This window comes from Myiozetetes cayanensis, unplaced genomic scaffold (assembly GCF_022539395.1).
Source record: "Myiozetetes cayanensis isolate MyiCay16 unplaced genomic scaffold, myiCay2020 scf1, whole genome shotgun sequence".
NCBI lineage: Eukaryota > Metazoa > Chordata > Aves > Passeriformes > Tyrannidae > Myiozetetes > Myiozetetes cayanensis.
The window spans coordinates 59,403,113-59,691,470 of NW_026086604.1; the positions used below are offsets into that span (position 1 = coordinate 59,403,113).

General features: G+C 41.6%; 6 protein-coding genes across 8 annotated transcripts; 4 read left to right on the forward strand and 2 right to left on the reverse strand.

Moving 5' to 3' along the window:
- The first annotated feature begins 17,993 nt into the window (after positions 1 to 17,993).
- PARD6G (par-6 family cell polarity regulator gamma) lies at positions 17,994 to 84,567 on the forward strand. The gene is made up of 3 exons (XM_050325855.1): positions 17,994 to 18,115; positions 31,397 to 31,619; positions 81,586 to 84,567. Exons 1-3 carry the CDS (start codon positions 18,044 to 18,046, stop codon positions 82,443 to 82,445), a joined length of 1,155 nt encoding a protein of 384 aa, XP_050181812.1. The 5' UTR covers positions 17,994 to 18,043; the 3' UTR covers positions 82,446 to 84,567.
- Positions 84,568 to 85,590: 1,023 nt separating this feature from the next.
- BLOC1S4 (biogenesis of lysosomal organelles complex 1 subunit 4) lies at positions 85,591 to 91,749 on the forward strand. Its single transcript, XM_050311203.1, has 5 exons — positions 85,591 to 85,827; positions 86,174 to 86,245; positions 87,341 to 87,442; positions 88,126 to 88,260; positions 90,791 to 91,749. Exons 1-5 carry the CDS (start codon positions 85,615 to 85,617, stop codon positions 90,887 to 90,889), a joined length of 621 nt encoding a protein of 206 aa, XP_050167160.1. The 5' UTR covers positions 85,591 to 85,614; the 3' UTR covers positions 90,890 to 91,749.
- A 1,891-nt stretch (positions 91,750 to 93,640) lies between these two features.
- On the forward strand, positions 93,641 to 128,105 carry GLIPR2 (GLI pathogenesis related 2). Of its 3 annotated transcripts, none has more exons than XM_050311217.1 (5): positions 93,641 to 98,505; positions 114,516 to 114,624; positions 117,666 to 117,769; positions 125,080 to 125,157; positions 126,221 to 128,105. In XM_050311217.1, exons 1-5 carry the CDS (start codon positions 98,442 to 98,444, stop codon positions 126,379 to 126,381), a joined length of 516 nt encoding a protein of 171 aa, XP_050167174.1. In that variant the 5' UTR covers positions 93,641 to 98,441; the 3' UTR covers positions 126,382 to 128,105. The 3 variants fall into 3 exon arrangements, with proteins under 3 accessions (XP_050167174.1, XP_050167192.1, XP_050167184.1); XM_050311235.1 differs by having other exon boundaries at positions 93,882 to 103,682; XM_050311227.1 differs by lacking the exon at positions 93,641 to 98,505 and adding an exon at positions 106,374 to 113,719.
- Positions 128,106 to 153,742: 25,637 nt separating this feature from the next.
- Positions 153,743 to 157,597, reverse strand: LOC126642168 (interferon alpha-inducible protein 27, mitochondrial-like). Its single transcript, XM_050319578.1, has 3 exons — positions 157,384 to 157,597; positions 154,478 to 154,624; positions 153,743 to 153,921 (listed from the first exon to the last, which is right to left on the reverse strand). Exons 1-3 carry the CDS (start codon positions 157,529 to 157,531, stop codon positions 153,893 to 153,895), a joined length of 324 nt encoding a protein of 107 aa, XP_050175535.1. The 5' UTR covers positions 157,532 to 157,597; the 3' UTR covers positions 153,743 to 153,892.
- A 20,134-nt stretch (positions 157,598 to 177,731) lies between these two features.
- On the reverse strand, positions 177,732 to 181,003 carry ALG2 (ALG2 alpha-1,3/1,6-mannosyltransferase). Its single transcript, XM_050333265.1, has 2 exons — positions 180,589 to 181,003; positions 177,732 to 178,657 (listed from the first exon to the last, which is right to left on the reverse strand). The coding sequence occupies exons 1-2, from the start codon at positions 180,916 to 180,918 to the stop codon at positions 177,755 to 177,757; spliced, it is 1,233 nt and encodes a 410-aa protein (XP_050189222.1). The 5' UTR covers positions 180,919 to 181,003; the 3' UTR covers positions 177,732 to 177,754.
- A 167-nt stretch (positions 181,004 to 181,170) lies between these two features.
- On the forward strand, positions 181,171 to 186,609 carry SEC61B (SEC61 translocon subunit beta). Its single transcript, XM_050333279.1, has 4 exons — positions 181,171 to 181,313; positions 181,415 to 181,512; positions 182,156 to 182,257; positions 186,277 to 186,609. The coding sequence occupies exons 1-4, from the start codon at positions 181,311 to 181,313 to the stop codon at positions 186,362 to 186,364; spliced, it is 291 nt and encodes a 96-aa protein (XP_050189236.1). The 5' UTR covers positions 181,171 to 181,310; the 3' UTR covers positions 186,365 to 186,609.
- Positions 186,610 to 288,358: the final 101,749 nt, after the last annotated feature.

Genomic DNA, 288,358 nt, shown 5'->3' on the forward strand with positions numbered 1-288,358 from the left:
TAATAGGGATTGATGTGCTACTTCAAATGCTGGTGTTACTGGAAAGGAAGGAACTTCCACAGGAAGTGTAAAGGAAATTATACAGGAATCAATAAAGGATGCTAAAAATAGTGCTTGACTTATCTTCCATGTGAGTCAAAATACCCTACCCAAGGGATACACACGCTACGTCTTGGCTGGTATATCCAAACTGCTCTTACTGGTGTACAGGCTGTCAGGATTTCCTCATAAGTCAATGGAGAGAGGCAAGCGTCTCTAGCGGACAGTTCATCCCAACTACATAAGGAATTGCCAGCAAAAAAGGAGAGTGTTGTAGAACCTGCCATTTTCCTAATTGCCATCAGCTTCACACGCCTAAAGTCAAGCATGTGCTTAATTAATTTTGTGGAGAGCGCTGGGGGAGCTGAGCACCTGGCAGGACTCAACAGCTAGCTTGCAGGAAAACTAAAAAATTTGCAAATATTCTGGATGAACCTGACAAACAAAACCAGGAAACACGGAGAGCTTGCCTGCGAGGATGACTAAGTTGCTAGCTCAGAAGCATAATAGGTCCCAGGAGAGAGAATATGATTAGTCAGGTAATTTACAGGTAATATTCTTTCATCATTTTCTACTTAGCATTAATTTTCTAAAACACTGGGCAGGAGCCTGCTTAGAAGGGAGGAGGGAAGTAGCGGCAGAGGAAGAGGCCAGGGTGGCACAGCCCTGGAGGCTGCCATGCCATGCCATGCAGGGCAGGGAGCAGAGCTGCAGTCCCTGAGCCCCACCATGCCCAACCTTGTGCTGGTTGTGCTTTTGCTTAGAAAGAAGCTCTCTGACAGCATCCATGAGCGTCCTTCTTCCATCCACCAGGCCCCTCTGACAGCATCAGTGCAGAGCAGTTGTGCTTGGAAAGGGGAACCACCACAGCCATTTGCCTACACACTGGAAAAGGCTTGATCTTTTGGGACTTGAAGTAGAAGCTTCATCTCAGGAGTTCACAGGGATTTTGGCACAGCAAAGCAGAAGCAAAACTAAGCAACATGAATTGGGAGATGCTGTTGTTAGCCAAGGCACTAAAAAACAGTGGATATTGTGCCAGGGAAAGTGATGGGTGTATGGCTAATTCTAGGGGGGAGGAAGGATGTTACTTGGCCCTCTTCACATTTGGGATTAACCTTTCTACACTGTAGTTGCTGTTATATCTGACAAGGCAACTGATCAGATCTATGAATTAGATCTGTCTTAAGCCCGTGTTTACATGATTACTCTTAAAGAACAACAGATTATATGATGGTAAAATACACTAGTACCCAAGGTCCTTCTGCAAAATGTGAGAAAGGATGGTTTGAGCACAGTTAAAGAGGAGATTTTTGTTTCTTAGATGCTATTAAAGCCTATTACACAAACTCCTCAGGGCTTTCTACACTCCTTAACAGGGATTGTGTGACTAGATTGAGAGCAGTACAAGGCTCTAAATTTGAAGATTATAGCCTGTAACATGTCACAGATATTTTTTAACATTGCCCCTGTTAATGAGCACCAGGCAAACATGTGCAAGAAATAATACCCTCCCTGCATGCCCCCCACCTCCAACCTCCCCATCTTGCAAACAAAAAACTGCAAAAGCCAACAGATATGTTCTGGCTTGTTTTAGTTCACTTTGAGCTTATTAAAATGCTGTGTTTGCAGTTTATATTTCTTGGCACATTGTTATTTCAACAACATTTAAACAAGAACTGCATAAGCAACAGGCAGATGAAGAGGATAGCTTGTTTTATTCCATGTTTTGGAGGGATCCTATGTAGTCCTATAGTCCCCAGTTACATTATCTGTGATATTTATTTGCTTTTGATTTACTAACTTTATAGGATTAACACAAGCTCAGCTGTTTCCCTTTGTTTTCTAGTAGTTTCTGCTTTCAGTTTCTCAAGTACCAGCATGACAAATAGGGCAACAACCAAGCTAATATGAAGCAAACGCTTACAACCCAAAATGACTGTCTGTGTCAACACTTTAACTAAATAGGAAAAAAAAAAATCTTTATTAAAAGCAGTGTTTTTAATGTGCGATTTCACTCGCTTCTCCTCCACACAGACAGAACTTGGTATCTAAACTTCCTGGCACTGCGTGAGTACTGCTGCAGTGGCTGGCCATCCCCCAGCTGATAGCTGCTCACTTTTTCATGTAAGTTTTTGACAGAGCAGCAGCAAAGAGTGCCTGCAGCCCTTCGTGGGTTGGTATCATCCTGAGCGCTGCTGCAGACCTTTGTTTTGGCTTGATAAACATTCTTTTTTAAATTATTGCTGGTTCCCAAATAGGTTGTTCAGAAGCACTCAAATCAACCTCTGTTGCCTTCTCCTCTGTGCAAGTTATAGCTATGTCTGTACGAGTAAAGTTATTGTGCCCAGCTCCACTTCCTGAAATTAAGTGTCCCATGACCATATATTTAAGCTCTTCTATCCACCAAAGAGTGTTCCTATACTCAAGCTGCCTTCTGGGAACAGACCCTGGGCCTGTTGGAAGATGCTCTTTAGTAGGAGCTATGCTAACAATTTAACAATACTTTGCAGTCGTTCAACAATTTGAACAAAATTGTTTAACAATAGAACAATAAAGTTCTGCCTCCTGGGAATGGTCCCAGGCATGATAAGTGGCTGTGTGCCTGGACTAGTAAGCTGTGACTCCTCTTCCTGCTGCTTGGCAGATCTTGGCTTTGTCCCACCCTGAGTTCCAGCCTTGTGCTCCTTCATCCCAGAGTCAAGCTCTAGTTAGAAAACATCAGTTTTAGGATAAAAAAATTCATCTTCTGTGAGCTGCATAAGGCAGCTTTGTCTATCTGCTGAAACCAAGCTGAGATGAGAAGGCAAAATTCTTCCTTTCCTATAGCGCAGCAATGATAATATTTTTCATATCAGGTTCTTTTAGGAAAAAAATATACTATGCCTGTGTATACAGGAAATAATTTCTTCTGACTATTTCATCTCCATAATTTCTTTCCTCTTGTCAGCTTCAGTTTTTCCATAAGCTCTGAGAAACGAATGATTCTTCCCTGTTTGTCACTGGAAATAAACAACTATTCCACATGAGCCTTTGCTTCAGGAAGCAAAGCTGAATCCAGTATTCCCCTACACGCTGATTATTGATTGATTGGTCTCTTGGGTGTAATGGAGCTTCTTCTGCCCTATCAAGGGTGACATCAATGGTGAAACATCTGAAAAAGGTCAGTGAAAGTTTGAATCCTGTTATATATACAAGCCAGCACAATTCCAGGTCAGGCTTCACTGTCTATCAAGAGCTCCCTCATCCTCACTGTGAGCCCTGGATGTCTTTCCTGTTCACTGGAAAATACAGGCTAGCTATCTTCTAATGGTTAAGGAAGCTGGAGTGATAGTTAATTGCTCTGCAGTGGACCTGATGTAGGTTAGCATAAAAGTGCAAAAATAAGGGAACACGTTAACTGCAGAAGAGTTTTGCCTTCCTCTTAGAAACAGAATGTTTTATACCAGATTACCCAAATAGGCAAGGAAATGGGAAAAATAGTCAGAAATCATTAGGACTTGGTGAAATGAGCACAAGATGTTTGGACAGTTAGTGGTCTGTGGCCTGAAGGAAAGAAAATCTCATATCAGGAAATGACGAGATGATGTGTAAATGCTGATGAAGAAGGGATGATGAAGTTTGGGGTAGCATGTTCTTAAAGGCTGGAGGAAAATCTTATCATGGAGTGGGGTCTAGTATCAAGGGCTCAATCTGAAATCTGAGTAGGTGAATACAGTCCAGTCTAATGTCCTGCCACTGAAAAGGCAGAAGAAAACATTTCCTACAGCCTTCTTTTCTAGGAGGAAGTCTTAGCAGTATCACAAAGTCACTGGGTTATCCCCAGACCGCCGAGGCCCGAGTTTGATTCCTGGTCAGGGCCACTCCCGGGCAGGTGGGGCTCGTTAGCCCTTAAAGGCAACCCACCTACGTCCTAAGGACCTCACTGCCACCGTCCAAGCTCGCTTGGCCCCGGCAGATGAACCTTAGGATTAAAGGGTGGGCTCAGTTCCGCGCACACTGTGTCTCACCTAAAAAATCCAATGCGCAGGCTGGAAGGTGGAAAGACCTTCCCCGGATCTTCGCTTGCGAAGACTGGCCATTATTATTATTATTATCCCCAGCTGGGGAAACAGGCAGGTGAATCAAAATCTCCCAGGCTGCTATATGAAGAAGAACAACAGTGGGGAATGCCAAGGCAAAAGCAAGGAGCTGCTCCATGCTATGTCAGACTGTGCCCAGACACGATGGTCACTTCAGTACCATCAGCAACCTCACAACAAAGTGATGGTGTGTAGCAGAAGAGGAAAAACACAGAGCATCTGAAAGGTGCAGTTGTCTAAAGCTACTTATTTCCATTGTCAACAATTTTGAGGTCCTGTATTCAGAGGCGGGAAGATACTGGATGAAACCTGAAGGCATCAGACAGCAGTGTATTAAGCAGCTTCAGACAAATTCCTACAGGAAGAAATAAACAAACAAGAAAGACTCCTGGCCTTGTTTTGATGTTCTTCACTCATGCAGGTTCATTAACAGCCAAAATTGCCCTGCAGGCAACACAGACTCTTCTTCCTCACACTGCTTTTCCAGCTTCTCTGACAGGAGGTAATGACTTGCCAACTGTCTTAGGCTCATTAGCAGCATAATTTCACATGTTTTAGGTTTCCTAATACTGTGTTTGAGGCCCAAGTTCTGGCTTCCCAGTCCCTGTGAACTAACTCTTCCTGTTGCAAGAAAGCCCTTGGCAGTGTATTAAAGGGGAAAGACACCTTTGGAGATTTTTTTTTTCTCTTTTTTTTTTTTTTTCTTTTTCCAGGAACACTCCTCACACATTCACTTTGAAGCTGATTTAAACTGGGAGACCTGCTTCTGTAATCTAGTGGTTGGTTTAAAAACTAATAGGTTCTAAGGTACTGCTTATCTTCTCAGGAGTATTCAAATTGCATGTGACAAGCTCAGTGACACAAGCTTCACTGTTCTTCCTTTATATTGACGCCTGTCACCTACTCCTTTACTTAAACTATTTTCAGAACGCCTACAACTGGTAGCACATTTTTAAAAAAATAATTTAAAATAGCAAAACTAGACATTTCCTGTGAGAATACCCAGGAAGAACTATGTAGGTTTTATCAGGATTAATTCTTAGCTGGCACTTCCTCCTGAGAATTATTGTTCCCCTAAGAAGGGGTTTTGAGGCAACTATGCAACATAATTTAAAACGTACTGCACATTACTCCATTTGCATCCTTTTTATGAAGAGAGAAGACTAGCATCCTTCCAAAGTGTACTTTGTATTTGTCATGCTTATAGCTATTTTATAGACTGTTTCCTTTATAAGGAAGGACAGTCCACCAAACCTACCTGGAAAGGACTGGTGATCCAAGCAGTTACTCGTAGTTGAAAATGAACAGTAATAATTGATCCCTGATGTAATTCTGCTGATGCCATATTAATGAACTTCCAGCCCAGAGAACTTCACCTTGGCCATGTTGCTTTCCCCAGTTGCCTCAAATGATAGATGGTGCATTTTCACAGCTGTTGCACTGTAAGTAGAAAAACCTCTGTATGTGTAATGCCACTCAGCCTGTAGTCTCTGAAAAAGGTTAGGATTGCATACAAAAGGAATACATTTAAAAAAAGAAAAAGAAGAAGGATTAGGACCAGCATACAGTGCTGCTCCACCTGGTGTGTTATTATGGCTTCTAGCAGCTGGCTGACAGAGGTTTATAGAATCAAAGGACATATCTGCAGCTCTGTGTTTATTAGCCCTGATAGCCTTTCTTCCATAAATCTAAGTGCTTTTGAACTAATTTAATCTTTTAGCCTTCATAACATTCTATGCAATCCCACTGTAATGAAGTGCTATGAGAGAAAAAATATTTTATCTTCTTTGCTTTAAACCTCCATCTGAAGCTTCTTAATTTTTTTCTTGTGACAAAGTGCTAATAATTACTTCTTATTAACCTTCCTGTCCCCAGCACAGGAAGGACATTGACCTGTTGAGCAAGTCCAGGGCCATCAAGATGATTGGAGAGATAGAGCTCCTCTCCTACAAGGAGAGAATTGGGAGAATTGGGTTTGTTCAGCCTGGAAAAGAGAGGGCTTAGGGGTGACCTAATTATGGCCTTCCAGTACCTGAAAGGAGCTACAAGAAAGATGGAGAGAGACTATTTACAAGAGCATGTAGTGACAGGGCAAGGGGGAATGGTCTCAAACTGAGAGTAGGTTTAAATTAGATATTAGGAAAAAATTCTATAGTGTGAGGGTGGTGAGGCACTGGATCAGGTTGTCCAGAGAATTTGTGGATGCCCCATCCTTGCAAGTGTTGAAGGCCAGGTTGGATGGAACTCTGGGAAACCTGGTCTAGTGAAGGGTATCCCTGCCCATGGCAGGAGGTTGGAACTGGATGATCTTTAAGATCTCTTCCAACCTGAAGCATTCCATGATTCTATGATTCATTCACTTAATGGTTTTATAACCTCTCCAGTTTCTCCTCTCAGTCTCCTTTTATTCCAGACTGTGGAACTTCAGTTCATCTTCTGGGTTAGAGAAGCTGTATCACATCTCTGGCCAGCTTTGTTGGTCCTTTATACACCTTTCCAGATTCTGCTATGTCATCTTTGAGACATGGGGTTGGAGCCAGACACTGCATAATTAGGAGAGTTGCTCACTGTGGGTTTATACAATGGCATTGCCACTCCTAATAAACCCAGAAGTCCATTTGTCTTTTCAACTACTACTGAATTAATGTCTTAAGAAACTATTGTTTTAGAAACCAGGTACTAAATCTCTGCACAGTGATTACCCAAACAACCCCATGCAGTCTTTACTGCTTGCCATGCTTCATATTGCTTTGCATTAAAAGAAAAAAAAAAAGAAAAAAAAGAAAAAAGTCACTGGAGCTGCTTTTCAGGTGCAGGCTTGCCAGCAGGAATTCATAATAGAGGCTACCTGTCATACAGAGCCAATGCACCCAGAATGCAGTGCCAAGTGTCCAGGCCAGATCAGCGGGGAAGACGGGCAGCCTGTCTCAGGTTCAGTTTGCCTGGCATTTCCTGGCATGAGATCCTGCCTTTGCTTCCTTATGGCACTGTCAAAAGTGAGTGGGCTGAAATCTTCTCTGGGTGCCTACCTCAGGCTAGTTTAGTCTTGTTGGGAGTTGATTTCAGTTTGGGATTTTTGTGGTTTTGAGGGGGTTGTTTGGGCTTATTTTTTGTTGTTTCTCCCAGGCAAAACAGCTCCACCACTGCCAAGGAAGAGGTTAGGGAATGTACCTCCTATCCATATTTAAAAGAAATAATTTGTGTGGTCTTTCATTTGGAAATTACTAATGTTAGCAGGGTTTGAGAAAAAGATTGCATTCATGCAGATGACATTTGTGCAGTTTTGCTGAGTAGGAGACTGAAGACATCGCCACTGACATGTACCTTAGTTTTTCCAAACATGTGAGGAGTCCTAGTTTGAACAACTTTCAGAGTCTTGAATGCTAAATCAGTCCTGTGAAGAGCAGAGACCCCAGGCTTGGTGGGAATCAAGTCCAGGCTGCAAAAGTAGAAACAAACATCTGGCTAAGGAGGAGAAGGCAGTGAAGCAAAGGAGGTAGGGGAACTTTGAGGAAGCAGTAGGGGAAGACCAGGAGAACCAAGCCTCACCTTGATGCAAAGGAGTGGTCTGCCCTGGAGAGGAAAGAGAGTAATGAGGGAAGTTGTTATTTGCAGGATCCTATTTTATCTCCGTCCTTCAGCCTGGCTCCAGACCAGGAAGTTTCCAGCCCCCGCCTACTGTACGCACCTTCAGTTCCCTTCTGTCTGCGTATGTCACCACCTCCAGCACCTCAGACACCAACAGGCTGGATCCCTGCTCTGCAGTCAGGCATTCTTCTAAGAAATTTCAAGTTTAAAATACAGAACAGCCAAAACCAAATATCATCACCTCTCCTGACAGACTCAAAACCAACTGGGGCCCATCAGTGTTTTGCTGACTCCTCCCAATCACCCACTCTCCAGAGACTGCTTTCTCCTGGCACCCTGGGGAATAACGTCAGACCCCAGCCAGTTGCATGGCGCCAGTGCAAAGGGAACAAAAGCCAAGGCAGTTGTGGGAAAAAGGCCATTGTTCCAAAAAATTTAAATGATGTCACTCTGTTCCCTAACAGCGTCAGTAAAATATGCTTTCCAATGGCAAGTGCCTCTCTCCACAGTTGCCTACAGTGAGAGTAGAAAGCATGGAATGGATTAATCTGCTTGTCAGAGGCTGGATGATTATCATGAAACACCATTTTTTAACATTTTTTCCTGTACCCTCTGGACATGGAGCTGAGCAGCACGGTGATACAGGGCCAGGTGCCTTGAAGGGACCTCACCTAACAGGAGGGTGTGTGGACAGCAGTGATGGTGTGAGCATACCTGTTTTCAGAGGAGCTCATGCTCCTCATTATGGTACTCCCACTTAGTAGTCATCATCATTTGCATTGTGACATCTGCTAGAAATCTTAATCATGGGTTTCAGCCCCAATGGAGTAGTCCTGAACAGATGTAGGAGTTACGTTTCTAATTATCTTAACACCTTTCCAGCAGGGTATCATAAACACAAGTTAATTAAGCCTTGTGCTAACCCTGTGATGCAGAGAAACAACTATTTCTTTTCATTCTGATTTACAAATGAAGAAGCTGAGGGACCAGCTTATATCTGCTACTCAGTCCTGAAGCCCAAGCCCTCCCTGGGCCTCTCCACCTTAGCCACTAAGGGCTGCCCCACCTGCCAGAAGATTAACACATTTTGACCTATTGGTAATAAAATTAATAGACCACACCCTGTGCCCTTGCAAAATCCTAAGAACGTTTCCTTACAAAGATGAAAAGCATGAAGAGTTTCAGTGTTTGTTACTTCTCCCTACATTGGTGCTTTGCAAGGTGCCTCAGCCCAGGCTGCCCCCTTTCAAAGACCTGAGGGCCAGTCATGGCCTCAACACCGGTGCATTCCTGAAGGCCCCCATACCATATGAGCCATTAGTCAGGCAAGGGATGACCCTCAACTGTCCATGGGTTGTACCTCTGTGTCATTGCCCAGCACATGGCCCTCATCACACTTGCACCTAAGGATGAACCCAAGGAGTGAATGCCAGAAAGATGCCCACGCTGAACTGCATGCATCATGGCAGAACCCACACAGCATGAAAATCTGTGCAGTGGATGACAGCTGTAATACCTATGTCTTGTGAGAAACATCCTGGGAGATCAGGATGCTGACACCCTCTGGTGATACATCCCAGAGCTATGTGTACGAGAGGACTAAAGCAAAGAGTTATCTTGGCTGCAGAGCCATGCTGGTGCACCAGAGGTGCTCAGGTGGACTTTGGGCAGGAAAGGGTGGAATAGGGCTTGCTAGGTATCCTGCCCTCCCTCTGAATCTTCACAGGAAAGGGAAAACCAGCTTCAGGTCCTGTCTTGTAAGACATCTCCCTTCCAGCCCTCTTGCTACTATCCATGAGCTGAGTACAAACATTTCCAGGCTCCTCTAGCCAAGAGGAAAGAGAGAAGCTGGGGCAAACCAGGTTTGGTGGGCATCATTCCCTGCCCACAGGCAAAGTATGTGTACCAGCAAGGCTGACTTCCCAGACAAACAATGACCCCTTTCCATGGGCAAGCCCTGAATTTGCAATTTATTTCTCGGATCAGTTTCTGTAAGAAAAAGCACAAGCAGAGCTATCAGAGAAATCTCTAACAGTTGGATGGAGTGGCTGTTAAAAGGACTTTAAGGTAACTCAAAACAGAATACTCAGAAATGGACACATGCAGAATTAAGCCACTATAAAACTCTCACCTGGAGTTCTCAGAAGTCCTTCATTGCCCTTGCTAAGCAAAACCTGTTCATGGTGATGATAAAAATCCCATGAACCAGCCATCAGTTAGAGAAATCTCATAAATTAAATCCCATCTCTTTTATTCCTAATCTCTTTATTGCAGAATCAGTGTAGTAAACTAGCCTAAACTTAGAGTGCTGCCTGCATTCAAGCACCTTTTGTTCAAAACTCTTCAAGCTGTCAGGACAAAAAAAATTTAAAAAGTCTATTTCCCACCAATTTTAATCCATCAGTTCTGAGATTAATGTTTTTATTATTTATTCATTTAATGAAGGTTTAGAACAATTGGCAAAACTGATCACAGAGGAAGCTTAATTTAGGAGTGATTACTGTAGCACTGTACTACTCCGCAGTGGCCTTTCCAGTCAAAACAGTATTTAAGAAAATAGATCTTGCCAAATGTGCAAATTATTGTGAAGCCCTCTCCGTAGTGTCTTGTATTTTGAAGAAAACATTGTTGTTTAAAACTGAGGCTCCTTTGTTGAACTGCTTACACTAGTGAGATACAGGCAGAACTGTACTTAGTGGGAATGCTGTAGAACAGATGGGATCCCTGTTTTTCACATGATTCTGGAATGCAGTAAAATTGTTTGGTTCTGGGAAACAGTTTTTCCTCCCATGACACTGTCAAAATGACCGAAGGTCTGATTCTGAATTCCATGTTCCCATGAGTAATCCTCATTCATGTTTCAGGAAGATGCAAGTTATGAAGGGAAAAAAATTACAGCAACATCACCTCTGCTTAGAAATATTCTCATTTCCTGATCTTAAGAGGCTGGAAAAGTGAACTTGCTTCAGGATTAAATAGATAAAAAGAAACTACATACATTGCTAGCAGCAGAAACACGGGAAGGATAATACGTAAATGCATCACAACCAAAAACCTGTGTTGACTTCAGCGAACTGGCATGGAGAAGTGGCGTCGGGAATCTTCTGAGAGATTTCTCTTTTCAGCACCTTCAGTCAGCAATCCTGAACACTTCCCACCCCTCCTCACCTCACAGAGAATCTCAAGGCCAGATGAAGTTTAGACCAGGGATTACAAAACCATGCTCTTCAGCAGCAGAGGTCGAGGAAGTCAATTGGCCGAAACATTTAGGGCCAGATTCTTGGCTGGTATAAATCATTGTGAACCCAAAAAGATCATCACACTGAGACTCTGTCACTTTACACCCACTGAACATCTGGCCCTCAGCCTGTGGGAAGAGAATATAATGTGCCTCATGCTTCATGCATTTCTAAACAGCTGCTCTGAAGGACTTCTTCAAACCTCACGTGAAACTGCTTGCCCTCACCAAAAGCTCTGGAAAGGATTGATTGTACACAAATGATTTAAACTGCAGTGTTTGCAGGGCACAAAGGCATGCTGAAGGACATCTCCAATGTAGTAAGCCACTTCTTGGCAAATCTCTTTGCAAATCAGGTGGGTGAGGAAGAGATTACGTCCAGTCCCAGACAATTAGAGCTTCACATTGCCTTTTCATATAGGAGTTTGCTTCAGTAGTTCTGACAGGATCAGGTGATTTCAGCCTGGCACAGCTATGTGCAGTGGTTTGGCAAACATCGGATGGAGCTTGCTATGTGAATATGTGACCTTTCCCTCTAACCTTTTATGATTATTATTATTAATCAGGAACGACATTTTGAATCTATCTTTATCTTAACATTGCTGTTGGTCTAGCAGATCTGCCAAAGAAATCTTGCAAAGAGCAGACTTAAAAAGTCATCTGACAGGGTTTTTTTTTTTAACTAAGAAGCTTTCAGCTGCAGCGTGTTACGTTTTTTAATAACTCAAGTTAGTAAGTGAACAGTCAAGATTTGGTTGCTGTACAACTGGCATAGCTAGAACAGTTTCTTATTATTTTCCCTTATTAGCAGGTGAGACCACAAACCACCACTTCTGAGAGGGTTTGACTTAATAGCTAGACACAGTGCCTTGCAAATTGCCTAAAGCTGCAATTCAGGACTGTTGGGGTTGTTTATTTAAGGTGACATTTAGTCACTTCCAAAATGGAAGTTGTCAATAAATTACATCCTTGTGAAAATTCTGGTTGCTCCTTGCAGTTAATTGCATCCTGTGAAAACCTAAAAACCTCTCTGCGCTTTTGGTGAGGGACTGAATTAGTCTGAGCAAAAGTTGCATCTCTTTACCCTGCTACCAGATCCCACCCTTCAGCTGCCAGGACTAACAAAGATGGTGGATGGCATTCTGATGCATTAAATAGTTACCCAAAAGAGATTAAAGACAGTTTGTGATTGAGAAGAATGGCAGAAGGGTTCCACAGGAAGGTTTCTCTGTTCACTGAGCAAGTTAGATTAGCACCTGAAAGGAAGGCATGATTATATCTTAATGATAGCAGCTTTCTCTTAAAGACATTAACTTTGAAAATTAACAGTACTACTTTTCTTTCCAGATCTGGTCAGCTTAATTCCATTAGAAGATTTGGTAACTACTGGAAAACACTGGGAAAATTGCTCCAGTGTCACAGTGTGTTTGAATAGCCTGTTCATAGTTTCACATAGAAAAAGTGTTCGGAATGACAAAGATGATGCCATCTGCAAAAATTGTTTGATAGCATTGGATTAATTAGAAGACGTATGCTGTGCTTGCCAATTTACAGCAATGCTTCAGTCTCCTGTAGAAGTAGGACCAAAAGTCAAGGGACAAAGTGTAGAACTTTCTCTTGGGAGAAGAGAACCAGGCAGACCCTCTCACATGCTGGATCTAGTACTGCCTTTATATCAATAATATTTTAGAAGTATTGGCATTCTAATGTTATAAGTAGCTGCTATCTACAGAGCAGCACATTGTAAACAAAATTTTTACCCCCATCTGTAAGTAGAAGGACCTACTTCTGGACACTGGTAGAGGATGATATCTATTTTTTCTGATGAAATGAATGACATCTGGGAAGCATTATTGCTTTTTCATGTTTATCTCCTTGGTTAAGAGTAGAAAATCAAGAATCAAAGCAATTGAAAGGGAGATAAAGATCATTAAATTCAGCAGATATATGTGCAGAACAAATACAGTTTGAATATTTCTGTATTTCACAGGCAATGTCTTATCCTGTAAATTCACGTAGCTAGACCATACTTGGGGGACACAATAAGGAGCATGATCCTCTCTCTTCCCTCCTCCCATTCCCAGACTCATCCCTGCCAATCAAATTCACCTTAGTCATCCTTGTAAAGTACTGTTGCTTTCAACCCCAATTTAGGTGTAATTTGGCAAGAAGACAATCGATCTGATAACCCACCCTATTCCCTCTCTGGTGATGCTCAGAGTTTGGCTGCTGGGATTGTGGTATCCCAGCAGTTTTGGTTCCTGAATTATTTGCACGCTGATACATATCAAAGAGTAGCAGGTTGTATAACATACACCAGTTAAGCCAAAGGGGAAAATTTTCAGCTGACAAAAGAGCACATTGGTCTGATCTGCTGCAGCCAGAGTACCTGCTGAAGCCTGGGGACCTCCACCCACTTCCCCTGGCACATCTCTCTGGAGAAACCCTTGGAGCTGCAACAGCACATGCTCATCTCTGTGCTTGCTTATGAGCCCTGCAGTGCAGCTCAGCAGGTGCCATTCCCTCAGCAACCGCTCTGGTCTCTCCTCTTTGGGTGTTTTGTAGTAAATTCACGCAAGAGGTTTCCTCAATGTTTTATTGTCCGTGGTGGAAAAGAAGCATCAAGTTCCCCACCCCCTGAGAACAAACCCCCCCTCTCTCTTTGCTCTTTCAGCTCTTAAATGCATGTATGTCTCTTGTAGGCCTGAAGGCCAAAGCTCTTAAATGCAAAGAAAAAGAAGACATTTCACTACCATGAGGGATGGGACAATGGAAAACCATTAGAGCAGTTGGTCTCCTGTCCTGGAGCATCCATTACTGCTGTTGCTGGTGGCATTATTTTCTTGCTCCACTCTAGGTAGGCTCCTGCACTAGGGCAATGGATGTTCCCTGGCATTGTCCTCTGAGCTTGATGAAGTAGAAACTATCCTGATTGTGACAGGAACATTGTTTGCTACAAGCAAAACAATAGTTGTCATCCCCCCTCTTCCCTCCTTCATGCTATGCTTCATTTTGGTTTACATTTAAAGAAACCAAAACCAGTCTGTCATTGCAGCAGCTCCCCCAAGCCCTTAGGACTTGCTCTTTTGTAACTCTTGCAAATTCAATGCAAGGAAGCAGGGGAAAAAAAAAATCCTTGGATATTTTTCACCTCTCAGAGCATGTATATTACTTATTAATACTAATGAGGCATGCATCGAGTCAGAGCAAAGCCCCTTGAATGCTGAAAAAAACATCGCAGGAATGAGAGTCAGGCACATGTTGCAGCACCTTTCATTGGTCTGGTAAATAAAAAGCTTTGAAAACAGGAATATCTGAATATTTTTTAAATGGCCTGTTAGGATCCCTGGGCCGTGGCATCCTTGCCTGGTTTAGGGCAAGAAATGAGAATATTTGGTGCAGTGCTGCATGCAGGAGGGGGCTTTATGGCTGGGCGAGGGCAAATGTGCCCTCATGCTCCGAATGCACCTTGCAAAGCTGCAAGGAAGGGCTGAGAGATAGGCACCCAGGAAGAAACAGTGATTTAAAAGCTCTGGCAGGTCAGAAATGGGATAAAGTAACCACAGATTACTAAAACAGATGAAGATTTATAGAAATTGTCAAAGGAATGCTGTGCCCTTGGCAAGCGATGAGAAAAAAAAACCAGCCCTAAAAGGTGGCTGAGCAAAAGCAGTTAAATCAAAACCATCTGTGACTGAGTTTGAAGAGGAAAACAGCTGGTAAGGGCCGCAGTGCTTGGTGCAACCTGGGGCTGGGGCAGCCTGGGAGCACACCCAGTGTTTTGGTTCCTGCTGGTGTATGGCTGAAGTCACTGCTCATTACAGCAGAACATGGGCATGGAAAGGGGAGGCAAGAGAAGAAGGAATTTTCTCAAGCTGTCTTAATCATGCCTCAGCTCTGCTCTGGAGGAAAGGGACTAAATCTGCAACTAATTTGCGAGTGGGGAAATAAAAAGTGTATTTAGAGAATTTATAAGAATGGACTGAATTGGATTTCAGTGAAACTTGATTGAGAAGATTCATTTTTAGTAAATTATTAAATAAATAATATTGATAAATCATACATAATTTAATACTTACATAATATTATATTCATTTAATAAATACTTACATTCTATTTTTCTACTACAATTTCTACAGCCAATTTGTCATACTGTGATCCCCTATTTTGGCCTAATCAATGAGCTCTCCAGAAACTCATAATTTCTCAGACCAGAGTGGGTAAAAAGTGTTTATATCAATCTACAAAAGAATGGATATTTAACTCAAATTGGACTTCTTTTAACTAAAACACTTGCATTTTAAAGGTCTGCTCATCATTTTGTTTGAAATCATGGCAACATATATCAAAACCTGAAGGAAAATAACTGAAATTAAAGTATCTTTTTCAGGTTTACCAATGGACTTTTTTTTTAAAGGCAGATTGACTGAGAAAAAGCAGCAGAAACCAGATTTTGTTGAAGTAGTTTGAAAATAACCTTTGCTAGTAGGTATAAAGAGCATATTTCCTCATATTATTGTATTCACCTTGATTACTGTGATGTGTTTAATGCGAGATTGAAAAAATGTGCAGGAATGAAACCACAGAAAAGTAGCTTCTCTTATGAGTGGAAAAAAAAAAAAAAAAAGGAGTGGCAGTGATCTACCACTTTTAAATTCTTGCAGGATAGAAGAAATAGAAACAACATTAGCTCCACTCCCCAAATACAGTAAGTTGTGTCCTCAAAACACCTGTTAGCTTCAAAAGACAAGGTAGATGAGAAGAAGAGGATTGTGTATTCATGTGGTGGTGGAACTATGAACAGGATCTGCAATGACTGCCACTGACAGGGAAGGGAGAGTGGAAGTCCCCTTAGCCCTGCTGGTAAATAAACTCCTCTCTTACTCTTCAAAAAACATATCTTTATTCTTTATGAATTCAGTATGGCTTACCAGCTTTTATCTCACCCAAATATATATATATTTTATTCATTTTCATTGAATTCTCATTCTGGTTACATGCAGCTTGGTAGGCATTATTAGTTTGAAGAGTCTATTAATATAAAAGAGATGGTAATGAAGCATATGTGCTCCCTGAAGTAAGCACAGAATAAAAGGCAAGCAAGTCTAATCTGTACTTCTCAAATGAGCATCACAAATAGAAGAGGTACCAAATTTAAAATTGAGACTAAAATTGTTTGTTGATTGCCACCTCTTGTGAACTTACTTTTTTTTCAGAAAAAACCCAAAAAAATCGAAACAAAAAATTAATTTAGATCTTTCTTCTTTGTGGTTGTGATTCTGAATTCACGCACATCACTACATGTGTGAAGCATAAGTCCTGGGACACTTTCTTGACCCAGGAGGTAATGCAAGCAGCAGGGTCTCTTTTCAAGGGTCAGCTGGAGGACAGGTGGGCTGGAATAACATCCTACCTAAAGTCCCTCTGATGCTCCCAGTGGTATGAGCAGTACCAGCATTTCCCCCGTTGGAGACGACATGACTAGACTGGTCCTTCAGCTACTGATTAACTTCATGCCAGTGAACTGGCCTTGTTGCACAATATGTTGAACCTTTAAACCCTTGAATTCAGCTGCTGGATTTCAAGATCCATCTTTACATCAAAACATCCCGAAAGCGATGTTCAGCCCTTGAGCGCCCCAGGGATGCTGTATCTCCACAGCTTGGCCTTGGCCATCACAGCAGGAAAGCAAAGCTGCTGCATTGCTCATACTAAGATGAAAAGAGGAAAATATCAAGTTCACACAAACATTTCCTTTCTCAGCTCTCTAGACTTTATTTTTCCAATTTAACTTACAGCAAGGCTTCCAAACCTGGTACAAGCCTAGAACATGTGGCAAATGTTCATTTCAGGTCCATTTTCCAATAAGATGGAGCTGGTTTGTAGCTGGGGCATATGTCTTGATCCTCCCACTTGGAGTCACATGAGAAGTCAACTCAGTTCTTTTTTTTGCCCCTAAATTCACGGGTATTCCCTAGGTTTTGCCCCTAAATTCACAGGTATTCAATCACTGCCATTGACATCTGCTCAGGGGGTCTGGAGAAGGGATGGGTGATTTGTCATGTCTGTTAGAACTTTATGCTCCTTGCTTAGGCGGGCAGGCGATCCTAGGAGATGCTGAGCAGCAGAAAACTGGTTGCACAGGTCTGTTCCATGTCCTAAGTTTCTGTACATCATGGCTGATGTTTTGGGCAGGACTGTGTAGGAAAAAAATACCACTTTCAAAGGCTCTCAGTTACTAAAAGATGTTGACTGAAAAGGTCTGTTAGAATTATAAAGGTCCTGGTAGAAGATGGAAAGAAGTAAGTTCCTTCGAGCTGCTCAGATTAGTAACCTCCTAATTAATAAGAGCTGCTAGAAAGAGGGAGGCACTCTGCCGGTTTATTTCAAGGACAGAGAGGTGGAAACTCTCCTCCCGAACCTGACGATCTGTGGTCTCAAATTAATGACTCGCAGCACTTTTCAGATCCCAACACTCTTTAAAGAACAATCAGCGCCGTCTGGAAAGTTTGCGCCGCTCTCCTTTGTTGCCGCACAACGGGCACCTCCGAGCACGCGGCGGCTGCCGCGGACGCGCCCTCTGCTTCCCGCACGGCCTCGCCAGCCAGACCTTCCGCCGCCCGGGAAAAACAATTCCCGCATCAGCGCCCTCCGCGCTCGGGGCCGCGCTCGGGGCCGCGCTCGGGGCCGCGCTCGGGGCCGCGCTCGGGGCCGCGCACACGCGCGGGGCGAGGTCCCGCGGGAGCCCCGCCGCGGCAGAGTAGGCGGGGCCCGGCTGCGCGACGGGGGTGGGCGTGGCTGTGGGCGTGGCCGGGGGCGTGTCCCGGCGGGCCGAGGCCCCGCCCGCCGCCGGCGCAGGCGGGCGCGCGCGACTGTGTCGGGATCCGGAGCGCGCGATCCCCGCGCGGATCCCTGCGGGCGCCGCCGCCCGTCCCCTTGGAACAAAGTGCCCGCAGGAGCGGAGCGGAGCGCGGCGGGAGCGGAGCCGTCGGCTCGTGGGGGCGGCCCGGGGGAGCGCGGCCCGCGGGCAGGCGGGAGGCAGGCAGGCAGGGAAGGGAGGCGGCGTCGCGGGAAGGGAGGCAGCAGAGCCGGGAAGATGAACCGGAGTTTCAACAAATCTCAGACTCTGCGGTATCTGGAGTGCAGCGCGGTGGAAGTGAAGAGTAAGGTGAGCGGAGCGCGGCGCGGCCTCGGCCGGGAGCGCCTCTGCCCGGCGGCTCTCCCAAAAATGAATGGACCCCCCCCCAACACTATCCTGTATCCCAGCTCCCCGCCCGGTGCGGCCGGAGCCGTGCCCCGGGCACAGCCCGCAGAGTGGTGACGGGCTGGCGGCAGCTCACGAAGAGGCGGGATCACCGCTCCCGGCGAGCCGCCCCTGCCCGGCGGGAGGCGGCGGCGCGACCCTTCCCCGCCCGCCCCCGGCGCGGCGCCCGCCGCTCCCGCTCCATCTTTTGTTCCGCCGCGGGGACTCCGGCAGTAACTTTTCGGGGCAGCTCGGGGAGCGCCGTTGGCCTCGCCTGCCGGGCGGGCTGGGGCTCGGCCCGGGGGCGGCGGGGGGCGCGGAGGCGGTGCCGCCCCCGCCCCAGCCCGGGGCGATTCTGTTGCCGCTGCCTCGGTGCTCCCGCCGGCTCCCGGGGGACAGGACGGCTTCCCCAGCGTGCTGGCGAGAGGAGTGGAGGAGCAGGAGGGAGATGCACCAGATCCCCTCGCCGGTGCTGCCGGGGGTCCGAGCCGGAGGAGCCGGAGAGAAACCTGCGTGAAGCTTCGCTCTCCTCCCAGCGGCGGCTGTGCCGGGTGTTACCTGGGGAGGTTGGCACCGGCATCAGCTTGTGCTCGCTGATGCTGTTAGGGAAGGAGTTTGAGATCGGCAGGGCTGCCGTGTCCGCAAACGGCGTTCTGCCGGAGCTCAGTCGCCTAAGATGATGGTTGGCTGTGCCTGAGGTTGGTCGTGCTGAGCTCTCTTCAAGAGCCTCTGGTCGCTCTTGGTTGAACCAGCATGGCAAAATCTTGTCTGCCGCCTCTGAGGGCAAAAATAAGTAGCATTTGAGCAACACAGAAATCTCTCTGGAAGCCTGTGTTTTGCACACATACAACAGGCAAGGTGTAGGTAATGCATAAGTTGAAAAGAGTACGGATAACTTTAGCCTGTTCTGGAGTCCCCAGTCATCTACTGAGTTGCTGCTGGAGGTGATGAGTTTGAGACTTAGTGCTTCCCATTTTTGTCCATTGCTGCTGGTAAAATTTGCCTTCAGATCAAATGGCCTTGAGCAACACACAGAGCTGAGATGACTTCAGTGCGAGAAGTACCTTGTGTCCAAGGAAGCCTCCAATAATTTCTAAACGTGGCACCTGAAATGTATATTGAGGCCCTTATTTCCTAAGCTCCTGTTGCCACTTGAAAGGGCTCAACTGGCCTAGAAAGTTCCATCCTGCTTCCATTGCTGGAAAGTTTTGGTTCAGTTTGTACTGGTTGTAAGATGTAACTTCCCCACAACATTCATTGTGGCTCCCAAATCCTCCAGATCCTGTTTTCTGTCTGCTGCGTTATACCTCATGCATTGTGTGAGCTTTATACTAAAACACAGATAAGAATTTTTAAGTTCGTCCTCTCTCATCTACTTTAATATTGCCATAGCTTGAGTTTATTCTATTAACAATTAAAAATCAACGTTTTGATGAACAGCTCGTAGCTTCCTCTACAGCTGCAGGAATTCTGTAAGCAAATCCTATGTGGCTCTATAGACACAGAATGATATAGGGAGGTTGTAAGTGTAGGAATGATTGCAGATTTTTGGAGGGAGGGAAAATAAGTTTGTATGGGTGGGAGGGGTTTGCTGGAGGTCTTCTGTAACTCAGGATTGTCACTACAGATGGCCCTGAAGAAACTGTAGAGAACTATACCGTATTGGAAGAAAACTAAAGGGAAAAAAACAGAGGTTAAAGTCGAAATATCCTGCGCCCAGTGATGATCCCTGAACCTGCAGTGTGGGCCAGTGGAAGCTGTGCTGCTGAATTTCCTGGTGCTGGTGGGTTTTCACTGTTAGCGTGACTTGGGCACAGTAACAGCCAGGCTATTGGTGTAGCAGGCTGTTGCCAGTTGCTGGCAAACAGACGTTGGTACAGATGGTTTTCTTTTGCTTGTAAAGCTCATAGATTCCCTCTCATGGAGTTACTGTTCAGTAGTTCAGAGTGAAAAGCTCTGGCAAATGGTACCTGGCAAGGTACTGTGCAAAAGCCTAAAATACCTCCTATTAAATAAATATCTTATAGTGTTGGTTATGATGCTGTCTGTCTTGTCCCTGTGTTATCCTGCTGTGATCAACTAGGAATACAGCTTACTGAGGTGGTTTTTTTTTGTTTGCTTGGACTATCTAAGGCTGGGGAAACAAAAAGATTCAGTAATGCTACTTTTGATAGCCGTATGTAGTCAGCTTTTTAAACATTTAGTTGCCTGTGTTTTGTAAGTATGAGACTTGTCCCGGCTTGCCTGAGAACTTGAAAGTTGAGTCTGAGAACTCCTGCTTTTGCAGCTATCGCCTGAGAGCACAGGCTGCCAGGTGAGCGAAGGTGGGTGCAGCTCAGCCTCTGCGCTGGGGCATGCTGCTGGCTCCAGATCAAGGGATTCTCAGTGGCTTTTCAAAGGCTGTGGAAGTGGCAGTCCGTGGGCAGGTGGAATCCCTTTTAGCGGAGGAGCTGAGTGTGAGAGAGTGCTGCTTTTACACAATGGTGTGAAATAGCTTTTCTCCTCTGAAGATCGAGTTCGATGGAAAGGAGCTCTGGAAAAAATGGTTGTGGGGAGTCGGATGGGTGATAGTTTGCAAATGTTGGGTTTTTGATATCCCTGCCTCTGTTATGATAGCCAGGTGGTTCCTGTCTTAAGGATAAACCACCATCCAGCTGGTGTGTCACATTAGTCACAATTCAAAAATGGCTTCTGTGAAAACTGACCAAGATTTTCCAGGTTTTTCTGAGTTCCTTTCCTTTTCTCCAAAAGAAAGTTCTCTAAAGTTGTTTTGTGCCCTTAATTATTGGAAGGGGAGAATTTATCAGAGCTTAGTAAGACACTTCTCTGGGGTAAGACACTTCTCTGTAAATCTCCAAGTATCCTTAAACCATACGGTTCCTGATGGCTACCAGAGGATTATCAAAAAAACCCATAAAACAGGGCAGAGCGAGGAGAAGGAGGAAGGGAGGATCTTGGTGGCTGAACGCACTCCAGTTTTTCAACATCCTTCTTGTGTCAAAGGGCCCAAAACTCCAGGCAGTATTCTTTTCTTGTCCAGTAGACCTGTGAGCTTTGTGGATGATTGGATTTCGGCTGATCTGAACCAGCCTGTACCTTCGCTGGACCTAGCCTGACCCATCATCTCTTCTGAGAACGTGTCTCAGAAGCATGCTTCAGCTGCTGATGCTTGTGTCTGAGGACTTTTTAATGCCTTGTGACTATGTGGTGGGATCATTGGCAGTGACATGTTCCCTGGCTACGTGTCTTTTTGGAAGGATGAGCTTTGTAACACTGTGTCATGCCTGTTGGTGTACATCAGGTTGTTTTTTCTTTGTGTGACTGAGGTGCTGCAAAAGCCTCTTGAATCACTGTGTTGCAGCAAATACTGAAGGGGAAAACAGCATCTGCCATCTGTTTGCACCTCTGTTTTCAGACATGTCAATGATGGAAATTGCTATAGTCTTCTGCTTTAAAAAGTCCTCTTCTGTCAGGGTCCGTGCTTTCTCCCTTCCTCTGTATCCTCCTCTGAGAACTGGTCTTAAAATGAAAACACTTTAAAGCTTGCTGCTAGATAGGAAAGTGGAAGGGTAAAGAGAAACCCACTTAGAAATTGGTACATGTCACAGGAAAATATTAATTGAATTGTACTCAGCCCTCCTCTCCCGTGTTTCATGACAGAATAAATTAGAAGCTCAGTTCTTATCTAGGTGTTGTCTCTGTAGCTCAGGATTAATGTATCAGCCCTTTTAGACAGGATCTGAAAACACATTATCTTGCTGACTTAAAACAACTGTGTATTCTCATGTGTCTAGTACTCATTGGCTCTTTTCCTCTGTCGGGTGACAAGTGAAGTATCTGTCCCCTCTAAAGAAAATGTCTCTAATCTCTGAAAAAGTTTTCCAGATGACCCTTTCTTTCTCTTTTTTCCCTTTTACCAAGAGCTCCAGTGCCTGCAATGTGTGGGGCTTTTTTTGTTTGTTTTGTTTGGGATCTCATGGCCACAGGCAGGGTTCTTAACCTATTTTTCATTTTCTCTCTTTAGCTTTACAGAGAGGTTGCAGGCTTCTTTGCCTGTAAGTATAAGCTTACAGAAGAATAAATACTTGTAAAATAGGAATTCCTGCATTAATGGTGAGACTTCTCTTTAATTATAACTCCATGTAGCTGATCTTCTTTCGTCTTGCTCTGAGTGAAAGGGGATTTAATTTTTTTTGTCCCCTTGAATTGTATACACAGCTTTTCAAACAGGGAAGGTAGCTGTCAGCCCAAATATGTATGTCTTTTTAGTCACTTAGATATTCTGGAATAGCAGAGATATAAGATTGCGTCGGGTCTTTAAATGATAGCCTTTTGAATAGTTAGTGAAAATGTGGGTAGTTTTGGTTTTTTTTTCACTTTGAAACTGACAGTTTTATGTTTCTGGCTTAAAAGCAACAGAGCACTATTTTTCTGCTACTACTATTAAATTCCTGCCAACTGTATATACAAGTAAGAATTAATTTTCATGTTTTCAAAAGGGGTAAATGTACTCATGGTTCCCCAAAAAACAGTCCTCTGGAAAAAAAACCCTTTGTTGTTGCTGAACCCTCTTAGACAATGGAACTTTTGATAATGGCTGAGGATTGTAAAAGTGCAGCTACCTGATTCACATGCTGACTGTGACATTTCTGCCTCATTAATAGTGTCATGTTTTTTACAAACTGATTTACAAATTAACAATAACGTGACTAACATCCTACTCCTGTAAACAAACCCATTAAAATAAATAGAACCAGTTAAGTATAACCATATTTTTTTACTCCCTTCTCCCATCCTGTTTTGACTTTGTTCCTCTAAATGCTGGTGTTAAGATGGATGTCGCAAATGGATTTTTAGTAAGTATTCAGTCATTTTTGATGTGTCATGAATAGACATGATACAGTTATGGTTTTCAAAGACGGAGAACATGTTTGGGATCAACTGTGCTCCATGCTCTTACAAAGTCACTAGCAGCTGAAAGAATGTGCTTTGGTCTGAGGCAAGTGTAGAAGTCAGTGCTTCAGCAAGCCTGCCCAGATATAACTGGATAGATATAACATATAGATATAACATCCAAACAGCTTGATTTGTCCTGCTCACATGTTGTCACCTCTTCTTAGAAGAAATGTACCTGTGCCATTACATAAAGGTTGCTGGTTTAAACCTTTTGCATCCCTTTTTTTTTTTTTTTAACTCCTCCAAAAGTTGCTGATACTGCATGTCCACGTGACTGTTCAGCTATTACACTGTACGTACCCACACTGTGTATTTGAAAGGTATAAAGCAGAACATCAAGCAGTGTTATAGCTGTAGCAATAGCAGTAAGAGCAAACTTACTTTTAACATTCCCCTGTGAAGAGATTTTAAAGGTCTAGTTCTACACTGTCTGGTGTTAGCTAAGTGAGAGAGGTCTACAAATAGTGTTTTCCAGCCTTTTGTACTTGGATTTCACCCTAACCCTGAAGCCTTACAGGCCTTCTGAAATTTTAAGAAAAGTTTTCCACGTGTAGCACGCTTCAAAATAGAGCGAAAAGCAGCACTCCTTTTAACCTACAAGATGTTAAAACAGACTTTAAGTCCACTTTAAGTTTTTAAGCAGTACTTATTCTTTCAAGTTAAGGTCATACATGTCATACCTAGAATAAAACTAAAGTGCAGTGAAAAGCCCTGTAACCAGCTGATTTAACTTCTGCTTTTGAGCTTCAAAACATATTTGATTATATGCAAGCCAAATGTGGCATGGACTCAGAAAACTGCAGTCCTTCCCCCTCGCAGATGAAGACAGTGTGCCACGGTAATAGCAACTTGAGACGGTCTGGATTGTTGCAAAACGTGTCAAGACGAAGAGACTGTAAACAATCTCTTAAGAAGTGTTGCCTCTCTTCCTTTCCCTCCCAGTTTGCTGGGCTTCTCACGGCAGGTATTGTACTTATTCTGATGTGCTAAATAGCACCTACTAAAATCCTAGTTCGTCTGTTATTACAAATCTTTGTTTTTCATAGGAGGATGACTTTCTGAAGTGGTCATACCTAGTAAGCTTAAGTCTATCTTTAAGTGGTTAGGTGACATTAGAGAAAGTGACCACAGCTTTACAAGTTACCATGCAGCAGCTGAGCCACAACAGTGGGCCCGGTTCGTGCTTGCTGCCCTCACAGAGGAGAGGCCAAACCTTTCAGCTGGAAAGTGTTGCACAGAAAAGTCATTTTGTGATAGTTCTGTTGAGGTGACAGCTGCAATAAGCACCAGCACAGTGGAAGTATCTTCTCAGACCTGTACTCAGAAACTATATGAGCAGTTGTGTCTGCAGGATATACAGGGAAGGCTAGAACATGTGCTTTGAGCTGCCTGGTGTCATAGAGCATGCTGTAGAGGAGGATATGCTCTGGTGCTCATGTTATATGTAGTCTCAGGTCTGTCTAGTTATGGAAAGATGGTAGTTTCTCCTGTGACATTCCCGAAGTTAGTATACTGTTACGGGCTTGGGTGCTAGCTGTGCTAACTATATGGTTATCAGTGTCCCTGTAATGCATTGACCAGAAGGGCTAGGGCTGCTGCCCTGTGTTTCAGTACCTCCCATACTCTCCTGTTCTTGATCTTTCCTCCAGCTTCTCACCTGTTTGTAATAATTTTTAGTCTAGTAACTTGGGAATTTCTGATCGGCTTAAAACTTTGTCCAGCCTGTCTGTCTTACATGAGTAGTCTTCTGAAATTTAGTCTCGCCACATTGAAACAGTCTTAAAGGACACCCAACAATAGACCTTTCAACTTTGAAGAGCACCTCAGAAAATTAAATGTTGTTTACAGTGAAGTCAGAAAGGAATGTCTCCTGTGTGAGATTAAAATACCTGTGGAGGATCTGTCTGACAGGCTCCAGGACTAGCCACCTCCAAGGAGTTCTTCAGAGGTGCAATTAATGGTGCTGTCCTCTGTAATCCCTTATCATTCCCTTTGTAGCAGACTGCATGCACTCAGTCTGAGCTTTTAGTAACCAAGAAAGGTTTTCCAAGGATTGACTGCTTGACCCTAATTACCTTTACAATGGAGGCCAGAAGTTAAAAGATGAAATGTACCTTTGGAGACATTTTTTTTCCCTATAAGTGAAGGCAAAATCTCCCAGGTAGTCCTGTTCCCATTGGAAATTCCTGCAGTTAATTCAGGCAGAAGTGTCTGGGATGGGGTGTGGTGCACCAACCCCAGAGCCACCCAGCCTTGGGCCATCCCTCCTGCTTCCGTCCTGCACAGCTGTTCCCAGTCCCCGTTCAGGTCTGGCCAGGGGTGTGCGTGCATGTGCATCAAATTACTTCTCTGCAGCTGTTGTTGGCCCTGAGCTCATGGGGAAACCTCTGGCGGAAACTAAAAGGGCCTTACATAAGTTTGCAACCAGCCAAAGCCTTTACTGGTTATAGGTTCCTTTATCTATGTAGATATCTCTCAGTAAATGTTCGGAAAGTGTTTTGATTTTGCTAGAGGCCTATTGTTGGGCAGAGCTACCTTTCTGCAGAAAGTTAGGCTCACGGATTCATCTGCTGTTGGCAGGGTAAACCAGACCTGATTCAGTGGTCCTTTGTCTCTTTAGCAAGGTGCCAAATCTTCCTTCTTCCCTTGTCCTGATGGTGACATGCCATGGATGTCCTGTGCTGTATTTGTGCTTAAGCTCTGTGGTGTGAAGGAGTGTGTGATGCTTGGTCTTCTCTTGAAAATGCAGGACCATCTTGGTCTACATCATTTGTAAACAGGCTTTGGTTTCCTCCCAGAGATGTAGGGGACTGGAATAAAAAAGGAAGAGATTTTCTTTTGGAAAGGTGGACTTTGCACTTATTATTTATTTTAAGGGCTTTGCTTTGCTGCTAATGACTCTTTCTTCAAGGACAACAGCAGTGGGGGTTTAAATATCAAGAGGTGAAGCAGTGACAAAGGCTGGCAGTGTGCTGCTTGGAGGCAGTACTGAGAGAGATGGTAGAGAGAAAGCAACTACGTGGGTGACTTGATAGGAGAGGAACTACTGGAGCAGGGGTGGCAAAGAAAGGAATGATGGGTTCCAGTGACCAGGCTGATAAAATTGCTTTTATGGATAGCTATTTTCACAGACTACCACATGGTAGTGAGGCAAGATAGTGTTTAGGAAAGCTAGGGTAAAGTACGGAGCAGCAGTCTAGCTGTGCAGATGAGTAGCTGCATGGTGTCCGTGGATTTAAGATATTGGGCAGAAAAGATCTGGGTAATTAACACGTAAATATATGCAACTACCTGAATGAAAGGTAGCACTGGAGTTAGAAATGCTGGAGAAGGCAGTGTAGTGGTCTAGTTCCCAATAATCATGAAATAAGGTAGGTGAGGCAGGGGAAAGGATCAGCTTGACTTTAAATTGCCCTTGAGCTGGTAGCTGAGTGTGAAGAGAATCTATATGAGGTTGAATAGGAGGTGCATCTCATGAACAGAAGTTGAACTGAGAATGATGGGGACAGAGAAAGGAGCTGAATTTCTCTTCCAAGTAGATGCAGAAGAAAGAAAAGTATTGTCATGAACTGAGCCTTACAGACTGCTGGAAAGTGTTGAAGCAGTTACAACTGTTGTTCTTCAAACAAAAAGCAGAGATGGGAAGCATTGTGTACAAGAAGCATGAATAAGAAGGGGAACCACTGGTTTTTTTGCGAAGAGAAACTATTTTAAGATTTTTAAGGTACTAAAGCTTGGCTGTATTTTAATGGGGGATTGAAAGGAGGGAATAGAAGGAAGAAGGGTGGGAGTATGGCATGATACCAATCAGGAAAAAAGTTTGGAGGAGAAGGTAGGGAAATTATGTCTGTGATGTCGGTTCTATGAAGGGCAAATAGAAGAGAGGATGTCTTGCTCTTTGACTGTCTTGGAAGAATTAGCAAGTTGTGAGCATTGAACAGCAGAACATGAAATCCCACACTTTCTACCAGCTTGATCACTGGGATGAAGCAGAGCTGCTTTGGGGCAAGTGGTTGAAGAAAGAACTTGTTGCAGAGAACATCTCCATGTTTGGTGGTGTCTTGCCATAGTGACAACCACTGTGAAACTGGGAGGAGAGTAAGAGCGTGCTGAGTGAGCTGAGGGAGACATAACTGGGGGAGAAAAAGGGAACAGAGAAACAGACATAAACATGACAGCAGAGCTCTGAAGTCCCAGGTGACTTCAAAACCATTTACATTGTCTTCCCTCCTCTTTCTTGCCCTCTGTTTCTTCTTGCTGATAAAGCATCACTGATTAGGTCTTCCCAGTTTTGAAAATCTCACAGGTAAGAAGAAATTATAGTCTATGCAAGGATGAAAGTGTTTGTTTTTCTTTCTGTTTTTAATTTTTTACTTCACGAGAGAACTAGGTGGCTCACATAATTCAAGTTTATTGCTAAATGTTGCTCTTTGATGTCTTCTTATTACAATAGCCTGATTTCAAAGCCACCAATAAACTGGAGGGATGGCACTTCATAAACATAGGGATTCATTTTTGGCCCTGGAAACTTCTTGAAACTTAAAATTAAAAAAAAAAAAAAGGTTGATCTCTTTTGCTTCAAAATAACTCTTTCATTTTACAAAATAACAGCTCTCTAAGTAAACAAACCTCAAAATCCTGCTTCTTCGTCTCCTCTGACCTCTCGTACCCCTTTGCAGAAAACAAAACAAAACAAACAAAAAACAACCCCCCCCAAAAAAAAAACAAAAACAACAACAACAAAAAAAAAGGCAGTTGATTACTTTTCATGGGACTGTAAGTTTTGATCAGTTAGCTCTGACTTCCTTGTTTAAGAGAACTTTTATCTGAACACTTTTCTTTTTTGTTAACTTGGCATCTGTTTTTTCTCAGGATTTCTGCCTCGTGTATTGTGTTTTGTTTTTTGTCATCAAACCGCAGACAGCAAGTATAGTGGTTGGCCGATACTTTGAAGATCTTGGGACAGAGGTTATTTTTGTGAAAGAAAATGTACAGTTCTTTCCAACTTTTTTTTTTTCAACCATGATTAACTCTGTCAGATGAAATTCTTTCAAGTTATCTATGTCCCTCTCGTCCTCTGACTTCTGCAATACTAGATGCAGTATTTGCATTAGTTAAATAGCTCTGAATAATTTACTTCATTCTGGAAAACTAATTTGCTTTTTAAAACTGTTAGCTTATCAAACGGTGTGATTCAGTATTGTGCTGGCAGAGACTTTGCTGGCAGACACTAGTCCCTGTGTATCTTCCTGTGAAGAGATACACTAAAGATGAACTTTGTAGTTCGGAGAAGCAGATTAGTAATCTTGGCTATCTGTGCAAAGCCCTCAGATTTTCTAGTTTCTGTAAGATACTTGGTGGATGTTATCTCGAAATCCTGGCTGAATACAATGCAGAGCGCTCAGTCTCCAAGCTGTGTGGTGCTGCAAAACCTATTATTACTGCGATACTTTCTATCAGCCTCATTAGGGATGATGAATGAGCTGAAGCATTTTTTTCCCCTCTTCTGAAAGACCCACTGACAATGGTTGCTGCCTGTGTATATACACAGAGGGAATTAATCAGCTAGACTATTACTACAATAATACTAACTTCAAACAAAAAAAAAGTCATCCTCATTATCTTCTTAAATCTCTTTTGAAGAGACACTTCCCTCCTCCTAGTCCTTTACAGAATCACCTTCTAGCTCTTTTGCCTTAAAAGACTATGTCATGCACAAAGTACAAGTGAAATCTCATGTGTTTTTTTTACTATTGTCCTATTCCTAGGCAAATGAAATTGTCTTTTGGGCTTTCCTAAGGCTGAACATGTGAACAAGTTAATTTGACTGTACAGCATTCGTGTCAGACCACAGCACCCCAAGTCTGCAGTTGCATTCCCACATGTCACGCTCCACTGATCCAGTAGTGTCATGTCCAGCGTGCCCATGGGGCTTAGGCTGGGAGGCCTGGCCCTTTTGCTATCTCTCTTGCTCTTATGTGGCAACTTAAGCTGAGCTTCGGGTCATACCAGCGTGCAAGTAACCATCCTTCTTTCCTCTCTTTCCATGTCACTTTCCCACTGGGTGTGCTGTCCCTTTGCAGGAGCTGGCCTCTGCCTGGGCTCTTGTATTGGGCAGAGCAGGACCGATGTGTTCCCCCAGCAGACCGTGCAAGGCAGGTGTCCGAGGGGCTGTGTAGGATGGGTGTTGTACTGGGGTGAGACCGCACAGCAGCCACATCCTTGCAAGTACCGTGTGTGCTAATGGTCCTAAACAAGTTATCCAGTAAACAAATGTTTCCTGGAATTGGCATCTGAATGCTCTGGCATTTTGGCTAAAGGAATACCAAGGAATCCCAGGTTCCTGCTCAGGTGTGCAGAGCAGGAGATGCAGCTCTAAACAAAGCCTACAAAAACCTTGTTCCTACCCCCTTAGGTAGGAACCCCCTTATCTACCATGTAGATAAACTTGTCACTGGAAAATGGTTGTTTCTTGCTTGAATCTATGAAAAAGAAAACCTAAATAAAAAGACTTAATTTTTTTTTTTAGTTTGAAATGTGTCAATGGAAGTAAGTTGCCACTTGGGTTTCTCTGGAGAGGGGCGAGGGGTGGAGGACAAAGGAGGACTGTTTTTCCCCATTGGAACCAGCTGTGGTTTGTTTGCCTTTTGTGCATTTGGATGGGCATTCTGAAATCCAAACTGGAACTAGCAGTTAGTATTACAAACAAGCAGCATAATTTGACTAAACAAGCTTTCAGATGATCACAACTAGGCTTTGATGCTGAAGAGTGGGATTTTCATAACTGTGGAAGTAATTTTAGAACATGCTTGTGCCCAAAGCCAGTAAGGTTGTCGTGTTTTTTTTGCTTTTTATCTTTTTTGCTTGAAAATTATTATAGTGATGATTCATACTTTTGTTAGTCTCATCAAAAGAGTGGCTTGCATGTATAGTTGATTTAACAGCTGAGCACCTCTAAGCAAGTCATTCTTCATTGTGATGAGGAATTTATCTAGAGAAGATTCTCTCTTTTCTTGTTTCTTTTTTTCCTTCGTTTTCTTTGTGTCCTTACTAGTTTTGTGTCTTCAGTTTCTAGCCCTAGTATTGACTGACTTTGTAAATGAGAACTTCCATGAGATCCATACTTGTACTTGGATCTGTGGCTGTGGTTCCACGCTTTCAAGAGTGAGTTAGGATGGTTTTAGAGGTTCAGTTGATGAACAGTAGTATACTAATACTATACAATCTGAGTTATTAAATTAAGTGTACCAGAAAGATGATTTAAGCTATTTAGTTTAATTAGATGCCCTTTTTCATTCTCTTAATTTCCTTCATTATAGAATCAAATTTTTCCTTTCCTGTTCTAATAGCATACTTTGTTTCTAATATCAGAAACAAGGTAAATTGAAATCTTCTCCGCGATCACTTTGTGACTTGTTTTAAACAGCTTCATGGATTTATAACATTTTCAATTTTCTTGTGGCAAATCACACAACCTCCACTCCCCACCCACCTTTTTTGGTTTTGTTTTTGGCAACCACTTCATGATCTGTAAAGCTTGAAAAATAAAAACTGGTGGAACGATAGAAAAAATAAAACCATGAAAACTAACTTTCCTCCTCCTGTATGGACTACCTGGAAATTCAGGTGTCATGTAGAGTGAGTGTATTTTCTAATAACAAGCTGTGTGCTCACACAGCATGCTTCTTTAAAGGTCTTTTCATTGGGATCACAGTGGTATTGATGGGAAACGTGCAAAGAACTTTTATAAGGTTGTTTGTATAACTGAGTAAGTTCTTTTTGAAATCAGTAGAGTGAATACTTCCGCTTTGGGGAAGCGTGGTTCTGTGGATGCCTGAGATTATGATAATGAATGATGGACCTTCAAAGTTAAATCCTACAAATGCAGTTTTTCTCTAGAGGATTTAGTGAAAAATTAATGTTTTAAAAATGTGATTTCTTCTAAGATGGAACACTTGAGCATATCTATTGTCAAACAGAGTGGTGTCTTGGTAGCCATGTTTATGTTCTAATGTGAGGACCATTTGTAGACTTGTAAACACCAACATGTGACTATGTTCACCATGAAATATGTTGGAATATGTAGAGGTTGGATTCGATGATCTCAGAGATCTTTTCCAACCTAATTGATTCTGTGGTTCTCGGATTCTATGAAAAGAGAGAGGTGATGTATACCATGTTCGAATGCCAAGCTACAGCACTGGCCTATGTTGACACATCTGCTGATGCTCTGTTTGCTTTCTCTTGCAGTTTGGGGCAGAGTTCAGAAGGTTCTCTCTGGATCGCTACAAACCAGGAAAGTTTGAAGACTTCTACAAACTAATTCTTCACATTCATCACATAGCCAACCTGGAAGTGATGATCGGATATGCTGATGTGCATGGAGACCTTCTCCCTATTAATAATGATGACAACTTCTTCAAGGCTGTTTCAAGTGCTCATCCACTGCTCAGGGTTTTTATACAAAGACAAGGTAAGATTCAATTTCATTTCAGTGCCTCCAAGTGTGCTGGGGCAAGGTGAAGAGTGGATTTGTGGCACCAATTTAAAGGCTGAAATGATGTAAGAGGGGCCTAGGGGCCATCTTGCTCCTCCTCTCAGGCACTTCATTGCAACTTGCAGGAATGGCTTGGCTTTAGGGCAGTTAGAGGGACTACATTGCTACCTGTAAGGTGCTTAAAGGATAACATGCTGAGAATCACCATGGGCCCTGTATTTTCTGAAGGGAGTGTACGACTGGTACCATGTCATCACTTGAGCATGCCGAGTGCACTATTCCACTTTTTTTGAGGGAGCTGTGAGGAGGGAGGGGATCCTAGTACTGCTGCTTCACATTTAGAAATCTTATCTATCCATCTTGATAGTCAGTGTCATACCCAAATGATTCATGCCTGTGTAGTATGGGAACCCACACAGATATGTAGTTACGAAAGGAAAAAAAAAGTCACAAATGACATCTTGTTTGACTATGTTGACCTGGCAAACAGACAAACGATGATTTTTCCCTCCTTACATTAAAGAATGCTGATTCTTCCCATTTTGATTCATCAAGCAAACCTTGGGTAGAATGCCCAAATGTCAAGGTGACATCAGGTTTAAGTGACTGTGTGTTGTTCTCCTTAAAGACCATGTTTGGCAGTTGCTTCAGATGAGGACTGGTTTTATAATGAGATGTCTTCCACACAGAGCTCCTTAAGTCCCAGGGGAACCTAACACTATGTTAACACTTCCTCCACAGTTTTTTTCGGTCATACAGTGATTTACAGCACATGGAATTTGGAATTAAAGTCTTGTCAGCAGCAGATTCAGAAAAAAGACTTAATCTGAGACTGAGCAGTCATGTAGCTTTTTTGGTGTGGACTCTTGCTGTGTACTGATAAGGATGTAGCAGGAGGCTCCAGCCTTTTCACTGGTATGAGCTGGTGTATAGAGCTGGTGTATAGAGCTGGTGTATAGAGCTGGTGTAGTGTGTCGTTCAATTCAATGTCATCAGGTACATCCAGGGCTGCGTGGCTCTTGTCTGTTCAGAGCATGTTGTTTGCCACCTTCTTTTAGATGTGATAAGTGCTCAAGGAGGCAATTGAGAAGAGGGTCTACAGCAGTTTGCTTTGGTGATGTGTCTATCAGGTGAGTGGATATGTCTGTGGGAGAGGACTTACTCTCCATTCTTGTGCAGAAAATGCAAAGGTGGATTACAAATTCTATGAAGTCTTCTTCCTGTGATGCCTGTTAGGACTGGTGTTTATGGTGGGTCAGGTCATGAGAAATCCCTTATCATGCCTACTTCAGTTCAAGTTTATTCGTGTCTCTGCATCAATCCTATTCAAAATGCAGTTGTCCTTGCTCTGCTTCGAACAGACTGCTGAAACCACTGAGTATCCCTAATTCTGCACTGGGAGGGGGTTGCCGCCAAAATGCCAATCGCAGAAGTAGGCAAATGAGAGACCTGTTGACTACAAATAGAAAAAGTGCTCCCTCCTTTTCTTCAATAGGAGAAGCATGCTAGTTGTGAAGGTTTATAATTTTTAACCTTAATGGAAAAGGGCATTATTTCCTTTTTAAAAAGCTTTTCTTTTACCTCTTGCTCAGTGAGAAGAATCATGCTGACAAGTAAGAAAGCTGCTGTAAGAGGGAAGACAGGCCATTGCCTCCTCATGTGTAGGAAAGCCTGAAAACTTTCCCAGCACACATTCTCCCTCTATAAAGCTGAAGAGAACAGTAAATTCTGGCCCATTCCTTTGCTTAGTGGTACCTTTCATAAGGGACTCCTGAGGTTAACATTTGAGATTTATACTTGTGGATGGTCCCAAGTCCATTTCCTTTGCTTTGACAAAGCCTTTAGAAATTGTTCCCTTAAAGAATAGTAGGAGTTACTGAAATCTTGTTTATCTTTTTCCTCTGCTCCCCCGCTGTTTTCCCTGGCTTCAGACTGGGGTGACAGAGCAATGCTGGTCCTTCTATTGGATACCTGCATGAGAGAACAAGATGACTAGGTCCAAGAAATCATTGCCACATTCAGGGGAATGTGGTGTGCCTGCAATGCTTCAGCTCACACCCTAAACTCTGACTTCAGAGGCAGGAAATTAAGGTGACAGGGATGCTAGTAAAATATGAGGGCAGTCCTCTGCTGTGACTTTGAAGGAGACTGCAGAGCATGGTCTCTCTAGGCTTTTGGATCAGGGATCACTGCTCTTCAGTGGGAGTAATCCTGTAAGGTGGCTGCCAGAGGTTGTTCTCACAGTCTTGTTTGAGGGAACCAGGCAGAAGTATGCAGACATGAAAGGACTGAATAGTTGAAGTACAGGTCTTTTTTTTTCTAGCAGAGCAAACTGTTTATCAATGATTGCATGATTAGTCATTTGTGTTCTCAGTTTATAGCTGGGATATCCTTTCTCTTGTCGAGCTGAATGATACAATCATGAATGTTACAAACAAACAGCCTGTTTGTTCCCAGAGTGACAAAATAGATAACTTACTCTTTGCACAATAATCAAGCAACAATTTGCCTTTGTTTGCCTAGATGTTTTTCGTCTGAGCTTAGTCCTGCACTTTTTCAGTTCAAAAGCCTTTCCCTCACTTGTCACCAGTGGCAAACCATGTGCTCATTGCTTGGACTGTCCAGGTGTGGGATGACTTTATTCTACTTTCTCCTTTTTTGTTCAAGTCTTCTGAGCTCCAGATTTTTCAGGATCACAGTAGCTGTTCCCAGGCCATTGATGTCAGTGCTTCTTAGCTAGCCATTTTAATAAGAACTTGAATTGCTGTTCCCAGTGTGCTTGCAACAATCACTCTTCATGGTTTTTGGGGTCTTGAAGAGTCCAGGACATTTGGGGGTTATGTTTGAGTAAATTCAGCTATAGCAAGTTTTTATAGTTCTTAGTGATTTGTCTGCTGAAAGTATGTGGTGCTCTTTTCTGCCATTTTTTTTTCCAACACCAAATTACAGTGCAGACAAAAATCCTAATTAGAGAACCAGGCTATAAAAAGAAAAGGCAGTTTTCTTTTGACTTGCTTTCCCAGGCTGCAAGTATGGGTCATGTCCTGTGTTGTAAACTGATGTGGCTCTTTTGACTTTGTTAGTACAGTAGTGATTTATATCAGCCGATGCTTTGAGCTTGAGATTTTGTTCACTCGGCTGTAACTGACGTCAGATATACACAGAACTCTCTATGGAAGGTGCCTGCTGCTGTGGAAGGGATGGATGTCCCAAAGAACTTAGAATTTCTAACACATGAAATCATGGATGTGTTTGGCTTGCTCCATAATATCTGAACTCTTGTACTCCATCCAAAACCTGCATAAAGGAAGAGCTTATCTGATGATACAGTTGATCATCATTTTTTCAGTACTATTTGTTCTGTGTCTGATTTAAACTACAGCACTGGAGACAATCTCTTGCATACTGCAAAAATATTTAAGCGTAAACTGTGAATTCAATAAGAAACATAGAACAGAAAACCTGAAAGGAGTTAGTGTTATGTACTGTATGTAGTGTTTCTTGTATGATTAAATGGAATGAAATTATTATCAAATCTTGCTTTAATGCCTGTCTCACAGAGGCAGAGCATATGTTCAAACCAAGCTGTATTGGAGGCTCTTAAATAGAATGGAATAAATAGCTGAATTATAATGTCTCCATTGTAAATCTGCCTGAAACAACTCCTTGAACTTAGCAAGTGGGGTATAAAGATGTAAGTGGAGGTCTACCAGGTAAAAGAGACTTCAGGATTTCTCTTCTTTTGCTTGGTTTACCTACTATGGTATGTTCGACCTAGAAAGTTCAGAAACTCGGAGAAGTGTTGCAAAATGAACGTGCTGATCACTCTGTAAGTACTCTGTGTAGTGCTTTTTTCCAAGGAAGAGTGGTATATCTGGGACCAAGATGCTGAAATGCATAGTGAACAGACTAATATTTGGATCTTAATTCAAGCTGAGCATACCACTCTAAACCCAGACTAATGATTCGGATTCTGGGAGAAGTGATGAAGGCTGATGATGACCACACCTACACTTCCTACCACTCCTCGGGGTTTATAGAGTTTGCATGGGCAGTTACAAAATCTGCTATAGCTCAAGTTGCAAAGAAGGTGACAGAGGTGGTGCACAGGCTGTTGGGTCTCATCTTGATCCCAGACCAGACTGAGGTCAAATAAACTCTTCCGAGAAGCCTTTTTGTTTTGTTCCCATCGCAACAGGAGATCTGTTCTGATTCTATAAATAACAATAACAATAAAATTGTTATTATAAAGTATTGTTATTGTAAAATGACAATAAATTAATAAACGCGGGGGCATTTTGTCAATCCTAATGCAAATTCTAAATCAAATTCCCAATCTTTCCAACAATACAAATAATTTTAAAGCTTTCTAAAGGTTTAAGTGGTTTCATGATAAGTGCCCTCCAAGTAGGAGACAGGTGAAGCACTGAAGTCTCAGGTGCTGAATCTGTATCTCATGTTAGCTTTTTCAAATATTACACTTCTTGCAGGAGCATAAAAGGCAAAAAAAATATGAACAAGCTGTAGAGCATTCTAACAGCAAACAATCCTAAAACACACCCCACAGCTAACTGGAGCAGGGCTTTACATTATAATTTAGTAAATGTCACAAATGAACTGCAGCTGTTAATTAACATGGCTGGAAGTTGGAGAAGGCTGATGACTTCTGATACCTGTATTGTCTTGTATTTTGCAGTCTGGAAAACTGATTGTGTGTAAAAAACCATCAAGTAGCATCTTCAGAAACTTGCTATAAGTGTCTTTTCTTTTGTAGCTATATTTTTTTAATAGTCTGTTACTGTAACAGTAAACCAGTACTGAACACCAATTGTTGTTTTCCTTCTTGAGTGGTTAGAGCTGCTGTCTACCATCAGTTCTCACTTAGAGCTTGATCCAAAATCAACAGGGAAAAATGTGCATTTACCTGTTTGGGTTTTGGATTTGTCTTGTTTTAATTTAAAGATTGGAAGATGCTGTTTTTCTTCAATTGCATGCAGTGACTAATGTATTTAAACTGCTGTACCATGAAACATATTTCTGCCTGTTCAGAAGCAGTTCATAACTCTACAATTTATTTACCTGGCAAAGTTTTGTTCAGCTCTAAGTACCAACATCTGTCCTTAGCTTTCTTGTATTATAAAATCAAAGCAATCACACTCAGTTTTAAAATAAAAATGTGCTAATGGGAATCATGCCCAGATCTGACTGAAAAACCGATGGTGGGTTGTTTTATTGTCTTTCCTACTTTGAGCAGATAATCCCTAGGAATGGTTGTTGGCTGTCTAACCACATGTGTTAAACAGAAAAACTGGCTTTGAGGCAGCAACTATTTCCAGCTACCTAAAACCTTTAACTCTCTGCTCTTCTAAAGTGGGTAGAGTTGGAAAAGTTTGTTGAAGTCTTTCACATCCTTTTGGTTCTTCAGTAACCTTCCTGTTCATTTTACAGCACAGGCATTGACTTCAACTCCTCAAAATGTATTTCCCAAAAAGAACAATGTGATTTTACTGCTCTTGTCAAAGGCATCTGATATATTAAAGAATAAAGCAGGTTGCAGCACCTACTGAGGGAAAATACTGAACTGCTTCTGATCTTGCTTTTGGCTGAGCTAAGCAAATTTTCACAGTGGTCTTCATTTGTTCTGCATTTGGTCTTCAGACTCTTCATGAGTCTGAGGGAATAAAATAATGGGTATAGAGAAGGTGGCTTGAGGTCTTCAGTTTATCTGCTCCTGTATAAAGATGGTGGGAGGGCGGAGAAGAAACTCTCCTGATACTTGGTGTAAGTCACGGGTGCAGTGGAGGATGTGGCTGTGCTGTTGGTCAGACTGTCCCAGGGCTCCTACCCTGTGTCCTCTGCCCTGGCAGTAGTGTGACCCAGTGGGCTGGGTCTGTGGCAGAAAACAAGTTGTTTGAGTGAGGAGCTAGCATGGGATGGGCAGGACCACAGCACATTTTAAACCAGCTTAACACTGCCATGAAGCCTCTGCTTCCTGGGAGGAACAACTTGTCTACTTCTAGCCTTTGAAAATGTGCAGCTCCACTGTATTTGGAAGGGAGGCAAAGCATCTTGTTTTAGCTTTGACAATATCAGAGAATGGTGGTAAATTTTGTACTAGTATAATAAGAATTGCTGCTAGGCTTAAATTAAATCCTTTCATGATTTTCTTCAGGGGGTCTATGAAAGCTTGTCAAGCCAAGTAATCTTTGTCCCATTCAAGTCCTTTGATATCTGAAGATAAGTAAAATGCAGCTGTTTGTTCCAGTGAAGTCTGGTAACACGTTACTATAACTTCTGTGCTCCACCTTTCATGTGCAAATAATAAGACTGGATAATCATTATCTTTTTACTAGTTTATTAAGTAACTCTAAAAACATAAAGTTTTTAATCTGACTTGTCAGACATAAACACAAAACAGGCTTAGATTTTGTTGTTGACATGGTTAGTGATACCTGGTGGCTGAGCAGAGCCAGTGTGAGGCTGCTTCTCTCATTCGCCTTAAAAACATCATTTTTAGAATATGAGGATATTTGACTTTCATCACCAGTTACTTTAATTGCGACCAGAACAGCTGCTAAGCAAGAATTTTCAGTGAAAGGAGGTGAAAGCATGTGGAAATAGCATAGCTTACAGATAGGCTTTGTCTATCAATAACCGATAGTGGGAACTGTCGCAGAGATATGCGCTGCATAAATATTTTTAGCTGCAATGTACAGTAAGCACAGGACAGAAGCCTAGCAAAAACAGTAAACATTTGTTGCGCTTCTGTTAAAGCTACATGGGATTTGGTTTCAGTTTCAAAGTTTAATATCTTAATGACAAATACACATAACCAAAGGTATTAATAATAAAAATAGAGTTTAAAAATTGCATCAGGCTGGTACCAGCACCACAACATTGTGCTGAATTTAGACTAAAGAACCTTGTTTATAGTGGGAACTCATGCAGCCTTTAATAGGAACTTCTACTGCAATCCATGCTTAGCTTCAGCTGGGAACCCACATAAGAACAAACAAATAAACACTCTTCTGTCCCTCCAAACTTTTGTTTGTTGTCTTACAGTTGTGGATTGCTGCTCTGACAGTACTTAAAAAAGCAAAATACAAGAACTCCCCAATTATGTCTACTCAAATATAGTATCAAGTGAAACTATTTCTTGTTTTCTTCCTTGGTGAGATCCTTTTTATTTAAGATAATGAAGCTACTCTGACAGGTGGCTTGCCTATATAAAAACAGTGGTGAGGACAACTTGTCAAATGTCCACCTCTGTTAAGATCCCTAAATTTTCCACTATTTATCTTTTCTTACCTTAGTAGTCAAAACAAGAGATTCTGTTTCCTGCTGATGGCTCAGGTTTTTTCCTGTTGTGCCTAGTTGTCATTTCCCTTCTGTAAGTGTTGGAAACAAGTATAATGTGCAGATAATAATGGAAGTGGACAGTCTCTTCTTTGGCACTGAATTTTACCTGACAAGACCTCACAAGCTCAAAGTAGCTTCCATGCAGTAAGGGGAGGTAAATAGCACAGTGCAAATGCAAACATTAACTCAAGATTCTGACCTTCAGGAACAGATTTTCTGCTAAATTTTTGAAGTGCTCTAGACGCTTAAATACACTGAAGGGCTTAGGACAACTTAATTGGTAGACTCTTGTACTGAAAGCAAGCATGCAATGAAGGGTATTTTTGCTAGGTGATTGAAGTAGGCATTTAAAAATTAACTCCAAATGTAAATCAACAAATATAACTCCACTGAAACTATTTTTTAAGTGACTGAAAGCTTCTCTTTTGTCTTCAGACTGCCTGTGTTGTTGGGATTGCACATTCCAAATTTAAATGTGTCAGCGTAATTAATACTGCGTAAGAACTCTGGATATTTTTCAGCTCCAAGAGAGAAAGCAGCTTGAGGGAAGTTGAAAGAATTCTTTCTTGAACCTGCCCCTGATGATGATCTACTTGGATCTTATTTTTTCCTCTGAGCTATGTTTAGAGTAGCAAAAAATCCTGTGGGAATATTAAGGAAACTATTAACCTAGAAAACTTCACTGTTGTTCTTGCTCTTCTGCTGTGTGCTGATATTAAGTAACCTCCAGAAGCATCACATGAACAACTTGTACACCACTCATCCAGCCCCTCCCCCCTGATATTATTGTATTTTTTTATCTTTTGCTTCTTTCTCTCTCTTTTGCTTCTGTATTGCTTTTTCTTCCTTTCAGCTCTCTGCTTTGTACTGTTTACCATAGCTTTCTAATTGCTCTGCAAGGCTGTTGCTTCCCAGGCAGCAGAGCATGGGTTAGGTGAAAGCACACAAGTGTTGGTGCTATTTTACTCCCAGCACTAGAAGGCAGCTTGGAAAGCATTATCATCTGTTGGGCAGAGCAACAGTGACAGAACAGGTGTGGAAATAGCAGTTAGTGAGGAGAATTGATCTTTTACTGTGAGTCTTGGACTAGTTTTCTTCTCTGATTATCCTTTTGCATTAGAAACGGTAAATGGCTTGAGAACGTAAAAAAAAAAAACATTGTGAAATTTTGAAGGAGAATGGTTATTTAATTTAAATTTATATATGAAATAGAAGTTCTATGCTTCCTGGTGTCTTTGGAAATTGGAGAGCTGGAATCCAGTGGAGTTGGTGAAAAGCAACATCTTTACATGGCAAGGGCATTGCAAGGCTGTCCAGCTGCTGGCAGCAGCAAACTCTGAGACAACCTTTCTGCCTCTGCTGTAGGTGAACACCACTTTTTCCTTTAAAGCTGAGGTACCAGCTAAGGATTTGAAAAGGCCTAAAGCTGTTTCCCTGATCCCTGGATACCACGGAGGTGTCATAAGAGGATGTCTGTTAGTTATGACCTCGGGATGGACACTGCTGGCAAACTGTTCACTTTATTAGCCTGGTTTAGTGTGGCTTTATTTTTGTTCTGCCAGGCAATTCGGTAGTTTTAGTAGTATGTATCCACCAGATGAGGTGATTTTGTTTTTAGATAATGTAATCTGTACATTTTTGCTTTTGTGCACTTACTAAGGTCTGGTTTTAAATGCAGCTGAAATGAGTAGAGAGGGGAGGAAAAATCATTGTGTTAATGAAATGCATTGTGTTAACCAGTAAACCAAAAAGTTTCTTGTAGTTTGGGGGGAATTCTTTCTGACTCTGAGTGGGTAAAGGAATGCTTTATAATGGAGTCCATAAATAAGTCCAAGGGTAGTGCCTTTGTGGCTAGTAATAAGAAAAAATGGAGATTCCTAAGCTTGCATTCCTTAAAGCTGCATAATTCTAACAGGCCTTATCCTTTGTAGAGGGGAAAAAATAAAAGTACAGCACATTTGGAGTACAGTATGCAAAAAGAAGTGTTTAAAATTTTGTTTCAGAGCAATTCTTAGCTGAGACAAAGAATATCAGTGGCAGGAGGAGTGACTGTCCACTGTGGCTGCATTATTCTTCAGTCACTTAAAAGTGCACATGAACACTGGTGCAATGTACTGGTTGCTTTTAAAATATCTGCATATTAGAAAGAGGAGAGGGTAGCATATAGGGAGTCAACATTTATGCATTAAACTGGGGTGCAGGATGTACCTGTATCTCTCACAGAATGTGAGATTGCTGTTTCCAGTGTTAAACTGAACTTGGGTCATACAGTGCTACAGTTCAAAAGTTGCTTCTTCATCCATGAGGTTCCTTCATGAGGGAATTACTTGCCTGTGTGGGTAAACGCATGATGTCTCCATTTATCAGCTTGTACCTGAAAGGTTGTATCCCAAGTGTTTTCCCTGGACAGACAGTAATTGAGGCCAAACAGTGCTGACAAGGATACGCTAGTGATCTTAACATTTGCATGGGTGACTGAAAATGCTAATTCTCGTCATGATTTTCGTTAGATCTGGCTAACACCTTTTGTATAAATAGAACAAGCCCAAAGGCACATCAGATTATTTTTTTAGTTGATTTCAGTAATTGTGTGGCTGGTGCCTTTCTGACCTCATCAGGGTATCTGTGCTTGCATTGGGCCATGACTATGAAAAACAGGAAACTTTTTATTTACCTTCAGCCTTCAGGTCTGCTGCCTTTTGCTTGTGGATGGAAAGGTGCTGGTGAGAGTATTGTGGAATTTCCCCTGTCCCGTTTTTTTGTTTGACTTCAAAGGCAATCTGACAGCATTACCTGGCAGCTCTTGTCATAGTGTAAAGTTCAGTGTGTTAGCGTTTCTTGCACTGAAAGAGAGGAATTGAATAGCTGTCTGCAGGATGCCCTGAGGGTCCCAGCCTGCCTCCTAAAAGAGCACTGTCCTGTGCTGTATTTTGCTTTAAGTGGGATTAAATTTCTTCTTCCTTGATGTATTGGGCTATCATACCACAGCACACCTCCCCTTGCTACACACAGTTTCCCAGTCACCTGGCAGGGGACCTGCTGAGTAAGAAAGAAGTGTGGTACATGTGGATTGTAATGCAGGGTCTTTGTTAGAGGTCGCTCTTTGCTGTACTCCACTCTCTGTTGTACAAGCACTTCAGGGCACTTTGGGGTGCAAGGAGGTTCTTAAGCTCATCTCACAGGCATGCCATGTCATCCATAGGGGATGGAGAGAAGAGGAGAGGGGGAGCTCTGGGATCCAGCTGCAGACTGGATATCTGTTGTGATTTAACATGTGCCGCTGTGGGCAAAGTAGCTTGGCAGTGCCTCAGAACCCATCTCCTGTCTCTAAAATATTCCCAGAAGCAGCTGGCCACAGGAGCCAGCTCATGGGGTGCAGATCACAGGAAACAGCTTGCTGCAACAAAGTTATCTTCCTTTGCTCATATGACCCCTCAGCAAGGGTACCTGTCATCTGCATCAGCTCTGGCAAGTGCATAGTGGTGGTGAGCAAGAGGAAGGATGTTGCTGGAGGTATGCACAAAGCCCTGTTTTACAATGGGCTTCACCAGTGTTGATCACCAGACCATGTGGAGACCATCCTTGCAACTAACTTGTCCTGCCTGTGGATGCCTGAAATAAGACTAGACATCAGTATTTCCCTGGGCGGTTTTTTTAGCGCTGTACTTCATTTGGTCCCAATTCAACTGGTAAGTGGTGGCAATGTCCCATATCCTTCCTTTCACCAGTTGCCAGATCCCTATTGTGTCATGAGGAAGTACTGGAACTGCAGAATATAATGCAGGTGTCATACAGTGTGTGGGTAGCATGCTTTTGAGTCTTGTTGATCTAGTTAGTGGGTGTGTGCTTATCTTGGAAAATCAAAGTTACTAGTTCCATGTGTCTTCAGAAATGTTATTGCCTCTGCCTCAGACCAGTTCCATGTGGATGTCCCAAGAAAGCTGAAAGAGGTCAGTGTGAAGAAGACGTGTGTGCATCAGCAACAGCTGTGAGGGAGTTGTTTCCTTGTTAGTGTATAAACCTGGTTAGCTAGTTTACTTGTCAGCATCTTGCTGAATGGTACCCTTCCATGGTGGGCTCTTGCAAATGGTGTGAACTGAGCAGTTCCAACAAACCAGGTCTCCCTGCCTTAGAGACCTCCTGGCACTGCAAGGTATGTCAGTGTCAGTGACATAAATTGCTGGATAGCTGCTTGTGCGTAGAAGTAACACGGAAAGGTTGCATCCCTGCTGAGGAGGGATCACTGTGGAGGGAATGCTGCTAGAGGCGTTTCTGGGGTTGTGCTGAGATCCAAAGGTTTGTAAAGGCAGCTTGCTACACTCCTGCGTCTGTGAGGTGCACAAAGGCTCTGGCACGGCCTTGCATCCCTTTTGCATGATGGGGCTGTGTCAGCTCATGTGGACTGGAAGGGCTTACAGAGCGAAGTGTATTCGTGCTCTCTGCCATGCAGTTATGAGTCCCTGCTCATTGCAGTGGGGTTGGACTAGATGACCTTTAAAGGTACCTTCCAACCCAAACTATTCTGTGATTACTCAGATTTGGTTCCGGCTGTCTTGCTGAGACATTGTTCCCTGAGTCTTAGTGTTTGTACTGTTTCAAGGCAAACATAAGATTTGCTTATGTTATTAGCTTTCATGCAGCCTAAAATAAATCCGGAATGCTTGTTATTCAATGCAGTGCACCCTGTCCTCATGAACATGGTGCTTGCCTACAGTGCATGCTGATGGGCTTTGCGAGCTGATCCAATGTGTGAATACCAGAGGTTGGTGCAGTTCGGTGCAGAGCACTAGGGCAGAGTTCAGGATCAAAGGGGAAATCTTGTACAGGTGCAAGCTGGGACTCTTTGGGCTCACATGGCACTTAAGTTGCAACTGTGAACTTGGCTGCTTTATTAGCTTGCAGGAGGTCTGATGCTTCTGAGATTGCTGTCTTCATACCTCTGAGGTTTCTTCCAGCATCTATCTATCCCCAAACATAAAGAATTAGTATAACTCAAAATGCAGGGGAAGAGAGAATACATAGGAAATATCTATGGGAAAGATGGGGAGAAAAAAATGTGGGGAAAAAAAGGAGGCCAAATCTCACTGGTTTTAGAAAGAAAGCCGTTAAGGACTTCAATTATCAATTCACATTGTCTGCAAAACCTTGCTTCCTGGATCTTTTGCCTCAAGACTTTTTTTCCAAAATGAATAATTTTGAACAAATAATCAGCTTAAATCTTTATAGCACTTAGTGTTTGCAACCAACTGGCTTGAAAATGCATGTGCAAAAGCAGTAGCTGTTCTGAACAGCAATTTGAGAGGCCTAAGCAGCTGATATCTTGCTATCTGGCAAGAACAGCTTTTGGAGAAACCCTACCAGGCAGGACATCACATGGAGACTGATGTTGAATTTGGATAGTAAAGTACAGAATATGGCTCAAGCATTTTGTCAGTGTCAATGGCACTGAGGATACTGGCACTTGGAAGAAACAGAGTGGTTGCCTGTTTGTCTATATTTGTTATATCTCAACATAAATTCTTACCAGTTGAATGGCAGTAGAATCAAGTTCTGTAAGGTGTGGAAGAGTAGAGCTACTGCAACACAGCCCCTAAAGTTGTTTGCACTGTAGTGCTTCTATAGGGAACTTTTCTTTTTGCTGTTCAGAATGGTGCTCCTTTTGGAAACAGAGGGTGGGAGACTGATGATTGCCAGGCTTCTAGTTCACACGAGTGGTGTGTCTGCCAGGGTGGTGGCACAGTCACTGCCACTAGTCACTCCTGCATAATGTAATCATTTCCATGATAAAGCATATGAGCTTTTGCAACTTGCAGAATTCTGCTTTCCCAACAGCTGGAGGTGGGTAAGCTTTCTTTTTTTTAATCCTGTGATGTGCAAGTAATATGCCTAACTCTTTATCATCCCACTAGAAGCTGGGTGAACAGCTTTTGCACTGGTCCAATGAGCTTTTATTGAGGAAAACAATCATCAAGTGTTTTTAAGACACTTAGATCCCATGCCACTTAGTTATTTTTAATGATGAGAAAAAAAACTAAAGGGTTTGGGTGTCCTGTCTAGTGCATCTGCAACTGGAAATCTACATCAGCTGGGAAATAGTTGCCACCTAATAGTTTTAAAATAGTTATGATGAGTAATCTGCTCAGAACACATATATACATTTATGAGTGGCTTCCTTTGGTTAAAAAAAGCTGTCAAATACAAGTTCCACAGTTTTTTAAAAGGTTGTTTCCCGTCTGTTGTTTTCTCTCTCTGTCTCTTCATACACTAGCATGATACCATTGCTGTGCTCTGCTGCTTATTTGTACCCTGTTTCTAGGCCCTCCCAAGGGGACAGTGACCTATAACAATCTGAGTAGGCAGCAGCCCAGACACTTTGGAGGACAATGAGGTTCAAAGCTGTGTACCAGGTTCAGTTGAAGCCCTACAAAGGCTCCAAGGAGAAGAACTGTTCCTCCAAATCGGTTTAGAAGATTGCGTCCTCATATATGGAGGTGATTGTGTCTGACAGCTCAGAGGAGTTGACCGATGCAAGACAAAAACTCTCATGTCTGTGGGAACTCTCTTGCCTAACAGATGTGTAAATTGGGAGCTGTTAAACAGCTTCTTCTCTTCAGACATGGTGTATTTGTCTGTTTTCAAAGTAAAAGATGGTGTTTAAAGGGAAGGTTTCAACCACAGCCATTTTCCTCATGGTCATTTGTGTGCATTCCTCTGGAAATGCTAAATATGGTATGTTGTGCCTGAAGTTTAAGCGCAGATTCATAGGAATGAAGGGAGTTCTATTTCAACTGTTTTGAAACTGTGTGGCTTACAATCTTTTTTGTACTGAAATGTATTTACAAGAAGTCTTGGGCATATGTTACTCCCTGCTGTTCTTTAAGTGGCAAAAATTTGAGAGAAATGTCACTTCATATAGCCAGTCAGTCACTTCTTCATCTAGGCCCTCTTTGACAGGAAGAATTTTCATTCATGTGTTTAAAAAAAACCCAACCAAACAAACCTAACAGTGGGGTTTTTTGTATGTTGGTTATCTTCTGCAGCTGCTGGGAGGTGTTACATGTCCAGTTTTATCTCAGCAGAAGTTGGATAAACAATTCCTATGCTAGTGTGACACATTTAAAACAGTCAAAAGCTGCTTCAGAGCACATCATTTCTGTAGGTAGAGGAGCTACGTTACGGGTGTGTTGTCTCATGGACCTGTGTTATCTTTGAGAGGCAGGTGAGATACTGGCTCTTTAAATAACAACTCTGGTCTTAAGCAAGCATTTCATGACGAAGTTCTTTGACTCATCAGCTGCTGGGAATAGCAGCCCAGGTCCATTTTGCTTGTGGGGAAAGGGCTGCATTGGAGAGGCTTTGTGAAGGGTTAGCACAATTCTCTGCCTGCAACTGCATTAGTCTGTGTTTTCTCTTGTGGTTGGAATGCAGTGTGGTGGTAAATTGGTTAAGCTTGGGGCATGAGGTCCTCTCCTAGGCTGCTCTGTGCAGCATCCATGGTCTGTTTGCAGAAAAAGGAGAAAGAGACCTTATGTTGGAGTGCTGCCATTGGGTCTGCTGAATCATGACCATGAAAACTGCTGAAGGGGGTCTGTGCTAAATAACAGGTGTTGTATGCCAATGGTTATTTTTGGTGGTTTCAATTACAATCCTCCTTTCTCCGAGAACCACACTGGTGTTTGTGTAAATGGATGCTGAATAGCAACAGCAAAGCCACTGAGTACCAAAGCCAAATCTGAAGAAGAGTGGACACGTTTGCAGCAATGTGCCTGCTCTTCTCAGCTATTCCAGCCTGTGACCCTCAGACTCTTCCTTGTGTAAACATAGATGGAATCAGCTAGGGACGTTTTTATTTAGGAGCAATATCGGGAGGCTTAGCTGGGAAGAGGCAGCACAGAGGATGTAGCAGTTGTTAGGCTGTTCAGGCTTTGTCTCAGTGGGAAAGTATGAATGCATTTAATACTGTATTTGCACTCTTGGCTGGCTGGGACTGAGCCCTGACCACGGTGCCTGCTGATGCTGCAGGGATTGCTTTGGCTTTTAGCACATGGATTAAGGAAAAACAATTGGGGAGCTTATTAGTACATTGAGAAGAACAACCTTCACTTCTTCCTTTCACTTTTTCTGTTTTTTTTTTTTTTTTTTTCCTATTCTTTCAGCAAGAGTCACTGTTTGGACATCTTGTGAATAAATGGAGGAAACTTTTTGACTTCTGTTTTGAAGGGAAGCCAGGAGTGACTAACATTCCTTAATCTGATTTTATTGCACATTCTTGTCTTGGATATGTTTTCTCTTTTTTCCCTAACCAGAAGAAGAAAACAATCCCTGATGCAAGTGGCTTCTAAGCTCTGTCTTCCTGTAGCTCTCTGTATCCATTTGGGAACTGACTTTGCGTACTGTTTTGGTATTTTTCATGCAGAAGATCTTTCTGCAGACTGTGACTTGAATAAAAGCAGGAGGGAGTTCAGATACTGGGAGTCCCTGGTGTCAGCTGAGGCAGGCAGCAGATAATCCCTGCTCTGTTCTGTACATTCATTAGCATTCTAGAAATACCTGACATGTCTGTTTCCTGATTAGGAGATCTCTAGTCAAATGCTTATTTTCTCACAGGAAACAAAGTATTCAGAATTTGTCTGGAAAAATTTAGTACTGCCTTTCCATGTACATAGCTGTGGCATTTTTTTCATTTGCACGTGTTGCTGTCCCCTGTTTGTCAGGGACCTCTCTGCATCCTGGTGAAATTTTTGGCACACAAACAGAGCATGCTAGTTTGCTCCCTGCACTCCCATTAATTTCAGTTTCTGCTTCTTCCTTTAATCAGCAGATGTGGAAGACAGGCTTGACAGGAGTTGAGAGAGTTGAAAATTATTTGAAGGGGAGGGTAATCCTAAAGAAATGTGATCAAAGTCGGCTGTTATCACTGAAATATGATTGTTGCTATTGATGCTTGTTTATAGCTTGTTAAGTCTTACGTATGTGTACAGTTTCGTTTTGTAGGCAGATGGCTTTTAAGTAAAATAACAACTTCTCAGTGTGCTCTCCTAAAGTGAAACACCACTTCCTTCCTTTCCCTCCGCCCCCCCCAAATGAAGTTTAAAGTCTGCAGCTAACCAGGAGTGCTGCATTCTACCAAAGACAAAATGTATCCTGTTTGTTTAATAAATAATCAACTGGCTTTGATTTTTTTTGGCTTAATTTAGACCACGTGCTTGGGGGCGGATAGATGTGGTGTTGGGGGTGTAAACTTTGAAGGAAAAATTCAAGGAGTAGAAAGGATATATCCTCTGTGCAGGCTGGGGAGGCAGCACTGTGGTGCATGCTCATAGCTTCAAAGAATGAAACGGTGATTTCCAAGAAAGTATGTCATAGTTAACATACTCTTAGTTAGGTAAACTTCAGCTGCTTTATTTATCTCTGGCTTTGCAGGGTGTTTTTATTTGCAAAGCCCTTGCATTCTAGAGCCTATGGTCAACTTCTGAGACACTTCTGCAAGTTATCTAGTTTTTGTAGTTACCAAGGAATAAAAAATTTTGACCTGAAAACATAAGCAGTAAAGTATCTAAAGGCTTAGTTGCAGACTACACTACAGCCTACCACTGTACAGGCATTTGCATTTTGCATTTTGGCTGCTTCTGTGCCTTCTTGGCTGGACATGAACTAGTTTTGCTCCAGAAGCCACATAGCTGGGCTTAAGTGGTGCCAAATTTGTATTCCTGTGCCTGGTGTCCAGAGTGGGCTGGGAGAGCAGCCGTAGGCTGTGGATGGGAGAGCAGTGCCCTTGCCCTTGGTGCTGCGAGGGTAAACTAACAGAACTATGTGTATTTATTTTATTTTCCCTGTGCTATGCCCCCTTTTCGGGTGAGGAAGTGGAGGAGGGGAATTTACAGTGTGTGGCTTACACCAGTTATTCATTAAATTATAAACAGGTATTTGCTCTATTGCACTTAAATTTTTCTAGCGTATGTGGTGTGAGCAGTTCTTTACCATCATTAAAACAAGTACCTGCGCAGCAAAAAGAAGGGGTCACTAGGTGACAGTGAACAAATGCGTGCCCTTCAGGGCCAGATTTTTCCTGAAAAGTTCATATGGTCTCTATCACCAAGCATTACAGGAAGGAAGAAAATTGATGGTTTCCAGAGGCTAACCTCAGTCCTTTGATGATGACTCACAGCCACAGGGACTAAAAGGAAAGGTGGCCTCAGTGAGAAGTGGGTCTGAAGGAGGCCACTGTTTGAGGGCAAAGAAACAGACCCTTCTGAAAGCACAGAGGTCTGGCTTTGCTACTCCCACTGTTTCCTAGCTTGATTTCAATCCCCCTTTACATGCATCAAGTTACCCTGGACATCGCTTTCTGAACCAGCTGTGGAGAATGGTGAAGGCAATTGCTGTCAGCTTTGAGAGCATCAGTGACTAGGGTGATGGAGGGAGGAAATGAAATGCCAGTGTGTTGAGGTGAAACTCCTTCGGAAGAAGAGGAAAACGTACTTGATGAAGTTTTTCCACTTATACCCAGTTTTCTGCAGTACAGCAGTTCTTTGCTTGGCAGTATCTGATTGCTATTGCACAGAACTTTGTAAGACTTTGAATTATAGTATGCATACTAATAAGAATTTATTGGGTTTTTTGCCTTGAAATGAACAAAAACACTCCCACTTGTTATCTCCGAACTGGAGAAAAGCACACTGTTCCGCTTGTGCTCTCCTCTCCCATATCTCAAGTACTCTTTTGTGCTGTGAGAAGTTGCTGCAAATCTGCTGTGTAGTTCATGCAGCCTGTTCCTCCAGCTGCCAAAAGTGTAACCCGTGTCTGTCTTCATGCTGGCAAAGGTGGATCATTGGAAAACTGGGGAAGACGTGCATGTGGGAAGGGGCTATTTATCTGAGACAGCAGCTGGAAGTCTTGGGAGTGTTTTGAGTGTTACTTGAAGCTTTTCAAGGCATATAAGGGGGGTGGTGTGTGCTTAATTTACAATTGCTGCCAAAGCTTCCCACAAGTTAAGGTCTCTTTTTTAAAGAGATGTTATTATATAGGACCAAATTGTGCTTTCAGACTCTGCGGCCTAGCAAAGCATCCATCTCTTCTTGGTCTGTGGCCCTGCACAGAATTGCCCCATAAGCCTGGGGCAAGCTCTAGTGGTAATGCCCATTTTTTGAGGGAGATTCCTCAGCTGAGGAGCTCTTGAGTTCAGAGTGGTTGCTGATATCCCTCCCACTCCACCAGTGAGCAGTCTCAGCTGGATTCTGTGCCAATGTCCTTGCCCTGGCTGCTGCTTCCCAGCTCCAGGCTTCTTCCCTGCTCCAGCAGCAGCCCAGTACCTATCCCACACAATGGACATCACAGTACAGTGTCTTCCTCCTCCCTCACCACTCCCAGCCTTGAGCCAGTTTTTGAAGCAACACTGCAACTGGGGGGAGCTCTTCAAAAGTAGCCGTAAAAGCTGATCTTCAAGTCTATACTTTCATCCAGTGTTGTCAATAGCAGAGCAGAGAGCAGGTTTTTCTAAATATGCTGCAAAGATAAATGTGGTGGGATGCATTCATCAATAAAACTAGCATACTGGCATCGGAGAAGCAATTTGGCACAGGGGAAGCCTCTATTTAGTGTGTTCCTTTCCACTGTTAACCCTTCACCTCATGAAAGAAAGACCCAGAGGTGATCATCGAAAAGGTGAAGAGATTTAGGAAACTTTTTTCCTTCTGTTTTTCTGCAAAGGAAGTAGACAAATTGAGGGAGGAGAAAATGGGTCTGATACTGGTGTGGAATAAAGGCATCGGAAGTTGTGTATTCTGCCTTTTTTTTTGTTTTGTTTTGTTTTGTTTGTTTGTTATAGCTGCCTTTCATGCTGTCATTGAAAGTTGTCAGGAGCCCTTTTTGCATTGTCTTGCTATTCTTCCTTCCTGGGAGAGAACTGATTTTTGTATCATTGTAGAGAATTGCACTAAATAGTCTCTTGGGGGTCTTTCTCGGTCCCTGCATATCAAACTCCTGTACAGGTGGTATATGGTAGTTCTTCTTGGCTGCTGTGTGCTCCTGCAGAGCTTTTTAGAGATGCATGTGTACCCTTTACCATAAGCATATGATTTTGTTGCAGTCTGAATGTATTTTCGCTAGATTTAAATGATGGTTAGGAGAGTGAATAAGAGAAAAATCAAACATAAGGTGGGGGAAAAAGAGGCATGCTTTTCCCCAGAACAGGGTAAAAAAGGGTAGCATGAGAAAGATTGATCCCACTAGAAGTGCAGTACTAGCTTTCCTCATGCACTACTTGTTTTACACCAGCAAGGTGCAAGAAGAATTGGTGCCATATTTCCTGTGTATGCCACAATTTACCTGCAGACAGTTTTTTTACTGTTCAAATCTCTTACCTGCGTGTGACTGCGTGGAGCAAATAACTCTCTTCTGAGAAGTCAACTTTTCAGTTGCCTTCTCAATTGCACTGGTAGATTTTGTTCCAAAACAACATAGTTTAGATATATGCTAGAAATCCAGTGGTCCAGTCTACTGTGAACTTGGAGATTGATCTCCTCACCTTTTCCCTTCTATGTGTCTGGATGGCTTTGTTTTCAAACATGCTTGATCTAAAAAGATGTGTTAGTCCAACTGTCTGAAGTCCAAGTCTACCATTTGCCTCATGTAACAAACAGCTGGCAACTTGGAAAATGCAAGTAAACTTTTTCTTGTTGGATTATGATCTCACCACTGCAGTTCCTAACACCATCCATATAACTAGTTGCTTAGTGTTAAAACTGAAACCCCAAAGCTGCAAGTCATGTTTTTTTAGAAAGATTAGATACTAGGAAAAAATTCTTTACTGTGAGGGTGGCGAGGCACTGGAACAGGTTGCTCAGAAAAGCTGGGGATACCCCATCCCTAGAGGTGTTTAAGGCCAAGTTGGATGGGGTTTTGAGCAACCCAGTCTAGTGAAAGACCCCCATGGCAGGGGGTTGGAACTAAATGATGTTTAAGGTCTCTTCTAACCCAGGCCATGCTGTGATTCTGCTTCTTCCTTCTCCCCCCTACATTTGAAATTGCTTAAGATGAAAGAGGAGGAAACATTATTGACTGATGTCAATAGTCAATAAATAAAACCTAATCTGAATTAAGGATGCTTTGTCCTAAATGGCACACACCTCACATAAGCTCATTAAGCTGTATGTTTAAATTTGGCTGGCTCAGGAAGCAATTCTAACCCTTAACCGGCCATTAATTGTTCTGTGACTGTATGGTTGGGATGCGCTCCTGGCACAGGAGAGAGAGATATGCATTAAAGGCTCCCTGGTTGTTTTGTTTTGAAGCTTCAAGGCAGATGTGTGTGTCAGTGTTCCTTAAACCCTCGTGGCTGTCGGTGACGTGGTGCATTTCCACAGCTTAGCGACTTGGTCTTTCACAGGGCTCTCCATTACTGAATCTGTAGCTTGTGCTCTGTACCTTGCCTTTTCTTGAGGAGCTTGCTGCTTGCAGTGGCTGTTGGCCATGCTCTGCTCCATTCAAATACACCAGATGTTTGCTGTGAAGTAGCTGAGTGTGAGAAAAGCTTCCATCTCCAGTGGCTAGACTGGTTTTTGCCCTGATGATGACTTCATCCTTTGACTATGCAATGTGTCTGAGACTAGGTCTGCTGGAGACACACCTGAGCAACTTCAGTTGTGCAGATTATTAAAGAAAAATGTTCCCCCTCTAGTTATAATAAAACTACTGCCATCCATTTCCTGAGTGTTAGTGTAAAGGTAGTCTCTGAGTGAACTATTATGTTAATTTTTTAAAAAATAATTTCTCCCTTGTTGTTTGACCAGCACTCAATGCCAGCATTGCCGGATCAAGTTAAGTTCAGAAGACCTAATTTTGCTGCCTTTTTATGAGGAAAGGAAATGTTATGCTACTCTGTCCTAGAAAGGGAAATCCTCTCTGGATCGAGGCATAAAGGCTTGCTTCTGTTTAAACATGGCATGTTATAGCAGGAAAGGGCTGGAGTGCCTTGAACCTGCTTGGGTTTAGTCTTTTTACTGTCCAGCCATGTTTCTGTTAACTTCTTAAAAGTCTGCTGGACTTCACTTACGTTGGAAGCTGCTGTTTACTTCCCTACCTTTCTACCTACCTAAGTTGGCAATTGTAAGGTGTAATGAATTCACAGCAGACTCTTGATTTAGCCTCTTGTTTAGTAAGCAGAAGAGACTTCAACAATGTACTATGAACCTCCAGATTCAGGATTAACTCAATCTGAAATAAAGGTTGCAATATATTACAACCTGATGGCCACCTGCACTGGACTGCACCTAATTTATAGTGTATACTTCTACCACTTCTTCTAAAGAAACGTTTCCTGGCTGCTGCCTCCATCTCAGGGCTTGTGGGATCTGGCATCAAATGCTGTTTGTGTTCGTTTATGGGGGTAGAAAGGAAAGGTGTGGAGCTCATCCTGCTTGACAGCATCTCTTTTTCTGCTCCTGAGCCAGATGCTTTTGCATGTGGCCTTGGGTGCAAAATCGTGTTTCAGCAGGTTGAATGGAGGGATTAGTAAGAGCCAGCTGTTGGCAGGAAGGCATCTTACTTCAGTGTCATGGTGTGAAATCGATTGGATCAGTATAGCTCTTGCGTCTTACTGGGGAACTCTTTTAAAATGCATTAATCACTGTGGGAAATCTGGAATCAAATACCAAACACTTTTTTTCCCCTGCCTAAACTGAGGGGAAAATCCTGGGAATTCTTGATTTTGTCTTTGAGGACATCTATATGAGATATAAATAAGGACCCTGTCATTAAAAATGCAGTAGGTTTCTGTCCTGGTGTGTCTTGACTAGAGCTGCCCAAAATTTCCTCCTTTAGACTCAGAAACACAGTTGCTGTCTTGCTGCATAAAAATCGCGCACCTCATAAACGGCAAGATTTTGGAGAATCTGAGGTGTCCCCAGGGAGCTGCTTACCGTGAGAAAATTCACCTTCCTTGTTCACTCACTGCGAGTGTTGTGGGGTGGCTGCTCGCACGTGGGAGTTCTGCATTTCTCGTGCCTGATAAAATCATTCAGCACAGTGTTGACCTTAGCTAGCAGGCAACATGACTGCAATTCATTTGGTACTGGCAAATCTTTTTATAAGAGATTAAAGGACTTTTAAAATGGTTCTTCAGATGCCATTTTGGTAGAATAGGTAATGGTTGTTTGTCCTGGTGTTTTTAGACTATAAATTTGGCAGCGTGCTTTCCAAGGTAGCTTGTTCTTAAGTCTGTGTGAGAGTGCTCTGTAAGTCAAATATTTTTATACCATCCATATGAGTAAAATGAACTTGAATAGGCTGGGCACTAAGATATGACTGTGGTAGAGGTAGTGGCTAAGGTGGAAAAGCAATGGGTCAGTAATGTGTGGGCTCTCTTTGAAAGAGCATATTGTTTCTCAGAGGTCTTCCATTGTGCACATCAGGGTTTATCTTGGTTTGCAGTCATCAGTGATTTTCTCCTTAGACAAGTGACCAGTAGCTGAGCTGTCGGGCAAATGATTTCATGCCTGCACCACCCAGGCTGGGCACCTAAATGAGAACCAAAAACACAAACCTAGGGCAGCATATTGTGTAGCTGCTGCATTTCATAACTGCTGTGAAACAATCACAGTGGGGCTTTTCCTTTCTAAAATGTCAAAACAATAGAGATATTTCTTCTAAAGAAAGAACAAATGGAGGAGGAAGGCTCTAATTGCCCTTTAAAAACAAAATCCCAATCTTGCTGTGCTGCTTCTGGTCTAAAATTAAAATGTGAGATTAATCTTTGAAACAACGCAAGAATCCCCAAGTGATTTTTCTCTATCCACCCAGCACATGCCTGGGTTTCCCACTTGGTTTGGGAGCAAACCTATCTTAAGGCTGAGCTGAATTTTGTTTGTTGTTGCCATGAGCAATGAGATGGATTCAAAACTGGGGAGGCAAGGGGAGTAGCACACTGATCTCCCTTCTCCTCCTCCAAAACAAATAAGGGTTGGATTTTTATTAAAACCACAGTTAAGTTTTGTTTCTTAAATGAAAACACACGCTTTATTGACTTTTTAAATCAGGTCTAGCCCTTCCAGTCATGTTTTATTATTGTGTGCCCTTCTCCTAGTCTCTCTGAAATCACTTGCAAGTGGAGTTTAATAAAGAATAAGTTTTGATGTTTTTATAGTAAAGAGGGAGGAGATCATACTCTAGTTGCTCTGCTAATGAGACTCTTCGAGGAAATCTGTCCCCAGTGTTCATCTCTATTTCAATTACTTCTGTGATGGCTGACCTTCCCCTGTGCCTTGGCAGAAGGGCAGCTGCTTCGCCAGCAGGCAGGGGATGAGATGCTGAAGCTGTTCTGATGTTTGTGTTGCTGATTTTGGCAATACCGCTCCTTCCGCCCTCTGCTTTCCTTCAGCAGCTGCCTCTGCTGAATGAGAAAAGCAGCTTTCCCCTGTCCTGATATGTATGAAGAAGGGAAAATTCGTTTTTTGGTTTTGTCTTATTTCTGGCTTCGCTGAAAATGCCTTTGCTGTTGGATGGTGGAGCACAAAAGAATAGGTTTTCATGTTTGAAACATTAAAAAAGGAATGGCTTTCTATTTGTGCTGTAGGAATTAGTTAAATCCTGTATGTGCCTTTGAAAGAGTGTTCACTGGAACCTCACTCACTTGCAGGTCTGACTTGGAGCAGCAGGTGTTAACCACTGGTTTCCCTCCGATGCTTATGCCACTTTGGTTTGCTGGTTTTGGCCACTGTTTCTGCTCGCCAGCATTCCGTAGGTCTCCTCATGACATTGAGCCAAGCTGTGACTTCAAAAGATGCGTAGGTGGCCAGGCAGTGGGTTACTCAAGCTGCTTTAATTTCTTCACAAATATGTGTGTGCTGGCAAGGTGGAAGCTGACTGTCACAGCGGTCTCACAGGACCAAGACTGTATGGGACAGCTGACTTTTTATCCCATTGCTCCTGTGAAGTAAGGAATTTTCTGCTGACTAGAAAGACTGCAGTTGTTGGAATCTGGAGGAGGCCAGTGGCAGATACTGTGAAATGTCTTCTCCACACTGCTTGCTGCAGAAGAAGCATTGTGTTTTGCTGATGTGAAACTGTGACTTGGTTATTTTGGTTTTGTTTATTTTTTCTCAGCAGACCATCCTTGCTGGGAATCCATAGGAAAAGGGATGTCTGGAAGTGTCTGACTACCTTATGAAAACATGTCAGTTGTGTGATCTCTGCTCTTTCAGCAGGTGGTGCTTTTACAGTGAATAGACTTATCTGCAGTGTGAGAGGGCAGATTGGGTGAGGGGTGATAAAGCTGATTTAACATACTTGAAAATGCTCAAGCAAGTTGTTGGAGTCTTTCATGATCAGGTCTGGTGTGATAAAGAATGTCAGGGGAGCCAAGGGGAGAGCAACAGATACGAAAGTCTGGATTACACACATGCACACTCCCCCCCTAAAAATATGGCAATATAAGCAAAGGAATAAACAAAGGACCTGATTATCTTGTATTAACTCCTGTGAAAGTAAAGGGTGAAGTTTTAAATATAGCCAGAAAACATGAATGCTTTCTCAATAAGTTTCTCATAAAAATATAAGAATTGTAATTTTTTTCTTTTTAACTTGACATTGCCCTGAGCTTGGGCAGGAGATGGGTCAGTTTGGTAGTGCTGACTCAGGAAAGGCTTGTTGGTAATCTAAAGTCATGACCATATTTGCTATGTGAGAAAAGCTTTATAAATTGAGTGGCTTTTATAGTGAATCCTTTCAGCCTTGGCTACAGGGACAGTGGGAGAGGAGTGAAATGGCTAATTAATGCTAACCATCCAGCTGTTAATGAAGTCTATGCTTAAGTTTTTCAAGTTATGCAGAAGAATTTTTAAGTGGGTTGAGTCTAGTATCCAAACTTGAATGGGCATGTTTTCAGGCTAAGTGTTGAGTACAGTTGTACTGGAATACCTTATAGCAAAGGTAGGGTGGAAGATCTTTTGTCTTAATTACCTAAGCAAGCTAAGGCTGGAATATGTTTTCGCAAGGTGGTGTCATGTTTTGCGGGATTAAGTCTGTAAGCTGGTGTTAGCTGGTTTGCTTTTTTTTTCCTAGGAAGCAAGTTGACCACCTCTTCTGGATTGCTAAAGTTATGGACAAAGCGGATCCAAACATGCATAGTGAGCTAATGGGGATAGTTCAGCATCTAATTCTCATTCTCTTGTTCCACTCTGTGAATTATTCTCTTTTGACGGAGTTGCATGACTTGGAAGTCAACTGAAAACTCGCTGCATCCTTCGTTCAACAGCTGTTTGTTTCATAGATTGCAACTGAGCAGTCACACTCTTGAAAAAGAAATGATGTTTTGGGAGAGTCTGATGTAAGTGGGAATATGAAGGAAATCAGCAATGTGGTGCTGGTTATTCAAAGGAGGTGAGATAAGAATTGTTCCAGGCAGCGGTACGGCATGTAGACATTCTGTATATCTTGCCTTTTCCCAGGCATAATGTTTGTACTGCCTCTTATGCTCTCCCTTCTGCTCATATCTGTTCTTGTCTTCCTTTCTGTTGAGAGCCTGTTAGTCATCCTTCCATTCCTGTCTTTTATTCCTCAGGGGTTCAGTAGAGCATACACACACAAGTGATTGATAAGCCTTTAGTTGCAGAACTGCTTTTACTTCCACTACTCTCAGGAGACTGTGGTGTGGTTTTGGGCCAGCCCTGTTCTTGTTCAGACATCTCTTAACATGTCTGTCAGGTGTGCTTTCTTTCCTCTCCCTCTCTCCTGTTTTTCTTGATAGCTGTGTGAGATCATCTTTTACCACCACCCCACCACCCTTATCCCTCCTCCCAGCACCTAGCATTACTCGAGAGAATAGAGTTAGAGATTTTTCTCTGGGGTCTCATCTTTGCAGGGAACAAGAATTCTCTACTTGTGCAGCATGGCAGCTGACCCAACCTCCTGTCTTCTCTGCCCTGTTTTTATACTGTGCTGTAGTAGTGGAGCAGTACAACTCAATGACTTCAGTGGCTGAGAGGACAAGCATGGGGAGTAGGCATGAAATGACTTTAGGGCAGAGTCAAAGTTTATTTTGCACAATGTGTTGCTGAGTTGGAAATGCCACATCTTTTCCTAGTTTTAAGCAATGCTGCTGTCTTTCAGCAGCACCTAAATGGAATGGTGTGGTCTCTGCCCACTTGTAAGTTATGATTAGTCTTCATAGAGAAGTCACCCAGACATGATGTGATAGATATGTAGGCGAAAGAGCTTACAAAGCACTGTTCCTTGAACACATGTGCAGACTTGGGGCTATGCAGTTCACCTGTCTGCATGTTGCCAGGAATAAGTCTTCACTGGGGGGATGGCCTAGCTGATGCTGTGGGTGGTTCAGAGAGGACACCTCAGCACTTGCTTCTGCAAAAGATCAAACACTAAGGTTGCAAAGGGATGGTTGGTGCCAAATTCTGAACAGTTGAGGTGGGCACTTTGAAGGCCTGCAGAAGACTGGGTCCAGATCTTGAAGATCTGACCAAAAACAAAAATCAGGATTCACTGTCTTGGTAGAAAATAGATAAATCTCTGAAAAATAGATAATATTTCTTTCTACAGCTTGACAGCATATCAGACTAATGTTTAAATAGTGAAGCTCATGAAGCAGATCCAGCTGCAGCTCCACTGACTTTGAGGAAGTGATGGTGATACAGCTGATGATGTGGCCCTGTAAATCTAGTCATAGCAGATGGTTGCCTTACAAACTAGAGTTCTTAATGTATCATTTGAAGATAAAAGCTAAAGCTTTCTCATTGTAGGGGCAAAAATGAAAGGTTTTGGTGTCAGTTTGGAATAGCTTTCTGCCCAAATGCTGTCTTCAGTGGAGAGGAGGATACAAATAAATTAGCGCTTTGTGTCTAGGTGGTGTGAATTGGGAACTTCATCTGCTCCCTGGAATCTACATTAAGGAAAGTGTATCTCAGTCTGAAGTGAGATGTCTGAGAAATGTATATAGGTCTATTTACGGAGGTCCTTTCAGTCTTTAGCAATTGTTTTGGTTCCATCCTCTCCCAGATAATGAATTTTGTCTTTTCTCAGAGCTGGCCACAATGCTCTTTCTACCTCATGAGCTGAAGCCTGACTCTCTTGTTTTCTTATCTTCTTTCACTGTAGCCAGCCTTCTAGGGCTATGCAGACTTTGACTCTTGTAAATGCTCTTAGTGCTTCTTTTCCATAGTAAGTGCTCCTTGTAATGTAGTCATCAGCTATTAGCTCCCTCCTCCCTCTTTTTTTCCCCCTCCCTCTTCTGTTCCTGTTAATTTTGATTATTTCTCATTTTCTCCTTTGTGCTCCTCTAAATATCTCTGTGGGTGAGTGTCCATGAAAGCCTTTGGGTGTCTGTGCTGTACACTGAACTACTGCCTTGTATGCCTCTGCTGTGAAATCCAGATTCTGAGCGGATATCTGTAAGCTTAACAGTCTGAAGAACAGGCTGTTCTTGCTTTTGGTTTTCTGGAAGTTAATTTTTTAACTGTTTTAGTGAGGTCAGCAAATGCTCAGATGCTTTCTGCTCCCTCCTCAGTAGCACTTAACACTGCTTTCATCTGCTGGCCTTCATTAGTGACGCTGGCCAGAACATAAGCATTGCTTTAAGCTCCTGTCACAACCTCCTAGGCCAAACAATCTTGTTTTTTTAATCTGCTCTTACTCCAAATCGCATTCAACGCCAGATTCGAAGTTTTCCTTTCTTTAGAAGATGTCCCTTCAGAATCTGACCGGATTGTCAAAGTCAGCTGTGGCACTGTCCCTTCTCTAGGTTCCTCTGCTCAAATTGAAGTAACTTGCTGTCAGTTCTCTGTGGATTGGACTGGGAGGGTCTCCAGCGTTTAGAACAGAAGCTGGCTTTAGTCCTGTACTTGGAAACTTGGGAGTTTTATCCATGAGTGGTATATCCACAGGCTGGCTTCTCTTTCTTGCTACAAGTCTATAAGCAGCCACAGAGGCCGCAGTCGTCCTTTTGGAGCAGGGTGCTGGCCAGTAACAGAAGGAGCAGTGCATCATGCAGTCAGCAATCTCACTTTAAAGGCCTTTTTTATGCAGATCTATTCACATGGGGTTTACCTCCCCTCTGATGTTAGCCACATGGCCTGGCTCCAGGGACTGCTCTGCAGAGCTGCTCATCATCCAGTGTGTGTGTGTGTACACATACCTTTGTTTTTCCCAGAAGGAGCTTGATGGGGACAGAGGTTCTTCACTGTCCTTTTGATCTGAGGCTGTTCGAGGACTGGTAGACAAGTTTCAAAGATTTATTCCAAAGCCAGGACAGATGAACAGACAGTTACTACTAGCTCACTATCATTGTGTTTTTTGTTAATGGTCCTTTGAGTGTTTTCTTCTTAAGTCCCTTATCTCCAAAGCAAAAGTCATTACTTTGTTCCCTGCCTGATTTCCTCAGTAGCTCATTTAGAGGTGGTGTCTGTATAGCCAGGTAATGATATCTCTAAGATCACTGTAAAGGCATCCAGAAATAGCTGATACAGAGCTATCATACATGTTTGACTTTATTTCAGGCCTCTCTTGACTTGAGTCCTTTCTAGAGCAAAGCTTGCAAATCAAACATGGAGCAGCCTAGGCTCAGGCTTTTGAGCTAAGACAACATAGGATATATTTAGCATTAAGGACCAATGTTTTCAACCTGCGCTATAATGGTCCTAAATTGGTAGCCTTCTACTAAAAAGTTACACATAAGCTGAATGAAATAATTCTGAATGAGAAAATTTATGGGATTTGTTTTTATTTGTTTTTTTGTCATCCCAGGAACTTCTTAGGAAGGGAGCCGGAAGACAATGAAGTGCTTTATAATTATGGTAGTAATTTTAGGAAAGAGCTGAATGAATCGGAAACTTCTCTTTGTTTAGCTAGGAGAACTAAAAAGAAGATCCAGTTAATGCACTTGAAAGTGCACAGTAAAAAAAAAAGGTTGAGTGAAAATAATTTTGTTAATATTGGTTTGTGAAACTGCTGGAAGCGTTATTGCTAGGCATTGATCTGATGAATCCTGAACCTCTAGATTCCAATGGGGAGAGACTAAAAGCCATAGTTGGTGACCTGCAGGAACTAGCAGTGACTTCCCAGTTGTTCAGAGGCTATCAAGGAGAAAGTGCTCTTACCTGGCCACAACACCCACTATCCAGGGAAAGTGGAGAAAGATACAGCAGTGGCTTTGGCTTGTTGCACCAATCCTGGAATCAAGCTAGGGTCATACTGTGGCATGGCCTATGGCAGCCTCAGAGGTTAGTCAGGGACTGATTGAATTAGCCACAAAAGACAGAAGTATGAACAGGAAGTCTACCCAAATGCAAGCTTGAGTATGGCGGGTGTAAAGTTTTTAGTCTGAGACCCAAACTTGTAGCCCAAATCATGGAGGTATGCTGGAATTGCTCGTGGGTTGAATCTGTCCTTACTGCAGAACTACCAACAGGCTGGATGTGGTCCTCATTACTCACATGTCATTCGTAGCCCTTCTTCAGAACTTAACAGTATTGATACTTCTTTCCTACTGCCTCTCAAGTGTGTTTTCCATACTGCTTTTCTACCTTTGGTGGTGGAAAAAGAGCAAAGCTTTCACACTGAAAGTCTCTGTGACCAAAATGGGATGTGACTGACGTGGGCCTTCCCTTCTGCTAGGTTGCCTCTTCACAAGCAGAATTACCAATAAAGTTCAGTCGAGGCTTTTTGAATTGAATCCAGATTGTTTTTAGGCCTGTTCTGCCCAGACTTGGAAACTGTGGAATGTTCAATACAGTATGGCTGTCTTCCAGACAGCAGTAGGCCAAAGCAAATGAAAAGGTGTGATTGAAAATAGTGAAATGCACATTCATATGTATGTATGAACGTAAAAGATACTGCATTCTTTTTACAGGAAAATTTTCGAGATCCTTTACAAACCAGTGCCTTCTGTGCATGAGTTTTCTCTTCCACAAGCTTTAGTAATCTCTGTGTTGTGTTTAGGATTTGAAGACTCAGTGTACCAAAAATGTGGATCCAGTCCCTGCTCTGAAAGAAGTCTGCCCAGAGAGACTAGACAGAAAGAGTTGCTGCATGAGCAGAGTGAACCAGGCCAATAGCTGACAAATTATTTGCTTTTCTAGGTGATTCATCTGTCAATGGCCCTGTTTTTTATTCATGTGGTGATTGGGTTTTTGTCTCCTCAACCTTACTGTGTTGTGTGGAGCCAGTTGCTGAAGTGCTGTCTGTATTAGTACCAAGAGCAGTAATCTAAAGGAGTTTACTTATCAGCCTGGGGCATCCTGGACAAGCTAGTCTCTTGTTAGGATGAGAGCTGAGGGGGGAGTTTAGTTAGCAAAGATCAGGTATGTCCGTGGGAAGCTGACAGTGTTGGAGGGTTCAGACTGGGCCTGTTGGATGGTTTTGGCAGAGCTGTGCTATTGGTATGAATCAACCATCCATGAATAATCAGAATTGAAATGTACTGTATGTGTCTTAGAACTCAGTAATGAGTCAGTTAGAGTTCCGAGTGTCTCACTGCCCTTACTTGAGAGAGATATGTGACATTCTGAGCAGATGTGTTCTTTCCCAACACCAGGTAGGAATCTGGCTTTTATTTAGATTGGGAGTGCTCATGAGAAGTCCCCCCTGGGTGTGTCTACTTTCCCTGTCCCTCATTCTGCAGTGAATAATAGGCTGAGATAGGACAGAACTGTGCTCAGCTCTGGCTGGAGCAGGTGGCACCCACTTGTGCATGCTGCAGGATGTTAGGTATGTTCTCCTGACGATGGCAGTCACAGCTTTGCCAACGTTATTTGACACTCACAGTTGGAAACTAGTGACTCTTTGCTTACATTAGTATATGGTCAGGTTTGATTTGCAAGTCTGAGGTACCTTTCAGCAAGCCAACTCCAGCTAACAGCTCAGGATTTAGCTGGAAGGACAGGTGACCTCTAAAAGTAATATAGCATCTGAAACATAGAACGTCACAAAGGCCTGTCCTAAAATAAAATGACAGATCATAGTTTTTGTAAGCTGAGGTCTCTGCATGCCTGGCAGCTCAGTGTCAGAATCCATGCAGCAGTCTGAGCTCTGACAAAGACATTTAGGAGTGCAATAGCATGACATAGCATACACTTTTCTGCACAGGTGTCCTCTGAGGGGACAGGGCCATGTCTCTCCTCTGGTATCACTTCCTACCCTAACAAACATTGAGCAATGTTTTCCTGCATGTCCCATTCCTCTCATGTTAGTCGCTGCTCACCTTCTGCAGTGATTCTTCATCAACAAATTTTAGGTTGGTCTTCTAGATAAACATGTGCTAATGACACACAAATTAGGGTGGTATCTCAGATGTTAGCTTTTAATTGGAAGTCCCCTCCCAAGTAAGTTTTCAAGTTAAGAGTAAACAGGAATTCCTCCATTTCTGCATCCCCCTGACTACATGACTTGTTAGAAGGATGCCATCGGACATATTTTTTTTACATTAAAAGTGCTGACAGATTATAATACACTCTGTAAATTTTACAGCTGTGTTGCTGGCAGAGAGTGCCAGCAGAGGGGATAGAGCAATAGCTTTCATGCTCCATTAGACCTGTGAAGAGGGGAAAATAGAAATGTTGGAGGGAAGAAGTCTGATACAGTAGTCTTTCTTCTTTTTTTTTTTTTTTTTCTTTACGTGGCTTTCCCTTCTACAACAATTGAGAGAAATTGGTATTGATCTTGTTTAAATTCAGAAAAACAAAAGAACTTCTCCTTTATTCTGAATCATTGTGCTCCACAGTGCAAGAAGTCTGAATTTTCTTGCCATGCTTAGCTGTCTTACCTTGCCCTTAGACTGCATGGCTTGATACAGAAGTTGAATTTGGAAGTGGTTTTGTCAGGTGGTGGCAGTGGCAACTGCTACTGAGCTGATGAAAACTGGCAGTAGGCAGCAAAGCTGGCAAAGCCCCCTGTGAAAGGAATTGTGGTTCAGAGTTTCAGCCAGTTTCAGTGACAGCTTAGTCAACATCTAAAGAGAACTTGCTGTGCCAGCATTCTGCATAAATCAAGTTCTCAAACTTTACAAGTTATTTCTATTGTAAATGCTTTATCAAGATGGTCACTTACATTTGTTTATCTTCCTTGTAACATAGAGATTTCTTGGAATGGGTGTAGTGAGAACACTATTATAGAAAGGCAGCATTTTTTTTAAGAGTCTGCAAATAATTATGGTTGGTGATATGTGTGTGCTGACAACAAATATCTGCATGAGCAACTGATACAATCTGCAATAACTGCAGATGCCACTTAGGGACACACTCAGTGTGCTGCTGCACCATGCGCTGATACCTTAAAAATGGAAATCTAAAAGTGAATTTCAGAAAACTGTTTCCTCGTGAGAAGAAATGAACAGAGGTCTTGTAATGCTGCTTTCCTTGAGTTTGCAAAGACACAGTTTCTGTCTGCTTAGAAAAAAAGAATGTTTGAAATGCCCTCCCAAGTGGGCAGCAGAAATCTGGTGTTTTATTATAAGATAGTGAGGTTCTTCTTGCAGGGCTTTTATTTTGTGGTTTTGGGGTTGCAGTGTTAAAAATATATGACACCTTCATTTCTGCATGTCAGTGATTGGCAGCTGATAGGGCATAGAGTATGCACAGTCTCAGTTAAACTGTTGTGCCTTATTTTAATTCTTACTTAAGGCATCTGTAAATTTTAGAGAGGAAGAGAGAAGACTTTGTACTCATTGTTACTTTCTTCCATTTGAAGCCTTAAGGAAAGCATCCTACAAACTTGCAATAATACACACAAAAAGGCTAGAAAGGATGTTTATGTAGTCTATTGTCAGTTTTAAAACTTCTTAGGATGAGGCAAAGGTAACGAGGTATGTCTTCTGCTTTCTGAATCAATGTAATGGAAGGGGGTTGTGTCCTCATTTTTTGCAGGCCATTTTAAAAACGTGCAGTTGTTGTATGTGATACTTGGTCATAAAATATCCAGCTTTTTATAAAGCATTTCTGGTAATGAAAGCAGTTGGCATGCTCTGGATAGAATAAATCTTCTGAGGATATTAGATCTGTTAGAAATACACGGAGAAAAAGTGGCTGAATGGTCTTGCTCCATTAGTACACTTTCAAGTGACTGCTTAGTGGTATTCTCAGAGCTTCCTTTCCAGCCTTCGGTCTGATATTCATCCTAACTCTGCCATGCCATGAGCTTGGCTCTGTGCTGGTCTCGTCACTCTCTGCTTAAAAGGTGCAGTCGATGCATCTCCATTAGTCCTTTTTAGAAGTATCCTTTTAGGTCACAATGTAAGTCACATGAAGAGTTTATTTGGAGTGAAGTAAGGAAGACTTCCTTAAGAGCAGTGCCATGTGCCTTTAGCACTGCTCATCAGACAGTTAGCATGGGTGTACATTGCAAGAGGTTGTGTAGGAAACAGATGTTTTGAGAGCCTTTAATTCTTGTTTATTCTTAGCTTTAGCTAGTGAATAGATGCCACCTTCTACAGTATTAAGTATCTCCTTTGGTACGTAAGCAGTCCTCTTAATTATTCATCTCTTTTATTGATATCTCCCTCAAAATTCAGTTTGACCATTACAAATTGGGTTCGGGTGGGGTTTCTTTTATTTGGGCGGTTTTTTTCCTAGCCAGCTTGCTCACACCTTGTAAATTTTTGATGATGGTCAGCTCTAGCTGATGAAATCTAAACCTTCCTCAGGCTGTCAAAATCACTCAGACTTACAGCTCCCCACCCTGTTCCTGTCTTTGCTGAGCTGTTCTGGTTACTGTCCTGTGGGTGCCCGGTGCCACCACACCTGGCTCCTGTTTGTGAAGGCTTCCTCCTGTTTCCCAGAGAGAGGGCAAGGTGGCAGCTGCTCTGGCCTCACACCAAATACATTTCTAGTATCCAAACCTCCCACTCTGCTAAAGACCTTGTAGACATCAGGCCAGAACAATACAGATATTCAAAAGAATTCATCATTTAGTGTGATTCTAATAGCTAGTATTTTTCTTCAGTGATTGTGATAACTTTTGAAGATCTCTAATTTTCAGTCATATTAAGTTGTAAATTACTTCTGAACTGAAAGTTTTATGACTTGTGAGTTGGAGAGTCACTGTTGGCCATACTTAACTAGAAGTACTGAGACACAAGCTTGTTTAAACTGGTAAACATAGCTGCAGCCTTACCAACTGGTGACATTAGTTCCCTCTGGATATTCCCTGTTGGCCTCCAAATCACTGCAAAGGTATATAGAGTGACTCACTCCTTGTAGCACTTCCCAGGTGGAAATTCTTAAGTCTAAGCTTGGAGGTGACAATAGTAATATTTTTCACTTATTAGGCAGGAGTTGGATGAGCCCAAAGGGGACACATCCATATCCATTACCTCCCTAGCCAGTAACTACCTTTTGTATTGAGTGGATTTTTGTGGGGCTGATTCTCTGTTTGGGAAGTTTGCTTAGAAGGTCTTGTAGTTTTAGGGAGGTTCTTATGGTGCACTTCAGCAGAAAGCTCCCATTGTGAAGGAGCTCGGGCTGACTCTGCATAACGTGAGGAGTCTCCTACGCAGCATCCTCCCACAGCCTGTCAAGCTGACAGCACAACCCTGGCACTCCGTGTAGCAGTGGTGAGAGCGCTGGGAGCTATTGGCTATCGTGATTATGAGGCTAGGAATCTCCTCCTCACATCCTGTGGGCTGCGTAACACAAGAGCAAGACTTTTTAATTAGCACAACAATCTGAAGTGAGCAAAAGAGCAGAGCTCAGCTAGAACAGTTTTCTCAGCTGTTTGGGTGAGCGGATGATGTGAAATCTGGCGTGTTAACTTTACGCTGGCCTTTGATTGATCTGACATGAGAGGCATAAAACGAAACAGGACAGTGGTGCTTTCCCATGAGAAATTTGTGTTACAAATGAGATTCTCCTTTCTATTAACTGGCTTTTTGATACCTAGATGCCTAGTTGGTCTTGAATTCCTTGCCACTCTTTCAGTATACTTCAGGTACTCTTAGTAGTATCAGCATTTTCCAGATCTCTTTCTTTCCCAGACAAGCAGGTGATTCACAGCTACAGCCTTTTGTTTCTTCCCATTTTCTTTCTTAAACTTTCAGACCCATATCTGTGTATTAAAAGATGGACACTCAGGGTTCGAGTTGATTCCGTTCAACTAAGACATCATTTGATTTGCCATGGTCGAAGGCCTGACTTGTGTGAAATGAACTGATACAGACAAAGGCAAGATGAGCTGTCTTGTGCAGAGTTTTAGCGTGGTGATCTGGATGTTAAATTGCATCCATGCAGAAGGAAAAATTGGAGCTGAGTAGATAAATACAATCTGGATGGGTAAAGAAAAGCCCAGAAAAAATTTTGCTACCTTTTTTTTTTTTTCTTTGCTGCAGCTCCCTGGATTAATGTGGTGTTAGCTGCTAAGCTTAGGGCAGGTGTCATTAACTTTGAAACGTGTTTAGCCAGTCTCTTTTGATGCTCTCTGTCTGTCCCTCAGCATGGGAGGAAACACTGGGATCTCTTCAGTTTCTGCAGGAGGTTGCCTGTGATGATGCTGCACTAAACACAAAGGTTCTACACTTTGGGTTCTTGGCCACCTATAAACATATCTGTAACATTTAAAATAAGTACAAAGCAAACTTCTTTAACCCTGAGAGTAAGCTGTTTGTTCTTAATGCTGATCTCTACACCGCAGCTGCAAAACTTTGTCAAGCTGCAAGACTTTAAATAAGGTGTTTGATTAGCTAGTATGTTAATGAATGCATGTTAAAATACGGCACAACTTAGTGCTGAGTGTTTATATCCCTCCCAAAGCATCTTAGCAAGAAGACACGTTAGTCACATCAACTTCTGAGCCATTGTTTTTGTTTTATATAGCTATTTGTCTTCACTTTTCATATTCTTGGAACAGTTCTTTTTTGAAGATGAAACACATCATCAAATAAAAATTCTTGTCTTGGTCACTGTTTGGCTTCTGTTGTGGGAATTTAGTATGGATTAAGTAATACTGACTGATCTTATTATTAAAGATCTTGCCAATTCCTGATGCTGTCTAGCAATTTAAGAGAGTGAGGTGAGGAAAAACATGGAAAATGGACACTTGGCTTTTGTCTAAAGAAAGCAGAAGGTGTTTTTAATTCATTCTTGTTTCATGAGGGGGGTGAAGATGTGAACTGGCTGCTCACAGTAGAACCCAGTGAGGCACTCGAGGTAGTGAAAGGTCTCACAAGAAGACAGAAGAAGTGGTGAGCCGAGGTTACTTGTAGCAGTCCAGTGTTTCTGGGCTGTGATGCAGCTTGTACTGAAGCTTGTCCGGCATCAGCTTAAGGAGCACTTGCCTATTGTATTGGGAGGATGCTACTGTTGAAAGCATTCTTGGAAACAAGCTATGCAGTGTAATGAAAATTAGTCCTAACATACGGCATCTGTTCTTTCCTGCCTTTGAACCCTGCAAATCCCTCCTCCTTCCTTTAAAGCTGCAGGGCTTTGCATAACCTCTGATGTATTCTCCAGGTTTTTGGCTTAACTATTCTTATGGGAGCTTAGTTTCTCATGAACAGTAAATTTTTATTTTTAACACTTCAGGATTCACAGATGAAAAGGACTTTATGTAATTAGCTCTCTTGTGTGGGACACTGTTCTTTAAGGTGTGTTTTCTGGAACTTATAATGGTACCAAGTCAGTCAGTGCACACTGAGGAGTTGCACAGCAGTAAGTTCTGGCCACAGCTTAATTTTTCCAGGTAAAAGCCATGTCCCAGCATAGTTTGTGCACTTCACTCAGAGCAGGGATCAGGCTGTGAAGGCTGTATGTTCTTTCAGGTAGATGTCTGCCCCTACCCCCCAACAATGTCAATTAATAGGCAAATGTGGTGATGACTCAGTTTTATCTCTTGAGTAACAGGAAAACTGAGATCATGAAGGGAATTCCCAGTGGCATTAATAATGGGTGTACCCGAGCGTGGCATTGGGAACCTCCGTTCATTGTGGCAGGAGGTTGCTAGTAACTGAGATGAGCTCTGGACTTGAGCAGTGTCTGTATTTAGCATCTCTGGAGCAGCCGTGTCAGTCAAACCATGAGCAGCAGTGCCATCGCTTGCTGCTATTACTGGCAGAGCTATGCTTTCGTTCAAAAAAACTTGTTTGGGTAGAAGCTGGAGGTCTGTACTGTGGTGTTTGGTATAACTTTGCTGGTGACATACATGGAGTAACTTGTGCTCCCCGGGAGGCATATCGATGCTTGTAGCTGCCAACACTGATACTAGTTAAGGAGACAAAATGCTTACATGAGCCCTGAAGTAGGTTTAGTAAATAAAGAAAAGCTTTTCTTACATTTGAGCCAGTAAATGTCAGCTTCCCTTGCCATGTGTCATGTTTTGTTCTGATATCGTGGAACCTGATCTAATTCTATAATTTCTGAATAATCACTTCCTGTCTGCCACTCCCTTGTTTGTATCATGTGCTCATAGGAAGAAACATTTTTTAAAGGAAAAAATACACCTTCCACTTGCTTACCACACTCACATAATTATGGAGTGTCTCAAAAGTTGTTTGAAGAAACAAGCCAGGCTTTTTAAGTTGTGTAAACATTGGTGGTGTATTTGGGGGGGGGAGGGTTGTCTGTTTATTTTTCAGTGTTGCAGATTGCTGCTTGATATTCTAGGAAAAAAGCTTCACAGCCCAGTTAGTGGTCATCTGAGGGCTAGACCCCTCAAGTATGCAGGTGCTGCAAACGTCCACAGCTCTTGGGAGTCCCCTCAGATGCAAAGTTTGCCCAAGCTGCAGCATTTAATTACTTTGTGTACATAATTGAGCATGAAGCCCTAGCCAGTGATGGAGAAAGGAATACAGTATTATAAAAATAATGTTGAGGAGATCATTTAGCCAGTAACTCTACATAGCTGATCCTTCTGCCAGACTCACCATGATCCTTTAATCTACTTTTAAGTAAAACATGCAGTTCTTACTGACATGAGAGGGATGAGAATTAAGTACCTCGTGCTTTCTGATGATGGCCAGCAAAAGATATTGCTAGTCTAACAGTAAAAGTAAAAAGTTATTTTGTTCTCAACTGTAGAAGCCAAGGTAGTATGCTGGGCAAGGCTTCATTTCTGTTTTGAGGAAGAGGGATGAGGACAGTGCTCTAACCCTCTTGCTTCATGGTTATGGCAGCAAAGGAAACAAGGAGGTAACTCGATGCTCTAGCCCAGGAAAGGGCCACCATTGCATCAGGGGTTATGGGTACCACACATGTGTATGTGTGTGAAGACCACAGGGATTGTGGTAAATGTCACACTGAGAACCTGTGAGATAAAGTTTTATTATGTAAATATCTACTGTTGTGCTGGAAAAAAAAAAAAAAAAAAAGGTGTATTGTGGAGCTTCTTCCTCCACAGAAATGTCCAGCATGTGCTTGGCTCTGTAGGGAGGCTGTGCATGGGGCAAATACCAGACAGGCAGCCCTCCTCAGACTGACTTTTTTCAGCCCTTCCTTAGCCTGTGGGCAGGGACTCGGGGTACACCAGTAGCAGCATTCAACTGGGGGCAGCTGTGCATTAGGGATGAGGTTGGCATTTTGTTCCCCAAGTGGGAAGTTCTTTCTGGCCACTCTCTGTATCGTAGATCAGCTCTGCACTGACTGGCAGAGGGCTGGGCCTCTGCAGGAGCAACTGGGCTCTCAAGAAAAGTAGCATTTGCTTCTGCCCTTGTGATTATTTGGAAAAAAGTTTTACTCGGCACTCTACAGGCAGCTTTTACTGCTTTGCAACCTGTCATCAAGAAAGAGGGCTTCCTGGCTTTTGCTTTGTTTATATCTAGAAGCAGCGATGATTTCCATTTGTGAGGTGATCTGCCATGTTCTCTGAAGGGGGAAGTGTTACAGACAGTTTGAATTGTAATAGATTGGGTTCTTGACCTTGCTTCTCCTCTGCATTAGGAAACAGAACATTAAATAGATTTATATAATACATTTGCAGCTTTTCTGCTTTGTACCAGCAACTCTTTGAGGTTGCTCCTCCTTTGTTCCCTGCCACCTGAGAGGCATTGATTTTACCTCAATTCTTGGTGCTCCTTTTCCCTGCCATCACCACCACGTCTGACGGCTGGGGCTGCATTGGCCATTGGTGCGGATGATGACTGGCTCAGACCTGCTTCTGCCAGGGCTTGGTGCCGCTCCTTCTCCTTCTGCCCACGGACTTGCTCCTGCCCGCCCTGGCCTGCTGCAGCCTGGGGAACATGGGGCTGGAAAACGTGTCTCTGCAGGGGCAGTTCCTGTCCCACCTGAACACAGGAGATAAGCAGCCTGGGATTCCCACAGCTCCCCAGTCCCACCAGCCAGGAGGACATCCTGGTGCACCCAGGAGGCCACAGGTGTAGGTGAGAGCCCGTCGGTGCAGTAAGGCCCGGGGCATCCGGGGCAGCGGCTGCGTGGGGCTGATGAGCAGGGGAGCAGCTGTGCGAGCCCTTCGAAGGGCTGGCCCACGAGGGGTGTTTATCTTGTGACTAATCTGACTCCAGCCAGCAAAGCTTGGGAGACTCCCAGAGGTCGGGACTTGAAAGACAAGTGTTGTAATTAATTTCTTATGCCACGCTTGTTGTGAAACCTTTTTAATTCCATGATAAGAGGCAGAATCTGGATTTTGTTTACCATCAGCTGGGTTGGAGGCAGGAACCAGAAAAGTGCTTTGTAAAGCACTGCAAATGTTTTTATTTCCCTCCCCCCTTTGCAGGATGTATGTGGTATTATCACACCACAACAGTGAAGCTATAAAAACATTATTGCATCCTTTTTTTTGAAGAGAGAAAAAAAAAACCTAAAAGAATTTTGACTGCTTAAAAACACATCTTTCTCTGAGAAGGTCTGTTAGGAACTTCAGAACAATCCAAGATAAAGAGAGTGGAAGAGATCACCATTTATTTCTTTGAGACTTAAATCTTCATTAATATGAACTTCTCCACAGTTTCAGGATTTATTTTTTTCTTTTAGTTATTTTTACTGGGAATTTAGAAGAATAAGACACTTTCTAGCTTGCCTGTCTGAACTAGCTTGGGATGAATAAGGTGTTACTCAGCAAAAGAATGCATGAGAAAGACTGGTTTTAGTTCTGAAGTAATTCTTTCTTCATAGTACCCTTGTATCTCACAGATTTAATGTTTGTAGCAGTTGAATGTCTCAGTTGTCACCTTCGAATAAGCTACTAGTTCTCCCAGCTCTGGGATATCTTTTCCTTCCAAGTAGAAAAATTGTCTGCATGCTACAGAAGTATGATTAACCTGGCCACACAGTAATAGAGGATTCTTGATAACTGCCAGTTTTTCTTTCAGCTAAGGAGGGTTCATCACTCTAGACTGGACAGGAGGAGAGCACCTGGCAGAGAAGGCGAGGGTATGTGGCAGAAAGGAGAAGAAGGGAGTGTGAAATACCAGGCTAGATTCAGGTTCCCTTGGGTGAGCTACAAGCTCTGTTAACTGAGTAGAACAGGTTCTACCTTCCTGGCACAGCTCACCTCTGCTGGCTGTTGAAATGGCCTTCAATGCTGATGACATTACTTCTGAATAGAGGAAATGGCTGTGTTTTAATATCCTGTCATCTGTAGGATGATGATTCTGATCAGGTTCAGTACTACAGCTCTTCAAAACCTCCTCCTTTCACCTACAGCTGTGTAAATACTCTCGTCATACAAACACACCACCTTTATTTTATGTTGCCTAATGTTGTGCTGCCTTTCCAGACTTCATTTGCAGCTTCTTCTGAGACTAGTATGAGACAAAAATTTTGTTTCTTGTGAGAGGTGTAAAATTCATATTCTGAATGCATATGATCCTGAAGTGAATTTTTTGCATTAATTTTGGTGTTTTTTTCAAATATTGCAGTTATGAAAAACAGAATGGTATTCTCCTGAACTTGCTCTTTGGCTCAATCTGTAAACTTTGTTTACTTTTCATGCCTTCCACACTTTAGATTTGTGAAAAAAGTAACTATTTTCTGCTATGAGTTTGAAACAGTTATATTCAATATTCACTTGATAAAATCTATCACTTTTTGTGTAATTTAATAAGATTTTTATTGTAGCTGCAGTGTATAATAAGAGTTATTGCTGTTACTGCTTCCTTCAATTGCTTGATCTTCTGAGTGAATAGAAGAGCGTGTTTGTTCCAGGTCAAAAATGGAGTGGGTGAAACAGAATAATTGAAGAGTTGATTTTTAATAACTTTAAATCCTAAAGTTTTTAATCATGAGTTACTGTAGAGATTGCATGAAACTGTAGGTTGGAGAGTGGTGGTTTTGGGGGTGATTTTTTTTTCTCCCTAAGCATCTTTGAATAGGATTGATAGCCCTCCCATTTTGATACCATCAGCTGAGTGAACACAGTTTTTGATGGTTGCTGGGAGTTGTTGTGTACGTGGTGATAGACTTCTTAGTCAGGCTCTGGCCATCAGGAGAGCTACTTACAGGTGATGTTATTGCTCTCTGCATGCATCACCAACCCACTACTGCTGCTGGGTGTCTGGTCAGTGCTGACTGGCCTGGGAAACCATCTTACCAATAAAACCTCCAGAGCATCACCTATGACCTTAGGATGAACATAATAATGACTGATGGCTGAGATGTGGAAGAAAAACATGAGTTTTCTGAACTTCCCACTGACCTACTGCAGGAAATGAGAAGGATTAACTAATACTTTAAAAACCCAAGCAAATCAGCAATGAAGCTAAAGCTCAAACCCCATAATTTTCTAGTGCTGCAAAAACGCAACCTCGGCATAATGTGGTTTGTGGAAAAAAACAAGGGGAAAAGGGCTGTTTCTGTCATGTTTTAGGGTAGAAGAGAAGTCATGTATGAAACCTAGAGGAAGAAAACCCTGACAATCTTAGTAAACATCAAATTTTGCAGGTTAAGGTGTGGATGGAGTCCTATACTTGGCATATGGCTAGTTTGGGGAGCCAGGTTTCAGTATTTCTGAGGGCAAGGATAGCTTTGGGAGGTACAGGCCTGAGTGCTTACTTATATTTGGTAGCACCCTTCTCCTCCAAAGGCCTCACTTCTTTCAAGGTCCAAACTTGGAGGTCCAGCAACAACTTTTGCTCCATTGGAACAGTGCTGTGAGTCAGAAACAAAGGGCCTGCTGCTGGGAAAGGGAAGAGGTTCAGCAAGGGAACAGTGGCCTCTGATGACAAGCAGTGAGAAGTGCAGGAGGCCACACCAGCAGCATAGAATTGATTGTCTCCATCCTCAAGGCAACTGGCATAAAAATATTTTTTACACATGGCTGACACCGTAAAGAGCCTGAGCCTAATGCAATTCAAGTTTTACTTACTGAAACATGCTAAACCAAAGAACAAACTAACATTCACTTTCTTGAAGGAAGGTAAGATATTTTAAATTTGTAAGTGTAGGAAGTAGAGATGTTAATATTGGAAATATATTTGTGTTACACACGTGTGTAATGTTACACATTTGTGTTAGATTTTAATCCTAACCTACAAATCAACACTTCCTAAGTAAGAAGGCAAATTAATCTCTTTAGTACTGATTCACTGTAGAAGGAAGGTTGCCTTTTGCAAAACTGCCATTTACTAGGCCTAGTTTGTGCTTCCAAAACCCTGTTGAAGGTTATAGATAAACCATAACATTTAAATAGTCTTAGTGTTGATGAGATTGTTTCCAGTTTCTTATGATATAGTGATATGAAAGGAGAGAGAGGAGTGAGTGTCTGTGTGTGGGTCTGTGCTTGTGTGGGATACCTTATCTGACTTTTGATGGAATAGCAGCTCCAGCTACTTTACCTGTACTGTGTTTTTTGGGTTGGTTCACCCAGAGGTTGCTGACAGCAGTGATTGCTGGTGGTTTTTTTTTTTTAATATTCCTGCAACACATAGAATGCAATGTTAGCATTTCAGAAAACCTTATTTTTCCCCCTATTAAATACTCTTTGATGAGCAGTATTGGCACTGGTCCTCCCTCCAAGTCAAAGTTCACTTCATATCTGTTTCCTCTTAAATCCCTTTGCATGTGGTCAGCTTTATAGGTCATAAATGAGAGACTGCCAGCTTATTTGTTGGCTGATTGTTTTCACAAATGCTTCTGGTGTTGATCTTTCTGAGAAAATAGACACTGATTGCAATTTGTGTCAAAGACAGTGTTTTGCAGCTGGGACACAGAATGGCATAAGGGTTAAACATGACACGTTCCCTTGAAACAATTTTGACTGCTGCTAATTTGAATGCTCAGTAATGGAGATCTGTTGGATGGAGGGGTTACCCTTCACTATTAATGACTCATTGGCCTCCTTCCCAAGCTGCCTGAAGTGCTGCTCTCCCTAGTGGAAGTAATTTTGTCTTTGAAGTACTTTCCAGAGCTGTCAACTCATGTTCCACAGTCCCCAGAGGAAATAATAAGCCATGAGTGCATGTACACTGAAAATGTAGGGTCTGAAATGAACTGTTCCTATAGGAGCCTGGCAGTCTGCTTCTCTGTGGAATTCAGCTTGTTTATATAATCTTATCTGGCTAAGCTTTGGTATTTTATCTGGCAGGCAGTTCCTCTGAAAAGCAGCTGTCCAAGCAGTGGGAGTGGTGCTCCTGGTGTTTTTTTCAGAAGGTCTATAATTTCTTGTTTCATATAAATTAAAGAAATACAATACTCTCTTGGCTGCAACCAAATGCTCCAACCAGTTTTCTTTCCCTTATAAATAGCTCTTTAAGTATGGTCTGCTGTTATGTCCTGCATGACTTAACAATGGAATCACAGAATCATAGAATCAACCAGGTTGGAAAAGACCTCCAAGATCATCGAGTCCAACCCTTGATCCAACACCGCAGTGGTTACTAAACCATGGCACTAAGTATCACATCCAGTCTCATCTTAAAAACCTCCAGGGACAGTGAATCCATAACCTCCCTGGGCAACCCATTCCAATGTCTGATTACTCTCTACGTAAAAATTTCTCCCTAATATCCAACCTAAACCTCCCCTGGTGCAGCTTAAGCCCATGCCCTCTTGTCCTGCTGCTGGTTGCCTGGGAGAAGAGACCAACCCCCACCTGGCTACAACCTCCTTTCAGGGAGTTGTAGAGAGTGATGAGGTCACCCTTGAGCCTCCTCTTCTCCAGGCTAAACAACCCCAGCTCCCTCAGCCTCTCCTCACAGGACTTGTGCTCAAGTCCCTTCACCAGCCTGGTTGCTCTTCTCTGGACCTGCTCCAGCACCTCAATATCCTTCCTGAATTGAGGGGCCCAGAGCTGAACACAATACTCAAGGTGCGGCCTCACCAACGCAGAGTACAGGGGAAGGATCACTTCCCTGCTCCTGCTGGCCACACTGTTCTTGATCCTGGCCAAGATGCCATTGGCTTTCTTGGCCACCTGGGCACACTGCTGGCTCATGTTCAGCTTCCTGTCAGTCCAAACTCCCAGGTCCTCTTCTACCTTGTGGCTCTCCTCAGCCTGTAGCGCTGCAGGGGGTTGTTGTGGCCAAAGTGCAGGACCCGGCACTTGGCCTTATTGAACCTCATCCTGTTGGAGTCAGCCCAACTCTCCACCTTGTCCAGGTTCCTCTGAGGAACCCTCCTGCCTTCCAGCAGGTCAACACTCCCCACCAAACTTGGTGTCATCAGCAAATTTGCTAATGATGGACTCAATCCCCTCATCCACATCATCAATAAAGATGTTAAACAGGACTGGGTCCAGCACTGATCCCTGGGGGACACCACTGGTGACCGGCCGCCAGCTGGATGCAGCCCCGTTCACCATCACTCTCTGGGCCCAGCCCTCCAGCCAGTTCTTAACCCAGCACAGAGTGCCCCTGTCCAAGCCATGGGCTGCCAGCTTTTCCAGGAGTGTGCTGTGGGAGACAGTGTCAAAGGCTTTGCTGAAGTCCAGATAGATCACATCATAGGATTTGTGGTGCCAGCAAGGGATGTGTAATGTGTTCTGTAAAGTCACAGGCTGACTATAGAATTGTTAGAAGAGTAACTCAAAGATGTTACCATCTGTGAATTTATAGATAAGTTTTTAACCACCACTACTGTTGTCAAGAAAGTGAGCATAGGTATATCTGCGTGAAGAGATCTGTAGATCTGTAGCGTATATTGTCTCTAACAGAAAGGTCCTTCTGGGTAAGCAGGTAGTGACAAAGCTATTTAAAAAAAAAACAAACAAAAAAACCTACCACCAAGCACATATTAACTGAAAGGATGCAGCCAAAATATTTGAGGTTTTATGTTCAAGGATTAGACTTGATGGTCTTGGAGGTCTTTTCCAACCTGGTTGATTCTATGATTCTAGGTAACACATGCTAGATAATAAAATGTTAGTTAAAACTTACTGAAAGCTAAAGCATTCTTGGGAAAAGAGTGGCAATAATATTCAGTGTCTGCAGAAGAGTTTGAGGAATTTTTTGTGTAGCTTTGGATTGCAGGTTCAAGTAAGAGAGAACTGAAAATCTGAGGAGTCCTTCTCCAACTGTGGTAAACTGTGTCTTTCATCTCTTTTACAGGAATAGTGTTTTCAGTGGAAAGTAAATTATGGGCACAAGTAAAATTCAGATCCAAGTCTTTCAAAATTTAGTGGCTATCCAGAATTATCTGTCCAGTTCATAGTACATATTTGTCTGAAAGCACTATGTTTTGTAGATGAAAATGGTCCATGCAATCTGCCCTATTCAGAGAAATCAGGGACATATTCAAGACCTAAAAGGTTAATTTTCCCTCTGTCACCTGTAAGTAACATTTCACTCTGGCCTCATTTGAGACTTACGAAGACATGACGCTCGGCTTCAAGCACTGTTCAGGTATCCCGTTGGATGACACTTCTCAAGGTGGTACACGTGCAGAATTCTATAGATCTTTTGCTCCACAAAAGGAGAATTTGATATTGCAACAAACAACAGGAAACATGGAAAATGAGCTCTGCCTGGTTCCATATGGTATATACTGGTCTTGCCTGAGACCTGGCATCAAGCACAGTCCATTTCTTTAGCTGAAGTGGCATTCCTGCTTGAAATTCAATACAGTTTTGAGAAACTTAAAACCTAGCAAGAAGTTGCTGACCTTCATTAAAAGTGTGTCATCATAAACTATGCAATGATACAGTTTTCATTTCAGACTAACACATGCCACCTGAGCAGTTTAGTACTGGAAATGGGTAATACACCTCTGTTGTGGCCACCCCGTAGCTGGTAAAAGTGAATGATATTGTCTGACTTGTCCCAGTTCCCTTGTGAAGAAGAAAATTTTCTTTTTGCTGTGCTAGGGATTGATGACTTTCTGCTGCCACAGCAACAGCTGACATTAAACTTCAGTAGATAACTTTGCTTTATTCTTGCAGCACGAGTAGTGGTTCTAAATAGCATCGAGGAGGTAGCTGTTTTGTTCTGCGGAATTTTTTTGTTTTGTTTTGATTTTTTTTTATTTTAAGGTGATGTCCCAAGTGAGTATAATTGCTAGTGAGAAGGTTATTTTGAATTCACATAATCTAATAATCCCTGTATTTTTAAGGATCATATATTCTATACTTGAACTTTTTCTTGAAAATAAGGTTAATTGGTGTTTTTTCTTAAAAGCTCTTTGAATTAGCTCTCATTTCTCCAACCTGTGATAACTTTTAACGGTTTTACCTGTTAAAATTAGGACTTTATCTTCCTTGTCTGGAATCCTGTTTAGAGTCAGAGTGGGAAGCTAATGCTTGGCACTGTTTTAAAAACAGAAACTCCAGTCATCAGCAGGACGTGGACTTCATTTTTTAGCATGTCTAGCCCTGTAATGCTAAATCCAAGAACACTCAGTGGTCCAACACTGAACGTAGCCTGTATCGCTTGTAATGCAATCCTACTTCTGCTTGGTTCATGTTTGGAGGAAAAAGTTAGCATTTTTGTGGTAAGATGGGCTTTTTGTTATTAGAGGAGGTGGTTGTCTTGAAGCTTTTCAGAGGTTAGGAATGCTGGCAATCATCTGGGGAGACAGATTACTGGACTCAGCATAGGTGAGGAGGTCACAGGCGTAAAATAATTACTTCTTTTGTTCCACTGCCCTGGTGCTGACCCAACCTGAGAAAGCTGGTTCAGAAATGACCTGTGTGTCTTAGGAGGACTGTCATACTTCTCCTGTGACACTATTACTTGATCATCACAGACTTGCATGTGAGAATTAAGTCTCTGGGTTGTTGTTAATTTAAGGGGAAGAAAACAGTGTTATCAACAAATATTCCCAGATGAATTATTTAATAAAGCTTTAGCAAGTTTGCCTTAAAGTAATTAAGTATTAATATAGTAACATAGAGAGGAAGGGAGATAACAGTTACCTGAGTGCTTTCAGGGGATAGATGACTAACCAGGCCATGAGTTTCATTTTACCTACAGCGCAGTGAACTGTACTTGCCTACCTGTTTTTCTCAGTCCTTAAGGAATGCAGATTTTGGTTTAAGTTTGGTTTGCAGTTCGACAGGAGACAGTCTTAAACACAAACCCGCATGTAATTTTAATTGCCATCTTAAACTGAAATTTTGGGGTAAAGGTTCTCTTGGACTCTAAGGCCCAGTGCTGCTGTTCTTAAGTGCTGTGTTTCAAGTGAGGAAGAATTTAGATTCTAAATCTGAATCCCCAAGTTGTTTTCTTAGGACTGTCACAGAAATTTATCTGTGAATTGTGAGGGTGAGCAAAGCCTTTGAGACTGTGGTGATGAAAGACATCTCTTATGGACCCATACTTTACAAGGAAAAGGTATTTGTTGTGAACCTTCAGAATCATCCATCAGAACTAGGTGAATGTAGATGGTAATCCTCTTGATGAAAGAAAAGGAATAATACTTGGCTTTGGCTCCAGGAGCTGGCATGTGCATTTAAAAGAGGAGACACTGCACTGACCGTTCACCAAGTGAACTTGAGAAGGTGCCCTCTCTACAAAGTCACTGTCTTGGCTGTGAATACACTTCCAGAAACCAGTTGGGAGCTTCTTGTGTTTGAGTGACTTTAATGATTTCCAATCCTGTACCTTACCAGCCTAAATAACACAGTAAGGCCTGTGTAATTGGTACAGCTCTGAACAGCCTGGGAGGAGAGAGAAGAGGCGAATAAGTTAAACACAACAAATTTGTTTAAGGAGTATCTTTATTTCACAGAAACTTTTCCTTCAGCACCACCTTCTAGATGCCTTATAATGTCCTCAGGGTTAGTATAGCCAATGTAGATAAGTTATAGGAGAATGCAGAAATAGTCTTTCTGAAGTCTTCAAACGGCTTTTTCCAGCGCAAAGAACTGTGTAGAATCACAGAATAAATTAGACTGGAAGGGACCTCTGGAGCCCAGCTAATCTAACACCCTGCTTCAAGGAGGCTCAGTTGCATAAGGTTGCTGCTTAGCCCATTTTTTAGTTGTCCTTTGATTAGAGTAACTTAATGACACTTAACTGAAGACTGTCAATAATAAGCCTTGAAATTAGACTTGAGAACAAGACCTTGCAAGACATAGAAATGCAATTATAAGCTTGTTTTTACTAACACTGTTTTTCCCCCCAACCTATGCAAGGTTAATTTATTGGAGGAAAAAAATTTTTAGTGACAGTTCTGTAAATGTAATTTTGGATTATACTGCTTGTCTTCAACAGTAGAATAAACTGGAAGTCTGTTAGTTTATCTGAAAAGTGTTATCATGCTAAACTCCCTGTGAAATTATTTTCCAGTTAGTGCATGTTTCATGTTTAAACTATGCACAGTACTTTTAATGTGAAATGCAGTGACGCAATTTGTACACTAACAACTTGATGTCTTAAGTGTTTTTTATGCAAAGCACTACATGAGCCTCTTATATAGAATAACTTATTTTACTTGGATGATTTAAAAGTGATTACTTTGTACATGCCCTTGAAAGAACTGCTACAGAGACAAATATTTAAACATTTTCTTAAACTGCAGACCCTAGAAAGGCAGCTTTCCTGTAGAAAAGGAAAGGGCAGGAATCCATGTCCATTCTGTGATTCTTAACATATGGTCTAGGCAGCAGAGCAGTTTCTTTCTCCCTGTGTCTCTTTCTGCCAGGCTTCTTGCTTACACAGAACCTTTTGTTATCTGGCACTTTTAGCACTTTTTATTGCTGTCAAGTTCAGCTGAAATTAAGTAAAATATTCCAAAGAGAAAAGTGATGTACCAAGAGATGCATATTAACTAACTAACAAGGCAAAAAACATATCCAACTACTCTCTTACACTCTTTCATGCTTGTGCCTGAGGTCTGCTATCAGTTAAGGTTATGTATTGAGTATTAAAATACACCCCGATTCAGATTTTCAGGTTAGGAATGTGTATACACTCCTTGCCCACTTGAGATGTATGTGTTAAAATTAGAACCCAACTCTGAAAATACAGTCTCATTTCTAAGATGGTATATCAGACCTGCATCAAATAATTGCGTTCTACATAGCTGAAATAGTAGTTTAGAAAAAGATGGGGTTTTCCCCCAAAACATGCAAGAAATGAGGGTAGTAATTATGAACAACTTATTCATTCTGAATGTTGTGCTGATGGACATAAAGTGAAACAAAGATTAGAATAAATGGGAGAATTAATTTGATTTTTTTCCATATTATTAAGAGCGTGCCTTCACTGAACCAAATTTAAGATTGAATTATTCTGTTTGATTGATATACATTGGTACTGCTTCTCTTTCAGATGAAGTGGATTACAGCAATTTTGGGACCAACACGCTATCGAGGAAGAAGAAGGCTTTGGTGACGCTCCGCAATGACAACCTCCGACGACGTCCTCACATTAACATTAGCATGCCTCATGATTTTAGACCAGTGTCTTCCATAATTGATGTGGACATTCTTCCTGAAACACACAGGAGAGTGAGGCTGTATCGACACGGGTGTGAGAAACCCTTAGGATTTTACATTCGCGATGGCACCAGCGTAAGAGTTACTCCTCATGGACTGGAAAAAGTGCCCGGCATCTTCATCTCTCGTATGGTTCCTGGTGGCTTAGCAGAGAGCACAGGCTTGCTGGCTGTGAATGATGAAGTCCTGGAAGTTAATGGCATTGAAGTAGCAGGAAAGACTCTTGACCAAGTCACAGACATGATGATTGCCAACAGCCATAATCTTATTATCACAGTCAAGCCAGCAAATCAGAGGAACAATATTATTCGGAGCAGTAGGATGTCTGGTAGCTCTGGCCAGTCCACAGACAGCACTGCGAGTCACCACAGCTTGCCTACATCCCATGTGCTGCAGAACTTCCACCCTGATGAAATGGAGAGTGATGAAGAGGCTGACATTGTCATTGAGGGTGGTCTGGAGCCACAGCACATTCCTAAACTACACAGCCTTACTTCCAGCAGCCTCTCTCGAATCAATGGCAGCAGCCTTAGCCACAGACTTCAAAGGGACCTGGTGCTCAACAGCAACTCTGGCCGAGAAAGCAATGGCAGCATCCACAAATTACTCAGTTCCTTAAAAACTGATCCCCGACACAGTTTGGTTATCCCCAGAGGAGGTATTGAGGAGGATGGAACAGTCATTACACTTTAGTAGCAACTTCTGCAATTCTCTTTCCAGTCTTAAGTGCCAATTGGACAATTGACTCATGCAACATGTTGTGCACAAAACAGGGAGCTGATATTCTCATAGACCTCATAGGTGCAGAAAATTGTTGCTTTCTAGGAAACGTGGCATCTGGAGATAGACATAAAACTGTCATGTACTGCAAAATTTGTGGGGAGAAAGCCAGAGTGCAAAATGTGGTTCATATCCCACTCCTCAAGTGAGAACACAAATTTGTTTTGGTTGGTATAAATCTAAGCAGTCTTACAAGCTACCCATGGCAATGCTACATACTTGGGTTGGAATGCATGGGTGGATGTATTTATATGTGTGTGTATATGAACTAGATTTTAATAGTAAGAGACATGTCTGTTTGAAGTGGAACCTGGTTTTCTTCTAATACTGGCTTAAAGAGAGCGCTTCTTAACAGCCATCCCATCTTCTGCTGTTAAACGCAGCCCTTCCACTAACTTGTTTATACCATGTTTTCAGCTTTATGTCTAATCCAGACGAGCTCTATTTAAAAGTAGCTATTTCCTACTCTGGCGGTAACAACGTTCGGGAGATGCTGCAAATACATTTTCCAAAGGAAACTATAGATTCTATATATATATATATATATAAAAATAAGTGTTTTTAGAGGCCCAAGGCGGCCGTGTGGAGGATGTAGCCGTGACTGCTGGGGCACGGTCGCCACCTGCGGGCCAGCGCTGGGAACGCGGGGAGGCACCGACACAGCGGGGTCAGCGCCGCTGTGTGGTGGTGTATTGTGTTCCGATATTTATTAGATAATACCTCTTGGGTTTTTTCCCCCATCATCTCTGTTTTTGTCTTTTTTTAAATCATGGTTCATGTGAATTTTTAGAGATGCAACCGAGAAGGCAGCAGAAGTGGAAGAGTGCGCTAGGACAGTCCCCTTTGCCTCAGAGCTGACACAATCCTTTGCACCTTTGGGGCCGCCTAAATCCACAAGGTCTTTCCTTACAAAAGATTGGCTGATTGCCGTACAGAGTGGGAGGGGGGTGCTGACTGACTCTCAAACCTAACTTTGGAATACTTCTGTTATTTTTGGACTCCTCTAGTAATAAAGCTTAACGTCTACCCAGGATTTCTAGAAACTTAAAATATAGTGGATGTTTGCGATGGTCAGACACCTTTACTGGGTGCTGGCTGTTGGGTGACCACTGACTGTTGAGTCACTACCCGTCTGCTTCTGAAAATGCCATGAGTGTAAGAAAGTGGTCTAATCCAAAATATTTTGTTATATCTCGATCGGTGTAAGAAACAAAATATAAATGTTTTATGATGTATTTTTCTATTTTTAGCTTGTGTCATTTGCTCTTTGTTTTTAACTTTGTAGTACATTAAAGCTTTTTTTATATGGTGGAATAGACATTTCTTAAATATTGTATGGATATGCAAATACAGAAGTCTTGGTTTGAAGAAATTACATTCTGTTTTGGAATCTGTAATGGCTGGAAAAAGGATGTGTGGACTAATTAATTGTTGCTAATTCAGAATACCTGTGGAACAACCAGTCTTCTGCTCATTGGTAAATATCTTTGGGACATTGAACTTAGTTTATATCTTTTAGATTTGCTTTAAAAGTTTATTTTAAAATTCTTTCACTTACTCTAATTAAACTTTTTCTAGGTATCACAGCAGCTATAGAGCTGTACTTATTTTTACCGGCACAATAAGAATAGAACATTGATCCTGTTCGTCTTAAAACTGTGTTTGTACTTTACCAAAGGTTTTCATTTTTTAAAAAAATCTGATTATTGGTGCAGTTAAAAAAAATAGCTGGATATGCTTCAGTCAATCAGACTATCTTATCAGGAAAAATTTATTACACCTTAAATAAGACTACTTTTATGAATAAGTGATTTGTCTGGCTGAAGTTACTCATTTTTCCTTATTTAACTGATGAAAATGTGACCTGTCTGCAATAAAATGTGCACTGTCTTACTTCTACGCTATATTCTTTTGCTGTGCTCAAGCGTTTATGTGGAAGTATCTCCGGTCCCTGTGAAAACAAGGTATCCGGGTTGGATGGCTCTTCAACTATGTAACCATTTTAGTAATGATTTTCTCTGGACCAGTACAGACTTTGATCCCGCTGCTTGATCGCAGTGATACTGAGTTTCTTTCCATAAGGGTTTGGGGTTGGTTTTTGTTTGTTTGTTTGTTTTTTGTTTGTTTGGGTTTTTCCCCAGTCCTGCTTTAATAAAGGGTACTGTAACACTGATTTACTTGGGAAACAAATAGTTCATTACCCCCTCACAGCAGGGGCCGGCTGCAAACCTCAGGGCTTTGAGGGGCAATTCTGGCTCCTCAGAAAAAGCGCAGGATCCCTCTGGCTTAGTGATCTGCTGCTGCGCTGCGCTCCTTTGCCTGGAGCCTTCTGGATGTCACTGTCCAAAGAAACCGTGCGGTACAATCTGTACAAACTCTTTCACCTCATTCATCGCAGGAGATAGGAAGCGTAACTTGAGTTTCACACGCAGGTACCCCAGATGAATTACAAACTGAGAACCAGCCGAGTGTTGATGTGTCAGCTTTAGACCCAGCACTTTGTGAAGTAACTTTTAAGGCTTGCAAACATTTTGTGCAGCGTTTTGGGGTGGGGAGGGGCAAAAGCAGCTTCTCTTTGAATGCCCCGAGCTGATGCCTGAATCCCTATTACACCAATTATCCTCTCACAGTGTGCTTCCTTCCCAGCTCGGGCCGGTATCAGAGGACTCTGCATGGAAACGCGGCCGAGTTGTTCGGGCTTCACACACCGGGACCCCTTCGGCTGTGAGATTAAATTGCCCAAGCGGGCTGTAAAGGTGGGCGACTGAGGGAGAACAGAGGCGCGCCAGCGCTCCTTAAAGGGCAAGTCCTCCATAAACGCTCCCGGAGAGGGAGCCGCGTTTCTGTCCCAGCGCTTCCGAGAGGCGGCGGGGCTTGAGCTTCCAACAGCCAGGCTCGACTGCGTGCCGGGACACCGGCGATCCGTGAATTCAGTCCCGGAGCGGCCGCTTCCCGTCTCCCGGGGCGCGGAGGCCGGGCTTTGGGAGGCGGCTCCGCCCGCCGGGAGCGCGGCTGCGCCGGCCCGCCCCCGTCATGTGAGCGGCGGCGGCGGCGGCGCATCCCGGCGGGAGCGGGCGGTGGGATGGCGGCGGCGGCCGGAGCGGGAGAGGGGGCTGCAGCCGAGCTGCCGGGCGCCTTCCCCGGCGCGGACAGCGGGAACGTGTCCCAGAGCCACAGCAGCGCCTCCGGCCTCGGGGAGCCGGAGGACGAGGACGCCTCGGAGGCGTCGCTGAGCGCCACCGCCGCCGCCTACTCCGCGTACCTGCTCGCCGACCGCAGCCTCTTCAGCGAGCAGGTGGGCGAGGGGCCGGGCCGCCTCGGGGAGGGGGGGTCCTGCCGAGCTCCCCGGGGACAGGGAGCAGCGGCGGGCCCGGCGGCGGGAAGGGGTATCCTGGGAGCGCAGCCCTCTGGAGCTGGGCACGCTCCCGCTGTGGCGCCGTGCAGGACAGCGCGTACCGCTGTGCCGAGTCCCCCCTGTGCTCAGCAAAGCCAAGGAGGGCAAAGCTGCGGGGTTTCTGTGAGACTGGTTTTAATCTGGACGATGTCTGTACTCGGTGGTCTTTTATTTCTGAGAATCTGGTTGGCTTTTTTTTTTTTCCCCTCGTGTTTTCAAGTACCTTTGAAGGATTTCTGTTTTGCAGATAGAAAGCTTAGACAAGAGTCTAGAAGACTTACTGACCAGAGTGGACGAATTCGTGGGAATGCTGGACATGGTATGTGTAACTTGCATGTAGTTGTGTTTTTAATTAGTGCTTGTGTAAGGAAGACACGGAGAGGAAGAAGCCTTTGGTCTAGGCAGGTTCAGTATGAAAACACATTTGGTAATTAGACAACTCGTGGATGAAAACTCCTAAATTCCATGTCAGAGTAAAATATGGCCATACAGCTTTATAGTTGTACAATCATAGGATTGTTTAGGTTGTAAAAGACCTCTAAGATCAAGGCCAACACATTTTTTAAATACCTCCAGGGATGGTGACTCCAGCAACCACTTCCCTGGGCAGCCTGTAAAAATTTTTTCCTAGCTGCATATATACATAGTTGTATTTCTATACGTATTCATGTACATACAGAGAATCCAACTCTGAATGGTGAAATGACAGATGTTTAAAAGAGCAGTATGATATTCTGCTTCTCCTTTAAAATACATAAAGGTATGCTCTGTGGTTTTTATAATCAAAGTATTTAATCAGAGTTGCCAAACCTCCAAAACTAGAGGGGGACCCTCTTATCAGAAAGGCAGCTTTGTTTTCAGTTTCGCATTGGCTTAGATGGGGGAACTGAATGAAAAGTTCCTATAAGCTGACATTGGTATACAGGCTGTCTTTTTAAGCACAGCACACGTTCTCCTGCGCAACTCTAAGGGAAAACTTCATCCTAGGATTTTTTTATTTCAATACCAGTAAACCAAGACTTTGTGTCCTGACTTTTTTAACACACCTGAGGAAAAGTACAGGTAGTAAAATTCAAGTAAAAATTTTAGTTTAATCTGTATAATTCTTTAGTATGTCTTGGAAAATGTTCCATCTCAGTTCTGAGGAGACTGTAGTAACCTACTTTTAATGTAATTATAAAGGTAAATATTAGCCTATGCAAAATAAATTTTCTTCCAAATTACTTCAAAACAATACAAAAAAGATAGTGTATTGGTTTTAATCTAGTATTTCTGTACTAATTTTAATCTGGTATTTTTAAACTCTGAATTTTAGTCTGTTGATTGGAGCACAGTTTTATTTTCCAGAATGAAATCTATTAAACACTTTGTTTTATTAATTTATTTTTGTATTATTTCTTTGAATTGTCTTTAGATTCGAAGTGATTCCTCTCAAGTTGTCAATGAAAGTATACCTCAAATTTACACAAAAGCTATAGAAATGAGGCAGATATATAGGAAGATTGACAAACTAGAGGTATGTATTTGATATCTTCTAGATGCATTCTGTTTCCTAACAGAAGGGGGGAAGAAGCAATGATGTGCCATATTTGTGTGTATGTTCATATATGCATGTGGAGTGGGCTCAGGCCAGTTTTGTTCTCCGTGTCCAGTCTGGGTTCAATACTTCAGGGTGAATAATGAGAACACAATTTATGAATAATTTCTGGACACTGTAAGCGTTCTAAACATTTTTGGATTTTTTTTTAACATATTTAAAAAAAAACAATTAAAAAAAATTTCGTTTATTGACTGCTCAAAGCAAGGCAATTTTTATAGCTCTTTCAAAGTTACTGTCCTCAGAGACAAATAGAATGAGAGGTCTATTGATTTCTGATAAAGGTTCAAAATTGTGATACAGATACTTGGTGCTTTCTTTTAGTAGTAGAAAGTCTATAATCTAAGAAGTCCAAATTAGTTACTTGACAGGCAGATAGGAAGACTGATTGATTTATTAGATTTAACCTGGTTTTCAGCCTTTTAAGTGTCTCAAGTAATTTTTAGCAATAAAATGGACTTGTAAGTGGAAGGAAAATAGAGCACGAAGTTCTTGACTCCTCATTTAAGTAATGGATCTTTCACCACTGTTGTGCAGTACATAATCCTGCTTTATTTTGTTAATGAAAAAGTCATATTCCTGTTGGTTTTCTTTCACACTAGGCTTTTGTGAAAATGATTGGAAATAGCGTAGCTGGACTGGAAGAACGGGTCATAAAGGCAGAAACAGACCTTGGAGCTTTTCCCAGCACATTCAAGAAAATCTTGCACACAATCAGCATACCATCCTTCCTTAATGTAAGTAAACTTTAGTTACCATGTGACCAGCTTATTTACTTTACTTACTGAAGTAGATTATTAAATTAATAGTAAGTTTGTTACACATGCATCTGAATTTAACTGTAAAACTTTTATACACTTCATTAGGATTTTTACAAAGTTTTCAGGCTTAATTAAAAGAAAAAAACACAACCAAACTTACAAATCACAATTCCTTGCAAGAATTTGTGTAACTTTGCAAAACAAGGCTGAGACACAAAGAAATGAACGTGATGGGCACAAACAAACACATAATACACAAGCCTTTATACTGAAGCACCCCGATCTCTGATGATGTGCAAAGCGAGTAGGAAGAGCCTGTACGGGCAAGACTGTTAAAGGATAATTAGTTAATTTCTCATCTCATTCCTTCATTTTCCTTGGTGTTTAAATTTAGAGTGCTGCCATTTTTTTCTTTAAAAAAAAAAAAACAACCAACACAAAGCTGCTATTTATAGGCCAGTTACAAAAACAAACTACATAAGTGGCCTTCAAGAATATTCAACAGTATTTTCTTTCCCCCCCCCCAAGCAGTTATCAACCAAGGAAATATAATCTTCAATTCAAAAGTTTGGTAGTTCTAAGAAAGTGCCTTCTTTTTCAGTGTTGCATGGGAACACTTTGTCAGCTTAGTTGTTTTTTCACAATTAATAAGGTGGAAGCTCTTTGAAGTGTCAGCAAACTGAACCTGGCATGTCCAGTGGTTTCTTAGTTTGAGTATGGATAGCAACAAAATAACACTCAGAACTTATTGACATTAATTGATTAGCTAAAAGGCAGGTTACTGTTCCTCAGTGCTACTGGATATTGCATAGTAAAATACTTACCTTGACTAGTAAACACAAGCATATCTGAATGAAAATACCTGTAGAGATTTCTCTTGATAGTTTGGAAAAGAAGGCTCTTCTCATGTCATGATTTTCCTTGTAGCTGTAGTTCGTATTCTCCAGCTGCAGTTTTAATTTAGGCAAGGTCCCCCCTCTCTCTTTACATTTAAATGTATCTGTTTCTTTATAAAAAAAATACTTTTTATTTCTCAAGCTGTGTGTTTGTAATCTCACTTTCAGATTTTGCCCAAAGTTCTTCCCCTGTGAATACCAGTCAGTGTAAAGTACAGTACTATAAGACTTCTAGTATCACTAAGGATGTAGACTCTCAACAGGTAAAAATGTTTGCTAAGCAGCTGCAAAAATAACTGATCATAAATGTGTGCTTAGGCAACTGTGGGTGCTGTGCCTGCCTATGAATTTCCTCACTGGATTGAAATTATCCCCTTCTTGCACATAGGCAAATATAGCACCTCTTAAATCAGTGTCATGGGTTGCAGAAGACCTGTGACCTTAGTTTCCCTTTCTTGCAAGGTATTTTCTCATAGGACAGTACAGTATAGGAAATTATTTTAAAAATCAGAACTTTGATTTCAAAGGTTGCTTTTACATTTGGCAAAATTTGTGATGTAGAGAACACTGATTATATCTACTCTTTATAGATCAGGTCCTTGTTTATATTTTTTTATTTCATCGCAACTTGAATCCCAAAACAAATTTAGAAATTAATATTATTGTAAAGTTAACAACATATAATTTAATAAACAAGCAATTTTGTATATAACAGGAGCTTATGTACTTATCATATGGAGTACAAGTACACAGCTCAACTGAATATTCCACTTTGCTGTTTTGTAGGTATGCTTACTTTTATCCTCATCTTGGTATTGCAAAAGCATTCCAAACTCCAAGTATGCTAATAATATTTGGTATGCTTTTAACTTTATTATTGATGGAGACTCTAATAAATCCTAATTTCAAGCATTCTATTGAAGGCCATTTACTGAAAACATACACTGGGCCTGTGTTGTGTTGCAGCATTATTTACATGCAGCAAGACTGACACAGTAATCAGTAGTGGTCCTTGTCTCTTTCAATGAGCCATTTGGTATAGCAAAACAATGTACAGTGAATATTTAAAAGAAACATGTACACTTTTCCTGAAAAACAGTGTAGTAGCTCTTTTCCAGTCCACTACCAGATTATTTTTTACAGTATGTCATATGAAGAAGCTCAGCAGGAGCAGCAACCTTCTTGACAGCAACATCTGCTAGGTGTGTTTCCATATGAAGACTTTTTTAACCAACTAAATAAGAACACAGGCCTAGGGTTAACTCAGAAGAAGCGGCTGCAGAGAACTCCAAGGTTGGAGCAGAAAAGGTAAAGGTATATGGCTTTGAGAGGATGAAGGTTACAATGACTATACCATCAGCTGGATGGTACAGTTTGACTCCTGCAACACTGACGTACCATCAGTACACCTTCTAAGACCGAGTCTGTTTAGGTGCTGGAATGGCAAACATCAAAACCTGCATTTCTTCAATAACATTAAGAATATGCTAGACTCATCTGAGCTATGGTTAAGAATTCACTTGATAAAGGAGATACACATTTTAGCTCTGTAGGCTTTGTTTTAAAATGCTTTTTTTAAAAGGCAAAAAATTAACCTATCTGATTTTCAGAAATCGTCTTCCTCGCGACAACAACAGACGCTCTATGAACCTCCAGTCCTCTTCAAGACTGAAGACTATTTTCCGTGTCTCAATGAAGCACCTTATTGATGATTTTTTGCTTTGGGATTGATATGAATCAGCCAGAATAGAGACAGCCAAGTGAACAAAAGAAATGCTAACCTCAAAACAGCTGCATTTCTGAGCACTATTGATGACATATTGCCATTCTGATTCTCATTGTCTTCCTTCAGGCAGTATTTCCAGGTAATCTTTGTTTGTGTTCATTATTTCAAAAATCTTCCTAAAACACCATATAAATTTTCAGATTATTTTGGGGAGGGAATTTAAGAATACTTTGCCATTTAATTTTTTTTTTAATAGGGAAATAATAGGAAACATACTTTTATATATAAATCTTTTAACACGTAAATGTTCGTGCTGCTGCAAGTGTAAATAGCTATACTACAAGGATGGTTGTTATTTTGGGGTTTTTTCCTAATGTAATAATGGAGGTGGAAGAAAAACTATGCATAAAACCATCTACTCCAAGGTTTGAAGCCTGGTCCCTGCAGTTTGTACAGAGAAATGCACCACATTGGGGTGTACTATTTGCAAGGGGAGGAAGGGATAGATCAGCAAGGACACAACTGGATGAACATGATCTAGTCCCAGGTCACAAAGCAAACATCCTGCTCCCGCTGACGATCCTCAGGTCACAGTGACTCAAGCCTCTAATTAGAGCACCATTGAATTGTTTGATGTATAACCAGGTGGATGTGAGATAGATACATCTGTATCTATAGATACATATAAGACGAACATGCTGAAAAGCTGAGGCAGGGCTGTCCCTGACTGAGCCTCAATCAGGCACCTCACCAGACTGTTTTCTTTTCCCTCACAACTCTCCATGTGGTTACTGGGACTTGCTGATTGCAATTTATGTTGTCAATAAACTAATAGCTATCTAACCCCTGTTGTGGTCTTGCATTTCACCGGACAGTATTGAATAGGCCCATTCTTTCTGAGAACATTTTTGCATGCGGCCTCCTATAATACCTAGCAGGTGTTGATCGTAAATTGTCACTAGAAATACCCAAAATTCAGATTTTGGAGGAATAAGGAATGCTTTAGGGAAACAATGTGTCTGCACAGAAAAGAGTATGGATTTGCAGAGCAAGGATTATATATTAATAGATAAGGCTTTGAAAACCTTATGTTCTTGTCTCCAAACAGCAGAAGGGACTGGGTTCTAAGCAGTATCTGAAACAACATTTAGTAAAAATGAAAACAAAGATCATGAAGTCAGAATTAGTAGGCTCCAAAAGCAGTCCTGATGTAAAACTTATCTGAGTTTTAACACAGAGTCTAAAAAATAATTGTATATAAACATGCAGAAAGGAACAGACATGACTTTGAAGAAGGGCTCCCCTTCCACCTCCCATACTCCTCACTTTCATCAATAATTCACTATTCAGACATTTCACTGCAGCAAGAATTGCATTTCTAAAAGGTGTGGTACCGTTCAGTTAATGCATAAATAATGCTTGAAGGTTTATCCCTCAGTGAAATGAAATTAAATACCTCTAACTTGGTGTAGCAACATAAGGCTACAGTCAAATACTCCTAAGCACACTAACTAAAAAAAGGTAATTTTAGAACAGCTTTCTAATTAAATGAATCAACTGCTCAAATATAAACTTTGTGCTCTGCTAAGGTGAGCCAAAATCCAGTTGCTTTTAAACAGAAAATATTTTAAATATTAAAATAATAAAGTTTTCAGCAAGTTTATACAGCTGAGTATTTGTCATACTTTGTTCATATTAATGAAAGAAAAAAATCATATGAAGTAGGAGTTTATGTTAAATAGCTGTATGGAAAAAAAAGGCTATATCTTCAAAGCACACCACAAACAAAAATCATGCAGTTCCTGTAATTAGTGTAGTTCTATGTTGGAAATGGTCCAAAATATTTTTTATTACTGAAGATAATGGACAGTACATGAAAGATTCATTAAGAAAATGCTATAGAACTACAGACAATAAATAAATTGTGGCTTTTTTAAATGTGTGATACAGAATAGCAAAGTCATGGTTCATCTGTGTACTGCAGTCTAGAAAAGTACCACCTTGGCTGTCTCCTTATTCATGGTCAGTCTCACCAAGCAGGAATAGCACAAAAAACGTCCCAAGTGTTCACACTCGGTAAAGAAAGAGTGTGAATATTCCTTTATTCTATCTGCAGTTGTTACCTTATATTAGTGTAAAACCAGTAATAACTATATTGTGAATTAGGATCAATATTTACTGTTTCTGCCAGCTGTAAATAAAATCTAAATCTCAAAATCCACTGATACCAATATTCTTAGACCCAGAAATCCTTCACTGTGTCTTTCGTTGCACGTTTGTTTTTCTCCTTTTGCTTGAGTTCCAAGATGCAAGCCAGGAACTGCAGGGCTTTGTTACCTGTTTTTAACATGAAGTGCTCTTCAGCTTGAATTGATGTAAAGCAGGACATGATTACCATGCTGAGCTGCTAAAGGTTGGTTATCAAGCATATGAAATGAGCTAATGTTTAATATCAAATTATTAAAATCAACACAAATCTTACTTTTCTTCTATGACATGAAGCAAACATTTTAAAGCAGTCCTAGCAGAACTAATGGTAAAAGTTTTTATATTCTTGGAGTCACACACATTTTAGGCTAATGTTAATTAACATTAGCCTAATGCTAATTTAAACTAATGCTGCAGCTTCCTAAAAGATACACGCATCGTTTACTGTACGATGTATGTGAACGTGTAACAGAAGTTCTGTTTGCAAGCTGTGCAAGTTGGACTGAATGTCTGAGGTCTGTGTTTTTCGTAGCTCCTCGACAAAAATCAGTGTCATCTGTTCTTATTTAAATATTTAGTTATATGATAAACTATGGCTGAATTAAGCACATAAAGATTGATATTTGTATTTAATTATTTTTGGACCGGCGTATTTTGTTCCACTTGAGCAGTGCTGCAGTAAAACGCAAAGAAATTACAGATGAATGCACATTATGGAAACTAAAAGAAACAGGTTTGATTATTTATCTGACAAAAAAATAAAATAAATTGTTTAAAGATGCACTAGATTACATTGGCATCAAAACCTGTGGCATTTCATTACATCTGCTGACAATAACCATCAAGGTTAAGGAGTTTTACCTCCACTACTAAGAAATCAGTAGCAAACTGAATTTGGACTCTGTCTGCACAGGAACTGTTTCCAGATACTAAGCTGATAAGCTGGGGAGAGTGACCCTGAGTGAAAGACCTTCCAGAATGAGAAAGAAGAGCAAGATACCGTGCGTCTTTATCTATGAAAAGAACTGTATATTTGAAGTTGGTAAATATTTGAAGATTCCCTTAGAAAAAAGAAAAAAAGAGGAAAACATTTTTTAAGTGATAACATTTTTAAACTCCCTCAGTTTTCAAAGAAAAGAAAAGAAACCTAGTCTTGGACCAGCTACCAAGAAAATCCCATGTACCTAGGCTGAAGCCATGCCTTGAAAAGCCAAAATCCTTTTCAGATACATCTATGGTCAAAGAGGACCATAGTGGGGGTCAGTAATCTTTCTAGCCACTGCAGCTAAATCCTTCAGGTACCTGGAGTTTTCAAAGGCTGGGATTCACATCCCTGCAGGAGCTGTGCTGCTGTGGCAGAGCAGAGGCCTTGTCCACGCAGCTGCTTTTGTTGATTCTACTTTAAGCCGGTGGGTGGTAGTACAGCCTAAAGGTGGTAGTACAGCTGATCAGCTCCAGCTGATCTCAGGGTTTTTGGGAATTTTCTTCACCTTTTGCTTGGGGTTATCTACTCGCAAACTCTTTCAATGCTGGTTATTTTTATGATTTTGAAAACAGTGTAAGTAGTATGGAAATGGTACATGATGATCAGAGTTTTGGAAGTACTAAGTAACAAGCAAAGTGAAAAAAAAGGGAGCAGAAGATACTGCTCCTGGGCAGTACAAAACAACACTGGGGAGAGAAAATGCAGTCACCTGTAGATACAGAGTGTGAAAAAGAAAAATTGAAATAATGCCTTCAGAATTATAGCAGGCAAAAGGAGGAAAACAGAAATATCCTGTCTAAAATCCACCTGGATGACTCAAAATGACATTTAATTTTTGTCAATTTTAATATTGGCTGTACATTATTTGATGGGCTATTAAAGTAATAACACATGAAAATTGCATAAGCAGTCATAAAATACGATGTTTTCAGTCAAATGTGCTATCTATACAGGATCTTGAATAGTCTTTAAAAAAGTATAATGAAAATACAGGTGTCTAAATGTGCTGACTAAGAAAAGGAATGGAATGTTAGCAAGGATTTCATTAGAGGGTTCTGAGTGAAAAGACAAAGGAATGGAATTCATGGGGTTGGAAAAAGCACTCACTGAGGGAAGAAGGATAAGTATCCAATTTGATTTATCGTCTCCCATGGTTCAGAAGCTGAAGGTTCCTTGAGAATAGCTTAATGCCTACTTTATTGAAAAATAAATTAATTGCCATCTGTTCCTTACAGGTGATACCATCAGGAGTTTCTTTACAAGCAAGAGATCTAGAAAGCAACCTTAAAGGAAAAGCAAAAGCAGAAACTTCCGCAATCCTAGAACTTTAAAACCAAGGGATGACACTAAATATGACAGGAGTATCTGAAATGTTTCTCTGAATGTGAGTGAATCTAAAAGGTTTGCAGAGAACTGTGGGATGGCAGAAAAGCTGGTTCTGATTGATTCATACAAAAAAAAAAAAGAAAAAAAAAAAAGAATGGTAAGAACCTTATTCAGGAATGGAAGAGGCAGAAAATAGCATAGGCAGGAGATAAGCCAGGACATATTCTAAGGCATAAACTTGCAGTGACAGACCTGTGAACAGATGAGGGCAAGATCCCTGAACTGGAAGATATAAATGAAGAAGATCCACAACATACATGACATACACATGATATTGTTATATTGTTATTTATTCACAGTGTAGGAGTTTTTTTTTTTTGCTCCCGGGTACAGTTGTAGGAGGGGCTTTAGTTGTGCTAGAACTGTGGACCAGTTCTAGTGTATGTCTCACTGTGTTGCTGTTATTGCCTCTTGTTACTGCCTCTCTCATGAAAGCAGTAGGACTTGCAGGTAGAATTAGCCAGATCATTGTACTCTTCTGGCTAAAAATCAGTCCTACCAAGCCAAACAATCCAATCCAGCCCCAGCATTGATGTCCTGGCACAAGAGTGAGGGGTGACACATCTCTACTTCCAGCCATCCCCCCGAGAGGGCAAGCAAAGCACTTTCCCTGGCAGTGTCTCCCCGTGTACAGGCTGGGAGATGCCTACTGTGAAATTAGCATCTGTTTCCCTCATGTTTCTTTGATTAGCTCTTTCCTCTATAAGGGATGGTTTTGCAATTTGTTTGGAAGCATGGAGGGAAAGAAGAACAAAAAAAACTTTGGGCATTGGGAATAGCCTTTTGGTTGTCATTACAGAGATGTCTGTGCCTGCTTGGATGCTTGCTTCCAGCAATGTTTTATCAACTCAAATACAACAGTTCAACTGCAAGTGATAAGCAGTGCCCTTATTCTTGGTGTCAGAGGTTGCTGGGAATTTTTTGAAAGTGCCTGTAGCATCTAAAATCCAGTATATTATTAAGGGAAAAGATATTTGAGGGGGAAAATACTGAACAGTATAATTGAACAAAAATTGTGTTTTCTTTCTGGATTTATTAGCTTGACTTTTCCTGGATTTAATTGTGTTTCTGTAGTCGAAGGAAGGAAAACACAAAGCCGTAATGCCAGAGAAATCTTGCCTAAGGAAAATCAACTGTGATGTTGTTAGCTAACGAGGTAGATGAGCAGTGCTATTGCAAACTCATTGCATGTACCAGTGAGATAAGTCCATTCTGACAAGTAAGTTAGATGAAATTATGAGAAGGACACAGAATCAACAATAGAAAGAGGTCAGCAAAAGCAGGGTTGTATGAGATGCCAGTGCCTGTCTCGAATAGCATTCTGGCTCTCATTAGCTTGCACCATGGAACTGCCTCTGTAAAGTGGGTGCAAAATGGGTTCTTTTGGGATTGGATATAGCCAAAGACTTGCTCAGGAATTTAGCTGACATGCTACAGCTGCTGTTGGGTATTCATTCCGTGCTGCTGGCCACGTGCTACATTTAGGTCAAGATGAACCTCTGTGAAACATTTAGCTTGAACATCAGGTTTCTCCTTACAAATCTGCCTGAACTACTGTGCTGAACTACTTGCTAGGACAGGCATAGCCCCAGGGTGAACCCCAGCACTCTGCAGGAGTACAAAGACTGAACCAAAGTTCTGTGATGAATGCAGATGGGATGGTGCTGGTGTTTATATCTGAGGGCTTGAATGGGTCACTAATATGGATATTGCAGGGATTGTGAGAAGGCTGATGTAAGTGTCAGGTGGGAAAGCTACTGGAGAGGAGATGATGGGGAAGTGACATGGAGGGATAGACACAGACCTTTTAACTGCAGTGAGTTCAGTTCAGTTCAGGGCCACAAAGGCAACTAAGGCACTTAAACATTTCCTATGAGGAACATTTGAGAGAACTAGGACTGTTCAGCCTGGAAGAGAGAAGACTCAGGGGCAAACTCATCAGCATGTGTAAATACCTGGGAGGAAGGGAGGGAGTGAGGGGAGAAGGACACAGACATTTTTCAGCAGTACTTGCTGGTAGGACAAGAGGCAATGTGGACAAAAATAAAATCTCCTTGCCAAAGCATCTTCTCTGTTGCATCCCACATCAGTATTTTTGAACTATGTTCCCACCAGCTTCTTTTAATATCCTCTAATTCTCTTATTGGAGGGCACAATCAACAGTTATGAGCCATCTGTGTTGTTCATCCTCTTGTAGTAATGTCTGTAATTTCCTTTTCCATGATCTCTTCCCTTGGCTGAAGAATCATAGAATGGCCTGGGTTTGAAGTGACTGAAGTTTTGAAGCCCTGTTTTGTGTATGAAGCTTCTATGACCTTGTTGCCTTTCTCTGATCCTTTACCTCTTCTGATGTATTCTATTTGAAGTCAGAAAACTAGGACTACCCATATAAGTTAATGCACAAGCAAATCAGAGGTTTAAACAGTCCTGCAATCTGCCTTCTCCTTGTCTCTTTTCTAATTATTCCCCAATATCAGATCTTCTTTCTTGTCTTCTTCTGAATATTTGAACTGCTGATTTCCAGGACCTACCAGAACCGTGTGATCTCGTTCATGAGTAACTGCTCAAATTTAATTTCTGACTCATAAAGTGGTTCATATACAGGGATATTTTAATGTAATGGCTAAATATGTGGCTGTTAAGCAGGAGGTGCTTCCAGCTAGTAGGATGAGGTTTTGCTAAAACGAAGGTTACTGCCTATGTGGATCTGATATAAAAATAGTAGATTGCAGGGTTATACACAGAAAGGCAAATACAGATGCTGTGGGAGTCAGCCTGTTTATGTGTGAGTATGCCACTACTGGAGGTCAACAGCTGACCTAGTTGTCTGACCCCTTTATGTATTTGTGCTCACCTGGGTTGTTGTTTAACTTTTCCTATCTTAGCTACAGAGCAGTGGTCCTGGAAAAATGGTGTTTAAACTCAACCTGAGGTGCTGTGCTGAAGCAGAGAGCCCATGAAGTGTCCTAACAGCATGCTCCAGATACTCCTTCAGCCCACTGCAGCCTTGGAGGAGAGAGGTATCATGTTGAGGAACTGACAGAAGCTCTCTTCCTTTTCAGTGTTCCCAGATCCTTTTTTTGTGCCAGAAGTCCTTTCAGGATACACTCTCCTCTCCCCTCTTTCCCTTAACTCCTCTGTACCCAGAGGCTGAGTTTCCTCTTGCTTTCTCCATGGCAGGGATGCAGGGGAAGCACTCTGAGCATTTGCACAGGTGGAGAGTGACATTTCCTATGGAGGCTCCTGCTTCAAGCTAGTTGAGAGCAACCATGCTGAGGGTTTTCCTGTGATTCTTTTCTGAAGCCAGAATCCCAGTAGTCTGACCCATGTTGAGGAGCATCCAAAGTCTGAAATGGGCACTTCATTGCCCTGCTCTGGTGAGATTTGTGTCTTTGCACTCTCAGACATTTAGATGAGCCTGAAGAATATAATCTGGGGAGGGTACTAGGCCTCTTGAGAGAAGGGTAATGCCTGTTCAACACTCCTTTGGACAGCAGTATTCCCACATTTTGTCCCCCAAACTTTTGCTTGGAATCCAGCCTTTAGGACTGTTGTTTGTTCCAACCCCTCTACCTGCTCCCCTCCAATGGCAGAGGGTTCGAATGGTTGGAACTAGATGGTCTTTAAGGTCCTTTCCAACCCAAAGCATTCTGTAATTCTATCATGATGATTAATCACGCGCTACTTTTATCTTGCAATGTGTGGGAAGAAGTTGAAGTCAATGACTATTCTGCAGTGACAGTCTCCTGTTTTCTCTGTAAAGCTTTTGTGGATGTGGTCAGCTGATAACAGTACAGTCCTGAGAAATGAGGTATAGCCTTGCTTTTGTACTCTTGCTCTTTTCAGCTCAGTTCTTTTCATTTTCTTCAGCATTACAGTCATGCTAGAAAGCAGTATGCTGCCTTACAAGAAAAATTAACATCTCCAACTCTGTTAAAGTTGAATTTTTGTGATCCACTACCCAACCTGGATTACTTCAGAGGTTAAACAGCAATACCAATTTGGGTCCCACAAGCAAAGCCTGGCAAAACTGGAACAGGTTGAATATTCTCAAATATTCTACCATCATTTTTTGTCCTTTTACAGTTTTAAAAATATGCAGTTTTCTGTTGATTGAAACAGCTTTGTGAATAGTTTTATGGTTCATTTATGGTTCTTGTCATTATATATGATGTGTGATATATTTATAGTCATATGAATACTGTTGGACCTTGGGGTCACTTGTTAAAGAGTGTCTGGGAAAAACAGATTTGTTACATTTAGAATTGCTGACAAACCTTTTGTCTGAGTGGTTAGACTTGTGGAGAAACTGCTTAGAGTTGTATTTAGAAGAAGGCTGTGAGGGATACACACCTCCTTGGCTGGGCTTATGTGTGACAGTGTTATCGTAGGTCTGTCCCAGTCTGTGCAGTCACCTAATTGTACCTGATAGATACCAATTGATGGAATGAATTAATGATTCAAAACATTAATGATGACAGGCATTTGCATTGACTGGACCCACCAGAGCATGCACATGTGAAAAGGTTCATCTCAAGCCTTCTTAAATGTGTCTAAACCTGCCTGCAACCAGTTGGGGATCTGCATAGGCAGGAGCTGGCTGGCTGTTCCTTCGTCACTTGCAGTCTTGCTGGAACAGAAATCTGCAGACTGAAACCCATGATGGTGCTGGGACCCTCACAATAGGCACGCTGCTGCAGAGCCCCGCTTAGGTGGGTTCCCTTGCCAGATGGAGGGGAATACTCAGCTGTGTGCATGCAGACCTCTGAGAAGACAACAGGTGACCTGGGATCTGCCTGGGGTTTTTTACTCCATCAAAAAGACATCTGTCTAGTCCTGAGTTTCCACAGATGTAGCCATATACGAATGGCTGGTGGAAGGTCCTGGAGGAATATCGAAGGCTGTCAGCACATGGCTGTGAAGACTAAGCTGTGTGAGACAGCAGGCAGCAGCAGCATAATCCTAGCTGGGCCCAGAAATCCACACTGCCACTTCCACCACACTGGCCTTGCCAGGTTCACATGCCCTGGGGCAATCTGTGGGGCACCACAGGAGTGCCTGTGGCTACCCAGGACCAGTCACAGTGTGAACAGCATGTTCTCACAGGGCAGGCTGGGGTACAGAAAAGAGAAACTGAGGTGCAGAAAGCTTCCAGGAGAGAGAGGAAAGCAAAGCAGGGGAAGGATGTGGGTTTACATCTGGTGGCACCAGAGGAGGTTATGAGACAGTGTGCATTATGGTTAGTCACATCGAGGTAAAGAGAAGCGGCTGAGGTGAGTGGGTAAAATGGATTTGCTTTGTTGAGAAAAAAGGGAAGATACAGTAGAAAGAGGAATGTTTTGTTATCCAAATGCCACATAGTCAGTTTGACACCAAAATTTTAGCCACAAATTTTCAGGATGCAGATGACATAGCTTTATTGCAGCTGAATTATTACTAACTCCCTGATTGTAATGATTCAAGCACTTCCTTTCAAATTACATTTTTCCTTCTCATGTGCTCTATATAACCTATTTCCAGAAAAAATATTTATCACACCAGTCTTTACTAGTTAAGTGTTACTTTTTCTAGCCAGCTGTTTTTGTTCTGCTTTCCTTTTAGCAGGAAGATTAAACAATTAAAAATTAGTCAGTCTATGTTGTACTTTTTTTTTGCATCTTCTCCAGAAACATTTAGTAGGTGCTGCTATAGGAGGCAGAATGCTGGACTCATCTGACTGTCCATGGCTTTTCTGTAATATAGTTTCCAGTGGCCACCATTGGATAATACCAATGTCATCCTAGTAATTTCTCTGTGTAAAGGAATCATGCAGTAATTAAACAAACATGCATTTGGAGGTGCTTTGATACATCATAAAGTAAATGGAAAATCCTGTTTGTTTCCGCTCAGATTGATTTGTTTGATACTCCCTGAAACTGGTAAAAGGATACTAATAATTTACAGTTTGTAAACATCACCAGAAGTGGCTTTTTTATTTAATCACTTTCATTATTTTCAAAGACTTGTTTGTGTTCTTAATTATTAGTGTACAGACCTCCTCCAAAATTTCCATCTGATAAGATCAGTAATATTCTTTAGCGTGGAAATTTCAGCAGGTGATGTTAAAATGCTAAAAAAGTCCAGCTCCTTCCTCCTTCTTTGCTTCTGTATGTCTCAACTTACATTGCTTTCCTGTCTTTGATGAGTCATTGCATTTACTTTGTACTGATACTTTTACATTTCAAGCCTGAGCAGTGATTTTGATTTCCTGGTTTTCTGATCAGAAAAAGCACCATTTTTTTCCCTGTAGGTAGCACTAGATTTTTGTCAAATCAGAGAAACCCTCTTTTCCAAGTTACGACTACACGGGGTGTTGTGGAAATGTTATGCAGGTGTATCTGCTTGCTTTTGAAGATGCTTGATGCTGTTTCCTAGTAGCAATCCAGGTCCTAAAGGTATGTTGCTTTATAGTTCAGCTGAAAATTATAAAGGCCTAAAACATAAACAGTATAAAATATAACAATCAACTTTGAAAATAGAAACGAGCATTTCAAATACCGGAAACTCCCAACTATGCAAATATAAATTCCTTCTTCTCCTTGTCGTGACCAAAGGGTGGCAGTGGCTATTGCTGAGCATTGATGTATGACCTAGGAGTAGTGCAACCCAGTATTTCAAGTTTAGCAGAGCATTTTTAGAGACTGGGGTTCACAGACTAGCCTACAGTTTGTTCACTCCTGCAAGCAAATAGAACACCAGCTTTCACCTTGATAGGGCTCTGACAGTACAAGCTACAGCTCTCCACCCTGCGTCTCAGCCACCTACTGCTACTTGCAGCAAAGGGAGTGGGAGGGGATGTCCTTCTGCATCTTCTCTGACCTTTCTCCTGCTCTGCTGCCTGCCTTGCTACCAGCAAAGGTAAACATCAGGCAGCTGTGAAGACGAGTGTGTTCTCACGCCCTGCAGTTTCCTTCTCTGTGGGCTGCCCCCTTAGTTCTTAGTGATCCCATCAGCTGTTAGTGACACCCCCTCAGCCTCTGTTTCAGCCCTGCCAGTGAAACAACCTCAGGAGGAGCAGTGTGTTGGTGAAGGGATATTGTCTTTCACCACCTGCTGCTGCTACTTGTTTAAAAAAAGCCACAAAACCCTACATCTTTTTATTTCTGAGGTGGTTTTTTAACTTTGTTCATCATGGCACTCACCTCAAGAGGTGGGATAAAGGATAATTAAAACCTGCTGAGCCAGCAGACTTGGCACAAAACCAAGTAGAACCTCGAAATTTTGAAAGGAGTTGTAAAAAATTGGGAAGCATTAACCTCGGATGATTTTCCGTGATGATGAAAAGATGAAAGCTGGAAACACGTAACTGAATTATCGTTTGGAGATATGCAGCACTTCTGAAGTTAAATCAAAGTATCCTGTTCACTGTAGTTGAAGTAGTTAATATTTGCCAGATTAGCTTGAGGCATTTCGATGTAATATGAAGATAACAGTGGCACAGTGCTTACACAGACAAAGTGAGGCATACACACATCCAACTCTTTTTACAGAAACACACCCTCAGCACAGCTCCTCTTTAACCTGCAAAATTTTATTTTACTAATACCTTCTACAGATTATGTTGCAACAGTGCAGGAAGTGATTCATTTTAGACATAAAAACGTAGTTATACTTCAAAGTGCTTTATCACTTTCCTGTTCTAACCTAACGTACAGTAACTCAATAAAACTTCAGCAGCATTTGTGTGTATGAATTAGCCTCGTGGGCTATGCCCACTGTGGCTGCGGAATTATTTGTCAGCAGAATTTCCTTGCACAGCCTACTCTTATCAGAGGACAGCCACAATTACTAAGCTAAACTGGTATGTGAAAACATATGGTGTTTTGGAGCTGCTTGGTTACTGTGGAGGATAAATAGCTGCTGACCCTAAACAAGATCTTTTTATGAAAAAAAAAAAAAAGAAAAAAAGAAAAAAAAAAGAGCAGTGTCCCCTGTGCCTTATAAGGCATGGGCAGGCTTATTGCAGCGCTGAAGGAGGGGCGGTAGCGGGTTCACGCTGCTGAGTTTTCTCCGGCAGCAGTCGCAGGCGCCTGAAGAAGTTGAGCTGAAATTGCAAACGCTTCGTCCCGGCACTTAACGGCGAAACTCGGTCAAGAGAGGAGGCAGCAGGTGAAATTAAAAAAAAAAAAAAATCGCCACTTGATCATGGGAAAATCAGGTGAGCAGGGGAAAATCGTGCAGTTGGCTGTGTTTTCATACAGTGTCCGTGCCTGGTTTTGTGCTCAGAAAGCATTGCTAAAGCGTTAGTGGGTTTCCTCGGAGAAAGCTGCTTTCGTTTGTGCATGGTACAGCCTGGGAGGAGCTTTCTCTCTGAGAAGGAGTTAGATTAAACAAAAACCAAGAAAAAGGACACCCCCCTCTCCACAGTCTGCACAGTGTAGAGGTAGCTGTATTTTATATACAGTTTATATTTTGTAACTTAAGTTTTGTGCTTTGCTGTGTAAAATAATTATAAGCCCTATAGCTTTAAAAGTACTTCATGTCTAGCTGTCTGACATAACTTACCAGCCTTGTAGATGGGCAGCAGGATGCTTTGAGAGGGGGGAAGCTTTTTGTCACCCTTCTTTTGGAAGGATTTAGATTTAAGATTTGGTTGCCGTTTAACTGACGCCGCCTCAGCTCCAAAGTCTCCCCAGCTGTGCACATACCCTTGAAGCTTCTCCTGCTGCTGCCTACGCTGTTGCTCCTTTCCCTGCTGCCACCAGCTGTCTGTGTGCCCTGCTCTGGCAGTCTGGGCTGGGGAGTACTCCTCCGAAGCTGCCGAGGAGCCAGAGATATTAAGAAGGGAGGGCTCATGCCCCCTGTTTTCTCCGTCCTTGTTCTGTTAGAGTCATGAGCGAAAATCTTCGCCAAACTTTTGAAACAGCTGTAAAACTAGATGGAGTTTTTTCTTAATCTTGTGGTTAGGAGTTTACTTCTGTGACAAATCAGAGCCTCGTGGCATATTGTCTGTCTCTCCTGTGTGTGAACAGCATGTATGGGACATGCTCAGCAAAACCTAGTACTCTTATTCACTCAAAACCAAGCCCTCTTCCAGAGAATATTGATGAAAATCTCTGTGTGGGTAACACTTCAGTGGGCCTCAGCATAGTTATGTTGATTTTTTTCTTCTTTTTCTTTGTTTTTAAAGGTCAGCTTCTTAGGTGAGATCAGAGCTGACTGCAAATGTGACTGTAAAGGGTTTACTGGTATGACATCCAGTCCAGGCAAAGCACTATGTAACTGCCAGTGGGTTTGTCCCCATGTCCTGGCAGCTACATATGTTTTCAAGTGGATTGGGATTTAGTAATTAGCCTTATAACAATTTAAATAAGTGTAGTTGCTCAGAAGTATCAAGTTCAGCACTTCTTATGCTAACAGCATAAAAGTACAAATATCATATAACTGTAGTGGCTGTACATTACATTAGAAAAGCACATTGGGCAAAAGCAGTAGAGATACTCCACTGTGCACCTCCCAGTTTCAGAAGGAGTAAAAATCTCCCTTTGTTTTAATACATGCAGACTGCTAGAACAGTCATAAGGCAATCACCATCTTTGGTTTTTCCCGCACATTTATTGCTGCACATTAGTTGATTTTTCCAAACTTAAGAGCAGTTACAGACAAGAAATTCTCTTTGCCAAGGCTTGGGTAATGTTTGTATCCCTAAGTACTTATACAAATAAAACTTGAGATCTAGGAACATATTTTGTCACTTGTATCACACTTTTCAGATAAAGGTTAAACTGGGTCCAGGTTACTGTCTTAGAGCTGTGTGCAGTATTTTTAGGTGAATCATAAAACTGAGATCCTGTCCTGGCAATTGGCTTATTGACTAAATCCCATCTGCTCTTTCTAGTGCGCTGAAGTCTTCAAATTCCTGTCTGAGATCATTCAGTGTGGTTTGCCTTTGAATGGGGAGAGCAGCTGTTTTACAGAGTACTGCTTCCTCTGTGTTTTGTGTGAAATACCTCGCTTTTCCACTGTAGTACTCTTGAGGTGTGATGCAGGCAAGTTCCTCTATACTAGGGTATATGAAAATGTAACAGGTTGGGATCTGTCTAACCTGGAAACAGAGTCCTTGCTCCTCTCCTGGGTCAGAAAGATTAAGGCAGAGATGGCCTGAAGTCTAAATTTAAGGATGCTCTAATTCATGTATAGTGGGACCACAATTTTAAAATAAATGTCTTCAGAGCAGTCTCTTTTTGTTTTTGGCAAATCTGTCTTGAGGTAGAAGTATCACCACACAAAGAAATCCTGCTGTTGAAAATCTCAGTTCTTTGATAATAGCTCTCCAATAATGTTGTATTTCTAGCTGTTACATTATATTTGAAGCAATGTTCATTGCAAGTATCAGAGCTCGAGACTTAGCATTGGTTTTGCTTCACTGAATAGAGCTGAGTGTTGGAAGACATTGGTACTTCTGACTCAGCTTTCTTCCTTGGAAGCTGCAGGCTGCTGAAACCAAATTTGTACTGAAACTTCCTTGTCAGGTTTAGAAAAATGTCTCCCGTTGCCGTAAGTCCTGCAAATACTTACGCCAAACATGGAGACCTCCCCTGCCCACCCCATGTATTCTCTTTTTCAGACAGCGTTTGGATTGGTGGGGGGTGCAGGCAGCCCTCCCCACAGATGCCAGAGAGCCCTAACCGAAAAGAGAGAGAGAAGTATTTCTGCAGGAAATGAGGGGATGGTGAGCTGGCTGCTCCTCGTTGCCCTGTTGCTATGAGTGCCACGTTGGCAGGGCTCTGACTCCCCTGCAGCTGTGTGGGGTTCCGCGGGCGGCCCTCGCCCCAGAGGGGATATCCATGCGAGCAGCTGCAGGCGATGCTCAGGGAAGCAGCTGGCTGCAAGCTCCACTCCTCCCCTCTGGAGCACGGGGATTCCTGCTGAGCAGTGGGAGTCTCTGAAAAGGCTGGGATGGTGGTAGAAAAAGGCTGCTAAAAGTCTCATTTCTTCGACTTCCCTCTGGCTCAGCCTGGTGGGGGAAGGGAACTTGCTCCGTTTGGTCCCTAAAAACCCGGTGGAGGGGATGGTGGGGGAATCGCCCTCTTTATTCTGGCAAGTGGCTGCAGATACTATGAAAGACAAGGACAGGCTCAGTAAATGCTGCCTATCTTTTATTATTATTATTATTATTATTTCTCTCTTCTCTTTTTTCTTTTTTTTTCCTCCCTTTCTGCAAATGTGGGTGGGACTCAGAGAAGACGCTGGGAGTTGCCCACTGTTCTACTTGTTGAGTCGGTACAAAAAGGAAAAAAAAAAAAAAGGCTGAGGAAGGGTTTTGACAAAAAGACAAAAGACAGAAACCAGACTCGGTGCAGTTTTTCACTGTGGTTTTAATCTACCTGAGAAGCATGTGCTGTTTTTTAACTCTCAAGATGCACCTTCGGAGCACAGTAAAAAGGACTGTTGTATTTTCTTCAGAGAGAGCTACGTCTTCAGCTGATCTGAAGTGCTAACCTGTGCTTCAGCATCTCGGTAGGAGACAGTGGTGGCTGGTCCTAACAAAAGCACTGGTATACTAGAGAAGTGACCTGTTGGCTTTCTGAGAAATGCGATACTTGCAAGCTGCCAAAATGACAAAGTGTTTCCTGCTGACTGGTTTTACAGGACTGGTGGGAATAAAGAAAATGAATTGGTCTGAACTGCTAGCAACTGAGCGTTTGCGTTTGGTAACATCGGGACATTTGCAGAACTTGTCAACACAAGTTATTGGCTATTTTTTCTTTACACCAGAATTGAACTGGACGTGTGGTGAGAAAAGGGCCTTTCAAAAACAAGGTTAATTCAGATCATAACCCCACACCTCCAGTTTTTGTGTGAGGAAGACATTGATTACTTGGCTCAAGTTCAATAAATGTCAAATAGAGAAAGGTTTGATAGGAGTACATTAGGCTATGGCAAACAGTATTCTGAACCCAATTTTTACCTGTCTGTTGAACCAGCAGGTTTCGGTGGGGGAAAGGAGGGTAATGCAACAGTGGTTGCTCCTGTTGACTGTTAGATTAGTACCCTTAGCTCCACGTGTTAAGTCAGATAATGCCAAAACAAGTGTGAAGGGCTCACAAAGCATTAAGATGGTAAGTATCTCGGTTATTACAGACATTCTAAGGTTTCCTATACTGTTGAGTCATACTTCAAAAAACATCATCTTTATGAATCCTCCAATAAATCTTTCTCAAAAAAAAAAAAAAAAGAAAAAAAGGAAGTTAAGCACGAAGAAAGCTTTTATTGCTGGGAACAGTCAAACTGTTAGTTTTCTGTCAATACAGTTGTAGTGTCTATCTTGACTGGGTTTGAATTTGCCTCTGTTGCTGCTCTATGTGCAGGAAAAAAAAGTATGAGAAAATGAGTGTTTTGATTTTAACTGTTTTGTTGTTTATGTATCTCAACAGGCCAGAAGGCTATTTCAGATCTCTGTTTTTGTAGAAGCCTTGCTGTTCTCTGAAAGATTAGCTGGGGCATATCTATATTCTGTTTTTACAAGCAGGTGTAGGCAAGTTCTGCCCAGTCTGTGAAGGTCTGAACAGCAGCAGCTCTGCCAGAGCTGGGCTGGGTGGCCCTGCAGAGGGGGATGAGGTGAGACCACATGGGTGGCCAACCTCCCTGGTGTAAATAAGGGTGAGAAAATGGGGTAGTAGTCTGGGGTCTTGTGTAGGAAGACAATATGGGCTGGTTTAAGGCCACCACAGACATAATTTAATATCCCTGGAAGTGTACAAGGTTAAACAGAGCTCTGAGCAACCTGGTCTTGTTGAAGATGTCTCTGCTCATTGCAGGGGGGTTGGACTAGATGGCCTTCAGAGGTCCCTTCCAACCCAAACCATTCTATTATTCAGGATTTCATGAAATATATTTATTTTGGCAAGATTTTAGATTATGATAACTAGGATTTAACCTATTGAGTAGAGGGATGAGAAAGATATGGTGTAATTGATAGTAAATGGAAAGCTTTATATGTTTCCCTTCCTGACTTTGGCTACTGGATAGGGGAGTTTACACATCAGTGATCAGAAGAAATGTGCATGGCCATATTTCCATGCCTCGGAGAGGTGCATAAATAAATATACTTTGAACATTGCCCCAGCTATCTTGGATGTCCTTGGCAGAAAAGCGTGGTGGGAGGGCATTGAAACTAATGAGATTAAAGCTAATTCAGGTGTGCATACCCCAAGCAATGGTAGTACGTAAGTGGTAGAGGTATAAAATGACAGAGCATAGCCCAGGAGACATGGGATAGTTCTACCTCTTTTCAGTTCTTCTGCACAAAATTCTTCACTTTGGAAAGTATTTGGTTGGCACCAAACAGCTCACAGTGCTATGTAAAATGAACTTGGCACTGGGTACAAAGTTCTACCTGTGGCTGCCCATCCCATAAGAATATGCAGCATATAAAATATGAATAGGTGATCAGTAAAAATTACTCGGTTTTAATTCAATTACTTGTTTTCAATTACTCAAAACAACTTCTGCTGCTACTCATTAGTGACTATAATTGCACCTTATTTTCTTTGTAAATTATTGCAATTATAAAGTCTAAGCAGACACAATGTTGGGGACAGAAGAAGAGAAGAAAAGGAGAAGTTTGCTTGAATTTCTTCTCCTGCATAGTGTGGTTCTAACACATGCAGGTCACTTGTGGCTTTGTATTTGGAAGTGTATGTGCCCTAGGAATTGTGTGGCAATCAGATTTATGAATAGAAGGCCTTACTAATGGGAGAGTCTCCTTAGTCTTTTTAAAGGGTTAGCAGCATACACATTAACTGCCTACAAGAGCTGTCTCTGTGGGTGTGTGGCATGATTACAATATTCACCCGTCCTTCTTGGCAGAATAGTAATAAAAAATAATATTTTTGATTGTCTTTCGTGCAAAGCCAAGACTTGCTCTAGATGTGATGAGCAGTCAGTTCCCACTTTAAGAAAATCACTCTATGGTAGTGACTGCTTGTTCTGACTCTTGACTTGTGGGTCTGTTTGGAGGAGAGGGGCTACGGGCAGAGGACTTCTCCCACCCTTGCCTCCTGTGAAAGTGAAGACTTGGTTCTGTCAGTGCTCGAGACTGCTGATTAATGCTGCTTGCTTTTTAAATGCTTATATCACGGAAGGCTCTACTGCTTCTCAGAGCTGAGCAGCTTCCAGTTTACCAGGTGTTCCTTTTTAATCAGGGCAGTCAATTGCCTAACAGTTTATAAAAGGCCTTAAGTGAGGAAGTAATCAACAGTGTCTATTATAGCAAGAATAGGATTTGCAATCAAATGGTGACGTGACTAATGTAATTGAAACATTATTACACCGTTGACTTCGTATTCTCAGGCCATATGCCTCGAATTGGGTATAGGGGCAAAGAGTGTGTTACATCATATGGCACAGGTAATGCAAGGTTTTTAAGTTGCCAATTTGCTGTAGAGTTAGCCCATAAAAAAAAATGAGCGGGGTCCTTGTCCATCAGACTCAATTAACTCAGACATCTTACTGTTGTCCTGAAGCTCATCCCAGTGGTAAGCAGGTGTGTGAGCAAAGTTCAGGCAAAACTAAATGCCAAAAAACCTCACAGAAACTTCTCCCTTAAAAAGGATCTCCTGAGCTGAAGGGAAAGCTATTTTTAGCAGCAAACATAAGAACGTTACAGGAAACTACTCCCATTCAAACTTGTATCTAAATATAACTCACAATTCCTTCAATTCTGATAAACAATACTTTCTCTTCTAAATTTTAGTAAGGTTATAGCATAATTCAAGTTGTAAGGGAAATAATGTACCAACAGTTATTATACCTCTCCTAAATGCCTATTGTATGGGATGGAGACATTGCCCCTTTACTGAATTCTTGATTCAAAGGCAAAAAAGGAGACAAGGAAACCCCACCCATTCTGAACATAGAATGATTTTATCTTTCCTTTCCTCCAAGATTTATATGTGATTTCATTTCTTCTGTATGTTTCCAGGCAATCAGCCAGTTTTCTTAGAGAGTAGGGAAGTTTGGCACTGAGGGAGATCAGCTTTTATGGCTGGAAGGTATTCATGAATTGGAGTATCAGATCCATGCTCCCAAATGACATATTTAGGAATAGCATTAAGGGCCAATCTTGGGAGATGTTACAGTCCCAAATGGGGGGCAAGCAAGTGCAGTCAAATAAATGGAGAAAGAAACATGGAACATTCACTCCCTGTGTCACTGCAGAGCCCAACCAGTACAAGACCACTCTGAAGCATTTGTGACTTCAAACCAAAGTGCTGGGTCAAAATGCAGTAGAACATAACTGTCTTCTTAACATTTCTTATATCAGTTAAGCTATTCTCAGAGTGTAAAAGATTCAGCTAAGGCTAATTTCCAAAGAATTACATTGCAAGTGAGGATAAAGATTATTAATAATAAATGCCTGGTCTATTAGAAGAGCCTAGATGAAAATGTCATCTTCATAAGCTGGGATGTTTCTTACTCAAGGATTTTGTTTGTGTCCAGTCCTTTAATACACCTTGAGAAGTTTGTCAGAATAGAGGTACATTGATACAGTGCTGTTTCTCCAATCACCAGGGTGGATACTTAGGCATAAGAAAGACTTTTTCCAGTCAAGTGTATGCCCAGTGTTATACTGTGTGTCCCAAGTGCTGAGATAAAGGCTACCTGCAGCATTTCTGTTGTGTAGGGATTAGGTAGAGAGGTGCTTGGTGGAATAATTTACTGTTACTGTTTCCCCACACTGTCTTGTGGCTCTGCAAGACCAGTGGAGTAGGTCCAGTTGACAGCTGCAAAAGTGGACGCAGAACAGCTCATGTTGTGGAAGACACGTTCAGGTAACTTGATTCTGTTTTGCTGTCCAGTCCTAGGGAGAAACAGCAGGAGAAGACAGGGTTCAAAGATGAGGCAGGATGGATTCAGACGTGAAGAACTCTTCACCCAAGAGACACTGAGTGGATTGGAATTGGTCAGAAACAGTAAGAATAGGGAAATAAGAATTCTCTGAAAAACAAGTCTGATGGGAAAAGGCAACACAGATGCCTCTGTTTACTTTTCTGTGGTCACATAAAGTTGATCAATGAATCTGGAAGTCCAAAAGCACAACAACTGTAAGGTGTGCTCTGTACCACATAATTGTCTGGAAATTTATTGTCATGTGCTGTCATTATCTTAGCTGATGTTGCAGAAGAATACAAAATAGAGGTAAATAATTGAATAATGAGGAGCAAGCAACTGTATCTAATACCTTTAGTTGTTTCACTTATTAAGCTCTGTAATGATTCATGATCAAACTTAACTTCCTGGCAGTAGGAAATCATTTTTTTCTAGCAGCTTAAGCAGCTTACATGAAGGGAAAAAAGTACGTCTCCAAAGCCGTTGGGGAAGCTGTTCCCATTTGGGTGGGAGCCTGAAAACTCCCATTAACTCTCACTTTTAATGTCTGGCTTCTCAGTGTATGGAACATCGGTAAAATGGAAAAACTTAACATGCCTCCTGAAACAGATCTGAAATGTATCTGGCGGTTGGGCGTCCCTCTCCACACATTATCAGGCACGGGAGAAGCTGCACAGAGGGAGGTGGTTAGCACATGAGCTTGAGTCACAGAAGATAAGTATTTCTATAGCAGCCACTTTGAGGGAAGGGGAGGATGCAGGTTCTCTAGAGACAGCATAGCAGTGTCTGCTGTAACTAGAAGCAGCTGAGTTTTGTTCATGACTTGTTGATCTATGTAAATCAGAATGTTAGTTTAGAGCTGAATTACGCATTATTTCTCTTAATGGATGGACTGTTCATAACATCTGTATTTCAGCTGATTTTTTTTAAAATTTTAGTTTGTTATTGTCATTGAGAGAAAATAATTTGATTTGAAATTTTCATAATTGCAGGTCATATTGTTTATCTACTATTCAGTGCTGAGAAGATGGGATATTAACTCCAGGTGATAACAGTCACAAGCCTTAGGATGGTCTCATGAAAAAAAAATGTAGCCTGAAGTATGTGATGCAACTTTCAAAGCTGTGTGTTTCAACCTCTTTGATTTGCAGGCTGTCTTAACATTTCACTGCTGGAAGCATGGACGCCCTGATCAGTGAGTTTAAGTGAACTGGCTGTAGGCTTGCCTTCGTCAGGAGTAGGTGTTGTTTCCTCTGTGATACATGTTGTACTAATAGGTTACCCTTATCTACCTCAGGTGATGTAGCAGAGGAGAGGTTTAGGAGTCTGGCCTGATAGAATCAGTGATCTGTGAGTGATGTAATAAGAGTGATGGGACAGGTTCATTAGCAAAAGGGGCAGGGGGGGGGGAACGGAGGATATGCTTGAATACCAGAATGGAGGTGCCTGTTTTGTTTGATGATATGCAATTTTGTGATACACAAAATTGAATGAGAACTGAAAAGGAGGAAGGTGTGGTGGGCAGATCTCATTTTATTCAACAGAGTTGAAGTGTTATGCCAACAACTTGATACCAAAAATGAGCCTGGAAGCATATTGATGGAGAATATATTAGATATATGTCCACAATGAGACTGTGGTCAGGAAAGATTCAATCCAACTTCAAACATTTAATGTGCTTCATTAAATAGTTATGGCTTTATTATATGCACTGGATATTGAGATTATCTTAGGCTGCTGTATTTTCCTAATGCTGTTGAAGAAACTGGAGAGAACTCCGAGAACAGCTTAAAACATGAGTGTGAGTTGGGTAATCAACTTGGGAAAAAGTTCTGGGAGAAGTATGTGCAAACTGACAGCTCTGTTGTGGAGAAAGTGCATCATTACAAACAACAGAACAGTGTGCTTGCTAATAAAGCTGAGAATGATTGATTGATTTTAGTTGTTAGGATGGAGTAATAATAGGAAGTTGAGAAATCCAAGGTTAATAACCGGAAATGCTTTCTAGATATGAGGTCTGTTTGGGCTTCAAAAGTGTCTTACAAGGAAAATTATGCTAGTCATGCAGTTAGGATATTCAGAAATTAAGCTGGTGAATAACTAATAAATGTAAAAACCTGTGTCAGGGTAAAAGCAGAGTTAAATACTTAAAGATTTCTCTTGTCCTGTTCAGAAGCTTCAGCAAGATAAAGTGAAAACTGTCTTTCTGCTTTGAAGATGCTATCTATACTTCTCTAATTGTCCCAATACCCTGTTTCAGGTTCCATAATTCTCTTTAAGCAGCAAATTCCACAGGGTGACCAATGGCAGAGGTTTTTTTTCCCCGACTCTTGAGAAAAATCAGCAAAGTCATAAAAGGAGGTACCATGAAATTGCTGTCAAAGTGAATTGCACTGTGACTGATTGCTTGTGCTGCTGAAAGTCTCAAGTTTACCAGGGTACAAACATAAGCTTTTTTAAAGCTTTGCAGTAACTTTGGAACTCACATGTTTACTGAATACAGTCTAGTGCAGGGGGGAAAAGTCATCCCCAGCAGTCATTTCTTTCCTTAGCACGTGCTGTTTGTGAACAATTATTTGTCTTGAGCCAAATAAAGGTACATTTCGAGATTTCTATGAATTTATGTTATATAATGAATAAGAAGAATGGTACATGTTTCATAGTACTTGCATAGTTCTAAACATTTAGTATCTTCATTTTCTTTAGGTGGTGTCCTGACTAATACTGATAATTTGTGGACCATAATTTGTATTTTTAATGCATCTCCTTGAAGGACCTATTTGCCTCTTACTCTGAGACTCTGCAGTGGTGATGCAGAGCACTGATATCTTAAAATTACTCAAACTGACTTTTCTTTTAAACTGACAAACTGACTGACTAACCTTAAATCCTCTTGCTATTGAGGAAAGCAATAAGGATGACATTTTTTTCAACCTTTGGTGAGTCTGTACCATCACAATAGGAGTATCTATTAGAGGTAATTTCTGGGTGGAAGTCATTAACGGTTCATTTCATCCTACTCCCAGGTAATGAGGGCAGTATTCTTCTGTTCTTCTGTCCAGCCTGCACCAGTATCTTAGCTAAAGGGTATGCTTTTTCTGTCTTCACCAATGTCTGTATTTGACAGACCTTTCCGATTTTTTTAATATGATTTCAGCTTCCAAACAATTTGCTGAAGAAGTCTTGAAAGCACACAATGACTGCAGGAAGAAACACGGAGTTCCCCCCTTAAAACTCTGCAAGAAGTTAAACAGAGGAGCCCAACAGTGAGTTCAGTCCTTTCTTTTCTCTAAAGAGATTTGTGACGCTTTTTTCTGTTAGGTTCAAATGTGCATACTGCAAAAATATTTGCCTTTTGACATGCTGATACACGGTGAAGACTTACTGGGTGGAAAGTGTGGGACTCCGCTCTTTTGTCCTCTCTTTCTCCATCACATAGGTCTAGCTGCTTATATGGACACTTCTGTGGTCACAACTGTATAAATCTGTCCTGGACCCTTTTTCAGACATCACTGCATCTGTCTGCACTGATATGTCTCCTCTGGTAGTTGCCTAAGACATGCTTCACCACCAGTTATGTCAGATGATGGATTATCATCTGCAGGAGAATATCCACAGCTGCTGAAATAGCGAGATAAAGAACTTATTCATGGTAAGATGTGGTGACTGGTCTAAGATCAGTGGAATCAGAAGGAATCAGATCTAATTACCTGTCTCCATGCCCCAAAAGCAAAAGCACAATATATTCTCTATTCTGTTAGGAGGCAAACATCTTACCTCTTCTCCAGTGCTGAAGACTGCACAACTTCTTGCTTTCTGGCTTCAGTCTTTCTTAGACAAATTTGAGTCTGGTACTGCTTGTCCTCTTTACTGTAGTTACGACAACCAGATTAATTCCTTTTGCTTTACAGCAACCTTTTTCAAAAAGTAGATTTAAAAATCTTCGATTTTTTCAGGCTGATCCTCACTGTGCAAAGGAGATATAACTGAAAGAGTAAATGCTGATTAAACTACTCAGAATATAAATGTCTTCCCATAACAGCTAAACAGTGACCAGTTTGATCCTTGCAGGTAAAAGATCATTAGGCTTTCTACCATAACTTCTCTGTTCAGACTTCTCTGTGCCAACTGGCTGGGAGCCAGAGAGGCTGCTGCAGTTTTGCAGAACCTGATTTACTGTCCCAGCATGGTGCTGCACTGTCACACAGATGCACTAGCTCCTGCACTCCTAGACCAGTCATCTCTGCCAGGTGTTGTGCTGTATAACACACGGTCTACGTGGCGTATGGACACGACCTTGGCAGCAAGTAAAATCTTGGGGTTTTTTCTTTTTCTTTTTTTTTTTGAGACACCATAATAACTGGATACAGTATTTCTAAGAGATGGAATGCCAGTGACTCATCCATGTACCTTTCTAATCTCCTGGGACTTTCCTTCTGTTCTTCTAAGGGTTGTTTTGTTTCTGTTTTACGTGATGGCTCACAGTGAGGAAAAGATTTCATTGACTTGTCAATAGCACTTCTTGTGTTTCCAAAGTGCTGCTCTTGGTTTGAACAAGTCAGCCTGTATGAATAGTTCAGATTATTCTATCAAATATGCATTGCTCCACATTTATCTCTAAGTGTGCTATTGCCCTTGCTGGGTATTTTTAGATCCTTCGGAAATTCCTCACAGTATTCTCTGGTTTTAGTTGACTTGCCCTGCTGTGATGAATAACAATAGGAAACCTTTGTTTGGTTGCAGTCTGTGGCTTAACTTGAAATAATTGAAAGACACATGTTCAGAGACTGATAAATCTGGTTGATACCAAGAACCAGAAATTCTTTGATATAAATAAAAGACATGAAATTTAAGAAATCTCATATTTGTCAAGACAGATTTTGCATATTCTTAAATTCAAAGAAGAACGCCTTTTCTTTAGGTGCATCTGATACTACCTTTGTTGATATGTATTTGGTGTATCTCTGGATACTTTTCTGTGCTTCTCTATCTGTGTTGAAAATGGTTTGTTTTCTACTATTTTTTGTTCCAGTAATGGTGACAGGTTAGATGAACTGACTATGGATCCCTACTTTGGTATAGGATGAATCACCCTCAGCAGGTGTCTGTTTATCTCTGACTGTAATGAAGCATAGGGTGATGATCTCAGATGAAAATCTCATGCTTTCAACTGCCTGAGCTGGAGTGTATTAATCACCCTTTGTCTCACATCCTTGGCAGCTTTATCCATCTGAAATGTGTACTTTGTTCCAGTCTTCCCTCTAGCTTGGGATGTGGGAATCCTTAAAGAGAAAAACTACAGGACTGTGGTGATATACAGCATGAAAAAACATCTAGAGATCCTCAGTTCAGGATCTAGAAGACTGACAACTCACTTTTCATTATTTCTAAATTAATGGACATAGCTAAATACTTGTTTGTTTGTTTGTTTTGATGGGAGGTTTAGGACAGAGGAAAATTAGAACCTAATGACTGAAGTACTAGAGTACGCCAAAATGTTCAGCTGGACAAATTTCCTTTCTCTGGCAGATGCCAGGAATTCATGGTTAGTGAAGGAGTAGCAGGACAAAACAAATGTGGTGTTCCTTCCCCCATTATCTTCTCCTGGAAATTACAGATTTATCCTGGAAATTATGGTTTTCCTAAGCAGTAGGTCGTCTCCTCATTTATTTGTTGCTGTTGTTTACAAGCCCTGAAGATTCTCCCCCACATACACACGCTGTAAATTTGTCTTTTTCAAACCCGCATGGGCTTCAGTGTCTGCATCATCCTGTGGCAATGACTTCTGCCACACAGTGTGGAAGGAGTGCTTTGTCTCACTTGATTTTTAAATCTGTGACCTGATGGTTCTCCCTGTTGCCTCCTATTTCTTGTGCCATGAGAAATAACAAATGGTCTTTCCAATTTCACTGTCTTTGTGCTGAAGCCCTTCCAGTGTTGAATAAAGAGAAAAATTGTTTACTTGCAATGTCCTTCTTAACCCTATTGTTGTAGGACAGTAAAATATTGACAGCTCTCACACATCAACTTCTACAGAAACACTGCTGCTTATCCTATGTCAGTTTACACCGTTTTTACCTCAGTCTCCATGTGGTCCCCTTCTCTTCCACCCTGTTGTCTGGCACACTGTTGTTTCTTTGCATTTGACTTTTTTCTTTTTTTTTTTTTTTTTCATTTGTGAATGCATGGGTTTTATGCTTGCTTTGACTGAATCCCCATTTCTGTCTTTTTTTTCCAATCTCACTGAGAACATATGATTTACTTCCATGAGGTGGTCCCTCACCCAATGTGTGAATTCCTTTGCTAGATATGCAGAAGAACTGGCTACCACAAGGGTCCTCAAGCACAGCTCTGAGTCTGCTAATGGAAAATGTGGAGAAAACCTAGCATGGGCATCCTATGATCAGTCAGGTGAGTTTTCTTCTCTTGTTGTCTCACAGACACCAAATTGTACTTTGATGTACTTTGACGTACTTTGAACTCAGATCATCTGGTTGCAAGAGTGCTGGAGTTTCCTCTGTTTCAAAAGTGTATCCACCACTGTCCAGCCCAACTTAACCCAGGCTCCCTGGGGGCAGGATGGTGGTTTGCAATAGCCTGTGTGTACAGAGAACAAGAAGCACATGTAGGCACAGAGGGGTTAAGGGACTGTGGTACTGTGTTATGTCCCTTTGGAGGTGGAACTTGGCAGCTAGGCTGCTCCATATGTCCCTACTGTGGAGCTGTCTTTAGTGCTACTTCTATATCCATGGTAGGAGAGAAGGAAGACATCAGTGCAGTGCACTTCACCTTTGTCCTTAGTTTGTCCCAGCCAAAGAGAGGTCTGCCCACGGCTGTGGTGAGGAAAGTGGAAAAATGTCTATTGCATACTAAACAGCAGTTCCTGTTTGTGGGGGCAAAAACAGGGAACTGGGCAACAAAGTGACAGTGTTACTGTGTTAGTATCTTCCACTCTGTCAGCAAACAGGCTTTGACCCCTCTTCTATCCCTTCATCTTTGAAGACAAAATTACTCCATATATTTTCTGGTTGTAAATGTGACATGTAACTGGCAGCCTTTGGTTTGGATGCCCCAGGAGCTGAATTTTTGCCAGGCTGACAGCCTGTGGTGAGCCCTTGGAGAGAGATTCAGCAGGCTCTTCCCTCCTCGCTTCCTCCAGTGGGCAGGGCTCATGCCTCAGCCTGCAGGGACAGCAGGTGGGATGTATTAAAAGTGACCACTTGTTTTCTTTGTTCCAATCTACCTCTGGAATTTCCAGCACAGCCTTGAGGAAACAGAAGTTCATTTCCGCAGGCTGTGTTTGAAGGACCTGGAAATTTTAGTGAGTTTTAGACCCAGGGATGTTGCTTAGTTCCTCCTCAAGTGCCAACTTTAGTCCCAAGTGGGTACTTTTTCATGTTGAAAAAGAAACCCATGGTGGAAAATTACAATTTGATCTACTCATATTTGGCATTCTGTCCTTTGCAAAAGTGTGAGGCAAGGGTTCAGAGCAGCATGGGAAAACACAGATGTACGGCAAAGTTTGCATAGTGGCTATGACTCACTGACTGAGCTTACTTCTTTCTTCTTGTTTGTGTTAATGACCTGTGCTCCTGCCCCCTAGGTTAAAGTCACAGAATTCCCATTCGGAGAGCTGGAAATATAACACACAAATCCTTCTGCATAATGGCTGTCTTTTTCTGGACCCAATTTGTTTTCTTCAACGCACTGTTTCCGTACATAACTTTCCAGTCTTGAGCAGTTTTGCTGTTTTTTTTAATCTACAGGATTGAATGCCTTATTGAGAAAATTAAACTATATCCTCTTTTGTTCTGTAAAACACTTCTACATTTCCAATGAAGCAGGATCACTCAAAGTACCAGAATGAGAAAGCTAGTTCTTCAAAGAAAGTTATTTTCTCTTCTGGCTTAGTCTTCATCTTTGTGTAGCTAGTTCATTCTTCCTCTTTTTCTCATATAGTTCCCTTTGGATAGTTAATTTGTACTCTGCTCAATGAGGCTGAAATTTGGATTAAGGCATCCATTCATGGGCTTAACAAAGGCAGGCAATGTCTTCCGGTTTCATCCCTAGATAAAGCAAAATTCAATAAACCTCTAACATACTCAGTATTCCCTCTCAAAAAGTGATGCTGTTGTTTATTTTGGCTCTTACTGAGTTCTGTAATAATACCAGAAGATGCATTTCTTGTTTCAGAGAAGATTTAAGCTTTGAACTATAAAACCTTCTAGCCTGACTCCTTTCCTCTTCAAGAATACCTGGAATTGTATTCAGGATTTTAGAGTTACATACCCTAAAGCTGTTGCTGGAAATATGTTTATCCCTGTAATCCAAGAAATAGTTGACAGCTGTTTCCTCCCTCCAGTCCTGCAGGAACTGCTCTGTGGCAGACTTCTCTTTGTCTGTGTTCAAATAAGTGAGCTGTCATCTGCCAGTAATGCAAGAGGCCACAGCCTGCCTTGGCAGCTGTAGTATGTCAGGCTTCTCAGGATGCCTCATCTCATTTCTCATGTGTCAGGAGGATGAAGGCAAACACTGGATATCTAAATTCTGTTTGGGATGGCTGGTGTGGTCATGAAGAATGTGCTGTGTTGCCTGTGAAAGCACTGCAGCTTCTGGATTTGAGAGAGTTTACTAGAGAAATCGACTGTATGTTGTCACCCAAATCAGTTATGGGAGAAACCTGGGTCTCCTACAGATCAGGACTAGTGGGCACAGGCACCATCTGCCTCAGCCCTGTCTTACACCAGGCTTATACAGTACTGTTAAATAAAGTAAAATAAAGTAAGGACCTGCATGAGGAATGCTGGAAGTAGATAATTAGTTCCAAAACGCATTAGTATGACTTTATTCTAGGTAGATATTTTATTTCTGAGGTGAAGTTGAATCTTCTTCTACCTTCTTTTCCCTGGGACTGGTAGAAGGAATGTTGTGATAACCCAGTTTTTAAGTAGACTACCAAGGTGCTGCCCATCCTTGCAGACAAATATGTCCTATGTGATTTTATTAGAATGTTTTCAGCAACTCTCTCAGTGGGATTACTTGAAGATGTAAGGATTCTTTGGTGTGAGGAGAAACAGTAAGGCTGGGCTCAGAGAAATTATGTGTTGGGGGAGCTGAATGCAGCAGTGGGGCTGCCACAGCATAGTCTTCCCAGTGGTGAGGCTGGGAATGTATTTCCATGCTCCCACCCACAAACACACATATACAGCATATACATGCATGTATATGCAGAGCAGCACAAATAAATGCAGTCAGCACTAAAATGAACAGCACCAGTGGCCTCTTCCTGTTCCCCTTCTTGGCTGATTGCAATATATATCCTACTGGAATATGTGTAAGTAAATTAATATAGTATATATAAGTACAAATATATATATTTTTAGTAATTGATTTAAAAATAGATATATTTCATAGTGTTTAATATGTAATTATATATTTTTATGTGTGTGTATATATATATACAGACCCTGCTGGTCTCCCCAGTAGCTTGCACCTGGACATACCAATCCCTGAGGCTGCAGTTCCACTCCAGTTGTCTGTCATGGTACTGTTGAAACTCATTAGAGTGAGATTCAGCCTGTTCTGAAATGAACACCTAGTAAGAACACCAGGAGAAAGGTGGAGTCCTTCTGTGTTCCCATAGGGAAAGTGTTGAAACTATGAGTGTGGTTTTCAGCCATGCAAACAGGAAGGGTATTTAAAAAACTCAGCAGTGTACTGATTGGTTCTGCAAGTGGAGCAACAGAAGAGAAGCTGCAGGGCTGGCTGTAGGGCAGGTCCACACGCTTCTTGATAGAAGTAAACTTTATCATTTCTGCTATAATCATGAATGAGAGGTGGCAGTGATTTCTTTTCTGTGTTCTTTCCTTCTGATTGAAAAGCATTTTGAACAGCAACCAACCCCTATTTTGGGGGAACTTTTGGGGCAGTGGGAGCTGTTTTCAATGAAACATTGAAAAGCAATGGGACAGACTCTAAATAGGACTACAGAATTTATTCCATAATGCTTTCAAATGGAAATATTGTGGTCAGTTTTCTGAAAGGGTAAGTCTAAGGGTGCCAGTTGCTGCTAAAGTGGGTAAGCTCAGTGCTCTGCTGACCCTTCTGCTGTTTTCTCTCTGGAAGCCTGGGGATCATAGGGCTCAAAACAGTTTTTCCTTAGTCCCCTGTGTGCCAACTGTCACTTTCAACATTGGTTTGTCTTGTTCCCACCAGGGCATTGTTTACTGCTTCCCAAAGGGTAAAGAATCAGAAGACAAGTATTTCAGAGGAAAGAGAGAGTGTTCAATCACTATGTACCTACCTGTCTTCTCACGTGGTAATAAATTCTGCATTGGACTCCCTCTCACCTCCTGTGGCATATGAAAGATACAATTCACTCTCTTCACTGACAGAACACTTCTTTAATATGATTTCAAGATAGTTTGTCAAAAGTTACCTAGTCCTTTGGTCACCTTCCCTTTTGCTGGAATCAGGTTAGTCTTTATTTTCTCACAGTTTATGACACCATGACTCTTTTAATCCAAGGATGATGACAGCAACGCCATATAATGATAACCTGATCCCGCCTATGAAGAAATGGAACATAGGGATCTACTTCTAGGCTTTCACTGCCTGGCCTCAGTAAACTGCAAGTTTTCATCCTAGAAGTCTGGGAATTAGTACATCATAGGCTATGCTGTCCAGCTATGCTTGTTGCCTTTCAGGCATAAAGTAGTCACATGATTTTCACATGATAGTGTTCTTTGAATTAAAAGCAAATTAATTATGAAGAGATACTGTGTTTGCTAAAACTTCCATGTGTCCTGCAATACTTTCATTATGAAAATTTTAAGTTCTGTCACAGGCAGCACACTTCTTAGAGCTACACTAAGCAGCGTGGGAATTACTTTCTCTTTAAATATTCTTTATGCTGTATCACACTGATACATTAACAGAGGAAATGAAGCACTGGCAGCAGTGGGAATGCAGTCCTACATCCATAAAAATACTACTTATATAGTGTAGTTACTTCAGCATTTGTACACATAGAATACATGGGCTTCATAAGGCCTGATATGTCAGCAATCACATTCTATACTTCTGTTCTACTCAGCTTACCACAAACACATCTAAATCCTTCAAAGCCTTCAAGTCTGGAGTGGGACAGGATGATCTGCTTGGTTTATTGCAGATTTTTTTACTATGTGCTTTTTCTTTTTCCCTTATATTGCATAAAGATTGCTCCTTGCACTTTTTTCAGTCTTCATTTAGCTTTGGTGTGAGTAACAAATGAACAAATAAATTTGTGTTACATACTTCAGCCATAAAACATCTCTACAGGGTTTGTTTGGCGCAGGGAGAGAGGGAAAGAAGAAGCCAGTTGTTATTCCCAAAACTTATACTCTGAGAAGCAAGAGAGGTTTTGCTACCTTTTTATGAAGAACATGTTATTTGACTCTACTGAGCACTATTCCTAACTAGCAGTGTGGCATATAAGTTCATAGTACTTCCAGTCCACAAACCTCTCAGGAGATGGCATTGCATTCAACATTTTCTTTTCAATGACAGATCTGACAACCAGCTTGCCAGGCTAGCAGCATCATCCTTTTAGCTTCAATCATAAGTTCAGGGAAGTTTAGGGTTTTTTGCTATGAAATAGCAAAGCATGAGTCATAGCTGTTCTGCAGCCAACAGTCCACCAGGGACCAACATTCTTCATGATGGTAGGCTTAAAACGTTGGCAGCTTGCTATGAAATCTACTGGCCTTGTGTTGATGATACATCCTGGAATGGTAAGCAGAAATATCGTTACTGATGTAGCTTAGGGAAAAACCACCTTCCCCCCCCACCCCAGCCCAGTGTTTGACACAAGAATTTCCTAATAACCAGTAATGGAAAAGAAGTAACATTTGACTTTTGCCTGCATAGCATCTGCAAATTCTGGTCTGAGCTACATTACTGGATGTAGTCATGGTCCTTACACAGCTATTAGCAGTGAAAGCCTTTGATGGGTTGAGACACATGGACATCCACACAGACACAGCATGTATAGTAGAGGTTTCTGGCTGTAGTACCCTGAGTTAGCGTGTCTCGAAATGGATCTTCACAGTGGCTTAAGTGCTAAATAAGAACAACAAAAATAAATGCACTCAGAAATATGAAGTATTCAATGCTGATGAGAACGTGGGAAACTGGAGGACTTCAGAAGTGTCATTTTTCTTTGGTTTATCTGGAGCTGTAAGGGGATATCTTCATGCACCACAGGGGGAGACCTCCATGTGGAACAGGTCCCTGTGCCCTTTGCTTAGAAAATCTGGCATTTTCAAAACACATATCAGGAAGAAGGAGCTGGTGAAAGCTGTATGTAGAAGCCTAATGAGAGGAGCACTCATCCAAGGTGAGGGAGATGTGTCTTCGTTACCTTCCAAGCAGAAAGTTACAGAAGGTTCTGGGCAGAAAAAATGTAAACTTATGGGTTAAAGTTTCCAGATGTTTCTTCGAGGACTAAAGGAATTACTGGACCATCTTGATCCAAATGCTATGCCACACAGTTCTCTCTTGTACAAAGGATTTTCTAACTTCAGCCTTGAAAAGTTTTAACAGCAGATGAGAATTGATGGATGCGCCTGTTTCCTGATCTGTTGGTGATAGTATAGCACTCATCTAATCGTCAGCTCTGTCCTACCTGCTGAGAGCCTTGCTGCAGGGATCTTTCCTCAACAGGATGAACTCTACCTGGTTCTAAAGTTGTTTTGCGGGTTGCCTGCCCAGGCTCGGAGCCAGGCTCTGCTGACCACAGGTTCCCTGGTACTCCAGTGGAGAAACTGATAGACTGTGTTTGCATCAAACAGAACTCAAATCATTGGTGGCATGAGGTGCTTAATTAAAAGCATTGGACTAATTAGTACTTTATTAAATTAATAAATTAGGAAGAGTGGCTGTAATGTTGCCTAGTGGAAAAGTACCTTAGGATGCTGGTTGACAGCCAGCTGATCATGAGCCAGCAGTGTATCCAGGTGGCCAAGAAGGCCAATGACATCCCGGCCTGGATCAGCAATAGTGTGGCCAGCAACACCAGGGAAGTGAGCGTCCCCTGTAGCTGGCACTAGTGAGGCCTCACCCCAAATCCTGTTCACTTTAGGTTCCCTCACTACAAGAAGGCCGTTGAGGTGCTGAAGTGTGTCCAGAGCTGGTTAAGCATCTGGAGCACAGTCTGGAGAGGCTGAGGAAGCTGGGGTTGTTTAGCTTGGAGAAAAGAAGGCTCCTGGGAGACCTTACCATCTCTACAACCACATGATAAGGTCATGGCAAAAGGAGGGTCAGTCTTTTCTCCCAGGAAACAAGCAACAGGAGGAGAGGAAAAGGCTTCAAGTTGTGCCAGGGAAGATTTAGACTGGATATGAGGAAAATCTGACACTTGAGGACCTGGTTTAGTGGTGGACTTAACAGTGCTGAGTTAATGGTTGGACTCGGTGATCTTAAAGTTCTTTTCAAACCTCTGCTATTCTGTGATTCTGTGATAAAAGTAGCAACAGCTATTGTGAAACAATAAAGACTTGGTAACTTGCATGTACTACCATGTTACCTACATTTCAAAAACTCTTTTCAGTAAAAGGATCTTTCTCCATGTTTCTAGAAGTTCTTGCCAGCTTTTAGAAGATCTTGCTGGCCAGGCTGTAAGTGAGCTACAATTCTGTGTTAATGTCATGATTCCACAGCATATTTGCTTTGTCTTTCAGGAAAGGATGTGGCTGACAGATGGTACAGTGAAATAAAAAATTACAGTTTTCAAAACCCAGGGTTTTCTTCTGGGACAGGTAAGTTCAAATTGGGCACTATCTCTTCAAAACCACAGCTATTTTAAGAAATTGCTTTAAGAAACTGTTTGATATTAAAAAAACAAAATCTTTTTTCTTAGAAAAAGTATTAGAAAGTAAAAAAAAATTAGAATTCCCCCAAAGTTTTGTGTTAAAAACTGGCAGAAGGTAGAAGGAAACTGAAAAATGAGAAAGTTAGCAAAATTTATTGGCTTTTTTTAGTACTGTATTTTTCCTCCAACTCCAAAGTTTATAACAGGCAACTTATTTTTAAGGCAAATTAATTTGTAGGAAATAATAAGTTGGAATCATATAGGTGCCTTACTAAATGTACTGTGGTGTTACTTATATTGACATGTGAATTTTACTGAATGATATCACTCTGCTCACAGAGATCACTTCAGTTAAAATTTGGAGATGAGGAAGAGGCTGTTGGCTACATATTGCCAATCTGGTGCGGAATGAACTTAAGGACGTTGGAATAATGTTCAAGCAAGAGAGATGCTTGAGCTTGTCTCAGATGAAGAAAATCGTGTTTTTCTCCCAGGGGATTTGTCTATGCATAGAGGGAACAACTGATGAAGCAGCACAATGCAGGGGTGGTTATTAAACTAGGCAGAAGAAGCCACAAAAACAGTGTTCTTTTGAACAGTTGCACATGCAAACATATGGGGGAGTATGAGATGGTTAAAGCAAATGAATAATAGTCACTTTCAGAATTGCTCTTCACACTGCAGAGAGTATAGAGAAAGATATCTCTGTTGAATTTTATATCAGATACTTTCCAAACTACTTCTTTCATGGTTCTCCAACTAGGTATTCTTATTTGGATATAGGACATGGAAATGAGAATAGTAGAAGGGAACCAGTATGGATCAGGGTTTTTCAAGACAAAATGCAAATGTAGGGTTCTTTTTCATGTTCATAGTTTCTTTTCCTGTTAGATAAAAAAGCAGCTTTGTATTGGTCTTTCTTTCCTGGCACCTCACCTTTACAATGGTAAAGGGAATGTTACAGATTTAGTACCTAAAGTGAATGCATATGTTTCTCTCTCTTTCTTCAGGTCACTTCACAGCAATGGTTTGGAAGAATACAAAAAAGATGGGAGTTGGAAAAGCAGCTGCTAGTGATGGCTCAACGTTTGTGGTGGCTAGATATGATCCAGCTGGAAATGTAGTAAATCCAGGCTATTATGAAGAAAATGTCCTTCCTCCAAGAAAATAACTTTTTTTTTTTTAAGGTAGTTTTATTGCTTGATGACAAGTGAACCTGGATTTGGACCTAACAGTGTTTGAAATGAAGCACTAGTCAATGAAATTTCCTGTTTGATACTGCTGTTCACTTCTCATTACAGAGGAAACAATTACATGTTGCTTGAGTCAATGTGCACATTAAGTCCCTATTGCTTCTGATGGGGCCTCAGTTTATTTGAGGATGAAGTATGTGCAGCATTTCTGAAGGGTAACATTTCTAAGTTTTGGGGTTTTTTTTAATAGTTTGCATGAACTCCATATCAGCATGTGAGTAAGCACATGTTGGATGTCTTTATTTTTTTTAAACAAGCAAATTTATAGCTTTCTGTAAACTGAAGATACCAGCTTGTAATTATATGATTACTCTCAATATTTATGAATTATATGAATACTCTCAGTTTTCTGGTATTTTTTAATAACTGTAGCTTCTTTCCTCTGTCTTTACCTCCTGCTACTATGGGACCTTTTCTCTGCAGATGGAACATATCCAAACTTCCTGTATGAAAAGTACACATTTAAAATGTAGTGGCATTCAGACCTGTGTGTTTTGATTAAGAGGATCTCACAGAACGCTAAAAGGTTGCTGAAAAATTTTATCCGTCAAGCAAATAATAACTAATGCATGAGCTGAAATCCATTAAAATTGTTTAAATCCCATTTTAGGTGCTAATATATAAAATATGTTTCAGAAGAGTGTACTTCAAATTCAAAGTCCATCTTACAGTTTACAGTATGTACTTTGTCTTATAAGCAAATTGTTTACTTCTGTTACAGAAAGGTAAGATTCCGCTTTTTGATATTTACGCACAAAAGTTTCTTTGACAGCGCGCTTTGGATTTTATTTCTCAGTAACTTACTTTTATTTCCTATGGAACATCTTTCACAAGTGTCATGCTATACAGACAATAACATTCTCAAATCATCTCGTCTCCTTTAATAATGTCACAGTAGGAGGTATTCACATGGTTATAATTAAGAGATGTTTGCTCTTTGCTCATATCATTCAGTAAAAGTAATATTTCACATGCTGGATTGGTGCCTTGAAAAAATGAAGACTTAATTTCCTTAATAACAAACCAAGCAAAAGGCTGAGGACACTCTTTTCTGTGATGAAATGTGGATTGGGCGTTTTTTTGGCCAGGTTCATAAACACTGCTTCAATTTGGGTGGTTAATTTTTTTCCTCTTTAAATGTTTCTTTTGACTTTTGCTAAGATTCTGTATGCCATAATTTGGTTCATGAAGAGTGCCATTACGGAAATACTTCTTTTTGTTTACACAGTTATAATAAACTGCACTGTTATGGCTTGATTATATGTCACTGTGATGCTGTTTGTTACAATTTTTTGTTGTAACCAGGAATTTGACACATGCCATGAACAACTGAAAAATAAATATTTTTGTTTATGAACTACTCGAGGCTTTGCTGTTACCTGATTCTTTGTTGAGTAATCTTCAAATTTTATTTCTAGGACATTAACATATGACATTATTACTTTAGGAACATGGGGCAAATAAAAGCAGCAAGTATTCTAGTCCGGGAAAGAAAAAAGAGGCCTTCTAAGAAAGGATAAATCATACAGCAGATCATCAGTCATCCCTTTATACGAAGATTGAGCAAACAGTTGAAGCTGAAGAGGCGTACCCCTTTCTCTCTCAGACTCCTGCTTTGTATCTGATTTCGTTTCTACTGCTCTCTCTCTTGGCTGACGTGTTGTCAGTAAAGAATACCCACTCGACTCCCACTCGGGCGTGTGTGTTTCAGTAACTGCAGCCTTGGGACCTTCCTCCCTTCAACCCTCAGCTGACAAGTGAGATGGGAAGGAAAACAGGACTTTCTAAAAAAAAAAAAGTAGGCTTGCTGCAACTGACGTAGAGCTAAAAGCTGATGTTAAATAAATTAGTGGTATTAAAATACTCTGGTTTTTTTCCTAATGACATTCATGCTATTGCCCCTATAATTCCTTGAATGGTTGATGTAAAACTGTATGTATCCTAGTTGAGTGAGTCAAGTCAGAATATTTCTCTGCTGCCACCTAGGTTTTATTTTAATGTTAGAGAGAACTGGGAAGGTAGGTAAAGAGAGAACAAAACAAAGCCTGTAGTTATCTTTATTCAGAATGATGACAAGTGAACTTCTGGAGGTTTTTAGATGGAGCATTTTGAGGGGGCTTCAGAGGTAATTGGACATGGGAGAGACACAAAGCCACTCAAATAGACTCAATGAGTCCATGTAAGTAAGTATGATTGTAGCAATTAAAAAACCCCAAACTTAATTTAAATCCCTATAACCCAAAATTATGATATCGATACTTCTACAAATGAACTCTGTCTGCACAGCAAACCATGGTGTATGTAGGAGTCCAAAGGGAAGGGTAATGTTGCTGATGTGACTCACTGAAAAGCTATATGATTTTGGGGAATTGTACACTGACACTTGACTTAGCAGTTATCTGTATTAAAAGACTCTGTGTGGGTGTATTGCTCCACTCTCTACCACATCTTGGAGAGTTGTGGAGACTGGGAGGTGGCAAAGAAAGGTTATCTCCTGTTGTGTTAGACCAAAACGAGATGTTTAAGAGTCTCCTCAGACGGTTATACTGATACAAGTCACATTTGCCCTGGGAACAAAGATTGGGCTAAACTGTCAGCTCTGATACCAGAGGAAAATACCTATCTTTAGAGGCCTGCAGAGGGTTTCTAAGGCCTTTATGCAGCAGCAGGAGAAGAAGGAGGAGATGAACTGAGGCTTCATTTCCAGTCCTCTGGGTTAAAAAAGCACTTGGGGAAGAACTGGGACTGGTCTTAAAAGGTGCTGAAAAGGGAAGTCTGCATTAAACACTTTAGTTTGCCAGCTTTTCTCCTTTATATTCCCTAAAGGACAAAACCTCTCCCTGAGGAGACTTGAGGGTGTTGGTTGACTAGAAAGCTCAGCAAGACCCAAAAACATGCGCTTATAGCCCAGAAAGCAACTGTGTCCTGGGCTGCATCAAAAGCAGTGTGGCCAGCAGGTCAAGAGAGGGTATTCTCCCACTCTGCTCTGGCGATGCCCCCTCCCTGGAGTACCGCTTGCAGCCCTGGGGTCCCCAGCGTAAGAGGAATATCGACCTGTTTTAGTGAGTCCAGAGGAGGCCACAAATATGATCAGGGCGCTGGAGCACCTCTCCAAGAGGCAGACTGAGAGATTTGGGGTTGTTCAGGCTGGAGAAGAGCAGGCTCCTGGGAGGCTTTGTAGCAGCCTGCTGGTATCGTAAAGGGGACCTGCAAGAGAGTTGGAGAGGGGCTTTCTACAAGGACACATAATAATAATGGCCAGTCTTCACGAGCGAAGATCCGGGGAAGGTCTTTACACCTTCCAGCCTGCGCATTGGATTTTTTAGGCGAGACACAGTGTGCGCGGAACTGAGCCCACCCTTTAATCTTAAGGTTCATCTGCCGGGGCCAAGCGAGCTTGGACGGTGGCAGCGAGGTCCTCAGGACGTAGATGGGTTGCCTTTTTAAGGGCTAACGAGCTCCATCTGCCCGGGAGTGGCCCTGACCGGGAATCCAACCCGGGTCTCGGCGGTGACAGCGCCGCACCCTTAACCACTAGACCACCAGGGCCTCCTACAAGGACACATAACTGTAGGGGTAATGGCTTAAAACTGACAGCTGGTAGGTTTAGGTTAAATATTAGGAAAAGTTTCCTCACTGTGAGGGTAGTAACCCACGTTGTTCCAGGGAAGCTGTGGATGCCCCGTTCCTGGAAGTGTTCAAAGCCAGGCTGGCTCGGGCTTTGAGCAACCCTTTGTAGCGGGAAGTGTCGCTGCCCCAGGGGAGAGGGGAGCTGGAACTAGATAAGCTCTGAGCTCCCCTCCGACACAAACCACTCCGTGATTCTACGATCAAAATATCCCCTTAGTTTAGCACTCAGTCCGCCTGTTTTGACAATCGCCCCCCAAAACCCTTTTGCGGGGACTGCCGCTTACCTCTCCCACCACCACTCTGCCCCTCCCTCCCTCACCCCTCACCGCCGCATTTTCTACCCCCCCCACCCCCCGGGCTCTTCTGGAACACGACCCCCGGGCCGGGCAGGCCTCCCGCTCCAGAGGGGTGCCGGCCCTTTCCAGCGGAGTGCCGGCCCTTTCCCGGGAAGCGCGGCTCCCGCCTTTCCGCCTTCCCGCCAGCAGGGGGCAGCCTCGTCCCACTGTTCCCGCCCTGCGTCGCCTCTGAGGGAGGGGCGGGGGTGGCTCGGGCTCTGCTGCTCCGTCCGTGCCTGCGTCCAAAATTCGCATTAAAGCTTCAGTGCCAGAAAGCAAAGTAATAAAACCACTGCACAAAAAAATTTTGTTAATTAGAGTGTCCCGGCTGGCACAGTTCCCGGTGTTTTTTGTAGTCCTGACTCAATGGCTAAACGTCCTGTCTGGCCTTGGGCACAGGGAGAAGGCGGCGCTGGATACCTGTACACGTACTGATGGCTGGCTGTCACTGTGCTGGGAGTGGGAGAACACAGAGGAGGGGATCTGTGGTCACAGCTCCAGGGAGGATCACTTCCCCCCTGGTAGCAGGACCAGGGCCTGGAATGCTGCTTCTGAGCGGCTTGGCTGGATCTGTAATGCTTCCTCCCATCTGAGGGAAAGCAATGTCCTGCCTGGCCACAAAGGGGATGTAGATGGCTTTCCCACTCCTTCTGCCTCCACTTTTCTTCATTCCCCCTCTGCCCACCCCCCTCTACCACCCCCCATTTATTTAGGCTTTCTGCAAAATAGAGAAGAAACGCCCTGCAATAGCGAGCTGGCTGTTGGTAGGGTACTGCCAAGAAGAGTGTTTCATTTGCCTTATGACAGTGGCAAACCCCTGCACAACTCAATTACCTATCCTGTACTTTTCTTCCACAAAAGCAAACAGCTTAAAGTGCCTTGCTTGCTTTGTGTCCACGTTGTGCATAGGCTGAGTCTCCCCTTAGAAGCCTCAATACAAAAGCTATGTCAATGTAAGAAGCATGAGATGATTTCCCCTGTCTTTTCATCACAAATACGTTGCCAAATGCCTCACTCCAGACACAGATGCATTGTGGAAAATGTATTGAGTCACCATCCCTAGAGATACTTAAAAGAGTTGTAGATGTGGCACTTAGGGACATGGTTTATTGGTGGACTTGGAAGTGCTGGGTTAATGGCTAGAATCAATAGTCTTAAAGGTCTTTTCCAACCTAGAAGGTACTATGATTTTATGTTTCTATGAATTCTTTCTCCGACAATCAGGTTATTTCTCTCCTATATTTGATAATTAGTGATATACTGTGTCCCTTTTTTGCTGCTTGCCCACTTCCCTTGGCAAATGCAGAGCTGGCATGTAAAGCTCAAGGAGTCTTATTCAATTATTTTGGTTTGTATTCTCTCTTCTTAGCTGGGAATTGCTAGTGAACACAGTGCCTTCAGGCTGTAATTTCCTGTTGCATATTTTCTAAAACCATGTGAGGGATTGTTCTTGATGAGCTTTCCAGGAGCCTGCTACAATTGTACTTGTCTCATTATCAGCCAGATATTGCCTTCAGCTTCTTGCCACCCTTTTTCTCTTGCCATTCAGGATTGTTTTATAATGCCTTCCTGGGATTTGAATGCTAATATGGATCATGGAATCTCTGATGATGGGTGTTACAAATTTGTCTGGGCTAGCACAGAAAAAAAGGCAGGAAGAAAGGGCTCTGAGCACTAGGAATGTTTTGTAAAGGATATAAGTGCTTATATCCTAGACCAGAGCTTACCAAATGTTGGTCCAGGAGACAACGATGACTGTTCATGAGGTTGTATCACCCTTTTGCTGCTCTTCAGTAGGGATATGATCGGGTGGACAGAAGTCATTGTGAAATTCCTGGTGTTGAGGGTGGCAGGTGGCCCAAAGAATATGGGAGGACTGAGAAAAACATCAGCAGGGCTGCAAATGATCATTCTGTGTATGCCTGGTTCAGGCAGTGGAGCAGACTGAGGTGATGGCTCAACTGTACCTGAACTGAGTCAATGATTCTTAGGGCCAGAAAGAGCATTCAGCAACGCAGAGTTGATTTTGGCAGACCTGTGTACCAATATACCCAACCTACTACACTGTCAGCTGAACGGTACATCATTTCAAGGAACATTATCATAATTTCTGGAGGCTGCTTCATACCCAAACAAAGCAGTGAACACTGCCATGTATGCAGGTGGGTTTTTTATGAGCTTTCTTCTTAGCTCAGCTGCTTATTCTCCTGCCCTCCTGAGTGCAGTGCTTCAGGGTTTTTTGGGCCATGCTCCAGCATGTTAAAGACTTACTAGGAAGAGTCAGCCTGAAGGTAATGCTTTCCTTCTTTACTGAGGACTTGTTTAGAGAAAGGTAATTCGTGACTGTGATTGTGGAGCTGGACATCTATCTGAAGGTTGATGCTGGGAACCTTGCCCTGGTTTTAAGCAGCATAAATGGCCTGGAATGATCTGTAAGAGCTTTGAAATCCCCTCTTCTGTCTGCTGAGAGATTTCCTCCCTAAAACTTCAATAGGCACTGTGGCACCATCAGGGTCTGAACTTACGCTGGGTAAGGAGAGGTACTGTCATGAATTCCCAAAAGCACCATGGTCTCCTGGATGCTCTGAGGGAGGCTATGATATTCAGAGCTTTGAAAGACCAGAGGCAGCTTGAAAGCTTATGATTCTTTTCCTCAGTATTTGGACTTCAAGCTCTGTGCTGTTGCAAAGCACCACTTACTATTGCTGTACCTTTACAAGGTAAAATATGGTCTGCTTGCTGGCATTGTACCTTTCACACAGCAACTCTGTTCCTCTCCTCTTTCAAATAATAGGATTTAATGAGCAGAACTGAGCATTTGTGTTTATGTATAAAACATTTCATGCATTTGTAAAGGATGTGTCCAAAAGATTTAGGAAAAAAAAAATATCTCTCTCTGTCTTGTAGAATTCTATAGAATTGAATGCAAGAAAAACTCAGTGATTGTTTCTACCTCACTGTAACTTGTGTTTCAGTGTGCCACTGTACTCAGCGAAATGTATTCTATATGTTAGTAATTGTTCCTCTATGCTGATCACAATAGCTCAGGAGCTAATGATCTTTCCAGCAGCCTAGCTATTTTTCAGCTGCTCATTGAGGCCATTAATCAACATATCCAGAATCGCTTGAGCAACATTTACTAGCAATTAACCTATGGGTATGGGAATTTTTTTCCCTATTACATTTCTATTCTAGTCTGCACATCAAATAAAAGATGTATCCTAACACTGCTCTGTGCTAATTGAAAAGGCTAGAAAACAAAAGTTCTCAGACCTACATGGACCAGCTTGATATGAGAAAAGAGTGCATCCAATATGCTGGAAAAATGCTGCATTAAAGACTTTCCCAGATTGCTGAACATTAACTAACCTCTTGCTTTCCACTTGCTCTTCCTAACATTATATAGATGATAGAAGAGACATCCGAGTTCTGTTGCAGTTAGTAACTGTGTATTTTAATAGACTTAATGAAATATTCCCTTGGGAAGAAAAGTAACTGTATATATGTGTTCGCCTGACCTTTACACTGCCCCACTGTTTCTCTGTTCTCATTCCTTAAGCACTCAGTACTGGTATCACCTCACTTTTCACTAACAAGATGCAGGACTAAAATATTTCTAGTGTTACTTAGTAGTGTCAGCGAAGTTAAACCTGGGGAAATCTGCACCTCTAATGTATACTACTGTCTACAAACTTTATTTGACTGGCAAATGTTACTGTGTGGCTTAAAAGAGTTGTTTGGTTTTTTTTTTTGTCACGGAAGAAAGGAAACAGGAAAGTTAGTGAGAAATTGAAGAAACAGTTTGCCTCCAAAATTATTGCAGGAGACGTTTCTGGTTTGCAGGACTTTGCAAAGGTGGCAAATTAAACATGTCCAAAAGAACAATATGCACCATAAGCAGAGCTGGTGCAGTATCCCAGATTTATTGATATGACTGCAGAGGACCAGCACCTCCTGTCCTAGTATCTGCTGGCAGTTCTATATGGAGATGGTCTAGAAGCCTTAATGTTGCTTAAAGCTAAAGGAATGTCATGTTCTGTAACTGTGATCAGAAGCAGCTTAGACAAAGTAGGACATGCACCAGTGGCCAGTTTGCACCAGCACACTCACTGCTGTTAGCCTTAGTGAGCAGTGAAGGGAGACTTCTACCTGAAAGGAGTCTTTTTCCTGTGTACATCATTCTGCTGTCTGTGTCTCAGAAGTGCAACAGGAAATAGTGCAGTCCTCTAGTGCTGCTGGTAGCAGTTTTTGATCCTAGAAGCAAAGGGCCAGTAAAAGAAACTAATCACCCACCATGCTTTACAGCCTGTTTGCGTCACTAGTATCTACTTTTAGGTTAATATTAAAGACTGGAGGATAATAATAAACTTATTACTAAAGTACCCACAAGAGAATTACTTTATCTTCTTGTAAAACCCAAAGTTTCATTTTTGCTGTTCATTTTCCTTCACCCCAGACCCTGTGGGGAATGTATTCATTCTGTGTCTCAGGTTAGACTGAAATTCAACATCACCAATTTTTGCAGCACTTGTCATTCAGCCATCCAATTTGAATACGCAGGACTGTAAGAGAAGCCTAAATATAGTGATTGAATCGGTCCTTATTTATGTCAGAGACAATGCCAGTTTCTAGCCCACATCTTGTGGGGGAAGGAGGCTTCAACACGTGACACGAAAGGAAACAAAAAAAGATGTCTCCAAACACATTTAACATAACTCTCTTGCTTTCATTTGGAGTATGACTCATGGGTTTTAAGTGATTAGTAGAGCCTCAACTTCAATACCTGCTCAAAATAGCCCTGTTACCTCTGATAAGAGAGGAGGACGTCACTTTTACTGAGTGTGGTGGCCCTTCTCATCTGCAGTGGAGTGAAAAAGAAGACAAAATGTGGGCAGGCCCCATGCAGCAAAAGGGACATTTTAGTTCCCCTGTTACATTTGCTGAGCCCATTTAACATCTTCAGCTCTGGCAAGTGTGAAATTTTGGGCTGAGGGGCAGACCTTTCCGAGAGAGCCTTACATGCTGAGTTAAAGAAACAGAAACTGACACCAGGTCTGAGGGTAATGCAACCTAATTAAAATTAAGAGTGGTTGGAAATGTGTTTGGTTATATTCTGTAGGCAACGAAAGGCTATTTTCCTAAAAATGCTATCTTGATGATTTGCCCAATTTATATTCTTGTCTTTTCATTTATTAGTTACCTAAACCTTATAAAGCAGAGCTTTCTCCATCCTCATGAGGCAGGTATGTATACAAATGGCAGGTACTGATGAAATGTTTACTGAAAAGATTAGCTTGTCAATGAGGCAAAGGATGGATATTGATCCGTCTTCTATGTTTGTCAACCTGTAACCTGTTTAAGAAATGGCCTACAGCAATAAAATCCAATCAAGCACTCTCTGCAGCTCCAGCTTTCTTGTAATATAGGGAGGGGATTCAATCACAATAAAGGAAATGAACCACTTATCATATAAATGAGGGTAAGGCAATTAATGGGTTACAGGTTCTAAGTGAGGAGAGTTCTGACTGCAATACAGGATTAAACAATGGCTATTTTGTACATCTGAGCTTTTCTGTGGTCTTTCTACAGGGAGAGCTTGTTTTGTGGCAAAATATGTTGCAATGCTGAGTTAACAGGTTTAACAGAGCCAAGCACACTGTGTGCCTCCCCTAACTAAATCCCTGCTTGATAACTTGAAAATGTTTTCAAAGAGGTGGTCAAAGCAGTCTTCTAAGTAATTAATACCACTTGTCAGTCCATAGGGCCACCTGAAAAAGAACTTTTTAGTTTTATGAGAGATGCAAAAGATTGCAGAATTTTTATTTTATTCAACGTCAGAAGAAAATTGAGCCTTTCCTAATATGATCTTTCCTACCCTACCTCCCCCAGGTCCAAGTTGTGTTTAAGACAAGTGCTGTAACCTCCAGGCTGCAGATACAGTCTTCAATTGCTTGTCTTTTTCTATTTGCTTGAATGAGTAAGATCTGATTTACAGATAGGATGACATGGGCCCTCTCTTCCTTCCAGTAGAGTGGGCATCCATGTACAACACCCAATTTGTAAGTTTGGATCCCTGTCCTGGAACAACGAAAATGGAAGCTGATGTTGAAGCATTTGCCATTTGAGACAATTGATCAGTCCTCTGCATTCTTAGGTGTAGGTTTCCTTCTCCAGAAATACAATCCCAAATCTTGCTGGGAAAAGATGAGATCAAGTAATTTTTCCATTAAAGGTTTAGGTCTTGGTATTTGCTGAGGACTGACTTTGGCTGGATATCAGGTGCCCACCAAGCTGCTCTCTCACTCCCCATCCTCAGCAAGACAGGGGGAGAAAATAGGACAAAAAAGTTCATGGGTCAAGGTAAGGACAGGGAGAGATTATTCACCAGCTGCTCTCACTGTCAAAACAGAACTGAGGAAACAAATTTAATTTATTGCCAATTAATAGTAGAGAAAGATAGTGAGAAGACAAAAGTGGAAACTCAAAACACCTTCTTCTTGACTCCACCTTTCTTTTCATTCTCAATTTCACTCCCATCTCCTCTATCTCCTCTCTCCATGCAGTGCAGCAGATGGGGGCTGTTGTCCATCCATAACATTTCATCTCTGCCACTCCTTTCTCTTCATGCTGTTCCCCTGCTCTGGTCTGGGCCCTGCCTACAGGCTGCAGTTTTTCATGAACAGCTCTGGTGAGGGTCTTTTCCTGTCCCAGTTTAAATGAGACAAGGGTCTTTTGCTGAGGATGAATTAGGAGGAAAAGACCCAAACTTCTCTTTCCAATTATAAATCCAAAATTAAGAGGCTCCGATTGAAGGAAAACAAATTATGGAAAAGGGAAAATAACAGTCCTTTATTAAAAGGTATGTGTGTATTAACAGGAACACGGGAAAAATAAAAAAAAAACCCCAAGTGAAATAACTAAGTAATACTCCTATACCCACCAATAATCCCCTTTAAGAACAAAACCGATAAACCGGCAAAAAGAAAATAGTTCAATTTCTTGCACCCTTTGGTGCAGTTCCAACCACAGTCAGCAGGGGGCGCCGTCGGGTCACTGGAGATGCAAAATTTGTAATGTCCTGTACCATTCACCAGGTGGCGCTGTTGGGTCACTGAAGGTGTAAAAAAACTTGTAGTGTCCTATTGTAGTCACCAGGTGGCGCTGTTGGATCACGGGAGGAGTAGAACTTGTAATGTCCAGTGTCCGTCACCAGGTGGCGCTGTTGGATCCTTGGCTGCCACCGGGAGGAGGGGGGAAGACAACAGCAATAAAACAGAAAGTTCTCCCAATGGAAGAAAACTCACAAACTTCAGCTGATTAGGGTCCGTTGTAAGCAGGCTTGCAGTCAGCCAGAGGTGAGGCAAGGGCAGCAGCCAGAAACTCCCCTCCGACAGGAAAAAAAACAAAAGGAACCCGGCAGTGTCTGCAGCCCACAGCAGGCTCTCACCCCGGCAGAGCGAGAGAGAGAGAGAGAGTCTCCTCCCCCCCAGCCTCCACCCCCTTCCAGTCCCACACCAGCCAACTCCCCCCTTCGTTGTCAAGGAAACAAATCTCCATCATTAAGGGCTTCTTTTGTTCAACTAATTGGCCCATCACAGAGCACACACACACGGCAGGAGGAAAGGAAAGAAAAATTCCTTGCTAAAGAATACGGACTATGACATTTCCACAGGTCACAGTCTTGAAGGCTCAGACTGCTCCAGTGGGTCCCCTGTGGGGTCACAAATCCTGCCAACAAACCTGCTCCAGCATGGGCTCCTCTCTCCATAGGGCTACCCGTTCTGCCAGGAGCCTGCTCCTGTGTGGGCTTTCCACAGGGTCACAGATTCCTTCATGCATCCACCAGCTCTGTGATGGGCTCCCCCATGGGCTGCAGAGGGACAGCTTCCTCACCATGATCTGCACCACGTGCTGCAGGGGAACCTCAGCTCTGGCACCTGGAGCACCTCCTGCCCCTCCTTCTTCACTGAGCATGGTGTCTACAGAGATATTTCTCTTGTATTTTCTCACTCCCTTGTCACAGATGCTGCCCAGTGTTCTTTATATTTTCTTAAATATCACTGAGGTACCACTGGCATTGCCGAAGGGTTCAAGTTTGCCGAGGATTGATTCCATCTTGGGGCTGGCTGGAGTGATGGCAGCTCCTGATGTCTTGTCACAGAAGCCACCCTGCAGCCTCCCATGCTACCAGAACCTTGACATGTAAATCCAATACAGTACTTCAGTGTTTTCCAGCAAAACGTGTGTCACTGCAAGCATCTGATCAGTGCTTAACCTAGAGAAAGTAGTATCTTGTATCTCCAGTGATTTTTTTTTTCCTTTTCTAAATAATATTCTTCCTAATGGATGCCTTTATTGTTTCCAATGCTCACTGTAATAGACTTCATTAGGTAAACATCATTTAAAGAGGAGATCAGTTGAAGACTATGCATGACACTGAGTAAACTGTGAGAATTCAGAGAACTCCTCTACTTGGGGAAGGTGAGGAGACACACAGTCCTCAATCCCCACTCCCATTGTCAGATAGACTACCAGTGAACATGGCAGCCTGTCCTGTCTGACATCTGTCTCAGGTACCTGACACAAGTCTCTTAAGTCCAACCCAGCAGTCTCTAAGTTCATCAACTCAGCTGAAGGTGCAGAGAAACCACAGCTGATCTAAAAGCCTTTCTGAAAATGTGGCTTGCATTGATCTGCCAAGTGTGAACCCCAGCCAGGGAGAAGAACAAGCTCTCACAGTAATCTGTCAGCAGTAAAATGTTAGTTTAAATTTTTCAGCAATTTACCTTGCAGAGGTAAATTTTGTTTTAAATCTTAAGAGCTGTTTTAGGTCTACAGTTACTGTGTCTCTTAGCCATATCCACCTTTCCAGTGATGACTACTGCCATGTATACTCTCTTCCAGTTCCAACTCAACAATCTCTTTCCAGTGGAGTAAAGAGTCCTTGAACACTGTCTCTTCTTTCACAGAATCATAGAATAGAATTACAGAATGGGTTGGGAGGGATTTTAAAGATCATCTAGTTCCAACCCCCCTGCCATGGGCAGGGACATATTCAACTAGATCAGGTTACTCAAAGTCCCATCCAGCCTGGACCTGAACACTTCCAGGGATGGGGCATTCACAGGTTCTCTGTGAAACCTGTTCCAGTGCCTCATCACTCTGACAGCACAGATTTTCCTCCAAATATGTAATCTAAACCCACTCTTTTGGTTTAAAGCCATTGTCCCTTGTCCTATCACTATGAGCCCTTGTAACAAGTCACTATTAAAGGCAAAATTATAATTTAATTATTAAAATTAGTAAAATAAATAAATGGAGCTATTTCTCATGAGCTCAAAACCTTAGTTTTGTGACTTGAACAGACTAAGACAGCAGGAATAGGATCTGAATTAAATTTGAAAAGTTTGAAATAAAGGGCTTTCATATGCTGTAGTGACAAATTTTTCATGTGTAAGAAATTTAATATGAAATAAAATGCTGAAAAAGCTGTGACATGGTGCTTCCTTTTCCAGGGACCCTAAGTACAGTAACAATGGCCAAAAATGAGTGTAGATGTTGGAATACTCAGGATAGAGTCAAACCCTTTCAGATTGTTATGGCATTATCTTGTGATGCAGATACCTTGCTGGTACCAGTACCATCTGGTCTGGCGTTCCCAGGTGGAGGTGTCTGCCACTCATTTGTGGGAGAGAGGAGAAACCTACATCTGGTTCCTTCTCTTCTCCAGATACCATGTTCCCCAGAGACTTACTGTCTGCTTTGTTAATGATTAAGAGCTAACTACAGAAGGGCACGTATCAAGTATGGACATTTTATATTGTGTCAGAATTGAGGAGGAAGCCTCAGGCTTGTGTCCCATGTGTCTCTCTCCAGTATTAATCTTCTCAGTACATGAAATATTTTTCACCAATACATAACCTCACTTATTACTTCCTGCCATTAAGTGCAGCAAATACTCAGACACTCTTCTGGAACATTTCCAAATGAAATCTCAGAGTCATTACATTAACCTTTTCCATTATAGAGCAGAAGGAAATTAGCTATTGGCACACACAGAAATACTTAGAAAGTGGTACAGTATTTCGCATAATTGTATTTTTATCCTTTCCAACAATGCAAAGAGTTAAACAAAAGCATTAAAAACCCTGCATGCTTCATTAAAAACTCTCAATTTGTCTATTTTCAGCAAAATAAGCCATCAGTGTTAGATTCTATAATTGACACCATTGCTTAGGGAACAAACCTATGAATCTTATTAGAGACAAATTCATTACTTTAAGTCCACCCTTAGGATGCAGAGCTCATAAAAGAAACCTCTGGAGGGTTCAGCTTAGGGGATGAGATGATTTCAGGCTGCAAATCTACAGATTTGCTGTAATTAACCTGAACTAATTATTGTCAGGCGATGGGTCAGACATCCTGGATAAAAGCCCCTGACTGGTTTTGTGGTCTACTGGGTTTTCAGCAAGAGAGCTGCTTGTTAAACAAAGAAAAAGTACTGAAAGCACAGCCCTATATATTCTTAAAGTAAAATAAATCTTTCCACTGGGAGAGAATAGCAGAGTCTATTTAAAATGCACAGTCAATTGGCACACTGAAATATATCAATGTTTAATACTTCTGCTAGCTAGCTCGCTGCAGGCAATGATCAGTAGCAATGGTCAAAAACAACTCCTGGGTGGGTTATGCCGATCTCCCTCCATATGAAGCGAGTGACTGCCTGCCTGCTTTTGCAGATATCACGAGAAGGGATCCATTTAAGCAATTCTTTGTGCACTGCAGGTGCACATTACAGTCCTGCAATGGATGCTGCCCTGTCACTATTCTTCTGCTGCTTTCAAGGAACAAGGCAGATGCACAGGTGCACCTACAGAAGCTTCTATGACTCACATAGGGCAGAAGGAGTAAGCTAGCCTGTACAAGATATGCTGAAAACCCTGTAATATAGATTACAGAGATTTAATTATCATGGCTTCAAAAAGCAGTGACTATTTTTACCAGTAGTGGAAGAACTGTCTAGCCTTATTGTTTCAAACACAAATTTTTGTATGAATTCAAATTTCTAAATTCTGTTGAAATCAGTGGCCATGATGTGTGAAAATGTTTTGAGACACCCCTGTCCTTTGAAGTTTTCAAGACTTGGCTGGGCAGAGCCGACATGTTCTAGTGTGGACGATAGTTCTATCTTGAATGAGTGGGAGATGACCTCCAGTAAGTCCCTTCTGGCCAGCGTTTCTATGACCCAGTGGGTTTAAGAAGTGGTTACAAGGAGAACTGTGTGCTCAGGTGCCATCCTCACCCTCTCAGGAGATGCTTATGGCTGCTCCTTGCTAAGGAGTTCTTTTCCCTTCAGTCCAGAGGTTTGCTGCCATTGCTTTTTCTCTCTTAAAGATACACTCCTTTCATCTCTATTCCTCCTTATTCTGCTGCTGTTTCTTGGCAGGTGGTCGTATATTTTTACTGTATCTTTCACTGATATTGGACAGTTTGTTTTTCATGTCTTCTGTCTGCAACTGATACTGTTGGACAAGGTTTCTAACAGGGTACTCTGAACAAGGGAAGCCTGTGTATGAGTGCAGCACAGCTAGGGCTGATTTTGGCAGTGATCACCTATGGACCCTGGAACACACCAGTGAGGGAGTAGAGGGGATGGGCAGTGGGTCTTGTCATGTGAGTGACTCAAAGTATCTTCAGTGATACTTTAAGTCACTTGAATGTAACTTAAATTGCATTAAATTTGGAGCCTCTGTGAGGAAAAAAGTCTGTATCAGTGCCACCTAATAAATCCCAGGTCCCTCCTTTGCTGCATGGCTGCAGAGTTTCTTCAGGTTCCTCATGCACTCACTTGCTCCCAGGTAAAATTGTCTGCCTCACAGGGGTACTGTGAGTGGAAAGTTGGCTCACATCTGCTAACTTAATGTGGTTCATCAAGATACAGAGGTCTTGAACTTGAGAAATATTGTGACTAGACCCTGGCCTGTTTTTTTCACTCTCCCAGGCCTGCACACAAGCAGTGATATGCATTTGTCCAAAAAGTGTTGGGCAGAGGTCCCTCTATGTGACCTGGTGGACAATGAGCTCTGGCTTCAGAGTTCTCACTGCACTTCTGGGGCTGGCATGGCTGGATGTTACGAAGTGCTTTGTTGAATTGGTCTGTTTGAGCTTCTAAGGATCAATATTTAATACGAGATAACATTTTGCTTCTGAACATTTCTAATTTAACCCCCTGACCCTGTAAGTATTAAACATAGGGTTACTATGTATTGTTTCCATTTCCTGATGTTGGGTTCCTTGTAATAACATTATTTGGAGAGCAGGAAGAGGGATGCCAGATAAAAAGTGCCTTTTTGCCATCCTTCCATCAGGTCCTTTGCTGACCTAGCTGTATTTTGGTCTTCCTGAAGCATGGGCCTTTTGATCTTGATATAAACAAAACCTTCTTCAGTGTTAAGAAGCTTGACTGGTGTTGACCGTGCCTCTGTTTACAAATAAAACCTGGTCCTGTAGCATTTGTTTTGCTGTGTCATCAGGTTCTTTTCCACTTGTACTTGGTTCATGCCATCTTACTGTTTCCAATACAAACTCCTACAACAAGACGAAAGTCTCCAAAACCCTCACTTCACTGCCCTGATTAGCTGTGACTTGTGTTTCAGGTGTGGCTTCATCAGAAGTCAAACATGCCAGCAGAACTGAATTACCGAGTCATCCCAGATGGAATGGCAAGATGGGATGAAGGAGTGCTACTCCTTTCACATGGATACACTTACTCAGCAAAGTGAGAGGAAAAAGAAGAAATTTTGATGATAGCAGAGCGGGAGCTGTTACTCTTTTTGTTCTATCCTGCAGACAACACAGCACCCATAACCCCTGGCCACCCTGGGCTAAAACAGGTAGTATCACCGGTCCTGGAGTGTAGTAGAAGTAGCAACAGATAATATTTGCAATTCTGCTATATGGAAGAAAAGCAAACAAATTTTTCCTTGTTGATTTAGATCAGTGTAAGATTGTGCTGGTTTTGTCTGGGATAGAGTCCGTTTTCTTCGCAGTAGGTGGTATGGAGCTGTGTTTTGGGCTTGTGCTTGAAACTGTGTTGGTAACACAGGGATGATTTCATTATTGCTGAGCAGTGCTAGCAGGGTCAAGGCCTCTTCTGCCCTTCACCCCACCAGCAAGGAGCCTGGGGGCGCACAAGGAGTTCAGAGAGGACACAGGCAGGACAGCTGACACCAACTGACTCAACACATATTCCATACAATATAACATCATGATCGATATATAGAGCTGGAGAAAGAAGAAGGAAGTGGGGTACATTTGGAGTGATGTCCTTTGTGTTCAAAGCACCATTAAGCATGATGGAGCCCTGCTTTCCTGGGGATGGCTGAATACCTGCCTGCTCATGGAAAGGGGTGAATGAATTCTTTGTTTTATTCTGCTTCTGTGTGTGGCTTTTGCTTTCCCTGTTAACCTGTCTCTATCTCAAACCACGGGTTTTCTTGTGGTTTACTCTTCCAATTTTCTCCCCCATTCCACCAGGGGGAAGTGAGGCTACGTGGTGCTGAGTTGATGGCTGGGGTTAAATCATGACAAGGACCCTTTGAGAACTGGTCTCCCCCTAATCAGCATCAGCTTAGGGCAAGAGAATTGCAAGCTTGCTCTATGCCTGTTTATAACAGATATTACAAATAAAAACTAGTTACCAGTGAATGGAAAATCCTAACTGCAGCAGGAAAAGCTGCAGTTATCATGCATCACCACTGTATGCCACTACAGACTAATTACTCTAGTGGATCCCAGAGATGAGGCACTGCTACAGCAGACCCTCAAGAAACACTTAGTTAATATTAAATTGTAATCCTATTACCTTTAGATGTTCTCAATGCTATTAATCTCACGGTTTCCAAGTCAGCAGTTTAAAAACAGATTATCTGAAAATCACAATGCTATTAACCTCTTTGTGTGTATACCATTTTTAAGCACAGGAGCCCACAGGAGTAAAAATAATAACAAATTTATATTTTCAGTGTCTTTCTGCTTAAGAATATTCCATGTATAATTCAAAATTCATCAGAAAAGCACCATCCATGGAACAGATTATTTTCATAATCTATTTATGCTAAAGATAAAATAAACATGAATAATCAGAAATGAATGATCTCATCCACTGTCTTTTGTATGTCCTCTATTGGACTGGTACAAAATTATGATCATATTTATATCCTTGCACCAAAAGGAATAAATAAAGCGCACTACAGAAGAATTATTTGTTTTATAACTTGAAATAGATTTCTAGACTTAATTTACATCCTAATAAAATTTTTGTTGGAAACTCACTAGTGGTTTTGCAAAAAAATCTTTGCAACACACACTACCAGGCCAAAATAAAAATTAACTTCATGCTGACAGAACATGAAGAACTTCTCAAGCATTTGTATATAAACGCTTAAGTAAGATTGTAAATGCTTAAGTTAACACATGTTTTTTTAAATCATATCCAAAATTAGGTCTCCATTTCTATTGCTTTCTCCTACAGGTTGAAATCTGAAAGAATATTTTCCTTTTTGGTCTCTTCAATTTTCTGATCATTCCAATTCATTGTTTCTGTGTCTTGTTACCAACAGAATTAAGCAACTTCTTGTTTCTCTCTCTTTAAACCTCTATTCTTCTGCTTTCTTTAGTTTTCATTCTGTCTGCAGTTTAAAATATTATTTGCTCCAGAAAAATCCCTATTGGATGGATGGGAGAGGGAGAATGTCCAGGGAAAGGACCCCCAAAGAGTAATTATAGAAATTATTACCTTGATAAGACAAATTAGTCCTAGAATTTTTAGTATCTCTTACGGAAATTGTAGGGAATGTCTCCTTCACCTCAAGAGCAAAAGCCAAGTAACCTGGAATTGTAGCCTCACCAAGAATTGGGATGTTTAAACTCAAAACTTCACAATTAATTACTCTTTTACAGGCTGCATCATCACCTATTCCAGGGAAATTACGGACCCTCTCAGATTGCATCCTTTCCATTCCCTGGTCGGTGAGGAAGATGGGTGGTGCAACTCATGGAGTATGTTTCCTTTTATTGCTGAGATGCATCTTTCACCAACCCAGAGACATCTCGCTTTTGCCCTTGCAAAAAAGTTGTGTGACAGTAATTTACCGATATACAAAAGTGATTAATATTAAAAGGTGCATTAAAGAGATTAAATGACTGGAAAAAAAAAATAAGAAAAGGAAATCTTCTCTCTTAAAAGTGTATTTGTCACTAAAGTAACATCCATTAATTGTTTCAGTGCTGAAGATCTTCAGCTGATTTTACAATAGCTACTGCTAGGGCCTGATGATGCTACTTCTGCTACAATGCCACAGCAGTTGCACAGGAGATGGTACAAACTGAGGTATTATTTCTAACAACCATCCCTTGTCCTCTGGGGTTTCTCTGGGAATTGTGACCCATGATTGCTACCAGCAGACTGGATCCAATCCAAATATTTTGATCTAGATGTGACTACAATCATCTACTCAGTTATGTCTATCTAATTGTTAGTAACTACTTTTATGTTTGACATTGTAGTTTACAGTTTCGTAACAGCTCCCTTTTCTGGCTGCAGTGTGACATTTGAGGTCTGGAAGGGGTTATTCCAAACCCATAAGTGAATTAATCCCTTCCTCAAGAGTTTCCCTCTTAAAATAGTTATTGGGAAAAATGAAAGTGTAATCATTTGTCCAACAATGGTTCTAGTGGAAGGAAACATAAATTAAGTCATATTAGATCTCTGAAACATTAGATTAGGCAAATTAGACATCTTATTTTTCTTTAGAAACCTAAATCTATAGTAGTACTAAAACAGTGCAGTGCTGGATGGGAGAGGAAAATAACTATCAGTTGTGAAATATCTTTGGACTGTTTAGTAACATTACCATTCACAGCCACGGAATACATTATATTTTATTGTAAACTTTGTTCCTTAGAGAAGTATAAATCTTGAAAGTGTGTCAATACTTGGCAAAGTAAGCAGTCTCAGGAGGCAAAGAATGTTTAAGACCATCTATCAAGTATAAGAAGTTGATAGCAATTAAAATCAGGGCTGTTTATGTATAAACATAAATTGCAGAGGTAGCTTAAAACTGCCCAGTAAAAATCTTGGCTGGGTGGAAATTCCAATTGCAAAAGACTGCAGAAAGCAACATCTGAATTTTAAGAACTGTTTTTGTAGCATACGCCTTTTCTTTTTTCTCTAGAGATGATATTTTCTATGAAATTTTATTACATTAAGGGAAATCTATCTATTTATTTATTTTCACATCCAAATGCAACAAAACCCAAAAACCGCTCAACAATAGGTAGAAACAAAATATCTTAGATAAAATATGGCTTGTATTAGATGAGCATTAATCCAGATTATATGTCAGTGTTCACTTTTCCCCCCAAAGTGATACAAAGAAGGATGAGGAAGTTAATTACTGTAATCATGATGATTATTCTTTTATAAGGGAATGCGCTCACAACCTTTTTTTATAATTGTGTATTTAAACAGAATTAACTGTGTCTCTTCAACATGAGAGGTCTGAAGGAAACAGACCATTGCATGGGCAGCCTGCACAATGTTATTGCTTTTTGTAATGGTTACAACACTCAAAACTCCAGCAGAATGAAAGCCCACAGAAAGAGTAGTGGGAGGCTTTACTCTTCGGAAGAGGGGAGGGGCCAACCTGCATAACCCAGCTACTGGGTACCTAGTTCCTGGCTTGAAAGGAATGTGTTGGTCTCGTTCCAGGTATGCTGTCAGATCTTCTGAGCTGTGGAGTTCTGCCTTGGCTCGTCCTTGCACTGTGTCCAGCAGAGCATGTCTGCTGCTGGCTGTCGCACACAGTGCTCAGTGTGAGTACAAACAAGCTGTGCATCAAGAATAAGGTGTGCACATTTGCTGTTTTTGGTCTAATGGTCAGTCTTGGATCACTGTGTTTGGGTCAGTCCTTGAAGAGGTGCAAGGAGCATAGCCAGAGCACTGGTTAACGTGGTGGTGGAGAGGATGTGTTGTGCTGTACATGGACCCTGCCCCTTCTATGGAAACATGCATGACTTTGGGCATCTGTTAATAGGCACTCTGTAGTACTGCATCATATGGTAAATGGAGTCAGAGAGGCTCTGTCCTTCATTAAACATGTGGAGGTGTGAATAAGACACTAGCTTCAAATGTGACAGTCCTGAAAAAGCTTGAAGTGGAGGGGTACTCTGTCCACAGGGAGTTTTGCTTCAGAAGGCAACAAGGAGTGGTCTCCCAGCCCATGCCATGGACATGGGGAAACTTGCTGGCAGCAGGAGCAGTGCCAGGCTGCTGGGTGGAAGGGAGAGACTCTGGCTACAAAAAGCAAGACTGAATGCTGTTAAACAGAGCATAACGTACAATGTTTATTTGAAATTAATGATGCTTGCATGCCTTCAAACTGCATTTTAATATTTAAATTGCTACAAAAGTAAATTATTAAAATAAAGTGTCCGTGAATTATCACCCCCAATCTCCCAAGTTACAGTGCTAGAAAATGAGAAGGAAAGAGTGCCTAGGTCAGCTAAGTAAAAGAAAGATTCTCCCCTTCTCATTTTTAATTTCTTCCACTGTAAGAGAACCTTTTTTCACTTCTGTTCAGCTGTGGAAAAGTTATTTCAAGTGGTCATAAAATGGGATTCAAATGAGGGGCTGGTATACAGTTGAGGGGTTTGGGGGTTCCACACACTAATATCCACCGCTGAGGGAATGGAGTGAATCCACCCACATGAGTGAATTGATTCTGGCATTAGACAGGGAAGAAACACCCATGTCAAGAGCTTCCTCTCATCTTCCTTACTTCCAGAGGAAGATCAGTCCAGCAACTATTTCTGCATCTCCTCCAGAATGGGGAAAGCCAGGAAAGCTTTTTTAAGTGCTCCCAGCTTTCTTAGATGAAAACAGAGTCTGAAACTCGTCCCAGATTCACGGGGCTCCTGCTGCATGCACACAGGTAAGATGGTGAGGCAGCATTTCATTGCAGATAGCTGTTAGACCTTGGATCTCTCTCATCCCATTCCCTTGGACAAGGGAATATTCTTCATTCTTTTCCTTCCAAGAGCAGGGCTACTGATGAGTTCCTTAGTAACATAAAGGATAAAGGGAAGCCCTCGGAAATAACAAATTATTCTCACATTTTTAAACTTAGGCTTTCTCTTACACTCTCTCCACCAAGAATTTGTGAGAATTTCATAGAACAAGACATGAACAAATCAATAGAGGAAACAGCATCTAAACCACAATGCAGGAATTTATTTTCTCCTTGTGCATTAAATTACCCAATTAATGTTTCCTGTTGCCTTAGCCTGTTCTAATAAGGCTTGACTGTCGCTTATCAGCCCCTAATCTTCTAAATGATGAGCAAGAACTGCAGCTGGATTTACAAGAGCCTTTGGGGCACAATACCAAACTCCCAGAGTGCCAAAGATCCATCCTTAGAATTATGCTTATTAGAGTTTCTAATTCATTATCATTTACTGAAAACAGATACACACTAACAGAATCAGATTGACTTTATTATTTATTAAGTACTATTAAAATAGATAGACTGGACAACCAATCTCTGTGTATAAATCATTCCTCAAAAAATAAGGCATTTTCTTGCATAAAAATGTCATTTCAGATATCAATACTCCTTTGAGTTAACTGAGTTTGCCTCCTTTGTGGGCTTATTTTTCTTGAAATGTTGGTCTATAGTTTCAAATATTTGAGGGTAAGAAAAGATTTTCCTGGGTAAATGAAAGTGATTTTTACAGGCTGCGTGCATGAGTTAACGAATTAGAATAAAATGTTGGGTAATGAGTAACTAAGAGGGATAAATGATTTTTAATAGACAATGGCAGCAACTTCAGAATGATAAATACTTTCCTGTTGTATTATAATAAATAAATAAATATATTTTACTGAGACTTCTTATGAACTGTGAGGCCAGTTGGGGGGAGGAATAGCTTAATTTAGATAAAATGCTATTAAATTGCCTGCATAGTGTCCTGTCAGACAACTATCGACCCCATTCCATGGGAGAAATTGATTTCTGTGCAGAGAGCTATGCTGCTTTCTGCAGTGTCTTGCTCCATCGCTATTGCTCTGGTAATCACACACGGCTGCCTCTTCTCCATTCTCTCACTTTCTGTCTATTCGTTGTGGAAAGATTGATTGAGAGACATAAGGGATTCAGATTGCCATATTTGTTGTTATTTGACCTTTTCAATTATATTCTGTTAAATATGTAAATAATTCATTTGTAGTAATGTACATACGAATTTGCTGAAGCCGTTTGCCAGGAAGGCTTCCAGGAGGATGCGCGAACCTTTGTTCTCCTGCAGACCTCTTGGAGCTGACTCAGTGAAAGGAATTCTATTGCAGCTGAGGGTGCTCCCTGCTTTGGTAAAGCTACCTCGGCAAGTTCTCAAGACGAGATCTAAAGATGGGAAAATGATCTGAACAAGTAACACCAGGATTACGTAAGTGCTGAAAAGTGAAATGATACATGATTAAGGATCTTTGCTTTGCTTCCCTTTGTTTGGGCATAAGCACCTTTTTTCAGCTCTCACTAGTGTGAGTCATTTTTTAGTGAGATAAAAACATCTGAAGTCAAGTAATGATAACAACAAAGTTGAAACCCAGTTTTAAATATCCCCCCTCTGAATAAGAAACAAGGTCTTTAATTGCTATGAAATGGTCACACATTGTTTCTCCAGTAATGCAGCTTCAATTTACAAAACTGTTTGTCTGATGAATTATGTATTACTTGACTTTTTCTAATATATCTTCTCATTCTTACATTAGTTTCATTCTTATGACTCATTTTAGCATCATCAGTGCTAGGCAGGTGTTTGAATGTCTGCCTGTGGGAATCAAGGTCTCTGCTGTTCTCTGGGACCATAACTTGGCATCTGCACATGGGGGAAATCTCTGAATGGGAAAAATACAGGACAGACCTTCTTGTTCCTACTCAAGCCAGTGCTAAGGGCATAGAGGGGAGGAAAGATCTACTGTATTTTAGTAGTCATGGGCTGCTGCATTAGATCTTGGGAGGGAAGTGTAGGATGGTTTATTAGAGTCATATACTAGCCCAGACTTAAAGATCAGCAAACTGCTGGGTCCATCTTTGCATATATGCACCAAGGCACAAGTATCTGGATTTTCAATGCCTTTATTTTTATTATGCTCATTGGATAAAGCTGTAAAAGCTGCATCAGTGGTCATCTGTAACAAACAATAAAGACAGGATGCACCTTCTCCTTTGCCTTTTCCTTGTCCAAATCCTTCAATAGGCAAAAAAAAAGAGAGCTGGTCATTGCCTTACACTGACCTTGTGATCCTTTCTTCCTGTGTAAAGAGAGGACAGAACTTTGATGAAGCCAGCACTAACAAGGAACATTAAGTGCCTTAGAAAAATCTGGCTGTGCTCTTAGGCATGTAGCCTGCTTTCTCGACCTATGCCCCAGTAGCTCCTCAACAAAGCTGCCGCAGCCTCTTTTAGAGGTGACCTGAGGTCCTGGACAGAGTCAAATCCAGCAAACTGCTCCAAAACAGCTCTCACAGAGGGCAAGCCAAGGCAGCAGAGGAAAACATCACCCTGCTGATGTCCTGCTCATGTCCTGCAGCAGTAATTAGGTTGCTGCCATAACTGGGATCAAGGATGACTCAGAGGAGGCTTGAAAGAGGGGACAGGGATTGTTTAATTGGAAGGTGGGGACAGTGGGAAAGGCAGGTCTGTTATAAGTCTGTTGCAGTAAAAATTTCATCAGAGTAAAAACAGCTGTGATTCCCTCCTTTTCTCCTCCAGTGGCTGTTGACACCAGTTTCCAGATACTGTTGTTTGTGTCCAGCCAAACCTTTTGCCTTGTGCTTGGTGACTGGGGCATTCAAGGGTTGGACTTGATGATCTCTGAGGTCTTTTCCAACCCAGTTGATTTTATAATTCTATGATTCTATGATTCTTTGTGTGGAAATCATTGTTGTAGAGATGTGGCTGAGATTTGGAGAGATACTAGAGGAAAATAGAGACAGATTAGAAGAAAGGCTGAAAGTTACATCTAAAATACAATTTCAGAGCAAGTGCCCCACTTTCTGCCTCAGATTCGCACACCCTTGAGTATAGTTGTTGTCTGCGAATACTTCAATTTTTTGAATTGCTGTTCCCAAATACTTCAATTTTTTACTTCATAATAGCTTTTTTTTTTTTTAATTTTACCTAGACATGATGCTCTTCATTCCTTCTCTTTATGTGTTATAGAATACGACAGCAATGTTACAAGTAGATAGATACGATTAGCAGCCAGCATGCAGTAAATGAGCAAGGGAGCTTTCACGTGCACGAAAGCATGTAAACTACCACTCAAGTCAAATTAAAAGTTGTCTGATCTTACATTTATAAAAGCCACCATGCATGACTATGTTGCTGCATTTCGCTTGCAGTGAACAAAACAGTTCAAGATCCTTAACTATGAAAGCTAACAGATAAATATAAGCCACTAGAAGAAAAATCTTAAGTTTGTAATTCCTGTTGATGTGACAGTAAGTGATTTGTGAATAGTGTGTCTGATCCCAGTAGTAGCACTGACAAGCACTGAGATCTGCAGGGGTGTTTCTAGTCCCATCTTCACTGCTGAGGCCTGCGTTCCATTTCAGGAATGCATATTGATTGGTGAATCTATAAAGTGGAAAACTCTAAAGTACATCAATATTTAGTATGTACTTAATGATCCATTGGATCCTTATCAATAAAGGAAATTCTACTTCAACATATGAAAAAAAATCCCAACTGTGAGAGGGGTGGAACTTCTGAATGGGCTACCTAGAGAATCTGAGACATCTGCCTCCTTGAAGTTTCAAAACCTGACTTGACAAAGCACTGAGCAAATAAGAATAACATTAAGGTTAACCCTTCCTCTAGCAGAAGGTTAGACTAGAGAACTGCTCCCATTCTCCTCACACCAAGGCCTCTTTGAAATGAAATGTTTCTGTGATTTCATGACTTCAAGTCCTGGTTACATTTAAGCATTTGTCCAAGAGAGCTCCCTGCCAGGACAGCAGCTCCATCACATGAAATGAAGCCCTTATTTTTCGCTTCCCTTTTAATGCTTTGCATAGCACAGCAAGTGAAGATATGTTTCTTCCCCTCTTCATCAGTCTCTCCTACCTGCTAACATTCCTCCCCTCATCAAGTAATAGAATTTTAATTTGCTACAACTGGAGGCAAGCATCGACTCTGCATGTCCATTCAGGAAGGTGCCTAGGGAGCAGGGAGAAGACCGTGTCTGAGAGCATAAGGTGCATGGGTACAAACGCATTTCCCAGCTCTGGAGAGATGCAGCTGAGATGGAAGTGCTCGAGGAGAGTGACAGAAGTCGCTGGAGAAAATCACTGATTGCAGCACCACGAATCCAGCGCCTCTTGACTTCTGGCCTGAAGGTGCGAGATTCTTTCCCTCCATCTTGAGGTGGGGAGAGGGAAGGAGAAACTGCACTTTGTGGTTTTGTTAGAATAACAGAGGTGGGAAGATTATAGGGCAGGGAGGATGAGGAGCCAGAGAGACAGAAGGAATATGAAAGTGTGGAGTAGTATGTATATAGGAATTTGTGTAGGGAACAGACAATGTTATGTGTGTTTGAGGAAACATCATTGTATGAGTACATATGAAAGAAAGGAGTCAGGCGTGGGGAACAGGAAAAAGCCCCAACAGTGACAGAGAAAAGGAGGTCTCTTCCCTATCCGCTCTCAGGTATCATAAGTTTACAGGCATAGTTTCAGTCTGACTGGGACAAAGCTGAGACCTCTCAGCAAACAGAGTCTTGAAATTGTTGTGAAAGGGACCTTAGAAGCACCAGAGGTATACTAGTATCAACTGCATCCATAAGGCATGAAATTTCTTGGAACCTGTCCTCATTTGCTTATGTGTATTTTTTAATAAGTAGATTTTAATTTGATAGCCTGTTAGAAGCAGATCTAAATGGAACTGCTGCATGTCCCTTACAAGAGTTTATTTGCTTCTCTCTCACAACAGGGTGACTTTTGCACTGTGATGACTTTTTGTGGAATAAACAAAGCAAGCTACCTGTATTGGGAGACTCAAATGTTACTAAAGCCAGAATTTTCCTAAGACAGCCTTGCAGTCCAAAGTACTTTAGTTTCCATTGGCTTGTGTTTGTATGTGCCTGTGCTTCAGAAGATGCTTTAATCAAGGAGGGAACCTCATGTTCATTTAATGTTCATTTAATCAAGCAAGAACCCTCATGTCTGTCCCCAGGAATACAATGCAAGAATCCATCACTTTAACAGAAACTTTATTTGTACACGTGGAAGAGGCTTTGCCTTTCATGTCATGGGGAGAGAAAAGAAGGGGAGAAATTGTCCAAGCTGTTGGTAAAGGATGAACTGCTTGGAGAGGTTATTTCCGGACCGATGTTTTTCTTCTATTCAGCGTCTTCCTCCTTTTCCACCCATCGCTAGGACAAATACAGAGAGACATGAAAACAAATTAAAGCAATGTTGCAGTACAGGGAAACATACGGACTATATAGGCTTTGGTTAAAAATGTTCCTTGTTCAGAAACCAAGGGTCTGTGTTATGCTTAGAAAGACGGCTTTTGAAATTAAGAACTTTAATCCTGTCTCCAGTTCTCTTCCTTATCCCATATCATCCTACTACCACAATTGGCTACTTTACTGATGCATTCACATAGAGTAGGTTCCCTCGTACCTGGCAGGGTGATAAGGAGAATTTTGGGCGCTTTTTTTCTGTCATAACATGTTTCAGATTTCTGTCTCTGTTGTCCACTCATACCTTTGCAACTTTGTGGCATAGTTATTTCCACTAATTCCCCAGTTTCACCTTCCCACCAACTTTAAAGCAACAAACAAGAGAAATGTTCCTTCAGCTGCAAAGCAACCACTTCTCTTATTTACATCCCTTCATCTAGTAAATGAACACTTCAGCTGAAATACTGCTGACTTCTCAGAAGTAATTTGTTAATTCATCTTTATCAGGAAGACTCTCACTTACAGATGGACTGGACAGTGGAAGTTGTACTGCCTTTGGGAGTTCCACCTCCATGAGATCTGGCCTCCTGGGACATCCTTTCAGAGGCCGAGGTCCCCCTAGAGATCCCATCGCTGGTATAACCTGATGTATGGGTTGTACCTCTGGCACCTAGAACAGTTACAATGGAGATGCTACTGACAAAAAAAGGAAGAAACCTTACACAATAGTTATAAAGTACCATATATTAGAAAAGTTCAAGGCTACCCAACATATCAAAAGACAAGGGGACTGCTCATTACTTGACTTGTTCTGTCAGTATACTGCATTTTAGCTGTCACCTTGGGGAAAGGACATTCTCAGTGCTTTTGTGGGTGCTCCTAGAACACAAAGAAAATCCACAACTCTTGCAGAGACTGTTTTTGATAAACCTGGATCTCCAGAACAGCTTCAGAACAGTTTGCCTCTGCTGAAATTGCACTTTTCTGAGGAGCTGCCTGAGGACTGTGGAACAAACTCCTGCAGAAACTAAGGATTGTTGCAGACCTCACCACTTACTGTTCCAGGTGACAGACATGTTCCTTTCACTTCACTTTCACTAGCATAAACCTGTACTAGATACCTGTAAAATTCAAACACCATTAAGCTGTAGTAGCCAGTGGCCAATTTATATGCATATCTTCATCTCAGTATAAATAAGCCCCAAGCAAAATATTCAATTGCAAACTCTTCTTCTCCTGGGAGAGGAGTAAAGTATTAGTGATCACAAATGTTAGTGATAATGCTTAAAGCATTCCTGGAGGATGCTCAAATATTTTGGTGATGAGCTTGTTATAACATCTTCTGTAAAGTGATACTGAACAATACTCATGCCCTGCTGAAGAATCAGCCGCTCCTTCGAGCATGTTTGTTCTGGGGGGGAGGAAGGGTTACAGTCTGAATGAAAAGGTTAAGAAGATGTGTTTGGAGAGATTTCAGTGAGCACCTGCGGAAATGAAATCAGGCCCTTTTAGCTCTCAATCAGGCAAAGAATGTGTGGCAAGCTCTCCTGCTGCAGGGAGCCAAAGCTCACACCTGTCTTGGCAATGTTACAGAGCTAGCATTTTCCACATGGATAAAAGCTCTTTTGGAGTATCTCCTGTTGGCATAGCTAAGGTTTCCTTGAGTCATGCAGATTTCTCTTCACCAAAATGGTGGTTTTCATAGAAGTCCATGGTTAATACAGACATTGCAAGAATAAAACTAGGCACGGCTAAATGTTTACTCTGCTCTTTTCTCTCTTATCAAGTCTTCAGTCTTCTAGTTTAGAAAGAACAACTTCATACTCTCTATAGGGCATCACCACTGAAGAGTTTGCCTCTGGTTATGAGTGTGCTGAGAACTGCTGTACCACCCTTATCTGTAACAGAAGGCAAGTTTGTGCAGCTAACTCTAGAATGTGACTAGAGTAACTGGACTAGAGTGAGTAACCAGCATCTCTCCATACCAGGATTTCTGCTGCTAAGGAAGCATGGCGCCTGAGAGCAGCTCTCCTGCTCTTCACTCTCTCTGTCCTCCTCCTCTGCTGACTCTCTCTCATATTCTGTCCCTTGGCTGCTACCATCCCTTAAGCTCTTTGCTGCTGAATATTCAATAAACCCTGCATTCAGCAACTGAAACTCACTGAGCAGATCATACAAAGTAAAAATTAAAAAATGCCTCCCAGGAGTCATATGCAGTATGTCTCTAAACAACCCTTATATCACTTATTCTCTCACTGTCTAGGGGGCCTCATGCTATGAATAATATTGGTAGCAACGTAAATCATATCTTACAGAAAAAAACAACTTACTTCCCCTCAATCAAGTTTATCACATCTTTTACCATTAAAAGATGCCCCAAATCTGGACCCTGGCCAGCTCATTTGGCCAACCACCAATTTTATGGCAGCAGGAGTCATGTTTAACTCCATCCTTCAGGAGATTTCTACCTGCTTATTATGGAAAGTACCATTGGTTGACGAATACAGCAGGGATTCCCATCTATAAACAGTCTGCTAGTTAGCACACTTCTGACACATAGGACATGTGGGTCCGAGACTCCTAGGGCAGAAAGGGTTTCGAAACCTTTACCCAAGATCAGAGAGTTAATTATTGTGCTGCTGGGTAAAGCAGAATTGCACAGGACACTGCTCTGTGGAGTCCTGCCTATTTAGAGGATGCCTGCTGAATCAGGTCACAAAGGCAGGTCTGGCAGGGAGAACACCTTGTGCATGAATCCCACTGGATCTGGGGTTAAACAAGTGCCAAGCTGCTAAGAGTCATCTCTAAGAGGGACTGCTCTGTGCAAGCAACAAAACAGCAAACACCTGCAGAGTTGGCTCATGTGAAAGGCAGCTATGCCTTATTTTAGTACTTAGACGTGTACTGTCAAGGATGCATATACAACTCCCTTTGTGAATTCAACTCTTGGACTGCAGCTAATTTCCCTCTGCTATAGCATTTGCATAACGTTTTACGAGTTCTCCCTGTATGGATGTGTGGGATTAAAGAACAAGGAAAATCTGATAATTTATATGAAATATTGGTAGACAGATCATGTTCTTGCATAAGTGCATCGTTGCTATTGCTACCATGACTCTCCATATTATTGATGATTCCTGGCAGAATGGAGAGAGAACACAAACTTCAAATAAACACTGTCCAAAACCTCATGAATACCACATGTGTATGTGTTCATTCATGCATATGTGAGTACACAGAAAACACCCTTAATAACATCCCACTCATAACACACAGTTAAATATAGGAATGTCATGTTTCCAGTGCAATGCAGGAATGTAGGAGAGATTAATTGGCAAGTTTGTTTTCAAGGAGAAAAAAATTGTTTGGGCATATGCACTGAACCACAAAACCACATGCACACACACACAGAGACAGAATTTCTCATACCCATTTCCTGGAGAGTAGAAGTGGGGCCTCCAGATCTCACACCTCCCCCAGATGCTTTTGCTTCACGGGACATCATTGATGAAGCAATCGATCCTTTTGAGATCCCAGAAGGAGTGAAGCCAGCCTTGTGGACATTCTTGTCAGCCATTTTTGCTGTCTGGTGGTGAGAAGTCCACTGAAGCACTGCAAAGCTTAGTGCTCACTTCATGGTCAGTCTTTTTATACATTTTCTGGCTAACAGTGAAGAAATGAAAATGAAACTACTGCAGTGATCAGGAAGAACAGAAACTGAAACTCATTCAAGAAATGAAACCAACTTTTATGAATAAGCCTTTTTACTGCTGTTGCCAGGTGGAAATTTAGGGAAACCAACTGATTTCCTCTCATGATACTAAAGAAAATTAGTAATGCATGAATCATTGTTGGGCAACTGATGTGGCTGAAAACTTTGTTTCTTCACCCTTTTGTGTTGCACCCTATTGTCCTGAATTGCACCTGTAGAAGATAGCCCCTTGTTTTAAGAATTCATACAACTCTCAAACAAAGTCAAGAGACAAAAAGGTAGTAAAGTGGTGGCATGCAGAAACTGCAGCTTGAGTTGGTTATGGCACCCAGAGTTCAGCTGTGGTACAGCTACCCCTAAAAACTACTGGTTTACAGAGAGCTGGAAATCAGAACCCAACTAACAATGGGTGATTGGAATTAATTTCTTTGTGGAAGGAATTGTGAGGGAACCTTGTTTCATATGAGCATATTGACATAGATGTTTTGTTCTTCCCCACGCAAATCCTGCTAAAGCAGAGCCTCCAACATTAATGAACAGGCCTTTGCAAATGGCACACACTCCGTAATCAAAGATTTTTTTAGCCAGTAGTTTAAATAAGGCTTGTTAAAAATCCATGGGCCTCCTCCCTTAGGTAAAGAGGAATATCTGTTTAGGTCATACTACCACAGGAATGGTTCTCAAAGTGGAAATATACAGAATAGAACTTTAGCATTTCATGGTAGTATAGTATCTATATCTTGTACGTGGTGGGTTATAGAACCAAGCATACAAAGTCTTTTCCTTTCTTCTTCTGTGTGCTATTTATTTGAGCAATAGGATATCTGGCCCATGTACCCCAGAGCAGCAATGCTCTTTTAATGCTTTTCTCTCATTCAATTTTTCTTTAATTGATGAATGTTAGTTTCCTTTAATTTTAATGGGGTTTTTTGTTTGTTTGTTTTCTACTCTGCTTGCATGAAGTCTTCTGTAATTATAATGCATCTCTAACCCAGTAATTTCTCAGGTCCCTCATTTATAATTTTTAATTACTTAATGCTATAAAAGAGCTAAAGTTGAGGCTTAAATGCAGGTAAAATACCATGTAAGAATAGAACAATGAATGCTATAGGCCACCAAAAATGCCACATATTACTACAGATCTTTCCTTCAAAACTGGTAGAATATTTTGGTGCCTTGTTGATATAATTTATTTAATTTTACAAAAAGCCCATTAAGAAACTATAGTAAAGTCTGGCAAATCCATGGGAAGTGAAGGCTTCACAAGCTGCAGATGATGTTTTGCTCAATCCAAACCCATAATTCATAATGGGCGCACACAAAGTTGTTTAACTAAAAATAATTAAAACTTGCAAGTTCTAGTCAATTAAAGTGCCTCAAGGCAATTCAGATTGTTAGAGACATCAGCAAATAAGCAGGGAAAGAAGAAATTGCTAGTAGTCTCATGAAAACAAGATGAAGAAACTCAGTGTAATAAGGAGGGGAAAGATACTGGTCAGGAAAGAGGTGGTTCTAAAATCTCCCATGGGGTTCCAGTGGGTTGGATGAGGCACATATGAGTAGGCACAGTGCTGAGTGCTAAGCTGAGTTCTATGTACCTCTGTGCTCTTCTAACTGTAGTGGCACAGCAGATATAAGTTATGGAGAAGTTCTGACTGGGAAGGTGTTTGCTTTTTATTTGTTTTCAGCTTATTATGAAAACTTAGGACAATCTCTTATATGAAAATGAATGAAAACAATGTTAATCTCTTGTACCTGTGTCAGGGTTGAGTCTGCCACTAGGTCTTAACAGCTGTGGTCAGCCTCCCCTGGGTCTTCAGTGCCTGCCTGAACAATGCTGTCAGTACACTTGTCTGCAGCTCCATCACAGCCATACTTCATTGATCCAGGCTGACCTACAGCCTGCCTTCATGGCTTGACCTTGGACATGACTGGTTTGGAAGGATAGGCTTCCCCAGCAGTCACTGGACTGTGACTGACCATGGTTACTATCACCAGACCTGAACACGATTTGTTGGCTCATGTTTCTGGCTTGACTGTGGACTTGCCTCTACAAACTTGTCTGATGATTTGGACTCTTGGTTCAACCTGCTTATCATCTCTGGATTGACTGGGCTGTCCTCCCTTGGTGGGACAGCATCTTGCTGTGCCCTGTCGATATGGGTCATGAACATCACAGCCTCCAATTTAAAAAGCCCCAGTGTTACTGTTGAAGTGGGACACGGAATAAGTACTCTGTCCTTGAGCCTGCAGCTTCCAGGGGTCCTTTCTCTCTACCAATTCAGAAAGACAAGCTTCTCCTTTCACCTGCCAGCTCTGTGTGAAATATTTGTCTAAATGATCCCCTATTTTGTTGTTGTAGTTGCTGTTGTTGTTTTGTTTTGGGTTTTTGATTGGGTTTTTGTTTGTTTGTTTGTTTTCCCCCCATTTTTATACGGGCATTTTTAATTAAAAAGGGCAACTTCCAAGATGTTAGGCAAGCACAGTTGACATTCAGCTGTGTTCACAAGGAGACTGGCACAGAAGTAGTAAGGCAGTTGTAAGTGTTTGTGGACTGTTTGCCAAAAATCCAAGCAGCGATAATTTAAGAGCCAAACGGATTCACCTTCTAGTTAAAGTATGGAAGGAAAGAGTAAACGACTAATGTGTTTCACCAAGCCTGACGTTATAATAGTAAATTAGATATGGGACAGTATCTGGGTAAGCTAGCTTCCCCATTCCAGGAACTAAAAATCTGAGGAGAGTAGATTGGTGCTGTGAACTGACCTGAAAAGCATTCAGTGGCACTTGTAAGCCTGGTAGAACAGAGAGTTAAAGCTATGAATACCAAGAGTAGGACTGCTTTTATTTTCAGTGTCACTACAATTTCAGTAGCCCTAGGTGCTGAAGCACTTAAATAGATAGCTAACAGAGTTTGATGTTTAACTCTCTGAGTTTTGGGTTCAAATGAAATCCTTAGGTGTAAAAACATCTACACTATGTGCTCTTTGAAATGATTTGGAAAAACAGAGGCTTGATTGGAAATACTCTAAAATTTGAGCTGTAGGGATCTTTCAATTAAAAAAATGTGTGCTAACTTGCAAACACTAAGCAAACCAATGCAACCAAATGTTCAGGCAACTCTTCTATGTTTTGCTTGGAATGACCTAAATGACTTGTGTGTGTGGATTTGAACTGCTGTGTCTCTTCAATATGTTTTCCTTGCAGTTCCCACTAGTGTGCCACTAAGAGATATTTACCTCATAGTGAAGCCCAGCTGAGCACAGACATTAATCTCTGCTTTCGGTAGTCACCTTTTTCATTCCAATAATATGTTCATTGAAGTCACTTTTTCATAAACATTTTCCCATAAACCTCTGTTTCAAAAGAGATTATTCAAACAGCTTTTAAACAATTACTCTTTTGAAGGGTCTAATTGAAGGAAATAAACCTGTAGAGAATCTGACTGAACCAAAGATCTTCAGCATCCAAGATTATCTATCTGTCACCCTCTGACCTATTTCCTTTACACTACTTTTTAATTTTTGTAGCAATTATAGTGTATATGGATAATACCTATTAGCATATTTATGGTCATTGCTTCATATTTATTGTCTGCACAACTCATTAATCTTCATCTAGTGTGTGAGGCTGACAGCTCAATCTATTTTGCAATCTCTGGGCAGCAGCCATATCCAAAAAGCTTTTGTTTCCCTGTAAATAAACTGTGTTCAGGACCAGAGGACAATGGTACATCACGCAGTGATTGACACAAGCCATGGCTGCTAATCAAAAGTAGATTTTATTACCAGCTGAGTCAAGTGCATTATGGGGCCATTGTTCTAGTGCTGTCAGGGCAAGAGCATACGTAGTCAGTCACCTTCTCAAGATGGGTTGATTGTTCTCCAAGATTAGACAGAGTTGCCTTATTATCCATCCCAGACAACAAGGCATCTCACCCAAACAGACGCCTTTACAGAAACTGCCTGTACATTGAATTCATTTGAATTGCTAATGCATAATCTGTCCAGCACAGATGTGCAATGAATATTTGGATGTTGTTTTGCATGTCAGTTGAGAAGACTGAATGATGAGGTGATGATCGTTCAGTGATGGGTACTGGACATTTGCCAACAATTGAGTTTGAGCACTTTCCCTGACAGTAATCAGATCAGCTTCCAAAACGTCTTTTCTTCAATTCACTGACAATTTATGTTAGAAGATAATGCAACTCTCTCACAGTTAACACAGTTGGCAGCAATTTGCATTTTTTTCGTATAATTAAATTTTTCATTTCACCCAAGAAGAAATGCATACAAGCCGCCTATAACTGATATACATATTCCAAGACACTTCCAAAGTAACTCCACTTGAATAACAGGCCACCTAGATAAGCCAAAAATGACAAAACTCTTTATAATACAGGTGGAACCACTTTCATTAGTTAAAAAGCCACAATTGATGTGACAAAATAAGAACCTTGTTATAAAAACGTAATAGGTAAGGTCTCCCCAAAAGACAGTAAAAGAAATAGCATTTAACATATGACCATAGTCATGCATACACACTGTAGTGATCTAAAAATTTTCAGTCTCTGTGAGGATTGACATAGTATAAAATAAGAACAGAAATGAACCCCACAAGACTGATATTATGATATCAAGGGGGACTGATATGAGCTCACAAAGTGGCATCACATGATTCACGTGAATGTGAAAGAGGTCTTATGTAGTCACAATCATAGGGTCATACAAAAATCTGGGTTGGAGGGAAGGTCTGGAGATCATCCAGTCCAGCCGGGGACTTACCCTGTTACTTGCTTAGGGACACATTTGGTTGAGTTCTATGTCCACAGATGGAGATTCTACATCTTCTCTGTGGCACTTGGTCCATTGTTTGAATACTCTTATAGAGATTTTTTTTTCCATGTATACCTAGTCAGAATTCTTCAAATTATGTCTGTTGTCACCCTTTATCTGTGCACCTCAGAGGGGATTCTCCATCTTCTTCAAATCCCTCATTACTTCAAATCCAAAAAGCATAGCTAAAACCTTACCTTTAGGACATAAGTAGCTAAAAAGCTATTGATAGCTTAGACAATCAGAGGCTTGTGGTGACAGTTCTCTGATACCTAGGAAATTTTACCTTCTACTTTTCCTCAGAAATAAATAATAACGCTTCTCAAGAACTTCTAGAGCTCTTTTTATAAAATACATTAGTTATTGCAAGGTTGTTATCTGCCTTTCAAAGGTAAAGATGAGAACTCATTACTGTGTAACAGAGGGAAAAATTACTTCCTTTAACTAACCAGTCTTTCTAGTAGTGAAATTTACTACAGCTAGAATAAGAGTGAGAAGTGATTAACCCAGAAATATTATAACCAAAGTCAGAAAGGAGTTTACAGGTAAGTCATATAATTTGTTTAATTTTTCAGCCTTTTTCAGGGTTAGGCTAAGTGCATCTCATTTGGATTTTTATTAAAATTTTCATCTGTCAAAAGCAAGATATGAAAAGCAAGACATTACAGATTAAACAAATAACAGAGTTTCTCTGATGGTTTGAGGGGAAAGAAAATTCCAGTTTTGGATGCTTTAATTTTGTGTGCTATTAAAAAGAAAACTATAGACATGTGTAATATCTGTATGCACTGAATACTCATTAATATCAGCTGAAATTCCATGGATTTTCCAGCTAAAAATCGAGACACAAAGACTTCGAATAAGTAGACTGAGAAGACTAAGTTTAGACCTTAAATGGAGTTAAGTGGCAAAAATCTTACCAGACATCCGCTTTGCACATCCAAATTCTGGTCTGTACTCCTCAGTAATCCCCTGGGCTGGGTCCCGCCCCACACTGCTACCTCTACTTTTGACCTTAATATTATATTGCTGAGCACAGTCAGTCTTGATGTTGTAGCTTATGCTAGGACTCTACTCCGTAGTCCAAACATATCAAACGAGACCCAAACATATCAAAACAGACTCTGCAGAAAAGGGAACAGTCCTGCCTTGAATGCTTAGGCTGAGAGGATTCACCCAGATCAGGGCTCAGCCCTTTGAGAGTGGTACTGTAGGAACCAGGTGTAGAAGTGCCACTCAATGGAGCCGTGTTCCCATATGTTCTTGGTCTTCATGGAAGTCTTCATTATTACACTGGGCTTCCCATTGATTCTTTGATTTCCTATCCTGAGCTGCCACGTGCCTTTGGCAGACTAAAATGGAAGCCTTGGCATTATTCTCAAGGCTGTTAGTTTCTGCTGTAGGGACAGTGGTACTTTAAAGATGTCAGAGAATAGCCTGTGCTTTTGTTCTTAGTGAAGTGATTTTTTTAGTCCAAAGACATTTAACACAAGCCTGCATTGAAGGATCCTTTCCTTAGGTTTAAAAGTCTTATTCAACAAAACGTGGAAAGTTATTTCAGCTGACAAAGAAGTGTCAGTAGTGGGGTCTTTGATTTTTGGAGCCTGAAAATGGAGGTAAAGACAAATTGTTCCCTTATATATTATTCTGTAAAATGAAATACATACATAAGTGACAAAACTGTGTCATCTGCTGAGTTAGAGTTCCATTTGGTCTTGAGGTTACAGTCTTCCCAAGTACAGTTATATTAAAAAAACTTCAGAATACAGGAACACAGACTTTTCTAGACTGTGGGAAAGAAAAGAGTCTCAATCACTTCACACAGTTTTCAAGATGTATAGATGTGAGGGAAAATTGTAAGTCTTTATGGAATCTAGGCAGCAGGTTCACAAAGACAATAGATGAAGTATATAAGCCACTAATAGGTTATACCTCTCTCTTTAAAGGAATATAAAATGATTTCTTTTTCTGGAAGAAATGTGGTGAAAACAAAAATAAAAAGTGAACAATTAGAATTAATGGTCGAAGTGCTATTGTTAACAACACTGAATTCCCAGCGTTATTCAAATGTAATCACAATTGCTGCCTTAATAAAGCCATTTCAAAACATACAATCTACAAACATTTAATATGTATATATAAGTATGGGAACCTGTTCTAGTTTGGGGATGCCACATGGATGAACACAGTATGTGCTCCAGGGTAAGTGCTGAGCAGTTCAGAATGGTTCATGTCCCTCGGGGCAGCTGCTCCCTCAGCCAGGGAACCTGATCCAGCAGATGCTCCTGGGGCAGGCCTGGTGGGTTCAGTTCCGCACAGGAGCAGCTGGCAGGAAAGGAGGCTGTGATGCCTACGGTTTATAGTCTGAGACAGAGGACATGAGTTCAGGGATGGTATCAGCTATGTGAGTCATCACGTCTCTTCCTCATCTCCCGTGCTGCAGCTTCTGCATCCCAGGAGCGCACTCTAACCACATGAGTCTGGTCAGCATTGCAGGGTCCAAGGGACTGAAAACAAGTCCTGTTTTCAGAAATGAAAGTGCAAATCTTGTCAGTTCATAAAAGCTGAGCACAGAGAACTTAAAATATATGGACTTCTCCTTGCCTGTGTTTTCCTGTTCCCAGGCCACACGTATTATGCTACTCAGGTGTTATGTTAATAAGCATGGTATAAGGCTTTAATACAGACAAAGAGATTTCATATGCTAATTCAAGTGAGTACCTATGAAAGCACAAGTGCTGGAAATGTTTTTATGGGTGCTTTGAAAAGCAATTATTGACAAAGTGGCCAATCTATTACATGGGCAAGGGGCCTGAAGAGCAGATGGCCTGATTTACTTCTCAGTTCTGCAAGATGCATGGATAGGTTCCAGGCCATGCTTCAAAGGACTGAGAGGGTTTCCTTAGAAGAGCAGTAAGAGTGGCTGCTTCTTTTAGACTCTTCTAGGCCTTAACAGCCTGTTTCAATGAAGAGAGACCTCTTATTTTATGTTCCTTGGAAAGTTTTCGCATCTGAAGGATGTTTGGGTTTAGCATTAATCTTTCCTGGTTTGAGAATGCAGGCTACACATTTACCTGACTTACACCGTTGTGCTGAAGAGTGAATGCTGTCTGATTGGAGCTGGTGAGTTTACTTACTGTCATTGCTACAAATAAATGTAATGCAGAATCTGAGATATTGTAAAGGGTGAAGCAGCATGAGTAAGGCTGAAGCACAGTGAGAAAAGCACACAGTGAAAGCCCTCTATGTAAAGATCATGGAGCTCATCCTCTTGGCATCCATAACTAAGCATGTGAAAGGTGGGATTTGCCAAGAGCATGTTATTTGTGACCAATCTGACTGCTCTCTGTATCAAAATGCCTTGTATCCCAAGTGCTGTGCAAGCTTTTGTAACAGAAAGAAAATTAAATTTTGGAAAAAAATAATAATTAAAAAGAAACTGTTTGTAAAGAAGTTTGCAACTGTAAACAAAAGAAAAAGCGTCCTCATCTCTACAGTATTTAAGGAAACATGTCTGCCCATGGATAAATGCCTTGAAGCAAGAGTGGCTTCAGCAATTAGGTAACTTTCCTCATTACAAAGATGCCTCCAAGCTTCTGAACATCATGCATTTATGATAACATAAGGCAAGCCTTACGGAAAGGTTCATCAAGCAAATTTAAATCCTTGTGGCTAGTTCTTAAATGGGAAAGAAAGTGCTTCCCTATTTATAATCCTAAAGCTGCTGGGCAAGACACAGAGGAAGACTTAAATTAAATGTCAAATCATGAGGCACTAACAATAAATAATGAAGAGATTTCTGTTGCTTGTAGTGGCTGCAGATAAAGCACTGGATAAACTATTTACTGAAGGTTGGTTGAGCTGTCCTTGATGGATCATTCTGTCTTAGATGGATCATCCGTGTGTTTTGTTACTTGGGTGAGTGAGCAGACTGGTCTGAGCCTGTGCTGCCCACATCTCAGGACTTTTATGGTCCCAGGCCCTCTCTGTACTGCAAAGTAGCTGGGAGTGTGCCAAAATTTCAAGAGCAAACCCCTCTTCCCTCTTCTTCTTATGCAATATATACCCATCTAGTGCACTTGCCTTCTCCTCTTGCCTGCATCATGTGATGATGAGAGGAGCTACAGGGAAGTCATCCTGTGGTGTGGCTCATCTCTGTGCATCAGCATCAGGTAAGACACTATTCTGGGAAAAAATTGGCTGTAGGTCCTGTTTATTTGCAAGAGATCACAGTATCCACCAGTGTATGCTTAGTATGTGACTGTGAGGAGGAAGAAGCTGGAAATTTCCCCATTGGCATACAGACACCGTGACCTAGTGATACCTGAATTTATCTGTTTCTTATCAGTATCTTCCCTTTGTGCCCAGGCCCACACTTGATGGTTTGTTCTATTAAGACAGTGTCATGAGAACACTGCGGTTGCTTCTTGGGCTCAAGAATCTGCACAGAAAACCCAGTCCTGACGACAGAGCATTGAGTAACTCTTTATTCCCCACAGCAGAGTGATATTTAGGAAGGTGTCTCTATGGGAAAGCCAGGAAAAGTTCAGTTTAAATATCAGCAGCTATTCTAAGTGAAAGAGAGAATTGGACATGCTTAGAGAGTGCCAATGAAGTGGCTGAGAGGAGTTAGTGCCATGGGAAAAACCTGAATAAATGTGTAGTATTTGCTGGCTCTTCTTTGGTACAGGGGAATAGGACTTGAAATCTTATTTGTTCCACAAGATTTTGACACTTGTCAGTTCCTGCCATGGTTATGTCACAACTCATGTGAAAGTGAGTTTCATCAGCTTAAATGAGATGTTGTCTGAAAGTCTATGGATAACTTTCTGGCTGGAGGCCCACCTCCATCCATTTCTCCTGCTCTTTTCCTCTGTAGGGGTTGAAATATTCTTTGCAAAGAATTAGCAGTAACTCCCTGCTACTGAGGGAATACAAACAACATTGCAAATTGGAAAAAAAATGGTTTTATCCTTCCTGTCCCTGTCCGCTAAGACCAATACCAGTATAATGGGTACTTTGAATATTCAGGGGAGGTGAGAGTTTCAAATGTAAACTTACTTACTTTGCTCACCTAGTAAAGGCCTGGAGTGAGTGTGGTGTAGCCTGTCATTTTGCAAGCACTTTAAGAATCAATTGCTTGGCCTTTTGTTCATCAATTTTTAACAGAACAGTTCTAAAATGAACTTTGAGCCTAGAATCACTATGGTGAAGGAATCACGTAGAGCCCGATTAAAAGGAAGTGCTTGTTCTTGAAACCCACTGTGGGAGTCTATCAGACTCAGATCCTGCCTTAGCTTTGTCTGTTTCGTGCTCTTAAAGTTTTTTTAACTCACTGAAACTACAGCCTTTGTTATTTGTTCTAATCAATTTTCCATTGCCATTGTAAATGACCTTGCTCTTTGCCTGGGTGAGAGAATCTGATATAAAAGGGTTCTAAAGGAGAAAGCTGAAAACTAGATGAATCCTTCAGGCAAGAGAGAGGAGAACTGAATTAAGTTGTAAAAGGAGTTGATCTTCCTGCCTGTTTATCTTCTGATTATTATCCAGAGGAACTCCCATCCAAGCAGCTGCAATATTGCAGTGACTATGCACCAAGGACCAGGGCTCTTTTTTCCTACATTTATACCATGGTCATTCAAAGACGTCTCATGGAACCCAGTGTATTGTAGATCTAATCTTTCTTGCACTCTTCTGTAGGGCTTTTACATACTTATAAGAGAATACCATCTCAATGTCACATACAATTACAGGAAGCATTAATCACAACAGACAGCAGTTTCTGCTCTTTTCTTCTTGAACATGGTGACTGTGCAGGCCATTCTAGGATGAAACTGAGATGGGGAGAACAGATTCCTGAGTATTGTGTCATAATTCCTGCCTCTTGTGTCATAATAATAAAGAGAGAAAAAAATTCAGGAAACGAAAGCAAATAAAAGCAACCAGTAAGTGTGTTGCATGGAGCGGGGAGAGAGCATGAGAGATAGCAAACAGAAAGTATCAGTGCCAACGTAGCCACTACTTATCACAGTGTGACTCTGGACTTGAGGTGTGGCTGTGAGTGATGATACATCAGGTTCCAAATGAAGATAGGAAGGATATTGCTGTATCAGCTGAGTTCATAAGAAGATCTTCTATTAAATATTTTCCTAAATCAGAGTATATTTATCTACTTGAAGTTTAGGTTCAAGGGGCTGTGCTGTCCTCTAATTTAGTTCATTAAAATAACCCAAATATATGTACACACATGTATATAGATTCTGATTCATATTAATGTGAAGAAAATTACGTGCAATTTCTTATATATCTCAATGCTGTTACTCCAAATTAATCCCTGAAGAAATGTGTGTGGTTAGGATCTATTTTATGTCTGATTGAGAAAAATGCCTTTTAGGAGACTGTTTCAAGGAGGAAGCCACCTTCTCCAGACAAAAGCACATTTCTTGGTGAACATCCTACCTTTGTTATGAATGTCCGTAGAAGTCTTGGTTTCTCCTGAAGTCCCAGTTTGAAGATGATCATGGCACAGGGTGTCCTGGCACAAAGGCCTTTGTATGTCTTCCTAATCCTTTTTATTAGACATTAATTTTAATATTTTTGTGACTGCTTTGTGATCAGTGGATCTGTTTCTTCAAAATTGATCTTTCTTTGAAATTTGTTGCTCTTTCGTGTACAGTGGCCTCAGGACTCACTTTCTCTTGACCTTTTATAAAGATTGAGAGAATAGTGAATCATTTTGTGGAAACTGCAAGGTCCAGAGCAGACCAAACTGTCTCCTTTGCTCAACTACAGATTTTTGATTTATTTTACTTTTTGGGAAAATACTCATTCTTGGAACCAAATAAAAATCAAGGAAGCTTCTATAAATATAGGTACCATTCTTTGTACCTTAAAGGAAGGAATGTTAAGGCTTCATCATTCCCATCAGATCGATGCATGTTTTCTAATCCTTCTAGACTGCCGTCTATTATTAAAAATTCTGCCTCTATTATTCCTCATCTTTAAGATGACCATAGCTGACAGGTTTTTTTGTATTATATTTTGGAGAACCTTTTCACCTGTATGAGTCAGAGTGTGTTTTTCCTGATTTTGAACAGGTACATAAACAAAATCTCTTCTCCTTGTCAAATATAGAAGTTTGTTAGAGCTGCAGGGTTAGATGACTATGTTAATGGCTCACTGCAGAGAACACTTCAAATTCAATTCTAATTAATATCTGCTTCAGCCTCTAGAAATGTAGTCTCACCAACAACCCCATAACACCCAAGTTCTAGGAACCGACTTCCCTTTAAGAATATATAGGCAGAAGGTAAACTTATGTGAGCATTTTTATCCCTGTAGGGGACAACCTGGGCTGGGTCTCTCTCACTCAAAAGGTCAGATCTCCACAGTGGGTTGTGTATATACAAAGTACTTGAGACTTGAGCATCCCAAATTATTTATGAAATAAAACAGTAATACAAGATAGGGAATTTTACCCTCTCAACTATCATGAACTTTCATATAGCTTTAGTCTTCAAAAAATTCATAAATGATGTTTTGCAATACTATTCACTTTATTCACAGTAAATCACAAATTGGTATATTAATTTAAAAGTGCCAATTTCATGTCTTCAATTCCAACTACAGTGTTAGAAGAATACTTCTATGAAAAAAATGAGTCGGTGATGGAACAGGTGATAAAGCACGATTTATTAAATTAAAAATAAACTATTTAATAAATACTCCTTTAAGTACTATTAAATCACACACTGGCACTGGGTGAATGGAACATGCCCTCTCAGCATAATTCTCTTAGTATATTGGTTTTTTTGACAATGCATACATTTTTCCTGAGACAAGAACAGTTTCATTTTCATGTCCTTCAAGCACTGTTTGTGTGCTCTTTGGCTGCCTTCTTGATTAATTTTCCATTGTTTGGTATACTTTTGAGATAGAGAGGTTCTGCCTAGGAACAGAAGAGGTCCAACTATGGATTAAAGATCAGATTAGATTTATATTTCAGCAGAATCTGAAAGCAGATGCCTATGTCTAGTATTTTCTCTGTGTTATCTAATAGAATTTCCAGCTCCTAATCACCAATTATTGACGGACTTTCTAAGAAATTACTGTATTTGAACCATCACCTTCATTATTTGTATTTTATACTCCACATTGGGCTGAGCTGTGCTGCTAGATTCATATTGATTTTATTTAACCAGTAAAACAAACAGCTACACGGCCAGGTCTTTCACCCAGCTGATATAGCTATTTGCCTGGAGCAAAGGCTACCTTCTGGTTTCCATTCTGGTGAGTTCACAGCTAGGCAACAGCTATGCTCAGTAATTCACACATCTCCAGGCCTGCCCTGCTCACCTTGCCTGGATACTGCGGGATGCCCACTTCATGGCACACAGATCTTCGCTCCCTGTCCCTAGTGACCAAATGGTCCTTGCTGCTCCCCTGGCAGTCCAGCTCTAAACTGACTGGATCCAGACAGGTGGTGAGAGGTAAAGGAAAGGAAGGAAAGGAAGAGACTGGAAGGAAACTAAGGTAGCTGAGGATGGAGATGGTCCTGGATTTCTCCATGACCTCTCTGAATGTCATTTCCTTCATTAGCACTGAAGATGGTTTCATTCTCCCTGACCACTGCTGAACCCCCACTAGAACATCAGGTATCTTCATTCAGCAGCTGTACTGCCTGCACTGCTCTGGTAGGAACTCTGCTTGGACCTCTCTCATCTTGGTGGAGGGTCAAATGCCCTGCCAAGCTCCAGTGACTAGGTCCTGCCAAGCTACCCTTTGCCATGTTAGGCTTCTTGGCTTTCACTCTGCCAAGAAAAGGAGTTTAACAAGGGGATGAGGGAGGTAAACGTTCTGCCTCATGTGCCATGTGCTGTAAGAGGGGTGACAATGAGAGGTACATTCCTGCTAGATTTTATGTTTCCATAGTTCTCTGTCCTATCTTCCCGTGTTCCTAGAGGAGGTGATGGTCAGGATCAGCTGTAGGTTTGTTTACAGGCCTAATCCTAGGCCAGGACAAAGATCAAAAAGTAAATCAGACAAGATTTTTGTCTTTTACAATGCTTGCTATACACTGCAGGAATTCTGTGCATAATTGTGAGGGGAAAAGTTCATTACGTCAAAATATAGTGTGTGCCTGTAGTTGTAGAGTAGGTTGTTTGAAGACCAATTTCCCAGAGATTAATTATCTTACACAAAGTTTCTTAAACTTAGCAAATTTTGCTCCATTTCTTCTTGTAAAACAATTCCAAATGTTTTCTATTTTCATTTCCCCAGTCATTATTTTTTTCTGTCTTTCAGTGCCCAGGAACTGGAGTTGTAAAGATACTGTAATGTTAATAGATCTATCTTAGAGTTCATGAGGTCAAACTTGTTGTTCTTATCATATGACACAGTGCAAAAACCTGGAATCAACTCATTTAATCTTGATCATAAAACAATCGGCACTAAAGAACTGCACACCCATAAATCAATAGAGACTAACATCTAATTTATTTCTTTTTGGGTCACACGTTCTACTTTCACCACAAAAGCAGATAAGGTAACTATAATTAAAATGTCTATTTCCTTCTCTACTATTTGTGTTAACATGCATACTATTGAATATACCCCTTTCATAATACTATATTTTTTCAGTATTGTACAGTTATTGTTTCATTAAAAATACCCCTGTGATATTAACTGTATAATAAATTACAATTCAAAATAAAATATCAGCCATTTCATCTATGAGAGAGAATAATAAAGCTGTAATAAAAAATAATAAAGTTTAGCAATATGATAATGTAGCATGAGGTTTTTATAGACTCTATGTAAATGTTAAAATCTATAAATTTTTTATATTGTGTAAAACTGTAAAAAAATAGTAGTGAAGGGGGAGGGGAAAGGAAAAAAAGCAGCAATAGCAGGCTGGCTTAATCCTGAAATTTTCTGATTTCTTTTTATAATATGAAAACTAGTGTATAAAAATTATGCTTTTTATTTGTTTCTGGCCTATCTTATTCACTAGAGATATTAGACATAAACTGAAGAAGGAAAACTCCATCTTTGCACTTTCCAGCCCACAGTATTGGTAAGTGAAGAAACTCTAAAGCCTAATCACCTCTCTCCTTGCCTTGCTTTGCTCACACCTAGTACCCTTGAACATGCTCTGCCCTTATTCTTCCAACTATGCTTTAAACAGCTGCTTTATTTGGTTTCTTTTTATGTATTTGGGGTTTAACAGAATGTAGCAGATTATGCAAATATGATGAGGAGAGGAGAGCAGAGCAGAGCAGAGGAGACATGAAATCCTCCTTGCAAGCATTTTCATCTTGTTGCATCATCCTTCACACCACACTGGTGGGATATGCATTTAAAACCTTAATTTTCTTGAAGGCTAATGATAAGTTATTTAATTGTACTAGTCCAATACTTAATATTTCTTCTGACAGCAGATTGCACATGGCATATGCAATTTGATTTAAATAAAAAACTGTCTTAAATGGTTTTTATTTAAATAAAAGGGGAAAGAGGAAAGATATACACGAGAAGAGCATGGATTTCTAAAACAGGTTCCAAAGAGTTACAAATAATAACTGTTTAAAAACCTGCCTTTTTGGAAACTTGACACTGATCAGCTTTGTTTTCTTGTGTTGTACTTGAAATACCCTAGAACATGCTAACTAGTAAAAGATGGGGATACTTACTGTTCTCTCATGATGGAGCTGCTTCCATTCAATTAACAGGTAGCTTGTCACTGACAAGGACATCGTAGACTCTATGTTCATAATCACAATTCTTGTCAGATTTCCAGAGAGGAGGAAAGGAAGTAGAGAGGAAACAAAGCTACGCTGTCATAAAATAAGGAACTAGCTAAGCATTTCTGAAACAAAAAGTCTCTTTCTTCTGTAAACTTAAAACTTTGTTTTCATGTGTGGGTCTTTAAAACAGCAATATGGAAAGTCCAGGTTGGATGAGGCTTTTAGCAACCTGGTTTGGTGTAAGGTGACCCTGTCCATGACAGAGGTGTCGGAACTAGATGATCTTTAACACCTCTTCCAATCCAAACCAATCTATGATTCTACGGCAGTATGAGACTAGATAAAGAGACGCTAAAGAGAACATAAAAATATGAGTCACAGGACATAATCTGAAAACATTTAAGGACAACCATAGATTTAATCTCTTGTTCTGCCACACTACCTCAGCTGCCAGTATTCCATATTTTTTGTTAAAAAGACGTATGGAGGTTCCTCCTCCTTCACAGGAACCTGCCAGCTTAAGGTGTTTTCAAACTATCTGGGACTAACATGCCAGCAATTGAGGTCCACTAGGTATCCCAGGAACTCCATCCTGTGCTGTTGAAGAGTCAGTCTCTGGGTGTTGATATGGAATCACCACTGCTGCAAGAGACTAAGGCTTCCCTGGCATACGTGGTGTGCCTCTTGAGCACTGGAGGACATGAAGATGCCAAGAATGTAAGAATGTCACTACTCAGTTATCAAGAAGGCTCTGCAGCTCATTATGTACAAAATGATGGAGGTGGTCAGAGACAGGGGAGACGAAAAGGTATCACAGGATCCTCATAGTACCTGTATCTGGTTCAGAAAGCAGTTTTCTGTTTGTACCCTTCCAGCACGCAGGAAGTGCAGTGTGTTAGAATTTGCCAACTGCTTTTGACGATTCATAAGAGGGTTTTCCAGTATCATGGCTCTCATAACAGCATCTACTTGAAAGGGGCCTCAGTTCCCATGGGCATGAGAAGCACACGCAGCTCATGAGGGACAGCCATTCACCACAGCTTGCCTTACTGTCCTGCTGAGGTCTGGGATTTCATTATGGAAGCAAATGTCTCTGGGCCATAGGGGTCATACTCTCCCAGAATCTGGTCCAAAGCAGGAGCCATGACCCGTACATTTTTTTTCCTCTGGGCAGATCACTCCCACAAATAGGAATTACGACATCTGAGATAAAAAGCACTTGAAAACCAAAGCTGGCTCCGAGGAGTGGTAGCGCACTCTTGAGGCAGCAGCAGAACCAACAGTGGTGCTGACCTACTACCGGAATACAACTGAGGGATTAGTTGCTGCTTTCCTCACCTTCTCTGATAGACTTCCCTCTCTCCACAATTTAATTGTCCACTAACTGTCACTAACTTTGGTTTCCAACCCAGAAGTCTGCCAGCCACACCAGCTGCCTCATATGTGCCTGCACCAAGTGACTGTCAAAGCAGGCAGTTTGTTGATGCAACTGACAACACAGTTGCCATTTCTACCATAATAAAGCAACCACATTTTCCCCATCTGTGTTCTCATTCTTGGGCTGAGTGAGGTGGATGGTGCCTACATCCATATCCCCCTCCTCTGCAGACAGTATGGAAGGTGGAGCAAAACCTGATGGAGATCTTCCAAAGATCTACGTATACTCTTCCTGACAGAGACAGGTGCTTCTCCAGTGACAGGCCAGCCTGGTAGACTGCCCCAGGCTCTGGGGTAGGCCAGTCCTAGCCATCTCATTTTGAGGGTCACATACAGACACAGACTTTAAAGGGCCCTAAGGAGCCCTTGCTCTTCAGACACATTTTCCAGAGTCAACTGATTAATGTATTTAGTGGCCAGCTACTTCTCCTGATGGAGCTCCAGCACTTTGGTGTGCCAGGCCACTGCACAGTTGTGGTCCCTCCAAAAACTGCTTCAAAGCAGTAAGTCATCTGGTTTTGGACCACAGGGCCATTGTCTTCCACATGGCCACAATCCACTCGCAGATTGCTCTGGGAGATTACTGCTGCTGAGCACCTAATGTCCCTTGGGATATACAGCACCTTGATAGGCTGTAAAGATTAGCCACATCTAACAAATAAATTCTAATACAATTGCAAGCTCTCCACTGAATGGTTCTGCGACCACTTAGTAACCACAGAACCATAGAATGGTTTGGTTGGAATGGACATTTAAACACCATTTAGTCCAACCCTTCTGCCATGGGCAGGGACATCTCTTACTGAGTTTTCTCAAGATGGGGAGCAAGAGATCTTGAAGCCGCCTGCAGTGCTGTGTCACACCTCTACATACTGATCATAGCATTCCGCAGGAATTCGAGGTTAACCTGCAGCTGATTGGAGAGCCTGAAGGCCAGGTTCCATCACAGTCAGCCAAGGACTTGAGGTGGCCCATGCTACCTGCCACGAAGCAGCAAGACTGCGGCTGCTCTGCAAGGGATGACAGTGAAAAGCTGGAGGAGATCACATCACAGGACAGTGATCTCACCGACCAGGGCACAGGACCCAAGTAGGACAGCCTGGTGACAGTAACAGCTGTTGACAGTCCCAGGGATCACCAGGTAAATGTGAGATGGCAGGTCAAGTCTAAGTTCAATCCATGAAATCCAGTGAACAGAAGCTGCAGGGTACAGGGTTAGGCACATGCCTGCCAGGAGCACAGCTCAGGAAAGGGCTGGAGGCCAAGGGTGGAGCAGAAATGGAGCAACCCCTTGCAGCTACACTGGTGAGGTGCACTGGCGCGTATCTTAGGCTCTAGGTTAACTCCAGTGCAATCAGGAGAGAAGAATGTAACTAAGCAACAGCAGGAATTGGCCCCAGCCATCTTGCACCTTTTCTCTTGAGCTTAAAACCCAGACCAACTATGTCTTGAGGGCGTTCATCTGACCACAGATTGTTTTCACGCTGTCTCTCCAGGTCCTTCAGTCACCCATTGCTACACCCATCCTGTAAAAGTTGCACAAAGATTTAGGAAAACTGTTAAGGGGTGAGGAAGGAGCAGAAATGCAGGAACAGGCAAGAAAGATGATAGAATTCAGGCTTGCCAGTTCTTCTGACATAAACAGAATAGTTGGAAATAGGGCCTGTGAGACCACCTGCTCCTACTCCATAATGAATAAGAATTATAGTATTCCAACTTCCTGATTAAAGACAAAGACAAATTCTGTTTGTGGATTTTTGTTTGTTTTACTTCAAATAAAGGCCTTATAATTATACTTATAAGGCCTTATAATACACTAAGACCTGGGTTGCAGTTCTAAGTAACAGAAAGAATGGTCTCTTTGTTGTGAAGTACTAAATGTGGAAATGCCCAAAACTACCTTAAATAGAAACTGAAGATTGTATTTCATATTAGACTACAAATTGTATTTTATAGATAACACTGGATTTCAAAGAATGAGGAAACTGCAGTTACTCAATCTATTTTCAGACTTGAAATTCAACTGTGTGGATTATATAAGAGTGTCATAACCAAACAGAACAACCAACTAATAAAGATGTTCTAAAAGAGAGGTAGATAGCCAAATAAAAAAAAAAATCAAGATATTCCTTGCCCCAAACCAACTATTACACTTGGTGGGGGGGGAGGAAATCACATTACTGTCACATGTGCACTCACTGCATTAGGATAACCTCAAGTTACCACTAAGTTAAGCAAAATAAAATGTCCTTGTTGCCTGCTCCAGATTAAGACATTTTTCAAAAGTGTGCTGTCATTAAAAATGAAATGTTAAATATAGGGGTTATCACTTCAGTCTCCACAAACCAGAAATTCTCAAAGTAAAATTACACCTTTAAGCACTGCAGCTATCGAACAAACAGAATATCAGCACTAACGTTTTTGCCTGAGGTAGTCTGATATCCTTGATGTTACTCGAGTCTCAACTTCCTTCTGCTCACACACCTGGATATTTTTTTATGACACCCTGTGTGACTACATGATGCAATCTGACAAATACAGTAAGAGGCCAATCATTTTAAAGCCATACCATTCATATTCCTAATGGTGTTGTTTTTTTAAAACACGTAGTTGGTTGGACTGTGCAATTCTCTCAGTTCAGCTAAGACAACTCTTTAAGAATTACTGATTAACATTTTAAATACATAAAGCTGTGCATGTCTTATCTGTACAAATCCACATTTTGGAAATTGAATCAGCCATACCATACCATACCATACAGTAATAAAGTAAAACATGCAGTAACTTCCTAGGAAGTTACTGCCATTTAATAACGCATTTTTCCAAGGCACAGTACACAAAAGAACTCCTGCAATGGCAGATCAATTTACCACATGAAAATTTTAACCTTCTAATGAGACAGTGTAACATGCTTTGCTCGTTCTTTGTCCCAAGTGACATAAGGCAGCATAAGCAACTCAACAAGGAAATTCAGACATCCCCGGTTCCTCATCATAGTTACAATGAATACTGGTCCCCTACACAAATGAGAGATACAAAGTTGTAAAATATAATATAGGAATATAATTTTATTCTGTTAATTTGCAAATGTATTGGTACAGCTGTTCTGAGAAAGCTTCTGAGGAAAATTTTTCCATAACTCTCACTCTCCCAGCTGCTCCCATTGCGTCCTTTAAGAGAGGATCTCTCACAATTTTTTCCATTGTCTCAGCGAATTGGGTTGGTTGAGGATCACACAAAAATCCTGTAACATTATGCAAGATTGATTCTAAAGGACCACCTGAATTAACTGCTATAACTGGACATCTCATATACATTGCCTCCAAAGGGACAATGCCGAAATGTTCATTGCTCGGTGTATAAAGCACACATACAGAGTTACTATAAAGGGAGATTTTCTGTTCGTCTGAGAACGATCTCAGAAAAGTCACGTGCTCATGAACACCAAGCTTGGCTGCAAGTCTTCTCAGCTCTTCATAGTGCTCCACATTTTCCAGAACTCGTTTATCGTAACCACCTGCCATAACCAGGTGAACTTCATTCCAGTCATGAGAATCAAGTCTTCCTCGAAGTTCGTGCAAAGCTTCAAGAGCCAATGCTAGATTCTTTTTTCTCTCATACCTATTAATGGAAAGAAACAAGAACTTCTTTTTCATCGGTAACAGGTCAGCTATGTCTGCAGGAACGATTGTTTCAAAGCTACTGATGTTGAGTGATGGGTAGAGGACATCTGGGTTTATGTGAGACAGGGACTTAAATGTGTCTTTGAACACGCTGGCAGTAAACTTGCTGTTCACAACAATACAGTCTGCCATGCCAGTCGTGTACTCTTCCAGCCAGTCCAGTGGCCATCTGTAGAGACGCTTCAGGAAAGATTCTCTCGTGGTCAGAAGCTGGTCAGGAAAGTGACAGTAAAACAAAACCTTCTTATGGGTTCTGGCCAGTCTCAGTATGGGAATGCAAGCAGACACCTAATGCAACCGGAAGAGACAGGACAAGAGGAGACATTTAATTATTGGTGTTAGTGCTACCGGTGCATATGCGTGATTTCAAACCCACGCCCTGAGGGCCAGTCCTTTGCAAGCCAAGTGCCTTCTCCCTCTCCCTTCCACAAGCACATCAACCTGCACTCCCTCACCCAGGACCTCTTGTTGAGGCCCTAGATCTCCTTCCTCACAAAGACAAGGCACCTTGCTCCCCACCCAGGCCCCACCAAGCCTCAGGACTTCTCCATGCACCTCCTCCTGCCACTACCAGGGGAGCTGGGAATGGAGCCCAAGCTGCAGTGGCATCCTCCCTCCAGCTGCCCCAGAATGCAAGAGTGTTGCAAAATGTGGAATATGTCAAGGTTATCTTAGGTGAGGACGTTCTTTGATGTAAGGTCTTTGTATACTCTCAAGCCTAATCAGAAAGAATGGAGACCTAATCAATATAACAGGCACAAGCCAGCATCCCTTAGTGCAAAGACATTTCGAACTAACAAGCTTTATGGATGTAGTAAATTAAGATGTTTTTGCAGGAGAGTAGAACAGATAGCAGCTGGAATCCCTTACTCAAGGACATCCTGGAACTAACAAGCCTTAAGGCTGTAGGAAATCAAGATATTCATGGATGTCTATGTCATTGTCATTGTTATGTTTATGTCATTGCTAACATGGCAAAATACTCAAGGTCCATGTATCCTACAGGTGAACTATTGTGTTCATTATAATACTAAAAATCATGCCTATAAGACAAAAAGATCCCTACCCAGGTGAAGATCTTTCCCTGAGCATGCATAGAAGTTAGCTGGGGTAATGTAACTTGTATGGAATCACAGAATCAATTAGGTTGGAAAAGACCTCTGAGATCATCGACTCCAACCTATGACTGAACATCATGTCAACTAGACCATGGCACTGAGTGCCACATGCTGTCTTTCCCTGAACACCTCCAGTGACCTCTCCAGGCAGTCCATTCCAACATCTAATCACCCTTTCTGGGAAGAAATTCTTCCTAATGTCCAGCCTAAACCTTCCCTAGTGCAGTTTAGGACTATGCCTTCTCATCCTGCCGCTTGCTGCCTGGGAGAACAGCTGATTCCCACTAGGGTACAACCTCCTTTCAGGTAAGTGTAGAGAGTGATAAGGTCATCCCTGAGCCTCCTTTTCTCCAGGCTAAACATCACCAGCTCCCTCAGCTGCTCCTCAAAGGACTTGTGCTCCAGAGTCTTCATCAGCTTCACTGTCCTTAACTGCTGAAATTACTAACCAACCATAACTGAGGAGCTGCACTTGGAAAGCGACTAACTCTGAATCTCTGTATAAATAATGGTGAGGAAAGCCTGATGGAATGAGCTTGATTTGTGGAAACACCATCGAGCAGCCAGCCTTGCACAACTCTGAAATAAACAATCAATGTCTTTCTGAATCTCTCTCTCATGTCTAATTATTGGCTTGTTCCACATCATGCAACGAATCCGATTTTGTAGGGATTTGATGTTCCAGAGGTCTGGAGCATCTCTCTTATGAAGAGAGACTGAGTGCAGATCTCATTAATGCATATGAACATCTCCACGGTGGATGCCAAGAGGACGGTGCCAGGCTTTTTTCAGTGGTGCCCAGCGACAGGACGAGGACGGCCACAAACCAAAACCCAGGAAGTCCCACCTCAGCGTGAGGAAGAACTTCTTTTGCGCCGGGGGTGGCAGAGCACTGGAACAGGCTGCCCGGGGAGCTCCTGGAGTCAGGGACACTCTCACAAACCCATCCGGGCTCATTCCCGTGGGCCATCCCTGCTCTAGGTGACCCTGCCTGGGCACGGCGGGGTTGGACACGGGGGGGGGGGGTGATCTCCACAGGTCCTTTCCACCGCTAAGAATTCTGTGGCACTGTGAACCATCTGCCCGTGCCCGTGCCCGCACCTGGTCGCAGACGAAGGCGTCGCAGCTCTCCCCGCTGAGCAGCAGCACGTAGAGGGCCAGGCAGGCCATGCGCAGGGCGGCGCACAGGGCGTGCCCGCGGCCGCACAGCGAGCGCGGCACCCACCCTGCCGCGCAGCGCACCGCCAGCCCCCGCGTCTCCGCGAAGCAGCGCCGCGGGTCGTAGTGCGCCGTCCAGATCCGCACCCGGCAGCCCCGCGCCCGCAGCGCCAGCGCCGCGTCCACCACCAGCCGCTCCGCGCCGCCCAGGCCCAGGTCCGGGTGCAGGAACAGCACGGACGGGCCGTCCCCGCCCGCCTCCTCTTCCTCCATGGCGCTGGCCGCGCGGGTGGGATCGCATGCGCGGCCCGGCAGTCCCGGCGGGACACGTCAGCCTTCCTGCCGGGCCTTCCCGCCCGCCCCGCCCGCCGGGCGCCCGCCGCGCTGCCCGGCCCGTCGCTCCGCTTGGTGCCGCTCCGGTCCGGCCGCTGCGGGAGGGCGGGCGCGGCCGAGCCGTGGCGCGGGGGCAGCGCGCTCGGGAAGCGGCAGCTGAGCGAGGGGGAGAGGGATAAGGGGCCGGTGCTGCTCAGGCATTATCCTGGGAAGCCGCGCGGCGCCGGGATGCGCGGCGCGGGGGCGGAGCCTGCAGCGGGCAGGGACGTGGCCGGAGTTGCCGCAGCCGAGAGTGTGTGAGACGGCGCCGACCCCCAGCCAGCGCCGCAGCCATGGTGAGGGGCTGCCCGAGGCGGGGGGCGGCTGGGGCGCCCCTGCTCCCCCCGGCCGTGCCCACCGCCTCTCACCCTCTCCTGGTTCTCTCCTCTCTCCGCAGCCCGGGCCCAACCCCAGCGCCACCAGCGTCGGCTCCTCCGGCCGCTCCCCCAGCAAGGCTGTGGCTCCCCGCGCCGCGGGATCCACTGTCCGGCAGAGGTGGGTGCCCGCCGCGGCTCTGCCCTCCGTCGTGCCCTCTGCTTTCCTGGCTGCCCAGGCTGGTGCCCTCTGCTTACGTGGTAGCACCGGCTGATGCAAGTCCAGAGATGGGCAACGGAGCTGGTGAAGGGTCTGGAGCACAAGCCCTGTGAGGAGCAGCTCAGGGAGCTGGGGTTGTTTAGCCTGGAGAAAAGGAGGCTCAGGGGTGACATCGCTCTCTACTCATGCCTGAAAGGAGGTGGTAGCCAGCTGGGGATCGGCCTGTTCTCCCATGCAGCGGAGTGACGGGAGGAGAGGGCATAGTCCTAAGTTGCTCCAGGGAAGCTTTAGGTTGGACATTAGGAAACGTTTCTTCACAGAGACGTTAGATGTTGGAATGGACTGCCCAGGGAGGTGATGAGGAGTCACCGTCCTTGGAGGTGTTTAAGGAAAGACAGGATGTGGCACTCAGTGCCGTGGTCTAGTTGACATGGTGGTGTTCAGTCATAGGTTGGACTGGATGATCTCGGAGGTCATTTCCAGCCTAAATGATTTGTGAAGTGTCTTGCTTCTGCAGAGTCTCTTTGGGGTGCTTGGTGCTAGAAACCGGCAGACTACTAATGTGTTTTGTTTGGTCTTTGTTTCATTCTGTTGTCCCTTAAAGGAAGAATGCCAGTTGCGGGACAAGGAGTGCAGGCCGTGCCACATCCACAGGTACTGGTGGGATGTGGCGATTCTACACTGAGGACTCACCGGGGCTCAAAGTGTAAGTTGGATTAATGGGTGGTGCTAGGCATCGAGCCTGTAGAGTTCTTCTGCTTATATAGTCTTTCAGTCTGTGAATTATTAACAATCTATGAGTGTCCTGATGTGCATCAGAAGACATGCTGAATTGGTGGCTGGGACGACACATTTTATTTATTCTGTAAACCTGGAGAAGTAGTTTTTAAATTTATACTAGTTTGAAAAAGGTAGGTACAAGTTATATTTTGTGATTGCCTAGGCTTACTTTAAGTGGTCTTTGAAGACTGCAAAGTTTCAGTCTTTGAAGTTGAAAAAGATTACTTATCACAGTTAATTTAGGCATCTGTGTGCATATTTTGTTCTCTTTAATTAAAATGTTGGGGTTTTCTTTATTAGGAGCTATATCGTGATCCTCTGCACCCCCTTGAAAATACAGTATAACTGATATGCTGTATGCTTGCATAATCTCAAGTGTCTCTATTACAAAGCTGCAGAAAGACTACTTTAGCTAAGCTTGCAAAGCAAATAGCATTTCAATTGTTTTTACAAGGTGAATATTCCAAGATTATGGTCAAATATCTGGTATTATCCCTTTAACTCTGAAGAGAGCCTAAGTTTTTACTTTTTGGGCATTTCTAGTCATTCAAATCAGTTTCCCAAACGAACTTTGCAGCCTAATACTTGGGTAACAAAGATGGAAGGTGTATTTCAGCTGATGAGTGCACACTAAGTCATACCCTGAGTGGGAACTTGTGCTTCTTGTAGAGTGATACTTCATGGCCTCTTGTTCTTACTGGGTTGAAGAGTCTCAAGGCACTCAAGGCTGTTTCTTGTTTTTTATCATAAATCCATTAGTATTTAGTTTTGGAGCTCTTTAAGAGGACTTCTGCTGGCTGCAGAAACAGAACATTTGGGGAAGGGTTGGCTATAGTCTAGTTACTGATAGTTCTATGAGTAATCCTTCTTGTGAAGTTGTCTTATGTGTTTTCATATGTGCTTGACACTTTAAAAGCCAAAACCTATACAACAAACAACCAAAGTAGTGATGTTATCTTGCTTTCCCCATTCTGAACGCAGAGAGGAGACAAGGCAAAGAAAAGAAAAAGACAGTGAGCAGCAACAGTGTTCTAGAGCAAGATAGGAAGGGCAACTACTTTCTGTGTTGTCTGGTCTATTAAAGCTCAATTTAAAAAATGAGTGAAACCCAACTGAGAAGGGGGCTACCATTAGGTAGATTTTTTTTAAGAAATAGATTTGTGATGCAAACTGTCAAAGCACCTTTAACGATTTTGAGAAGTTTCCTAGTGAATCCTTTGGGTTACTTTTTGATACTGAATGACCACTGAGTTTGGTGTCCATTCAACATCAAGTTGAATTCAACATCAAGTTGTTTGTACTGAGCTTGCACTCAAGCTCAATACAAGCAGGTCAGTAGATAGATTTTCCCATCTGTTTGTGTTGCAACACATTGGTTCCCAGTTTTAAGGCTTTGGAACCCTGGGAATGTTTCTTGGGCTTTTTTTTGGAAGCTGCTGTGGGTAGCTGCATGGTCAGGCTTCTAGTGGAAGAATTAAAAGTGTATTGGTTTTACAAATCACCTGCACACTAGAAGTAACATTTTCTGAGCCATGTCTTGGGAGCAGCTTTCTTGCTTACGACTTTCCATGTATTTTTCTGCATGTTTTTTTCCGTAGCAAGCAACTGTTATGACCTCTGTCCTATTTAGTAAGCTTCAGGATGAAAATGGCCTGTAGTGGGGTTGTGGTTGCCTCAGTAAAGCGTTTCAGCTGAAGTTGTTTTTAAAAATGGTTGTGATCACTACTGTATGAAGTAATGTGAAAGCTTAGCCTGATAGTGATGAGTGGTTGGTGGTTTTTTGGTGTTTTTTTTTAATTTTGTTTAAAATACGAGGTTCTTACTATGAAAAAATACATAAGCCACCTAAGAACAGGTTAATTCATACTAGCTAGGATCAGGAGAATTTCTAGATAAAAAAGTTCTATATTTCATATTGTGCATAATTTTGCTGATGCTTCAGTTATTTATTATCTGTATTCAACATCCAAAACAGTAAATATGTTGAATAGGCAAGTTGATTGGCCTCAGGAAAGATCATTTCTCTGTAGTACAGGATGCTACAAAATGTATGTCTTCAAAAGCAGTATTAGCAAAAGGGAGTTGTGGAGTATCTGGTTGAGAGTGGGATATGATATTTTTCTCTTTAAAGCTCAGATCAAGCATCACAGGCTTTGAAAAGAAAACTAAACCCAAACTTTTTGCTCTTCTTGTGGCACTTGGTACTTGGTTCCTGTATCTTGTTGTGGGCTGTCTTGCTTAAAGAGGTATAGGCAGTGTTTTCCGTGGATAGGGAGTCAAACTGGGCTTGTGCTATAATGTGCAGCCTTTCAAAAGACATTGTGCAAATGCACAGTACCAAATCTTTAGAGGTGTTTGAATCCATTTATTCATTTAAACTGCATGGTAGGCTGAGAAGATGCAGGTGTACGGAGGAGAATTGCAGGGTTTCAGCAGGTTGTCTTTGGGACTGGAGGAAATGAGGTACACATGTCGATATTGGAGAGGTGATTATTCTCCAGGGGTTCAATGTCATCTGCATGTTTAAAAAACATACTAAACACACAGTAACCCCCCACTGTTTATTTTCATGTGGCTCTGTTCTGATTAGTGGTGCTCCTTTATTCCTGTACGCCTTTGGCAGAGCAGCTTACATATTCCTACTACTAAAGGCTCGGAGGAATTAAGTAGTAATTCAGATGCAGTGTAAGGACTTTGTGTACTTGATATCATTGTAATTTACATTGTGTGGGATATAAACTTCAAATATGTATAGAATGCTGGTGATTGAGAAGTACATTTTATTGCTTAGTGAAAGATACCCCTTGACAGGGGTTGCTTATGTAGTCACTGTGTCCAGACTTTATTTTGCTCATTTTGCTATTGGTTTATTTGCTAAATGCTTTATATCTGTGTTCAGGGTTCTCCCTGCTCAAATAAGTCTGAGTATGATAGATAATAGTTGAGTTTTGAAGCTCATTGCAAGATTACAGTTATGAACATTTGAAGTTTGTAGACCATGATCTCGTAGAAAAAAATGTCAGTTACTTCCAGTCTCTTCAGTTTCTTTCTTTACCTTGTATTCAGATAACATTTACCTGCTTATAAAGAGTAACCTGTAGAGTAATACAGGCTGGATAAGAGATTTCATGGGGTTTTTTTCCCAGTAGCATGTTGAAAATCAGAAATGAAATTGTATGAAAGTGAGTGGTATGAAGCACCATTGAGTCTGTGTAATAGCGCATGTAATTGTATCTCAGAACAGCATGAAACAGCTGATTTAATCAACATGCAGTCTAAGGTTAACCTGTTTTTTTAAAAACAATGCTATACAATTTCTAAACAATATATAAAAGTGTGAAGGAAAAAAAATTGAAATTTGTTAATTATACATTTTAGGAAAAGATTTAATGTTGTTAACTTTCACATTTCATGTATCTTTTTCAAGAAAAGAGAAGTCCCTGTCTCTCACCCACTGCTGACGTTGTTTTCAAATGAAATAAAACCTTTAAAAAAACCCAGCTAATGCGAATTTTATGCCAAAATTTTAGTAGCCGCTAGAGGACTCTGTTGGTTTTTGTATCAGAGTGTATCTCTGCTCAGGTGGCTATCTGAGTAGTAAACACAGAAGATAATTTTCCAGAGATTGTTTTCGCAACTATGAATAATGAACCATTAAGGGCCTTTAAAATAAATGGTGTTTTTGTTACTTTGTTGCACTTTATTATGTAACATTTAAGGTATGTAAGACTGTATGTATCTTTAAACACAAGAGCAGCAGCAGTTTTGAGTAGGGATGGCTATCTCATTTCTATGTACTTTAAGTTATTTCTATGGGAATGGAAGGAGAGTTTTCTTGTACAGTTGCTTATGAACTGATAAGCTCACTTGGCTGATAATGACTGGCCTTTGGAGAAAGCAGATTTTTTTTTTTTTATGTTAATGCATTTTTTTCTTTATTTGTAGTGGACCTGTTCCAGTTTTGGTCATGAGTCTTCTTTTTATTGCTTCTGTGTTTATGCTGCACATCTGGGGTAAATACACTCGTTCCTAGACTCAGCTGCCAACTTAAAGCATACATCTTGGACCAAAACTATGGTGGATCCTGGTTGTTCTTGGAGAGAGACTGGGGAAGCTTCCTATCACCTATTGAAGTCCTGTCAACTTTGGCTATAGTACTGAATTAATTTCTCAGTTCGCTACTGGGGCAGCTTTAAAAGTCATGGGTCATTTTATATTTGTATCTGTACATTTAGAATACAGGTATTGCAATAAAAGTTGTATATGGAAATAGAAACAGTCTTAACTGTATTTTTTCCTCTTCCAGCATACCACAGCTAGCACATTATACTTGTGGTTTTCATATATAATCATATTTCTGAGTAAATACCATTTGACAGTTCAAGCCAGATTTTTCTATATTATACATTGCTATATAATTTTATGCTAGAAGATCTTTTTTTTTTTTGAATGGGAGAGGCAAAATCAGGTTCACAAACACATGAAGGTAACAAATGTACTCGTTGAAATAAAACTGAGCTACCTGAGCTGAGCTGGTCGTGTTTGTCTGTTAACTTCAGAAAAACAGCTGGATTTATTTATTACCTAAACACAAGTTGAGCCCCTGGTGGTCTAGTGGTAAAGGCGCCGCGCTATCACCGCGGAGACCCGGGTTCGATTCCCGGTCAGGGCCACTCCCGGGCAGGTGGGGCTCGTTAGCCCTTAAAGGCAACCCACCTACGTCCTGAGGACCTCGCTGCCACCGTCCAAGCTCGCTTGGCCCCGGCAGACGAACCTTAGGATTAAAGGGTGGGCTCAGTTCCGCGCACACTGTGTCTCACCTAAAAAATCCAATGCGCAGGCTGGAAGGTGTAAAGACCTTCCCCGGATCTTCGCTCGCGAAGACTGGCCATTATTATTATTATTTTATTAAACACAAGTTAAATTTTACTCAGTGCACATACATAAAAGTTATCTAAGGATGCTTGTTTTTTCAAACAGTACTTGAGGAACAATGTGAACTGGTACCTAACTGATTTAAAAAAGAATAATTGCATGACTATTAAAGACATGTTTTGCTTTCAGGCATGTGGTGTGATTCTTGGGGCTGTCCTGTGCGGGGACAGGAGTTTGGACTTCAGTGATCCTTTTGGGTCCCTTCCAGCTCAGGATATTCTGTGATTCTGTGACTCTTCAGGTCCAGACTCTTTCAAGGAGACTTAAATGGAATGGGAGGACTGGAAAAGCAATGACTGCATTTTAAATAACAGGACTTGCAAACATGTTGAGATACAGCTAAGTGACTCTTCAGATAATCTCTCCAGTTTACTTCAGGGTGTTGTTTATTTTCCTTTTGAACAGTCAGACATCTCTTCCTTCTCTTTTTAAAGGTATCTACATATTTTCGCATTAGAATTTCTCATTGCCAATAAGGTCTTGAAGTTGGATAGAATTATTTTAGCCTGTTTTTCTTATTGGTTCCTGTTTGACTATCAGCTTGTAATGGCAAAACAGTATTCTTAGTTACACAGCCTTGATACAAGTGTTGACTGTGTGTTGTAGAAGCAGCCCCTCTTACTCACCACCTTCCTTTAAAGTAGTTCTTAAATTAGCATTACTTCTGAAAAGACCAAACTGTTCAGAACAAAAACAAGAATAAGAAATGTGATCTTGGGGCTAAAAAGATAGTTGCCTTGAGCTGTGCTTATGCAATGTACCTAGTGTAAATGTAAAGATAGAAGACTTGGAGCAGAAACTGAAAATTATCTTAGAAAATTTAATAGTAGGAAGGTTATGTTTTTAGAGGGTTGGAAGTTAAGGAACAGGGAATTCTGGTGACTCAAAGGCAGTGGAGTAGCAGAATACATTGAATTGGTAGAAACTGAGACAAATAAATCACATATCAAAGGGAAAAGGATCCATAAATCATTTACCACTATGCATGTGGAAGGGAAGTTAAAACACAAGGGAAAATAAAGCAAGGGGGTTAGCTCACTGCTTCAGAAGGTGGAAATAAGGATCTCTTACTTAAATGCTTTGCTTAGCAAGAGAATAAAATCTGTACAGTCAGTGATTTCATCTTAAGGCAAGAAAATGCGAAGAGAAGACCAAATGCAAGTCAGTTGTTCTCCTGACCATGTGGACAGACTGTGTTACTGGCTTAATTTGTGGGGCATGAAGGAAAAGGAATAAAATATTCTAAAAGAGGTTAAGGGTAAGGTATAATGAGTAGCAGTAATATCAAAGTAGGTTAGCTCTTATTTCCTATTTTTTCTAATGCACTGCTTAACTACTTTTTAATACAGCAGGCAACAGTTTTCTTTGAAACTCTTCCAGTCCTTAAAAGCTGTTTTTCCACATCAAATAATTCCACTTAAAGCTTTCCATATTTTTGCTCATTTGGTATCTTGCTGCTTCTAAAGACCAGTATCAATGACAAACTCAGAGAAGTGATAGGGGACAGATTATTCCTGTACAGCCTTTTAATACATTTTTATTACATTTAAATACATTTTAATGCATTTAATTCAACTGAGTATAAAAATGTTGACAATTTTTGACAGTGCTATCCTTGCTTAAATACTTTGTTTTTGAGAAAGGCCTGTATCATACATTTTTGTAAGCACTGTCAAAAGATTTTAATGTCTCTAGTTTTGCAAAAATTACTTCCCACCTCTTCTTGGCTTTATATTTTGTGTCAGCTTAGCTGTGGTGATACTTTAGTTGGATGCAGCTAGCTGAAACATCCATAGCTTTGTTTTATATTCCTTGTACTTGATTAAAACACAGATTTCTCTATCGTATGTTTTCAATTTGGGATTATTTTAATAATTAGCATAAAGCTGTTCGATATTCGTGCTCATATTTTTAGTATTTCATGTGCACGAGTTGTAGTGGAGTCTGGCAGTTGATGTGTATCAAACTTCAGCTCCACTGCAGTACGGACAAAGAAATGCAGGTTGCAAAGACTTACCAGAAGTTTGGCTGATAATGAACGTGAAATTCTGTTTAACCTTGGTTAATACATTATAGCCATACTAATAAACAGTATCTAATTGAGTGTGAATCTGAAGGTGATGCAGTTGTAGGGCTTGGTAGATCTAGCTGTCTAATTTTGTTCCACCGTTGTTTCCATACTCCTTGCTGAAAAGCTTTTTTTTAATTACCTTTTACAGTGTTTGGGAGTAATTTAAAAAAAGAAAGAAAGAAACAAGAAAAACTTTACAGAAGGTTGAAAACTCCTTCGTGGAGGAACTCACAGCAGTGGATAGAGTTGGAGCCTTTCTCTCTTCTAGTTGGAATTAAATAATACTGATCTCCCTTTTGTCTGCATGCAAAATTGCCTAATGATAGGATTGCTTTCATTGAATGAAAGAGTTTGCGGAGTGAGAATACCTGTCTTGTTTCTGAACTTAGAACCTCACAATATCAATGGAAAGAAGAAAAATGTTATTGCTGGTTCTGCTTCCAAGAATATTTTCCGCTTCCAAGCTGAAATTATTTCTAACCACTTTCTGCCCCCTGGCAAATTCAAGAACAGAAGAGAATCAGATAGGGCCTCTTGTCTCAGACCACTGCTTAAAGATTGCCAACTTGGAGGGGAAAATTTTTCAGTAAAGTGACTTCTTGCAGCAAACCTTGTATCTCTGTTGTTTAGACTGTTGTAGCTATAGCAGTGCAGCTTCTCTAAAAAAGCACCTATGTTCTGCAGAGAGCACAGAGGTATTTTACTTGGTGTCTAAGAAAGGTAGTTCACCTGCAGCTGTTCCCGATATTTAAGGAATGCCACTACTTCACACAGTGACAGCACTTTCTCCACATTTTTTCCTGGCTTTTCTTGAGGATAGGTGTCTTGATGATCAACTCCTTTTCTCTGTGTGAGTGACACTGAAATCTCTTCTCTCTAAGGTGAGATTTAACTTCAGCCGAGTTAACTTTAGATTTCCACAATGTGTCTGCTAATGGTTGCGCGCTTTTATAGACGCTGGTGACAAACCTGCATTTCTAGCCTTTAGATCTGCTAACCTGTTTTATTGTGAGGTGAAAAGGCGCTGTGTTGGAACCTATACCTTCAGGCAGCTGAAAAACAGTGGACAGCAACTCAGAGTAGCTGGAGCATTTGTCAGTGTTGTAGGTATCAGATTGAGATGAAATCCAACCCTTCATCCCAGCTGCTGCTGACAGAGCTACTGATCTTTAACTTCATTTTGGTGATGAAATGATCTGAGAATGTCCAGTGGTGATGAAACCCCAAAACCTCATGGAGTCATACTTGGCAAGTTACATTCATCAACAAAAATTATAGCTCTGCAGACCCCCCAGAGCAGTTTTGGTGAAAGCAGGCAGCTTTCAGAAGTGACTTGGCAGGAAAAAAAAAGATGGCAGTAGATGTCCCTTTCTGCTTTCTGAGGATATAAATAAAGACTAGAAATTGTTGTTCTTTTTAACCTCCCCCACCCCTTTCAACCACTGGAATCTGCTTTTCATCTGCCTTAGAAATTAAGACGTCTTAGGCAAGCCTTTTCACAGGAGAAGTAGAGAAATTGTGAAATGACAAATTGTTAAGGAAAAATGGAGAAGTTCTGTCCAAAAGGATGACTAGAAGATGTTTTCCTCCTTAAAAAAAGAAAAAAAAGATTTAAATCAACAGATAATTAAAAGTTTGATGACAGATTTTTTCATGTTCTATAGCCTCAATTTTTTACGTCTCTACTACACTCTCAATAAGTAGCCATGAAAAGATAGAAGGTTGTCACAATTTACAGTATATGATAAATTGAAATAAAATAAGCCACATCCTCCCCCAGAGCATGTTCACGTAGTAAAAAAAATTAGTCTTCCTCCTAAAAACCAAAGTTAGCACTTATGCAGATCTGATGCTATTATAAATTTGTGATCTTAAAAAAATCTATTAATAAAATTAAATGTAATGTTAAATATATATATTTAAATTAATATGCTTAACTTTCATCTCAAAGCAATTTTTTGTTTAATTCTTTTTTTTTTTTTCGCTTTTCATGAACTGGAAATTCACATTGGAACCATCACTTAACACTAGGCAGCTAAGACATTGTGAAATAGTATGGAAATATAGGTGCAGATCTTAGCAGAATGTACTTTAGTAGGAACTCATGGTTGTCTTTGATCTAGCCCCGTGCTCAGAGCATCAAGGCTTGATCAGGTTGCTGAGGGCCACGTGCAATTGCATTTTGAAAATCTCCAAGGAAGGAGATTTCAGAGTTTCTCTGTTTACCTGTCCCTGTGCTTAACTACTCTCTGGTGGAGACTTTTTTGTTATGTCCAATTAGAATTCCCTTGTTTGACCTTGCAGTGATTGTCTTTCAGCCTTTTGCTGTGCCGTGCTGGGAGAGCTCTAGCTCTATCTACTCTCTAACTTTGGGTGAGGTCAGCAGATAGTGTTTTCCCCTTAGCCCTCTTGAGCTAAACAAACTTGGTGGCCTCTGTCCTTGTATGTCCTGTGCTCCAGCCTCCAGCGTGGCCCTCTCTTAGATTCTGCAGTTTGTTGGTGTTTCTTTTGTACTGAGGGCACAAAACTAGGTACAGTTTTCCAAATGAGTGTCTAATAAATGAGTATCTTTATGAGTGCTTCCCTTGACATGCTTGTTGAGCATCTCGCTACGTGCAGCCTTCATTGCTGCAAGGGCATGCTATTGGTTCCTGTCCTACTTGTCTGCTAGGACATTTCATGGAATTGCTCTCTGGTGATTTGGAACCTGTCTTATTGTATGGTGTTGCTCCATCCAAGATGAAGAGCTTCGCATTTGTCTGTCCTGAGCTTCAGAAGGTTTTTTTTGGCTCATTTTTCCATACTGCTAAGGTCCCTCAGATTGCAGTGCTGTTCTCCACCAGCTACCACTTTCTGAAATGCGGTGTCCTCACAAACTTGCTGAAGATGCAGATAATGAGACCAATTGCCTTCCTGCCAGCAGCACAACAGTGAGAGTCTGCATCACTGCAGGAGTACTTTAAGCTTCTGTCCCTGTTTATGACCATCCTCAAAAAAACCTGATATGTCTGGGCTTGAGTGTGAGCCTGGCATTGAGAGACTGGATTTCACATAAGGACAGGCTCTAGCCTCATGCATGGAGGTTGCAAGTGAAAACTCAGACGTGCCTGAGAGTGCCTTCCCAAAATTCACTAGGCACTGTTCCCAGGCCTTCTGCTTATTCATTTCTCACTCACCACCTGTGCATTCAGATCTATCTGCTGGCTCATAAATTGATTTATATAAAGTTCTTGCTTGTCAATAGTCTGTACCATTTCTGTTATGTGTAGATCTCACACATACTCTCCTAGAAGATGCACTAGGTGGTCAGAGCAACATGTAAAATTTAATTTCTGGTATAATGCCAATAAATAAGGAGTTTGAAGATATTTCATTAAAGTGAATTAAAGCCAGGTGATACCTGTGTGTTCAAATGCTCCAGCTGGTGGACAGGTCCTCTTTGGTTTGTCTCCAAAGACACAGATTTTTAGGTAACTGTACCAGTGGCCCTGTCCCCCATAATTCTTGTGTGCTCTCTGGCTTAAGAGTAGGTCCCACCCTATCACAACTGCTTCTGAAACTGATCTCAGGGCATTAGGGGGTGTGTTCTTTTTTCACACTAGTGAAGAAATAATAGTGTTTGTCTCAGGTTAGACTTGCTGAGCTCGGATGAACCTTGAATGTATATTTCATGTGAGATGTATGCTATCCTTGCATGGGACCAGTCTAGAAATTAAACAATTTAATGTTCTCACAGCAATTGAGTGACACAAGTCAGGCTAGAATTCAGGATTTCTGGGGTCCTTAAGTTATAGATATACCTTTATGTAATGCTGTTCTTGGCATAAAAGTATCAAGTCCATCTGAGTTAACCTGTGCATGAGCTGCCAAACCTAGGAGATGTAGGTAACAGAGAGTAGCACTAGATAACCTTTCAAGGCCTATTGCAACCTGAATTATCCTATGACCATATGACTCTTGTGGAGCCTTTTTGACACTGACTTGAATGCATCCTCTGAAGCTTGTGGTGTTTCTGCTTCACAGCAGTTGATGCAAAGAGCTGAAGGTAAAGCAGAACCTCAATAAAAACCTACTTCAGATTTTCAAAGGTCTTGGAGAGTCATAGAGAATAAGAAGATTCTTAGTTTTATCTCTTATTTTGTTCAGTCTTTGGAGATTGAATTTTGATTGACTGAACCAAGTAGACATAGTGTCATGATATTAGCTAAGAACACAGTATTTAGTCCAAATAAATAAAACCCATGTCTGCAGGAATCATCAAAATTGTACATGCTACTCCATCTGCTGGGGAAATCAATAACAACTTCCAGTATTTAAAAGGTGGAGACATTCTTCAGTCACAAAGGCAGGGTTTTTCCAATCCGTTTTGTACTTGCAGGCAAGTGTCTTTGCTTTTGCAATGCTCACACTACACAAGAAATCTAAACTTGTTTGGAGAAATTTTGGTTTTTGAAAAAGTCTGCAGGTATAATTTCTAACTTTTCTCCTGTTCCCTTTATTTCAGGATGAATAGCCCAAATAGATGTGGTTGATAGTTTGCAAAAAAAGACACAGACCTGAAAAGTTTGGCCTTCTCTTTTATATGCACTGTACACTCAGAACATGAGAATTTGCTAAAATATCCAGAGCAGATCTCAGAAGTCAGTCTTTGTGGTCCAGGATTGCATTCTGTGTGTTTTTGAAGGGCTTAGCTCAGTGGTCCCCGATAAATACCTCTCAGCATCATCAGTTGGAATTTTCTTCACCGAATTCTGTAATGATTCTGCATAGAAGTAAACGAGAGTGGCGGTGTTGATGGTACCTGAAAATAACATGAAACATGTTAGCATGGAATTGAAATCTCATATGTTTTTGGAAGGTAATAGGTCTAAAGGTCATGTTACCTCTTCCATGAGCTATGAGATTCCATGTCTGATAGTAACTTCTCTCTTGAAATAAGAGAACCTTATAAGAAAAAAACCCTGAAAGAGTAAAGGCTAAGCCGAGAGTTATGTGAATTTCATTACATGGTTATGTAATTTCTTTACATAATCATTAACAACCATTTTTTTCAAAGCAACACACATATTGAAATGGAGAGAAAAGTCAGAGACAGCGAGCGACAGTCTAAATCTACATTTGTGTTTGGATATGCAGGCAGAGACTGAGGATTATCTTGACTGTCCTGAAGACACATCTACTGTTTATTCCTGTATTTTGAACTAGAGAAGGAGTAGTGAGCACCTTTCAGGAGTATGATCACTTCATTTTGGTGAGAAGTAGGCTTTCATTTGTACTGAAGAGGGTGTTAAAGTGCTCTTTGCAGCCATGAAATCTTCAGTTTTGCTCTTCTTTTGCAATGAATAAAAATGTGTGTTTGTTTCCTGTATGATGGCAAATTTGTAATTCAGACATTTGTCATAGAGACTGACTGATAAGTAATGAAATCTAGTCCCTTCTAATTTAGTCTGAATTGAATATTTGATCTGGAAGAAAACGAGTTTGCATCACAGTCCCTACCACTTGCCAGAGGTCCACTTGATCTGAAGACATGAATACTTGAGAGGTTTTTTCAAGCTCAGAATTTGACTGGAGACTCTCCTGTTGTAGACTTTCAGATCTCCATCACAAGGCCAGTGTTCCAGGAAAAGCTGTCGCCTTGTAGCCAAGTAGATACGGTCTTGCCATTTATTGTAAGATGCCACAGTCTTTGTCTGAAGTTAACAGTGGAGACCTCTGAACCTGTTGGGCTTTGTATGGACTTGTCATGGCCTGCCTGTAGGCTTATTTTAGCTTGTTTACCTGTATTAGTGATTGTCTAATGACCAGGTAACTATTAATTACTTTGTTTTAGCTTTTGACCACTTTGTACAACTGTGTGGTATAACATCTAGTGTTATATATTTTTTGTAACTAGAAGTTCTTAATAACGTGAATACTATTCCTGGTAGAATGAACTGTTTATGACTGATCCTAGAATAAAACACCTCATGAATACAGGGACAGGATGATACCAGAGGCCCCAGGGCTATGAAGAGCTCATAGAGGTCCCTTGCTAGCAGTCAGAGGAAGGCAACCTTTAGAAATAGGTAAAACCAGTTAGGGATAGCAAGAGAACAAGTACTAAGTATCCAACATATGTCATGCAAACCATATGTACATGTGTAACATAAAGTTGGCAAAAATTGAAGGAAGACCAAGAAGCAGAGCGTGTTAGAAAACACGTAAAAAGGACTCCAAACAGATTCGAAATTGAGGAGGAAGAAACCATCAACATCATATTGGCAAAAGATTTGAATACTAAAAGCCCACTCCTCCCCTCCCCCTGCACTGAAACTGTAATTTTTAAGACCCAGAGGTGCAGTGGAAAGGTAAACACACCACCAAAAAAATGGGTAGATATTTCATGGGCACAGGGGCCACAAAACGATAGAGTTTTCAAGTCTGGGTGAACCTGGGAGAGGTGCCAGCAGAGCTGCCACCTTGGTCTTCCCACAGGCAGACCTATTTAGGAGACTGACTGACAGGGTCCCATTGGAGTCAGTCCTGAAGGGCAAAGGAGCCCAGGAAGGCTGGATGTGCTTTAAGAAGGAAATCTTAAAGATACTGAAGCAGGCTGTCCCCACGTGTCCTAAGACAAGCCAGTGCGGAAAAAGACTGGCCTGGTTAAACAGAGAATTTAGGCTGCAACTCAGGGGAAAGAACAGAGTGTATCACCTCTGGAAGGAGGGACAGGTAACTTGGAGAGATTACAAGGATGTTATAAGATTATGTAGGAAGAAAATTAGAAGGACCAAAGTGAAACTGGAACTTTGGCCATTGTGGTTAAAGGCAACGAAAAAAAAATTCTGTAAATACATTGACAGCAAGAGGAGAGCTAAGGAGAGTCTCCATCCTTTGCTGGATGCATAGGGGGTAGCATAGTGTCAGGAGATGAGGACAAGGCTGAGGTACTTAATGCCTTCTTTGCCTCAATCTTTAATACCAAAGCCAGGATACCCTAGCTCTTATAGCTGGAATAGTGGTGGGGAGCTGAGTGAAACCCCTGTATTACATGAGGAAATGGTTGGTGCCATGTTGCTATGCCAGTTAGACACCCAAGTCTATGGGCCCAGATGGGATGCACCCACGAGTAATGAGGAAGCTGGCAAAAGAGCCTGCCAAGTCAATTTCAATCATTTACCAGCAGTCCTGGTTAACCAGAGAAGTCCCAGTTGACTGGAAATTAGCAAATGTAATGCCCATCCACAAGAGGGGTCAGAAGAACAATCCGAGGAATTACAGGGCCTGTCAACCTACCTTGCTTGGTACTGGGGATCATCCTGAGTGTCATTACATAACACATGGAGGACAAATGGGATTGGGCCCAGCCAACAACCTGGATTTATGAAAGGCATGTCCTGCTTGAGCAGCCTGATTTTGTTCCATTTAGCAGATGAGGGAAAGGCTGGTTTATCTGGACTTTAGCAGAACCTTTGACACCATTTCCCACAGCATTCTGGAGAAACTGGCTGCTCATGGCTTGGACAGGTGCACTCTTTGCTGGGGGGAGAAATGAGCTATATGGCCAAGGTCAGAGAGTGGTGGTGAGTGGAGTTACATCCAGCTGCCAGCAGGTCACAAGGGGTGTCTGCCAGGGCACAGTATTTGGGCTAGTTCTATTTAATATCTTTATTGACAACCTGGATGAGGGGATTGAGTGCACCCTCAGCAAGTTCACTGACAACACCAAGTTAGGTGGGAGTGTTCCTTCCTGCTGGAGGCAGGAAGGCTCTACAGAGAGATCTGGACAGGCTGGACTGATGGACTGAGGCCAACTGCATGAGGTTCAACAAGACCAAGTGCTGGGTCCTGCACTTGGGTCACAGCAGCCCCATGGAGCACTACAGCCTGGGGGAAGAGGGTCTGGAAAGCTACCCATCAGAAAAGGACCTGGAAGTGCTGGTTTGACATCAGGCTGGATATGATTCAGCACTGGGGTCAGGTGGCCAAGAACACCGATGGCATCCCGACTTGTCTTAGAAATAGTTTGGCCAGCAGGATGAGGGAAGTGACTGTCCTGCTATAGTCAGCGCTGATGAGGCTGCATCTCAAGTACTGTGTCCAGTTTTGAGCCCTCCTTTCAAAAAGGACATTGAGGTGCTGGAGTGTGTCCAGAGGAGGGCAACAAAGCTGGTGAAGGATCTGGAGCACAAGTCTTATGAGGATTAGCTGAGGGAGAAAAGGAGACTCAGGGGGGGACCTTGTTCCTTTCTCTAACTCCCTTAAAGGAGGTTGTAGTGAGATGGGCGTCGATCTCTTGTTCTCTTCAAGTGCAAGGATGTGAGCAAATGGCCTTAAGTTGTGCCAGGGGAGGTTCAGATTAGATGTTGGAAAAAAAGGTTCACTGAAAGCGTGGTTAGGCATTGGAATAAGTTGGCCAAGGAAGTAGTGAAATTCCTGTCTCTGGAAGTGTTTAAGAAGCATCCGGATGTGGCACTCGAGGCTATGGTTTAAGGGTGATTGTGGTGGTGCTGGGTTGACAATGTGACCAGATGATCTTGAAGGTCTCTTCCAACCTTAATGATTCTGTGATTCTGTGAAATTAAAATGTTTGTGTATATACAAATTTAACCAATATAATTTGAACTGCGAAGCATTAGTGTCATTGTAACTAGATGAATAATACTTTCATTAGACTGTTATGGTTTCATCTAGACTCACAGTAAGTTCATGGCTTTGTATATGTGGTGTATTCCCTTTGCCCTTAACTTTCCAAGTTTATCAAACTGATGGGACTTCAAGCAGTCTGTAATATAACCTAAATGCAGTGATTTGGTAGCAAGGGTTAAGAAACTGTCATGAGCTGTGTATCCCTGACTGATATAGCAAAAGTGTGCTGGGGTGATTTGCCTTGAAGTGGTACATACGCACCTTTTGTGGGTGTGTTAGCTGGAGCAGATGAATCTGTTTCCAGGGAGAAAAGGGGAAAGCTGAACTCAAGGAAGGAGCGTGGTTATGTCCTGAGTTGCTCTCATCCTAGAGAGGAAAGCTGTACAATTTTTTTGAGTCTTTAGGAAAACACAGCTTACACACTTATCCAGATGACACTACTGGATTTGGCTTTCATGCACTTGACCCAAATATAGTGAATATGTGGTTTAATTTATGAGATATTATTTGGCATTGTTCAAGCAGTTAATATCTTACTGGTATCCACCATCTTTCAAGAAAACCTTTAAATACTTCTTGAGTCAATCTGGTGAAGTCTTGTACTCTTGAGGCTTCTAAGAAAGAAGGGAGAAACCTATTACGTTTAGAGCTTATTTACTTGGTCAAGCAGCGTGTACAGTGATTTGGGTCATTACAATTCAGAAGTTGTACCAAGACAGCTTAGCTGGGGAGCAGATCTGTGAAGGAGAAGGGTCTGTGATGGTATTTAAAGGAGAGCATTAAAGGCAGAGGAAATTAGACTGTTACTGTGTTGTCTTAAAAGACTGGAGAACAAGCCACACCAATATTAAAAGGAAATACTGTAAGCTGTATACATAGCCTGTTTCCTCTGAGACCAAAATGCAGTCCCTACAATTTAAATTGCTCTTCATATGTGTGAAGGACAGATTTAGACCCACGAGGGAAAGAAAAGCTGTGAAGAAGAGGAGGAGGGCTAACAGCTTACTTCTTGGCTGTTAACATTGAATAATTAAGCACTAACAGCCAAAAGGAAAGCTGTTGTTTTCCTAGTCCAAATATCCAGCCAGGAATAAAACATTAAGCAGTTATACAAATTATGTCTTTCATTTTCTTTCCATAAAACAAATTACTAAGTTAAACAACATATACTTTGGATACATGGAATATAAGTGCATTTCATGTAGACAGAATTGTAATTTATGAAATTTGTGCTTTGCATTTCATGGGTAAACTGACCATTACTTAGTGTGCTGAGTTTTGTCCCTTAAAATTCATTGTGCATCTATGGAAATTAAGGCTAGTATCTGGAATGCTAAAGCTTTAAACCACGACTACTTTATGGTAAATAGTCCCCTAAAGGGCTTGTGTATACAAAATCTTACCTATTTTGGTCTTGTTTTTTCCAACTATGTTATTTGGTTCAAAAAATTCATTATGTACTAACCTTGTCCTGCTTCCAGAAAGTGAGTCCTCAGTTTGTGCTTTTACTGAGGGAGGGTCTTAAGGTGTTGAGGCATTAGGCTCTGACCCCTGCTACTTTTGTAGTCTTCTCAACCTGCAGCTTAAGCTTACCAGAGAGAAGAATAAAATAAGTTATTTTACTGGTAGCTTTTACTGTGCCTAAAGCAAGGACTGTAAAAATTTGAGTGAAACAGAGACACTACATTCATGATTTAAGAGTACAACCCATACCCATTCACACGTTTTATACTGTAAGAAAACTCAGAGGAAAAAAAAAAAAACTAAGAAAAGAAGACATATGAAATGAAGGAGATATGGCACTTAGAATCCAGCATGTCTGACAGAAGAAATAGCCCCCAGAGCCAGAAAATTGTCATCAGGTAGCAATGATATCAGTCTAGAGCTCCTTCCAGCTTTGGATCACGAGGCCCATCAGCAGAGCTCCCTGTATACAGCACCCCTTCACAGTCACTCGTCAATCAAGCAACTCTGAAAATAAAGACCACATGTCATCAAATTTGTGGAATTCTTCTCTTCCTGTTTATGCAAGAACTGCCAGATCACTTATGTTCTGCACCAGCTTTCTGTCCTCAGAGAGGTGGGAGATTTTCTTTTCCTAGTGTCAACGTAGATAAGAGTCCTTTTACTTCTGGCGTGAAAATTAAATGTTGTCATTATAAGAGGCTTTCAGACTGCGTGGGACACTGGGGACTTGGTAGGAATGCAAAGGTAGGATCTTTAAAAGGCTGTTTATTTACCTCTGTAAAAATCCTCTGCCACCAAGGATAGGGAGGAATAGAAGGATGGATCCAGAATACCCTGTTTGCTTAGGGAAAACCTTCATACTTTTTTGTATTGGTTGGATTCAAGGGTCTGGAACTGGCAAATTGCTCCAAAGACGCAGTGTGTGACTGTGTGAAGGCCATAGGGGCAGTAGAGAGGCTGTTGACCTGCATTAGCTCTTGGAAGCGTTACTGGAGATCGTGATGTCAGCTGGCCTGGGCCAAAGCTGTGCTAGAAACCATGCTTATGTTTTCATGGTAAGGCTAATTGCTTGTCGATGCTCAGGCCTGTGCCCACACCCTGTTCCGTTTACTTGGATAGGTGCAGCAGGTATGGGACAGAACAGTCCTATTCCAGTGAGTTGTCACCTGTATGTAGCTCACTACTGCTCAAGCTACATTTTCAAAGGTGCCATAAGAAGTAGAGATCACTCCTTGTAGTAACCAACACTCCTTTCTCTAATAAAGCTACATAGATAAGGAAAAGGTTGAAGTTTATATTAACAACATTCAAAAAATGCCAGTACTTTTGCTGGCAGTTTTCCCGGCAGACCATATGTCGACCTTTTCTGGTCAACATGAAATCCACAGTAAACTGTTACAGAATTAGTGTCTCACCTCAGATGTATCACCCCATGCTTTGCTGTCTCACTGATGCCACCCTGCTATCCTTTCCAAGTGACTTCAGGCTCCCTTTGTGTGACCTTTTGCTCGAGGCTATCTCCAACGTGTGTTCTCAGAGAAGCCATCGTGGGCTCACAAAGCATAACCTGTCTGCATGTTCCCCAAAGCCAGGATTTCATTTGCTCCTTTGTGTTGCCCAGACTAGGGCCCTGTTTTTCCAGTGTTGCTTGTCTGACCTTAAAATTTTCTTTGTAAAGCCTTTTTTTAATTTATTCTGTGTTTCTTTCTTTGATTATCAAAGTAACATCCCCTTCCTCTTTCACATCTGTCTGTGTTTTCATTTTCTTAACTCATAAGACAAATTTCAGAGGGCTCTCCGCTCTCCTGGCCCGTGAGGACAACTTGATGCCTGTTCTTTGCTGGTCTTCTATCCATCTGCTGAAGAGGAAGGCTTTGTATATTTTTCAGTGTTCTCCCATAGCATTAATTCTTTATATCCAATATGAATTATTGGCAGATTAACAGCAATCTGGAAAAACAGATGGTGCTTTCCAGACCTCCCTCCTCCTTCCCTGTCATGGTTGAAAGGAAACTAACATTAATTCAGCCCCAACCTTCAGTCAGAGCACAGGCCTACTCAGTGTGCCAGGCTGCCAGATATTTATGTGCACCTCATGTACGTACATCCTATTGCTTCTGGATATAGAAAGAAACCTCTAATATATATCAGTGTTTCTATACTGTGCTGAAATTTTATCTGTAGTTACAGATGCAAATATAAAACCATCACTTAACTATGTCCATGTATAATCACATAACTATGTATCAGTGGCTCTGCATTTGTACTCCTGAATATGTGGATGTGTATCCACAGAAATATGTATGTATATATGTGCATACCTGATACTTCAGGTGTTTGCTTCCTAAATCCCTTGGGCATCAACGTTGACATGTTTCTCTGTGGAAACTTCAGAACTTAAATCTGGTTGAAATTTGTTAACATGGCTTGGAATGGCAAATGTCCACAAGCTACTGGTTAATCACAGACATCTTCCCTGACTAGAAACAGATCCTTGTATCACTTTCTCTGCACAGTTGCACTATGTCCTGTCTTTGTGCTTGTATCATGGTTGGCACTTTTTTTAATTTTCCTCTTCTGGACAATGTTCTTCGAAGATGTCTTGTCAAGAAAATTCAGCATGCTGGTTGTATATGTGACCCTTCCCTGTACCACCAGTATTATTTGTCACCAGCTGTACTCTTAACAATGAATAAAAAATAGTTTGGATGTGCACTAATATACCTCAAGCTGTTTCTTCAAACTTCTTCCAGGAAAACATTCATTTTTTTAACAATTCTTTCATTTCATGCAACATAAGATTAGTATGAAATGCACTAAAACCAGCAGAAAATGGTAGCAAATAATATATACACATGTATGTACACACTGACACACAGAGGTTTCAGTCTAAGACATGCAACCTCTTTTTGGCTGGTGCTTTCCCTTTGTCTTCAGTAGGCTATTTTTTACCATCTTTTCTCCCAACCTAATATTAATAAAATCAGTCACCGAAGACAGTGAAATCATTTCTTGTTCATTCTTTATCGTTTTGTATACTCATAGACTGTGTTGTTCCCTGCTGTGTTACCTGTAAGAAGGGTTTTGATGGACACCTTTTCAAGACAGAAGGGATCCCACAGCACTGGTTAGTGAAGCCTGTGGTACTCTCTTAAATTCTGCACTTCTGCACCACTTACAGTGTTTATTTTTTCAGGTTTTTATGAAGAATAGTGTTTCATCACTTGGTCACAGCTCCCTTACATTGAATGGCAATGGATATATGACATCAATGAGTACAGCATCTTTGGTGGAAAGCACTGCTGGGAGAGAACATCAACTGGGATGTGTTGGAATTTTGTGAGGTTTTGTTGTAGTTTACTTATGGGTTTGTTTCTCTGTTTCATTCATGACATTTTGGATGTTTGGGAAGTATCAAGTGTACTCCAGGCAAATCTTAAAAAATAACTGTGTTTTCCTCTGTCCACATTCAAGTGACATCTCACTTAAGGTCAAGCACATTCATGTAAAGTTTACCCGGAGAAGTTGGAGTCCTGTGATGGAAAGCAAAATTTATTTATTACTAGTGGCTTCTGGTGTCATTTCAGACTGTTTCATGCTCATCATATAAACAACCTCTTACATTTACTCAGCTATATCCTTACACTCCAAAAGGAGTAGCATATGGTGTGAAAACCAGATGCCCCTGCCCACATAAAAGCTCTATACATTTGTTTGAATGTAGTCAGGAAACAGTCACGATCTTCTTCCCACTCTCAGAGGAGTCAGCTGAAGGCAGCCAAGACCCTGTTTAGCTCTCTGGTATTGCCTAGGCTCTCCTGGGGGATAATGGGATGGACTGTCTTGTCTCATGGGAGCATTTTTCACCATGCTTCTCTGAACTTCCTATGCTTTATGAGTTAATTCTCTCTACTGACGTAGTTTTCCTCTTCCCCTAAAAGGCTATCTGGATGCCTCCACACAAACTTTTTGTTCCACCCCTCTCTCACATCTGGTTCCGTGTCTCATTCTTTGTGTCCATGGAGCAGTTAACATCATCTGGGACCTCCTTCCTAATTGCACACTATATACAGTGTTGACCTCTGCTTCCAGAAGCCAAGTTCACATCCTACCTAAAAACTGTCTTTAATTCCTCATCTTTTAAAATCAGTACTCAAAATGAGAACCCACCACAAAGTCTGCAATAAGTCACAGATCTCACTTCTGTTGCATCTTCGCTTCTGACCACTTTATTCAGAGGTCGGTATTTGTGTCAGCCATTAATTTTTCATGGGCTCCTTTCAGCTGCCTTGCTCCTGCAGTTGTCTGGCATGTGCAATCGTAACAGAACATGATGCTCTGAACGCTAACACGGGTCCCTTCCATGTGGCATAAAATCTTTGGCATGCTGTGCCATGAGATGATGGGTTTGTCGGTGTGCAGTGGAGGTCTGGTTCTGTGCTCTGCCAGTGACCTGCCATGCGGGGGCAGAACAGCTCCACCTTGAAACATGAAATGAGTTCTCCAAACGAGCTGTTGACTGCAGCTCCTCTCTCCACAGGAGCAGATATTCCACTGAGGAAACCTGCAGGATTAACTGAGTTGCCTGGAAGACCTTTAGGTTCAGGAGAGTCTCATCAGTCTTGTGTTGTTCTTCTTCATTAGGAATTTGGAATAGCTGATTTGGCTGCTCTTAATGTAGTCCCATGTCATGGGAAACTCACAGTCATGAAAAATTTCATATCTTCTGCACCTGAGTTGTCAAACAAGCCAAATTCAGCTCCAGATGTTTAGTGAAGATCAGAATGAGCCAATAGTACACATGGCTCTTGTGTGCTGGAAGCATCATTGTGTAATCTGGGTCAAGTGTGACACCAGTAGGAACTGCATATGCAGAAGAACTGCATTGCATGCAGCAGTGGTCTCCAGTGTAAGGACCTCTGCATCTCCCATGCAGGCTCCAGTTGTAAGATGTGCAGAGGCATGGCTTTCTGGTAGGACCTATATTATTTTAATATTCTACTTTTTTCTGAGATTTCTGTCCACGGACAGTAAATCGTCAAAGGCATTGATTCTATTTTTAATGATGCTATTCTGAAAGTCTTCCCTGCAGAAACTGCAAATACTATTTTAAAAATTCTCTACAGCTCTAAGTCATATGAATCACAAAAAAGGGGTTATATCTTCCTTTTCAGATTTAAAAAGAGTTTCTCTCTCTCTTCTTTGCTCTCCCAGAAAAACTGATGGGTTCATTTTTTCATTCAGGCTAAAAGGTTTTGTTGGAGGCTTTTTGATATGTTTTTCTCATGTACATGAGGCAATGGAAATAATGAATGGACAGTACTGCACCTGATGTTTGACTTCAAAATACCACTTAATACTGGGCTCAGATTGTCATTTCTGTCTTGTTGTTGAAGCTGCACTTATTTCATTCCACTTGACTCTTCTTTGCTGAATGTTACTTGCCATTAAAGGCCAGAATTCAAGCAAAGAATCTTTTTATTTTTAATCTTCTATTAAAAAAAAAAAACAACACATAAACAAAAGGGCTTATATGGGTATGGAGGCAAGGACCCCTTCTCTCTCCTCCACTTCCACCTAACTAGGAGCTTCCCTTTTGAACTGAGTAACAGTAAATTTCCAGTAACACCTGAATTTCCTGCTCTGGGAAAACTTCCCACTAAAATTGGTGAAAAACTACTAAAAAACTTTTTTCCAAAACCTGCAAGAAGTAGTGCAAAGCCTTTAAAAAAAATCTGAGTAAAATCCAATTCTTTAAATCCCCATGGAAGAAATCTTATTACCTTCAACACTATTATATATAGGACAAAGCCTGTAAGGCTTTGCGGAGAGATTGAAAAAGGCAAATTAATGACAGCACTTGAAATTACCTGTAATTATCAGTGACACTGGGTCAGCATCATTGCAATGACAGTCTCACAGAGTGGTGATTGTGACTGGTTTGGGACTTAGACAAAACTGAAAACAAAACGTGACCTCCACAATCAGTATTAACGTATCTCTGGAGCATTTAAGCATCTGAATTCACAATTCACTGTGTAGCTGCTTTCATCTTTTGAAGAGCAGTTAAATTCTGAAGGGTCCCAAGTGTTTTCCTGGTCAGAATCACCTCTCCTTTCCCATTCATATTTACTCAGGCCTCTCTCTTCACTGTCATCGTCACACAATGTCTCTTCAGCAGTTATAACAACTGCTTATATGGAAAAGTAATAATAGGAAGGCGTTTAATGAATTTTAAGCTGACTTTAATGTAATTTAGCAGCTGGAAACAAGGAGAAGAGCCAGCACAGTGTGACCTGCCAGCTCTCTATGGATTGTCAGTGGTCAATGTAGCACATATTTCAGCACTGCTCTCCAGGGTATGCTGGCAATGTTTCTTTTCTCCAGCTACATTCCTGATTTCAATTAAATCAGCATCTGAAGTACTCTTTCTGATATAGTTAGTGCCTTCCAATAAATGCTCCTGGCTTTGTTTCTCCCCAGACGCTGTCCTTCCTCCACACTTCTTTTCTCAGCGAGTGAAGCAGACATCACCTGAAAAGCGAAGATGTTCTTTTTAGAGAGACTAAACCTGAAGTCGTGTCTTGAGATAGCAGGAAAGAAAAAGTAGTCCTTTGGTTACAGAGCCATAATTCCTTCGTTCCTGGGGAACGTCTCCAAATCTTTCTTTTGTTCCCTCCCCGTTACTATTTCAATATTAGATCTGGAATGTTGGTTTTTTTACTCTTTCTATAACTATAAAGGAATTTCCACCATAAAGCCACTCATCAAACTATACAGCTGAAGTTTTTAGTTTGCCAGGACTGAGTGTACCTTGAAGTTCTTTTCTCTTTTTTTCCACTAAGTATATGAATCAAATTGTTAACACATTGACCCAATGCCTTTGAGGCATTATAAAGCTTTTTATGACAGCCTACAATTAGTATTATATAGTTTCTTTTGAAGGAGGCTTGCAACAGGTGTCTTAGCTTTCTGCTCCTTGCTTCCGTCCCCTCCAGTTCAATGCAAGTATGCAGTTTAACACCTTTTATTAGGATTTCCCTTGCTTCCAGTTCATATGTGTCTGTGCTAGAACATGGGAGGAAACTGCAATTATATACTAAGTTGGACAAAGGACTGCATTGGCCTTCATTTTTGCAAAACTTTGTTTTGTTGCAAATTCATTTTTGCAGTTTTCAGCTGTTTTGACCTTTAAAAAAAAAAGTCACAAAAACAACCAACCACAAAACCCCTCTGTGACATTATTGTGATGAGCTCCACAAGCAGCTCTTTGCGGTGGCCCTACTACTGAGATACAGAACGGCGCAGCGAGTTGTGCTGGTGGCATCTGGAGCCATTCAGCTTCAGAGCTTTGCAGAAGCCATCCCAAAGAAGTCAGTGGCCTTCTGACAGTTTCCTTTGCTTCCTGTGGAAGGGTCTTAGCGATGACTTCAGTCAGGCTCATTTGGCCGGATAACAGGATAATCCTTCATTGCTCGTTGACACTCTCAATTTGCCTGTTTGGGTTGATGACCTACGGTGATAACCCAAGGCTGCTGAACTACAACAACCAGTATGTCCCTGGCCGTGTTCAGCAGATAGCTGTAGTTCTAGGGATCTGACTGCTGATGACCACTGTGTCTCCCAAAAGCGTTCCATCGACTGCAGATTGTACTAGTGGAACATTTATGGTAGGGCGAGGACGCCTGTGCCTCTCAACCTTTACAGATCTGTGCGCTGTATGAATCCTAAATGCTGGCAGCTGTTCTGCTTGCAGCTGTGTGTTGGGCTATTCACAGCCATGTGGCAAAGGTTGCTCAGGGTTTCTTAGTGCTGTGAACCTAACAACGTGTGGCTACCTCCAAAGTGAGATGCTGGGGTAGAACCCATGCTGTGGGAAAAGGGAAAGGAGGAAAAGGATCCAGCTCAGAGAGAGGGGGGAGAGCCTGGGGAATGCAACTTGTTGCCACTGTTAAATGGGATGAGAGTGAAGACCTCAGTTGAAACTTCTGACTCTATCCCCTCACTGGAGTCAGCAGCTGTATGGACATGGCTCTCTGCAGATCCAGTGTATTCAGAGCAGGCATCAGGACTGTGGTCATTTGTCAGCCTCCTGCCCAAGGCAGCTGCATCTCTCTGCTTAGAATTGACACTGCTGTGCTTGGAAGTTGAAGGCAAGCAGGCAGAGATGCCTCAATCCCCAAAGACAAGGTATGTAAAGGCCCTTGAGCTCTGACTTACCACTTCTATCGCTTCACTGCACTTTCCTGGATAATTTCATAGGCTGTAAAGACTCAGGCTGCAGATACACAACATTTAAGTTGGGACCACTGCTGACTATCCCTTCCCAGTTACACATTCTTGTCACTTCTCTTGTGGTGTCTCTGGCACTCCTACACAGAGTCAGGAGATCAGAAAACTGACCGTGTAACAGAAGTGAACCCAAGAGCAATAGTATGACACTTGTCTGAAAAAAACCCCAAACAAAAAACCAAAACCCCAAACCATGATATTTCCGTTCCCTTTGTCCTTTTCAAATTGGCCCTGTCTCCCCTGACATTTCCCTTAAGCATCAGTGGCTTGTTGACAAATTCAGTGATTGTTATAATTAGTACCTATAGCTGGAAAAGAGCTTGATGCTTTCAAAAAATCCTTGTGATTCTTATAGTTATACATGCACATATGAGTTCCCTGGGAGATTAAAAATTCCACATGCAAATTTTGAGAACAATTGATTTCAAAGTCTGTAAACACATATGTACTTATGCTATCTTGTACTATTGCTCAGTCTTGAAATAATCAGTTAATAGATGGGTTATTTTCTAAACTATATACTAAATTGTGAGCATCATGTTCTAGAAGTAGTATCTTATTAATATGAAAAAAGAGAATGTTTGACTAAGCCTGAGGGTTCCTAAGGAGTAGTGTCTAATTGTCAGGGCTGTAAGAGCCTAAAAACATTGCTCAGAGCCCAGAGCTGAGGTGTGAAACACATCACTAAGTGCTGGGGAATTCATAGTTACTTGCAGACCACAATGTGAGTGGGCAGACTTACGAGCCTTTCTGAAGGGAGGCATGATGCTTTGATGTGCCCAGTAATGACATTATGATTTCTAGTTGATGTAAGCAGTAAAGAGAGAGTGCCTCATGGCATGGAAAAAGAGACTGGCAGACACTACTAGTCGTTTCTTGTGCTTTGGTAAGAGATTGTCCAAGTGAACATCTCTCCATTCAATCACATTTTCCACTGGAAATTCCTCTTTCCTTCGCATATCTTTTATCATACGAGACTCTGTGGGCTCATTTGAATACGTTGCCACACAGGTACATCAGATGAAACCACAGGCTGTAGCCTCAAAAGGAACGGAAATACTATTTTAAAGATCTTGTCTCTCTGTGAGAGTCAGGCTGGCACTCTCTGTTGCTTTCCTACTTTTACAGGTACTGTCCTAAACCCAACTTTAAGGACTTAAAAAACCCAAGTAAATAAGTAAAAATCACTTTCAAGGCCCAAAAATGTGCAAGCCAGAATTTGCCATGGTTGTGCTATAGCTTCAGAAAATCCAGGGCAGTTTTATGAAACCCTGCATGCAAGGAGGTTGGACCAATATTTAAAGCCTGAGGTGTGACATAGGTCCAATTACTGTGTCTGTCTCTGCATAACGGTGCTAGCTCTGTGTGAGCAACTGGGGCGGGAGACAGTGTCTAAAATCCCCTTTCAGACATCACACAGGTGAGGAATCGGTGACAGTGTGGGAAACATGACTCACATCGGTAGTGATCGTTGAGATTAGAGTAGAGAGCAAACCTTCCAGCTCCAGTGCTGGATGGTGACAGAGAAATCTCTGTGGCATTTGGCTCTGTTGTTTGCTAGCTTAATAAATCACCGTTTTGGGCTTCTGCCTATGAAGTGCTGGGTAGGAAACGGGACAATACGATTCGTCTTGGCAAGAGTAATGAAGAAGAGCTCTGCACAGAAGCCACCTGCTTATCAGAACTGTGTCCCTGATTATTATTCCTCAAGATGAACACTAAGGAGAAAAAGTGAGGTGAAAAGATGCTTGGTTTAGGCAACAGAGTGAGAAAAGAGAGCTTACCAGAGGGACAGATGAGAGTCAGTAACGGCTGTGACAGTGAATTCTTTCATTATGTTTGCTCTAATGTTACTTCTTGAAGGACTATGTTTTAATAGGTTTTTTACAGTGGGGAAACGAGTTGCAACTTGACAAAAATATGAACTATACCACAGTTACATCTTGGAAGCTCATAAGAAGTGAATTAAAATCTCACTGTTGTTTTACTGCTTATTGGGTCTGAGAAATGCCCTTCATAAAAATAATGATCCAGGATGTGACAGTTGAGCTAGATGGGTCATTACTGGCTTGATAAGAACTTTCTCTGAAGCTGACAAATCCTGTCCCTAGCTCAGGTCAGGGAAAAAAGACTTGGAATGGGAGGGGGAAGGTGAGCATGGGAGGATGGGTACAAGAAGACGCATCACTTTATGAACATGCAGGCCTTATGGTCTTTGGCCTCCTAGATACTGAAATGCACACCTGCCAGCAGCGCAGGATAGGGAGAAGTCAGCCTGCAGCACCTGCTTTAGCCCTCTAGAGATCACAGAATTGTTAACTCCTTTGAATATTTTTTGGGGGCGTTATATTGCTCTTCAACAATAGCCAGTAGGGTATTCTGTTGGAAGGTTAGCACAGAAACTTTGGTGTCTTTGTCTGGTTTTGTCCTCTTATGTCTCATAGAAAGGACTGTAAGATGTAATCAGTGTAAGTAAAGGGTATTTTAATATTAACTTTTGGCTTCAGCAAAACAGTGGCATAATTATTGCACGTAGTTTTGCAGTGAATTTTCCAGTAAAAGTAGTATAATTACGGTCTATTCACTCTTCTTGATCATCTACAGGTCTATCTCCCATTAATTTGAATGGATTCAAAATTAAAAGTTTTCCTGTTCCTAATAATGACTATAACTAGATCATAGGGTTTTGCTTACATTTGTAAATGATGCTAAATCGTTCTGAGTCTTTCAAGGCATGTTCATATTTTTTGAATTTGAAGAATTGCAAATTATGAGTACTGGGAACCTGTTACTGCTCTTTTCCTGGCCCCCAACCCCAACACTCACCGCAGTTATATTATGTATCACTTTTTAAAGGATAATTGTTGCACTAATGCCAGTGAGGATGGGAATTCAAGTGTATGAAATACAAATGTAGAATGAAAGCTCAACTCTAAATAGCTGAAATGTTAGATAATAAGATTATAGGAAGAGGTGATGTAGAAAAGGTGGAGAAAAAAGTGAAAATGGAGCAGTAATATTTTTTTGTAACACTGTCTTACACAAAATGCTTGATATAAAGACTTCTGGTGGGAGGTCTTGTGAAACATATATGAAATATTGTGTTAGATCCTAACTGGAGTGCTCTCATGACTGAGCACAGGCTGTTTAGGGAAGATCAGTGGGATTGCTGTGCCCTTGGTAAAGGTGCTCGATGACTTAGCAGAGCTCTAGCAGAAATCCGAGGATGTCTCTGCCAAGAGTCAAGGTCTAAGGACAGAGTGCCACCAAAGATGCTTTGGTGGTGTGTCATGGTTTGGATCTGGCTCCCTGCCAAATGCCCAAACTCACAGTAGCAGCCCTCCCTCCTTCCCTTAGGGCAAAGAAAAAAACTATGCAAATTGAAGAACCCGAAAGCAAGCTAGTTATATAAAAATATATATTTTATGTATATTACAGTTATATACAATTAAAATGCTATGTACACAGTGAAGGGAATTCAAACACACGCCCACCCCCAAGGGAAAAGGAAAGGGGAAAAAAGGAACACAAAAAGGGACAAAAAGGGACACCGAACAGATATACGCAATCAAACTCAAGAACTATACTAATAACTAGCAAAACAGATCTCACCACATCCCTTAGAAAAGCAGGATTGGCAGACACAGCCAGCACTCTCCAAACCTCCACGTGGCAGGCCAGCGGTCGCTGCAGGCCTCAGCCTTAGATAAGTGACACCAACGCAAGGACCCACTGTTCCTGAACCTCGTCGGAAGAGAAGAGAGCGAAGGCCTCTCCTCCCTTCTTATTTATTTACATAAAAATCATATGGAATACTGGGTACATGGCCACTTCCTTGATTATGAACTGGTCACCAAGGAAGGCCTAGATTAAAACTACCACATGGGGTCTGACCAAAACCACCTGATGAGATTCACCTGACAGTACTGAAAGTGTTATCTGCTGTCTATCATATGTGAAAAATCAGGGTGATCTGCAGAAGTCCATGAAGACTGGAAAAAGGCTAAGGGCTAAAACTCCTGTCTTTCATAAAGGCGAAAAGGAGAATCCGGGGAGCAATATGATTGTTATTGTCACCTCAGTCACTGAAAAAGAACATCTTCTTGAAATTCATTTTCAAACATAGCAAAGACAAGAAGGCAGTGGCCTGTATGAGGAGGCAGATGGCACCGTTAGCAAATTTGCAGACTGTGTTAAGTGGGGGGGCGTGATTGACATGCAGAATGGCAGTGCTTTAGTCCAGAAGAATCATCAGAAAGTTGAAGACTGGGACAACAGAAATTTCATAAGATTAAGCAAGAAGAAATTCAAGTTTCTGCACTCAGGGCAGAATAACTCCTGCACTGGTACAAAGTGGATACTGGCTAACCAGTGACCTGGCTGGAAAGGACCTCAGGGTTATGGTACATTTGTTGATTCATATATGGCTGAGCCATAATTCATTGTAAAGTAAGCTACCCGCTGGTCTGGAAGGAGCATACCCAGCAGGTCAAGCAAAGTTGTTGCTCTCATCCACTTTTACTTGGCACTGGTGAGGCTGTACCTGGAATCATGTATCCCACTGTACTGGCCCTCCTTGGTCCCGTCCCTGTTCAAAGAAGGCTGTGAAGAAGCTGGAGAGGGCCCAGAAGAGGGCTGCCAGGATAGCAAAGGACCAAGAGCACATGCAGAGTTCGAGGGATTAGTCTGGTGAAGATGAGGCTGTAGGTTGATCTTAGCAATAGGCCACAGCAACTGGAGAGGGAACAGCAAAGACAGCGGAGCTAAGCTCTGCCCTTTAGTGGCAGATGATATGACAAGGAGCAACAGCCAAGAACTGCAGTTGGAAGGTTCAGGTTGGAGGCCTGGGAAAACCCATGAGAGGGGTACTGCAACCCTGGAACATGATATTGAGACTGACTACGCAATTTCTACCCTAAGAGATTTTCAAGAGACAAAACCACAGCTTGACGGGAGCTAGTGTGGGGGATACTCACAGTATCAAGGAGGAGGGTGGACTAATTGATCTCCACAGGTCCCTTTCAAACAAGTTATCTATGATTTTCTATGATAAACATCATCTGTATGTAATAAGAGATACTTGTGTGATTGCACAGATGCAAAACCAAGTATTATCAAGATGAGACAGACTGGCTTCTGGGTCAGGGCAAGAGCAAATATCTCTGGGAATGTTTTTTATGATGTTGCGTCTTCCTTTTACATGTGTCCTGTCAAAGGAATGGTCATGTTTTTATACCCTTCAGGAAATGTTTCCTGAAGCATTGCTCTTTCTGTTCCTGATAGCTACTGAGAAGAGAGTTCATTCTGTTTTCCCAGTATTAGTCTGTGTATGGTCCTGTGCAGGGCTAAGGGTTGGACTCAATGATCCATGTGGGTCCCTTCCACCTCAGCATATTCTATGATTCTCTATGATTCTACGGTTCTGTGATCTTGCCTGTCTACAGGTTCTTCTCATGCTTCTTCAGGGAGTTTGAAGTCACTTCTGCCGAACTTTTCTTTGTTACGCTCTTATAGTATCTTTTGGTACCTGAGTCATAACTCCTGAAACTTTGTCTCGGTTTTTTGCCTTTGGGTGTCTTTATTGGGTTTGGTTGTGTTTTGTTGCTTTTATTCGTTTTAACAACCTTTGTCCTAAGATCGTACAACTTCAATGAACATAACAAAGAAGTCTAACTTGCTTCAGTTTTCTTTATCTTAGGAAGTACACAGTTCCTGTCCTTCAAGAAAAAGAAAACAACAAGAGAAACAAAGCCAAACCATTTTTTAAGCAAAAAACCAACTTGCTTCAGCCAATGTGTTGCTCCTCTGAGCTCTCAGAGGAGAGCAGGCTATAGTGGAGCTACCAGTATTGTACTTTTTTTGAGGGCTGTGAGAGAGGAGGAGCCTGAAAGTAGGTGCAGAATAGCCATCAAACTCACTGAGTATTTATAAATATACCCTCTGCATTTCAACATAAACCTGAGGCAGTTCAATGTAGTTGCAAGTGCCAGCTCAGCTAAAACTGTGCTTTGGCCTCCCTCATCTCCAGACAGTACCTTTTGCAAGGGAGTGTGTGTGGGACTTTCTCAGGCTTTCCAATTGCGTTGGTTCTGTCTTGTATTAGTAGTCACTGAACCACAGAAAGACTGACTTGACTTCCTTCATATTCTTGTTGTGAATCAGGCAGAACAGGGACCTGTGTTTGGTTCTCTCACACGTGATGTGAATTTCCCTCACAAGCAAATTGCTAGCTATCCTAGCATTCCTTTCTTCCTAGTTTTGACCAAAATTTATGGCCCTCCTTTTTGATACTGTCTTATTTTCCCCCAAACTTTGTATTTGACTAAGTAACATTTTCTAACAGTAATAACATTTTCTAACAATAGCATTCAACAGATGCTCATCAACCTCTGAAGGCAACAAAGAAACTGCAATGTAGGGCATCCCCTTCCAGAGATCCAAAGGTGTGTGATTTCAGCTCTTAATTTTACAGTAACTTCTAGAGGCATACTGACCTCTCAAATGTCCTTTAGCTCACTCTTTGTAAGTAGATTTTTTTTTTGTAGCCACATATCTAGAAATCCTAGCAGGCTCTTTGGGTTATTTGTACACAAAAGGAACAAAAACTATAGGAGACCCCAGACAGAATTCAAAAGGCTGAAGCAAGGAAAGACATGGAGTGTGTGTGTGTGCACATGCATAAGAGGGGAAGGATGTTGATGCAGTGGTGAAATTAACATAGAAGATGGGAAAAGTTGTTCCTTGCTTTTGTTTGTCTTTCTACCTATCCCTCTTTCCCCAGTGTACCATTGATAATAAACAACATGCTTTGAATTCAGCTTCCAAATGTTGTATACAGTTTTCTGGGACTGACTTGGACCTTTGCTGGGATTATGAATATTGTTATCTAGAATTTTCTGTTACAGTTGGTGGTTTCTGTTCCTTTGTGTCATTGTTACATTATCTTTCTTAGTTTTTTTCTTTTATTATGTGCTTTTTTGTATTTGCATGCTCCTCTCTCAGATGCCATCTGATTCTTTCTTTTCTGACTTTTTAACTTTTACATAATTTTCCAACTTCACTTTCTTTTGATTGGCTACAAGCTGGATTATTGCTTTCCTGAATTAGTTTCTGTTAATGATTTGAAATTTTACTACCACGTTCAGCTTTTTCAGCTGCTTGTTTTGGTTTTACTTTGATACTACTACTCCACTTTCAATTGCTATCCCCAAAGAGTCTGATCCTGTAGTGACTTCTGTGATTCAGCTACAGAACAAATATTGCTGTCAGTGATACTGAAAGCAACCGTGGTGGTATGTTCAGAGGAAAAAGAGCTGGTCTTAGACAGCAATTACACAGTGGCCTCTCTCTTCACTGTGTGAAACTGAGCTCAAGTATGGCAGTAAGTTTGTACCTACTCAAGCAAGTCTCTCCTTGACTCCAGCAGAAAGCAGCAAGACAGAGTTTTAATTGTATTTGGCTGCTCTTTTGAGCGTGCATGTGGACCGTCAGTGGGCTTTGCACACTCCAGATTGGAAATCTCAGTTTTAGAAAAGCTGGCAGAGGAGTGCTGTAAATTTTGAACTAAAGTTGCATAAGGAGCTATTCTTGGTTCAGCATTGCTCAATACCTTTATCAACAATTTGGAAGGAAATGTATAATCGTCATGTAGATGCAGATGATATAAATCGTGACTCAGTAGGAGGATGCTAGCGTTTAAGACCTTCCGGCCCTGAGTTTAGTTTGTTCTGTTCAGAAGAAGGGAATTGTTCAAACCACTTCTCACATCACTCTTTTAAGGGCAAGTGGTGAATTACATAGTTTGGCATTCCCCCTAGCCCCTATCTATACTGTTCTACTGGAGATTACTGTACTTTCACGCAGTGCTATTTTATGAAGGAAAGGGTTGGCTTCATTTTGTGAGATCTAACAGACTGCAAATAGCAGAAGTTCGCTCTCTGCAGGTGCCAGTGGGCAGCCACTGGCAGGCAGCCAATATAGGTGGGGTTGTGGATTCTCCCTTCCCTTTCCTCCTTAAAGAAATCTAGTATTGCTTGTGATTTATCCACACACAGGCAGATGCAAAATTTTTTATGGGATCAATGCTGCAGCAGTACTTAGCAGAGCCAGAGGGCAGGATACTGTTCACACTCTCTTCTTTCCCTTGCCTGTTCTAACACACACAGCCAAGTGTGGTTTTAGTTCATTTTTTTCCTAGCAATTAATATCCTCTAGTTCTGGTAACCACTTACCTATGGCAGATGTGATTATGGTTGATTCCACATAGTAAATCAATATTTAATGTCAAGGTATGGAGGTAAAAATGTAGAAGCAATGGAGTTTTGATCCAACAGTATAGATTTAGCTCATGAAGCATTTAGTTTTCATGGGGATCAAGGAGCTTAGTACGTTTTCTAGGATTAGATCTTTCAGAAGATTTGCCTATGTTTGCTGTCAAGTTTTGTTTACACGAGCAGAGATTTCTGGTGGCACAGTACCATTATCCTGCCAGGGAAATATTTGGGTGAGCTCTGCATAGATTTCTTGCATTCCCTCACATAGATTTATACCTAGGGAATTCTCTGGTTTGGTGGGCAGTTTCAGCTAGAAGGACATCTTTAATGGAGTTTGTTTCTTCTTTGGCAAACACAGAAAGCAATGTGTTGCTCTGAATGAAAAGTACAATCTAAGCAAATGGATGGGAATTTAAAGCCTTATAAGGGCAGAAGAGGTAAGTCTAATAAAACAGAGGGCCCTTCCTTTCCCCTTCTACTTCCTCTTCCCTTTTCTCTCCGTCCCCTCATTGTAATCAGTCAGGCATTCCATAATAAGATGGGCAAAACATTTCTACTCTTTTATTGCTCCTCCCATCCCTTTACTTACTTGCAACGTCTTTTCTGACATTCAGTTACTGCGTTATAAAGGAAAAGTTTGGTATCTCTTTACTTCAGTTTAGCTGTGACTTTGCTAGTGTCTGCAAACCCCTAAATAAGGTGTTAATGTGCATCTATACTGGGCACAAATTGAGTTTCTCTCAAGGTTAATTAAAATGGTGGGTTACCTCTGACCTAATCACCATCTTTTTCCAACTGGAAGGATGCCCAACAAATCTTTACTTTCTAAAATTTGCTCTCTGTTTTATTTTTTAACTGCTCAGTTTAATAAGTCTCTGATATAAATTCAGGTTCCCCTAAAGTATTAATTCATTTTTGTCAAGAAAATCAAACAGTAAAGCAAGATCCAGCCACAGAGAAGTCAAGGTGTTTGAGTGAGCTTTATAACTTTCTGGAATAATCACCACACATCTAAATGTATATTTTAAAATAAAATATTGTGCCATGAAATGAGAATTCTCAGATGTAGTTCAGAAGCATTTTAGCATATAAAGCCGGCATTGAATCTCTAGCTTCTTTTCAAGGTGATGAGTGCAATATCAAAATATTAATATATTTGTGTGGATGATGCACACAGTTATTACAAGACCACCTTTTGTTGAACAGCACAGTCGCTTTGTGAATCAAATGTAAAAATTTGGTTTAGTCAGGAGATATTGCTGAACATTGTATTAGTCGTAACTGCTTGTCATCTTGAAGTGTTTCGAAACTGTGAAACTTGTCAGACACCACATTAATCAGGACCACTTACCAAATCCCCTCTCACTGCACGCCCTGAGCAACCAGCTCGTTTTTTGTCTACCTGGGCTTACACCAAACTACTCTTCAGCAGCTGATATGGTCGTTATGACACTAAGGAAACACTGAGAAACAAATTACCCATGAGAGAAGAACAGATAAAAAGTCTTTCTGCGACATTTCCCATGCTTTCCTCACTCTTGTTTCTCTGCGTACATACGGACACACACATGTATGCGTGTTTGCATGCCCCACTCTCTGTGTCCAGTGCCCTGCTGCCGAGCTTGCTCCAAGGCAAGCAGCTGTCATTTGCAGAGTCCTGCAGGTGGGTCTTGAGTGACACAGACACACACAGTGCAGCTGTCTGGACCTGGCACTCAGGTGATTATTTGCTAATCAACCAGCAGCTCCACTAGAGTGGAGTTGGAGGTTCGGAGAGGGTGATTAAATATACAGAAAGAGAAGATGTTGTGTAGTTGTGGGTGAAATGGTGGGTAGTAATTGCAAGAGATGTAAGGATTGTTACTGTGACCAGGGCTGGAGCAAAAATTAAATCTATCTATTCAAACTGCTTGTCACTGAATATCCAATAGCAGTTTTCTAAAGCAGAACAAAAAAACAAACCCCTCTCTGTTTTGCGGTGAGAATAAAGAGGTATCTCCGTGATTGCATTAAAAAGCTTTAGTCACCTGTGAAAATGATCAAATTTCAAACTGAATCAAATATGCAGTTTCTCACAACTGCTTGCAAAGGACGTCAGGAGTTATGTGTGAAAAGACAAGAAGTGAAATCTGATAACTTTGTGCTGCTTGGCTCAATTAGTTTAGCTAACTGACCAAAATTGCAGGTATTAATTCTGCAGGTGCCAGTTGGGTCTAATCAATCTGTAGGTTTTATCTAATGCTTAGTGTAGCTCAGCTGGCCAAGCAGCAGGCTTAATGCCTAGGTCACCTGCTAGGGTATCATTTGTTGCTGTATTTTATGCAGCTTGTAATAAAATGTAACTCTGTATAATTTTTTATTCATTGTGGGTTTATACAAGCATTTTACCTATATAGAATGAGGAAAAAATCCTCAAATGATTTTATCATCAAAATACTCAAAGTGGCATCCTGAGGTCATTAGTTTTGACCTCTGCAGGAATGAAATAGTGTCATTAATTTTGAGTAGAATGCTCCTGTGCTTTGAGTTCACAGCAAGGTGAGCTGAGGGAACTGAGGGTACTTGGCCCAGAGAAGAGGAGAAGGGGAAATATAATTGCTGTGCTCAACCATTTAGAGCATGGATTACGAAGAAGGTAGAGCCAGACTACTGTTGAAGTTCCTCACCAAAAGAACAAGAGGCAATGGTCACAGGGTGCAGGATGGGAAGTTCTAACTGTAGGAAGGAAATTCTTCACCAGAAGACTTAGTCAAATGCTGGAACAGGTCTCTTTGAACCACTGTAGAATCTCCGTCCACAGAGACATTGAAAGCTTGCACAGCCACTTGCTCTGCCTTGAAGCTAGCTCTGCTTTGAGTAGATGGTGGAAGTGGAGACCTCCAAAGACCCCTTCTATCCAAAATCTTCCTGGTGTTCCATGTTGTACTTGGCCCTGCTCTCGCCTCTGATCTTTCAGTAGGAGATGGATCTTGTCCTCACCTCAGGATCCTGTTAAGAAATCAGAAAGGACAGTGGAAAAGGCTTACTTTGAAAAAGAAGCTTTTAAGAAATGATTGTGGCTTTGTTAATTTACTGTTTCTAATTGAAAGCTCATGAGGAGTATGGTTTTGCTTTCTTATGGTTAGCCAGCTGACTCACATGCTGTCTCTTGTAAGGACCACACAGGACAAACTGCCCTGAGTTATGCTCGAGACACCTCATAGGCTTCATCATACCTGGGTCAGCAGTAGGGACTGTGTACAAATAACAGGTTCAAAACCACTAGTTGGTTTAAGTTAAGTAGTTCCAGAGGTTTTGCTAAATAAACAGCACTTGTCCCTTAGGTGCTTGTGAAAGCAAGAAGGCATCTTGGAAGTAGAGAGAGCGTGTGGAAGCAGAGGTTAGCTGTCCCCTCTTATTGACTTACCGAGTCCTGCCTTTAGCCAGGAAGTGCAGTGTTGCTGATGGGGGTGTCACTGGGACTCTGAGGAGGTTTAGTTGGCCACAAAGGAGAAAAGACTTGAGGGACAGAGAGGTAGTCATAGATGCATGTCTTTGAGAGCTCTGTGAGGTTGTTAGTGGAGTTCATCCTGGAAGAAGGAGTGGAGTGGGGTGGCACTGAGTGGGGTACTGTTTTGCCTACTCTATAAAGATTATTTTATCAAACATGTCAGGGCAAGATGAACTTTTGATGCTGGTTCCCCCGGCGTATCCATCGTCTGTGGTATTTTCTGTGGTGCTGCAGGTATGTATGTGCAAAATGATGGTGCATTGACCATTTTAACATACCCTGTCTTTTGCAAGGTAATGCATGAAGCCCAGGCATTCCTGGACTGACACACAGCCTCCCTTGTGCTGGAGCCACTGGTGTCCAAGGCAATACTGTTCACAGGTTTCCTACAAACTTGCCTGTCATGACACTGCAAACAAGCCAAATCCCAGTTCCTCTTGGGCACTTTCAAAATTAGTGTCTTAGGTATACATGGGGGAATTGCAGGATGCTTAAAAGACAGAAAAGGAGTTGCACAGTTGTACATTAATTTTGTATGCCTTGGTCAGACCTTGCTCTTCAGCTTCCTCTGCTTTGCTCACAAAGAGGAAGACAAGCCATCAACATGCCTCGAACCTTCCAAAAAGCTGTCTCTGTGTGAGGGCTCAAGTGTTCAAATCACCTGCTTTATAGGATCTCTTCTTCCTCTTCAAGCCAGCATGCTCCTTTTAGAAAAAAGAGCCTTTTGGCCCTTGGTGGCAAAGAGATGATAGACTGAGTTACTCTTGACCCAGCCCGGGCAGACCTGCATGAGATCAGCTAGATCTACCTATGTGTGATCGTGGATAGCATTCAGTAAGGCAGAACCCCTTTTTAGGGCTTCATGGTGAGGTTTTAGCATGTCTGTGGTGCATTTGCCTTGAGGATGAGATGACTCAAGCAACTCCGTGATGGATCCCTTCCCTCCTGGAGGACTTTGGAGGTTGACTTAAGGCCAGAGAACACAGAGCTGGTATTTGCCTGAGGAGGTATTTAGGACACCTGAAGGTCTTCAGGGTGGACACAGGTAGGTTCCTCTACTTTGGGACAACCTGGGTCAGGCAGCCTTAGGAGCGATCTAGCAAGGCTCTGTAGATGAGGCCATCATTGCCTTTCCTGGCTTATGTGCACGGCTATGGAAACCTCTTCTCCTATGTAATTCTTCCACGTTTCCAAGGCTTTTGCACCTTGCAAAAGCTTAAAGAGGCTTCCCTGCACAAGCTGATCCACTTGGGAGGCTAGATTTAGGAGGGCTACTAACAAGGCTCCAGCCCCTCTGCCTAACCGCTGTGCCTGCAGTCAGCCAGGAGCTCACTAACTGCACTGGGTCCTTCCAGGGCTCAAGGGGCCACTTTCCTTGCACACACCTCCATTTAATGAGCAGTAACTTTCCCCCATGGGCAAGCCATGGGGCTGTGGCAAGTGGCCATCTGCTATTCTGTGTTTGTAGGGTGCCTGGCAGGGCCTCGCTTTAGGTTGATGCTTAGGCGGTATTGTAGTAAATTATAAAAGATCCTCTCTTTGATGCCTTGTGGGAGAAGGCACTGGCCCTGATTTCCCCTCGCCTTGTTCCTTGTGTTGTGATTCGCGCAAGATGCTATAAACTGCTACCATGCTGATTTGGTAACCACTTTGCTGCAGGTATAAATTACAACCCAAGGTGCACAGCAGTGGGGGAATGAGGCCAACCATCTCTAAAGGTCAAAGGAGCATTCATCACACCACCAAGTCTACTGTGACTTCATTGTGACTTCGCATCAGTCAAAGTGCTCTTGTTGTTAAAGAATCTCAAATCAATACAAAATAATTTTTTTTTTTTAAAAAAGGCACACTTTCCTTTTCTGCTCCTTTTTTCTGCTCAGAAATGTCTTGTTGTCCTCTAGTCTTCTTAAACAATGTTCCTGGGTGTACAGTGTATTTAGTCAGAATCAGAGTATAAAGGGATGGGATTATTCTCAGCCAGCCTAAAATAGAAGGGAGCAGTGGTTAGAAACAATTGCTGCAACTGTGACTTCCTCAAACAGCATGGCTCTGATGTCAGATACCGGGAAAGAGGAAGGAACGGTTAGCATGCATGATGGTTTAACCCAAGGTGCAATTTGTTCCAGCTTTCTGATTAAGTCTCTCCCTTGTAAAAAGGAAACATGAGCGGAGCAGGCAGAGTACTGTTAGAGCTCTCCAGCTGTACAGAAGTAAATGAGGAGCAGATTTGGTCACCCTCAGCTGCCTGACACCGACTGCAAGAGCACACGCTTGCTCTCAGTTCTCTCCTCATATGCCTCTGCTTTGATCTGGAGAGGGCCTGTCCCCCTCCACCCGCAAAAATACCCCAGAAATTCCAACTTAACAAGATTAAATTACAATTCCTAAAAAAATTATATAAATTTGAAAGAATAGAAAAGCTATGTTTGATAACTGTATCAGGATTTTTATCTTCTGGTTTTGTTTTGGATGAAAGCATTAAGTTTCCTTTGTTCAATTTGTTACTAAGTTTGAACAGCTTACAATTGCTGGGTTCTGGGTATGCTGCATTTACCTGAGAGAGCTGATCATGAATCAGTGTCCCATTAAAATATGTTTTTTAAGTTAAAGTAGTGGTTAACTGAGAATGTACTTACGAAATTCTTATGAATTCTCTATTTGATGCTGCACATCCAACACACATACTCATCCCCAGTGTTTCTATTGTGTTTCATTTTGTTGTTAATTAGCCATGATCTAACTCTGAAGTTGGCCTGCTTGAGCAGCAGGTTGGACTAGGTGACTCCCAGAGGTCCCTCCCAGCTGGAGTGTCCCGTGCCCACACTGGTGATGGCTGACAAACCAGAGTGGCTGGCAGGAGGATCTGTGGTGAACCTCACTGTCACTGCTCTTGTGACCCATGCTCAGCTGATCCTGGTGAGTGGTCCCCACTCATTAATACAAAGGAAAGTGAGAAACCTGAAGCTTCCTCTCCATCAGTCCTATAGAACTACATTTATAACAAAGTGCAGAAAATGGTAATTTTCCTGCAGTGTTTTCAGCCATGTGATTGAATTTACGTGTTTTGTAGACCAGTTTTTTTGGAAGTTCAACAGAAAGGAGATCTTTCAGTATGAAAACATAAAATCTACTGACTTGTCACAAGTCTCTGTGAGATCACATTGATCTTATCCCTGCTACATTCCTTAAGACTTATAAAGTGGCTAGACCTTCATGACCTTCCAAGCAACTGAACCCATTCTGCTATGCCCAAACTGGAGGCAATAAAACATGGCTTCAGTTTCTAGTCATCTGTTTTAACACACTTGCCTGGCATCACCTCTGATTCCTTTCTCTGAAGCAATCTGAGTGTCTGGATTATGCTCAGTGGACAACCAAGGGACAGTGACACTGATGTAGTCACATGCTGTGAGTGATATAAAAAAGGGTTAAAAAAATCAGTAGAAGATGTCAAAGAGAAGAAAACTGTATCAGCAGTTTGTCAAGCATCTCTGTTTTCCTCCTTCCTTCCTCTTGTCTGAGGAGCCTTGGCAAGAATTGTGTTCTCTTATAGGTATGAAAGTAGTGCTGGCCATAGGAATGATGGACAGGCTGATGTGTCATCCATGGAAGGGACCATCCTAATTTTGGGAACGCTTGGAGCATGCACTGCTGCTGTGTGGAATCTGTGCTCTAGAACTGGAACCTCAGTCTTCATACCCATGAACAGTCTTGTTTACCACCAGTCACAACTTTCTAGTGGGCTGACCAGTCATCCCCACTAGTTGAGTGCTGCCTGTTGCTTACTGCCTCCTCATGCTGTAGCATCTCTTACAGCAGCCTAAGCAGCTTTTCAGAGAGGAGCTGGACTCCTCAGCAGCAGGACTGAATGAACTCCCTGCCATGACGGGTGTTGTAGAGAAAAACTAGCTGTGTTGTAGAGATAACCTAGATGTCTGTAAATCCAGAAACCACAAACGTGTCAAGGAATGGAAAATTCCCCGGCAGTAGTTTACAAGGGGGGAGTTGGGAGATGCCTTTGCAGGAGCTCTGAAGTCCCCCTGCCGTGGAAGGCCTCTCCCTGGACAGGCAGAACAAGGAGCCCAAAACTGAAAACTGAGTTCCGAGGGACAGTAAGAGAGAATGAGGGCTCTCAGCTTAATGACTTCTTTTTCTTCATTTCTATGAACACCTCTTTAAATTCAAAACCTATTCAGCACTTGGTACAAAAGACAAACATAAAAGTAATCATAGAATCATAGAAAGGTTTGGATTGTAAGGGACTTTAAAGATCATCTACTTCCAACTCCCTGCTATGGGCGGGGACACCTTCCACTAGATCAAATTGCTCAAAGCCACATCCAGCTTGTCATGAACACTTCCAGGGATGGGACATCCACAGCTTCTCTGGGTAACCTGTTTCAGTACCTCACCACCCTCACAGTAACAAATTTCTTCTTAATATCTAATCTAAGCCTACCCTCTGTCAGTTTAAAGCCATTCCCTTTGTCCTATCACAGCATGCCCTTGTATTGTCTGTCAAAAGCATTTCTGATGTTCTTCTCAACATAGCATTTAGTCACCTGTTGCTCATTTATAAGCATTTTAAGTAGAGTCCTGGCTTGAATTAAGTGGGGCTGCAGGTTCTATTGCCTGTGAGAGTTCAGAAGGAGATCCATGGCCTTTTGATGAAAATTAAATTGAGATAGCTTTATTTAAACTGGACCATCGTTTATGCAAGATAAAAGCTACTCAACCCCAAGTTTGGAAGCTACTGTACTATCAGACTTGCAGTCTGCAGTAATGACTTCTCCATTCTCCTGTGTGTGATTTAAAAAAGTTACCTGAATTGTTCTGCCAATGTGAAGCCTTGGTTTCATAACTCAAAGACAGTGTATCATGCTATCATGTGGTGTTATAATTATCAAAAAATCATGCATAAGGTCGAGAGAAATGTGCTGAGTGAACTGGGACATTTGGAGTAGGCACACGGCGTTAAGGTTGAAGGAGATTAATCCTTTTGGCATCACACAGAGCCAGTATTATGTTCATGCTGTGGTAGGGATTTCTTTTTCCATAGACCTCCTGATTGTAAAAGGGGATTCCAAAACTCACATGCAAGCAGCAAATGTCTCCAAGTACACTGTGGCACGCGGCCAGGAACAGAAACCCCCGTTACTGTCTGCTGCCACAGTACACTGATTGGAAACCAGATAGCCATCCGAGCGCGGTGTATCACGGCACTCAGGAGTCATGTGAGAGAGACATCAGGAAACAGTAGCTGACAGTCACATCACTGCCAGTCAGAAAGGGATCGGTGCTTAAAAGGAAGCCCTGGATGCTTTCAGCATGACTGAACCCACTGCTAATCTGCATATGTCTGGATTAGAAGTCACACCATCATAAAGATGCCATGAGCCAGGCAGCACCCATATGTCATTCGTGTGGTGACAATTCCTAAATATCCCATCCCACACAGCTCTATTCCTAAGCGTAAACAACAAATAGGAGGCAAAAGGCAGAGTGCACGGGCTGTAAAGCATCCCTGTCCTGATCCCGGGATCCTGTACCATTAGGATCGCTAGGTTTTTGTACTCTGGGTGTATTTATATATCCTCTTCACCATTTGAAAGAGAAGATTATTGCATTTGCCAGTAGTTTTTCATTTTAGTCCTAAAACAACATTATTATGTGTGTTGACAGAATATATCATCCTTAATCAGATGCAGAACTGCATACCCTACCTTCCTGACAGTGTTATGGACCACATACCATTTGATTTAGTCTAGTGACAGGGTTGTAAATGTGGAGCCATCAAGCTCCCCACCGGGGTGGTGCCTTCTATTCCAGCCTGAATGCAAATACTGCTAGAGATGGGAGCTTGGCTCAGAGTAAACAGAAGATGATGATCAGTGCCGATGTGTGTTTGCATCTGGTTCTGAGTGCAAGTGTGAGCTTGGGACAGAAAGGCAGACAATTTTGGACAGATTAACATGGATCATTTTGACCTTATGGCTAAAATGAATCAAGAGTCAAATTTGATGAATCTAGATCTGTGCATAAGGGATGAGCAATATACATGATACTGTTTTTTCAGTGCATTGACTGCCAGGGAAGACCTGTGGGATGTGACCTCCCAAAATATTTTTCACATACTAGTGATGGGTTCAGTGGGAAACTGTGATTTCTACATACTGAGATTAAGAAACATAGAAAGGCTTTTGTTTAATATAAGAATTAAGGCAAATAAAACTTTCACCATGAAGGCAGCTGTACTATGCATATATGAACAAACACTTCTCGAGCCAGAACTGACTTTACTGAAAGTTGCACTTCTTGAAGGTGTGCTTCTGCTGTGGCAGAGGTAAAAATCTTTTTTCAAGAGGTTGTTGACGAAGGGTAGTCTCCGGCAGTGCCTGTGGAGTGGCAGGCAAAATGATGCTGAATGGATCACAGCCCACAAGGTACAAGGCCTCTGGAGTATAGCTTCAGGTTGCAGGCTACCTGGCAGAGGTACTCCAGGTTACCGGGGTGGGAGGGGGGAACAAGTTGTGGAGATGCAGAGCCTTTTTTTTTTTTTTCTTTTTCTTTCAGAAACCAAGTACATGAAGCAGCTGTTCCAAATGCAGGTGGTCTCCACTCATCACTCCCGCTTCACGTGCGTGTTGCTGTCAGTGTGTGGGTGCTTTTAAGATGTTCAGGCTTCAGTAAAATAGTGCTGTTGGGTCTGAATCCAGGATACAAAGCATATGGAACCAAAGCTAAAGCTGAGTCAGTATGTCTTGTCTGGAGCAACTCAGGTGTTCTGAGCACTCTCATGTACTAGATACTAGGTAGGCTCTAACCAGTTTTGGGAAGATTGATTGTTTGTTTTACTGTGTGCCTGGGCAGACCTCATTTGTAAGCAAGGCCAAATGTCCCCAAATTCTTAGTTTTTCATAGATACTTGTGGCAAGGTGTCCAAACATGACTGAAGAAATTAGGTACCCAACTCTTACTGATTTCATGAAAGCAGCGAGAGTCAGCCAATTGGCCTGTTTAGTCACATTTCGGCAGCTTTGAAAACCTCTCTCCTAGTGCTTTCTAGAGTGTGTTGTCATTAATATTGAAAGGTCAGTCAGGGTTGCAGAATTATTTGGACAGGACTGATGTGTGTGGAGTAGACACATGCACATCATACAGGAAACATGAGTCCTGCACTGGAATGCACAGCTAAGGCTGTACTGGGCTTAGCTCTGCATGGCTTGAGGCAGATGGGCACTTCTTGCTGGAGATGGAAATGTGTACTGAGGGTATATGATTTAAATACAGGCATAAATCCTGATCAGCACCAAGATATTTCAAGCTGAACTAACTGATTTGACTGTATACTCTTCTTTTTAAAGTATAAATCATGGCACTGGATGCAAAGTTTACTCTAAATTATTCAGCAGTTGTGGGTCTTAGTTATGATTACAAGGTAACTAGCTTTCCTGAACTAAAGTTGCTTATTCTACTTTTGAACAAAACTAAAAAATTAATTGTTACAAGCTCAGAGCTTACCTCGTTTGATCTCACATACCCTCCCTGCTGTGGAGTTGGAACTACAGTGACTTTTGAGCATTGGGTACAGTGCTTGTCTAAACTCATAAAGATGAATAAAAAAATAATGTGTGTATATACCTCAAGGACACACTAACAGGAGGCAAGCAAAGTCACCATGATGTTGATACAGATGCTCCTAGCTGAAATGACATTCCTGGGCTTAGGCACTTATGTTTACTTTATGGGCTGTTAAGCAAGTACATAATGTTTTGCCCAGAAAATAAAGAGTTACATGAGCTGGATTGCTCATTCTCTGGCTGCCAAGACATCGGACAGCTTGAAGGAAACAATCTTTGGGAACCTTTCAAGCTGTCCTTTCCACGACAGCCATCATCTCAGCCCCTCTCCTCAGTCTTCATGTTCTCCACTTGATTCTTGAGAATTGCTTTCTCCTCCTTCAGCCTTCCAGTGTAAACTTCCGATGTCAGAGAAGGAAGGGTGAGACAATATGCATACATGTCAGAAGGAAAAACAGTATAAAGATAAGGAAGGCCTGCAAATTCTGGAAGAAGAGTGGTATCCGGGAAGAAGGAAAACCACTGAACAGCAGAGGTGGTGAAAGGGAGAGCTGGCAACAGACAGTTCTTAGCCTAGATGGGCAACAGTATCGGTTGTGCAAAATTTTGTGCCAAATCAACTCAGGCAGCTCAAGGGTGAGCTCAGATTTTCATTCCTCTTGGTTTATAGAATCACAGAATGGTTTGGACTGGCAGGGACCCCTAAAGATCATCTTAGTCCAACACCCCTGCAATTAGCAGGGACATCTGCAACGAGATCAGCATAAGGTCTCTGTATTTGTCTTGGCGGTGCACTGCCCACCAGACCTAATCATAAGTGTACAGCATATATCAGGACATGCAAATCTTCCCTTGTTAGCGTCTCTCACCCTGATCTGCCTGTACACTTATCATTTGTTTTCAGCACCTACAGGTGGTCCCCTGAGGTCAAGGTCCTATCCGTGCATTTTTGGACAAAGCGCACGCGGGATGATGGGGTGTCTGGTCATACAGCAGGGGTGCTAAAACGCATAGAAACCTTTGAGAAGAGCCCCGGGGCCGCGGTGGGTGCTTGCTTGGTGGCAGCAGAGGGTGCCCGCGGCTCGCTGTGCTCCGCCACCGCGACAGCCGCCTGTGCCGGTGTAAGTGAGCATCCCCTGCTCTGCCCCCGCACGTTCCCTGGCTGCATCTGTGCCCCGCTCCCTGCTCCAAAGGGAGCTCAGCTTCTCCTCTGTTTTGGGCGTGGTTTTTTGGGTTTTCGTTTGCTTGTTTGTTTGTTTTATATATTTTTAATACTTTTTAAATACCTCTTTTGCTAATACCTTTTTAAAAAAAGCTTTTTATAGTTCAGATAGTTCTTACCTCCCCCCCCCCCTTTTTTTTTTTTTTTTTTTTTTAAACATATCCTGGAGGTTCTCCCTCTTCCCTTCTTCCCCAGGGACATGAACCGCTGCTAGGGAGTTAGCCAGGAGAGCATGGCAGAGGACACAGATGTTTGGACAATTCTCTTAATAGATTAATCAGAATGGCTACCTTTTCTTTAACGCATTGACAGAAGCTCTTCCGTCTTTGCAGAGCTGACCTGTATAGCAGAGCCACCCTCATGTGCACTCTGTGTTCAGCAAAGATCAGCTTGTTTTCATGAGGCATCTTTTCACCCAGCTGAATGGCAGTCCCAAGGAAATGGGGAGGGGGTCAGTCACTGGATTGGGGTGTCCTAATGTCAACACCTGGAAAAAAATAATGAGAGAGAAGGTAAAGGGGCAAAAATGTACAAGGAATAAAATGGAAAATGCTGAGTACACTGTAGTTATGAGATAATGGAGGAAAAGTTATTTGCTAGAGAAATGTGGAACCTGAGGTTAAGGGGTAGCAGATGTTAAGTAAACAAACACATCTGAGCTTATATTCTTCTTGCTTTTCTACCATCCACTGAAGAACTAATTAATGAAAAATCTGGCAGCTTGGATTTTTTTGTCTGGAGAACAGACCAAGGAAAATGTGTAAAATTTTTGGCAATGTTTTAGTTATAAGGTCAGTCCAGGCAAAGGAAGACTGCAGACCATTTAGTTACTTTGGCTTAGGAATTTACATTAAAATTATCTGCATTTTTAACAATCAGCAGAGCTGAAACTATGCCCTGTATTCAGAAGGTCAGAAATCAACTCACAATTCTAGGGGGTTTTTCACGTTATACCAAAATAGCACTGTAGCTATCTAAAAAAATTTAGTTTTGTTTGTATTTTTGAAGCACTCTGGTAATATGGCAAGAAAGGAGAAATAAAGGGGGGGGATATGTAAACAGGAGAACACTGACATATTCCATTAGTGGAGACAGTAATATGCAAATTGTCAGCAAGTAAGAGCAGAAGCATCATAGAGATCTCATATTTAAACCTAGAAATGAGGACACATTATTAGACCAGTTTTTGTTATAAGCACTTTCTCAACGTTTTGAGCAGTAATGTCCTTTTTGTAACGTATCCTGTTGATTTTGCCTGGGGGAGTGTTCCTTACAAATGCCACAATGCAGGCAAAAGCTGCTGATGTAAAAAACCTCCACCACTAATGTTCTGAAAACCGAGGTTACTAAATAAAGGAAAAGGAATATTTGGGGGAGTAACAGAGATACCATTACACTGTCCTCATTGTTAATCTTGATATTTATTTAATTAAACATATCCTTTGTTACAGCAGAAAAGAATCAGTGGCAGAATTGGCTTTTGCCTCCACCAGATTGTTGCAGAACCTGGGAACTTTGCCAGTACAATTACAGTGAAGTTGGCTGTGTAGTATGTGAGGCCTCAATCCCAAATCTGGATAAACTGAGGCATAACCACATCCTCAAGAAGAAGGACAAAGCAGTCTTTCCAAGCATATACTTACTATAGAATTTTCAATGAGATTTGTGATACATTGTCTTTGCTCAACCCATTAAGTCCGAGTCCAGGTGCAAGGTGCTGCATCCGGGCAGGGGCAATCCCAGACATGAGTACAGGGTGGGAGAAGAACTCATTAAAAGCAGCTATGTGTAGGAGGACATGGGGACTCTTGGGGACAAAATGCTTAGAGGCATCTCCTTATAAATAGAGAGGAAGACACAGGGATGGAAATTCCATGTGTTAGCATCTAAGAACAAGAAAAATACATTCAACTTCTTCCGTAACATACTGTGAAGACATCACTGACAGGTAAGAGAAAGGGGCATGGGCAACTGCAGGGCGAGGTGTTCTCAAACATTACTAGAGTCCATGTTCTCTAATAATTTTAACATTAAAATAGGAAAACTGAGGTCATTCTCCCTCTTTGTGGTGTGAAGCAAGCGGTATTACAGTGTTTCTGCTCATTTGCTTCCATTTTTCTCAGTGAACAGCCCACAACAATGATCTGATGCTCTCACTGTCACTAAAATGGAATCCAAGATATTAATCCCTCATGTGCACAGGGTCACATGTTGGTTTTGGGACACCATGGGTAATGTAAAGAAGGACAAGCCTGAACAGACTGCACAGCTGAAATACAACCCTTTGTGATCATATCCATCACATGTTTTTTCCAGGGGGAAAGGCATGATCAGCAGGGATGCTAAGCTTTTTAACCTTGAATGACATCCTGTGATAAGCTCAGGCACACAGGAAAAGAAAGAGGCAATGGCTTCCACCCACCAGAAGTCTTATATTTCCACAGTGCTGAGGCTGTGATAATTATGATACATCCAGCTGGTGCTATTATTCAACCATTCCTGAAGGAGAGGGTCGGTCTTAAGCAGCATAAAGATTGCCACAAAACTTCATGGTGGCAAAAAGTTAATTAAGAAAAAGCAGATAGCTATTCATATGAATGGCAGGAACAACTTCCAGAGCAATGTGATTATATCTACATTCAGTGCAGTGCTTAAGATGCCTTGCTGGTGGGCCAGAAGCCCACTGTGCTAAGCGCTGCATAAAATGGGTGAATGGAAAAAGGAGAGAACAAACTCGTAGTGGCAGTTGTCAGCCTGCTCTTGGAGGAACAGTTGTTGCAGTTGAGCCAGTGCCAGTATAATACTTGCAGTGGGAAAAAGGGGGGAAAGAATCCTAGCATCAAGAGAGCATTAGCAAAACTGTTGGGGGGGGGAAAGGACAAATGGATGGGTGCAAGTTCTGATGGACTGGAAGGTATAGGAATGCCAGGTGAGGAGTAGTATCTGAGAGCAATGGGTAATGCTGAAAGAGACTTGGTCACAATAGGAGGAGGAATTTAACAACAGAGGGCACAAAGAGATAACATGATTTGATGAGTGGCCTATTAGGTAAGAGGGAAGGTGGACACATGGCTGCAAACAGTAGAAAGACACAGGTGTGAAGAAATAAACACCTTTAGGACTGGCTTGTCATCAGCACACAAGTATACACATCCAAGGATGAGTGAGGGTGGAAAGAGGATGAGAAATTCTCAGGAAACACAATCTGAGGAGAGTCATGGCTGAGACTTGGGGAAGGAAAAGAAGAAGAAAGAGAAGGGAGTGTGAGAGAAGAAGAGGCATCTTTATGAAAAGGTGGCTTTAGTGGCAGTGACAGGAGAGGAACCTGTCTCTGTCAGGACTAAGAGATGATGGAGAGAATAGTTTGGCTGTCTGCAGTAGGATTAGAAATGGTACGGTCATGCAACAGACAAGAGCAAAAACTGAGTAGAGAAGCATGCAGTGTTGCCATGAAAGCAGGAGAAACTTGTGATGGCAGCAAAGAGGAGCCTGGAGATCAACAGGCAGCCAGCTTGGCTCAAGTGTCATCAGAGATGCGACAGAGAAAGGCCAAGGTGGGATCTGGGTTTGTGTTACCAAGTGAAATGAGAGGTAGGGAGAGCATCAGACAGAAGTGTGAGTGGAACAGAAGTCAAAGAAAAGGCAGGTGACTGCTGCGAGTATGTGAGGAGAGATGTTTTAACAAAAAACCTGGAAAACTGAGTGAGTTTCTGCTTTGGGGGAAGGGAAGCACTGTGAAGGTTTTTCTGGTACTTGTAATAGCCAGAGGGTGGTATTTTCTCTGTAAGGAGAATGGAAGTGGCATAGAGTGAAAGTTGAGGTTTCTTAGCAGGGTTATATGAGAGTTAAACCTGAGGTAATAAATAATATGTGATCATTTTATCTTAACTGTATGTTTAGTTACATCCATCTTTGTAGAAAAATTGTACATAGTGACCTTTTCTACAGTCTCCTGTCCAACACTGTGCTTTTCCAGCTTTTGGAGAAAAGGAACCTGACTTGGATGGACCGCTCCTCAGTGCTCTCCTGGGCTTCTGGGCTGTGGTAGGATGGCTGGCTGCAGTTATTTTTACATGACATAAAGATTCGCATTTCTTCAGCTGGAAGTTTGTTCTTCTTGTTGTTAACCATGGTTTTCAACCCTATCTGTCAATCTCAGATCTTCCCCAAATACCTGAAACTGTTCTTAAAACCTGCTGTAAAGACTTTTCATTGATCCCACTGTTCATACAGCTTCTTCTCTTTCTGCCTGTAGACCTAGCTGTACTGGCTAGGATGTCGTTATAAGATTCATCACACCAAATTTCTGTTAACACTCATAAAAATGCATGTTCTGTCAATGACTAAAAGTGTTCATTTTCCTTGCCTTTGTGTTCAGACAGCTTCCTACATTCATACTTCCATTTTTCTTCTAAATCTTTTGCCTCAGACGCAGTTCATTTTTTGTCTTGCTTTTTATGTTAGAAACACACACCACGTCATTCGAGTTAAACAAAAAAGTCCCCTTTTCCTCTTCCCCTACGCTGTTTGAATAGAGGCCTGTGCAAGAAGCCCTGCCAGCTCTGAAATGGGAAGGCTGGTAATTTTTTTCTTACATGGAGATCATTTTAATCCAAACAGACTCTCATTTTGAAAGATATAAAGGACATTCCATTGCTTCTTGAGTCCAAAACACTCCTAAACTGACACACTTACCACTTGGTCTCAGTTTGCACAGCACAAAGCACATAAGAGTGCTTTGTCTGCAGTGTTATAAAGCTGTTCTTTTAGAAAGCTGGTAATTCTTTAGCATGAGCTTTGGCATGATCTCATTAACAAAGCTCAGCACATGAGCAATAGGGTACATATCTGAGGGATGCCTTGTGTCAGAGGCCTTAGTTTGTGATAGCACTGAGTGACCCTTGTCCTTTCTACGTGCCTTTGGCCAGTGCGAGACAACGTGAGCTACAATCACAAGCATCCCTTACATGCCAAGACTTCAAGCCCAGATTACTATCATCAGCGAATGCTTGAAGAGCCATTACAAGCTAATTGGGCTGCAAACACTAGTTTCCTATCTAGAGGAGCCTGAGAAATTCAACCTCAGCGTTAAAGAAAGGCCAAAACCAATGAGGGAATCTGCTCGAGACGCCATTTGTCTAATCACTAGCTGGTCTCTCCATGTTATTAATTGTAGTCTCTAAGAAGAGGATGATTTGGACCGGGCAGCAACTGTCAGTCTTCCTGAAGAGAAGAAATAACTTTGCCCGTCTGAGGAGAGTCGGTAGTTTTTTACCTGACAGTCGTACTTGCGTGAAGGTGATCCTGCAGCTGTCTGCACAGGCTGCTCCAGCACTTTGCAACCCTTATTAGCACATAGAGTATGACACATATGTGCTGTAGTTGCCAGGTACTTTAGCTTTTGGACAGCATACAACTTCTGAACCATACCAAGTGGGAATGTATTTGTGAATTGGATGAAAGCTTATGGCTGGAGAGCAGCTGACAGGCCATCTCCACTTTGAGATGTGTGAAACACCTACCCGTCCTGTAGATGGGGCAAGAAATATTCACGGAGGATCTCCAACAGTGCTCATTCTGACTGGTGTGGAAATGAGGCTGCAAGACCTTTTGACTGACCTTGCCTAAGAAGAAGTATGAGCCTAGGTTGAGGGAGGCTGTTTTACTCCTTCTCTGCAAGCATTACTGCATTCTGATGGTTTACCCATGTGGCATGGATTTCAACCAGTTCCTAACCGACTGCTTTAAATGAGATGATTAATCAGGCTTTCAAATGTAGAATAGAATATTTTTTTTTAAGCTCAGCATTCCTTGTGGTTTAAGAGTAGATGAATATGGTTAAAAATGTGGATTGAAATGGAAAAGATAACAAATTTTCACAGACAGGACACCCTAAAACATTTCCTCCCACTTAGATTGACAGAATAGAGACCAGAAAACAAAACCATGTTGAGAAAAGAAAAGAAAACAACCCTGTGGTTCTCTGAAAGGGGCAGTCCCCCCCCAATAAAGAGACTCTGGAGGCAGCTGTCTCCCCTATCTGCGCCATGAGTAGGATGCACTCCTACTTCCTGTCTGAACAACAGAGAGATAACGTGAAAAAGCCACTGTGACATTTGACATTTCTTTTAGTTTCCCTTTTTATAGCCAGACAGTGTGATTCACTGGGGTTCTTCTTGAAAGTGTAGAGCTGTGAAAAGAAAATTCAAGCATTGGGCTCAGATACTGAAAGGTGACATTCCTACCCTTATGAGTGCCTCCAGAAGGGCTGAGGACAGGTCCGGTTTGTAGCAATTGGTACCTCATCTTCTGCTTCATCATAAGTAGAAGATAATTCTCTTATGATTGCAGTTCTTCTGCTTTCTTGACCCTTGTTGTACAGATGTCTAATCTAGGCCAGACATATAGGAAAAGATTGGTGTCTTGGTTTTTGTTCTGGTGCGTTTGTTTTAAAGTGCTCTGGAGCAAGCTCCAGTGCATGCTCTCTCCTTTCAAAACTATGGAAGTAGCAGATGAAACACTGTGGAAGATGATGAGTAAAGTGGTGGACTTTAATAAAAGAAGATTACAGAGGTATTCCAACAAGCAAAGCTTTTGAGTTACATACAATCCTTTGATGCATATAAAGTATTTATTTTATCTAAGTAGATCTTAAAGATCTAGTTAAGACTGGGCTGGGAGATCTCAAATATTCATGACAGGTATGTAGCTAGAGGGAATTTCAGAAATTAGAACAAGGTCATTAAAACTCCTAGTTGTGAGTGATTCCCACGTGCAGCATGCATATCCATCATATAGTACCTCATTCAAGTTCTTTAAACACAAGACAGGATGGGATGAACTATTCATTGCCCAGTGTGCTGAGATTATCAGAATGTGGAATGGCATGACCTGTGTGTGAACATTTCTGTGGTGAAGCTGTGCCCCGTGTCTTTGTTCCTGCATTTTGCATGAGCACATTGACAGACCTGCCCAGTTGGTGCCATGCACAGACACTCTATCTTTGTTCCAAGCCACATCCCCTGTAGCTTTGCCAGAGATTTTCCCTGTGTACAGACAAGCTGTGGGTGTGTACATGGAGCTCCCAAAATATTTTATTAGTGAGGCACAGAGCAGGTAGCTGATGAGCTTATGAAATTGTACAATAATTTAGGTTGGATGTGACCTCTGCTGGACCCAAGTCCAACATCTCTCTCAAAACTGGGCTAACCTCTGAGCAAGGTGAGGTTGATCAGGTCCGTGTCCTACTGAATTTTCAAAATCTTGAAGGATGTAGATTCCACAACTTAGCTGGGCAACCTGTTTGACCACGCTCAAAGTCTTTTTTCTGTGTGTGTTTCTCTGTGTGTGGTGTGTGTGTGCGTGCAGAGAATGGGGGTGGCAGGAGGAGGAGGAGGGAGTGCACGCAGAGGTGTGTATGTGCTTGTTCTTGCTGTGTTCCCAAATTCTGTTTCCTCTTTGGCAGGTGACAAGAGCACACTGCCACTGGCAACCAGGGCAATATCTGGATGACTTTTAAAAAATCTTCACATTAAGCAGAGTTGCATGTTGTGATCAGTGAGATAGTTTTTTAGAGAATATGCTTTTAGTTTGGGATTAGTCTTGCAGTTATGCAAGGATTCACTGCTTTTAAATAACTGGAAAAAATAGTGTCTTGAATCTCTTTCACATTTAGATCTATTGTCAGTTTATTAAATTCAGATTTATTGCTGACTTTCCTAGCCAAAAAATAGCTGTTAGCACACTATAACAGAGCATAAATTTGAGTTCACTGAATCAAAGACATTATTAAAGGAAAAAAATTACTTAATGACCTGTCTGATCTGATAAATCCTGCCATTCGCATAAAGATGACAAGAATTTATGTCCACTAGATGTGTAAAATGAAGGCAGTCATGGCTGGGTCTTGAAATGGTCTTTTTAGTCAGCTGGTCTTTACTGTAGAATCTTCTAGGTAAAGATAAGGTAAGGATTGAGATGGCTAAGTGAGATGCTATTGAGATGATCGACACATTTTCTTAGGTAGCATTAAAATCAAAGTAGCCAGATGGTTTGAGACTTCTGAGGTTGTCTGCAGGCCACCATGCTTCATGCCTGGCAGAATCCTCTTGACAAAAGACCTGCTTTTAGACTTCAGGCTTACAATGTGAAAGGGAACAATCATAGTCTCCATTCAGAAAATCCCATTTAACAGTCTGACATGAACTTGCTGACCACCAGTGCTGGGTGCTGGTAAATCTGTAAAGTGACTTTTCTTCTTATTTACCCATGGATAATATCTGAGTGGAGATGTTTGTTTGTAGCCTGCCCACCACTTGCCTCGCAGCTGCTCCCTCTAACTACTGTGGTGGCCTTCATTTGTGGAAATAGAAACCACCTTAATGACAGCCTGTTCAAAGCCTGGCTGAGATTTGCCTTATGCTCTGCTCTGACCCTTCAGTGAGCAAAGAGCACAGGGTTGTCAGTTCCCTCCTATCCTTGGTGAGCTGCCACTTTCCTGGCGCACAAAAGTTCACGTGCGCTTTTCTGTAATGAAGTAAAAATAAGAGAATGCTTTTGCATCTGCCACGTACTTTTGCATTTACCAAGCCCCTATCATTCGTTGTCAAGTCAAATAATTAGCTTTGTAGTTTCACCATTAGGCTCGATGGTACAAACTAGATTGCCTAAAATATGTGTAAGTATATACACGCATATATAAATATTATATTATATATAAGCAAAAAATAATTCTGAAGACCAGTTTCTGTTTAGTTACAAAGCTTACATATGCCTAGAAAATTTCATATACCCATGGGCCATGCCTAAACTTTAGAGTCAAGCATGTATTTGTTCAGACTCAGACATCAGTCTTGTAACAGATGCCACAGAGAATCAAGTGAGTCTCTTCTGTTCTCCTGGAACAGCATTGCCCCAGGGCCATCCTTGGAGGCATCAGTAGAGACCCAAGTTTCTTTGTTTGATTCAAAGCATATCAACATATTTTCATTGATTGAAATGTACTTTGGTTCCATTCATTCCCACTCATGTAGTGCTCCCTCATGGCAAGGCCTTGTAACTATGGCTCAAGCATCACAGTTTCTGCTGTCACATCTGGGCTGAATTTTCCCAGGAGCATAAACACTCCAGGATGGGTTTCCTAGCACAGCTTCAAAGTGGGCACTCCCATGACAGCATTTCAAAGCACTTTCCTTTTTTTGCCCAAACTTCTGTGAGCAGCACAGTAATTCTTTATCCCCCTAAAAGCAAACGTTGTGCAGCCCTAAATGCTTCATCAAACTAGACCTATGGAATTTTAGCATGCTTTCCATTTATTCCACGCTTTACAGCCTTCAAGAAGACTAATTCATGTGCATCATCATACTCTCTCCTCAAGACTCCTGTGTGCGTGTCTGTGTTGGCATGTTGTGCCTGGGATAAGGGTAATGGCAAACCAAGGAGAAGGGATCTGCTCAGAGGGAAAATGAGAAAGAGAGGAAGCGAAACACTTTTGTAAAGAGGCACAGCAGGTAAGGGTGAACTCATCAAGACTGGGAAGAAAGAGGAAGCAAGTGGATAACTTGGATTCAAGGAGACGGTGCAAAAACATCCCCACTTTTTTCAAGAGTGTAGGCTTTTTGTCTGGATGATTCCTTGCAATAGCTTTATTGCTTCTGAGGCAGGGCATCCCCCATTTGCCCTCTTAACTTGCCTCTATACAATCCTGTAGGACATTTGGGAGTAGAGGAATTTTCCACCCATAAGAAAAAAGCCCAGATGGCCTGGCAATGTTGAACTCCCTTGCCTCAGGGGCTGCATTGCTCTGTCTTTTCTGGTGATAATATGTCAAAATGCAAATATAGTTGGATTTCAGGCCCCCATGTGGAGCTTTTGCCTAGGAAATGTAGCTGATGCTCACATCATACTTTCATGTATTTATTTTTGTTGGTAAGTTTGAACATATTTTCCTCAGCCTGTGGTTCTCTCCCTGCTGATTGTACACATGTAGTGAATAATTCATTCCTGAGAATATAATTTCACTTCCTTAGTCCTGATGTTTTTCTGCTACATATCCAGATGTGCTGCTCCATCAGTTAAGTCCTTCTAATGTTAACATTAATGATAATAAGGTTTGCCACTGATGGGAGCCGCATCTGCACGTTTCAGCTTGAGGTTCTAACAGTGGACATCTGTGTGCCTTGAAAGCATGCCTCACAGGCAGAGATGTGATTTTAGGGTTATACGAGCTCTGTCTATTGGCAATCGTGAAATAGGAGACTTTTGGGAAAGAGACCAGTTAGCCCTCTGTGGCTTTCTCATTTAAGGTTAAGATATGGCCAGCTAGTAGAAAACTCATTCAGGTCAGTGTTGTCTTTGTCCATTTAGTTTCAGCATGTCTTCCCATGTTTGAATGAGAAGGGGCATATCTAAAGCTAAGTCTGTGATACATACAAGGACAGGGTAAGCAAACTCATTTTAGGAACTAACTGCTATGAATTTTCAGTTGGTGGGAGTCAATATGAGCATCTAATTTTGAAAAAGCATAGCCCAGCATCTAATCCATTGAGGTCTCTCCAGACCTTTTCTGGAGCATCTGTAAATCTTCACAGGCCCTGGACACAGGCTCCATCAAGCATGATGCCACCCTTAGATGGCCTCTAGGCTCACCATGGCAGCAGCAGCAGCAGATGGAGAAGTTATCAGAAGAAGAGACCTCCTTGAAGGGAGTCTGTCAGGTGGCTCTAGAAGGTAAGGGAATGATGCTCCTGAGGACACGAAGATCTGAGAGTTTTCCCCATCACAGAGGCTTGTCTGGCTGGGCTTGGGACCAAATTAGAGAAAGCACTTGTGAGGGGTCCCTCTCTTCCTTTGGTGATCTTGGAGAAAGAACTCTTGTATAGATCTAGCCCTCTTGATCCAGTCACTGGTTGGTGTTACCCTGTTATAAAAAAGTATGCTTTCACAAATTAGAAATAGAGCCCCCACTCCCAAAAGCCATATTAGTTTTCTTACTTTGTTCCCAAAGTTAACTGTGCAGCAGGGTTCCTGGGTCAGATCTACATTTAGTAATGTATACGTATATACTAAAAATACATTGGTATAGCTAGATTTTTGTGTGAATATAGGTTTGCTGTTTCTGAGGGAGAAGGCATATGGAATATAAGGAACATACTGTGCATGAAACATGAGTAAATAAAGCTGCCACCATGAGTTTTAAGACTTACCACTCGGCTGATTCATATTTATGGAGTGATCTTTAACTTTTAATGGAAGTAAAAGCTCTCGTCCAGAATTATCTAGTCCTCTAGTTAACAAAAAACACAGGAAATGAAAGGAGAAATGTAATGTGTTTCAACAAGAGTGCACACAAGCTTTGTGGACAGCAGTCTGCTCTGACCCTGAGAGAAAGTGGCTGGTGGGTGCAGAATACAATAAACATATATAGGGTTGTGTAAGTACTGGCAAAGGAAGCTGGTACTATCTCAGAGTCTCGACTGCATCCCCTACACTCACCCTCACTCTTTCTGTGTCTGAGTGAATTGACGTGTTGCCTGAAAAAACTGTGCTGGAAAAAAGACTGTCACGGGAAAGATACCCGACAAATTGAAAACAACAGGTTTTACAAGCTTGTACCAGTATTCCGGTCACTCAGGCTATCTAAAGAGTCTCTCTTGCTTTAAAAAAAGAACCTCTATTAAGACATCTGAGTTCTCAGATGATCCATGCAAAATATTCAGCAGAGTAGGGCTTTGCCTTTTGAATCTGGCTTACACACTGTGCTTATGACATACTTGAAGACACCCTGTACATCACATAATTCATTTGATACAACTCCATTTAGGCTGTCTCACACCCAGAGACACGCAGTTGATCAGGTGCTGAATATGCATTATACCAAGAGGAATTGCAGACATGTCACACATCTAGACAGCCTCCAAAGAGTAAGTGATGAAAATTGCATGCAAGGTCAGATGGGGGAGCAGTTGGATCATGGGCAGCAATTAGAACATCAAGAGAGGAAACAAAACATTCTTGTTGCAGGTCTCCTGTGTGGTTGCAGTTGATCTGTGAAATTCAGGTCACTTGCCAGGTTTGTGTTGCTACATTAAACAGCATTACAGGAGAAACAACATTGTACTGCACAAGGTTTAAAAATGAAGTTTGTTGCAATACAAAATGACTCTGAGAGCCAAGAATGAAGGAAAGGGACATGTAACCTTTTGAAATAAATATACGCTCTTCGTTTCTAAATTAAAAGCAAAACCAACTGGAAGGAGAGTTTAAATTTGCCTTTCCCCCTCCTTCTGGGAGAAATTCTGACAGTTGGTTTGGTGGGGCCCAAACCTGGACCAGAAATGATCACAAGTAAACTAAGGAGCATATGCCAAGCCAGAGTGTATCCAATGGCAGTCAAGCAGTAGTAAAAGAATTTAAAACAAAAACTTCCAAAAAGAAAAGAGAAGCCAGCTGTGTCCACTGAGCATGGCATTAAGGGAGAAAGGCTGTGAAATTGGAAGACTCAGATGATGGTGTACCAGTGTGTGCAGGGCTGGGTTTCCGAGGGGACCTGACGGCAGGATGCTGCCCTCACAGCAGGGAGGGAGAACAGGAGTGCGGGCTCTGTCTGCTCGGCGCAGTTGAGCGGGATCACAAATAATAGATTATAGACATCTGCCTGTTTGATGTGGGTGTGAAATTCTAAATTAGCTAACAAAATGGTGCTTTGTATTAATAACATGCATGCAATTTAGTCCATAATTTCCCTGAGAGAATGGCAAAGTTAAATAATTAATCATGCCTCAAAACAGGATTATTATAGGGATTAAGAGGAAAAAATATAGCTGCTAAAATTAAAAAAGGAATGTAGAAACAATGCCTCCCAACCATGGCAGTTGTACATAGCGTTTTACATGTTAGTTAAACTAGAAACAGCTGAAAATGAGTAATCTGGGTGCATCTATTAACCTCGCTCTTTAGTGAGGAGACAGAACAGTGGACAAAGATCAACTGATGTTGTTAATCACTCCTAAAGTGTCTGTCTAGGAAGTTTAGAACATCTTTTCCTAGGGAGAAGGATGGGCTTTAATCTGTTTTTCTTAGAGATGCACCAGGTCAGAGTGATTTTTTTGTATAAGTGGATCTGCTGATCATTTTTTGTTTCTTCAGAATAATTGGGCATATTTACTGTGTGTTAATATAACCCTTCTGATCTGTGCCATGTACTTGACCATTCACTTTCTGTTTTATCTTTGTGTTCTATTTTCACACATATAATTTATTTTTTAATTGACTTTTTTTTTTCCGCATTTCAACGAATCCAAAAGCAGTAGTATTGGTTTGGTGTTTTTTGTTCTTTTGTTTGGGTTTTTTGGTTGTGTTTGTTTGTTTGTTTGTTTGTGATTTGGGTTTTTTTTGTTTTGTGGGGGTTTGTGTGTGTGTGTTTTTTGGGTTTGTTTGTTTGTTTGTTTTCCCCAAATGGGCATAAACCAAACAAGACAAATGTAAATCCAAGGTGAACTAAAAATAGTTTTAATCATAGTTAGATTTGGTAGATTTTGGTAGATTTTAAAACTATGACACTTAGGTTATCCAATCAATGTGCATACTTCCCTGTTCTGGCCACTTTGTCTTTACTTCTTAGCTCAGTTTACTTCACAATGATACGTAAATATTCCCTAGTGTCTTGTACTTCCTACAGAGTGGATCATCCACTCAGTACATGTAATTCACCTCCAGTGTTGCAAAAAAACAGCAGCAGAACAAATTTCATTTGCGGTGTTTCTCTAAAAGGCAAGTGTTTTTAAAGGAGAACAAAAGGGAAGACACTAGATTTAGTGAAGGCATGTACCAATTAACCCATGGAAGTCTCTCTTGCTTATGATCAGAAAGCACACCATAGATGCTCACAGTTGCTTGAGCAGCTGCATGCACAAATCCCTTGGCAATTACTGGAATTGCAGGCTTGTTGAATTCAGTGAAAGTTCTGCCATTGATTTCAATGGAGCCAAGATCCCATGATATGTTTCCCGGGGCTTTTCTTTCCTTCCAGATGTAAATCCCTAGTCTTTATATTTGCAAAAACAATTTTATCCAGGAAGCAGAGTGGCAATAATGCCGGCTCTAACTTTTAGACAATAGAATATTTCCAAAAGAAGAATGTCTTGGACTCAAAACAGTTTTAATTCTGAACATACTCATATGAACATAAATATTGCAGGTATTTGGCATGAAGACCAATAATTATTTTTCCAAATTGTTTCACGTGGTCCAAAACCAGGAAAAAGAAAGGATCTGCCTTTTTGTCTTACTTACTGTCTCATTAGTCGTGCTCATGCCCAGTTCTGTTTTGAGCATGTTCACCATCTTCCGGGACCTGCACTGTGTAGTGGGAGCTCACACATGACATCTGCATGCTGTGTGCAAGGGCTCTAGTGAGGGCCAGTTTCACTCTCAGTTGATGTGTCAGACATCAAAGGAAAGCGTAGTCTTTTACTTACCTTCTGACAAAGATAACCCAAACAGAATCAATGAATAGGACAGTGCAATCTCATATGTAGGTGCATAGAGCTACAGTATATATCAGAAAAGTGTAAGGGAAGAACTCATTCCCCTGTGACCATCTAAAACTGGATTTTAGTGTATGTCAGTGATCTCACCTTCCTCTTTAAATAATACAGAGAAACAGGAGACGATTCATCCCATCTGCATTTCACAGTCTAGTAGCTGAGAGGAGCCAACCCCTGGAAGTACCTGTCTTTCACTATGGACCCCAATAAATGAATATTTGACTTCAAGATCTGAATGGACCAAGTAATTTCTGTTACTGCACACATTTGAACTCCTTTGCAAGGTTGTTTCAGATAGGTCTTTTAATATTCTTTGACAGGTCAGAACACATCTGCTTTAATTATTAACCATATAAGCAAGCAAAGTGTTCCAAAAGATAGCATCTTTAGGAAAAAAAAGTGTACCCTTTGGTTGTGTACTATGACAGGTCAGTATCACGGGCCCAGAGGTGTCATCTCTTAGATCACCTAGCTTGGTTGCAATAATTAAGTCAATATCATATATTATGACTAAATTTCTCCATCATAATATGATCAAGTTGAGCTGAACCCCTGAATGATTCATTTAATATTCCCAGTTCCTAAAGACTTGGCTTTGGCATCAGATGCATTCACCTCAGAAAACCTTTATTAATAAAATCAGTTGAAACCAGCAGGAACAGGTCACTGCTTCCCATGTAAAACAAATCAGCTCTGTGGAGTCTTAACAATGTACAAAAATATATGGAAGTTATATTTCCTTTCCAATATTTGGTTGCAGTATATTTAAACATTTTTATTAGAATTTGAATTTTAAATTTTTAAAACTATTATTCCTAATTTACATAATTTCTGGTCAGTGAATATTTCCATATTTTCTGGTCAGAGTCCGTATTTCTGTCTCTAGCACAAAGGACAACTATAGTGTGTTTTCTCCCTCAAATGAATTGTGTACTGCTTCTGAAAAAATCAACCTTCTGTTCAATCCTGTTTGCAATACGGACATACCTGAAGGTCCCAATGTTCCACAGAAAAGCTGAAATTGAGCAGTGACGGTCACAGGTAATTTCAAAGGGGAGAACTACTATATACCCCAGAAGAGAGACATGCAGAAAGTTATGCCCCTTGACACTGATTGATTAAAAACAAATCCCAAAGAGCTCTAATGTAATTCTATCTCCTACTTCTGGATGGCTGGTAGCAACACTTCTTTGGTTATTCACACACTAGCATGATGCCACAAAATAGATCAAAAAGTGTATTTGAAACAAGATCTTGAAACTGACCTGTCAAATCAAGGGAAAAATTGTTTGTGCTGTTTAGCCTTTTTTTGTCAGGAGTCACCTGTTTCATGGGTGTATGAACACACGTTCAGCCTTTCCATGACAAAGTTCTTTGTTAGAGGTAGAGCCAGTCTGATTATTGCTACAATCATTTCTTGCTGCACAGTTCCAGCTGTTAGCCACAGAGGCATGTGGCAGGGGGAGATTTAGCTTATAGATTTAGACTTTAAAATTTAATGTAGATTTATAGCTATTCAGCTCAACAAATGTAGCAGTTGAGTTTTAGGTGTGTTTGAATAGCCCTTAAGTTTCCAGTGACTGCAGTGGTATTTTGGACCCATGTGAAAAACTAAGTTTTAGTGTCTTAATGCAGATCCAAAATTCTCATTGGATACTAGATTGAGATTTGTACCAAGAAAAATATGCTGCATGCTCTTTGCTTTTCAGTGCAAGGGCTAGTCCATGCACTATCTCAAAGGACTAGTTTTCAGCAACCACAGAGTACTTTTGATCAACTGCTGGTGCTGACTTTACATCTAGCTCCCATCTTTCCATGTGGTATGGACAGAAGATGGAAACTATCTCTGGGCTTCCACAAGTGCTTGTGATAACAAAGACTTGGCACCCAGGTTCCTCATGCCTGATGGAACTCCACCAGTGTTTCGGGTCTATTACTTTATTTATGTATTTGTTTTCCACATTCATGAAGTTCACTTTGTAGTTGTGAGTGAGCATTTTCCTGTGTGAAATTGGAGTGGAGTTTTGCTCTGTGGCTGGGCTGAGCTGCACAATAGTTATGACCATGGTGTTCCCCTAAGGCTAGAGGTATTAAGATCAAGAGGGACCTTGATGCCTATTCTCCTTCATCAGCATATGTCTTTGGACAGAGCCTGGAGTAGCCATTGCTTGATAAAAAGAAGGGGAGATGTAGGCACGGTTCTTTTCCAAAGACCCAGGGGGAAGTAGCTGTTGCTACAGCTCTTGGTTCCTCAACAAACTAAGCTTGTAAGCATGTTTTTTGGAGTACACCCTTGTTGATATTTGGTCTATGCTTTTAGTTGTCAATAGAGACCCTAAATCACCATTTATTATGGAATAATAATTCCATAATGGAAGTGGAAGCTTTGCTGTCAGATTAAGTCTTTCAATGGGCTTTTCAGTCTTGTCCAAGAACTTGAATTCCAGCACTTTCCTTCCTTCCGAGTTCTGCTCTGCAAGTTGGATTTCACAATAACTCTGGGTAACTGCATCTATGGAGCAGCACTCTCTTAAAAGCTTTACTTTTCTGACTCATATTCTGTGTAACCTTCTTACCCCTCACAAGGTTTGGCAGAAATGCACTTTGTGAATCCCAGCCTGGCATTCCAGGGACATGGATAGCCCAGAAGAGCAATTCCCAAAGTTACCGTGCTAATGCGACTGCTGTCAGCACTCAGCGTTTCTTGTGAGGTTGCTGGCATTGATCTCACCAGCTTTTTAATTAAAGACACTGGTCAGTATGGAACAATTTTGACCGCCAGTCAGTCCTGGAATATGGCTTACTGTTAGAGCAATACACCCCATATAACTGCAGATTATAGAAGCGGGCTGAGAAAAAGAAAAAAAAAAATAGCACAGGGTCACAAAAGAATTTCCAAACCCTGAAGCACCTTAGATGGTGGTGTAAAAATCATTAATGGGACTAGAAATGCTGGATCCGTGTGAAACTGAACCAGAAAATGTATTTCAAAACTTGCTGAAGGGAGCAGTCGAACAATAATGGGGAAACGTGGGTGGATGGAAAAGGCTTCCCATGTCTCTTTTGTATGTCTCTCTATCAAAATGACAAAGGACCAGTTGTCTCCAAGGAATAGCAGTTGCAAGCTTGGAATGCATTAAAAAACCATCAGTAATAAGCCAGATGAGGGAGAGACCAAGAAGTGTGAGGGTCAGGCACTGGAGAAAACACAGGTCTGGACCTGGTACCAGAGAGACCTGTTTGCTTATGTGTGTGAGCCTGTGCATGAGGTACCGGGGAGGCAGGGAGATCCAGGGGCCACCTATAGGATAGTCTCAGTGTCCAAGGGGGATCTCTAGTGAGTATATATTTGTGTGTATGGGTATATCTGGCAGAGAGAAAGTTTGAGTACCAGCAGTTAAGAGTAGGACTGTGGGTCCCAGGTTCCTCTATGTGCAAGTGGCAGAAGCTGGGGTGATCAGGGATCTAAGTGCCAGCTACTGCATAGACTGAGTATTTAAGGAGGGATCTATACGGCATATATCTGTATATATCATATCATATATCGTGCATATGCTTTCCACTAATGGATTTTCATCTTGATCAACCAGAGAGGAAAACAGAGTCAGGCTGCTCAGAACGTTTTTATTTCTGTGGGTATTTCCTGTGTACATTGGCCTGTATGTCCAGTGTGTGTATCATATATATGCACATTGCCAGCATCTCCCAGCATTCTTCTGGAGGAACTGCCTGCTCATGGCTTGGATGGGTACACTGCTGGGTAGAAAACTGTCTGGATGACTGGGCACAGATAGTGGTGGTGAATGGAGTTCCATCCAGCTGCCAGCCGGTCACAAGGGGTGTTCCCTGGGGCTCAGTGTTGGACCCAGTTCTGTTTAATATCTTTATCAATGATCTGGATGAGGAGGTTGAGTGCAGTCTCGGTAAGGGCAGATAACACCAAGGTTGGTCTGCTGAAGGGCGGAAACACTCTACAGAGGGATCTGGACAGGCTGGATCAATGGTCTAAGGCCAACAGTATGAGGGACAACAAGGCCAAGTGCTGGGTCCTACACTTGGGTCACAACAACCCCATGCAGTGCTACAGGCTTCAGGAAGAGTGGCTGCAAAGCTGCTCAGCAGAAGGGGATCTGGGGTTGCTGATTCACAGCTGGCTGCATATGATCCTGGCTTGTCTTTGAAATAGTGTGGCCAGTGGGACCAGGAGAGTGACTGTCCCCCTGTCCTTGGCACTGCTGAGGCCACACCTTGAGTACAGTGTTCAGTTCTGAGCCCCTCACTACAAGGAAGACATTGAGGTGCTGGAGCATGTCCTGAGAAGGGCAACCGTGAGGATGAAGGGTCTGGAGCACAAATCCTATTAGGATCAGCTGAGGTAGCTGAGGGTGTTTAGCCTGGAGAAAAGAAAGTTGAGGGGAGACCTTATTGGTCTCTACAACTACCTGACATGAGGTTGTACTGAGGTGAGAGTCAGATTCCTATCCCAAATAACAAGCAATAGGACAAGAGAAGAAGTCCTCAGGTCACACCAGGGGAGATTTAGATTGAATATTAGAAAAAATTTCTTCAGGGAAAGGGTTGTCAAATGCTGGAACAGGCTGCCCAGGGAAGTGATAGAGTAACCAATCCTGGAGATACTTAAAAGATGTGTAGATGTGGCACATAAGGACATGGTTCAGTGGTGGACTTGGCAGTGCTGGGTTAACAGTTGGACTGGATGATCTAAGAGGCCTTTTCCAATCTAAATGAGTCCATGTTCTATGATTGTGTGTATGTGTCTTTGTGTGTACATCTTGGGAATACATACTCAGACTCACTACTGACAGAACCTGGAGAAAAGGAGCTGCAGCAGCCTCACCTCAGTTTGGCTATAGATGTTAAGCAACCCCTAGTTTTCCCTGTTCATCTCAAACAAGTGAGTTTGCCCATTCTTTTTTGTACATGACATCTCTGCTTGCGTGCTTTTGAAGTTTTGCATAAAAGAGTCAAACACGGAGTTTCAGCTCAGAATCATTTCCAGAAGAGGAGAGAGAAATGTTTTGGAAGCCTTACAGCCACTGGCTTCTTGGCTATCTTCTTAAGGCAAAGAAAGTGGATCAGAAGCCTGTGCTGAAGTGAAACAAAAGCTTAAATTTAAACACTACCTGTCCTGGGCTAAAAGCATTGGGAAGTTAAGGTTAAAGACTCTCTATGGTTGCCCACAGAGAGCTAAGTGCCATGTCGAGGTGACAGTCAGGATCTACTCTACAGGAAGACACTTTGGAAATTTGGGGAGTTTTTGTCCTAAAAGCTCCTCAAAATCCATAAATCGCTGTCATCTCAAGTGTATTGATCCAGCGCTGACATGTGTTGTTTACAGGGATTGGAGCAGGCACTGACACTAGCGAAGACAGATCCATATTACTGCTTCACTCTAGTCCTGTGTGTAACACGTCAGCTGGCACGTGTTATGGCCGTGTTGTAAAACCTCACCCTCTTTCCCAGGTCTGATGCTCCATTGCTGAACAAGACAGTAAATATCTTCCCAGGGACCCTGTTCCTCGGGGTTAGACGAGACTTCAGCAGGTGCAAACAAATAGGAGTGTTGTTACCTTCAGTCTTCATTTTCACAGCTCTGTTCTCATGATGCTTTAGTGTTTTCTCTGAGCTGTTTTGCTAGCACCAGTCAAAAGAAAGATCATCATAGCTGATTAGGCCCTTATGTAAGTAGTCCAGCATCCTTTAGCAAGGGCTTGATTTTAAGTGCTATGGCAAAGCATGCAGTATTTCCAGTATGGGTGACTGTCAACCAGAAAACATCTTTTTTTTTTGAAAGTCACCAGTGACTAGCTAACACTGTGAGGTATAACAGGTGGCTATATGAAATTTGGATAGATCTAGATGCATTACATCTCTTTAATATTTAATCTAAGTTTGGTAAATGCATACACCAATTTATGAATGGAAATCAGACAAGGATTTGGATAACAGCCTGGTTTTACCCACATAATAGCCAACCAAATGGCCAACAATAGAGTTTTCGGAGATCTTTGTCAGAGAAGCAAAATACTTACAGTGGAACTAAACTTACTGAAGTATTTCTTATTAGTCGTTTCACATCTTTTTGTGTTTTGCACTCAGGAATAAGAGCAGACCAAGAGAAATCTGTCTCACTCAGGTCACTCCAGTCCCCTTTCCACAACAAAGTACCTATGCTCATTTTTCAAATACCCAGCAGTTTTCTTGTCTCCTTCTCTTCATGGAAACAATTCCTCCTTCCCTCCCCAAAAACAATCAAAACCCCCACCCCCAAACAGAAAGCTGGTACTAAATGATCAATAAAATACACACAAAAATGTGTGGCTTATTACATTTTATGCTTCATCCTGAAACCATTATAAAAGTTCTTACAACATTTTGGCAGTCATTTCTAAAAAGCTGCTCTGTATTGGAGAGGGAGCATATGCACCATGTGATATGACATCTGCCACAGTAAGTAAGCTTTTAATTGAATATTTGAGGAAATAAACATGTAAAACCCATGTAACTTGATGTCAAATAAGTTATTGTTGCCTCAAGGCTTTCTTGATTTTTTCCATTTTTATTTTTGGCAGGAAAGTTTGAAATATTGTACATATTGGAGACAGGAGCACTTCACATACAGTCGTCCATCAGGACAGAAAACATAACGTCGTATTATTGCTGCTACAGCAGCACTCCCCCCCCAACCCAGTCTTGGCAGTTATCAAAGTGGCATTTGGGATCTGAGATTAACAATGTCTCTGCTCACATCTAAATATATATATTGAGCTCACAGAGGAAGAAAGGGAATTGACACACATTCAATTGACTGCTGTACCAGTACTAACTAGAAACATCTTTCTTACATTACCTCTGTGTTTCTTTGCACCCCTGTAACCTTTCACAACAAGCTGTGTGGTGTTTTCTCTCTCCCTCTTTTTCACATACAGGTGTGCAGCTCAGAAAGCAGCAGTGTTGATCCATCCCTCCCTGACCTCATCATCTTTCATTGTTCCGCATCTTCTTTCCCCTGTGCTGCACACTCACTTCAGGTGGAGCATGTGAACAGAGCCAAAGATCAGCTCCTCAGCAGGGAACACATCCCCCTCAAAAGACCCTCCTAGGTCACTTTTCAACTTTTCCACTAATCTACAGTACTCATTTGTTTTTTATGTCCTCAGTGAGACACCTGTCAATGCAACATATTTCAACCCTGTGGTAGGATAATTGATTTAATTTTTTTTCCCACTCATTCAATATCTGGTGATGCTGAAGATCTCACATTGTTGTTTGAGTAGCCTGTGCTGGTGGTACCTGAGAGTGTCCTTGGACAGTATGCTCCTCACTGGGACTCCACTTGACAGGATCTAGCTTTCTCTTTGACTCTCCTCCCATTTACTCACAATGATGTCAAAAGGGATGGTCTGTACAGCTTCTTACGGGGTGATTCCCTGCATCATCACTGCATCTATAGCCACATGGTAAATCTGCACAAGCCCATTTAAATTAATTTAGTGGGTAAGATTTTGAGAGACCCAGATGCTTTACTAAAAAATCTCCAGGCTCTTGATATTTTAAGCCTAATTCTCACTTTGTATGTGTTGATCTTATTCTGTTGTAATTCTCTTGGGCCAGGTCTTCTTATCAGTTAAAAGCACTATAAACTTTGATTTCCACAAGCTCAGGTATGACAGGAGTGAAAGCCTGGACCAAGGGAATTCCACTTCACATTAATTATACCTTTCTGCCGTAGAATTTCCTCACCCGTATTTGGCATGAATTTGTCGTCTAAGAGCCCATAACACTAACTGGTCACAAACCCAACATTTCTTAGCTAGTCCATTTTTTCACTGAGCTGTGAAATAAGAGAGAATTACGAGGCACTCACAGAAAAGTCAGACCTTGATGGCCCAGTAATATCAAAAGAAAGAGACTCATTGTAGACAAGACATGTCAAGCAGTTGGATCAAGGGAAGGTGAGCCACTGGTGGTCAGAGTTCTCTGGAGCAGGATCACAGTATGCTCAGATGACAACATACTGGATCTCCCTGCAGAAGAGAACATAGGGGATCTGTCAGAGCTTCAAGGAGGCATAACGAGATGACTGACTTCAGTTTGAAAATGAGAAACCTACACATTATGGTTCCCTCTGTAGTACGTAATTGGTTATGAAATTCCATCTGTTTTGCTTCACTTCATATTTTCAACTTGGCTGATAAACTTGTGGCAGGGTCACATGCCTGTTCTGGAAAAGCAATCAGGAGGTCTAGAGGATTTGGTAACTGTGTAGGTGGAGCATGGGATGAATATGATGGAAAATGGGGTTTTTTTTAGAATCATAGAATGGTTAGGTTTGGGAGGAGCCTTAAAGATCATCTAATTCCAACCCCCCTGCCATGGTCAGACTTTTTTCTAGGACAAGGCCAGTTGATAGACTGCTAAGCGGTTCTGTACTGAGACAGACATCTGAGGTTAGGGATTTAGATACGAATAGTGACACTGGATCAATGAGTCTATGCACTCACTGTGCCCACTTTTTCAGGTCCTTGTCTAATTATTTAAGTAGCATCACTATGACTAAAACTGACTGTAGATTGGGGGTTTTATTTCTTCACAGCAAGCTGTGAAGTGTCAGCATGGGGCACTGGCTAGCACCACCACCTGCAGAGGCTAGAGAGATCGGGGAAGTGGTGGTAGTGCAAGGAAGGAAGGGAAGGAAGGAAGCTCACTCCTGAGATGGGTTACTGAAGTGGAGAGCAACTTTTCTGATGGCAGAAGCCTGAAAATGAATTATAAAAATCTATAGTGGAAATCATGGTGAGACTTTAAATGGTAGACTACTCGTGGCATAATGAATTCTAAGTGAAAACAGAAAGAGCAAATTTTTTCTTCAATTGTATGATTAGCAAAGCAGAGAATTCAAATTATTTAGATTTTATGGCAGTTTTGTGTTGCCTTGCTTCTGGGACACCAGTGCTGAAGATGCTATGTTGAATATTTAAGAACCACCCTATCTACTGTGTCAGTCAGGGACTTGGGAAGCATTTCAAATGCAGAAAAAAAAAGTCTCAAATATGCTGTTGCATTGTTTAGTCAAGGGTATATGTTACCAGGTTTATTTGGACCCTCACATCTGTTTATTGAGGGCTACTTCAAAGCAATCTATTTCTGCAGGACACAGTTGGCACTGTCTAAGTGTATTGTCTACTGCAAAGGAGAGAGAAGACATTACAGCGTTAGTTTGTCATTAAGGAAAATGCTGAATTTATTTTCTTTAGAAGCAAATACAGATGACGTAGCAGGCACTGCTAATATCCTAACCAGAAAATAAATAACGTGGGCATCTACAGTACTGATAAGATCAAATAACCTCTCTCTTAAACACCAGATTTTCTTGCATGATAGAATGTTAATAGAGTGTTAATATGCACTTGAACATCCCTATATGCCTAGTTTAGTGCTGTGGAAGGTTACAGAAGACTCTATGTAGCATAAGCTGACAAACAATAGCCTTATCCTTCTTTATTTTCAGGGGCAATAGGAAAAAAAAATCTCCTTGTCTGACCCAGTTACAGTTATTTGTCTTTCCAAAAATATTTTCCATATGGAGATCTCCAAGTCTGAGTGCCATCTGTGAGGACTTCTTGGGTTTCTTTTACAGAGAAGTCTCTGGAGAAAGCCCAAGTGCAAGACTGGGCTAGGCTGACAAGATTTTTTTCACTGAGAAACAAGGACACTTGTGTGTGGTGGGTCCTACTTCCCAGTCATTAATTTTTGGGTAGTTTCTGAGTCAGGACTATATGGCTCACTGGAAATGCTGTGCTGCAGATGGACACATCTTGTACTTCTGTAAGAATATGTGCAGCCTGGCAATTGCTTCAGGGTTTTCAGGAAGGATGTTTTCAAATGCCAGTCAGGCTTTCAAGTGGGTGTCCCATCCAGTCACTCTGGTATAACTCAGTTCTGTTGATTATGCCCCCCTTGTATACTTTGCTGCCTTCTGAGAGGCAAAGTTACAGAGGTAGAAACACCCAAATTTACTATGAGGGGCATAGCTTACTGAAGACTTTCGAGAAACAAGAACTGAATTTTGGGTTCATGTTTTGGAAAGAGTCAGGGAAGTGTCAGCATCCCCAAAGAGATGTCATGTGGTGTGTTCTATTAGCTGATGGTGCATCAGCTTAGTCGTATGGGATCACTGATATTATCAGGACACAGTGAACACTCAATGCTAGGACCAAAAGGTCCATGGCTGCTTTTTCAGATGTGATCTAGAAAACATCCTGCTGTAAGCTGCACAGCAAATGTGTTATTTAAAGAGACAGTGAGTAGCAAAAGGCACAGGTATTAGTGTCTGGCTTTTCATTGGCTTTGGAGAACACAATTATTGTCCTAGTGCTGCAGGGACTCTTCCAGTTTGTGAGAAGATCAGACTCAGAATTGGAGAATGTCACTATTATTGTCTTCACAGAAGGACTTTACTGTGCTGGATTCTCTGGGTGCCAAGAAGCTGCCCTATTTCAGAGTCCTACAGCAGGAGATAAGGATCCCTAGAAGAGAGCAGAAAATTTTTGGCTTGACAACCAGCAATCCAGCAACCTCTAGTCACCCTGCTGAGCATGACTTAGGACTCACCTAAATAGGCAAATATGTAGGCAGCGTTGAGCTAGCATAAATCCTGGTGCACTTTGTTGTTGTTGCAGCATGGCTGTGCCTTTTCTGTTCTGTCATTCTGTCCTGTCATTCTGTCCATGGTGGAAGGTTTGGAGGTGCAAGAATCCTAACACCTGCCCTTCTTACGCAAAGTGTCCCAGTCTCTAAGTGCACCCTCAGCATCCTTTACACTATCTAAATAGGTGAATTGGTCTCTTCCAGTGGTTCAGGTACTGTCCCTGAAACATGACAGCTCTGCACTTCTCCTGCTGCCAAGTGGTCTCTCACAAGGCACATTTGCAGATGCAATAAATAATAATGAATTCGGATGGACAGAAAGATCACACTGATGTCAAGCAGAATGAAAGGGACCCCAGAAATTTGCTGGGTTTTTTCTAAATAATATTGTGGATGCTGTTTTTGCACAAATTAAAGCACACAGGGACCACAGAAGAGTAATGATTGCACTTAATGAGGGGCAATTGAAAGGTATGAAGTAGTTCCTCCAAACAAGTTCTCATCGAAGCTGGAACCATACAGACACTGCGCTCAACAAGCTTTCCTATGAATAATGCACCTAATTACCATCTGCTTTTCTCATAACATGGATAAAAATGTGATCACATATAAAATTCTCACTGTGTTTCCTAGGATACAAGGTGATCCTCATTTCAAACTAGCTTCAAAATGGCAAATGAGCAAACTTAATTTTAATAAAAAAACAAGGAAACTCACATGTGAAATATAATCTGGCCACTTCCAATTTTATGAAAAAGTCCCTTTGTTTGATTTTCATACAAAACCTACTGAAGAACTTGATAGTATAGCACAAAAAGGCACTTCACACTTGTGGTTTAGACAGTCCACACGGAGGATGACAGCGCTTCTCCTAATGGACAGTGTGAGAACAGTGTGAGAAAGCTTCTGACAAAACAGTAAACTCTACCAAAAGCTGATTTTTCAACAATGTGAGTCAAAAGATGAGCATAAATGACTCTCATGATGCAGCTTTTTTTAATTACCACCACAGCTAGCTAGCTTTTTATGTAGTGGCAGTAGTAAGTACACTGCTTAGTGAAAACAGAAAAAGCTAAAATTATACTTCTTTTACTTGCATCAGCCTCCCTGTGAAGGCTCCCTATCCCAGAATAAAGCTTTTTTAATAGCGTGATATCTGCAAGACACTCTGATCCTTATTCCATGTCAGAAGTGTGTCTTGTCCTGGATTAAGGAGGTCAATTGGGATTTTATAATTTGGGCTCCAAATTCCTCAACATCTGCTGTCAAGCATAGCATGCACTATCCTCCACAATATTCTCCTTATTTCAGTGGTATTCCTCAGATGAATTGGATGGGATAATGGAGAAATGAAGATATTGCTCATCTCCTCATGTTCACCACCATAATCATGAGAATTTATGACATCATAAACCTATGAGAGGGCATAGAGCTTATGTGTTCATGGCTTATATGCAGCACTAAAGGTTAGCATGCATCTCAAGACCTATGACTTCTCTGTACTGTACCAGTAGACGATGGAAATGTCCATTGTGATGGATGGGAGTGGCTTCAAACAACATGATCACTCTATTTCATTTCTCTCCATCACTTGAACAGCACTAAAAGCACTTGGCTGGCTACTGCTAAGCCCTCTTGACTTCAAACATATCCTGATATGACATTAACTCAGCTTACCAAACAAGACATAGTTGGATTAATCTGCTCTCTCCTGCTCTTAATTAACAGGAAACCCAACCAAGCCATTCCCATACTGAAGACAGAGAGCTGTAGCTTTGGCCTTAGGGACTTCCACTGCTGCCTTGAGGCAGAGGGGGAGCAGTGGGGTGGAAATAGTAAAGCTTTTTGCTTTCTGTAACTGAAGGGAAGCTCAGCCCTCATGCTTTGCAGAGTTTAGGCAATACTCCAAAAGCCAGAGGTCCTGTTCAAAGACCAGCTGTTTCTGAGGCATCCCATGTGATAACTTCCCATTCTTTCCATTCTCTCCATTCCCCAAGGTGGAGAGGAAAGGAGGAAATGACAACAATGCAGTAGGGTTGATGGGATTACATACTCTGCTGAAGGAGCTTGTGCATACTAAAGGCAAAAGGCTCATCATGGACTGTATCTCTGGAGGAGGTGTTGCAGATAATGCAGGGTCTGGTAGCCTTCCAGGTCTCCTCCTACATTCTTTTGCCCTGAGAAACCTGCCCTTCATTGGTCATTCTGGAAGAGGACTGAAAGTTGGTCTAATCATGATGGTGAGTGTTGCCCCTGGCTTCCCAGGACATCAGGGTCCTTTTTGCTCCACTCTGACCCTCCCTATTCTTATGAGGCAGGGACAAGATTCATATGCACACTTCTGCCCTCTTTACAACCACTTCTTTGCCAAGGACTGTGTATTTGTTTTAGTTAAAGAAGCTTGTGACTGAAAACAGCTGCAGACTGAGTGGAAAAATAACACCTAAAAATAGCCCCAGCCGGAGAGCACAATGTGCATTGATTTTACTATGAAGAGTACAAGAGCAGGGAGATGGTGACTAGGCTGGTATGTTCTAATACGTCTCACCCTTCCATATTTAGAGTACATGTAGTAATCCAGGCAGCCAAGTCAGTCCATGTAGGTATTTGACTGCTTTGGAAAGGTTCCCGGCAGAGCCACTCCAACTACAACAAATTAGTGTCGTATTTTTATAAGCTGACAGCGAGGAAATCACCCCACAATATTACCATGTTCTGCAGAGAACAGGGAATATGTAACTACTGAATAAGGAAGACAAATCTCTTACTGGTTGTTTCCACTCAAAACATTTTCTTAGAATAAATTATTAAGTAGATAACATAACTTTCTTCTGTCTCCTGTATGCTGGGATGTGACCTGGAGTACCATCCAGTTCTAGATGCAGATCATGGACCCAGATGCATTAATTTCTTTTACAGTTTTGCCAGCTTCAGCAAGCCATGTGCTTGCAGCAGCTCAGTAGAAATAGCTGTTCAGATTCACTACCACAGACAACATGGGTGCTAATAGAAAGCACAGCTCCAACAGAGACATCTTTTTTATTTTATGACGACTGTAACTAACTGCTTGAGAGGTTGGTGGCAGGGTCATATGCTACCCTCTTAGGAGAGGGCAGCTGTAAAATAAGGACCCTTGTCAATGAAGGTCCACTCCAGCATGAACTGCCCACTGACTGATCACTTCCAGGCCTTAAAGCCATGGAAGGTGAGGGTGAGTTGAAGAACTGTGTTTTTTTCAAGGGCAACCCAAGTGATGAAACAAGTCCATGTTTTAAAGATGAAAGTGATGTCTGTTCTTGCACCTGTGCTTGACAAGAGCTGTAGTTCTGCCTTCAACCTCTTTTCTCCTTAGGCCTTGAAATGTCACTGTTTCATTAACTGAGCAGTGCAAATCCATGCTGAGAGGCAGAAGAGTGCCCTGCCAGTTTTCAAACCGTCTCTGTGCCAGCTACAGGTCTTAGTACCACCCTAACTCCTAATAGAAGGATCTGGTGCCTGAAGGGTCAGTCAAGAGGATACCAGGCTCAGAGGATAGGCCTGGACGAAGAAGTTCAATTCTGAAAAGCTGTGTGCTGTTAAACACCTTTAAAGTCATGTTCATTACGTATTTGTCTGCATATTTCAGATAAACTGATATTCGGTCTCTCGCAAGACAAGCTCCACACCTTACTGGTGTTTTTACTATGATCATATTTTTTTTTTCCTTTAAACAGCTATGTTAAAACTAATTAAACTGCCCTTCTCACTATATACATGGGAGGGGTTTAGTTTGTTCATTTAGAAGACACAGCTTGCTTGGTCTTTATGGAAACAGGAAGCTGAGAGAAGCCCAGAACTTTATCTGTCCCTCACCAAGGGGATATTCAGAGTGGTACTTTTGGAGAAGGACCCCAAACTCCTCTCCAGAATTGGCACAAGAGAGACCTGGCTGAGTTTACAAACATCCAGGCTTGTTTCTGACTTGCTCACAAGTAGACGGAAGCAATTTTCCTGGTGTGCTGCCTTCAGAGGAGCCACTGAGGAGTCATTGCTACTCTTTCCCTGGAAATCCAGTAGGGAAGAGTGAGCTTAATTAATGCCACTAGTGATCTTGTTCAGGGGCAGCAGAGGCAGGTGCTGATCTTTTCCAAAGACAGCGTTAGCTTTCTTCCACAGTATCTAGTATGGGGCTGTGCTTTGGATCTGTGGTGAACACGAGGTTCATAATACAGAGACATTTTTGTTATTGCTGAGCAGGGCTTACACAGAGCCATGCCTTGTCTGCTTTTTGTACTGCCACGCTGGTGAGGAAGTGGGAGGTGCTTGGGAGGTTGGGAGGAGACACAGCTGGGACAGGTGACCCAAACTGACCAAAGGGATATTCTATATCGTATGACATCATACTCCCCCATAAGGAAGAAGGAGGGGGTATTTGGAATGATGGTGTTTGCCTTCCTGAGTCACCATTACACGTGATGGAACCCTGCTCTCCTGGAGATGGCTGAACACCTGCCTGCCCATGGGAAGGAGTGAATTAATTCCTTGTTTTGTTTTGCTTGCACACATAGCTTTTGCTTTCCCTAATGAGCTTTGTCTCAACCTGTGAGTTTTCTGCTTTTACTCTTACAATTCTCTCCCCAGTCTTGCTGGGAGGGGAGGGAGTGAGTAGCTGTGTGGTGCTTGGTTGCTGTCTGGGGCTAAACCACAATATGCCCTGGTTTCAACCTGGTGTTGCCTGAACAAGCACCCGTAGCTCGACCTTGATTTCACTGCATCTGAGACCCACACTCAGGAAATGCTAGATCTTGAATTCTGTGTTGCTCAGACTTATTGCAGATACTCCAAGGAGGCTCATACACCGATGTACAAATCAAGGCCTCATTCCCCTACTGCCTTAGCATCCTCACAACCTGAGAATATAAATGTGAGTGAAAATTGTTATCCAAAACACAACCCATTCACCTGGAAAGAAACAGTTTGTGTTTTTCGGTAAACATTCAAGGGCTGTTCACTTTACTGGCGCTAATATTTTCATTTTTCTAAGTAAAGAATGCTTGTGCATGACATGGCCCAGGGATCTGAAACAAAGCAACCTGACCCGGCTGACTAATTACAGAGTGAAGGTAATTAATTTCAGTGTAGGATATCTGTAATTGATCCATATAGTAATAAATGAATTAGTCGTTGTTGGAAAAGTATAAATAATTAATAATTGAGAAATAGGTGCAATCTGGCCATAGATTTCCCAGAAGGAGAATGAAGATAAAGTACTTGATGTAAATTACTTGCTCAGCTTTACCATTTTGATAAAACTAATTTTTTTTTCTAAGAGCAAAACCAAGTGAAACAGAAATGACTGCATGGTTAATGAGTCAGACATAAATGATACAGTACTTATTGGAGTAGCTGATTGTGAAAGATACACCAAAAATGGCAAAATGTGTGCACACAGCAGATAAAATGAAGCCATGTGACAACATTTGTGCTGTAGGAGAGACAGCTTTAAGCAAAATTGCTAAAAGTAAGTTAAAACTCCTACAATACTAAAGATAATACAAGTCCTAAGGCTAAAACAAAACAAATATAAGAGCACTATATGTAGATAGAAAGTTTTTCTGTATATGATTTGCATGTATACACATCCCAAGTTTCCTACAAGGCTTGTAGATTACTTTAATTTAGAAACTATCGCTACAAACTGTTTTCTGTGAAAATGTCATGAAGCCATTGGGTTCCTGTGGTCCCTGATAATGAAAGTAAGTGGTGTTGTGGGTTTTTATGAAGGGACCAGGTCCCTGTAAAATGGTTAATGAATCTAAGAAAAACTTTGACGATGATCTAAGTCTGTGGTGAAACCCAAAGGCATCTGAGTTCCACAGAATGCTAGACTTTATTAAGTACATCAGATGAACATCGCCAGGGAAGTAGCTTCAGAGCTAAGTACTAGGGAAAAAGCCCTCTACCTGAGTAGAGAGTCGTGAAGCAAAGGAGAAATGGTTGTCCGGGCAAGGAGGTGTGAAGACAGAGGCAAAAGGAGAACTATCAGTAGCATTAGAGGCAAGTTAGAAAAAGCTCATCACAACAACTGAATTCAGTGCCTAAACAAATAACCACAAACTTCAAACTATGAAAGTCCTGATTTTAAAACAATAATGAAATTTTTAATATGAGAATAAATATATTTCCACGTGTTTATCTGCAATCCAGTATGAAGTGTTACTTCCAGTAACACTTAGACACCACACTAACCTGAATATTAGTTATCAAAGTCAATTAAATGTATATACAGTCTGAAAATCCCATGTTCTGAACAGTATTTAGTTAGGCCTCTTAAGACTGAGCCTCTGGCAGTATTAATTCAGCACCTGAGTTTGTAATCTCCCATTGCATTAGTCTGCATACTCTTGAAAATGTCTCCTAGGGGCTTAGTAGTCCTGATGCAAAAAGACAAGAAGAGATGAAGAAATCATTATAAAACAAATCCTGCAAGTGCAGCGTATGAGTGCCTTTTTTTTTTTCTTTTTCCTTAGGATATTAGGTATTCAAAGAATATTCTGTGTTGGAAGGAACCCACAAAGATCATCGAATCCAAGTCTTAAGTGACTAGCCTCTATGGGGATTGAACCCACAACCTTGACATTATTAGTACCATACTCTGACCATCTGAGCTAACCCCCCAGTTGCAACAGTTTGCCCCTTGGGAAAATTATCTTATCTAGGTCTATGGGAAGTAGGTCAAAGTCCTATACATCTATACACATTGTTCCAAATCCCATCTCATTTGTCCCACACTGTAGAACAAACCCTGGGCTGGGCAACTGTCCAGGGCTGCTCCCCTGCCATGAATACACAACAGTCTCTAAAAATGCAAAAGAGCTTGGGTGATGGCAAAATCTTGAAATGCCAAAAAACAGCCCTTGATAGAAGTTACAAAAATCAGGTTCCTCCAATTCATTTCCACAAACTAGTGACTCCAGGAGAAGAGATGCCCTGAGGGCAGAGTTACTCATCAAAGCACCCTGAAAACTGGATGTTTCCCTTGATAGCTCCAGGCACTCCTGATCGTGGATGTCTGGTCATGGATGCCTGTGCCCAGACTGTGCACTGTGGCAGAGCAGTGAGACACCACCCCTTGGCTAAAGTCCTTGTCTCTGTGCTCCATCCGGTGTGCAGGTGGAAAGAACATCAATTTCAACATCTGATGAGGAGTCCTTTGAACTGAACAGCAGCTTTGTCAACCTGGTTTGATTAAGTAGGAGACAGTTTATTTCTGGTGAAGTACTATGTTAATGCTTGTTGCTCTGACTTACAAAGACTCAAATTTTGCGGTTTCAGATTAAAAGAAACAAAACCCGGAAAAGAAATTTTTAGCTTTAGTTCTGCTAATTTCAAGTCTTCTCATAGTATCTCTTCTTTTACTTTTTCTCAATTTGCCTGGTCTCAGTTTAATTCTATTTGGTTTATTGAAATCTTCTCAGCTGGTCAACATCCTTTCTGTTATGTTGAGCAACATAAATGTTCTTTGTATCTGCAAAGAAATAGGAAATTAAATGTTATTTTTATAAATATCAGACTCCTCAGGTGATCTGCCTGATATTTTCTTGTCTTAGTTCATAGAATTAAATATAAGGGACTTGTAAGGGGGAAAAAGTAAAACACAGCTGACAATGAAACAAGGTGCTTGTCTAGCTATAACAAACAGGTGAGTTATTTAGAGCTGGTTTAACCTAATTCAAAGCCATATTGTTCTGAAAAAGAGTCTTCCCATGTTTCTTCAATCCTGGCTCTGTGTTCCTGCCCTTTCCTTCAGATTAGAGCAGCTGATCACAGAGGTGGATGGTGAATTAGATTAGCTTTTCACTAGGAGGAGCTGGCACAACTAGCCTGGACGACACACAACTTTTGGCTGACTAGGTACAGTTAAATGTGTGTCTATCCCAGTTACTCTTGTGCTTTTCTGAACTGTTTGATAACAGACATATACAAGAAGTGTTGGCATTTCCAGGATGGGTGAAAGGATTAGTATTTGTAAAGTCATCTAAATTTCAGATTTGTTTGGAATGAAATGTACTGTAATAATACAGTTATTGTTAGTCTTCCACTGAGCACTCCCATTTTGCTTCACAGCCTAATAGCCACCAGAAAAGACATCTAAAAACTTATTGTATTATTATTTATGATACATACAAAGCAAATAGAGAAGAAATGCCACAATAATAATTTAAACATAAGCAGTTTTAGCACAGAAAGCAAGATCAAACTAATTAAATCCGTATTATCACTTTCTGTAAAAACCACACACTGTTCAAATGTGTTGCAAATTCAAGTCCCATTAAATAAAGACCTGATTTTGCATACATATGTATGTATGCATAAGAGGGGGGAAAGAGAGAGACGAGATGCATAGAATCCTGCCTTCTCCTGGGACATGTTGGAAACTCCATGTTGGCTCTGAGAAGCATTGGGGCAGAGACTTCCATGCCTTCCATGCCAAGTATGAAAACAGGAGGGTGGTAGCACTCTTGTTTCCTAAAAGAGGCCTGGGGAGATGGAGTAGGTGAGAGTTAGTGAGTGATTTGGCACCAAGCATTCTTCTATGTTCTGCTCTGAATCTCCAAGAGACATATTGGCTCAGCTGATCAGATTCCTTTAATAACACAGCTTCCAGGTCTACACGTGCTGCTCCTTCTCTGCTTCATAGCCAATGATGGTCATGGCTTGAGGCCACAGTCTAACACTGTGTCTCCAGGAAGAGTGTTGTTTTTAATGTCAATCCAATGTTATTTTAAAAGAGAGACAAAGAACTGATGCATTTCCTGGGGTTCCCAGCTTTCCTGGGTACTGTTCAAGCTGCTTCAGAACTCAAGTATTTGCTAAAAGCTGTCAGTAAGGTTGTGACAATACTGTGGCATCTCAGATGCAGCAGCTACGGAGCTATTTGACAGAAATGTGCTGAAAAATGCCAGATTACTGAACTTAAAGCATTGCCTTCAAAAGACTTCCACTAATATTTGCCATGGTGATAGCCAGGTATCAGTCTTAACCACCTCCTCACGAGTTTGCCCAACCATTTGGGTTACTGAAAGCTGCTGTACCCACAGGAATGCACCAGGTCCACCAGATTGATCTTACTTGCTTTCAGTTGGGTTACTGTGCAACGTGAGTCTGAAAGAGCACAACAGATAGAGAGATGATGAAAAAGAGCTAAGGGAATACCTTAAAACGCTGGTAATTAACAAAAAAAAAAAAATCCTAAGATGTCATCCATAGATAATTTGGAAACAAAGTTAACACTGAAATTGTGTATTTGCTGTAAGAAGCTTACTCATTTATAGACATATTTCCTTTCCCCAAACTATGCAATAGTAGTGGCAATGCAGAAGAACACTCATTTACATTAGCTGTATACTTGATACGTTTCTGCAGTCCTGGGCAGACGATCTTTCAGGGCTAAAAATTCAGTTCTTCGTTATTAAAAAATACCAGTCCTTGCTATAGGAGTTGATGATTCAGTGAGAATTATAATTATAATCAAAGCATAATAGGCATTTTGAGCCCCTTATAATCGCTGCCAAGAAACTATTTATTCAGCTAAAGAATTAAATCTTTGTTTGTAAGCTCTTTCTTGTTCACAATAGAAATAAAAGTGTGTGACTTGGCTCATGAGCAGATACCAGTCTGGCTGTTTTACTCAGGGTGAAAAATAGGCCTTCATACAGAGAGACTTTGGATACTTAATACAATTATTTATACATATTTGCCTCTATAAAATCCAGTGTACAGCTCCAATGAAGCTACTGATTGCTTTTTCCCTTTACTGCATGTTGAAGACTTTGTGATATGCTATATGTTCAATATTGCTTGCATATCTGACACCCTCCAAAAACAACCCACAAAACTAGAAAATAATTTAGGAAAAAATGAACAAGGGAAGAAATGTTTGAAGCCAAGAAAAGCATAAATCATACAGATGAACTGGGTCATTTTTCTTGTTCCCTTCAAAATTATAAGAACAATAATGTTCCTTTAAGCTACCTGATGATCTTTCTCGAAGAGATAAAGGGGAGTGAAAATGACACAGCAAGTTCTACTTCTCACAAGAAAATACAGTAAGAAAAAAGGTATTTCATGCAGGTATGATCAACTTACATCAGCAGCAGAAATACTCTTACTTGGTGCAGAGTCCACTAATGTTCTTTACTTTCTGTCTTCTCTATATATGTGAGTAAATTCAGCACGCAAAGTCTTTTAAGAATGCTGGGCAGCTTCATGCAGAGTCTCTTGGCTGAAAAAGGCAGATCCTTCAAAAGGACATCACAATGTAGGTTCTTTTCAACCTAAATAATTATTAAGATGTTAAGTTTGTTGTCAGTTGGTATAATGGAACCCATAGCTCCATGAAAGGAAACAACCTCAGTGAAGATAACAACCTGCATGAGGACACCTTAGCAGCTGTTACCTTTTCACAATGTCTGTTATGCTTTTCTAATTAGGTGAGCTATCCTGGTTTAACTTGGATGGTGTTTAGAGCGTTTCAGGCTTAAAATTCATTCTTTATATTGCAGTAAGAGACCATGGAATAAAGGATACCTCACGTTATCAGATCTTTTTCTGATAATTTTATTTGGTTTGGGAAAGGAATGCAACAAATGCACATCATGGTATGGGCATAATCATAACTCAGTTTGGCTCTATCTGTACACTTATGCCCAACAGGGAAAACTTTCATATTTATAAATTTATTTGTATATATATTTATTTATATTTTATTTATATTTATATATTTATTTAAATATTTATGTATATATTTTATATATCTTATATCCAAAGTTACAGAGCTTTGGCCAGCTGCTACAAGAAAACAGCAATTTGCCTATACTTGTCCTGAATAAAGTACCTTTGCTTGCGTCTTCTATTGTATCTGCTTTGTACAGGTGTACCTTATTTTAAGGTAATTTATTTTAAAATATCCATGAGTTTCCAAGTTTCCATGAGTGAATGAGAATGTGCACTGTACATCTGAGTAAGAAAAAATGTTGTGAGAAAATGGTGAGTTGAAGTTATTTCTTATCCCACTAAAATGAGGGATGCTAAAAGGCTGGTTTTAATTTCAAGTTGTCCTGTTGTTTGGGGCAAATTCTATGTCAAGTCAGTAAGAATTCTTCCTTTAACTTCAAGAAGATCAAGACTGGAGCAGCCACAGTAGCCTTAATAAATGTAAATCTTATTAGAAATACCCTCTTTTATAACAAGTGCCAAGCTGTGCAAAGCTCCAGGCTACATTACCTTACAACACTGACTAAAATGGCAGAAGAAGTTACCATCCCCACTAATGAATTTTTTTAATTACTCTTTGCAAAGAGGATGGTACCAAGCTTCTAGTGAGAAGCAAATTAATCCTTGAATTGAAATACATTAGGAAGGCTTAAATTATATTTTTAAAAGTCTTTTCTGGTCAGCAGTGTTACTTCCTAAATCAGTCTAGGAAATGCCAGATTTTTTTTTTAATCTTATTTTTATCAATCGAGTTTTGGGAAAAGAGCTGCTAACACTTTTGAAGGACAACTACTTAGTCTACTTACCCAATACAGACAATGCCCCAGCACAGACATCAGAATTAAGGTTTCCCCAAATCATCAACTCTGCTTATCATCCCTATTAGCTAGGGATGCAGGACCATTCCAGTGGTCTTTTAACTCCAAATCCCCTTGGGCTGTTACTGAGAAATTAAGCTTACAAGAGCCAGTACATGCTTTAATCTTCCTGCTGACCTCAAGAGAGGTGTATCTATGAAAGTGAATGCTAGAATAATAAGCCCAGTGAAAGGGTTCGAGCATGGTGATCTCTGTGAGCAATGGGCGGGAGACTAGTGGCTCATTCAGTCTTAGGCCTGCCTTGTGAGATGCTGTGGGGTCAAAAGTATCACCAATGATGATAAACTGGTGATAAACTGGCTCTCCTGACTTTGATGGTGCCCATTCCTTAACAAATGGCTAGCTGCTGGTGAGATCATTGTGTGCAAACTTTTATTGGCAGAAAAAATGGTGAGAACTGAGCCAGAGGAACATGGCTTTCTACAGTCCTTCCAATAGATATGCCCTAGGAAATTCAGATATGCCTAATGTCCATGCAAAGAATGGGTGGACAGGTGGGAGACAGATTTTTTGCTAGGAATGTGTAATGAGGAGTTTATAGCCAATTGTGAAAGTTAATAGGATGCTTTCATTTTTAACAAAAAAAAAAAAGGCAAGTGAATCAATGCAGGATCATCAAGAATGAGCCTCACTTTTTTCCCAAATGTGAAATTAATTCATATTGTGATTTTTAAGGTCTTAATTTTTTTCCTGAATTTCTGAATTTTGTGGTAATAGAAACAAATATGGAATCAAAGTTCCTAAATTTACAGTTCCTTTATTTACAGTCTCATTAGAATAAACAAGTATCTATTTTCATTTACCTTCTCCTATGGAAACATTTTGAGTCAACCAAGAAGTCTTTGAAGTCTCTAATCTGTTTTCTAAAGAAAATAACATTAATTCAGATGACTGAATTAAGCTAGCACTCATGCATGCAAAAGTGGGAAATGCTCCAGTATGTTACAAAAATATACTGAACATATGACTAAAAGAAACAATCACTACTTGGGTAATTGGTTCAGCCATGACAGGTTCTCACAATTTTTTCCATGCTCCTATTACATACGACAGAGTACGTCTCGTGTCCAGACCTGAAGGATAATCAGATACAGCTCAATAGTAAAATCACAGACAACCCCTAGAACCATAACAAGTAGCAGAAGCAGAATAGATCCACGAGAAAAATATTTTCTCCTCTTTTAGCTCCATTAAAAAATATATATCTGAAATAGACTGTATGTCTACAGAAAGGATGGACACGATACAAACATGAGACCAAAAACTTCATGTTCTGGGAAGTTTTGGATATTTTATTTGTATTCAGTTTTCCCTTTTTCTGCCATGGCCCCAGATGGTCTCCTTGCCCTAAGCACTGCCACAGAGAGAGGACCAGGGAAGACTCAGGACAGGATCCACTCTGCAAATCTGGATTGTCCTCACAGAGTCAGAAGACTTGTACCCACCATTTCAAGTAATCTAACATGCAAAGATAGTGACGCAGGATGCTCTAAGTAAAGCCTGATTCTGTTGAGCTGTTCAACAGGTTTCCATGATGTCATGAGGATATCGTGAGTCATAAATACTGAGGAAAAGAGGAACAAGATACAGTAAAATGACCATAAGGACTAGCCAGATCATGGAAAATGACAAAATTAATTTTAAGTGGAAGATAAAAGGTCTGCCCAATCCTCCTTTAATGTTATCTACTAGCACATTTTTTTGTATCTTATCCTATACTGTGAATGCTAAGAAAGTGGAATCAAGCAGACAAGGTTATGGACTTTGATTTAGCAAGGACATTTTAGTGAAAAAGAGCCCATACTCTGTTCTGAACAAAAGATCCCCATTTTTGAGATGAGTGGAGAGGGCTGGGAAACTTATATTGCCCTTTAGGGAATTCCCATGTTACCTTGCAGAAATACTGTAGGAAGGGAGAAGACCAGGGAGTTAAGTCCTCTATGCCACGGTATCTCAGGGAGGTTAACAAGCAGGCAGGAGCATCTGTAGAGAGCACTGAGACGTTGGTGAGTGCCATTGTTCCTCCCTGTACGTTGACTCTGCTTGCTGCCCATTGCCCGTGGACTCCCCAAGGACAACAGAGAAATCTGGGTTGTTCACAAGACAGACAGAGGATCCCAGACATGAATGCAGACTCAGTTACTCTGTAAGCCTACCTTCATTCTGCTCTCAGGGTTAAGGGTCTGCTTTCACTCCTCGTTCTCTGTTCATCACTGAATCCTTACAGTCCTGGAAGGACCAACTGAGCCTTCCACATAGGCACACGGAAAGTTCAGCAGAGACAGAAGGTTATGAAGATCCAGGGGGCTGCTAGGGCCAGGCAGGCACTTACATAACTCCCATCTTTCCCAGACAAATATCTGAGCTCCACAGAATATTTAGTTCGTACGTTGTTTTGACCAGTGTCTCTGTATCATCATTATGGTGTTTATTTCTGTTCGTTCTGAATTTGAATGTGAAGCATTCATAAATGAAGGCACATACAGAAGTGTTTTGAGGTAACTGTGCTTTACTAAATGAAAATGGCATTGACAATTCTTATGACTGTTTAATATATAAAGCACTAAAAAATATCTGGAGGCTCCAGGAATTTTTGTGGGTAATTGTTTTGCATTTTACAACATGTTTTTATAAATGGGTTATGGTTTATCCTGCTGGTTCTTTATCTTGCTCCCATCCTTTCCAGAAATTCTGATTTTTAAATGAAAATATGCAAACTGTATGTGACCAACTTTTGTTACTTTCGCAACTTGTGCAGAGAAGTAAGCTAGCCACTAAACATGACAAGTTTATTTGTTCTTTTATTTATTTTTAAATTCTAATTAGAGAAAGGAAAAGGGTGTCAAGAGTCTTTAGTGATTCACATTTTAACAACCAGGTTATAATTTATTAATTCCCAACTTATAAAATTTTCACAACCTCTTTCCACAGGAGTCCAAGAGCAACTCAAATTTATTTATTGTTTCTACGTAGGGTGTCATTAAATATTTGTTATCTCCTAAAGTTTGTTGGGAAATGGGATTATTTTCCACATCAAATCACACCAATGCTAATGGGAAAAGCATTAGATGTTGACCCAGCAAATTAAACTGTAAAATATGAGCCTCATTGTTATTATTACATACAGACACATTTTCTGTGCTCCTTATTAAAACCATCTTAATCAAACTCATTGTATTTTAGTCGTGTTTTAAAATAATTATGCCAGAATATAAACCACATGAATTTATAAAGGGAACAAGTTCCACTTGAATATGTTCAATTTAACTTTTTAAAAGAATTTTCCAATTGGTCTTCTTTGACATTTAAATTGATCACCTACCAAGAGAAAAAAAGCACACAGAGTTGTTTGTTCTTTTCTTAAATCTTCCTAAGATACTCCTTCTATTTTATTTTCCAACAAAAACAAAACACAATTCTGTGTCTATGAAGCTGATCTAAAGAATATTTCTCTAAATGCTCATTTCTTTTTTATTGTTGGTTTTTGTTTGGCTTTTTTTTTTTTTTTCTAAGTATGAATGTATCCTACCATGGGGTTCAGTGTTCTTTCCCTCTGGTGGTTATTCCTTTCTAGAGAATTACTGGAGAAACTCTCCTTCTCCTCTGATTCCCTTGTGGATCTGCACTCCACAGTTTAACACAGTGGACAGTGCCTTTATTCACAGAAGTTGTACTGGGACAAGGTAATTTTTAAAATTCTAAAACTAGACATAAGATTCCTGATGTCGTCTGCAAAGTCCACTTGCTTGGTGGACTTTCTGCATTCTTCCTTTATCATCAGTGGAGATAGATCCAGCATAGAAACTAGAGTTTAGCGGGCATTTTATCTGGCCAAGCATAAATATTTACCTCAGGATGTGACAGATCATGACCTGGGTTCTGTTGAAAAGCTCTGAGGTGGGTTTAAAGAGAATCCAATGCCTGACTTAAACTGCTTACACTTGCAGATGTCACAGCTCACCCATTAAATCAGAACACACGTTCCATGTTGCCATTGTTTTGTGACTAGTGAGGAGCTGAGGGCCTTATCTCCTCTTCCTTTCCAAAGGAAAGACAGTGTTCACCAGTTTCAGGAGCTTTTTAAGTCAGCAAGAACTAATAAAGTCTTCTGCAATTTTTTGTTAAGTAATTGACTGTTAAGTTCAGAAACTCTACACAAGGGTTCTATGCACCCACTTGTATGAATTTTCTGTGAACAAGTCCCTAACACTTGAATAATTAGGTGTAAATTGAATATTAACTTTTACAGTGGAAATAATACAAGAAAAGACAGAAGAGTCAGCCCTGAGCCTAGGCTAAGGAGTCAAACCACAAGGTCTCTAAAGCAGGTATTAGGGAGTAGATACAGGAATCAAACAGGGACATTTGCCTGGACTCTGTCCATACCTCATAAAAATTCAAGTGAAAGATCCAGTGTCTGTGTCCTTTCACAGCAGGCTGGTGGGTATCCAAGAGGTAAAGCTAGTCTAGGTTCTGTTACATGGGCATATTTTCACACTGTCCTCATAACTGGTACTTTTATAATCCTCTGGTCTTGGTGGCAAAAGCTCCAGGAAAACCCTCTGGAATTTAGCCATGTAAATTTGCTGTAGTCACAGGAGTAACTTCTGGCCTGAACACTTGCAGCTGAGGCATTGCATAATTATTTCTCCAAGCAGAGGAGTAAGAGTCTTACCTGAAAACCTGAGATATACTTAAAAATTGCATATGATTTTGATTAAATGCATCCAAAGAGGCTGGGAAATCTCTGTCTTTGGAGGTTTTAAGAACTCAGCTGGGTGAAGCCCTGAGCAACCTGCTCTGCCCCTGGTCCAGGCAGGAGGTGGGACTAGAAACCTCCAAAGGTTTCTTCCAGTGTTAATTTTTATATGGTTTTATGACCCTATAGAATGTGGTGGTGTTTTTTTGTTGTTGTTGTTTTGTTTTGTGTTTTTTTTGTGGGTTTTTTTGTTGGGTTTTGTGTTTTTTGTTTGGTTTTTTTGTTTGGTTTTTTGTGTTTTTTTTTTTTTGAACTAAGGATTCTTTGTTGTCCTAGATATTTTCCATTAAAGCCATTTCAGCTCATAATCTCTGGTGTAATGATACATGCTGCATGGGCCACACTGCTCAGAGCAGCACTCCCAGTCATTGTACATGCATAGAAGAACCACCTATTGCCATTTAACAAGACATTGAAAACACGTGAATACCTGCCTTCCCAAATAGCACTTGCTGTAGTGGCAGCAGCAACTTGATATGGGATCAAAGTGCAACACACAGCTAGGTCTTAAGAACCCTTTCCCAGAAAGGAATCTTCTACCAAGAAGTGGTTTGAGCCGGTGTGGGATCGGGGACCAGGCAGTCCTGCCAAGGCACGCTCTGCTTGGTGACACAGACTCCATGTGGGTCACACGTCCTGCTGGCTCGTGCCACTGCCCTGGCCACCATCCGTCCTTCTGTCCGTCACTCGGCAGCTCTCGGGCAGCCAGCACAGAGTGTACGGCAGGGACACGCAGAGGCTGTAAAAATAAAAAAATCCCTCATAAAAATAACTCGGGAGACTCCTCACACCAAAGCTGGAAATAGCAGAGAAAACACCTCCCATGCTGGTTCAGGGGTGCCTGCGTGGTGGGGAGGAACCTCTCCTCGCTGCAGGTCCTGGTTGTCAGTCTGCATTTCGACTGCAGGCACAGCACACTTACTAACGATGTGACAAGGTGATCCCATCAGCCATTTAACGCTTTCAGCAAGTGGCGTGGGAAAGAAGCATCTCCATGTGCTTCCTACCAGAGATGAGCTGTTGAGGTGGAAGGAGATGGTTAGAGGGTTTGTTACCCTCGGATGATAGGAAAAGATCTGTGGAGAAGTCCTAGGAGGGAGGAAGAAAGGGGCAGGATAAGAGCATAGGAAAGGTTAATATGGAAGGAGATGCAGAGTCTTGTACAACTTTTTCTACTGTATTTATTGAGAAACAAGATTATCTACTGAAATTCAGAACCTGCTCTAAATAGGAAACAGGTGTCATCTTTAAATGTGTTTTCTAGTTCAACCTTGTGGTGCCCAGGAGAAACACTATAATTTTTTTATAATTTACATGAGAGAAGACAGAGTGGGCGGGGGGGAGCATTGAGGAATCAGAACAGGAGGCATATAAAAATTTGTATGTGGTTTACAAGGAAGAAGAATGTGGTTAAGAGGGTTTTTTCTTCTTTTTAACCCCATAACAGATTAGGGATAATACTACTGGCTACGAATTTTACCAGAGGAGTGAAAGAATGCATTCCTAAGCCCAGGAGTTTTTCTGTAGTTTCAGAAAATGTATCAAAGTGCCAGGGTGTCTTATTATTCAGCCCTTGCTTTGGCGTCATACAATACAAATGAGTGCCACACAGCATGGACTGAAGAGTCACAGAGAAAAAGCTGTTGGAGTTTGATAGTGTTTTGGATCTCAGAGAAATCTAAAAATACCAAATACAGCCTACAAATACAGACAACACATGTGCTCTACTTTAGCAAGCCGAACATCTGGGAGTATTTCAAACGCTTCCCTTTTGTGTTGCTTATTACGCTACCAGAGAGCAGCAAAGTGCAAATAAAAACGTAGCAGATTTTTGTAGTGCTTCTAAGTTCAGCTACAAAGACATCACAAACAATAATGGGGAAAATTAATATGTCAGTTTACAGCTCCCATTTATTCCAGTCTTAGAGGACACTTACATGTGCTGTGCTGTATCTCTCTCTAGTTTTCTGGATGAATTATTTTATTGTGGATGTATATGTAGATTTTAAATGTATACATGGATATTTCCCTTATGGTGTGATTTAACTGAGACTTGCAGAACACTTTGCAAACTCACATAATGAGGTAGAAATAGTAATCATGTCACCCACCATTCAAAGACATCACTTCTGTTGACACAGTACTTGCTTTTCATACAGTGATGTCAATGCAAAAAGCTTCCCTGTAAGTCAGAATCGGCAAAGTAAAGATCCAGGTCCAAAATAAATAAAGAAGTTTTGCTATTCCACGGAAGTAGTTTTGCTATAGACTTCAGTGAGATGAGGATTTCACTCAGTCATTTCATTCTTGCTCATTGATTTATATTACACAGTCTTATTTAACAGGACTACTTAAGGGGGTAACTACAACTGCATGTCTCTGTGTGTCATGCATGCTTAACAGATCGGAGTCAAAGAGCATGCTATCTGCACAAGGCTGTTTGCAAGTCTAGACGAATAGCATAATTTTGAAATTTTCTGGATCAAACAGTAACTCTCCCAGATATATGCATATTAGAAGCTTTTATCAGTTAGGAAGGAAAACGATTTTGCCGGGACAGAATAACAATAGGGGACAAAGGGTGGGTTTTTTTGCACATCCTCAGATGGGCCGTCAGCACTATCTCCTGGAAAATAAACACTCGTGGAAATACTACTCTGAGTACAGATCAGCACAATTTCACACTGTGCTGGGCTGTAAGTACACACAGAGCTATGAAGGCCAACGAAAAATCTTCTGGATAGTCTCTGCTGTATATTTGTCTTAACAAAGAAATTACTTCAAATATCAGAGGGATGAAGACAGGGTAAAAGCATGAAGGAGGATCCTGTTTATCAGGAGCTTTGACTTCCATATGGCTAAAAAGGTGTTGTAAGAAATGCCATCATCTTGTAAGGTGAAAATAAACCGTATTGGACAGAACCACACCAGTGAATACTGACCATATAAACTTACTGGCTCATCTTTCGGCACGTGGAGACTACCTGCTCATACGCCTCTAGGATTTCCTTCTTGAAGAATGATCAGCCCTCTTGGATCCTTTGCCCTTCAGGACTGCCTCCTAAGGGACTCTGAAAACTGGCCATATAAACTCGCTGGGTCATCTTTCGGCACGTGGAGGCTGCCCGCTAGTACACCTCTAGGATTTTCTTCTTGAAGAGTGACCAGCCTTCCTGGACACCTTTGCCCTTCAGGACTGCCTGCCAAGGGACTCTGACAGCTGGCCTTCTAAAAACAGTCTGCCCTCCAAAAGCACAAGGTGGCAGTTCTGCTGGCACCCCTCCTACTTCTCCAAGAATCAAACTCTGTCATTTTGTGATAACTTTTCCAAAGACGGCCTCTGACAGTCAGAGCACCCACCAGACCTTCTCTGCTCACAAACAACAGGTCCAGCAGGTGCCTACCCTCATTGGCTTCCTTACTCTCTGTGTCAGGAAGTTACCTTCCACACATTCCAGGAACCTCATACACTGTTTCCTCTCTGCTGTATTGTGTTTCTGGCAGATATCTGGTATGTTGAAGTCCCCCACAAGAGCAGGGGCCAGTGATTGTGAAACTTCTCCCATTTGCTTATACAGTATTTCATCTTCCTCTTCATCCTGGTTGGATGGTCTGTAAGAGACTCTCACCAGGATATGTGTCCTGTTGGCCTTCCCTCTGATTCTTACCCATAAACATTCAACCTTGTCATCATCATCACTAAGCTCTAGACAATCAAAACACTCCCTAACATACAGGGCTACCTCACCACCTCTCCTTACTTACCTATCCCTTCTGAAGAGTTTGTAGCCACCTACTGCAGCTATCCCACTTTGCAAGTTATCCCACGCTGTTTCTGTGATGGCAGCTATGCCATAGTTTTCCTGCTGTACTGTGGCTTCCAGTTCCTCCCGTTTGTTACTCGTGCTGCAGGCATTGATGAGATAAACCTCAGTTGGACTATTGATCCTGCCACCTCTTTTGGGGAGAAGCCCTAATTCCTACCTGACCATTCTCAGCCATTCCCATGGTTTCTAACAGATCAATGACCCTTACAGGGATCTCCATCCTCTGCCTCCACTGAGACAGCAGATAAGGAACTCACTAGCACACTGTCCCTCAAACACTGGTGTGCTGCCCCCAGGCTTATCTCCAGTGAGCCTGGCTTTATCCCCTTCCCCCTTCAAATCAGTTGTTGATCAGAACATGGTAACTCACAAAGACAATACTTCTTGATGCTGAAGTATTTCATAATATCAGTTTCGGGCCTCACAAAGGTTGAACTAAAGAGGTAGGTACCCTGTGCAGTTGTGTAGGCTAGTACACTGAGTTCCACACCATGGGACACCACTGGTTGAATGTATTCCCTGGCTCAGTAGAGCTTCCCTACAGGCCTGTATCAGTCATTATAACTATTTTAGTCATCTAAATCTGGCTGGGATGGATCTTCCAATGGTATTTGCCACCGATTTATTTAAGAATTTTAATTAGGTGGTCATCAAAGAGTAACTGGTTAGAAAAGTTGCTAATAGTTTCTGTATGTTCGCCCTTACCATGGTGCCCATGGGCACCATTTACAATAGTCATTTTGCGCCACAGCCACCAGCACCTATTAAACTCTATGAATCAAACCCACAGAATTCCTCCTATCATAAAAAATAAGGAGGCTCTGAAAAGCTGTTATGACCAGCTACAAAGCATACATCAGGTATTGCATCCTCACACACAAAACAGTGTCTGGGGAGTTACAGTTTTGCTTTCTCAGTCCCCTTTCCCTAAAATGAAAATCAAAATAAACAAACAACCTTTTCCTTTCTTGCCCTTCTGTCCCCAATAAAGCCATCAAAGTGGGATCAGTGCAAAATTAAGCAATAAATGAAATGGAATATTTTGGGGGCAACAGGTGTTCTGCTTCCAGATCATCTTTAAAACCTCAATAGAGAGAGTTACAGGCAGTCTGCAAAAGCTGAAGAATGGCCAGATCACAGGATTTGTAATTAGAGTGAGTACATGGTGCTTCCTCACTGGGGGAAAAAAAAAAAAAAAAAGACGAGCAGCTGTCTCAGCAATATTGGAGTCAGCGAGGACTCCCAATGAAATCAGATACTTGTCTGCAGAGAAAACGAGCACCGCACATCCATCAGGCGGGCATGTGTCACAGCTAGTTGAAGAGAAATGGCTTCTAGAAAGTTAAGCTTCTTCTGAAACCTCAGTACATCTATTAATAAGAGAGAATGAAAAGAAGGCTAGAAAATAAACTAGAAATACAAGCAGTAGTCACCTGAGGCCACACATGATTAACTTCACTAAAGCACATTATGTGCCTCTACAAGGAGAAAAAAAATCAAAGAAATACTTTATTGCATTAGCTATATATTTTATATATTGCAAAAATAAACGGATGTGGCTTACATACATATGTGTAACAATTTCAAGACTTGAACAATTATTTGAGACCTGGTTCTGACCTGTTCTGTGTTGGATTAACTGCATTTATAATGGGATAAGTTTCAATGAAGTAATTGCACACATCCATCAATTTAAACAGACAGAGATGCTCTTAAGCTTTTGTCCAAGCTTTGAAAAAAAAATACTAGGGCTTGTCTGAAGAACTAAGAGCTCCAAATTTTATCGTGCACCGTGCAAATATTATTTTACTGTTGCAAAGCAATGTCTTCAAGGCAATCAGTAAATGAGCCTGGGAGCCAGAATAATAGGCAACAGCTTTTTCAATAGATGCTGACCCAAGAGGTCTCAGAGACAGGGAAATTCACACAACCCTCACAATTCTCTCTGCTCTGCTGCTAAGCACTATGCCTCATATCTATTCTGCACAGCAGACCAGCTTTGCTCTCACTCCAGGACCCCATCTGCCAGACATAACTGGTCACTGCCACATCGGCAGCTATCCCTGGGAGACGGTAGGGAAAACATGTACCTTTCCACTGGCACATCCCAGTTGAGAGCTGCTGTTATCACCGCTCAATGAGCATGGCAGCAGCAAGAGGCACAGACCTCCCTTCTTGCCTCACACGCTCTTTCTCTTCATGTTTACTCAAGTCTCATCACCATTTTGAGCTATGACTCAGAGGCCTTCTTTGCTACCACGTAAGTGGGTCCCATAACGTGCCTACAGCCGCATCCACCTTGTTAAGTCACAGCCTGGGCACAAGGGGCAGAGGTGCTAAGAGGTACTCAGGGCCAGTGTGCTGGGTTTGCTTTGAAGCCAAGCGAAGGGGCCATCAGCGAGCAGCAAAGATGAAAACATCGCCCCTCTCTTTTTTTCAACCAGAGAGCTTTTATTGTGTCTGTGTTTCCATAATGTTTCTAAACAGTATTATGACCTGAAAGTGAAACAGGATTAAGTTGAATCTAATTTAAAGTGCTTTAAAAACAGGTAATTGGCAAAGCAGACTAACAAAATTAGGTGCCTGCAGGACGAGGTGCTTTTATTTCTCCTCAGCAGGGAAACAGACTTCCTTGCAGTACCATGCCTCTTTCTTCCTCTCACAGGCAGGAGAACAAGAGAAGTAATAGTATCAGGCAAATGTTATTCTTCCTTTGGCTTGGAACAAGGCAGCGCTTCCCAGGCAATTGAAATTGGTACCATTCTGCGACAGTCAGATAGCAATTAATCTGCATTCCCTACACAGCTAGATCCAATGGGGCTTCCATCTGTCCACCCTAAAATGCACAGTGGGCTGGGATCTGTGGGGAGACAAGCCATTCTCACTGTTCCTACTCGTGCAGACTTCATCACTGCAAAGCCTCATGCAGCAAAGAGAGTGAATGGGCCATTGTAGCCCAGCCCTGCCCTACTCTGTCCTGGGAAAGGAGGACTTTGTCAGCAGGACTATGCCAAAGGGCTTGGCATGCTCTCCTTTTTGGTTGCATAATGCAACTGTTTAAAAATGGGTGCAGGGACATAAGCTGGGCCCAAAGGCAGAAAACTGCCCAGAGCTATGACTGGCATAGCCAGCATGTGTCCTGTGTACAAACTCTTCCACCTGAAACACAGGTAACAGCAGACTGAAACACCCATACACATACAAAAAAACTCACTGATAAATTATATCCTTCCTGAGGATGTCCAAATTAAAGATTTACAACCTAATGAAACTACTGCACCTCTAGAAGAGAGTCAGCATGGCAGGCTCGGGTCCAAGGAAAAAGGATTCACCCCACAGGTTAGCCATGGGAAAACTCAGTGTTTCTCCAAAGCCAGAGCCTAAGCCTCCTCTGCAGCTGGCAAGGACTGAGCAGCAGCCCTGTGGGGTGACCCATCTCACAGGGGCTACTTCTCCAAGGCCTGGGTGAGCCAACTTCTAAAGACATCTAATTTTTCATGGCTTGGACTAGGAGAGATGGACCCTTCCCTTTCTTCTGCTTGAATCCAAGCTTCTACAGTAAACTTCCTTTTCTTTCATGGATAGTTTTTGACCATATTGTCATTTTTGGTCTCATCATTTTTGTTAAGCTGACATGGCTTGGTAGCAGAATTTTTTGCAGGGCTTTTTATTAGTAGCTCTTTTTAATGGAATTAATTTATAATGAGTTTACACTGCATGTCACAAATTTTAGGCTTATCTGTTTCCAGCAGAACAAACATTCTGAATTTCCCAGGCAGCCAGCTGCCATCTCACTCACAGGTCTACCCATGTAGTCCATCCAGCCCCAGCAGCAGGCATAGTTACAACACCCCAAAGCAGCAGAATTTTTTTCTGTTAGCACAATGCAACAACTTTATTTCTAATGATCTTGTAATGCTGTGCTCTAATTGAATTTTTAATTTCTTTTATAGTGTTCAATCCTGCAAACTGCTAAGCTATATACTTGAAGAAGCTGCAAGATGAGCTTATAAAGTTTTCTACATTTGCCTGTTTTGTTTATAAAAAGAGTGTATAATGACATATGTTCTTTGAACCAGTGCTTAGCAGTTGAAGTTGTTTACTAATAAAAGTTTGTTAGTTTCATAATACAGACAGAAATGTGTAACTGGGCTATTTAAGCAAACTTAAACTCATACTTCAGTCTGATCATTTGTGTTCCCTACTTCATCTGTAATTCATTGCAGAATATTTTACAAAATTTTTACCTATATGAAGTTACAAAAGAATGCTATTAATATTTAATTAATAACTAAAAGACTCACGACACAGTTTTGTAAATTCATGTGTACAAAATGTCATAAAGATACCACATAGGCAAGTTAGCATGCCTGTGTTGATGGACTTGCTTAGAGGAATGATTTTTAACAATAAAAGCCCTTATTGGAGCACTGGCTTTATCTGCATGGCACTCTTTCAAAATAAAATGGACATCAAGAATGCTGAATCTTAACCTACAAGAAGACATTGTCAAGTGAGAAGTTTGTAAAAAAAACCCAAGTGAAGGAAAAGGCTTCGAGTGAGACGTTGCAATGAAAGGAAACACCTGCATACGTCAACCAAGTGAGGATTTGTTCCTTTGTCCAACACGAAGAGGGCATATTACAGAAGCACACTGCATAGTCAGCTGAAGGAAGTGCACTAGTTTGTCTTCTGGATGAATAATTGACATGCAGTTAATTGAAAGGAAAAATGTACGCTAATGCATTCAAGTGAAGTTTTTAGCTATTCCTATATATGTTTTAGAAAATTAATGTGTGCAAAACAACTTATTTTGCAGGAAAGGGTACTAGTTGAAAACATCAGCTGTGCTTAAATATGATGCCCATTATATGTTACCATTTCGTGACTAGAGAAAACTTGTAGTTGCAGAAAGTGTATTACGAAAATTCTGTATCCTCCTGTACCAAATTACATAAAAGCAAGCAGAATCCCATTGAAATTCAATTAAAAATGAGATAAAACAGAAGCATAGACCTAGCTTATATATGGGACTTCCTCCAGCTTCATCCTTTGCATTGTCAAAACTCAAACAGACGGAGCAGAAGGAGTGCATTCAGTTCTGAAACTGAAGCCAGAACAACAAGCAGAAGATCCAGGCAATCTGCTGTGTTCCTCACAAGGAGAATTTACAAATAGTGAGAGTGTTTTTAATTGTCCGTCTCTCACAAAAAGAGAGGAAAACAGCCTAATGACAACACAAGTTTTTAAAGTCAGACACATCTGGGGGTATTTGTGTTAATACTCTGCTTACAAACAACAGGTATAAAAATTCAAGCATCAAAAACGAACATACTGTAAACTCAGGAGTGGAATTAAAAGGAGAATCAAACTGAGTGAAATACTGGGGGAGATCTACTTCTGTCAGTAGCCATAGATCCACTGAGTGATATGGTATGAGTTGCATCAGCCCTTTTGTTCATCCTTCTTCCCTAGGCAGACCCTACCACACATTTGCTCGTGGCCCACTCAAATAGTGTCTATTTGATATGTGTTGGTAATAGACATATTAACTGCAACCTGTATGTGTGCTTTTAATTCCTGTATTTCATCAGGCAGCTGTGAACCTCTCTGTCTTCCTGAATAGGTGGGCTGGGCCCTCAAACTTTAAAAAATAAATCTGAAATCTGATTCAGAAATCCACAGTGCCTATGAAATGTACTCTCTCCCCTGCTGGCAACTGGTGCAATTTCCCTTCTCCTTACTAGGTGTAACCCAATTAACCCACTCTTTGCAGGGAGAGGATAGGTTTCTACCTTTTTGCAAATGTGTTGGATTTTGCAGCTGTACTCAGAACAACCCTCCACGTTGTAAGCAGGCTCCAGGGTGCTCCACAGCATCAGAAAGGTGGGTACTGATTGATTTGGCTGTGGTACTTATCAAGGAATGGGGAAACAAACTTATCCCCAAACCCTATTCTGGACATTTATTTGGTCACAGCTGTGTTCACGTACAATCCATGTGGTTCATGTATGCAGTGGCACAGGGCAAAGCATGTGCAGCTAGCACACACGTGACCTTTTGTGCCTAAGCAAACGCATATTGGAAAGGGAGCAACTATAAAACCTATATATTTAAATGTGAATATTATAATACCGTCTTCGTAATTATCATTCCCCTTGCTAGTTTCCAAGATGCTCTGGGAGGATCAAAACACAGCTGCTTCCCTACTGAGAATTTTCACACTTGTACCAGCCCCAGGTTTGTTTCTGTCCCGGCCAACAGACGGCTCGGAGCTGCTGGTCCCCGGGCATGGCAGAGCTACGACTGTTGACTGTTACTTTCGAAAGAAGGCTAAAAACTGACAGGCTGTTTGAATACAACTAAGGAGGAAAAAGGAAAAGGACTTTACTCAATCCAAACGGTGGTCTTGCAAATCTTGACTGTTTTCCTTTAAGCCAACTCTAACTAGCAATTTTTTTTCCTCATTTTCTACAAGAACATCAGCATTTGAAACACCAGTGTGGGCTTAAGGAGAAAATGGATTTTCACCATATGAACTGTATGCATAATTTCCAGATAGGAAATGGCATGTTACTTTATTCACATACATTCACATTCATTTATTCACATGAAAAATAGTTCATATTCTCAGCTATGATTGACATAAGGTACGAAGAGGATTTCTTCTGTAAAAAAAAGCAAACAAATTATGAGGAGTAGGAAGCAATAAGGTTGTTTATTAACACTCTTCTATCTTCACCCTCCTGCCCACCCCATCACCCATGAGATGGCATTCCAAATCCTTGACATAAAATGATAATATATAATACCAACCATACGTTCTCTGCCATTCCCATCTGAACCTCCAGCACTGCAAATGTAGTCATCTTCTTTCCACAGTGGGAAACAGCAAACATTCATACTTGTACATTACCTTTATTTGGCACTCAAACCCCCGTGAAGTAGAAATTTTGCCATTTAGCACAATCCCAGCCTCACAAAATACAGCCTTTCAAAGGATAAAGATAAGCCTACAGTGTCTGAACAGACTCAAGACGCTTTACTAGCATTCTCACATGGCTCCTGTCTGATTTGCATGATTATTCGGGTGATGGAGGTTAACTACCCTGAGCAATGGGAGGAAATCAAACCATGGTCTTCCATGCACAAATATGCATAGATTGAGGGGTTTTATTTCATTTCCTGGAAGATTGCTGGCAATGCCTATAGTAATGCCTTTTTTGTTAATTTCAGCTTTTATTACAGGCATCTCCAGGAAACAGCAACTATTCCCAAAGATAGTCCTTGAGCAGAAAAGAAACTACATTCATGGAATACATTTCTTGTTGCAAATTATTTACCTGAGGCAAAAATGTTTATCAGCCTTTCTAATTTGGTGGCATAGTATAGCTCCCGGTACATGGTGAGCTCAACAATTAAGTAGTTGCACTGATGTTTTTTAAAAAAATTATACAAGCAGTTCTGAATGCAAAGGTAGTTTTCAGCTATTTACATCGAGGGACAATATCATGTTCATTTTACTTGTGCAAGTTCTGGCACTGAATGAAAGAAGACTTATTTCTTTCCCAGCGTTTGGATCAGAGATTGGGAAAATAAAGTTTAATGACAAATGTAGTCAAAGCAAAGTTCAGTTTGTATGTTGGAAAGATCTCAAAGTTTATAAAGAACAGTGGGTAACTTCAAAGAATATTGGATAACAGTGCTGGACTCAGATGGTGTGAATTCCCTATCGCAGCAAGGCATAAGGAGTAGGAGGAGCGATATCTGATCCTTCAAGGTTCAGTAAATGTGGAGCAATTGTAATTAATCTTGAGTGACTCGTGATGCAGTATCACTGTAGCACAGGTTGGATAACAGGGAGGTGTTCCCAGGAGAGAGAAGTGAGTAATTTGGTGCCTCGTGGAAAGTGCTCAGAGACATGAGAGAACTCTGACTTAGCAAATGTCATGGTGCATCTAGAATGACTAGAGGTGAGCCAATGTCCTGTGGGTGACACTGAGGACAGGATTCCCTCCTGCCTGTTTACCAGCAATAGGCACAAAGCACTTTTCCTTGGCCTGCCGGTTAGGAAATTTCCTCTCCTGCCAGCATTATTCCTTTCCTCTTTGCTTTATAGATTTTAAAATAAACACATCAAACGAACAAAGAGGTGTTCACATGTTTCTGGAGCTCACTAGAAAACTTGCAAAGGTTTGTGCCAGCTGTGTAATTTCTGTGTGGATGCTTATGGCACAGAGGACGTGTGGTATGTCCTCAAGGGTGAAGTTTCCCCAAGGGATACAGAAGACAAACATGGGATGGAGAGAGTGGGCTCAGCACCATGTGGGAGCAGCCTGAGGTTGAAATGGCAGTTAAGGGCTATTGTCCTACACTGGGATTAGGTTCTGATGGGGATTTGGTGGTTCATTTCCCTAGAAGATTTTCCTTTAATACGAACTGAATTTTTTTAGGGGCAAATATGTGATGCTTGGTAGAATTTAATTAATTAAAGCTGGCCAGAAGCCAGACCATCTAGGTCTGTGGTTGTTTCTGCTTTTGTTAGTTGATGAGCATTGGACTGGTTCAGGACTTCCAGTGGGAGCACTGACACACATGCCAGGTGCTTGGTGAGGTGACGTTTGCAAGAGGGCTCTTCCCAATGAGTCTGAAATGGATCATGAAAAGATTGAGTAGCATGGGGAATCACTGAGCCACTGGGCATATCCCCTTTCGGAATAAATGCCATCTATTACTTAAGAGTCCTCATAGGCATTCTGGCTGTTTAACTGTGTGGATGAGAGAGACCTGATTCTGCCTTTGAACAACTTTGAAAGTAAATTATGGTATGGTGTGGTGTGATGTGGTGTGGTGTGGTGTGGCGTGGTATCGTGTGGTATGGCATGGTGTGGTGTGGTGTGGTGTGGTGTGGTAACATGACAGAATGTGTTTATGGAGGAAGGGCAGGGAGAAATCAACAAGATGCTCTATCAGTCATGAAAGATACATATGTATGTAACTATGTGTATATATATACAAACAGATATGTTATTTGGCTGTTTAGCTTTCACTTCCATTCCCAGAAGCTGTTTGTGTTTTTGTGCTGTTTTCTGGTGGCAAGGCCTCATTACATGTGAGGAAGTGTCTGTTCTAGCTCAGAGAGCAATGCTCCTGTGTCTGAAGTCAGTGTCCTTAAATTCAAGGCCTGCTTGTGGTGATCTCTCACCCAGAAGTTTTAGGTTACTGGTGTTGCCTCTCATGCGCTTGTGGCAGCTGTCACAACCAGCCACGAAAGTACCTGTATTCTAGCTACATCAGAAGTGATTTAAGTCAAATCATCAAAACCAATTAAAACAAATAACTAAGCACACAGAAGAATGCACTCAGCCTAAGATGCTCTAGTAGACCAAAGCATCTGTGCACCCAGCTGTTTGGTGTACGAAGCAGATGTGACAAGATGTTTGGATCTGGTGTTGTTTATGTATCGGGAGATTAGGGCTGGATGGATTCACAGGCTATAACAAATGTCCTCATTTATCCTTGCATGTTCTTATGCTCTAGCTTATTCCAGGGGACAGACATGTAGCATACAGAGAACCCAGTGTATCAGGGACACTGAAAACTTGTATATTTGCTGACAGGTCTCCATAAAAGCCAGCTCAAAGAATAAAAGCTCTTTGTGGAGCTTCTAATTTTTTAAAATTATTTTTTTAACTCTTACTGGGGGCATGTTCAGTAATATGGAATATAACAAAATTATTCTTGGTGTCCTTACACAATTGTTATTCAACAAAATTCCCACAAGCTTAGGGTAATGTGTTCTGACTCATGCGATTTTATAATGTGGATCTGCTAATATTTGGGATTTCAATTCAAGCACTGATTTTGGAGTCAAATGCTTTGTGAGAATCTCATTCTGCCCTCAACCTTTTATCCCCAAGTTTCCATCTCTTCTGGTTGCAGAGAAAAGCCTGAAAACATAACCCATATTAAGTCTCAAACACCAGACGGCAAACAGAAATACACAACATTTATTTTTTTTTTTTTTTAATCTCCTGATTTTTAACACATAGAGTTGGCAATATTGCAACTGGAATTTGGTTTGAATGAAGACTGAGGGCTGAATGCCAACTTACTCTCTCTCTTTCTGAGGAAAAGTAATGCTTGAAAATGCCTGGAAACGAAGGGCCCGATTCACAACGTCCTTCTAGGCAGCTCCTGCTGCCTTACCCTGTTTGTAAGCCTAGATCCAAATATTCACCCTATTCACCCATATTCCAAACTATGCCCAAATCCAAACAGCATGATAGTCTTTTTCTTTAGAACATGATAAACTCTGGTAAAAAATGCTTTCATTTCTGTGATATGTGAAATCTGGATCTATTTTAAATAAGGCTATCTCTACTTAAAACCCCCCTGAAACCTCTGATATAGAGTGCATAGGATAATCTGAGAATGTCTCTTTTTTAAAATAATGTTTCTACCCTCTTGTTTCTTCTGCAAGTTTTGCCACAAGTAATATTGTGCAGCAACAACTGAAAAAGTACTGATTATTCTGTTCAAGTCTGAATTCACATGCCTGGGCTGTAGTGCTTCCTCAAAGCCACCAAACACCAGAATTCAATTAAAAAAAAAGAAAAGTTGGTTCAACTACTACAAAAAATTCCAGGAATTTCAGTGAATGTAGTTTTGACCAAAAGCTTCCAGTCTTTTGGTTTTCCTACCAATAATTTAATCTCCCTTTTTTGGATCAAAAGAGGCTAATTTGTTGATTTCTTTTTAGTTAATGAGAAATTATCTGGGTTGGGGAAAAAGCCTTCCATTTCCCCACACACCCCAAATCCTCTGTGTAGCTAGGTACACCAGAGCACCAAGAGTGAACTGTGTGTGTACATATTCCTGTACCGCCTGCAACTTTTCTTACACTGCTCAAACAGCACATGCTTACAACTTACAAAAGGTAGTTAGCAGAGCTTTCAGGTCGATGGCTCAGTTTTGGGGCTCTGGGCCTCAGTGTGCTGTGGTCAGCCACAAGGAACATTTTGAACAGTACAAATGAAATGCTGTTTTTACAACAAAGGATGCTGTTGACAAGGTGACAAGTTTGATCGGTCACATGAAATGGAACTGGTGCTACAGGTTTTGAGTATCCTCTCCTGACAACTCATGCATTAAGCCACAATATACTCATGTATAGATGTAATGCATCCAGGAATCAATGGGGAAGGCAGTACAACATCTGCTCTGAAGGCTCAAGTTTGATTGCAGTGATCCATAAGCATTATCCTGGTGCTCCTCTATATAATGAATAACATGGTGATGTCTGGGACTGTTTGTCAAGCCTCAGAAAGGCTCTGCATTGTAGCAACAGGTAAATAATCCCAATTTGTCCTGGCCTGGTGCATTTCCTAGTGCAGTTCCCCACTCCTGCAGCATGCTCTCCCACATGAGCAATGCATGAGGAGGGACAGAAGCTGGCCAGTGCTGTTCTCAGAACTGTCTCACACACTGACTTTCCCTGGCAAGCACAAGACTCCTGCAGCAGCAGTGTATTACCTCAGTTGCCAGTGTCTTGTGTCACTGAAATATTTTCCATCAAAGGGAAACCTCTGCGAAGCAGCAGAGCACAAGGGCTGGCTGTCAGCTTAAACTCTTGTAATACTTAACCCATTGCCTCCCCTCCACAGTAACTCTTCAGGGGAAAAAGGTTGTCTTTGCTTTTGATAAGCCTCCTCCTGCTAGTCTAGTGCAAATATTTGATACTGTAGAAAATCAGATATATTGGCAGCAGGCTGCCTGGGCTCTCTTATGAGTCTGTTTTATCTTTTAGTAACCTGCCTGCCATTTATGGCCACAGAGTATGATCAGTACTACTATAAATTAGAAAGTTTGCTGCTGTTTGCTGGGGAGAAATAGAAAATTACATCAGAAAGAGCAATGAGGGAATGTTACTGAAGCTTCCTGATGCTTACAGACTCCATCACGCCCACCCTTTCCCTTGTGGAGAACAGACAGGAAAACAACCATTCATATATGCATAAACATTTCATATCTTCATATACACTACAAAAACTTGCCTGGACACTGCAGTAAAAACGTTGGAGAAAGTACCTTTGTAGCAGAAGGCTGAGGATTATGCCAGTGCACTTTAAGTAAAGTTTTTGCTATTTGTAACTTGTGACAGCAAACAATAATCGCCCTCTTAATGAGAGATGATTTTGTTATACTCCTTCCTTATCAGTGTGATGTAACTGATGGATTTACCTTGAAAATACAGATGAGCTCACCTCTGCTCCTGATACGCACAGCCATTGGCCCTATGTAATTGGTGAGCCATGTGCACATCACATGCTTGTGGCATGACAAAGGGAAGACGGGTTCTGTCTCCAAAAGCGTGGTTACATATGTTCTTTCTTGTACAGTTTTAGCTGTCATGTGGCAGTGGATATCAGAGACGTTACACGTGGGACAGATTGTTTACAATTACACTCCTATCAAAGGACTGGGAGTTGCAACAAAAAAAATTAAAATGTGATTCATCAGCTCAATAAGTATGATCAGCAGTTACCCTTGCTGCTGTGCCCCACCAGCCTGAACCGTGACAGAGCAAGAGAGCCACACAGATACCACACACTGTGCTGGCCTGGGGTGACCCTTAGCTCCCAAATCCATTTTATTCTCTGAGGGTAATCTAAGGCCTATAGCAGGAACTGAAGGGGACTGGAAAAGACAAGTTTTTTACTAGACAGTTTTTAATTAAAGGTAGTACAGTTTTGTGTGGTGTTTTTTCAGACAACCTTTCATTTTCCAGGCATTTAGTTTCAGTTTTTAGTCTCCAAACCATAAGAAAAAAAAGCATCAGCTAGCAGTAGAAAAATAATCTCCCATGGAAAGAACCCCACATACGGTACTATCATCAGGATGACATGTTTTTAAATAAAAGCATCTAAAGACAGGTATATAGATTCATTTGTGTTTAGTCACCTAAGTAAATGGATTAACCTATAGAGCATTAAGCATGTGCAATTCCCACTGACTCTGAACACCTGTCCATTAATTACTGGGGATTTCACTACCCAGCTTTGGAAGCATAGATGTGAAATTAGCAGTTTTGATTTTAAAACCCATACCTCACTTTACTGACAATCAAAAGTTGGGTTTTGTTTGTTTGTTTGTTTGTTTGTTTTTTAAGAAAATTAAAACATTCACTGTAGTGAATAGCATTGGGAAAATTAGTTTCAGGAAAATGTAGAAGATTTGATTCTGTTGTGATCAGCATACAGAAATCTTGACTTATGTGAGGCTTATTCAGTCTCTCTCATGTTGAGATCAGTCTGAAAAGGGAATTAGTGCTGCAAGTAGGAAGTACAGAGAGAGATTTAAAAAAAAAACCTGTAAGCTTTCCAAAACATTTCAAACTTAAACAAAATCCACTTCTAGGAGGTTCCATTTCAGCTTTCTTCTGTAACTTAGCTTCCTGCTAAAACTTTCCAGTTAAGTATGCTGACAGCAAAGCATTGAAGGATTTTCCCCTGACTTCACCCCTTTCTAGGAATTCATTATTTGGTGCAAATAAAGATGTCTCTGTGTGTGCAGAGAATAACCTGTTCCCTAGAAAAGCATGTGGGTAGTGGCTATCTCAAAGTCCTGGGCATATGACGATGACAATATCAAGTGAATCAGGCGTCCTGAGTCAGCATGCTGAATGAAGTGTTCCTAACCTCTGTAAAGGGCAATTCCCTTGGGTCAAGTTCAGGTCACTAGAGCAATGCAGGGAAACCCGTACAGAAAACACTGTATGCGGGGGCCCCAATTTACAGGCTTGATTTATGGCTGCAGCACAGGACTTTCCATCGTTTTCAGGCGACTCTTACACTGAAAACCCGAACTAATTATCTGAAAACAACATCTGTTGCATTCAAGTTCCAAAGCATGCACCTATTAACAAGAAGGATCAGAACAGCACTGATTATTTACACATCATCTATTTTAACTACCTGGTAGCAGCACTGGAATCATAATAATTTCCTGAACCCTTCGTCCCTAATCACAGAACAAGAGCTCGTGGTCCTTCAGGAGACACGAGAATAATTAACATACCTTTAAAACATCTTCACTATTAACAAATGCAGTGGGACTAGGAACACAGCTTTGCAACTAGACCAAGAGATAAAAAATGCCAGCCATTAAAAATAAGGTTTGCCAAATCTACTGCTGAGTTGCTTTTTCTTTGCATATCTCTGTATCTGCTGTTGTACAAAAGAGCTTTCAAGGACTGGCCTGAAGAAGCATTCTCATTCTTTCTTCCCATAAAAAAGCAGATCTGGCACAGGCACAGTAAATAAAAATAACAAGCATATGATGCCCAAGATGCATGTGAACATTAAGTGACGTTGGCAGCCCCCGCAAATAGAACTCTGGTTAAAAATAGCCTTTGTCTAAATGTGGAAAGTGAGTAAATATAGTAGCAGTTTCAGCTTACTATAGAGGCTTACAGGCTCCAAGTAACCGAGCTTATTATAGAGCATGTGCGTCAGCAAAGGGGAGAAAAGGGAGAGAAGAAAGACAACGCATTCTGCAATTAGTATCTACAATGAGACATAAATTAACTTTTCCCCTCGTTATTTTTCTTGTTGTTCAAGAATTGTTAC

Excerpts from the sequence above, each read along its gene's own strand:
- PARD6G (XM_050325855.1), top strand. The coding sequence starts at position 18,044 with ATGAACCGGAGTTTCAACAAATCTCAGACTCTGCGGTATCTGGAGTGC. Across the intron at positions 18,116-31,396 it reads CGGTGGAAGTGAAGAGTAAG|TTTGGGGCAGAGTTCAGAAG; the intron begins GTGAGCGGAGCG and ends TTTCTCTTGCAG. Across the intron at positions 31,620-81,585 it reads GGTTTTTATACAAAGACAAG|ATGAAGTGGATTACAGCAAT; the intron begins GTAAGATTCAAT and ends CTTCTCTTTCAG.
- BLOC1S4 (XM_050311203.1), top strand. The coding sequence starts at position 85,615 with ATGGCGGCGGCGGCCGGAGCGGGAGAGGGGGCTGCAGCCGAGCTGCCG. Across the intron at positions 86,246-87,340 it reads TCGTGGGAATGCTGGACATG|ATTCGAAGTGATTCCTCTCA; the intron begins GTATGTGTAACT and ends AATTGTCTTTAG. Across the intron at positions 88,261-90,790 it reads GCATACCATCCTTCCTTAAT|AAATCGTCTTCCTCGCGACA; the intron begins GTAAGTAAACTT and ends TCTGATTTTCAG.
- GLIPR2 (XM_050311217.1), top strand. The coding sequence starts at position 98,442 with ATGAAGTGTCCTAACAGCATGCTCCAGATACTCCTTCAGCCCACTGCA. Across the intron at positions 114,625-117,665 it reads TTAAACAGAGGAGCCCAACA|ATATGCAGAAGAACTGGCTA; the intron begins GTGAGTTCAGTC and ends TTCCTTTGCTAG. Across the intron at positions 125,158-126,220 it reads AGGGTTTTCTTCTGGGACAG|GTCACTTCACAGCAATGGTT; the intron begins GTAAGTTCAAAT and ends CTCTTTCTTCAG.
- LOC126642168 (XM_050319578.1), bottom strand. The coding sequence starts at position 157,531 with ATGGCTGACAAGAATGTCCACAAGGCTGGCTTCACTCCTTCTGGGATC. Across the intron at positions 154,625-157,383 it reads TTCTACTCTCCAGGAAATGG|GTGCCAGAGGTACAACCCAT; the intron begins GTATGAGAAATT and ends TAACTGTTCTAG. Across the intron at positions 153,922-154,477 it reads TTCCACTGTCCAGTCCATCT|CGATGGGTGGAAAAGGAGGA; the intron begins GTAAGTGAGAGT and ends TATTTGTCCTAG.
- ALG2 (XM_050333265.1), bottom strand. The coding sequence starts at position 180,918 with ATGGAGGAAGAGGAGGCGGGCGGGGACGGCCCGTCCGTGCTGTTCCTG. Across the intron at positions 178,658-180,588 it reads ACGCCTTCGTCTGCGACCAG|GTGTCTGCTTGCATTCCCAT; the intron begins GTGCGGGCACGG and ends CGGTTGCATTAG.
- SEC61B (XM_050333279.1), top strand. Across the intron at positions 181,513-182,155 it reads GGATCCACTGTCCGGCAGAG|GAAGAATGCCAGTTGCGGGA; the intron begins GTGGGTGCCCGC and ends TGTCCCTTAAAG. Across the intron at positions 182,258-186,276 it reads GACTCACCGGGGCTCAAAGT|TGGACCTGTTCCAGTTTTGG; the intron begins GTAAGTTGGATT and ends CTTTATTTGTAG.